The 288,358-nt window shown below is 41.1% G+C and overlaps 2 protein-coding genes across 12 annotated transcripts; both read left to right on the top strand.

Annotated features, from left to right (window-relative positions):
- The first annotated feature begins 65,389 nt into the window (after positions 1-65,389).
- On the top strand, positions 65,390-196,492 carry LRRC8D (leucine rich repeat containing 8 VRAC subunit D). Of its 7 annotated transcripts, none has more exons than XM_070367721.1 (3): positions 65,805-65,954; positions 86,341-86,498; positions 193,551-196,492. In XM_070367721.1, the coding sequence occupies exon 3, from the start codon at positions 193,553-193,555 to the stop codon at positions 196,127-196,129; it is 2,577 nt and encodes an 858-aa protein (XP_070223822.1). In that variant the 5' UTR covers positions 65,805-65,954; positions 86,341-86,498; positions 193,551-193,552; the 3' UTR covers positions 196,130-196,492. The 7 variants fall into 7 exon arrangements, with proteins under 7 accessions (XP_070223827.1, XP_070223828.1, XP_005893741.1 ...); XM_070367722.1 differs by having other exon boundaries at positions 65,823-65,954; positions 86,345-86,498; XM_070367725.1 differs by lacking the exon at positions 65,805-65,954 and adding an exon at positions 85,786-85,890.
- A 54,816-nt stretch (positions 196,493-251,308) lies between these two features.
- Positions 251,309-286,245, top strand: ZNF326 (zinc finger protein 326). 5 transcript variants are annotated; one of them, XM_070367716.1, is made up of 12 exons: positions 251,309-251,664; positions 254,133-254,177; positions 262,065-262,100; positions 262,197-262,308; positions 264,408-264,813; positions 267,175-267,373; positions 273,389-273,500; positions 275,316-275,463; positions 276,611-276,710; positions 280,394-280,524; positions 281,570-281,665; positions 285,557-286,245. In XM_070367716.1, exons 1-12 carry the CDS (start codon positions 251,649-251,651, stop codon positions 285,893-285,895), a joined length of 1,740 nt encoding a protein of 579 aa, XP_070223817.1. In that variant the 5' UTR covers positions 251,309-251,648; the 3' UTR covers positions 285,896-286,245. The 5 variants fall into 5 exon arrangements, with proteins under 5 accessions (XP_070223817.1, XP_070223818.1, XP_070223819.1 ...); XM_070367717.1 differs by lacking the exon at positions 262,065-262,100; XM_070367718.1 differs by lacking the exon at positions 254,133-254,177 and having other exon boundaries at positions 251,310-251,664.
- Positions 286,246-288,358: the final 2,113 nt, after the last annotated feature.

Raw genomic sequence — 288,358 nt, 5'->3', positions numbered from 1 at the left:
AAGGGGCAAACGAAGAACAGGGAATATTATTTCAAGATAATCAACAAATAGGAAGTGTTATGAATAAGTTCTAAGAAGAAGCAACCGCTCCCTAGATTTATCATGGTGTGAATGAAATGTTGACAGAGACCCTCCCTGACACCCTTTCCCTTCCACACACGCTCTAGTATACAAGTATGAGGAGAACGTGCTGTGTATGGAGAGATTTGGAAAACACTCTTGTAGTCCTGCTGCTCTGCTCAAGGGGCCTGGTGCCCTCTGGTTGTGTTTACAAGGAGGTGTTACGGCCCAGGAGAAAATCTGTTCTCTGAGGGTATGGCGGGCCTTTTGGCAACTTGAAAAAGTGAAAGTGTTAGTCGTTCAGATGTGTCCGACTCTTTGCCATCCCATGGACTGTAGCCCACCAGGCTCTTCGGTCCATGGGATTCTCCAGACAAGAATACTGGAGTGCGTATCCATTCTTCAGGGGAATCTTTCAACCCAGGGAATGAACCCAGGTCTTCTACACTGCAGGCAGCTTCTTTACCGTCTGAGCCACTAGGGAAGCCCTTGCAGTTGCAAGGGAGACACTTATTCCTTAGCTGAACCCTTTTCTTTGAAGCCCGTGTGAGTTGGGCCTGTGGGAAACCCACAGACAGGGCCCCAGCTATTGATGATGGATGAAGGCTTACCTGGGGGTGGGAGGGGTCTGACATCACCTTCTACCACCATTTTCCCCACCCATTTCACATAAATACATACGCAGGTCTAGAAATTAAGGAGCAGCTCTTTCTCACAACCCAACAAATAGTCTGTGCTTCTGCCTCCACCATTCTTCCAAACCTCCACAGGGAGCAAAATAAAGAAAGTGAAGTCGCTCAGTCGTGTCCGACTCTTTGCAACCCTGTGGACTGTAGCCCACCAGGCTCCTCTGTCCATGGGATTCTTCTCCAGGCAAGAATACTGGAGTAGGTTGCCATTTCCTTCTCCAGGGGATCTTCCCAACCCAGGGATCCAACCCGGATCTCGTGCATTGCAGGCAGATGCTTTATCCTCTGAGCCACCAGGGAAGCCCCACAGGGAGCAAAAGAAGAGCCTAAAGGCAGAACAACATGACTCAGTGCAGACTCAGGTTGAAGCCAGGGCCCTCTAAGCAACTGGTGAGTAAGAGGGGTGTGACCATATCCCTGGGAAATGTGGACGGGAGCCAGCCTAACAAACAAAAGCAAAAACTACCCAGGGGAGGGTGAAGTGGGTACCTGTCAGCCCATCAAAAAGTGAAGCAGCACTTAGTAAGATCAAAATCAGCCCAAAGAGATGCTGGGCTGGCCCACTCATCTGCACCTAAGGGCAGGAAGGGTCTCCTGCCTGACCGAGGCACCTGGGCTTCTAAGATGGCCTTGTTGCCCAAGGGGACTGTTGAGTGTCCTCCTGGCTCCCTGTGCAACTCAGCTCCCTGGTTTTTCCATCCTTTGCTCATTTGCCACTATTGTCTGTCCTCTTTGTCAAAACTGATAGCGGCTAATTAGTGCTGAAGCCCAGACTGGAGTTCACTTCCGTTCATGTCATTATTTGTTTCTCTTTTGGGCTGAAGCCAAGCAAAAAACATTAACATTCCCCCTGCATGGCAGGCACACACATACACACGCAAGCATGCTCACACGCACCCAATTTCACAATCAGGCATACACATACACTAACACACCTGCACCCACATGTGTACACACAAGAACTCACCCACATACATGCACACATATATGTACACATGTCCTCACTTATATAGGGGCTTCCCTGGTGGCTCAGTGGTAAAGAATCTGCCTGCAATGCAGGAGACCTGGATTCTATCCCTGGGTCGGGAAGATCTGGAGGAGGAAATGGCAACCCACTGCAGTATTCTCGCCTGGAAAATCCCATGGATAGAGGAGCCTGGCAGGCTATAGTCCATGGGGTCGCAAAAGAGTTGGACACAACTTAGTGACTAAACAACCCTCACTTATATATACACCCTTATACATAATGCATCCACACGTGTATACATTCACACACACTTCAAACCTGCGACAGAGAGAGGAATACAACTGCTGGCTCAGCTGAGTGACCATGGAAAGCAGATTCAGAATCTCTGGAGCCTCAGGCCCCTGAGGCCAGGACCAGCTAAGGGCTGCCTCTAGGCAGCTGTTTCCTCCTCCCCACCTCCCGGTCCTCCACCTGCACTCCCGCCTGCATTCATCGCTACATGTTAGACTCAGTTTCCAGTCATTGTAATCAAGTGGGAGGCCTTCTAAGTTTCCGTGTCAGTGAAGATTAACTGCTCTAAACCCCGGCTTCCCTGAAGCGTTCCAGGGCCAGCCTGACTTGGATTTTAAACAGCAGAGAAGCCCTCCCTGGGCGCGAGCAGGCGAGGCGGGGAAGCCCTCTAGTGGCCGTGGCTGATGTGACAATAGCCTCTGAGGGCTCAGGGACTCTGCACCCAGGTCAGTCAGCTCTCCTAGAAGACTCAGGAAGGAAAAGCACAGTAATAATATACTTAGAGCCTAACTCCTCCCTCTCCATAGCCCCCAGAGGACCCCGGGCACCAAGTCCTATCAATTTGCTCCCTCAACAACTCTCCTGTTGCCCCAGCCTAGCTCTGGCCTCATCACCCGTGCTGAGTTATGCTGCCATATTCTCTTTCCTGCTTCTCTGCCTCCATCTCTTGTGTCTAATCCTTTCCACACCTTGGTGCCAAATTTGTCTTCCAGACTTTCGTTCTTGCCTTCCTTGTTCTTTGTTTAAGAGCCTTCCTTGCTTCCCCATTGCCTAAAGTGCCGATTCTCAAAAGGGAGATGCCCTTCCTGAGAGGCATCTCAGTGTCTCAGGACAAGTGAGCAGCATGCCCACATAGATGCTGATGGTATGGATGCTTTTCCCTCAAACCATGCTCATATTGAACCCGTCTTGCTGAGGGGAAATTCCTCAAACCTAGAAAAGTAGTGAAAAGATGAAGAATCACAAGTTCTCTGGGTAAAAAAATCAAATATCTCAGCCCTCCAACATTAATGCTGCAGTGTAATGTCTAAGTTAGGGCTAGAATTAGATTATCTGGGTTAGAGTCCCAGGTCTGAAGCTTATCAGTTTTGTAACTGTGTGGAAGTTTCCAAAGTGTTAGTTTCTTTACTGTTAAGAAACTAAGATATTTAATGAGCTGGCCCATGGATCAGATTTAGCCCAGTGCTTGGCACACAGTTCAGTTCAGTTCAGTCACTCAGTCATTTATGACTGTTTGTGACCCCGTGGAGTGCAGTATGCCAGGCTTCCCTGTCCATCACCATCTCCTGGAGCTTGCTCAAACTCATGTCCATAGAGTCGGTGAGGCCATCCAACCATTTCATACTCTGTCATCCCCTTCTCCTCCTGACTTCAACCTTTCCCAGCATCAGGATCTTTTCCAGTGAGTCAGTTCTTCCCATCAGGTGGCAAAAGTATTGGAGTTTTAACTTCAATATCAGTCCTACCACTGAATATTTAGGACTGATTTCCTTTAGGATGGACTGGTTGGATCTCCTTGCAGTCCAAGGGACTCTCAAGTGTCTTCTCCAATACCACAGTTCAAAAGCATCAATTCTTTGGTGCTCAGCTTTCTTTATAGTCAAACTCTCACATCCATACATGACTACTGGAAAAAAATCATAGCTTTGACTAAATGGACCTTTGTTGACAAAGTAATGTCTCTGCTTTTTAATATGCTGTCTAAGTTGGTCATAGCTTTTCTTCCAAGGAGTAAGCATCTTTTAATTTCATGGCTGCACTCACCATCTGCAGTGATTTTGGAGCCCAAGAAAATGAAATCTCTCACTGTTTCCATTGTTTCCCCATCTATTTGCTATGAAGTGATGGAACCGAATGCCATGATCTTAGTTTTCTGAATGTTGAGTTTTAAGCTAGCTTTTTCACTCTCCTCCTTTACTTTCATCATGAGGCTCTTTAATTCTTCTTCCCTTTCTGCCATAAGGGTGGTGTCATCTGCACACGGTAAGTGCTTGATTATCGCTCCCCCATTACAGGTCTGGCACAGGCTTTGCACTTTTTAACTCTGGGCTTTGGCTCCTGACACATTTGCCTGGAATGCCCTCTTCCTCCTCTCTGATACCAAGACTCCACTATTGTCTCAAGCCCAGCTGAAATCTTAGGGATTAATATAATAACATTGGTCCTGTAAATCTCACACATTATGTATTGTGAGAGAAAACTTAAATACTTATTAAATGTACCATATAAATATATATATGGATGTTTGATAGATAAGTATGATATTTTTATTAACTGTACCATCATTTTGAAAAGCTAAATAAATCCTTTAATGCAAACTGATGTATTATGGAAATTAGTTATTTAAAATCTTTTACATGTTCCTTCTCTCCACAGGTAGACTATAAATGTCATGAAGATAAGAGCTCTGTTTTCCAATATAGTCTCCATAGACCATATCTAACATAATACCTTCACTATATTAGTTATTTAGTAAACACTGCCTTCATTTAATTAAGTTACTCCCTCTTTAATTCAGTGACTGCAACTCTAATAATAATATTAATGTATGTTCTTGTATCTTGAGGCAATTTTCCATTCGTTGTCTCATGACCTTTGATTATCTTCTATAACAACCCTGAGAGAAAAGCAAAGCTTAAGCCTATTTCATAAACAATTTCTTATTGGCTAAAAAATCTTGCAAACAAGTTTTGTTATTTATATTTAAGCAACATCACGATAACACAGTGTCCAAATGGCAAGGTTATCTGGGTCAAAATTTACAGGGGGTCAATTTTTAGCGTAAGTATGCTTATGCTATGTTTGGCCTCCAGGTGGCGCTAGTGGTAAAGAACCCGCCTGTCAATGCAGGAAACACAAGAGACTCGGATCAGATCCCTGGGTTGGGAAGATCCCCTGGAGGAGGGGATGGCAACCCACTCCAGTATTCTTGCCTGGAGAATCCTGTGGACAGAGGAATCTGGCAGGCTGTAGTCCATAGGGTCACAAACAGTCAGACACGACTAAAGTGACTTAGCACGCACGTACATACCGTGTTTATTCACAATGTACTTGCAGTATAGCCTATGACTTAAATTCTGGAGCCTAAAACATATTACTATGAATTTCAAAAATAACTGGTATCCCATGATGAGATACCATCGCATGCCTATTAGAATGGCTAAAACAAAAAATGCAATTGGCCTTGTCAAGTGCTGACAAGGATGCAGAGCAACTGTAACTCTCATACAGTGCTGGTGGACTTGCAAAGTGGTACAGCTGCTTAGAAAATAGTTTGGTAGTTTCTTATAGAGCTAAATAAACAATCAGCATATGAACCAACAAACCCATGCTGAGGTTTTCACTCTAGAAAAATGCACACTTATGTGCAACAAAAACCTGTGCACCACAATCTATACACAAAGAACAGATCAGTATTTACCAGGAATTAGGAGTGAGGATAGTATTTGACTAAAATGCAGCATAAGAGAATTTATGGGGAGGTTGACAGAAGTATCCTATTGCGGTAGTGGTTGCACAAATCTATTCATGTGTTAAAACTCATAAAACTGTATATCAAAAATGTGAAATTTACTGCACGGAAATATAAAATAAAACAGTACTTTTTAAAAAGCCTCAGTATCAAACATGTAGTTTAATCTCAGGAAGTACAGAAAAAAGTGAACGGTGTCATTAATTAATTCAATATAAAGATATTGATCACTTTTTATGAATAAGGCACTGAGTGGGCTTGGCAAAAAGGAAACCACAATCCAGTGATAAAGCAGTTTAAAGGACTTTGAAATCTGCTAGAGCTAAGATTGAATCCCTGGATTATCTCTTATGAAATATGTGTCCTTAGGGATGTTGCTTAATGTCTTTGAGCTTTAGTTTATGAGGATAATAAAACAGAGATTATGGACATAGTAAGAGGGCTGAAAATGATTATTATTATGATGATAGCATTGCTAATATTAAAGCCGGTTATACCAAGAATAAGGATGGCTCTCCATTAGAAATACATCCAGAATCTAACTAGTCTTGACATGTCTCTGATACCATCTGGCCCAGGCCATGATCACCTCCTGCAATAGTTTACTACACACACTCTGCAGTCCATTCTCAACCAAGAAATCAGAGCTATCTCTTCCAAATGTAAGTTAGTTATGTCACTCAACTGCTCCAAACCTTCTTGTGGTTCCTCATTTCACTCCGGGTAAGAGCCAAAGTCCTCCCCATGTCCTATAAAACCCCCTGCTCTGGCTCTATCTGCCTCTTGTATGTAATCTCCTACTGCTTTCCCTCTCACTCCTTCGGCTTCTTCCACATTGACCTGTTTCTTTCACTTGAATGCATCAAGCATTTATCTACAGCCTTTGCACTGGCTCTTCCCTCTGCTCAGGACATTTTCCATATGCCTGCATTGATCACTCCCTTACCTCTTCTGTGACTTTTCTCAAATGTAACCTTCTCAAAAAAAAAAAAAAAAAAAAGAAAACTTATCCTAACCACTGTATTTAAAATTTCAACCAGCCCCACTTACCTCCAGTGTTAAAAATTCTTTGTCTTGCCCAACTTTTCCTCTTACCACTTTCTATATAACAAAATCAAACACTAACAAATAGTTGTCTCCTAAATTGTGGGAGTATAACCCAAAGAAAAAAGAATGCAAAAAAGCAAAATGGCTGTCTGAGGAGGCCTTACAAATAGCTGTGAAAAGAAGAGAAGCAAAAAGCAAAGGAGAAAAGGAAAGATATACCCATTTGAATGCAGAGTTCCAAAGAATAGTAAGGAGAGATAAGAAAGCCTTCCTCAGCGATCAATGCAAAGAAATAGAGGAAAACAATAGAATCAGAAAGACTAGAGATCTCTTCAAGAAAATTAGAGATACCAAGGGAACATTTAATGCAAAGATGGACTCAATAAAGGACAGAAATGGTATGGACCTAACAGAAGCAGAAGATATTAAGAAGAGATGGCAAGAATACACAGAAAAACTGTACAAAAAAGATCTTCACGACTCAGATAATCACGATGGTATGATCACTCATCTAGAGCCAGACATCCTGGAATGTGAAGTCAAGTGGGCCTTAGGAAGCATCACTACAAACAAAGCTAGTGGAGGTGATGGAATTCCAGTTGAACTATTCCAAATCCTGAAAGATGATGCTGTGAAAGTGCTGCACTCAATATGCCAGTAAATTTGGAAAACTCAGCAGTGGCCACAGGACTGGAAAAGGTCAGTTTTCATTCCAATCCCAAAGAATGACAATGCCAAAGAATGCTCAAACTACCACACAGTTGCACTCATTTCACACGCTAGTAAAGTAATGCTCAAAATTCTCCAAGCCAGGCTTCAGCAAGTTCATGGTTCATGTATGAATGCATGTTCAAGCTGGTTTTAGAAAAGGCAGAGGAACCAGAGATCAAATTGCCAGCATTCGCTGGATCATGGAAAAAGCAAGAGAGTCCCAGAAAAACATCTATTTCTGCTTTATTGACTATGCCAAAGCCTTTGACTGTGTGGATCACAATAAACTGTGGAAAATTCTGAAAGAGATGGGAATACCAGACCACCTGACCTGCCTTTTGAGAAACCTGTATGCAGGTCAGGAAGCAACAGTTAGAACTGGACATGGAACAACAGACTGGTTCCAAATAGGAAAAGGAGTATGTCAAGGCTGTATATTGTCACCCTGCTTATTTAACTTATATGCAGAGTACATCATGAGAAACGCTGGGCTGGAAGAAGCACAAGCTGAAATCAAGATTGCTAGGAGAAATATCAATAACCTCAGATATGCAGATGACACCACCCTTATGGCAGAAAGTGAATAACTAAAGAGCCTCTTGATGAAAGTGATAGAGGAGAGTCAAAAAGTTGGCTTAAAGCTCAACATTCAGAAAACTAATATCATGGCATCCAGTCCCATCACTTCATGGGAAATAGATGGGGAAACAGTGGAAACGGTGGCTGACTTTATTTTTCTGGGCTCCAAAATCACTGCAGATAGTGACTGCAGCTATGAAATTAAAAGACGCTTACTCCTTGGAAGGAAAGTTATGACCAACCTAGACAATATATTAAAAAGCAGAGACATCGCTTTGTCAACAAATGTCCGTCTAGTCAAGGCTATGGTTTTTCCTGTGGTCATGTATGGATGTGAGAGTTGGACTGTAAAGAAAGCTGAGCACCAAAGAATTGATGCTTTTGAACTGTGGTGTTGGAGAAGACTCTTGAGAGTCCCTTGGACTGCAAGGAGATCTAACCAGTCCATGCTAAAGGAGATCAGTCCTGGGTGTTCATTGGAAGGACTGATGATGAAGCTGAAACTCCAATACCTTGGCCACCTCATGCGAAGAGCTGACTCATTTGAAAAGACTCTGATGCTGGGAAAGATTGAGGGCAGGAGGAGAAGTGGATGACAGAGGATGAGATGGTTGGATGGCATCACCAACTCAATGGACATGGGTTTGGGTGGACTCTGGGAGTTGGTAATGGACAGGAAGGCCTGGCATGCTGTGGTTCATGGGGTCACAAAGAACCGGACACAACTGAACGACTGAACTGAACTGAACCTGGTAAGACCACTTTGGAAATCCTTTAAAGATTTAATGAGGTGAAGCAAAGTAAAGTCGCTCAGTCATGTCTGACTCTTTGCGACCCCATGGACAGTAGCCTACCAGGCTCCGCCATCCATGGGATTTTATGAGTATCTACTAAAGCTAAAAATACCCTAAGCTACTCCTGGATGTAAATCCAACAGAAAGGAGGGCTTCTATCCACCAAAAGACACATATTAAGAACATTAATAGCAACTTTATTCAGAATATCTCCAAACTGGAAACAACCCAAATATATACCTATTTGATTGCGTGCTAAATCACTTCAGTTGTGTCCAACTCTTTGCGACCTTATGGACTGTAGCCAGATAGTCTCCTCTGTCCATGGGGATTCTCCAGGCAAGGATACTAGAGTAGGTTGCCATGCCCTCCTCCAGGGAATTTTCCCAACCCAGGAATCCAGCTCATGTCTCTTACATCTCCTGCACTGGGAGGCAGGTTCTTTACTACTAGTGCCACTTGGGAAGCCCCATCTACCTACAGTACAATGGATGAATAAACAGTCATATTTTCAAATGATGGGATAGTACATGGTGATAAAAAATGAATTACTGATACTCTTTCCAATATGAATGAATAATAGACCTACTTTGAGCAAGAAACAAAGGAGAACATTTCATATGATTTAATTCATTTAAAGTTCAAGAAAGGCAAAGACTTTAATGATATAAGACAAATAGAGCTACTTACTTCCTCAATGGGAAGGTAAACTAATCTCTCTGAAAAATAATAATAGTAATATTCATCTTGCAGGGCTGGGCTAATTGCAGATAGCGTATATCTAACAGCTTGCACAGAATAGCACAGATTCTGTCCCAATGTGGCACAGAATATTGAGTAAATAATTGTTAGTTTGTATTCATATATATTCTCAATTCATGTCAGTTTAATAATTGATAAGTAAAGGATCAGTTCAGTTCAGTTCAGTCGCTCAGTCGTGTCCTACTCTTTGCGACCCCATGAATCGCAGCACGCCAGGCCTCCTTGTCCATCACCAACTCCCAGAGCTCACTCAAACTCATGTCCATCAAGTCAGTGATGCCATCCAGCCATCTCATCCTCTGTCATTCCCTTCTTCTCCTGCCCCCAATCCCTCCCAGCATCAGAGTCTTTTCCAATGAGTCAACTCTTCGCATGAAGTGGCCAAAGGACTGGAGTTTCAGCTTTAGCATCATTCCTTCCAAAGAACACCTAGGACTGATCTCCTTTAGAATAGACTGGTTGGATCTCCTTGCAGTCCAAGGGACTCTCAAGAGTCTTCTCCAACACCACAGTTCAAAAGCATCAATTCTTCAGCACTCAGCTTTCTTCACAGTCCATACATGACCACAGGAAAAACCATAGCCTTGACTAGATGGACCTTTGTTGGCAAAGTAATGTCTCTGCTTTTCAATATGCTATCTAGGTTGGTCATAACTTTCCTTCCAAGGAGTAAGCGTCTTTTAATTTCATGGCTGCAGTCACTATCTGCAGTGATTTTGGAGCCCAAAAAAATAAAGTCGGACGCTGTTTCCACTGTTTCCCCATCTATTTCCCATGAAGTGATGGGACCAGATGCCATGATCTTAGTTTTCTGAATGTTGAGCTTTAAGGATAGTTTTATGATATTCAACCCAAAAGTTCCAACTGCATGTAACATTAGCTTCTTCCAAATAGCTGTTCCCATTTTCTTCCTACCAGTAGGATCCGTGTTTTTATTCAGAAAACTCATATGCTTAGCCCATAAAGATGAAGTATGACTAAGCCAAACCTAGAACTCCCATGACCCTTTGCCAGACACCCACTTTCCCAATTCCCTCTTATCCTAGAGTTGCCCACGTGCCCAGTTTTGGCCAACGAGACCTTCAGAGGAATTCTGATGGAAAACTGTTTAGAAAGACTTTTTCTCCTTGCTAAAATGAGATAGGCACATACTCTCCCACTGCCTCCTGTTTTTGGCCTTTGGATAAATGATTCATAGAGCTGTGACAACTGACTTTTGACCATGAGAATCACAGAGACAGGGACCCAAAGTCCCAAAATAGCAGAAGTATAAGGTTTCCTACCTTCAGATATTTCGTTCTAAGAGTTAATTAAGCATCTTGATTATTTAAGCTGCCATTGGTTGAGTATTCTGTTACTTCCAGCTCAAATTGTTCCTGACTACTCCCTTACAAAATATGTGTACAAAAGAGAGTCCTTAAACTGATCATTAAGGGAACTTCCCATGCTCTCTTTAATTTTCCCAGTGTCTGAGTACAACCCAGTCCTTCCATGAGCCTGCTCCTTGCTAGTTTACCAAATACCTTCATTTCCTAGGTCAAACACCTTTCAATGGTATAGGATCACCATAATGAGGTGAGTAACTTTCCTCAGGGTTGAGGCTAGGAAATAAGATTTAGGAAAATACTCAATTGCTGACTCTTGTCAGAGGTTGGCCAGCTGCTAAACATAACCTAACTGCATTTGTCCACAAACACCCCGGTGTGCCGAACTTGTGAATATAAGTGTGATATGAATAGATAGATCATGCAAACAGGGCTCTCCTTCCTGATTGGCAAGGCAGATTGACCTTGAAGCTAATGACATCTATGTCCCTCATATGCACATGCCCCTTTCCTGGCCCTGTTTAGGGCCCAAGCAATATGTTCACACAATCATATGCTTTTGTAAAACGTGAAGGCTATTTCAGCCACAGTCAACTAGGACCTCAGTCTCTTTTGTCTCCAACTTACCTTCTGTTAACACTTGCCTTTCTGTAGACTGGTGTTAGAAACCACGGGCTGCTTGGGATTCAGCTATGGGGAAGCTGAGTTGAAGACACACAGAGTTTATGTTAAGAAGGTCATATTTATGGGGTTCACTTTGACATCAAGTTAAGCTATTGTTAGCTATTCTGGTGCAGGAATGGCTTCCGGCAGTGTTCCCATTGTCTGCTTTGGCAATGCCAGAGGAAATGAATGTAACCTATTCACAAGGCATTGGAAGTATGTGGGTATTGAAGGAGAAACAAGTTTACAAAAGTGTGAAGCAGAAGCTGGTCTATGAAAGTTCTGCCACTCTTCAGGTATGTACTATTATAAGCAAGGCATTTGATTCTCACAAATGTCTAGTCAAAAGTTCAGTTCTGCCATGAATATATTTCATAAGCAGTTATCAAATATGTTTGCTTCTTTATATGCAATTATAAACCCACAATATATTTTTTCTTTTTTGGTGTAAATTGCATAAAATAGAATTTATCATGTTTCCTGAGTTTGTAAGGTACAAATCAGTGCCAATTCCATTGTGACCAGGCCTACTTTTTTGGTTACATATTTTATACATCCAACAAGTTGTTGTTCAGTCACCAAGTCATGTCCAACTCTGTGAAACCTCATGGACTACAGCACATCAGGCTTCCCTGTCCTTCACCATCTCCTGGACTTTGCTCAAGTTCATGTCCATTGAATCAGTGATACCATCCAACCATCTCATCCATCCAACATAATGGATCACATTACATGCTGAAGAAAACCAGCAGTTTTAGACAAAAAGATGAAAAGTTATCCATCATTGGAGCATAACAGCTTAAAGAGATAACCCAGGGAAACAATCACTATATGTATTTATAAATAAATCAATGTCTATAAAAATAATATGTTATATAATTAGTTAGCTTAATACAATGTAAGAATGTTTTAACACATTTTAATTATTCCTGTACATGCTTTAATTTCAGATAATTTTCTATATTTATTCAGAATTCTTGAATTATATCAAAATTCAAAAGAAATTCTAGAAGTATATATATATATTATAATTTATTCACAAAAACATGTAATTTTTCTGGATTTTTTATGTTTCTGGTATTAGCATTTTAAAATTTGTAATTTGCTATACATTTTTTTCTAAGTAACTATTTGCTTTCCTATCCAGTTTGTGTTCCTAATCTTGCATTTTTTTTCTTAAACAATGTTCCTCAAATTGTGAAATCTTCTACATAACCCGGAGCTGCCTCTGTTGGTTAGGCAGTGGATACAATCAACAGAGACTGCATTTTAAATTTGGACATATGTTAATAAATTACCTTCCAAAATCTTGCATTAATGTCTACTTCCACTAACAGTTTATGAAAATTTCTTCATATCATCACTGTTTTATTCTGCTGCTGCTGCTGCTACTAAGTCACTTCGTTGTGTCCAATTCTATGCGACCCCATAGACGGCTGCCCACCAGGCTTCCCCATCCCTGGGATTCTCCAGGCAAGAATACTGGAGTGTTCTACTTTTTAATATTTATTAACCTGTCAGATGAAAAGTGGAACCCTATTATGTTTCTAACTCAATGAAACTAAGCCATGCCCGTGGGGCAACCCAAGACGGGCGGGTTATGGTGGAGAGATCTGACAGAATGTGGTCCACTGGAGAAGGGAATGGCAAACCACTTCAGTATTCTTGCCTTGAGAACCCCATGAACAGTATGAAAAGGCAAAATGATAGGATACTGAAAGAGAAACTCCCCAGGTCAGTAGGTGCCCAATATGCTACTGGAGATCAGTGGAGAAATAACTTCAGAAAGAATGAAGGGATGGAGCCAAAGCAAAAACAATACCCAGCTGTGGATGTGACTGCTGATAAAAGCAAGGTCCAATGCTGTAAAGAGCAATATTGCATAGAAACCTGGAATGTCAGGTCCATGAATCAAGGCAAATTGGAAGTGGTCAAACAAGAGATGGCAAGAGTGAACGTCGACATTCTAGGAATCAGCGAACTGAAATGGACTGGAATGGGTGAATTTAACTCAGATGACCATTATATCTACTACTGTGGGCAGGAATCCCTCAGAAGAAATGGAGTGGCCATCATGGTGAACAAAAGAGTCCTAAATGCAGTACTTGGATGCAATCTCAAAAACGACAGAATGTTCGTTTCCAAGGCAAACCATTCAATATCACAGTAATCCAAGTCTATGCCCCAACCAGTAATACTGAAGAAGCTGAAGTTGAACGGTTCTATGAAGACCTACAAGACCTTTTAGAACTAACACCCAAAAAAGATGTCCTTTTCATTATAGGGGACTGGAATGTAAAAGTAGGAAGTCAAGAAACACCTGGAGTAACAGGCAAATTTGGCCTTGGAATATGGAATGAAGCAGGGCAAAGACTAATAGAATTTTGCCAAGAAAATGCACTGGTCATAACAAACACCCTCTTCCAACAACACAAGAGAAGACTCTACACGTGGACATCACCAGATGGTCAACACCGAAATCAGATTGATTGTATTCTTTGCAGCCAAAGATGGGAAAGCTCTATACAGTCAGCAAAAACAAGACCAGGAGCTGACTGTGGCTCAGACCATGAACTCCTTATTGCCAAATTCAGACTTAAATTGAAGAAAGTAGGGAAAACCACTAGACCATTCAGGTATGCCCTAAATCAAATCCCTTATGATTATACAGTGGAAGTGAGAAATAGATTTAAGGGCCTAGTCTGATAGATAGAGTGCCTGATGAACCATGGACTGAGGTTCCTGACATTGTACAGGAGACAGGGATCAAGACCAGCCCCATGGAAAAGAAATGCAAAAAAGCAAAATGGCTGTCTGAGGAGGCCTTACAAATAGCTGTGAAAAGAAGAGAAGTGAAAAGCAAAGGAGAAGAGGAAAGAGATAAGCATCTGAATGCAGAGTTCCAAAGAATAGCAAGGAGAGATAAGAAAGCCTTCTTCAGCGATCAATGCAAAGAAATAGAGGAAAACAACAGAATGGAAAGACTAGGGATCTCGTCAAGAAAATCAGAGATACCAAAGGAATATTTCGTGCAAAGATGAGCTCAATAAAGGGCAAAAATGGTATGGACCTAACAGAAGCAGAAGATATTAAGAAGAGATGGCAAGAATACACAGAAGAACTGTACAAAAAAGATCTTCACGACCCAGATAATCACGATGGTGTGATCAATGACCTAGAGCCAGACATCCTGGAATGTGAAGTCAAGTGGGCCTTAGAAAGCATCACTACAAACAAAGCTAGTGGAGGTGATGGAATTCCAATTGAGCTATTCCAAATCCTGAAAGATGATGCTGTGAAAGTGCTACACTCAATATGCCAGCAAATTTGGAAAACTCAGCAGTGGCCACAGGACTGGAAAAGGGCAGTTTTCATTCCAGTCCCAAAGAACGACAATGCCAAAGAATGCTCAAACTACCACACAATTGTACTCATTTCACATGCTAGTAAAGTAATGCTCAAAATTCTCCAAGCCAGGCTTCAGCAATACATGAACCGTGAACTTCCAGATGTTCAAGCTGGTTTTAGAAAAGGCAGAGGAACCAGAGATCAAATTGCCAGCATTCGCTGGATCATGGAAAAAGCAAGAGAGTCCCAGAAAAACATCTATTTCTGCTTTATTGACTATGCCAAAGCCTTTGACTGTGTGGATCACAATAAACTGTGGAAAATTCTGAAAGAGATGGGAATACCAGACCACCTGATCTGCCTCTTGAGAAATTTGTATGCAGGTCAGGAAGCAACAGTTAGAACTGGACATGGAACAACAGACTGGTTCCAAATAGGAAAAGGAGTTCGTCAAGGCTGTATATTGTCACCATGTTTATTTAACTTCTATGCAGAGTACATCATGAGAAATGCTGGACTGGAAGAAACACAAGCTGGAATCAAGATTGCCAGGAGAAATATCAATAACCTCAGATATGCAGATGACACCACCCTTATGGCAGAAAGTGAAGAGGAACTCAAAAGCCTCTTGATGAAGGTGAAAGTGGAGAGTGAAAAAGTGGGCTTAAAGCTCAACATTCAGAAAACTGAGATCATGGCATCCGGTCCCATCACTTCATGGGAAATAGATGGGGAAACAGTGGAAACAGTGTCAGACTTTAGTTTTCTGGGCTCGAAAATCACTGCAGATAGTGACTGCAGCCATGAAATTAAAAGACGCTTACTCCTTGAAAGGAAAGTTATGACCAACCTAGATAGCATATTCAAAAGCAGAGACATTACTTTGCCAACAAAAGTCCATCTAGTCAAGGCTATGGTTTTTCCTGTGGTCATGTATGGATGTGAGAGTTGGACTGTGAAGAAGGCTGAGCTCCGAAGAATTGATGCTTTTGAACTGTGGTGTTGGAGAAGACTCTTGAGAGTCCCTTGGACTGCAAGGAGATCCAACCAGTCCATTCTGAAGGAGATCAGCCCTGGGATTTCTTTGGAAGGAATGATGCTAAAGCTGAAACTCCAGTCCTTTGGCCACCTCATGCGAAGAGTTGACTCATTGGAAAAGACTCTGATGCTGGGAGGGACTGGGGGCAAGAGGAGAAGGGGACGACAGAGGATGAGATGGCTGGATGGCATCACCGACTCAATGGACGTGAGTCTGGGTGAACTCCGGGAGTTGGTGATGGACAGGGAGGCCTGGCGCGCTGTGATTCATGGGGTCGCAAAGAGTTGGACACGACTGAGCGACTGATCTGATCTGATTATGCTTCTAATTTTTATGTTTAATAAGTTAGTCAATTATTAATGAAAAAAGATTTCTAGTATTATTTACCAATCTGTCTGGAAACTTTGGAAATTCTTCTAGCTTCAGGCTTTGAGAGGACAAGAATATTAAGTGGGAAAAATTGAAGCTGCTGTATAGAATGCCCTACTTAGAATTTAAGTGAGTGTAACTTGATATTAAATAGAACATTTTTCACCTCAGTTTCTTCAGAGGGACTGATGTTACAGTTCTCATGTACCAAATATATGACATGGAGGGCCACAAGAGACACTTCAAAACAATCTGGAGGTTTTAAAAATCTGGAGGTTTTAAAGGTTTGGTTTCAAAACTCCAGGATATTTATGCAGGGGCTTCTTTTGAATCCCAAAAGTATAACATGTTTTGACAGAATGGGAAGGATGTCAAACAATTCAAGAGAGAAGAACTTTTTTTGGAGAAATTTGTCCTAAGAACCTCAAAACCTCTCACCCCATGAGGAAATGAAGGAGGTCAAGCCTTAGAGGTGTTTGACACGGCCACTTTGAGAGTCTGGCAGGTGTTGTCCAGAGATTGGGAGTCATAATGAGCTGAGGGCTAACTTCTGCCCCAGAAAATAAACCAGGTAGGAGAGAAGCTGTGTTGGGGGTGATGCAGTCAATGCAAGTAGCCACTTTAAAGCCTGGAAAATTACTTCAAGCCCCTACGGCAGCAGGACACCAAATATTTTTGCAGTACAGAGCCCCCAGTATCAAGGGTCTGCCATTCTGAGGCTGTTTTAGAATCCCCCTGAAAGGACCACCTAGAATGTGCAATGGGATTCCAGCAGTGTGTGGGTGGAAGCTCAGAGAAGAGGGTGGGCTGCCAGCTAACAGAGGAGCATCAACAAAAACACTTCCAGAGAATCCCATAAGGGATTCAAGGGCTCCCAAAAGTGCACTCAGGAAAATTTCAGCTTTAAACACGAGTCTAATGGTGCACTGGTAAAGAATCCACCTCTCAATGCTAGAGACACAAGAGACACATATTTGATCCCTGTGTCAGGAAGATCCCCTGGAGAAGGAAATGGCAACCCACTCCAGTATTCTTGCCTGGGAAATCCCATGGACAGAGAAACCTCGTGCCTATAGTCCATGGAGTCCCAAAGAGTCAGACATGACTGAGCACATATGCACAATGGACTCATTCAACACAAAGCTAAGGAATGGCAAATGAAGCAGGAGTAAGATCATTTCCTGCTCCCATTTTTCCTTTCTCTATGTTCCAACCCTCCCTTTCTCTGTGAGGGAGGAGCAAGAAACAACAGATAGGAGAGATGTGGGGCCAGAGAAAGTGAGATTTGTCACTAAATGGACTTCAGGGTTTTAATTGTTCCCGGGGCTATGTGTTTTAACATGTCTTAGGCTGTGTTTTGCAACTTAAAATGACTACAGGACTGACCGTCCACTGTTGTTCAGTCGCTCAGTCATGTCTGACTCCTTGTGACCCCATGGACTACAGCACGCCAGGCTTCCCTGTCCTTCACCATCTCCTGGAGCTTGCTCAAACTCATGTCCATTGAGTTGGTGATGCCATCCAACCATCTCATCCTCTGTCACCCCTTTCTCCTCCTGCCTTCAATCTTTCCCAGCATTAGGGTCTTTTCCAATGAGTCGGCTCTTTGCATCAGGTGGCCAAAGTACTGGAGCTTCAGCTTCAGCATCAATCCTTCCAGTGACTATTAAGGATTGATTTTCTTTAGGATTGACTGATTTGATCACCTTGCAGTCCAAGGGATTTGGTCCATTACCTGTGAGTGAATCATATTTATCCAGGACAAGCAAAGAGTGCCACACAAATCTCATCAATAAAAACAAAAATAGAGTTGTGTCTTATCACATCCATAAGTTAGATCTGTCTAACTATCTTGTTGTATTAACTTCTGTTCAGTCAGTTCAGTCGCTTAGTCATGTCTGACTCTTTGTGACCCCATCAATTGCAGCACACCAGGCCTCCCTGTCCATCACCAACTCCCGGAGTTCACTCAGACTCACATCCATCAAGTCAGTGATGCCATCCAGCCATCTCATCCTCTGTCGTCCCCTTTTCCTCCTGCCGCCAATCCATCCCAGCATCAGAGTCTTTTCCAATGAGTCAACTCTTTGCATGAGGTGGCCAAAGTACTGGAGTTTCAGCTTTAGCATCATTCCTTCCAAAGAACACACAGAAGAATAAACAATTAGAAAACTGTAAATAACCTAAAGCTATACTTATGATATTGATTGGATATTATTTTCTAATCTTTTCTAGACTCTTTATTGAAATACATATTCAGAAGTAGCCAAATTCATGTCTCTGTCTTGGTCTTGGGCTTCACAGGTGGTGCTAATGGTAAAGAATCCACCTGCCAATGCAGGAGACATTAGAAACTTGGGTTCCATCCCTGGGTAGAGCTTCCCTGGAGGAGGGCTTGGCAATCCACTTCAGTATTCTGGCCTGGACAGTCTTATGGACAGAGGAGCCTGGTGGGTTACAGTCCGCAGAGTCACATATGAATCACTCACATCACTCATTCACTAAAAAAATATTTATTCAGCTTTTTAAATGCTACTTTGGTCCTGCCCCTCCCCTACTCAAGAATCTTCTGTAACTCCGCCTTGCAGTGATTTTCCAAGGGAGGAACACTCCTCTGGGGAGTAATATCACTAAAGTAGGGCCTCATGCCACCCTCACCTCCCTCTCTTTTCAGACATTCAGAGACTTGCCTTTGGGAAGAGGGGAACGCCCTTCCCTCCCTCTTCAGCCCACCCTTCTCACCACCCTAAAAGCCACTGTGTGATATATCCCAGGACTCATTTAATTCGTTCTCTGCAGAGCCATTATCCATTGTCCACTGAAATCACTTGGATAAAAAGCAGATAGAATTATATTTCATTTGGATTCAACTTCCATCTTTTTTTTTCTATTAATAAGCTGGGGATACAGTATTTTCAGTTGGCAGCAGCCCAGTGATAATCATTTTAGCTCAAATCACTTCTCTAATGTGGTGTCCTAGGGAAGGAAAGCTTATGGGGCTTTCATGACAGTTTATCCCTGGAGACTCTCTGGTCTCTTGCCTCTTGCACCTGGTCTGACAGAAGGTTTAGAGGCTTGGGGCTGGGGATGTGGGTGGGGGGTCAATCAGTCTAGTTGGGAGAGGGAGGTATAAATACCTACTGGGACAGGAGGTATAAATATCTGACTTGTACATAGCCGGTCAGGTATTTTTGTTAAGCCTTCATTTTTGTATTAAGCCTTTATACACTTAATATGTACACACTGCTATATTTAAAAGGGATAACCAAAAAGGACCTACTGTGTAGCACAGGGAACTCTGCTCAGTATTGTGTGGCAGCCTGGATGGGAGGGGTATTTAAAATGGATAACCAACAAGGACCTACTGTATAGCACAGGGAACTCTGCTCAATATTGTGTGGCAGCCTGGATGGGAGGGGAGTTTAAGGAAGAATGGATACATGTGTATGTATGGCTGAATCCCTTCGCTGTTCACCTGAAACTATCACAACATGGTTAATCAACTGTAGTCCAATATAAAATAAAAAGTTTAAAAAAACAATATTTAAATGTTAAATGTAAATATTTTGAGACAGTATTCCTCTCTACTCTCCCCTGTGGTCTCCAGTCTATCCTGCTAGAGATGGCATTAAAATGAATTTTTTAAATTAAGCATGATTATCCTGTTGCAGGTTCTTATTTACCACATTAAAAATGGTAAAAAATAACTAATAATGAGAAACACATTCAAAATATAAGTATTAGGAAATAAGATGAATACTTACATAAATATACTTTTTAAAAAATTACTTCTTTATTCTCAGTGTTTAAACTCAAGCCAGCAATTACTTACTATATGCTAAATATTGAGGATTTAATAAATCTAAAGAAAAGACTGCTGGTTGAGGGGGGGTGATCTGTGGTACATGTAGGGGAAGCAGGAATTGGCTTGACTCTGATTTTTAGCAGCCACCCCAAAGCCACCCGGTAACATGATGGTGATGATGGTAAATAAAAAGTGTAAAATCAAATGAAAATTTTTATTCATGTAAATAAAACCTGTAGTCTCAAAACATATGCTTATAATTGGGCTTCCCCAGTGGCTTTTGCTTGGAAAATCCCATGGGCGGAGGAGCTTGGTGGGCTGCAGGCCATGGGGTCGCAGAGTCGGACACGACTGAGCGACTTCATTTTCACTTTTCACTTTCATGCATTGGAGAAGGAAATGGCAACCCACTCCAGTGTTCTTGCCTGGAGAATCCCAGGGACAGGAGAGCCTGGTGGGCTGCCGTCTTTGGGGTTGCAAAGAGTCGGACACGACTGAAGTGACTTAGCAGCAGCAGCAGCAGCAGCAGTAGCAGCAGCAGTGGCTCAGTCAGTAATGAATCCGCCTGCAATGCAGGAGACCTGGGTTCGATCCCTGGGTTGGGAAGATCCCCTGGAGGAAGGTATGGCAACCCACTCCAGTATTCTTGCCTAGAGAATCCCCAAGGACAGAGGAGCCTGGCAGGCCCCAGTCCATGGGGTCGCAAAGAGTTGGACACGACTGAGCAACTAAGTACACGCTTATAATATTATAAGTACATGCTTATAATGAAAAGACAGCTTCAAGACAAGGCTGACCTCTTCTTGCTGTCAGCCCTTTTAAGTTGTCACAAGAGAAGCTTATAGTCTACTGGAGTGAGAGATTGATGTGCACACAATTAAACAAAGTACTAGAGGGTAAATGCTTTAATTGGGTATTGTGTTTTCCTAATGAACCTTTCCCAGGGTGGGCCAAGAGTGACCATTTTCTTCTGGTAAATAGCCATCTGGCCCTGAGAGATAATCCTTACCCAAACATCCAATCAGCCACCATCAGCATCTTGATAATTTCAGGAGATGTCCTCCTGTGGTTTGACCTCCTGGATAAGGCTATGAAGAAAGTTCTCCTTGCATCCCTGAGCCTGTTGCCACTTTTTACTAAGCGCCTTCCCAGAAAATCTGCCATATGTGGGAAGATGTCTAAAGATCACTGGAGACTGCTGGATTTTCTTCTACCTAGAACAAAAGAAAGAACTTTTTGCAGCGTCAGTTGGTTTTTCCATAAACTCTTACTTTTGGAGCAGTTTCTGTATGCACACTGCTGTACACTGGACACAATATGATAAACAAGATGGATGTCCCTTACTAAGCTTCTCACAAGATAAACTGCCCTGGCATTTTAAGTTTTCATCTTCCTCCCTTACCAGGAAGACTAACACAGCTTTCTCCTCTAGAAGCTACCCTAAAAAAGGCTGGTTCAGTGTTATTCTACACTTGCAGACAATTGCCCATTTACACATATTTCAATGCATAGGAAATAACACGCTTTCGCCATAATTCTCTATCACAGAACTTATTAGCTGCCTTCCTAATACCTATAGTCCGAGGATATTTCATTAATCATTTAGTTCCCTTGTTCATGACTGGACCCTCTCCCTAGTACATAAAATCAAGAACCACTCTGTCATTCCCAGCTGAATAATTAATCCTTTGCACACTATGAAAAGTGAAAGTGTTAGTCGCTCAGACATGTACAACTCTTTGTGACCCTGTGGAATGTGGCCCACCAAACTCCCGTGTCCTTGGAATTCTCCAGGCAAGAATACTGAATTGCCATTCCCTTCTCCAGGAAATCTTCCCGACCAAGGGATCAAACCTGGGTCTCCTGCATTACAAGCAGATTCTTTACTGTCTAAACCACCAGGTGCTCAATAATAGCTATTGAATTAATGAATAAGTGGAACGAAGGAGATACATGGAAAAAAAGAAAGAGAAAGTGACATAAAATGTTACTCCAGACCTAAGCAAAGATGTGGCATATAATTTCCTGAGGACTTCACACATCTTTGAATCCATTCCATTTATAATGGGGTCACGAGTCTGGGGTGTCACCTTGGCTGTGTCTGGAGATATATAAGCAACTCTCCCAGACATTCCTTCAGGGTAAACAGTGAAGTACTTTGGGCCTTGCAGACCTTGATCCCCCAGCTGAAAGTGATTATTATTACTATTCCTTTGTGTCAGTGAGTAGAGAAGAGAAAGGGGACTCCTGGGCTCCAAGCAGCCAACCTCATCCGGTGGTTCAGATGTCATCTTGGAGCAGGACAAAGCAAGACCCAGTAATGTTTTCCTTTAACCAAGGCAAAAGTGCAAATAAAATGTTTCTTATTTTTATAAAACAACCTTTAAATATATTTTTTCTAATATCCTTAAATGTGTTTTTCTTGGTAGAGTTCACACAGCCTGGCAACAAGTCTCTTAAACTGAGCAAACAAGGATGTGTGTGGACATGAGGTCATTGCAAAGAAATGGGTGTGATCACAGAGGTATAATCCTTTAAACCCACAACCTAGACTTGGGTTAAGAGTTTTAGGTACCTGAAGTCATTTGCTTATTCCTATTTCATGCGTTTATTAGACACTTACTGAGCACATATTATACTCCCAGTGGATTAATCCATTCAATGACAAACGAGAAGGACAAAACAGAAGCACACTGGTTGGTGAGGTTACCATGGTGGCCATTGCTGGACATGCCTGGATGCTTAGCAGAGTTGTTCTGTGATGCTGTAAACACAACATCACGTTTTTGGAGGTAAAAAACACAATACTTCTGCATTCACCTCTCCATCTACCTGGAGAGAAATGTATCTCAGTTCACATTTTAGTGAGGTGAAAATGCCTTTTGATGTTACTGAAGATACAAAGATGTCACTTTTAAAAAATCTTATATCAAAAGATGTAGTGAGTCTTGCTGTTTTTATGAGCAGCCCATTTACATGAAAATGCTGGTGAGGTTATTTCTTGGCTAAATCAGAGCAACCACAAACACTGGTGCTTGCGTGGGTACTAAGTTGCTTCAGTGGTTTCTGACTCTTAGAGACACAATGGACTGTAGCCCACCAGGCTCTTCTGTCCATGGGATTCTCCAGACACGCTTACTGAAGTGGATTGCCATGCCCTCTTCCAGGGGATCTTCCCTACCCAGGGACTGAACCTATGTCTCATTGGCAGGTGGATTCTTTGCCACTAGCGCCACCTGAGAACACTGATACACAACCCAACTTGTAGCCACATTGCATTGTGTGTGTAAGAGAATCACAGGGCCAGGCTGCCATTATTCCTAGGTCTCTCAAGCTCACTCTTTTATTTTGAGATATAATAGCATTTGGTTAGGTTGGTCTACCTAACCTAGCCTTATGTTGTAATTGAAGTATAGTTGATCCACAATATTGTGTTAATTTCTGTTGTACAGCAAAGTGATTCATTTATACATTTATATAAAATGTATATAAAAATATAAATTATGTAAAACATATATATATATATGTATAAAATGTTTTTAAAGTATTCTTTTCTATAATGATTTATCACAGAATGTTGAATATAGTTCTCTGTGTTATACAGTCAGTCAGTCAGTTCAGTCATTCAGTCATGTCCGACTCTTTGAGACCCCATGAAATGCAGCACGCCAGGCCTCCCTGTCCATCACCAACTCCCTGAGTTCATTCAGACTCACGTCTATCGAGTCAGTGATGCCATCCAGCCATCTCATCCTCTGTTGTCCCCTTCTCCTCCTGCCCCCAATCCCTCCCAGCATCAGAGTCTTTTCCAATGAGTCAACTTTTCGCATGAGGTGGCCAAAGTACTGGAGTTTCAGCTTTAGCATCATTCCTTCTGAAGAAATCCCAGGGCTGATCTCCTTCAGAATGGACTGGTTGGATCTCCTTGCTGTAGGACCTTGTTATTTAGCCATTCTATATATGATGGTTTGAATCTGCAATCCCAAACTCCCACTCCACCCCTTCCCCGACTCTCCCCCTTGGCAACCACAAGTCTCTTCTCTGTGCCTGTTTCATATTCATTTTTGATGCTAGTGCCAGAATTCACATTTCTCTGGATTTCTGGTTTGCCAGTAGGCACTCCGCAGACTAGTCACCTGTGGATTACACTGAGATGTAATGGTCCTGGCAGCCTTGCTTGTCGAGCAGCGACAGCACAGCTGTCCTGTCCCCAGCTGACCGACCTGAATCCTGTCTCTGGGCAGCCACTGTGACTCACTCTCTGGCATTGATTGATCAGCTGCTTTCTGGTGATCTGCCTGGCCATTAGATATGAAATACGGCTCACATGTGCCTTGAAGCCGTGAGAATCCCAAAGTCCCTGACACAGAGGTCATCCTTGTATTATTTTTTGACTGATTTCGATATGGTCTCTAAGAAGAATCCCTTGATTCTCTCTCTCATCTGAAATAATCTTTCTCAAGCTAAATTCGCAACACATCAGCTGCACCGTTCATGACTTATTTTATTGTTGTATCTCTCCTGCTAATCTTTCTCTGATGCTGGGAGGGATTGGGGGCAGGAGGAAAAGGGGACGACAGAGGATGAGATGGCTGGATGGCATTACCAACTCGATGGACGTGAGTCTGAGTGAACTCCAGGAGTTGGTGATGGACAGGGGGCCCTGGCGTGCTGCAATTCATGGGGTCGCAAAGAGTCGGACACGACTGAGCGACTGAACTCAACTGAATCTTTGAAGTCAAGAAGGTATTAATATGTGTGGTAAGCAGAATAATAGCCCCCCAGAGATGACAATCTCCAAGTCCCTGGACTCTGTGATTATATAATAGGCTACATCAGATCAGATCAGTCGCTCAGTCGTGTCCGACTCTTTGCAACCCCATGAATCGCAGCACGCCAGGCCTCCCTGTCCATCACCAACTCCCAGAGTTCACTCAGACTCACATCCATCAAGTCAGTGATGCCATCCAGCCATCTCATCCTCTGTCATCCCCTTCTCCTTCTGCCCCCAATCCCTCCCAGCATCAGAGTCTTTTCCAATGAGTCAACTCTTCTCATGAGGTGGCCAAAGTACTGGAGTTTCAGCTTTAGCATCATTCCTTCCAAAGAAATCCCAGGGCTGATCTCCTTCAGAATGGACTGGTTGGATCTCCTTGCAGTCCAAGGGACTCTCAAGAGTCTTCTCCAACACCACAGTTCAAAAGCATCAATTCTTCAGCGCTCAGCCTTCTTCATAGTCCAACTCTCACATCCATACATGACCACAGGAAAAACCATAACCTTGATAAACCGAACCTTTGTTGGCAAAGTAATGTCTCTGCTTTTGAACATGCTATCTAGGTTGGTCATAACTTTCCTTCCAAGGAGTAAGCGTCTTTTAATTTCATGGCTGCAGTCACCATCTGTAGTGATTTTGGAGCCCAGAAAAATAAAGTCTGACACTGTTTCCACTGTTTCCCCATCTATTTCCCATGAAGTGATGGGACCGGATGCCATGATCTCAGTTTTCTGAATGTTGAGCTTTAAGCCAACTTTTTCACCCTCCACTTTCACTTTCATCAAGAGGCTTTTGAGTTCCTCTTCACTTTCTGCCATAAGGGTGGTGTCATCTGCATATCTGAGGTTATTGATATTTCTTCTGGCAATCTTGATTCCAGCTTGTGCTTCTTCCAGCCCAGCGTTTCTCATGATGTACTCTGCATATAAGTTAAATAAGCAGGGTGACAATATACAGCCTTGACGAACTCCTTTTCCTATTTGGAACCAGTCTGTTGTTCCATGTCCAGTTCTAACTGTTGCTTCCTGACCTGCATACAAATTTCTCAAGAGGCAGATCAGGTGGTCTGGTATTCCCATCTCTTTCAGAATTTTCCACAGTTTATTGTGATGCACACAGTCAAAGGCTTTGGCATAGTCAATAAAGCACAAATATAGAAAGGGAGAATTTAAAGTTGCAGATAGAACTAAGGTTGTTAATCAACTGTAGAGATGGAGAGATTATCTGGATTACCCAGGCGGGCCCAATGTCATCACATGGGTCCATACAAGTGAAAGAGGGAGGCAGAACAATCAGAGACAAAGAAGGCATGATAACAAAAGGGTTGAAGTGTTGTGACTGTTCTTCACTGAAGCTCAAGGGGCGGGCCCTAAGCTAAGGAATGCAGATAGCTTCCAAGGAAATGGCAAGCAAACTGCTTCTCGACTAGAGCCTTCAGCAGGAACACAGCCCTGCTGTACCTTGATTTCTTTCCCATTGAGACTCATTTTGAACTTCTGACCTTCAGGACTGTAAGATAATAAACGAATGTTGTTTAAACCACTAAATTGGTGGCAATGTGTTACAACAGCAGTAGGATGCTAATATGTTATGTCTGATTCATCTTTCTGTAAGTGTCTAAGACTGATACTCTCCAATATTCAATAAGTGTGTGTTGAATGACTGAATACCAAGGAAACACTGTATATACTTAGAGTTGATTAATTTATTGTGGTAAAATATACATAATGTATTATTTATCATAACCATTTATAAGTATACAGTTCAGTAGAGTTAAATTCATTCAGAATGAATATTTAACCACTCACCACTTTTTACACCCAAAAAGTTTTCATCATCTCCCCACCCAAAACCTTTCTATTCATTAAACAGTAACTTCTCCTTTCTGCCTAACCTATTAGAAGTTATTAGTAACCTCTAATAATACTTTTTGTCTCTGTGAATTTGACCATTCTAGGTACCTCGTAAGGGGAATCAAACAACAGATGCCCTTCTGTGTCTGGCTTATTTCATTAATCATAATGTTTTCAAGTTTTATTCATGTTGTGGTATATGTGAAAAGTTAGTTCTTTTTATGGCTGAACAATATGCCATTTTATGCATAATGCCACATTTGTTTAGTCATTTATCTGTTGATGGACACTTCAGTTATTTTCACCTTTTGCCTATTGTCAATAATGCTCTTATTAACATCGTTGTACAAATATCTGTTCAAGTCTCTGCTTTAAGTTCTTTGGGACATTTACCCAGGACTGAAATTACTGGGTCATATGATAGTTCTGAGTTCAACCTTTTAAGAAACTGCCGTGGCATTTGCCACAGCTGCCACACCATTTTACCTTTGTACCAGTAATGTGTGAGGTTTCCAATTTCTTCACATCCTGGCCAACATTTGTTTTCCATTTTTTTCTTTTTTAATAAAAGTATAGTCATCCAAGTAATTGTAAAGTGGTATCTCATTATGGTTTTGATTGGCATTGCTTTAGTGACTAATTATAGGGGCTTTCCAGGTGGCTCAGTGGTAAAGAATCCACCTGCAAAGCAGGAGATAAGGGTTCAATCCCTGGGTGGGGAAGATCCCTGGAGAAGGAAATGACAACTCACTCCAGTATTTTTGCCTGGGCAATCCCATGGACAGAGGAGACTGGCGGGCTACAGTCCATGGGGTCACAAAAGAGTTGGACATGACTGAGTGAATAAACAACAACATAACAACAATTACTGATGATACTGAGCATTTCTTATGGGCTTATTGGTCATTTGTATATCTTCTATGGAGAAATGTCTATTCAAAGATTTTTTGCTCATTTTTTAAAAATTCAGTTATTTATTTGTTGTTGAGTTTTCCATGCTCTTTATATATTCTAGATGATAATCTCATCAGATAAATGATTTGCTGATATTTTCTCCCATTCAGTAGGCTGTATTTTTGCTTTCTTGATAGTTTACTTTGGTGTACAAATCTCCATGAAACTGATAAAGTCTTATTGTACCTTTTTTTTTCTTTTGTTGCTTGTGCTCTTAGAGCTGATTTCAACCGAATGATGCATGGATTCTGAGTGTCTTACAGACACTTACAGAGAGTCTTACAGAAAGCATCCTAGGGTTCTTGATCTGGTTTTCTACTCAATGTCTATCATGATACAAAGAATTGCCCAAATACCAGAATATATGTGAAGCTAAGACTTTTTTTTACAGATGAAAATCTCTGACTAAGCAGCTTTATTCAAAATAGTCCAAAGTTATAAACAATCGAAATGTCCATCATTAGTAGAATGGAAAAATAAACTGTGGAACATTGATAGAGTAAGACACAACAATAGGAAAAAAAGAAGAAAGAAAGAATGTAGTCCTACTGCAAATACAAACATAAGTGATCTCACTGATAGACTAACGAGGAAGAGGCCAGACTTGGAAGTACACACACTATGTGGATCCATTTATTATGAAGTTAGAGAACAGACAAAGCTAATCTATGCTGATGGAAGTCGGATTCCTAGTTAACGGGTAAGGAATTAACTGAGAAGAGGGAGAGCTAAAGAAGGCAAGAAAACCTTCTGGAATGTTGAAAACAATGAATGTCTTGATTTAGGCAGTGATTACATTGTGTGTGTGTGTATATAATTATCAAATTTACACAAGATTTGTACACTTACTGTTTATATGCTATAACAATAAAAAAATTGGAATCTCTGACTAATGGATTCATGTGAGTACAAGATTTTGGTGGTGTTTTCCATCAGGACATGGTCTGAATTAACCCTCAAAAATGCTTGGCCTTCCTTGGGAAGCTTAAAAACAATAGCTGATGGAGTATTAGCAGTGAATAGAAGCTCCTTAAGCTGTCAGAGTCTTAGAAATATGCTTGCAACAGGAAGTGTTACCTTGAAGACAGAAAGTCAATAAATCATTAGCTTCTAGATTCATATTAGATTCCTAAAATAAAAAGAGGTTGACTGGAAAATATCAGCACAGAACCCAGTAGGATGTTTTGAATGCTGTAGTTTTCGGAAACTATGCCCTTGATTGTTGTTTGAAGATGTTGCTAAGATACATTAGATTAGGTACCAAGAAACAAGACTGAAAGGATGATGGAGAATTTTTTTAAAAATACAAGTGTAAGTTCAAGCATGTCACATTAATGCAAACTCAGAGGTGATCTTGAGAATGCAGGAAGTGAGAACACTTGACTGCAATTTGCCCACTGACATTTTCTTTCAACAAGGTATCTGAAGATTCGGACACAGCCCTGTAATACATGATGTTTGAAGAAATTATATTTAAAAAATCATTTTGATGAAGACTAAGGTGGCTAGAAATATCAGTCATCAATCCATGTCAATGGAGCAGGGACAAGGTGATCCATGATTACAAGGGTGAGGTGTGAAGGGCTGGCAGAATGAGTAGGCAGCTCTGGACAGGACTATCACACCTTAGAAGATTAGACTATCATTCAAAATTAGGTTAGTAATGCAGCCCAGTAAAACAAAGATGCAATACATACAGCAAGAATGAAGGTATGAGGTTGCATATTTGGTCCAATTCATCTTGTCCTGGGACAAGATGGAAAAAAAATTACCAAAGAAAATTGCAATGAAAGAACTATGACTTTCTAAGCAAAAATCTTACTTCAGTAATGTGTGTTACTTCAAAAGTTTTTAAGACACAAGGATGGGACTTCCCTCACAGTCCAGTGGTTAAGAATCTGCCTGCCAGTGCAGGGGATGCAGGTTCAATCCCTGGTCCGGGAAGATCCCACCTGCATCAGGGAAACTTAACCCACGAGCTACAACCACTGAGCCCACGCGCTCCCATCACTGAAGCCCACACACCTAGAGCCCGTGCTCCAAAACAAGAGAAGCCACCACAGTGAGAAGCCCGCATACAGCAACCGGAGAACAGCCCCTGTTCACCGCAACTAGAGAAAGTCTGTGCTCAGCAACACAGACTCAGCAAAGCCATAAATAATAAATGATTTTTTGTAAAGACACAGAAATGTGAGATAGAGCTCATACTTCCTATCAGCAGAAATACGACAAGGACGTGTATTATTCAAGACCTAAAACAAGTCCTCCATGTGCATATTGTTGTCTATATTGTGTTTTACTTATTGACTATTTAGAAGAGATATTTAAAGATGGGTTAATTCTTAAAGAAATTAGGGATTCAACTTTTACAAAGCAAACACTGTATGATAGGAGTGGAAGCCCAGAGACCCTCTGACATGATCTGGGCACTACACAAGTTTCAGGAAAGCTCCCCCGTCCGATCTCTTTAAAAGGAACTATCAAAGAATTAGGAATTGACCTTACTTGGGGGAAAAAAGTACCAGAGTTACTTCATATATATGTCAAGTATGCAACTTCCAGGGTTAGCATCTGATTAGGAGCTACCATCATCAACTGGGGTCAAAACTGAGCTTAAGTGCTATAAAGACATTCCAAGACATTCTAATTTGGGAAGGAACCAGCAGCAGATATAATCAAGTCTATCTCAAAAGATCTTTAAAATAGGGCCAATCCCCTCCCGTTCTTAACAGTTTAGGCATTATCTATATTTTGGAGTCAGGGACTCAATGATTTTAAGTACCTCATACACAAGAGCTTGTCTTCAAAAAGCTCCCACAACCAACAGATGGCAGAATTGGCTATGCTGTTCTTTTATGATTTAATACAAATCTATATATGAAGCAGAACAGATATTTTTTAAAGATGCATGCATATTTCCCTAGAAATCATAATATCTTACAAATTTACATGCATATACTCTTGCTCCTTCCCATCTCAAAGTACACTTCTGAGCCTCTTTCACCAAAACTTACCAAAAGAAAGAATCTCACCTTTGGCTAGTACCCCAGGTCAATAGCACATTCAACTCAAGAAAGGATAGTGCTCATAAACAAGGATATGAAATAGACCTCTAGACTTTTCTTCACAGAAATCCCATTAAGACAGAGCAATCCTTCTATTAAATAAAGAGTTTAGACTCAGTATAAACTTTCATCAGGGGCTTCCCTGGCAGCTCAATGGTAAAGAATCCACTTACCAATGCAGGAGACGTGGGTTCAATCCCTGGTCCAAGGAGATCCCACATGTTTGAGTGACTAGGCCGCTGGGCCACAGCTCTTAAGCCTGTGCACTGGACCCCACATGCTGCAACTACTGAAGCCCGAGCACCCATGTTCCACAGCAAGAGAAGCCACCACAACGAGAAGCCTGTGCATTGCAACTGGAGAGTGGCCTGGCTCGCCGCAACTAGAGAAAAGCCTGCACAGCAGCAAAGACCCAGCACAGTCAAAAATAAATAAATAAATGAAACTATAAAAATATGTAAATAAACTGCCATCAACCTTCCTGTCTCAGAATAACTGCTGAACTGTCACCATTTCCCAAAGAGGTCCTGGGATGAATCAGACCTGACCTCAAGTCAGACCAGACTCCTCCTGACTCTGTTCCCTGGGCCCAAATTGCAATTCCCAAAAGAGTTCCAGCCCACATCCTTCTCTTGTGCCCTTGATCACCCCCTCAGTCCCTGTGAGAGACTCAGACTTTTGCTTATAAGTCTATTCTAAGGGGAATTCAGCTCATCCCTGAGGTTAGATCACACACATAAAAGCGAGGAAATGAAGGTCCTGATCTGATGCACATGTGATTCATTTTCCTTTTCTTGCAGTCTCATAGGGCCAAACACCAGTATACGTAGTCTCCGAAATGCCGGGAATCTCATAACCCCTTCTCCTCTACCAAAAAGCGATAGTTCACACTCATTAAGTATGTGCTATGTGTCAAACACTAAATACTGTAACTGCATTTGTTCATTTATTCACTGAACAAATTTTTATTGAGCGACCACTATTTTTCAGGCATAGTTCTGAGCGCTGGGGATATAGCAGTAAATAAGCATCTTCATAGAGGGCATAATCTAGTGGGAGTACAAAAGCAATAAACATAAATAAATAAATTATATAATATAATAGGAAGTTCTTGGGCCCATAGAGAAAATAATGCAGTTAAGAGGGATAGGGAGTAGCAGTGTAGGACGAAGGACAATTGCTATTTTAAATAGAGTGATCAGGGACCCCACTGGAAAGGGGGCATTGAAGAGAGGAAAGAGTCAATGCAGAGGTCCCAGGGCAGGAGTTTGCATGGCAGGTTCAAGAAAAGCAAGAATACTGTGTATAGAGCGGAGTAAACAAGGGGTTGGGTCATGAGAGATGAGGCAGGGGAAGTACTGGCAGGGTGACTGGAAAGATTAGGAAAGGGCCTTTAGGTTACTTTAAGGAATTTGAACTCTGAATGAAAAGGAAAGCTTTGGCTGTTTTGATCTAAATTATTCTTTCACAGAGTCATTGCATCTACTATTGGCATGTTGAGAAGAATCTGCAGAGAGTCCAGGGTATAAGCATGGAGATGATTCAGGGGGCTGTTCCAACAATTCAAGTGAGAGACTGCCTATGTTTGGGTTCCCTGGCAATGAATTCTGAGATGGGAACTTGCATGCAGAAGGCTTTTGGGGCATGTGTTTGGAAATACACCTGTAAAGACATGAAGAAGGCAGATGAGGGCAGAGGGAGAAGCCAGCCTGCAAGATGGTAGCAACTGAGGCCTCAGCCACTCCTAGGGAAGCCCTTGGAGCTGGCATGGCCCTTCAGAGTTGTCCAAAATTGCATGAATATCCTGTGCCTGCTGTAACAAAATACTGCAGACAGCAACTTAAGACAAATGTCTTGTCTCATAGCTTGCCGTCCTCCTGGAGGTTCTAGGGGAAAATCCAATTCTGGGAATCCATCACTTCTAGCTGTATTCCCCTTTTCCCATCTCCTTCACTGCCTTCTACCCCCTCTTTCATATATAGGGACCCTTGTGATTACACTCACTGGGTCCACCTAAATGATTCAGGGTAAGCTCCCCATTTGAATGGCAGTTCACTTGCCACCAGGGCTCCCCCTTGGCATGTGTCCCTAACGTATTCACAGGGCTGCCCCTGTGAAGAGTGTGTACACTTTGAGTGAAGTAAGTTGTGCATTCAACACCCAATACCCAGCGGGTGGAGGATGGGCACACTAGGACATCTGGGAAAAACAGGCACAACATAACCACTGCAGAAATGAAGGTGCTATGACCAGATGACAGCAGTGAATGTCCTACAAAGCAGTGAGATTCTGGAGATATTTTCAAAGTTAAATCCAACAGGATTTGCTGATGTGAGAAGTCAGGGGTACTCCATGATTGGGGGCCAAAACAATGGGAAGTTTGAACAGCCATTAGACAGGGAGGGCTAGGTCAGTCCCGCCTCACAGAATCCTCATAATTAAGCAATGCAGCACGTAGTTTTATTAGATGCATAAGGCAACTGAGGCCAGAGGTATAAAGTAACAAAGCCAGGATTTGAGCTCAGCCAGTCCCCCTCAAAACACTCCATGTTTTATTATTTTAAAAAAGGAATAATGGGACCCCTTTTCTAAAATGCTTGTTTACGGACCCAGACATTGAACTTATATTATCTTGCAGAAACTTGATCTCTCACCTGGGCTTACAACAGTGACTGGCACACAGAAGAATGTCCAAAAATATTTGTGGACTCACTGCAGGAAGATCTAGTAGCATTTACAGAACACTTGTATGCAGGCTTTTTAATATCCTGTCCTTGCCCCAGACTCTTCAGTGTCTCCCACCTCTGTATTCATAAGTCCCAAACTCTTCATTACAAATCCAGGATGTGGCCCAAGGCTCATCTCTCAAGTCTCAGCCCCTTCCACACTGTTTCACACATCAGCCCTTTACCTTGCTCTTCTTCAGGTGCTAAAGAGATGTGTTAACTATGGTCTCCCCAGACATGCTGATTTCCCACCTCCCCCTGAACCAACTCTGTCGGTTCTGCTTCTGGTCATTGGGTCAGATGCACTCCATACCTGGTATGCTTCTCTTTTCCCCACCTAGCTGAATATGCCTGACCTTCAAAGCTTATAAAAAGACTATTGCAGTAAGTTTTCTGTATAAGTTAGGATTTCATTCAGTTACTTGTAACAGGAACTTGACTGCATTACTTTAACTGTATAAAGGTTTATTTTTTCTCACACATCAGGAAGTCCAGAGGTCAGCAGTCCAGGATTGCTACAGCTGCTTGAAGAAATCATCAAGGACAAGGCTGCTTTTAACTTTCTTGTCTGCCATTCTTAGTGTTTGGCTTCAGTCCTCATGGTTGTAGAATAGTTGCTCCACTCCAAGTATTGCGTCTGTGCATGTATGTTCAGTTGCTCAGTCATGTCTGACTCTTTGTGACCCTTATAGACTGTGGCCCACCAGGCTCCTCTGTCCATGGGGTTCTCCAGGCTCCTCTGTCCATGGGGTTCTCCAGGCAAGAATACTGGGGTAGGTTGCCTTGCCTCCTCCAGGGGATCTTCCAAACCTACAGATTAAACTCCCATCTCCTGCACTGCAAGCAGATTCTTTTACTACTGAGCCACTATCATGTCTGGATCCCAAGGAAAAACAAAGGGCAAGGACAAGGGCAAAGGGTCAAAGGTACAGGCCGACTGAATCTGTGCTTTTGTATTAGGAAAAGAATCGCTTTCCAGGAAGCCCCATCCAGCAGACTTTCTCTGTCATCTCCTTGGCCAGAACTTGATTGCATGGCCACCTCTTACTGAGCACATTGCTATCCTGAACAAAACTGGCATTTGGTCGAAAGGAAGAGGAAGAGCCTGAAGATGACACAGACAACCATCAGTGTCTGCTGCACCTTCAGAGCCTGCTTCAACTTTACCTTTCTCTGGGCAACTATTTAGTATTGTAATTTGTGTGCAAATGAAGGGTACCGTCCTTGTCCATAACCCCTAATTGAGTGCAGAGGAAGTATACCTCTACATTGTTATCACAAATGAAGGGGTAATATGGACGATCCCCTGGAGAAGGGAAAGACTACCCACTCCAGTATTCTGGCCTGGAGAATTCCGTGGACTGTACAGTCCATAGGGTCGCAAAGAGTCGGACATGACTGAGCAACTTTCACTTCACTTCACTTCCTGGGTAATACGGCATTGCAGGTGGCCTGGGTTTGAATCCTGGCTCTGCCATTTACTGTTCATTAGTTCTGCAACTTCAGTCAAGTTACTTCTCTGTTCTTCAGTTGTTTCATGGATAAAATGGAGGTGACATGGGAATGCATAGTTTACACAATTGTGATAAGGATTAAGTTAATTTTAACACAGCATTTAGACTAGTAAGCACAATGCAAGTGTCTGTTTAACAAACACGTGGTTGCCACCTATGTTAAAATTCTATCTGAAAATGGGACACACGATTCAACAAGTTAGAGCATTTTCATAAACTAAAGGGACAGAATAGCGGAAGCCAGGACTGTAGAAGACAATTCAAATTCATGGTGATCACTGTGGTTAAGACATCAATTAGGAGGCTGGGTAGCCAGTTGCTCAGAGTTCAGGCTCTAAGGTCAGGTTGCCCAGTCGTTGTTGCATAGTCACTCAGTCGTGTCCGACTCTTTTCGACCCCACGGACTGTAGCCCACCAGGCTCCTCTGTCCGTGGAATTCTCCAGGCAAGCATACTGAAGTGGGTAACCATTCTCTTCTCCAGGAGATCTTCCCAACCCAGGGGTCAAACCTGAGTCTCCTGCATTGACAGGCAAATTCTTTAGCACTGAGCCACCTGGGAAGCCAGGCTGTCCAGATTGGCTACTATCTTTCTCCCACTTATCCATGTGTACCCCTGGGCAAAGAACTGATTCATTTTGTCTATGATGTTGTCATCACATGACTGGAAGAACAAAATAAAATCCTAAGTTGTTTATTTAAAAATTTGGCTACATACCAAGTTGATTCTATGTTAAGAAAGTCTCCCTCAATTAGAATAATAGAGAAATCTAGGTCAAAATCACTAATATCTATCTGTAGAATGAAAGCACATAATGTGGAAAATATTCTTTGTAAAGTGTTTTTAATCCTTTTGGGTAAAATATGTATAATTTACATCAGCATAATGTAATAAATTAAGTGAGATTAACTAAATGACAAAAGGTATAGTTTAAAATAGTTGAGTGTCAGGACCATTCAATTCTTTGAATATAAGAAGTAATTGCTGACTCCCAAAATAGACTGCATAGTGAAAAACACAAGCTTTTTACCCCTTGCTTTGAAAATAAAAGAATGCTCTGAATTTATAAATTAGTCTTGGAAAATACTCAGAAGAAATAACCTCAAAATTTTAAATTCAGTAAATGTATTTGAACTACTATAGAATTTCATGAAGTATTTACCAAGCACCTACTATTTGTATAAGTATATATGATAGCTCATTTACTACTAACTCTCCTATAAGATGTATATACAACACAGACCCTTCCAAGAAGCCAGAGATCAAACATAGCATTGGAGAAGGCAATGGCACCCCACTCCAGTGTCCTTGCCTGGAGAATCCCAGAGACAGGGGAGCCTGGTGGGCTGCCGTCTTTGGGGTCGCACAGAGTCGGACATGACTGAAGTGACTTAGCAGCAGCAGCAGCAGCAGCCAATATAATAGAGTGGGATTTTAATCTGTTTTCTAACTTTGCATTTGTGATTTGTTACATTTCAAAACAATCTCCAGTTTTATAAAATCAAACTTAGAACAGTCTGAATTAATGTTCATTTTCTATGTTCTCTACATAAAATCCTCCTCTTAAATAACTTATGACATAATGTTGCAAACAAAAATAGATGACCTGGATAGAAGATCAGAACCCTTCGATCTCATGCTCCACTTGTCCCTAACCCTCTGAGAAATTCTGGAGGTCGACATGTATATGGAAGACTGTGCTGTGCCAAGGGAAACTTTGAAACTTGGGCTTTGGCCTCCAATGCCACTGTATTCCACTAGCAAGTGATGCTGAGCCAGTTAAAGCGGCCCAGAGCCTAGAAATAAAACTGATCTCACAACCTGTTTAACCCTCCTAGTCTAGGCCCTACTCATCTCGGTACCCTCATCCCAGCACTGGATGGCAGGGCAAAACCAAGTCAACTACAATTAGGAATGGGGGCCAAGAAAAGAAAAGCAGTGAGCCTGTGTGTGTACCAGTCCCCAGGGCAGCCAACCCCAGCCCTCAGATGAACTCAGTCCTGCCTTTCTGACTTATCCAGAGAGATGGAAAAGAGGGCGAGGGAAGAAAGAATCATGAGATTCAAGAAAGAGAATAGTGAATTAGCCAGGATTCTGCTTCTTCCTTCCCCTCGGGAGGAAAATCATCTGCAAAGACGGAAGTCTTATTTAAGCTCCGCCTCCCATACCCCACGCCTTAGAAAGCATGACTCAAGAATATCTCTGCACATTGGATGGGAACGTGACCAATCTGTAGAAACATCCCTCCTCTTGGGGTTGACCTCAGAGGTAGATGAGGGAAGCACCAGGAGTTTCCTTTCCCTGAAAGCCAACATATTTTGTTTCATAGTTTTGATTAAACACTTTAGAACTTAATAACCTTATACAGCATAAAATAATAAATTTGGGGTTTATGAAGAGCCTTGGAAATCCCCACCCTGCTATTAGGGATTTGCCATATTGTCTCCTAATTTTACCCTCAGAAGCAGAGATAATCCTTGTTCCTGAATGAATTTATAATGCAAAACCTTCAAAGAATGGAGTGTAAGTTTCACCTACTTCATTTACACAAAAGGGGAAGATTATTCCAGGAAGGGATTTTGAAGATGTGAATACTAAGGGAGCAATGCCATTATATATATGTGAAACGGAAAAGTCTCCCCATGTTTAGGAACTGATGCAGTGGACCAGAGCTGGTTTTAATTATGTAGAAGTGATTGGTTGCAGTAAAACTCAAACTGGAAAATTGCCTCAGAGTTAAAGTAAAGAATTCATAAGATTTTAGAGTTGGCAGAAACCAAAGTGATCATCTTATTCAATGGTGTCCTACATTTGATTTTATCCAGTCAAACAAATATTTACTGAACACCTATTATGTGCCAAGAACTCAAGTACAAAAGTTCTTTTTAATGTTAAAAAAAAGTCACAGTCTCCTGTATGACAATAATTCTAGACTTTAGGAAAGAAAGGTACCTAGTGAGATAAAGTTATATGTACAAACATAATATGTAATATGTAAATATTACATTTTAATCATTACAATGGGCCTCCAGTCAGTAACCAGCTAGCAACTGAGGTGAGCATGGAAGTAAATCCACCTGTAAATCTGTTAGACCTCCAGGTGACTCGAGCCCTGGAAGACATCACATCTGCCTCATGAGATATGACATGCGCCAGAATCACCTAGATGAGTCACTCCCAGCTCCCGACCTATGGAAACCGAGATAATAAATGCTTGTTGCTTTGAATTACTAAATTTGGGGTTTGCAGTCCAGATAACTGGTACACTCATTGGATATGTTAGCATGTTACCATATACAGGGCTTGGGAGGTGCTGTAGCATGCTAGAATAGTCAGCCTGTCTCCCCTGGTGAATAGGCTAATTCCATGGAAATTTGTTCATGCTCCCTAGTTTACTACAGGATTAGAGGTGATGATGCCTATAAACACATCTCTTCTTAATGAATTTTGAATGTGTGATTTCTGGAGGTGAGGGGAGAAATAGGTACTCTCACCAAGCATTACCCCAGACAAAAGAGGCAAATCGGCATCAAGCTTTACAATTGACTTACACTTAGATTTTTTTTCCTGATGTATTGGTGAAATAAATTTATACATGTAGAAGGCAGTTCTCTCATTAATCATTTAAATGATTGTCCAATGCACTGGAACTAATACCTGGTATGGTTTACAAAATAATTGTAATAGTCATGGACTCCACCCTTTCCCTCACTACACATTCAGTCAGCCACTCCGCCCAGTAGACACCAACTTCTGAATGTCCCCAGGGTTCCTCCTGCTGTATGAGGTCCAAGCTTTCCTGCCACATTGCTTTCCAAGGTGGGTGGGTGGTATCTTCCACACAAGGACTCAAAGAGCATCCAAACTGAGCATGTCCCTCCCTGAAATAGTCACCATAATTTCTAAATTCCAAATCTGGACATATTTTGATTAAGAACTGTTCTAAAAAAAAATTCAGGACTCAGGAAGGACCATCAACACAGAGAAATGGGCTGACCTGGCCACCAGCTTTCCTGGTCACTCATTCCCCAGATGTTCCATGAGCATCCATGTGGGCCAGACAGGGCACTGGCACCATGAAGGGGACGGGTCCACTCCTTGCCCTTGGGGCTCTTAATATCTAACTTTCAAAGCTGCTGCCCACTCTGCCCAAGCTTCCTCAGCTTCTTCCAAGCTCGGAAGTGAGTAGAGTCAGCCAGTCTGTGCTTTCCTCCACCCCCTGGACTGGAGCTCTTCTGTACTGTTGCAGGGGGGCGGGGAGGGGGGTGATATCAGGATGGTAGGCTCACTGGGAAGCTGGGTGATAGGACCTGTCACTCTCTACTACATCAAATAGCTGGAGAAGAACTCGAACAGATTTTTTTTTTTTTCAAACACCTGAGGAGCTTAGGGAGCAAGAGTTGCATTTTATTCTCAGTCAAAAGCAATTTTTGTGATCCCAAACCCCGCTTCCTTGTCTGTTAGCGTATCTAAGACCACAGTGGCAGAGAATCCTGGGATGGCCTTTGAGGACACAGGACAGCAGGTGGCAAGTGCTCCCCTTTCCCAGAGTGGGCTGCCAGCTCTCCTGCACAGGACTTGCAAAGGAGGAGCTAAGAATGGTTTGAGACCTTAGCTTACTATCCAGTCCCAGCTTGAGAGAGCTTGAGGAGTCTGAGAGCTGGACTGGAACGTGCAGAAGGAAGAGCTGGTCAGTGGATGGTGTGTGGTTCACCCCCAGTCCTCACAATGCAGACCTTCTGAAGCAGTTGAAATATGTCCCTGGAGGTGGGACGTGGACCATATCAGCCCCAGGCTTGAGAAACCTGAAGTTCAGGAGTCTGACTGAAGCAGCCTGTGACAACACTGCAGAGGGTGTCAGTTAGGAAGTAAGTTCACGCAACTGACAACAGGGCAAAAGTGCGTGTTTACCGTGAAACAGAAGCGCGGTTTGGGAGGGTGCAATGGTCAGTTGACCTGGAACCTCATTAAAGAGATTTTGCCTCAAAGGGCCATTCCTAAAGGAATTTCAACAAAGAGAGTTCAGCTCCCAAGAACAGAGGCTAAAAGGAGGGTATCAAGCAGCCAGTTTGTGAGTAGATCATGGAATTTGGGATGTGCAGGTGAGAGACCCCAGGGTCTGGGTGTCCAAAGAGTCTCAGAGCAGCCTGTGTGCACAAGAGTCTACTCTGAACACTTGCCCACGGCAGAGAGCCCTGGCCACTGAGATGGAGGAGAAGGAACAACCCCATGCTTTGTTGGGGTTGAAATCACAGGGTGGGTTGGGTCAACCACAGCAAACGGGGTTGTGAGGTAGAGAGGATTCCATCCTTGCTAGTCTCCACAGTCTTACCAGTCCAAGTCTGCTCTGTGACCACCGGCACCAGCACACCCCTGAGGGCTGGGTGCCAGTTCCTGACCCAGACCATCTGGATCTGATTCACATTTTACAAGCTCCCCAGGCAGTTCCATGCACATTTGAGCAACTCTGTTCTTGAATTCAATGGGCTTCCCAGGTAGTACAGTGGTAAAGAATCCACCTACCAGTGCAGAAGACATAGGTTCAATCCCTGGGTCAGAAAGATCCCCTGGAGGAGAGCATGGCAACCCACTCCAGTGTTCTTGCCTGGAGAATTCCATGGATGGAGGAGCCTGGCAGACTACCATCTTTGGGGTCACAAGGGGTCAGACACAACTAAGCAACTGATCATGGCACTCTTCAGTTCAGTTCAGTTCAGTTCAGTCACTCAGTCGTGTCCAACTCTTTGTGACCCCATGAATCGCAGCACGCCAGGCCTCCCTGTCCATCACCAACTCCCAGAGTTCACAGAGACTCACGTCCATCGAGTCAGTGATGCCACCCAGCCATCTCATCCTCTGTTGTCCCCTTCTCCTCTTGCCCCCAATCCCTCCCAGTATCAGAGTCTTTTCCAATGAGTCAGCTCTTCTCATGAGGTGGCCATGGTACTGGAGTTTCAGCTTTAGCATCATTCCTTCCAAAGAAATCCCAGGGCTGATCTCCTTCAGAATGGACTGGTTGGATCTCCTTGCAGTCCAAGGGACTCTCAAGAGTCTTCTCCAACACCACAGTTCAAAAGCATCAATTCTTCGGTGCTCAGCCTTCTTCACAGTCCAACTCTCACATCCATACATGACCACAGGAAAAACCATAGCCTTGACTAGATGGACCTTTGTTGGCAAAGTAATGTCTCTGCTTTTGAATATGCTATCTAGGTTGGTCATAACTTTCCTTCCAAGGAGTAAGCGTCTTCTAATTTCATGGCTGCAGTCACCGTCTGCAGTGATTTTCGAGCCCAGAAAAATAAAGTCTGACACTGTTTCCACTGTTTCCCCATCTATTTCCCATGAAGTGATGGGACCAGATGCCATGATCTTCATTTTCTGAATGTTGAGCTTTAAGCCAACTTTTTCACTCTCCACTTTCACTTTCATCAAGAGGCTTTTGAGTTCCTCTTCACTTTCTGCCATAAGGGTGGTGTCATCTGCATATCTGAGGTTATTGATATTTCTTCTGGCAATCTTGATTCCAGCTTGTGCTTCTTCCAATCCAGCGTTTCTCATGATGTACTCTGCATATAAGTTAAATAAGCAGGGTGACAATATACAGCCTTGATGAACTCCTTTTCCTATTTGGAACCAGTCTGTTGTTCCATGTCCAGTTCTAACTGTTGCTTCCTGACCTGCATATAGGTTTCTCAAGAGGCAGGTTAGGTGGTCTGGTATTCCCATCTCTTTCAGAATTTTCCACAGTTTATTGTGATCCATACAGTCAAAGGCTTTGGCATAGTCAATAAAGCAGAAATAGATGTTTTTTTGGAACTCTCTTGCTTTTTCTATGATCCAGCGGATGTTGGCAATTTGATCTCTTGTTCCTCTGCCTTTTCTAAAACCAGCTTGAACATCAGGAAGTTCACGATTCATGTATTGCTGAAGCCTGGCTTGGAGAATTTTGAGCATTACTATACTAGCATGTGAGATGAGTGCAATTGTGCGGTAGTTTGAGCATTCTTTGGCATTGTCGTTCTTTGGGATTGGAATGAAAACTTCCCTTTTCCAGTCCTGTGGTCACTGCTGAGTTTTCCAAATTTACTGGCATATTGAGTGCAGCACTTTCACAGCATCATCTTTCAGGATTTGAAATAGCTCAACTGGAATTCTATCACCTCACTAGCTTTGTTCGTAGTGATGCTTTCTAAGGCCCACTTGACTTCACATTCCAGGATGTCTGGCTCTAGATGAGTGATAACACCATTGTGATTATCTGGGTTGTGAAGATCTTTTTTGTACAGTTCTTCTGTGTATTCTTGCCACCTCTTCTTAGTATCTTCTGCTTCTGTTAGGTCCATACCATTTCTGTCCTTTATCGAGCCCATCTTTGCATGAAATGTTCCCTTGGTATCTGTAATTTTCTTGAAGAGATCTCTAGTCTTTCCCATTCTGTTGTTTTCCTCTGTTTCTTTGCGTTGATCACTGAGGAAGGCTTTCTTATCTCTTTTTGCTATTCTTTGGAACTCTGCATTCAGATGTTTATATCTTTCCTTTTCTCCTTTGCTTTTCACTTCTCTTCTTTTCACAGCTATTTGTAAGGCCTCCCCAGACAGCCATTTTGCTTTTTTGCATTTCTTTTCCATGGGGCTGGTCTTGATCCCTGTCTCCCGTACAATGTCAGGAACCTCATTCCATAGTTCATCAGGCACTCTATCTATCAGACTAGGCCCTTAAATCTATTTCTCACTTCCACTGTATAATCATAAGGGATTTGATTTAGGGCATACCTGAATGGTCTAGTGGTTTTCCCTACTTTCTTTAAGTCTGAATTTGGCAATAAGGAGTTCATGATCTGAGCCACAGTCAGCTCCTGGTCTTGTTTTTGTTGGCTGTATAGAGCTTCTCCATCTTTGGCTGCAAAGAATCTAATCAATCTGATTTTGGTGTTGACCATCTGGTGATGTCCATGTGTAGAGTCTTCTCTTGTGTTGTTGGAAGAGGGTGTTTGCTATGACCAGTGCATTTTCTTGGCAAAACTCTATTAGTCTTTGCCCTGCCTCATTCTGTATTCCAAGGCCAAATTTGCTTGTTCAATAAACATAATTCAGCTGTGGCCTAGAAGGGACCCAGCAAGGTGATTGTACACTTCTGGATACTCTTTTCTTTTAGGTCTACAGGAGACCGACACACTGGGCTCCTGTTACATGAAGATAGATGTTAGGTGGCATTACAGATAAGCCATTGGGCACACGGTCAGTCACATGTGGGTGGGCCCAGGATGCTGTGATGGTATTGGAGAATCGGGCCCACTGTGTACCCTTTGTGGATGGCGGTTTGGTGGGGATAGTGTGGCTGAAGAGAACTGAAGCCATTTCCAGGTATGGACCGATGAAATAAACAATTGAAAGTGAAAAGAAGGGGAAAGTGAAAGTCGCTCAGTCATGTCCTACTCTTTGTGACCCCATGGACTATACAGTTCCTGGAATTCTCCAGGCCAGAATACTAGAATGGGTAGCCTTTCCGTTCTTCAGGGGATCTTCCCAGCCCAGGGATCAAACCCAGTTCTCCCGCATTGCAGGCAGATTCTTTACCAGCTGAGCCACAAGGGAATCCCGAATGATTGAAGGAAGTAACCAAGACAAAGCCCCGGATACCTTTCCATCAGTTTTGCTTGTTTCATGCCAGACAACCCACACAGCTCTTTCCAGCAGATACTTGCTGGGTATGAACCAGCGGCCAGGCAGGCATGTCTAAATACCCCTTCTCATTGCCAGAGGCTTTGCATAAACCTTATCACGTTTTAATTTTCATTCTTATAACCACTCTGAGCTAGATAGAGAAGATAGGACTTAGAAATGCAGAACGTGGGCCCTTTCAGTGACAGTCTCCTTTCCCCCATTCTCCCCAACCCATCTCCTGGGATATTGCAAACAAAGTGAGGAGCGCTGCAGAAAGCAGACACGCCCACTTCAATTGACTGACTTGGGGTAGTGTGCAAGGAAGCCCTGATATCCTTTGTGGAATGAGGGCGGGGGAAACCTAGCCTCCCACGAATGTCAGCTTTATAGCCGCGTGGTTATAAAACCTCACTGTCACTGATTCTAAGATGAATGCCCATCACACTAATCATGCTGCTGGCAGGAGTCTTTTTACAATGAGACCGGGAGGAATGAGCCGGCTCCCTCAGCACTCCCAGACTCTCCAGCACCTGTCTGCCCACGTGCTCTCTCCCCGCTGCCCTCCTCGGACTCCTCCCTAGTCAAGGAGACTGGGCTCCAAAGGAAGTGGAGGGAGGCGCCTAGCCTCTTTTATCATTATTGTTTTGTAACCTGTCCTCTCCCTTTCAGTCACACAGCCTGAAAACAGAAGTTGTTTTTCAAAAAACAGGGAAATATTGCTGATAGGAAGCTGCCTCGGTGTTGTGGAAGGGGCCTCTCACCCTTCGGCCCTCAGAATACTGTTGACAAATAAGTCCAGCCAGCTCCCCTGCGGCATTTTCCTAGACTGTTAACAAAAACCTTCTCTACCCAAGATGGCTGGAAGCATGATAGGAAAGCCTCAGAATGAAGAAACTTTGTATCTTTAGTTCTATCTTCAACTCCTCAGTATTTGCTGAGAGATTTTGTTTTGAGTAGAAAAATCCTTAATCGTCAGTTAATGTTATAGCTATAAAATTACAAAGTAATTTTTCTTTGGCATCAGTGTACAGCATCCTGCTAAAGATGTATTTTTATGTAGGTTACATTAGCTTTTAAAAAAAAAATCTTATTGAAATATAGTTGATTTACAATGTTGTGTTAATTTCTACTGTACATGTAACTACAACTATACTCCAATAAAATTTTAAAAAACTTTTCTACTGTACAGAAAAGTGATGCAGTTATACATGTATAGATATTCTTTTTCATTCTTTCCTTTTATCACAGAAGATTGAATATAGTTACCAGTGCTATATAGCAGGACTTTGTCGTTTATCCACTCTATATTGTAGTTTGTATCTGCGAATCTTCAACCCCTGATTTAGGTTGCTGTGCTGTGCTTAGTCGCTCAGTTGTGTCTGACTCTTTGCGACCCCATGAACTGTAGCCCGCCAGGCTCCTCTGTCCATGGGGATTCTCTAGGCAAGAATACTGGAGTGGGTTGCCATGCCCTCCTCCAGGGGATCTTCCCAACCCAGGTATCAAACCTAGGTCTCCCACATTGCAGGCAGATTTTTTTTTACCATTTGAGCCACCAGGGTTACATTAGCTTTAAAGGACAATTTCTTGTGAGATTAGAAAACATGATCCTCAAGACTGAATGAGTCATTACAGTGTCTAACACTAGAGGGCGCACCATGAGAAGGCTGGCTCTAGGGACTCCCAGGAAGCGCTGAGCAGCTAGACACAAGCATGCAGCAGAGAGGAGATAGAGTTAACCTGCATGCATGCTCAGTAGCTCGGTTGTGTCTGACTCTTTATAACCCCACGGACTGGGGCCCACCAGGCTCCTCTGTCTTTGGGATTTCCCAGGCAAGAATACTGGACTGGATTTGCCATTTGGATCTTCCCTACTCAGCGGTCAAACCTGTGTCTCCTGTGCCTCCTGCTTGGCACATGGATTCTTTACCACTGTGCCACCTGGGAAGTCCATAAACAATGAACAGGTACAGTCATTATCATGGGAGCAGACATCACAGTGACAACAATGTATTAAGAAAAGTTTGTATTTTAGTTTTTGTTATTGTTTCAGTGTACCCCTGGTCCAGAATAAATTTAACTTTTCACATGTATACCGCTCAATCCTCATAACTCTGAAAAGTAGGTATTATTATCTCCACTTTAAAGGTGAAGAAATCAAGGTTCAGTGAAAGTAAGTGGGATGTCCAAAGTCATAAATGCAAAAGTATTTTACTATTAACCACCTTTGAAGTAACATTTCCACCTCATAGGGTGTTTTCCTGCTGAAGACAGTTTAATAATGTCCTACATTCTAATTAAATATCTTTCATTTGCGGAATTCCTTAGGAATTGTTTGGTTAAATCTTGGTTACTCTACAATCTTGCTCTTTCACTCCAGCCAGTCCAATATTTTTGCTGTCCCATGTACACATCTTTTTGGACTCTCTAGTGACTTTGTTCCAACCTCATCTACTACATCCTCCCTTTTCTTTATTCAGCTCTGAGACCACCATGCTTTCAGAGCATCTCCTCTGGCCCTTAGACCCCTGTTCTCTGATCCTGACTGTTGGGGTTTGTTGAGGCCGAAGAGTTGCCCAGCAAATGCTGGTTCAGAGTCATTCTCAAACCTTAAGAGGCACCATGGTGCTTGTTGAACTTGCAGACATTGTGATTCCTGAGGTCTGAGATAGTGTCCCTGCATCCCAGGTGACTCTGATGCAGGTAGCCTGTGAATTTCACTTTGACAAAATAGCTCTTACTGTATTCTTCTGGATGAATTCACACTCATATATTCATCATCAGATATGATTTGCCATTTGTTGCTATTACTTTAGACATTTTCCCAGGTTGCCTCCTCTCTATACATTTTGTTTCTCAAGAGTAAAAGCTCTATTCCCCCCTTTCATACCCACCAGGTCCCTATTGGGTTTCCCAGCACTTCTCCCTGCCAAAAACTTGTTTCCCTTACCTGTGTCAGCACCCACTCCCCTTCAAGACTTAGTTCCCACTGCTCTTCAGGAATTGATCACAAGTCCAGGTGAGGTGCTCCAAACACATATTTTCATGGCAGCCCACAGCTCTCCCACCAGGGCATGGGTACAGGACACACCTCATTCTGTTTCAGGTACACGTCGTTACGTGTTTCATTTCTAACTTTATTCCAGCCTCATCCACTGAATAACTCCTGGATCCCTGTGTGAAGGCAGGAACTTTGGTTTTCTTGCTCATTATTATATCTCAGCACCAAGCACAAAGCCTCATATATACCAGGCACTTCATGATTATTTGTAGATAAGTGAATGAATAAACTGACAAGAGTGACTAAGAAGAAAGAAACACAGGAGAAGAAACTTCAAAATATATATACCTTACTTCACAATAGACTGGAAAATATGGAGACAATAACCTTTGGGGCCAAACAGGGCACCTAGGGAATGGTCAAGAGGAGTTGTGACTCCCTAGTTACTTCACCAGCTTCATTTTTCCTCTGGATACAAGTCAGTTCACCTCAGTACTTACGTAGTAGGTGCCTTTGATGTGACATGCACTCTGCTAAACCCTAGAGAAGCAAAAATGTGTGAGACACAGCTCCTGAGCTTGCAGGTGTAATATTTAAAGTGAAATCATCTTGTGATCTATATGTCAGTGTGTTTAACTATTAATAGGAAACGAGAAATGACACTGTTCCACTCGCAAGAGAGTTCAAATGACTCTGAGTCTTATAATTGCCACAACATTTAAGAGAAGTCTTAAAAAGCAATGAGGCAGACTGGGAAAAAAGCCAAGCTTTAAAGTCCAGTGAGCCCAGGTTGGAGAGCCTTGGCTGCATGTATAAAATAGATCTGATAATAATAATGACACTCCTGGCAAATAATAACATTACTGAGCACTGTGTCAGGCATTCTGCTAAGCTCTTTGCATACACTGACTTATTTAATCTTCTCAGTTATCTCTGTGTTTTCATTAGTCACATTTTGCTACTTGAAAAACTAGCTCAGAGAGGCTAAGTAGTTTGCCTAAAGTGACACCTAATAACAAATGGCCTAGTTGGGACTTTTGAATTTGGGACTAGCTGATGAATAAGTAAGATAATGTAGGTATAAGCCTGGTGTGGTTCCTGGCAGATGATAAGCCTTCAGTCAAAGGCTTCCAATATATCTATTACATACTCAAGAATCTGGGCCCACAGAATTATTGCCTCCAGGGTGAATTAGTATGTGGAAAATTCAGCATTTAGGGAAGAGGCCTGGGTTGCTGAGTCCATGGCACAAACTGGAGACAAAAAAATGTGCCAGTTGGCCTCTCAGGGCTGCTGCAACTCTGGACTCAGGTGCCATCCCCATTCCTAGGGAACCACTGCATCTTAGGATTACAGAGACCTCACGGGTCACCCAGCCAGGGTCCCCATCTGGCACACGCCTCCCGCTAACTCCTATCACTAAATGGCTGTCTCCATTTCCATCCCTGTCTCAGCCTTACCCCTCTTCTGAATGCCACCTTTTCATTGCTCTCCAGCAAGGATGATAGGGCACAGAGCCCCAGCACCAGAAGTCATCGCAGGACAACACTTTCAGGATCTTCTAAGTCAACCCTGGGTGTCCTGCCTATGCCCTGCCTGGAGTGGGGACCAGTAGGGACAGAACCTTAAAAGAGTCTGGAGCTCCCCCCTCCCTCCAGCGGGATGAGTCACGCTTTGCTGCCTCCCACTTCTGCCCTTGTCCCTCCAGGAGGCGGGGAGCTCGTGTGTGCACGAGTCCAGACTAACGCTGGTCAGCAACAAGGTCCTGCTGTCTAGTACAGGGGACTCCATTCGATATCCTGTGATAAGCCATAATGGAAAAGAATATAAACAAGAATATATACAGATATATAACTGAATCTTTTCATAGTAGAGCAGAAATTAGCACAACATTGTAAATCAGCTAGACTTCAATTAAAAAAATTTTTTTTTTAATGGTACAGGCTAGAGAGTTCTTCCGGAGAAGGCTATGGCACCCCACTCCAGTACTCTTGCCTGGAAAATCCCATGGATGGAGGAGCCTAGTAGGCTGCAGTCCATGGGGTCACCAAGAGTTGGACATGACTGAGCAACTTCACTTTCACTTCTCACTTTCATGCATTGGAGAAGGAAATGGCAACCCACTCCAGTGTTCTTGCCTGGAGAATCCCAGGGACGGGGGAGCCTGGTGGGCTGCCGTCTATGGGGTCGCACAGAGTCGGACACAACTGAAGCGACTTAGCAGCAGTAGCAGCAGAGAGCTCTTCAGTCCTGGGTAAATGGGTAGTGGGCACCAGGCTGAGAGCTGGGAGGCTTTGGCAGAGGAAAGCGGCTCAGACTGCAGTACTCAGAAGGGAAAGACCACACAACTCTGTGGGTACTGGGTTCAGAAGCCAGCATGCACAGGCCCCTTTTAAAGCTGTTGGGCTTCCCTTCTCCAGGAGATCTTCCCAACCCAGTGATCAAACCCAGGTCCCCTGCATTGCAGGCGTTTTCTTTACCAGCTGAGCCACCAGGGAAGCCCAAGAATGCTCACTGACTACTTCAGTTTTCATTGAAAGGCTCTCCTCACCTTTCCTTTCACTGACAAGAAAGCCTGGGGAGGGTGGTGTCAGGACAGAATGTGCTGCCCCTGGAAGCCTCCTCATCAGCTGTCAGCACCAGGGCTCATCAGGGAGGAGCAGTAACTGAAACCCCGCTTCTGACCATACTCACCCACCACTTACCTGTTTGTCTGCTTGCTCTTGGCTCATAGTAGGCAAGGCTAGGCCTCGTCAGCCATTATGAATCAGCACAGCTGTCTTCCTCAAAGGGCTGGGGCAGTCCTTCAGTTTTCCTGGTCCCAACTCTCTCATAAAACTGTACCAGGATCCTGACCTCATAGGCAGACATGAGTCAGGAACTTTGATTATTACCATTTGGTAACCTGTATGTTTACAGGTGCTGGAAAATGTGAAATCGAATTGAATCTGAGGGTAAGCCTGGGCTTCTGTGGTGGCTCAGATGGTAAAGAATCTGCCTGCAATGCAGGAAACCCAGGTATGATCCCAGGGTCAGGAAGATCCACTGGAGACAGGAATGGCAACCCACTCCAGTATTCTTGCCTGGAGAATTCCATGGACAGAGGAGCCTACTGGGCTACAGTCCACAGGGTCGCGGAGTCGGGACACAAGTGACTTAGCGTGCAAGCAAGTGAGCCAGGCCTCTCTCACTCAGCCCTCTAGCCTTTCCCTCCTGTGGGGTGGGGGCGCAGCCCCTGCGGAGATTTGAATTTCAAATGTGAAAACCTTCCCTGGACCCCATCACCAGTTCTTCCTAACAACCAAAGCTTTCATTGTCTCTGAGACTTGTTCTTAGGATATTTTTAACTTGTCCTTTTTTAAAAAAAATTACACCAAGAGGAGCTTAATAAGCCCCATTTAGCTTCTTGCCGGAAAAGAAAATTTGCAGACATTAACCAATGAGTGCTACTGAACACCGTGGCTGGCTGGCCTGCCTCTTCAAACCAGCCTCTCCTCTCCTGAATACAGGAGTTTATTTTTGGACAGCAGCCTCCACATGACACCACAAACATGCCACACAGGGTTCATCATGAACTTAAAAGAAGTGGAGATTTGGGTGAGAGGTTCAGGAAAAGAACTCAGGGCTGCAGAGGATGGGCTGGGGGAAGGAGGGAAGAGTTCCTGAGGGATGGGAAGTCCTGCTGCTTAAAGCTGCTTTCACCACCTCTCGCCAACATGACTCTGTGCTTCTAACAGCCAGCAATACAAAGGATAGGAAGCACAGTGAAATTTCAGATCTTTGTTCCTGAACATGTAAAACCAATACACACACGCGCCCCACTCCACCACCACCACCACCAACTAGGGTTTCCCTAGCGGCTCAGTGGTAAAGAATTTGCCTGCCAATGCAGGAGACATGGGTTCAATCCTTGGTCCAGGAAGATCCCACATGTTGCAGAGCAACTAAGCCCGTGCACCACAACTCCTGAAGCTGTGCTCTGGAGCCTGCAGCTGCTGAAGCCTTGTGCCGTAGAGGCCGTGCTCCACAACAAGAGCAGCCACCACAATGAGAAGCCCTCACACTGTAACCAGAGGAAAAACAACGCAGCAACAAAACCCCGACACAGCCAAAAATAAATAAATACAATTATTTTTAAAAACAACAATTAAAACAACAAAAAAGAGCGCAGGTGTTCTTTCAGAGCCTAAGATACTATGGCAATAAACATCTCAGCTGTCCACCCACCCAAACCCAGGAGTCCATCTGGGTCAAAGCTGATTTTTGGCAAAGGTTCTCAGCTGTTCTGCAGGATGAAATTACAAATAACTCACAAATTACAGTGTTGCCCCCAGCAGGGTCAACAAAGTCAGGACATGGCCATTTGCTCTTTGGACTTTCAAGTTAAAGTATCATGGAGGCCTTTCCAGGCATGTGAAGACAGCTCCCATCTCCTGGATGCTCACACCTAGTCATGCAGTTGATCCAAAGTCCACTGATGACCCTCTCAGTTCCGGCACTTGCATTCTTAATTCGTTCAGCCATGGCTTTATTGAGTGGACTCACAGTAAGTGGCCTAGTGGCCAGAACTTTCTGTACGCTATTATATGCATAATAAGTTGAGTCTGTAATTGCTACTGGTGATTTGAAATCCTGGGGAGAAGAGAGGGAAATACTTGCCTTCAGCAGAGAAAGAACTTTCTCCTTAGATAAAGAGCCCACCCTCCCTGAACTGTGTTAGTGTTACAGTGTACCAGTCTTTAGAATCCAGGTTATTTCAAGCATTCCATGGAATCTCAGAAGATAAAAGTGCCCCCTCAGAGCTGGGTAAAGTTCTGTTGGACCATCTTAGCTAAATGAAAAGATTTTTAGGATGCTGAGAAATAAAGGAGTAATTTGTAGATAATGGGAGTCACTTTAAAATTTATTACTGAATGTTTGTAGTCAAAATGAACATAGACTATTTATTCATGCTGTATACAACATCAATTAATTAATCAAAAGCAGACAAGAGGAAAAGAGTACATCTTTTGAGTTGCCACTCAAGTCTAGTGCTCATAATGAAAAAGGCTAAGAATCTCGTGTTTAGCCTTTAAATTGTGTGTTTAAAATTGATGAGCAATTTTAAAAACTCAACAGCCCCATCAGAAAAGCAATTGGCTGAGGACTTCAGTCGCACGTTTGCTAGTGAGGCCGAAGACTAAAGCCACAGTATTCACTTCATGCATAGTATAAGAATAAACTGTGTTTTTTCTTATTCAAGGACTCGAACTTAGAGCACACCTCTGTCTTTGCTCATACTATTCCCTCTGCCCGTGGAAGTCTCCCTGCCCTGTCTATCAAGAGAACTTTTATCCATCCTTTGGGACCCAGCAAAATGATCACCTCTACTATGAAGCCTCCCTTGATACACTGCTGCTGCTAAGTCGCTTCAGTCGTGTCCGACTCTGTGCGACCCCATAGACAGCAGCCCACCAGGCTCTGCCATCCCTGGGATTCTCTAGGCAAGATCACTGGAGTGGGTTGCCATTTCCTTCTCCAATACATGAAACTGAAAAGTGAAAGAGAAGTCGCTCAGTCGTGTCCGACCCTCAGCGACCCCATGGACTGCAGCCCACCAGGCTCCTCCATCCATGGGGTTTTCCAGGCAAGAGTACTGGAGTGGGGTGCCATCGCCTTCTCCGATTGATACACTAGGCAGAGTAAAACATTTCTGTTTGCATTTCTTTCTCTTCCCCATTAGACTGTAGCTCTTCAGGGATTCAGAATCTGTCCCATGTCCCATTGATATGTGAACACAATGTTTGATTCACAGCTAATAAGTACTCAATAAATATTATTATTTATAATGTATAAAAATAAATTCCTGTTGAAGGAATGTATGTCTGGCAATGGCAAGAAGAACAGACAATAAAAAGGACTGATGATAGGTAATAATTCATAAATTAATAACCATTGGCTCATCACTGTGCAAGATGGGGGAAAGACTGAAGAAACAGAAGACAGGCTAGATCCTGGTTGAGACTCAGAGAAACACACTTGAAACAGCAGGGGAAACGTGACACAATCTGTGATTTCATCTTACAGTCGATAGTTCAGAGGGTAGGAGGGGGGTTTCAGAGCTTGATAATATCAAGGTACTCCCCTACCTAAGAGAATTACCCCAGACCAATGTTTACAAGTCAAATAGCTGTCTGAGTCCCTTTTCTGGGTTGTTCCTGACCCCACTTTACACTCACACCTTGTTCTACTTTGCTTTTCTGAACAGTCCACCCCCTTTCTCATTTCCCCAGCCTCCACCCCACTTCCTGTTTTTGCCCTTGAATAGTCTGCAAATCCAACCCCCCTCACCAACCCCTAGCCTGTGACTTCTCTCCTCCTTCCTGGCTGCTCTTGCTCAGACTGACACCCACCAGAACCCTCACTCTTGAGTCAGGGCAGACCTGGAGGGGTTGGCCCAGGGGCTAGTGTGCAGCCTTTCCTTGGCACTAGAGGTCTTCTATGGGGACCAGAGTGGTTATGGAAGATCTTTGAAAAAGGAGCTGCCCCACCCCACCATGCCCTCTGGGTTCCACACAGGGAAAGGTTCTGCCTCAAACCCAGAATTCGCAGACCTGACATTCAATTGCTAATCATCGCTTCGTCCTTGCTCTCACTTTAATTTTGTCCTTTTCTGGCCAGTTATTATGCTTGATGCCCATAGCTTAATGCCACTGTTGGCTTAAGTGTGTGTTAGTTGCTCATTTGTGTCTGACTCTTTGTGACCATATGGACTGTAGCCCACCAGGCTCCTTTATCCAAGGGGATTTTCCAGACAAAAATGCTGGAGTGAGTGGCCATTCCCTTCTCCAGTGGATCTTCCCAACCCAGGGATTGAACCCAGGTCTCCCACATTGTAGGCAGATTCTTCACTGTCTGAGCCACCAGGGAAGCCCTACTGTTGGCTTTCTGATGCTCAATTCTGTGTCCCTGGCTTCTGACCCTAATTTGTCTCTGGAAATGTCTGAACATCCCCTTGCCTCCTTGATGCAGCCTTGGGATACAGCACTCCTAAGACAATTACCTTAGGGTTTCACCAGACCTCTGGCTCCACATTGCTATAGTATGTCTCCCCAGGACTCTTTCCCAACATCTATTCAGGCAACTGAGAATGCTGTTACCAAACTAAGGGCACTATAGTGTGCAAAAACCAGCCATCAAGGCAGCAGCTACAGTACAAGAAATCACAGAAACCATCTAAGTTTGAGCAAGTCGTTTGTCACTTTATTTATACATCTCTAAGAAAGAAGTTGTGGATTCTGAAGCTTGCAACCTTATGTGCAATCTCAAATAGCCAGACATTTAAGAGCTCTGTTTGATTAGTGTACCATCCATTTGATATTAAGGGTCGGATTGTATGATCATTCTATTTTGCATATTAGCAGAACATCTACCAGGTTCTAATTTCCTCTTGCCCTGCTCTAGAGAACTTGGACTAATTCAGCAATATCTATCTTAAGCACATCTTTGGGGACCAAGTTGATATCAAGGAAGATGATAGTTCCAGTTAAGTGGCTCTAATTCAGTGAGAACTAGAAAAGCTATGAACAACCCCAGTAAGAGCCCTGGGAAAGCAGCTCTTACTGTGTGGGGTCAAGAAAACAGACTGCTCGTAGAGGCTGTATCATTTTCTTTCTCTGGCTACCCTGTGATAAACAGCTTCAAACTCTCAAACAACAGCAGAGGTTGATTTCTTGCTCATGTTAGGTGAATATGTTACATAAACAGGAGTCTTCCGGTAAGTGTGCAATGCACTGCCCCAGGCTCAGCCTTCGTGCTGGTGGTAACTCCGTACCATGTTTTTTTTAGTTGAAGAGCCAGGCTGAAAGAGCAGCTCTAATCTGGCGCATTAATATTCTCCAGAAACAACAAAAAGAGAGATGGTGAGCAGCCACAATGGCTATGAAAGCTCCTGCTCAGAAATGGCCCATGTCACTTTCACTCACATTTCATTGGCAAAGCAAGTCATGTGGCCAAGCCTGGGGTTGCTGCTTGGGAAAGCATAAATTTCCCAGAGGAGAATAGCAGATATTGGAAAGAATGTCACAGCCACCACAACCATGGACCTTGCACATCATCCCAGTGGTTTCTAGCTAATGCAGAGGAAACCACTGTAAGTTTCTGAGGCAGGCAATGGCACCAGAAAGCCATGTTACAAGGCCATCGTCTTTGCTTGTAAATACAGATTGGTGGGGACAGTGGGGGTGGGAGAGACTCAAGGAACAGAGAGTGATATGTGAAGTCCTGAGCTGGAGACCATTACATTCATTTAAGAGTGAGTCAATGGATTTGGATTAGGGATTGTGTAGAAAGAATAGAAAGAAACATTTTGGTAGAATAGTTATTTTAAAAGCAAAATAGGCCATTTACCTGGATAGATATGGGGGCTGGAGGGGTGTAAGTCAAAGATGATTCCACGATTTCTCCTCACTAGCTGGGCAGTGAGGCATTGAAACGTGTTATTGAGTTGATGGTAAAGAGCATCCTAAAGGTTTCTCACAATCAAAGCACATTGATCTTCAATGGTGATGTGCAGCAGCCACGATGCAGCAGCTGTAAAGAGCACTGGGCCTGCCTTACAAATCCGGGCTGGGCTCCTAGTGCTTAGGAGCTGTGTGATTAGGGAAAACCCCTTTACTTTTCTATGTCTTGGTTTTTACATTTATTAAAAGGGGGATAGTGACTCATACCTCACAGAATTGCTTCAGGACCACATTCTTAAGAAAAATTTCTAACAGTTAGAACTGGACATGGAACAACAGACTGGTTCCAAATAGGAAAAGGAGTTCGTCAAGACTGTATATTGTCACCCTGTTTATTTAACTTATATGCAGAGTACATCATGAGAAACGCTGGATTGGAAGAAGCACAAGCTGGAATCAAGATTGCCTGGAGAAATATCAATCACCTCAGATATTCAGATGACACCACCCTTATGGCAGAAAGTGAAGAGGAACTCAAAAGCCTCTTGATGAAAGTGAAAGTGGAGAGTGAAAAAGTTGGCTTAAAGCTCAACATTCAGAAAACGAAGATCATGGCATCCGGTCCCACCACTTCATGGGAAATAGATGGGGAAACAGTGGAAACAGTGTCAGACTTATTTTTTGGGGCTCCAAAATTACTGCAGATGGTGACTGCAGCCATGAAATTAAAAGATGCTTACTCCTTGGAAGGAAAGTTATGACCAACCTAGATAGCATATTCAAAAGCAGAGACATTACTTTGCCAACAAAGGTCCATCTAGTCAAGGCTATGGTTTTTCCAGTGGTCATGTATGGATGTGAGAGTTGGACTGTGAAGAAAGCTGAGTGCCGAAGAATTGATGCTTTTGAACTGTGGTGTTGGAGAAGACTCTTGAGAGTCCCTTGGACTGCAAGGAGATCCAACCAGTCGATTCTGAAGGAGATCAGCCCTGGGATTTCTTTGGAAGGACTGATGCTAAAGCTGAAGCTCCAGTACTTTGGCCACCTCATGCGAAGAGTTGACTCATTGGAAAAGACTCTGATGCTGGGAGGGATTGGGGGCAGGAGGAGAAGGGGACAATAGAGGATGAGATGGCTTGATGGCATCACTGACTTGATGGACCTGAGTCTCAGTTAACTCCAGGAGTTGGTGATGGACAGGGAGGCCTGGCGTGCTGCGATTCATGGGGTTGCAAAGAGTAGGACACGACTGAGCGACTGATCTGATCTGATCTGATCTGATAAGGTATGACTATCAGAGACCTTGAAAGCCTGTCCTCAGCCTAGCCACCCAATGATTACATAATGCCTTGGATTGTTTGGGGCATAAGGTGTGCCATCACCTCATTCTTGAATTCTCTTTAGAGGTTTCCTAGTTGCATACCTGGGCGTATAGCCAGATAATATAAACTATGGATCACAGCCTCAAGAGACTAGAGTAACCAGATAGGTACTTTAAATGTAGGTCTGGTATAAGGTACATGAAGCACTTTTGGAGAAAACATTAAGATGTGGTACAGAGAACTTTGGCCTTTCCAGGTGGCACTAGTGGTAAAGAACCTGCCTGCCAATGCAAGAGAGTCTGGCTCAATCCCTGGGTCAGGAAGATCCCCTAGAGGAGGGTATGACAGTCCTTCCACTCCAGTATTCTTGCCTGGAGAATCCGATGGACAGGGGAGCCTGGTGGGCTACAGTCCATAGGGTCACAAAGAGTTGGACATGACTGAAGCAACTTAGCAGGCACACACACACAGAACTTTCCCTCTGTTATAGATAAAACAACACACACAAAATAATAAAGGGCAACAGCATCCTTCCCCCACTCCCCATCCCCACACCATCACCCAAGACCATCAGGAGTGGCCTGGCTGCTTGTGAACTGCAGAGTGAGAAGCAGCTGGAAGGGGACAGCAGCAGCTCAGCCCAGCACAAGCTTGCTGTGCAGGAATTAAGCAAGGTTTGGTTGTTCTAGTTGTCAAAAGTGTTGGAAATCTGAATATTTATGTGACATTTCCTGATTATTAAATATTGACAATTGAAAAAAAATTTAGAAAACATTCTGCAGTTAAAACATCTGCAGGCTATGGGTCTATATGTTATCACTCAGGCATCACAAAAAGAGAAGCGGGACAAACATGGTTACCCACAGAGCTCTCACTGCATGAGAAAGAGAGATTTTAGGTGGTGGTGGTGGTTCAGTTACTAAGTCATGTCCAACTCCTCACGACCCCATGGACTGTATTCCACCAGGCTCCTCTGTCCATGGGCTTTCCCAGGCAAGAATACTGGAGTGGGTTGTAATTTCCTCCTCCAGGGGATCTTCTCAACCCACAGATGGTACCTGAGTCTCCTGCATTGCAGATGGATTCTTTACTGCTAAACCCCCAGGGAAGCCCAGAGATTTTAGGAGATGAGGCGAAAATCAGGGAGGGAAGTGGCAAGAGGAACTATTAGCACCCTGGAGATAGACTTCCAGGGGAGATGAGGGAATGGGAGGTCCCTAGTCATCTAGTCTCAGGGATTCAGACACAGATTTAGATTTAGGCTCAAGGTCTTAGCTTGCCTTTGGCTCATGCATCCTGCCTGGGCTGGGAGAGTGATCAGGACAGGAGCCAGGATGGTTGCCTCCTCTGCCGCACTGCCAGGGAGCCCCTCACCATAGGATAGAGGGGACTTTTAGTTTTGTGACTACCTCCATCCTCCACTTTAAGTTATTCCTGGGCCATACTGTTTTGAAGAGCTGTAAGATGAAGTTTCAGATGTAATCAGACATAATAATCTTTCAAACCCAGAATGTTAGCATTTCACCCGTGAGTAAGAAAACCCCCAGGCTGGCTTCTCTATTCCTGGGCTCACATTCCTCTCTCTAGCCCAAGCCCTGCTCAGCCTCATCTTGACAGGTCAGGTCTCTTGCTATGTTCATTGTCTCCTCCTGCAGACACAGCTCTAAGCAGACATCCCACATGGGGGCAGGGGTCTGGTGGGGTAGTTCCGTGTGGGTTTTTAAACATTCAACTCACCACTTGGAAATGGCAATCATTCTTCCTTCTTCTTTTCAAATGACCATATAAATCAGTTTGCTCTGGGAACTGGTTCTGTTTTGTTTTCAAGTCTTGCCTGATTCCTTTTTACAGGGCTCTTTCTCAGGATTTTTGTGTTATTTCAACTTTCAACTGCCAAAACTGTCACGAAGGTCCCCACTTGCTATTTTATGTCACATTAATGTACTTTTCTTTCACTTAAACTTTTTCTTGTAGCCAGATTAGACTACACAGCCACTTTCCTACACAACAGGATAGATTTGAAGTAAGTAATACGTTAAGAGGAAGTGAATGTTTAATCTTCTCTAACATTCTTTTCACTACTGTGTTACTTGGCTTAAATGTTTTCCTTAATAAGACTATAATTTAGGACTTTGGAATTATTATTTTGCAATTTTTTGTTGTTGTTGAATCAGATCAGCTTGTTTTCTTCTTCCTGTTTGCTAGAGAACAAAAGGTAATATTTTCTACTAATATTTTGCCACACATACTACAAGGTTCAGTTTTAATAAAAGATTTGGATTTGGAGACTCTGAATATTAATGCCTTTCATTCATATTAACAAATTAACAAACACTTAGAGAACAGCATGATATGAAAAGACTCTCTTCCTAGGAAAATTTTTCCCATAATTATATTGATTAAAAACCTGTAATAAATTCATTCATTTATTAAAACATTACCTACTATGTGTCAGACACTATTCTAAATATCCGGGATATGTCAGTTGAGCACGATAAATAAAATTTTCTGTCTTTACAGGACTTATATTCTGAAAATTCCCTGGTGGTTCAGTGGTTAGGTCTCCATGCTTCCATTGCAAGAGCACAGGTTCAACCCCTGGTGGAAAAACTAAGATCCCACATGCCATGAAACATAGCCAACTGAAAATAAACTAGCAAATGAAGTTGATCATAAAAGGGCTTATAGTCTAGAAGATATATAAACGTATATATAATATATATACATGATGAGTACTCGGAGGAAAATAATAAAGCAAGGTAAGAGGAATGAAGTAGGAAGGGAATTTTAATTTTTAGATGTGGTTGTGTTTAGGGGATGCAGATCAAGTAAGAACCTTGCAAACCACTCTAAGGATTTGGGCTTTACTGTGAGTAACATGGAGAGCTATCACGGGGCCTGGGCAAAGGGATGAGGTGACTAGACTTACATGTTAAAAGGATCACTTTGGCTGCCATGGAGAACAGCCTGTAAGGGAGGGATGGGACAGAAGAGTGAAATGGAAGCACTGAGACTAGTGCAGTGGCTCTTGAGTCAGGCCAGGAGAGAGATGATGGCGGGTGAAACCAAAGTGCAGCATTGAAGGGTGTGTGTTTAGAAGGTAAAGTCAACAGGACTTCCTACAGTTTTGATATTGTTTGTGAGAGATGAGTCAAAGATGACTTGGAGGCTTTTAGCCCAAGGAAGTGGAAAGGCGGACTTGCCATTTACTCAGAGTGGGAAATCTGTGTGGGTTTCACAGGTTTTAGGGGGAAATCAGAGTTTGGTTTTGAACTAAAATTTAAGTTCTATTAGAGGTCTAATGGGAAAGTCAAGTAAGCAGTTAGAAACACAACGTGGTGTGAAGGAGAGAAAACTATGCTGGATGTGTAAATGTGAAGTTCTTGGCATAGAGAGGGAATCCAAAGCTCTAAAACTGGATGAACTCCCTGGAGGGAGTGCAGTTTTGGGAGGAAGGAGGAGGCAGCTTACCAAAGAGGTCGGAGTAGTCAATGGTGTCCAATGATGCTGAGAGGTCAATTAAGGACCAAGGATTGATCACTGTATTTAGCAAAATGACAGTTGTCAGTGTCCTTTGTAAAATCAATTTCAGTGATGCAATAATGGGAGTAAACTCCTGATTAGATTGAGTTGAAGAGAAAATGGAAAGAATTGAATTAGAGATAATAAGTATCAATAATTCTTTTGAGATGTTTAGATGCAAAGGAGAAACAAGAATTGGAGTGGGGAAAGGGTCAAGAGAAATTTTATTCCTAATGATGGGAGAAATGGTGATGGCAGTCATTCAGTAGCGAGGGAAAGTCAATGCTATAGCAGACCGGGGTCAGTTGCTACTCTTATCATTTGAGATTGAATGAGACCTAGTGCAAAATGAAGGGACTGGCTTTCTGAAAGAACATGGGTAAGTTCATCTGTAGTACTAGCAGGCAGAAAGGCAGAGGATATGGGCACAGATTCTCAAGTGGTTGATGGTGGTGTTTCTTTCTGCTTTAAAAAATATTTTCCCCAGTGAAAGGAGCACTCAGTCCTGGGCTGCTAATTAAGAAACTGGCTTACCAGACAGGCACTCCTGATTCAATCTGCCTATGAGTCCATTTTAAAAGGCAGAGGTCCATTTCTTTCTTCTCATTGCAGTTGATTAAGACATGCACCCTGAGTTTTTCTAGTTTCAATTTCACCATGTTATTTCTAACTATAGCAGTCTGGCAATTCCCCTTCCCCTTTGGACCTATGTTACGTCAGGCCCCATGGAGAGTTACCCCACACACGTTAACTGGTTCCATTTTCTCTATACTATTCTACACCCTTTACCTACTGGTTTCTAGTCTGGTCTCCAGCATTTCCGTTTCCTTAGCTGTGAAGAAGGGAGGCAGTTTGCCTCCTAGCTTCAAATAGGCTGAGAGTTTAAATAAGTCCAAGAAGTGAAATGGTTTTAACCCATGTAAAACATAGAAGAGGCTAGCAGGAGGTAGCAAAGGAGAAGAAAGATGAGAAGTCTACTGCTTATAACGTGCTTAGGTTGAGCACAGACTATGTATTTTTTAAATTTTATTTTATTATTATTTATTTGGTTACTTCAGGTCTTAGATGCATCATGCAGGATCTTTGGCAGCGGCCTAGATATTTTCTCGTCGTTGCCCTGTGGGCCTAGTTGCTCCCAGGCATGTGGGATTTGTTACCTGACCAGGGTTGGAACCCAAATCCCCCACGATGCAAAGCACATTCTTAACCACTGGACCATCAGTAATGTCCTCTATGTAATTTCTAAGCCTTATATGTATGTGAGCTCCCAGGTGTCACAGGTCATATACACTGTAGTATTTACAGAATCACCATAGACTCAGAAATCTGATCACACTTACAATATGTGGACACACTTATAGTAGGTAACATCTGCTGAACAATACCTATGGTCTAAGCACTTGGCTACGCCCTTTCCATATGTGAATGAATCCTTGGTCTCACACTATCTGGATGTAGGTGTTATTATCTCCTTCAGAAACTAAGAGAGGCAAGAGAGAGAGAGACTCACATAATTTGAAATTCCACAGCTCTCCAGCATTACTGCCACTTTTCAAGCAAATATATTCCCCATTTATTTGTGTATGGTTAGCAGCAGCAGCAGCAGCAGCATACAGGTACAAGCAGATTTAGCTCCATCCCTTCGGGGCTATTCTTCACTCTAAGGAATTCATCATGATATGATTCAGAAGCTGCTCTGGTGTATTTGGGATCAATTTATAAAGGTTGATTTCCGCACAATGTTTCAAAAACATGTTTACAGATCACTGAAATTCACATCACTTACCACGTGCTGGGCACACCACTAGGTGACACACACGGGAACAATGCAAAACTCACTCCTCCAAGCAGTTCTAATTCTTCTTTAGGAGGAAACTCAATTATTCATTCACTCATTCAATCAGTATTGTTGAATGCCTTAGGGCATTTCAAATGCTACTAAATACAAATCAACTTAGAATTACAATACTTGGTAGAATAAGGCGCACACATAAATACCTTTATCTTACGTGGTCTTCAGTATTGTGTTTGTATCTCTAGAGCCAGGCTGCTGGGCTTCAAAATCTAGCAAGGCCACTTGAAGGCTGTGTGATCTTGCACTGCTTATAAACTCCTCCAGGCCTGTCTAAAAAATGATGCGTGCTTAGTCGCTTCAGTTGTGTCAGACTCTGTGCGACCCTAACTGAACTGACTGAAGGACTGTTCACTGGGTTCTCCAGGCAAGAATACTAAAGTGGATGGAACCCAGGGATCGAACCCACATCTCTTATGTCTACCTGCATTGACAGGCAGGTTCTTTACCACTAATGCCACCTGGGAAGTCCCCCTCCAAAAAAAAAATGATAGTATTTCTCTCATAAGGTTTCTGCAAGGACTAAAAGTAGACTTATGTACAGTACTCGGAGCAGAGCCTGGCCCATCACAAGCACTGTGTTGGCTGTAGTCATGATTTGTGTGATACAGATTTAACAAGTATTGAAACAGTTGCCAATCTGTGACCATAACTCAACAAAGGACAGTAAGTGTTAAGTCTCTGTTTACTAGAACTTCCTTGAAGCCTTATTGTGTTTCTCCCACTTGATCCCTGTTGACAGGCCTTGACCAGCCTCAGATGCCTCTTCTATCATATTTCTTCATTTGCAATCCAAAGTCAAGTCAGTTATCATCCTTTGCTGCCTCCTACTTGTTTGTTTTTCTTGGGGAGTAGGGGAAGCTGACATTTTTGCTTCCTAGATCCTCAGAGTGATCCTCATTATTTGTCATTGGTACAGCTCTTAGCAATTTTATCTTTTTTTATTATTATTTTCTTATTAACAGAGTAATAGGTACTCAACATAAAAACAATTCAAGCATACAGAAACTTGTAACAGAAAGCAACGACCCTAATAATCTCACATCCAGAGATAACCACTGTTAACTGCTTGTTATATATGCTTCCAGATTTGCCCTAAGTGAAATCGCTCAGTCATGTCCAACTCTTTGCGACTCCACGGACTGTAGCCTATCAGGCTCCTCCATCCATGGGATTTTCCAGGCGAGAGTGCTGGAGTGGATTGCCATTTCCTTCTCCAGGGCATCTTCCCAACCCAGGAATTGAAGCCGGGTCTCCAGCATTGCAGGCAGACACTTTACTGTCTGAGCCACCAGGGAAGCCCAGATTTGGCCTAAGCATACGTTTAATAACATGTCTATTTTTGATAAAATATGCTTATAAATGGTATCATACTATTCATATTGTTCTGCAACTTGCTTTTTTCATGTATAGATTTTGGACATTCTTTCATTTTAGTACAAATAGGTCTCTAATTTTTATAAAACAGGTTAAATTTGCTTAACCAGTCCCCTACTGGGATTTTGTTATTAAACCTACGCACCCTTCTATGTTTCCTGTCATAAACAATACTGCAATAAATATACCTGTACATACAGCTTTCTACATGCTTGTAAATGCTTCTGCAATACATGATTTTTGCACACATATGACCAAAGTAGAAATTGCTAGAGGTGAAACTGTCTGGTCAAAAAAATCCTTCACATATTAATTTCATCCAAAATTGCTAAATTGTCCTCCAAATGGATTTACTCAATTAACACTCACATTTATGAGAATACATGCCTGTTTCTCTACATTTGCTTTTTGAGTACTACTTTTTTCCTTTCTCAATTTATCCCATTCTTGAAATCAGAGTTCTCAAGTTTAAAATCATACTTTAAAACTCAGGGAAGATCAAAATGTGGAACAGTGTTTTTACAAACAGCAAAACATTCCAAATTAATCATAGTAGTGAGTAGTGTTTTCCATCAAAATATCACACCACTAGATGTTAACAGTTTTAAAACAGCACCAACCTCCCAGATCAGCGAATCTGGTACTGTAATTAGATCACGGGATACACAGCTCCTGCCTACACACCTCCTTCTTGGCTCAGTGTGTGGACAGGAGAGGCTACTGGCACCAAGAACAGGACAGGGAAAGAGAGAGCAAGAGGTGAGAAGGGCTCAAAATCTAGTGTCATATTGCAAGTAGTCTAGGCCTGTTCCTTGAGTGTGTGCTGGAGCTCTGTTCATACTCAACCTCAGGGCTGCTCTTCTTTACTTCCAGGGTCAGGGGAATAAGTGTTCACTCTCTGAAGGTCAGTTCTACTCCCTTGTCTCTGAAGTCTTTCCTGAAACCCTAAAAACGAATCTCTACTTTCTCACTGTATCTGAACTCCCACCTTCCTGAGTACCTATAACATTTTTGCAGCATGCTTATGAAGAACGTTTAAATGCTTAGGAAATGTTGATTGAACATTCACTGACATGGAGACATCTTGGTAGAAGAGATGAGATTTCCCATTTTTCATGGGGCTCAGCCGGTAAAGAATCTGCCTGCAATGCGGGAGACACAGGTGTGATCCCTGGGTCAGGAAGATCCCCCGGAGAAGGAAATGGCAATCCACTCCAGTATTCTTGCCTGTAGAAGCCCATAGACAGAGGAGCCTGGTGGGCTACACTCCATTGTGTTGCGCAGAATCAAACACAACTGAGCACATAGACTCATTACCCATTGTTCATGGAAACAGGTAGATTCAGATAAAAGGAGATATTGTGATACTGGGCTGGAACCATCTGCCATGTTAAAAACCAACACTTCCAAACATCTCTCGTGACGTTATTTCTTGATTTCTGCTTCTCCCCACCCATGAAAAAGACTTCAAATACACTTTGATCTTACAACAAAAACAAGAGGGAGAACTATCAGGTTGGGAAACACGGTTTAGTGGAGGACAAACTTTCATCTGCCTGCTTCAGACACAAGACATCTTTGGCAAAAAAGAATGGGGTGGGGGGAATCGGGGAGAGCAGACTCAGATAAAAACAGTAAGTGACTCTCTCTTGCATCTTTAATAGCAGAGACAGAACAAATTAGGCAGGGAAGCTATTCGCGCCAAGATAAAGTTGTGTGTGCCCTATATCCCAGGTAAGTACGGTTGGAAGCCGCTGAAATGACTTTTCGGCAAATTTCCCCCTACCATTTCAAGGCATACCCCAGCCCCACTCCCGTCTTACTATCAAAGTTCCCAGTTGACAGGATAGCCCCAGGAAGGGTGAAGGTTCCTGAGATGGACTCTCGCCCGCCTGGCGACACTGGCCGCCGGGCATCGTGCCCGGCCCAGGTGGGCATTTCACTGATGAGCAGCTGTGGGGACGGCGAGCTCCCGCAGCCGCCCCGACCCCGCCGGGTGCACCTGCGCGCGGTGCCGCCGCCTCCCGCCGCCAGTGCCCGACCCCGGGCCTCCGAACTCACCACCCCTCCCCTCCGGTCAGCCCGCACGGCGGCGGAAGCGCCCCGACCCCCGGCAGGCACCGGAGAGCCGCGGGGGAAGAGAGCTCGCCATCACATGGAGGCCCGGGCCCGCCCCCATTGGCTGCGGCCGAGCCAGTGGCGGCGCTCGCCGGCTGCGGTTGGTCCCGAAGCTGCAGCGCCTGCACGGGCCCGGAGTCCATGTTACGCTTTGTCTAATTCCCCCCGTTACAGAGTCATGTGCTGCTGCTCCCGTCGCCGCCGCTGCCGCCGCCCGTGGTGCCCCGGCTCCTCCGCCGCGCTTCGAAGTGGCAGCCGCGGGCGGGGCCGCGGGAGCAGGGTGCAGGGCGCCGCGCGCCTCCGCCGCCCCGGCGCGTCCGGGAGCAGCAGTAGCCGCACGCCGCAGGTGATGCCGCCACCTCTCGCCTCCGCCTAAGCCAGGGCTAGGCGGCCAAAGCTGCCCGGGCTGCCCCCGCAAGGTTGGTGCGCGCCTCTCCCGGGCAGGGGCCGGGGACTGTGCCGGTGGAGCCGCGCCGCAGCCGACACGCGCCACCCCGGCGCCGGCGACCTGCCCCGCGGCGCCGCGGCCCGAGCGGAGGCTGTGGCTGGGACCTCGCGGGCTGGGGGACGCGGGCGGCAAGCGGGCCGGGCCGAGCGCTAGCTTCGTCCCCGAAGATCGTTCCGCTTTCGGCAATTTGAGCGGCGGGCGCCGGGGCCGCGGAGTGGGCCCCGTGAGAGGACCGTGCCGGCCTGCGACCGCCTCTCTCCGGCTCCCCGCCACGCGCGCTCCCTTCTCTCGCCTCCCTCCGCCCCATCGGAAGGGCGGGGAGACCCGGTTACGGCTCCGCTGATTCTTCCCGGAGGTGGGTGTTCGGTGTCTGGCCTCGTTGGCCCGCTGCCCAGAAGGTGAGCCCTTCAACTTCTCCAGAAACGCCTCTCCTCCCGCCTCCTTCCCGCGCGGGGTGGGCTGGGCTGGGAAGTGAGGGCGCGCCCCGCCCCCAGCGCGAGGGGGAGGGAGCCGGGGGCCCGCAGGTGCACCCAGCCCGCCGCGGGCCATCTCCGGGTTGGGTACCGGTATAATCCGCTTCTAGCTTGTTTGGAAGCGTGGGCACTTGGGAGCCGGACTTCTGCGCGAATCCCTTCCAGGGGCTTGGAAAGGAGGAGGATTGGGGGTGGCTGCTCAGAGAATCACACCTCCGCTGACTGGAGGGTTCATAGGGGCCTTCCTGTTTCTCTCCCCCTTTATTTGGGGGTATCCCTCACGGATAAAGAGATGAGTTTTTTTAGTTTCTTAAAAAGCCAGCTGCAGTAAAGAAGAACTGCCCCAGGTCGAGGGGAGGAGAGGTAGGTCCCTGCTGGAGAGGTGGGATGTGCGGCCCCACTTGGATACGCAGTTGGGGTGTCTGTGTCAGAAGGTGGGGAGGTGGGGTTTCAGGAAAGAAAAAGTGCAAAGGTGAGAATGTGGAGTACTCAGGAGGTGGGCAGAAGGAGGGCGAATAGGTACTGGGGAGTCCTAGCCGACCATGGGGCCCAACTTGAGCCCCTTGAACTCATGTATCACTTCTTCTGTTTCGCAGATTTCCTCCTTTCCTTCTCCTTGACTTAGGAAAAAAAATATTTCTTGTTGGGCAAAGAAAGGTTTGAGGACATATTTTGAAAGAGATTCAGGAGTAAAGAGAGAGCTGACTTCTGGCAACTTTTCTTTAGCAGCTTTGCTAATAAAATTCTAGTCCGGCTGTGTTTATTGAGCACCTATTACGTGTTCTGTGCTGGAGGTCGGAAGAGTCTGGGCAGCCAGGGAATTCCCGTCTGCAGTTCTAGGGAGGGCTGTTTACCGCATAAACAACCAAAGGGCGCTTCCAAGTGCCAAGAATGACCGTGATTCAGACCTTCCCCTCCTGGGTTCTGGGGCCTCTTCATGGTACAGACCTGTGGGAAGAACTCTCACCATACCCAATAAATGGCGTCTTCAGGAAGCATTTATTTTTACATCTCGTTAATACTGACCAGACACCTCCCATCAGCTAGCACAGGGTGAGAATCCTCTCTTTTCCTGTCTTCTACACCCACTGACTAAAACCCTGTTAGAATACAAGAAGGAGATAGGAAGGATCCGGAGATAAAAATCAGGTAGAATAAGGTGCTGACAAAGTCTTTGGTCTCTGTCGGTTAGTAAGGGAGCTGCCCATGAAATGATTAGGTAATCCATGGAGCTGGGAAAAAAGCAATCCAAAATCTTGAATTGGCATGGTTTATTTATATATTTGAACATTTTATCTTAGATTTGTCTCATTTCTATTGAGGGCGTCTGAGTGTGTACTTTGTTGATGAAAACCTAACACATTAGAGAGGAAGATGTCCTTACATGACCCAGTCCCCCATTCTCTTAATGATCCTGTGGAGCAGTGTATGATGCAACAGTTAGAGTATTGAGCCATATTCGTATCTTTCTCTTTCAGCCAAGGTTTACAGAATTTTAAAAACTTGGTCAAAACTTGACCTTTTCCCCCTAGTTTTTACATTGTTCAGAACTTTTTTTTGATTTTTAAAAAGTTTGCTGTGTTTAATGTCCCAATAGTACAATTATTTTGATAGCTGTATTTTGGAAGTCAGACTTGATTCAGTCTCAGTACTGTAGGTATTAAATTGGCACTACCTGTGAAAACATGAAAGTTTTGTCAAACCCGTGTGCTCCTGATCACATATGTTCTTGAAATGGCAGTTGGTAAGGGATTTCACCTGTTTTTCATGTATCATTGAAGCTGATATTGACATTTTGAAAAGTCCAGCCAATATTTATTGAGTACCAGCAGGAAGCAGAGAACCTGAGTGGGTGTTGGGGTGCCTTAGTCAAGAAGGAGAGGATTCTTGTACTAATAGAAAGCAAGTAAGACAGTCCATGTGAGACCACCACCAGAAGCAAGGGATTGCATTTGTTTAGGAGGCCGAGGAATACGGGATGGAAAGAGTATTTGGAGCCAGCTGGGAGTGTTTGTGCATTGTGGAAGAGGGAGGGCACATGTGTTAGGGGAAGCTTTGAGGTGTGTCATGGGTCAAAAATAGGTTTGCCTGGCTGGGACAGAGAACATGTCTGATGAAGGGAGGTAGAGAGGATGTAGTTCATGGAAGACTTGAACCACAAGTCAGTGGTGTTAATTATTTGCTTCAAGAAGTGTGGTTCTCAACAGGGGGGTTACTTTGCCTCCCAGCAGACATTTGGGATATCCGGACACGGTTGTAGTTTTGCTTGTCCTAGCTAGGAGGCAGGCATTACTGACACCTAGTGAGCAGAGACCCTGAATCTTGCTAAACATCCTGCAGTGTGCAGGATGTTCCCCACTACAAAGAACAGTCCCGTCCAAAATGTCAGTAGTGCCAAAGTTGAGACACTCTGCCTAGATAGGGAAGGTAGAAGCCACTGTGAAGTTACATCTGAGAACAGGCCTCGGAGGAGGTGGTTTTGAAAAGTGAGGAAGGATCGTGAGTTGGGAAGCCAATCGAGGGGACTTCTGCAACACTCAGGCCTGAAGGGATTAGAATCTGGGCAAATTCTAATCAGAGAAAAAGGCATTTTTGAGAGATCCTGGCAGATGGGGAAGTCACAGAATTAGACTAGGCATTTTAGAGAAGTCTTGGTCTAACTTCTTTAGTAAACTCGTACTTGTAAGGCAGCATCTGTTTAAACACCGCCAGATACAGGGACCTCTCTACTTACAAAGACATGCCATCCTACCTTTGGACTGTGTGTATGATCATTAGCTGATGACTGCCTCCCTGAAACTTTGTTCTGTTGATTCCATTCCTCTGGAACGACCTACCTCCTCAGACAGTCCTGCAAAGGCGCAAACACAGAATAACGTTTCCTTCTTGCCACTCCAGCCGATTAACTTTTCTCAAAGCAAAATAGTCCTAATTCTTTTCACAGTTCTACATGGGACATGGTTTCTGCCTCCTGAGTTTGTCAGCATCTTTTATGGAGAGTTATGGTGACTGAATTGGAGAAGGAAATGGCAACCCACTCCAGTGTTCTTGCCCAGAGAATCCCAGGGACTGCGGAGCCTGGTGGGCTGCCGTCTATGGGGTCGCACAGAGTCGGACACGACTGAAGCGATTTAGCAGCAGCATGGTGACTGAAATTGAATACGGTAGTGGAGACCTGACCTGGTCTGCAAAGAGTACAGTAGGACAGCTGTTTCCTGAGATCAAGGCACAAACATCTACTTTTTGCAGCTTAAGCTTACAAAACGCCCCAGCACAGACTCATGTTTAGGGTCTGGACAGTCAGAACTCCCAGGTATTTGTCATATTAGCTGTTGCATCCTGTGTTCATTGTGCAAGTGTGTGTGTGTGTGTGTGTGTGTGTGTGTGTGTGTGAAGCTGAGTGGGTGTTTTTTGTTTTGTCCTTCTTCAGTACTGTCCTATTTATTTTGGTCCAGTCTTCAAGTCTTTTGAGATTTCAAAATCTTAATTCTGCTTTCTAATCATATGAGAGAGGAGTGGAGGATGACTCTGCCAAAAGCTTTGTAGTCACTTAATATTAATACTTCATGAAATGCAGTACTTTGGCGCTGCTTGTCCTATCTGAAAGCTGGGAGTTCTGGGTGATGGAGGGGAATTCCAGGGGTTGATGAACCCCGAGCTTAGGGCATCTGAGAAATTTGTATTTGTGGCCAAGCTACAGTGAGTTCAGTTGTTGCTAATGTTTGCACCTGAAGTGCCCTTTTGATATTATTTGAGTCTGTTGCAAGCTTCTGAAATCCGTACTCCATCCTCTGGGGTCTTTGTAATTCTATTTAGACATCTGGAAGAGAATTGCCAATGTTCTGTGCAAATCTGAAGCTTGCCAAATCAGAGTTGCTTTTGAAATTTGTGAAGAAGTAAATAGGGTAATAACTGGTATTGGCAGAAACCATGTATGAGGTTTGTTCCCACTCAAGCTTTTTTTTTTTCTTCTTCTTTTTTTTTTTTTTTGCTAGAATGCCTGAAATACTTAATTAGTGACAGATTTACTTTTGGGGAAGGAGAGAGAGGTGGGGTCTTAGAGACAGGCCTTTCTGCTAGAACTGAGCTTTAGTATGTCATTGGTGTAGTGTCACACTTACCAGATTTCACATATCTTCAACGAGAAGACATTAGGAAATCGCCATTCTTGGATGTCTTTTGAAGCAGACAGGACAGAAATCCTAGGTAACTTAATGCCAGGTTATCCAAATGTTCTAGATCTGCCCAGCACACTAGATTTAAATAAATTACTTGATTTAAATAAATTACTTGATTTAAATAAATTACTTGATTCAGGTGGTCACCATCCAGTAGTGTTGAGAGTGCTAGAACAAGATTCCAGATCTCATAGCCAACACATGTAACCTCTTTGGTTAGGAACGTCCATTGCGCCCAGTCCACCTGCAGACTGCCCAGGTGGTGCAGTCTGCTCGCTCTCACTTCTGTGCGTGGCCCACATGGGGAACCTGTCTGTATTCTCTGGAGATGAAACTGTTTCTATAAGAACTAGTGTTTTGTGAATTTAAGAGATTTCTTGAGTGGGGACATATTTGAAAATCCTTAGAAATTGTCCTTTTACACTTTCAAAGGCTGTATCAAAGTTGAAGTCACCTTGGAATTAAGTGTGCAGTGTATCATTTTTGTGTAGAAGGAGAGAATTTTTAATAGATGGGAATGATCAGTGCTTGAATGTGGTAGAAGAGGAAATTGAGGCCTCAGGAGGTGATGTGATTAGTGGCAGGTTACACACACAGTCATGGAGCAGGCATTAGAATCGACCTGCATGAAAGACCACAGATACAGGCTAAGGATAAAGATTACTCTGCTTGGAGGTGAGTAAACAGTGGGGTCCCTTAGGACTTATTTACATAATTGATCCAAAAGAAGGAATACACAGTGGAGTTTCTAGGTTTACAGATGACAGTGCGCTCTTCTGAATTATGAAATAGCTAACCAACGGGGATTTATTCCAGGGAAACTGCACCAGGATATGTTAGTCATCAGAAGATTTGCAGGTGTGTTTCTTTGTGGGCAAATATGAGGTCAGGTATTAAGGGGGGAATTACAGAGTTGTCATAAGATGGTTTTTGGTGGGAAGATCCAGGAAAGGGCTTCAAAAATATTTTTACAGTGTTTTCCCAACTTGTTGCAGATTAAAAAGGATGCGAAATGCTAAGCTTCATCAAAAAGATTTTGGCAACAAAACAGAAAACATAGTCATAATTGAATTTCTACTGTGCTTTGTTCAAAGCATGGGCATCTGATTTTAGGTGAGACACCAGAGCTGGAATGACCAATGTAATATACCTAGAAATAGTAGACAGTCCTGCCAGAATGTAAGCTCCATGAGGACAGAGCCTTGCCCATCTGTTTTTCTGATAAAAATATAGTTTCTAGTATCTGGAAAGAAGACAGAAGACAGCCAGGAGGAGATGATTCTGACGCCCATGAAACCGCTAGGAGAGGGACAGAGGAAACTTGGATTGTTCCCCCTCGTCCCATGTACTATTTCAGTCGGCAGCTTCCTTGTCTCCCTGCTCTGGTGCTGTCAGTGTGGTGAAGGCAGAGATGTATCTGTCTTGTGCGCCACTGATTTCCTGGTGCCCCCCCCCCCACCTCCACAGCAGGCCCTGCGTTGATATTTGATACCTGAAGGAGTACATGAAGAGGTGCATTCCTTAAAGCCTTATAAGACATAAATTCAGGAAAGAATGTAAAAAGCTTTGCTTAGTCCTGGCTGGCATCAGAATCAGTCTGGGAAATGTTTTAAAGTTACATGAGCCCAGACCTTTCCCTACATCTTTTGGGTCAGAGTCTCTGGGAGTGAAGTTTCAATTGCATAACCTGGCATTAAGTTACCTAGGATTTCTGTCCTGTCTGCTTCAAGAGACATCCAAGAATGGTGATTTCCTAATGTCTTCTTGTTGAAGATATGTGAAATCTGGTAAGTGTGACACTATACCAATGACATACTCCAAATCACTCCAAAGTGATTCTGGTGTGTAGCCAAGACTGAGAGCCAGCGTCTTGCATAGTTGTACAGAAAGGGTGGGTATTGACACCTTAGAGAAGCTTTGAAATATTAGTGGCTGACAAGCACACACTTGGTAGTTAAGTTAAACAAGGAGCTTTAAGGATACATTTGTGTCCTTCGAAGATGATGACCAAGACAGCAGATGGTCCACTGTGCGGCCCTTAGTGCTGCATGAGATACTACATCCTGGACTGGATGGTGTGAGGGGACCATCCTGTGGTCCATTCTGAATGCATAGTGACAGTTACACCAGCCTGTGGAAAAATAAGAATAGAGACAATGCAGCAGGCTTTTCAGTTTTAATTTTAGTGCTAAGTTTATTTAGTTGAAAGGATTTTTTAAAAAATCTTGGTTGGGATATCTTGCTTACTTTGATAGGTTATGAAAGACTGGTGATGATTTGTCTTTGGTATTATTTCTTCTAAAATCTGGCAATTTTATGACAGTCTTCTTTTGAAATTTTACTAGTCTGTGATATCAAAAGTCTGGGAATTACTGCCTTCCTGAGATGTTTGAGATGTCCGTTTCCTCCTCTTAACACCTGCTATTGGGAAAAGAGCACACATATTGATGTTCAGTTCTATCGTAAACATTTCTTAAAAAGCTTTTTTACTTTCCTTCTCTGCTTGCTGGTAATAGTTAGGAACTTTGCCAGAAAAGACTTCACTTCCACAGCAACCCATAAATCCCATTGCTAAATCTCAGCATCAACAGATCACCAAGACTGCAGTGAAGTCTACAAATCTGGGAGGAGGAAGGAGAAGTGTAAGACAGCCCTCCCCTCAAGGGTGTCAGCCTCCAGGAAGCTGCCTCTGCCGAGCTCACTCAACGGAGACCAGACACATTCATGCTCTTCACATTGGGTGTGAAGTACCATCAGTCACATTCTCTTTACAGGTTGTTCCCAATCCAGTTCTAAGAAATGTTTAAATACTCAAATTCTTTCGAAAATGACCCCTGTGATTCTTGTAATAATACCCTACTTCATAAGCTTTTAAGATCAGTTTATTATCATCTATAACTAGTTTTTTAAACTTAGGTCAAGAGTTTATGGAATACTCCTAGGTAATAACAACCATCATTTATTAGGCATTTACTGATAATTCCAAACCCATGCCCTGGAATTTACATGCATTCTCATTTAATCTGCAAAACAGTCCTGAGTGGAAGATGGACTTGTTTCCACTTTAGGGATGAGGTAACTGAAGCGTGAGAGGTTATGTGATTTTCCCAAAAAAAAAAAAAAAATCACAAGAAGTGGGGCAAGTGGAATTTGAAACTAGTCTTTATTTCAAAGCTCATTCTCTTACGTACAGCGTTCCTCTCATTTCTCTTAGGTTTGTTTTTCTTCATTTTATAATAATGTTTCTGTTAAAAAAGAGAATCTGATTTTGAGTCGTAAAGAGACCTTCCTGCTCCTTGTTTATGGACCGTATCTGAAGCACGGGCACACAGCTGAGAAGAGGGGAGCTGTGAGCTACCCTGCTCTGCAGGCCAGAGCTCTCATCAACACAGTGGTTTTAGAAATACCAGCCTGTCAGTAAAATGACTTGAATGAAAGTTGATCCTGGAATTGAGAGGGTAATTTAAAATCACTTGTTTTGGTGCTTTCTCTAGCCCTGTTCTCTTTTATCATCAATATTGGTAATAGAATGCCACTTGTAATAGCACACCAGTGCCCTCCCCCTAATTAGATCTGACTCTACAGGACTATTGTACATAAACGTAGAAGGATGTAGCTACTGTTTGGAAGGTGTGTTGTGCAAAGGTTTGCTGAATAAATGCTATCACAAGTATATGCAATTAAAGACAATCATACCCATATCCTCTGAGTTAATAATGAATCAATAAATACCCATATATTTATGTGATATATATATAGTCTGTTTCATTCATAGATTTATTATGTTCAAGTATAGTCATTTCAGTGGAGTGAATTCACTCTGAGTTTCTACTTTAATGGTTTTATTTTTCATATTAATGTTTAGCTAATAATAAAGTACGAATTGTAAAATGGTCTGCAGTGTTACACAGCTTACACAACAAATCCTCTTCCTACATGCACACACCACACATACAGCCTTTCTCTTTAACTTAGTGCTTATCAAGTATTTCTTTACTATGGGACATTTTCCTTTTTACTTAGTTGTAAGTTCTTTTCCTTATGAATTATACCTGGAAAATTCTGTACCAAGGAGAAACTTTATAATTCCCCCTGTAAGTTCTGCGCTAACCAGAGAGAGAGTTGGAGTTGGATATTAGCTATGGTCTTAGGCATATACCAAACACTGCCTGAAGTGGGCCTCACGTGAGGTGACTTAGGCACTTGGTATTCACCTCAGGGTAGAGTGATGGGGATGGGGGAGTGGGGGCAGGCCTGGACTGAACCAGAAAATGCAGGTCCTGTAAAGGGGGTCCTGTTCAGCCAGTCTATTCAGCAGCCAACTGTTGCCATATGGGAATGTGGGCCAGTCTTGACAGATCTTCACTGGAAGCCATAAATCTGGATTACTTAAAAATCTCCTGATTTTGAAAGATTGGCTAAGCTCAACATTTGAAAAAGAACTTCCTGCAGACCCAATAAAATAGCTTTGTGGGTTGGATAGAGCCTGTGATCTTAGGCCTTTAGAGATAGATAGCTCTGTAGTGGCCAGGTAAATGGAAGCAGAGGATTCAACAAAAAGCATAATACACTTTTAAAAAGTTGAAACAAATGAAAACTTGATGTCATTGTTTTGTGTAACCCCCTGCCCCTGCCTTCCCCCGCCCCCACATACACACAGAAAGCAGAACAAAGCAAACCAAAATCCCCATACTTGTCAATGTAATAATTTCTGCTCTTTAAATTTGATTTATTATATCCAGAGTAGATGTATTTGATGGGGTTTTCCTTCTAAGGAGTAATGATTGAGGGAGAAATATGTAGAGTACGGGAGCAAAGCAGGTAGAAGATACAGCTGTGGGAGGCAAGTGGCCCTAGAAATACCGAACACAGAGTAAGAGCCGCTGGAGGTGAAGAAAGATCATCTATCCCAGAAGAGAAGAGGAAGATTTCTTTGTATCTTAGAATTGATTTGGGGGGTAATAGGAGAGAAATGAGAAAGAGGAGTCCTTACCTGAGAAGGGAAAATTGTGATCTGATACACATTTAGAAGCAGTGCAGAACCTCTGTGGGTAGACGGGGGCTATTGTCTTGCCATCCCTCGTGTGCACGTCAACTCGTGGCTTCTGCAGAAGGAGAATTGGAGTGTAAATGAAAGGAGAATATCGAGTGAGGAAAGGAAGGGGGATAGAACAGCTGGCATCATAAAGTAAACCAGGAAAATTGAAAATGTTTCCGTTGTACAAACCAAGACTCTTCCCTGCCCCTCTCCAGAGCACAGCATTGTTTTGAGGGGTTATGCATGATGGCCTCCAGCTCCGAGATGGCTCTGGACACCAGCTTGCTTTGCTCATGGGGAGTTGGTGTGCTTGGCACCACTTGACACTGCCCTCACAACCCTTCCGTGTGAAGTTGGTGGCAGCGGGGGCCACATCTGCTCCACCAGGCACGCTGCTTGGAGACCATTGTGGGCTGTGTTTTAGCCTTTCTTTCCCTGAGCAAGACACAACCCCAGACCAGTGCTGTGACCCTTCCTTCTAGTGCTGCTGTCTTTAAGTTTTATCTGCTCTTTTGGGGAAAAATCCTTCCATTGTTTAATCTGTTGTATATACGCCCTCTCTGAAAGAGAAGAGAGGTGATTTTTAGCAGAGCTCTGTGTCTAGCTGAGTCTAGACTTTTAGCCTGAAAGGGGATTTTTAAAATCATTTTTTCCCTCAGTCATCCCAGGGATAGCCCATTGTTCCTGGAATTCCAACATTTTATGGGGAAGATAATCTTTTGATTCATCAGGTTTTATCCCAGTCCTTAGGATTGTCATCCCAACGTGATCTGGACCATGTCTTTCTCAACTAGTATAACTTTAAATTTTTAACACTTAGGTTGCTTTCAGATATAAAGTGAATTTAAAAATTTTCCCCTTCGTTAGTTAGCTTAATGCTATAAGTGTCTTGTTTTTTTCCTCAGTGTGGAAGCCTGTTTGTAGTGTTGAGAAAAATGGGTGCAGATTTACTTGCACCGTTGCTGGGAAGAAGGAAAATTCTTTAGATTCCACTGTTTGTTCTTCCAGGGACTCTAGTCCACAGATGGAAATCCTGGAGGATCCTGTCAGGAAGTGAAACTTGTGAATAAATCTTTGTGCTGTTTTAGGGCATTATGGATTAACAACTTGTCTAAGAAATCTTCTTTAACCTTCTAAAACACACTTAAAAAAAGAACTCAATCATGGAGACTAATCTATTCTGGAAATAATAATAGGAAGCACTTGCTTGTACTTACACGTGCCTGGCACTGTTGGAGCACTTTATGTGTTTTTAGCTCACGTACTGCTCACAACAGCCCATTTTGTAGCAGAGGATGGCAAGGCCCAGTTCCCCGTCTGGCTGCACTTTCCCATCTCTGGGAGCAGCCAAGGGACTCAAGACCTCAGAGCTGGAGGTGGCAGAGCTGTGATTGGAACCCAGGCATTCATGGTCTGAGGACTGTATTACAGCCTCTTGTACTCTTCTCGTGGGCTTCCCTGGTAGCTCAGCTGGTAAAGAATCTGCCTGCAATGCAGGAGACCCTGGTTTGATCCCTGGCTCGGGAAGATCTGCTGGAGAAGGGATAGGCTACCCACTCCAGTATTCTTGGGCTTCCCTGGTGGCTCAGATGGTAAAGAATCCGCCTGCAATGTGGGAGACCTGGGTTCAATCCCTGAGTGGGGAAGATCCTCTGGAGAAGGGAAAGGCTACCCACTCCAGTACTCTTCTCTCGTCAAGGATCTCAAATAAGTCTTAGAATCTTCTTTTGCTTTCCCCCTCACTTCACCTTTATCAAGATCAGGGTTTGATTAAAACAAAAGGAAAAAAAATTATACTCCTTCCCTAACACTTCATCCCCAAACCAAATGAGCAAACAGCATGGTCAGTAGATATTTTCCATCTCGGCATAGAAACTAAAGGGTCTTCCTGGAGTCCTGTCCTGAGACACCGGATTGATCCCTCTAAAGGCTGCAGGTGGGGCCTCCTTGCTGTGACAGTCCTCATTCTTTGCACCAGAATTGTTTTTAAGAGGACAAAAACGACCTTACCTTTACAACTTAGGGATTGGGTGAGCTTCTGAGAATGTTTTAAAAATTGTTTTCACACTTCATAAAGGACAGTGGGAAGGGCCAAGGGTTTGGAGCTTAGAGGACTTGAGTATTGGTCCTGTCACTTCCCTACTGACTGGACTTCTTGGGACTTGGGTTTCATCCCCTGTAATTGGTGGAGAGGTTGATAACAGCAACAGGATTGATTGTGTGGGATAAGCTGCATACTACACGTGATGATGTTTTACCGACAACAGTGGCCATGTGTATTGGGCATTTGGGAACCAGCGTGTTCTTTGTGAGTCTTGGAGTCTCTCTCATGGGTGGGTGGTGATGAGCTGGATGCCTGGGAGTTATTGGGAAGGTTGGCGTTGATCTGAGCTTCTCTCCTTTCCTGTTCCCTCCTTACCTGTGTTCCAGAGTGACGATAATGTGGGTGTCAACTCAGTTTCTGGCCCAAACTCCTTTTCCTTGGTTTTCCCCCCTCCTACTTTGGGCTCGCCTCCAGTTTGCCTACAAAGTGCTGTTTGTTGTGAGGGTGAAGCAGGCATTTCTCTGGGCAGCGACACTGTGGCTGCAGGCAGTTACTGTAGTTCAAAGCAGAAAGCCAAGCTGGAGTAGGAGGGACAGACAGGGCTTGTTCGTTAGAATTTTGTACATTGATTTTTGAAGGAAAGAAAGGGGATTAAGAGATGACTTCTCAATAGAAATGTTATGAAATGCCCTTCATAACAAAATTGGGCAAGGAGAAAGGGCTTTAAGAAATTTTAAGAAATCACTGTTTATCACTTTGAAAGCAAATGCTTTTTATTTATTTATTTTTGAGTGGAAGCACATGCTTTTGGAGCTCTTCTGTGATGTGTCTGTGATGTATTCTAGTAGGGAGGGAAACAAAAGTTGATAGAGAATACTAACAGCTATCATCTTGGCACATTTTATGTGGTCTGCATTGGGCTGAACACATTTCTTGTTTTATGCTCAAATTAGTCGTGAAGGTAGGGCTCCTTCTTTGTGGCTCCCATTTCAAAGATCATAAGATTGAGACTTATAGTGTTTAAATAACCTACCAGCGGTTACAGTGCTTGTGAGTAACTGAGAAAGTAAGCTTTGAAGCTGTCTGACTCTCATCCATGGTATGAGAAGTGAGTGAGCTCCGTGGCCTGCTCTCGGGGGGAGACCAGTCCACAAGCACTTCAGTGTCATTCAGTGCAGCATGCGGTATAGGCTGTCATTTGTGCACGAGCTCACTTTTTGGACATTTGCTCAGAGGAAGGGGAGACTGATTTTGGCTGGAAAGATCAGAAAAGTTTTCACAGAGAAAAATAGCTTGAGCAGCCCGGACTTGAATGATGAGAAAGATGGTGACTGGTAGGGAAAGAGTGGGTAAGCTGAGGGAACATTAGGGCAGTGAGTGCCAAAGATGTAAAAGAAGCATGTGATGTGTTTGGGGAATGGTGCAGTGACAGAGTGAGGGATGTGGGAGCCAAGGAGGGCAGAAAAGTAGTTTGGGACACATCACAGAGGGCCTCAAGTGTCCTGCTAAGGAATTTGGACTTCATTCCGTTGCCTTTGAAGGTTATTCCATTAAAGCTTCTTGAGAAAGGAAATCATTTAGTCTCTATCGTGGCTGGTTCTGGTGGCAGAGTCTAGAAGGGAGTAGAATGTCTGCAGCAAAAGTTCCCCAACCAGACTACAACATAGGGTCGCCTGGGAGTTTCTTAAATGTATAGATAATGGGAACATCCCATGCTACTGGCAATCCCTCCTGCCCTAGACATAGTATTTAAAAGCCTGCAGATGATTCTGAGTGCAGTCAGATAAGGGACCTCTAGCCTTTAGCTCGGAGAAGGCAATGGTACCCCACTCCAGTACTCTTGCCTGGAAAATCCCATGGACAGAGGAGCCTGGTAGGCTGCAGTCCGTGGGGTCACTAAGAGTCGGACACGACTGAGCGACTTCACTTTCATTTTTCACTTTCATGCACTGGAGAAGGAAATGGCAACCCACTCCAGTGTTCTTGCCTGGAGAATCCCAGAGATGGGGGAGCTTGATGGGCTGCCGTCTATGGGGTCGCACAGAGTCAGACACGACTGAAGCGACTTAGCAGCAGCAGCAGCCTTTAGCTATTCTGAGGCCAATTGTGAGTTTGTCATCATATCATCACGTGTCATCAATCTCATTTTTAAACCTTAGGAGGGGGCCAGTAATCAAACCTTGGAGAATATCTGTTTAGGTTTTATCACTTGCTTGTTATTCTGTATATATATTAAATAATCTCAGAATGTCATCATTTTCACATAAATTTCCCACCCATATTGAGAATGCACTATGTATGGCTTTAATCTTCATGCCTTTGTGTTAAGTCCCCTACCCCACCCCTTTCTTTAATTTCAAATGAAATGGATCATGTAGCATTTCCTTGGTGACTGTCCCTTCATCGACAGTCTCTCATGAGTTATGGGGTCCACTGTGTGGGGCATGGTTTCTACAGAGCTAATAGTTTAGTTCTTCAGTCTCTTAGGAGTTGAATGAAATGATGCTCACTTGTGCATTTCCTGGGACCTAGCGTGAATTAGGCCTTTTTTTTTCCCCCCAAATGTCTTGGACCTCTCCTACTTCCGTTTCTTGATTTCTAAATCTACCAGGAAGGCAAACAGTTCTACCAAGGGAAAAGCAATTTCTCAACATTAAAAAAATTAGAAATAATAATTTATGCTTAAAAAAATAATGTTAGTCCAAGTTTTTTGCTCTCTTCCCTCTTCCTTCTCCGCTGTTCTTTATCCTGCCGTGTGTTTGCAAACCATTCTCATGACCTTCTGCCGGAGCGGCATATTTGTAGCAGGGCCAGATTATACATACACTACTGACTTTTTCATCTGACCTCTAAATTCAGCCTCTGAGCCCCTTCATTTCTTTGAGTTTTGCTAACAAAGTCTTCTCGTTGAAAGGAATATCATTTCCCATGGAACCTTACTGATGGTCCATGCAATAATAGGATCATGCTTTTTGAAATTCAGATGGAAGGTCCTAAAATCTTAAACATATCCAGTTTACTGTTGCTTACTTTACTTAGTTCAGTCTTGGCATTTCAGGTCCAGAGGCAGTTACTACCCAATGGGCACTCTCAGCCCCTCCCTGAAAATTAAAGGGAGCACAAAAATAAAACCAAACTTCTTGTTTTTCTTCACCTCTCTGTTAATTTAACTGAGTCAGTTGGCTTGCCCTCATTTGCCCTTTTCACAGCTCCCAAATTAATGGTATGTGCAAATTTGATTATAACAGGGTGGACAATTCCTAAGTTACTTTTGACTACAAACTGAATACTGTTCCTTGTGGTTCTTTTCTTCATCACACTGGTATATATAACCGGTGTTTTTCTTTCCAGCCTGCTTAACTCCTGTGTGGATCTGGTAGCCACTTAAGTTTCAGTTGATTTGGAGATCCTGATTGTATGGGACACTGTATCAAATGCTTCATCAAGATCAAAGCAGGGGGAGTGCACTGCATTCCCTCCCCGTGCTCATTCAGTTGTGTTGGAGGCAGGCAATCCTGGAGCCTTAAAATCCAGGATTCTGGTCAGGGTAAGGAAGCAGCCCTTCTTCCCAACTTTACTGTTCTGCAAATATCTTTTCCTTTCTTTCCATGATTCATTTATTCAGCAACATGTAGCAGGTGCTATATCCCTGACCCTGCCTAACCAGTGGTTACATTCTTGCTGCAGGAAAGGAAACCTCTGAGCCTTTCACTTCTCTTCTTCTGCCTTATCATGGGAGTATTCCCCATGAACTTTAAGGCTGGAGAAGGCAAGTCCAAGCCAATTGTGTCTCCTTGGTTGTAAAATGTGTTGGTTAAAGGTAGATTCTCTGGCTGGCTAGGCTGCCCATGGTCTGGTATTTGCTAGGTAGTATTACTTTAGGCAAATTATTTAATAGCTCTCTGTCTGTTTCCTGGTTTGTAATATGGAGGTAATGGTAGTTCTTGCCTCAAAGTGTTGTCAGGAATAATTGAGTCAGTACGTGTAAAGTGGTTGGAATTTGTTTAGCTAGGTTTAGTTTAAAACTTGATGAATAATCTTTCAAAAGTTTATAATAACATTCTGGATTTTCCAGGCACTTTGTTTCTCTTTCCTGCTGTTGGCCTTAGTCACGCCACTACAGGCAAAGGAAGGGAAATGAAGATGAAACTGTCCAACTTTGCCACCTTGTAAGGCTCCATTTTAATAGATAGTTGAGAATTGATATATCAGTAGACAGTGATGTGTGTGACTTCTTCCCTATCAGCTCACCTAGTGCTAGTTCCCAATGTGTAATTGTGCAGATATTTAGGTATTTTTAAAATCCTTTTAAGAACGTTATTGTCTTAGTAATAAGTACTATATTCATTTGACCTGTTAAGACAAATTATTTTAAGTTGTTGGATTCTTTAATACATTATTTTTAAAGGATGCCCAAAGAGAATTTTTTAAATATTTTTTTAATAAGGAGGCAGAGATACCCACTACAAAAGATGAATAGACAAAACATGCCTTCCAAAGAAAAATATCTTACAGGACACTGTTTAGTCTACACAATACACATCATGATCAACAGTCAGTAAATAACTCAAGGCTGTTCATGCTCACAGTCTGTGCCAGGAGCAGTTTAAATACTTTAACTTATGTACAAGTATTTGCATCTAAGCTAAGCCTTCATGGTTCCTTGCTAATCTTTCATATTTATACTCACTAAATCACAGTACATCAGTCATTGTGACCCACTTTACATATATATTTGCATTCTAAGTTGGAAAAAATGTATGAAGATTTTGTCCATTACAATTTGACCAGTGGATCTTTTTTATTATTTTATTAAACACTTGTCAGCTGCAACCTAAGATCAGATTAAACCTGATTTATATTGACATATTGCTAAAAATCAGTTGCCCGTTGCAGAATACATTTATAGTTTACACTTTCAAAAAACTTGGCAAGGGGATGAAGTCACAGGATGTAGTTGAGAGAGAACATTCCACGTTGTGTTTTAAAAGTGAGAGTCTTCTGAGGAAAGGATGTGTAGCACAGAATAATAAATCCACAGCCAAAATGCACCTACTCATGTCTCCTCAAGAGGAAGAACAGACCCAGGGTGAATTTTGGCTCCATTACCTACTGCTTTGAGAAAATGACTTAACATCTATGAGCTCTGCTGCTTCTAACGCGGTGGTAATGAGTCCTCCCTGCAAAGGCAGTTCTGAGAATCCAGTGAGGCAGTGCACCTGTGGGTCCTATGTAAATAGTACTAATTCTGCTCAAAATGTGTGTGTGTTGAAGTACACATACCAGCTCAGGCCTGTAGCCATCCTGGCCTGTGTTTCTGACTTGCAGCTGGGTCTCCCAAGTCAGGCTGCAGGTGTTCTAGGTAATGCTTTCCTTCTCAGCTTCCTTAAAGCCAGGGAACTCTGTGCCCAAAAGGGAGCCTAAACCATCTTGCAGGCAGACTTTTTTTTTTTTTTTTTGCTGCATGTTTGCCATGGGAAATGATACTCTGGCTCCTTGAAAATGGCTAATAACCCTCTGTGGGTAAATGCCAATCAAGCCAGCCAGTTGGCTCTGAAGACGTCTTTCTTGAAAACCAAGGTCCTGGTCTTGCAGAGGCTGGGAAGTGAGTGTGAGTGCCAAAAAACTCCTTCCCAGAAGAGCCTGTTGCATGTGCTACCCTGGAAGTGGAGACAGAGACAGGGATGCTACTGTGAAGGCTGCTGGTACAGGCGGGCAATCTCTTAGGTAACCAGATGGCTTGTCATGTTTCTTTTTTTGTTTGCAGAAAATCCTGTAATAATGGCCAGGAATCCTCACACAGAGAAATCGCATAGCAGACATTTTTAATTGTCAAAGTAAGGACTTCCTCTTTGAAGATGAAGAAAGATAAGGAACATCATTTTTGGATATGAGTTTATCATCTCCGCCTCCACACCCGTTAGTCCTGAGGAAAGCGGTCTCTTGTCACTTAATTTGGAGCTTCAAAAATGGCTTTCACACCCTTGCTGTATTCATCCATGGATTGTGGTACTTAGGGAGTGGAGACTTGAAAAATTAACCTCCAGTATTCTTCCAGAATCAGTTTTATTTTTTGTGGTGTCATTTGTGCCTACCCAGGAGCATTTTTTCCCTCTTTTTATGAGGTTGTTGTTTTAATATTTTTTTCCCTACTTAACAGTGGCAAGCAAGAAACAATTTCCATGAAATACAGAAGGAGCAGGAGAATAGCTGAGCCATGGGAATGTGCGATATGATGCTTAGGCCTTGTGATGGTTAGGATACATATATGTGGGGAACAGATGCAATCTTAGGAGTCTTGCATTATCCAGACTATGAACTTTGGGATCCATACAGCTTGACTTGAGCATGTTTCCTTTGCTTTGTCTCAAGAATTTAATTTTTCTTTAGAGGTTTTTCCTTCAAGGCTCTTAGATTAATAAATAATAGCAATGAAGGCAGGGATACCAAAAAGTATTTCAAAATAGAATTGTATCCAAAACATAGTAATTATCATTTTTTATTTTTTTAATGAGAGAGAATTGAGAGAAATTTGAGTTAACTGCTCTCTGTCCCCCTTCTCTCCCAGCGGGTACTTTGTGGGAAAGAAATATCAGGGCTTTTGGACAAAACATTAAGTTTGTGAAAAGAAATGAAAAGTGGACAGGTCAGGAAAAACAAGGGACTTCAAGAAGGAAAATGACAGCAGCAGAGGCAGAGCTGGACCCTAAAAGGATGCTAAGAGCCCTCAGGAGGTTTTTTAGTATTAGCCCTCATGACACTGTGCGGACCTGAAGGATGGGAAGGCATCTGCTTCTGCTCAACCCCTCCTGGCACACTTGAACTGCCCTTGGCCTTGACTTACCCACTCTGGAGTTCCCAGAGGCTGTGCTGCTGAGTAAGGTGGCAGGGAAGGGCAAATGAGACACAGTTCACAGAAGACAAGACAAGAGCACTCACTTTCTCCCTCACTCTCCCCCTCAAATGTCTGGGGTCTCACTGTTGCCACGATTCTTAATCTCCTTTTAATACATACTCTTTCTTGGCTTGTCAAGAGGCTAATAGCAGCATGCTATTGACAGGTGAGTGTGAACTAAGTGCTAAAACAGAAGGAAATGAAAAGAGAGAATTTCAAATTTCATCAAGAGTGGAGTTCATGCGTGTTTTGTTCATTTTGTGTGGGTGTGGTTTTTGTTTGTGTGTTTGTTTGCCTTCGTCTTAAAAGAGCCCAGTTAGAGTAAAAGAATTCAGGGAACAAATATTAGTCAGCAGATTAGGTTCTGAACTGAGCAGACTTTGTACCTTGGCATATAAGTGGCTGTCCCATAACCTTCTGAACTTTTGCCAGTGAATGGTTCTGAAAAGGCTGACAGAGCCAGTGGTAGATAATGGTAAAGAGCACAGTGTCCTTTGCTTGAGTCATCAAGGTACATATAATTCAGGTGGGTAAGGAGCCCAGCTAGTGTGATGGAGTGATAGTACGGACTTGCAGGCTCAGTGGGAGACAAAGGGATGGATCATGGATAGTCACTGGGCTTGATTTTTCCCTGAGAATTCATGATTGTTTTGAGAATTAGAGTGTAGAGGAAGTGGCGCAGACTTTATACTTAGAAAAGACCTCTCCACTTGACTACTTTTTAGCTAAGACATCGGGATAGATACTTAACTTTTCTGACCCAGTTTCCTCAATTGGGAATGTGAGAATAGGACTTTTGCAGATCTATTGGGAAATATTAAGATTTAAGGGAGTTTAAAATGAGATGCTAACACTGAGCAGGAGCTTAATGTCCATCAGTTTCTTTCTACTTCAGTCAAAATTGAACTTTTCATGTAGAATAATCATTCATTATATACTATTCTCCATGTTGAGTTTTGAAGCGAGAATAACTTTTATTTAAGCCATCACCTTGATGATAAAAGAAGCTGTTGATCAGAGACAGTGCTTTAAGTGCCTGGCAACCTGATGGATTCTTGGGCAAGGGCAAGCACGGTAGGGATGAAATTGTTCTCACTTGCAAGCCCAGAAGCTGGGCACTGAACGCTCCTAGAGCGGGCACACTCTGCTTATGGCAGATTCTTAAACAATTTGTTAGCAGGACCCTGAGGTCTGAGTGAACTCCGGGAGTTTGTGATGGACAGGGAGGCCTGGCCTGCTAGATTTGTGGGGTTGCAAAGAGTCGCACACGACTGAGCCACTGAACTGAACTGAACTGAACTGAGGTTCACCTAAGTTGGAGGGTAACAAAATGGACATAAACCCAGAATTTGGGAACTGCTTAGTGATTTGTACACCCAGAGAAATACTTGTTTTTTGGAAGAATGCACTATATGCATTCTTCACTATATGCTGATCTTTCATGTGGAATTGGTATACATAAATATTAGGGCACTGTGCAGCTAAGGGTCTCAGTAGAGAGGGAGCCTAGGAAGACAGAATACTTTTTTTTTTTTTTTTCCTTCTTTTTCTGGCAGTTCGTGTCTGCTGCGGGCACGTTCTCCCGTTTGAGTCAGCCAGGCGCAAGACAAGTCTTTTCCCATCCTGAAGCTCTTTAGGCTGCTGAGCTGGAATAGATATACGGGGATGTGACTCTTAAACTTTAAAATCCAGCTTCCTCTCCCCTGGTAAGGATTGTCGGTCTTTATACCGTCCCCTCGTCAGATTTCCACCCCCCACTCCCACCCCCGCCCCGGGGGCGGGAAGGAGAGGAGTGGAAAGGAGGAACCCCTAGGCAGGCAGGCAGGCAGGCAGGCGGACGGCGTGGAGTTGACTTAGGTAGCGCGGGGAGGAGAACCCAGGCGGGGACTGGAAACGGAAGGGCTGCCAGCGCGCCGCGGGCGAGGCGGCCGGCAGGGGGAGGCCGGGCCGCGGGGCGGCCACCTCGCGGGCCGCCGGGGTGGCGGGTCGCCCGCCGAGGAGAGTGCTGGGGGCCGCCGACCGTGCGAGGCGGGCGGCGGCGGTTATGCAACCCGCAGCCCCCTCGGCCGCCCTCCCTGCCGGCCTGCCTCCCTCCCTGCCTCCGCTCGGCCAGCGCTCGGATCTCTCCCGTTCTTTCTCTCCCCTGTGTGTTTCAGACAGGAAGTGCACGGCCGTCTGTAACGTGCTGCCGGGTCCCAGGATGGAGGAGTGAAGCCCCCGCCGCATCGCGCCGGTCCCAGCTCGCGGAGCCCGCCAGCAGCCAGTCCCCGGAGAGGAGAGCGCCCTGAGGGTGCAGGGTGGCCGCCTGGTCCAGGTGCGAGGCCGGGTCGTGAGCCCGCGGGCTGGGCGCTGGGCTGTCACTCAGCCGATCTGCAGCTCCGTGCTGCAGCCTCACTCGCGTGCATTTTCTACATTGTGCGCCCCTGGCTGCTTGCTTTTTCGGAGGGTCTCTCCAAACTCTGTGGCTGTGCTGCCTGCGGGGTGCAATGGACACAGGCGCAAACGCGCGCGGCAGCACGCGGAGCCCGGGGACCTACCCTGCTTCCTCACCCACTCACTCTAGGCGGGAGCTTTCCAGGCAGGACTGACTGTGCTTGGGAGGCTTCCTGAGTCCTCAGCTGCCCTCTCCACCCTTGCCTGTCTTCCTCCTGCCGCCTGAAGCAGCGGCTCTTTGTTCTTCACTTTGTTCCCTGGGCCGGGAGTTATTAACAGTATTGTGAGTGGGTGGGGTGGGGACCTAGGGGAGAAAGAGGATGAGTTGAGGGTGATGTGTGAGGTGGAGAGGGAAGCAAGAGTCCTGGTGTCCAGACTCAGAAATCCTACTTCTTCAGCCAGTGGAACAGAGGAGTCCAGGCTCTTTGCTTTCCATTCTGGGAGAGCCAGACTGTCAGGACCTAAGGGAATTGGTGATGCACACACACACACCGGAAAGGTAGTGACCAGGAATGAGGGGCAGCTAGTTGTGAGATGTTTAGTCTGGTGTCTGGTTTGTTAACTCCAGTCGTGGTTTCTTAGCCAGGCTCCCTTACTGACACAGAGGTACTTTTAAAGGTAGGAGCCTGACATCTTTATTCATTAAATGCCATTTTTCATCAGAGTAAAACTGAGAATGAGTTTTCTCAAATTCACTAGGTAATTACAATTCACATGCTTGTCTTGCTCCGTCTCAGAAGTGCAGAGGTGAAGAACAAAATGCTAGAGCAAAAGTTGGTTTTCTGCACAGACTTTCTGCTTCTTCATTTCTCTGGCAGCTCCTCTCTCCAGGGACTAAATCAGATGGACTTCTCCCCACCTCCCCTCCCCCGGTGAAAGCCCAGCCTTGTTTTCCTGCCTTTATTTATCTGTCTGGTTGAATTCCAGCCTTGCAGAGGGACACCAGGGGAGGTGTGATGGTTGAGGAGAGTCAGTTTGGTAGGAAGATTGTAGCCTCAAGTTAAATGTTTGAATGATGTTAAGCCAGTGACATCGTCTTTTACTTTCTTTTGGAAGAAGGGATCCAAGCAAATGACTGGAGGGAGAAAAAGGAAATTCCGCAAAGAGGGGTCTCTTTTTGTAGCAGGGAGGGAAAATGCACAATCGCAGTACTGTGTACACTTAGCCCCTTCATCATATTGGGCACTTGAGCTTCCTCGGAAAGCAAAGCCTAAATTCATGATGTTCTATGTTCATCATACCCGCCCCCCCTCCATGCTGAATTTTTTATAGTAAAACATATTTATTACATAATTGATTTTGCTTTGAAAGGAAAATCTTTGGTAGTTTCTCAGCCTGGTAAATTTGTACTTTCCCCTCCCTTCCCCTTTGTTTTTCTTTTTAGCAGCATTGAGGTAATTTGAATTATAAGATCCCATTATTCCAATAATCCTTCAGAACTTTAATCTCTTAAAATGCAGCTGCTTTGAGCATTGTGATATTATCAGTAATTGGTATAACTATGTGAGCATTAAGTAACCAAGATACACTATGAGCACTGAGCAATTAATTTTATCTTTTTTTAGATAGATGTAGACTTCTTAAATTTGATTTTCATATGTCTGTGTTTGTGCCTCTTCTTGCCAAATGCGTCATGAGATTAAAAGTGAAAACAAGTCATTAAGAGACTCTTGAAAGGAAAGACCTGTTCAACCATTTGTCTCTATTTTTTATACCCAGGTATACTCTTGGCCCTCTGGTTCATTAATTTACTTGAGGACTTTCCTCAGCATCTGTCATTCTGTTTCAGGTAAAATAGAACAGCCTTTGTGACCTCTCAAACTTATCCCCTACTTAGGAACAGGATTTATTCCCACTCTAGTGGAATTTAATAATAACTAAATAATAACCCAGGAATAATAATATGTGGCCTTTAGATCCTCATTTTCTGTTTGTTGTTGTTTAGTCAATAAGTCGTGTCCGATTCTTATGACCCTATGGACTCCTCTGTCCATGGGATTTCCCAGGCAAGAATACTGGAGTGGGTTGTCATTTCCTTCTCCAGAGGATCTTCCTGACCCAGGAATCAAACCCAGGTGTCTTGCATTAGCAGGTGGATTCTTTACTGCTGAGTCACCAGGGAATCCCCCTATTTTCTGTTTGCTGCTGCTGCTAAGTCACTTCAGTCGTGTCCGACTCTGTGTGACCCTGTAGACGGCAGCCCACCAGGCTCCCCCGTCCCTGGGATTCTCCAGGCAAGAACACTGGAGTGGGTTGCCATTTCCTTCTCCAATGCATGAAAGTGAAAAGTGAAAGTGAAGTCACTCAGTCATGTCCGACTCTTAGCGACCCCATGGACTGTGGCCTACCAGGCTCCTCTGTCCATGGGATTTTCCAGGCAAGAGTACTGGAGTGGGGTGCCTTTGCCTTCTCCGTATTTTCTGTTTACAGAGAGCATTTTTCTCCATTTCATTTGTAATGTATTTTTTCTTCTGACAGTCTGAAACAGGATTCATTTATTCCATTTGATGGAGAGAAGAAACTGAGGCTGATAAAATGTGACTTGTCAATGGTCATAGTAGTAAATGGACATGCTGGGACTTGAACAGGGGTCTTAACGATTTATAACGCTCGGCTCCCTTGAAATCTGGAAAGTTGCTGCCTAAGGCAGAGATGGCAGTGATGATTCAGATGATCTTTCACCTTTCTAAAGGAGAGCTGATAAACACTGACTTGAGATTAACTTTACCTAAATCTTTAGGTCTTTTCCCATTGCTCTCTACCCAGAGTTTAAGGGGTTTTATTGTTTTGTTTTTTTCCATCTTTTACATTTACACTTCCTCTGTGTTGGTGACTAGATTTAGCTGTGTTTGTATCATTGTGACTTGCTTTCTGCTGCCAAAATTCTAATGGCAGGTTTTAATTTACAGATATCTTGTCAGGTCCTAGTTTGAAAGGTCAGATTAGCATATATTAACTTCTTAGAATAAAAAAACACTTCTGGTTTACCCTTAGGACACAGTTTACATCCCAGAAAAGAAATGATAAATTAATAAACGATGTATATAACTCTCTCCACACCCCATTACCCTACATACATTATGACTACCTTACATAGCCCCCTAACCTCTCTATCCCCAGTTCAGGATAAGTTACTGAAAAGCTTATATTATAGAAAGACGTGGCCAAATCCATATATACTTTATGTATTAAATATTTTTGTAATACTCCCTAGACAGAAATGTTTATTTTTCTTATTTTTGCAGTGTTTAACATTGAGGCTGTCTTTAGCTAGGATTTTTATGTTACACTGAGAAGAATATAAATTAAAATTTGGAGTACGTTTTCACTGGGAAATGCTGGATAAAATATGTATTTTTTTTCTCTTGAACATTTTGAGTATCTGTAGTGATCTATATCTTCCCTTTGTAGAATTGTGTCAGAGTATCAGGAGAAGGAAGAGAAGGTGGAAGAGGGCGGGAGAAGAAATAAACTGAGTGATCTTTTCTGTTTTAAGGGAGAAATGGAATGATACATGTATATTTTCTTAATACACAATGCACTGCCATTTCTATCTTTGAACGGTTGCGATGGCTTGTGAACTAAGAATGAAAGGGTAACTACCTTTGATGTTAAATGCCAAGGGAAAGTTTATGGTCAGGAGAGGACGGGGAATGGAGATAAATGTACATTAGGACTTTCAGTTTTTTGAAACCCTCTCTCTTTTTCCTTCATGTCTATTATAAATACAAACTGTCTTCAGTTAGAAATCGTGAACTTTAAAGCAGTGGTTCTCAACCCTTATAAAAATTGGGACACTTTTATTAATACTAAAAGGTTTTAAAGATTTTTGCTTCTTTAGAGTTTTCTTCTCGTTTCTGATGATTGCTAATTTTTAGTGACAAAGTTACTATTTAGTATTACTTAACTGGATATGTATTATAAAGAACGACCACAGCATCTTCCATATTTGTAAAATAGTGGTCCATGTATGAGTGAGACAAGGGTCCAGTATACAGACCTCTGCCAGGATCCTAGAGCCCATAGGTTGGAAACTGAGGACCAAAGTGAAACAACTGCTCCAGGCTGAAAATACCAAAATGGTAACGTATACACCATGTTAGCCATCAGGTTATAAAGATTCCCAAGCAGAATTTTTCCTCTTTGTTGAATGTTCAGTAGCTGATGTGTAAAATCCTGCTTTCGATCTGATCTTGTTTCCAAGTTAATTGTTTTCATGGTCAAGCTTTGAGGTCCTGCAGTTACTCAGTCATGGATAGCTAGAGTTCTAAGCGTTCTCCCGACATTGTCCGACATGTGTGTGCGTGTGTGCGTACCAAGTTGCTTCCTCATTTTTGACTCTGCAACTCCATGGACTGTAGCCCGCCAGGCTCCTTTGTCCATGGGATGCTCCAAGCAGGAATATTGGAGTGGACTTCCTTGTGTTTGTGGAGTCAGGACTCTGACACTAGTCCCAGGGTCATCACTGTCATAGCTGCCATCAGAAGCAGCCTTATATTCATTTCCCAGGAGCTAAAAGAGACTTCCTAACCTTAACCTTTGGACTTCAAGGAGATCCAACCAGTCCATCCTAAAGGAGATCAGTCCTGGGTGTTCACTGGAAGGACTGATGTTGATGCTGAAACTCTAATACTTTGGCCACTTCATGTGAAGAGTTGACTCATTGGAAAAGATCCTGATGCTGGGAAGGATTGGGGGCAGGAGGAGAAGGGGACGACAGAGGATGAGATGATGGCTGGATGGCATCACCAACTCAATGAACATGAGTTTGGGTAAACTCCAGGAGTTGGTGATGGACAGGGAGGCCTGGCGTGCTGCGGTTCATGGGGTCGCAAAGAGTCAGATACGACTGAGCAACTAAACTGAACCTTAACATTTACAGTTTTCAATAAGTATATGGAAGAAGAGAGATAATTTACCCTGTTCTGTACTGGGAAAAGCTGACATCTAAGTTTATATTGAATCTGTCTCTCTGGTTTTCATGTCTGTTGCTGAGGTTTTGGTGTTCTAAGATGGATTAGGCAGGACACCACAATCTATTAGGGTTAGTGCATGATGCACTTTTTTCTGATTTAAAAAAAAATCACTTTCTATTTATTGAATGCTTTACATGGATTATCTCTAATCATCCTAGTGTGGTGCAGGTTGGGTATTATTGATGTTTTTTATGTAAAGAAACTGAGGCAAGTGGAGACTGTAACTTACCCAGGTCTCATGGACAAGCTTAGGCCTGGCCTTGGATCCAGGTTTGTCCATGGGGTCGCAAAGAGTCGGACATGACTGAGCAAGTCACACACATACACATACACACGCTAAAACATCTGTGTCATTAGATCTGCTTCTTTCTCTGTCCTTAACCTCATCTGTAAAGAGAAATGAGAACATTTTATTTAGTCTTACCTACCGTTTTAGCTATAAAGAAAGCTGAGCGCTGAAGAATTGATGCTTTTGAACTGTGGTGTTGGAGAAGACTCTTGAGAGTCCCTTGGACTGCAAGGAAATCCAACCAGTCCATCCTAAAGGAAATCAGTCCTGAATGTTCATTGGAAGGATGTTGAAGTTGAAACTCCAATACTTTGGCCACCTGATGTGAAGAGCTGACTCATTTGAAAAGACCCTGATGCTGGGAAAGATTGAAGGCGAGAGGAGAAGGGGATGACAGAGGATTAGATTGTTGGACGGCATCACTGATTCAATGGACATGAGTTTGAGTAAACTCCAGGAGTTGGTGATGGACAGGGAGGCCTGGTGTGCTGCAGTCCATGGGGTCGCAAAGAGTCGGATATGACTGAGTGACTGAACTGACTGACCTTTTTAGCAAAGATTCCATTAAAATCCTACCACATATGCAGACTGTAGAAATAGGGACATGAAATAGGGACATTTTATAAACGTTTTTGACTTCCATGCAGTATGTATGTGCTATTTTCCCCCCAAGGAACATCAGATCAGATCAGATCAGATCAGTCGCTCAGTCATGTCCAACTCTTTGCGACCCCATGAATCGCAGCACGCCAGGCCTCCCTGTCCATCACCAACTCCCGGAGTTCACTCAGACTCACGTCCATCGAGTCAGTGATGCCATCCAGCCATCTCATCCTCTGTCGTCCCCTTCTCCTCTTGCCCCCAGTCCTTCCCAGCATCAGAGTCTTTTCCAATGAGTCAACTCTTCGAATACGGTGGCCAGAGTACTGGAGTTTCAGCTTTAGCATCATTCCTTCCAAAGAAATCCCAGGGCTGATCTCCTTCAGAATGGACTGGTTGGATCTCCTTGCAGTCCAAGGGACTCTCAAGAGTCTTCTCCAACACCACAGTTCAAAAGCATCAATTCTTCGGCACTCAGCTTTCTTCACAGTCCAACTCTCACATCCATACATGACCACAGGAAAAACCATAGCCTTGACTAGACAGACCTTTGTTGGCAAAGTAATGTCTCTGCTTTTCAATATGCTATCTAGGTTGGTCATAACTTTCCTTCCAAGGAGTAAGCGTCTTTTAATTTCATGGCTGCAGTCACCATTTGTAGTGATTCTTGAGCCCAGAAAAATAGTCAGCCACTGTTTCCCCATCTATTTCCCATGAAATGATGGGACCAGATGCCATGATCTTCGTTTTCTGAATGTTGAGCTTTAAACTAACTTTTTCACTCTCCACTTTCACTTTCATCAAGAGGCCTTTTAGTTCCTCTTCACTTTCTGCCATAAGGGTGGTGTCATATGCATATCTGAGGTTATTGATATTTCTCCCGGCAATCTTGATTCCAGCTTGTGTTTCTTCCAGTCCAGCATTTCTCATGATGTACTCTGAATATAAGTTAAATAAGCAGGGTGACAATATACAGCCTTGACGTACTCCTTTTCCTATTTGGAACCAGTCTGTTGTTCCATGTCCAGTTCTAACTGTGGGTTCCTGACCTGCATACAGATTTCTCAAGAGGCAGGTCAGGTGGTCTGGTATTCCCATCTCTTTCAGAATTTTCCACAGTTTATTGTGATCCACACAGTCAAAGGCTTTGGCATAGTCAATAAAGCAGAAATAGATGCTTTTCTGGAACTCTCTTGCTTTTTCCATGATCCAGCGGATGTTGGCAACATAAGTATATTGAATCTATTGGTGAGTGTTTCTTGAGGCAGTATTGTCCACAAGGAGTATTAGGACATAAATATACTAATTTTACAACGAACTGCACAGAATATTGTCGGTTTTATATCTCCATCAATACAACATGTGATTCCTTTTTTTATTAACTGATTTCCTGAATTTGCTATCCATTAGCTGTTCGTTGTGGCTCATGGTTCATTTCTGCCTTGTTTTGATTATAAGTGAGGTTGAGTGTCTCTTCATTTACTTAATTTAATTTCCCTTTTCTGTGAATTGGGTCTCTTGCCCTTTTCTTGTAAGAAGTTCCTTGAAAGAATTCTTATGGAGTTCCTTGTAGATTCTAGAAATGAATCCCTTGTTAGCTGTGGATATTGTGAATACTTCTATTCCGGTAAGTCACTTGTCTGATAACTTTGTCTGTGGTGCCCTTTATTAACATCAACTACAGAATCTTTAATTATAATGTAGTTGAACTCACAATTTTTAGTATTAGTTGTGATTATACATTCTGAGTCATTTAAGAAACCCTTCTGTATTCTGGGCTCACATGGCATCTCTTCACTTTTTTAGCTTTATAGGTTTACTCTTGGGGTTTTTTAATGATTTGGAGCTTAAGATACGAGGTGTATATTCATTTTTTTAAAAATGTTCATATTGTGGGCTAGCCAGTTTCCTCAACACTACTTACCAAATAATCCACTCTTTCTTCACATTTTTTGTGCCACCTCTAGCATGAACATGTACATTTATACAGATCACTTTCTGAGATCTATATCTTGTTCAGGTGGCTTATTTGTGTATTCCTGGGTCATTGATTTTTAAATTACGAGGGCTTTGAAATATGCCTTATCTTGTTACATGTACATTTATGACTTGGCCTTATTAGCATAATTGATATAACTTTAAAAGTTCAAAAGTAATTGAGATTATTTTAGGTATCTTTCTTGCCTGTATTTGCATGTGTGTTACCCAGTGGCTCAGAAGGTAAAGAATCTGCCTGTAGTGCAGGAGACCTGGGTTTGATCCCTGGATCCAAAGGATCCCCTGGAGAAGGGAATGGCTTCCCACTCCAGTATTCTTGCCTGGAGAATCCCATGGACAGAGGAGCCTGGCGGGCTGCAGACCACGTGGTTGCAAAGACTTGGTACAAGACTGAGCGACTAGCAATTTCACTGTAACCCTTTACATCTACAAACATTTTCTAGAAATATGTTTACTCTTTGGGAACATTATTTATTTAGTAACAATTTAATTTAATCCTAACGTTCCCAACATTCCAATTTCTTTTCAGTTTTATTATTGTTGTTGTTTAGCACTGATGGCAGCCTTTCACGCTTGGTCATCTTTGTAGGGCAGTGGGTGTCTCACTTCCAAGTCCCCTGTTTGTTCTTCAGTGCCTGCACATGCTCATGGAGCTGGGGTGTGCATTCCCGATATGGCTTTTGAATGAATGTTTTATGAGGTGTGATGCCGTAATACATGGCTGAACACTCTTGAAAGCCCATTAATTATAGATGTTCCTTTATTATTGGGAAGACACTGCCAGTTGCAGCTCAGGTTTTCTCAAAGTTTACTTTGCTTCACTCTGTTCCCAGTTCATGGGGTCTCATTCCTCCTTCAGTTTCCTATATACGTCACGCCAAATGCTAGGTTGCTTTGTTTGATAAGCAGGCATTTACATGCCTTTGAAGAGTAAGTGTACTTTTTCCTTAGTATACATGGGATGAAACCATGTTGTGGATAACATGGCTTATTGGAAATTATTGTAGGGGACAAGCTGTGGTCTCAAAATAGATAGTATATGACATGGTTCATCTAGGCCTTCTGGTCCACGAATGGGTGATAGGTGTATTTTATTTTTCTTTTGTCTGATCTTAAGGTGCTTTGTGTATATAGGAGAGGGATACAGTTTAACAACTGACATGTACTAGGCTTGCACAAAGTCTGATAAAATGATAATATAGAGTGTTCTAGAGTCCAAAAGCTGCTTATAAGATCAGTGTCCTTGGATTGTTGGACTTGTTCTTCTATTGTGCTTTAAACAGGCTCTATTCACCGGAATTTGATGATAACAGCCCTAGCCACTGACGTGACTGACCTTACATCCTCAGGAGAGGACTTCATCTAAGGGGACCTTTTTTGTTTCTCATTCAGGCTCCTCTGTGCTCACCTCAGCAGCTGTCAGACCCACCTATCTTCCTAGCCTCCTCTCTATTCAGTTATTCTGATATACTTGACGGCCATGCTGCTTCATTTGTTTAACAGACATTTGCTGAGCTCCAAACTATTACATCTTAGTTCCTTTATCTCTTTTCCTCCTTCCTGCTGTATACCAGTCATCATGATAAATTCTTTTTTTTTTTAACTTTTCAGTGTTTTAATTGGAGCATGATTGCTTTACAGCGTTGTGTTGCATTCTGCTGTGCGACAGTGTGAATCAGCCGTAAGTGTACATATCTTCTCCCTCTTGAGTCTCCTCCCCACCCCCATCCCAGCCCTCTGGGTCATCACAGAGCCCTGAGCTGAGCTCCCTGCGCTGCACAGCAGCTTCTCGCTAGCGATATATGTGTCAGTGCTACTCTCAGTTCGTCCCACCCTCTCCTTACCCTCCCTGTGTCCACAGGTTTGTTCTGTGTATCTGTGTCTCTATTTCTGCTCTGCAAATAGGTTACAATGTGAGTATGACACAGTTCTTGACCTCAGAAAGATACACAAATCATTAATCAGAACTTAGAATATGAAACACTTTACAGCAGTCCATTGTGATAAATAATAGTGGAGAGTGGGGAACCAAGGAGGGAGTAATTTGTTCTTTCTTCTTTCTCTCTCTTTTTTTGTTCTTTCTTGTTTGGGAGGAAAGAATTCATGCAGAAGGTGATTTTGGTGCTAAATATTGGAGGGACAGGATTATTTACCAGGCTCAACAGGAGGAAAAAAAAAAAGAGAGAAAGCCCAGGTTCAGAACCCAGAAGAGCTCAGTTTGTGAGGAACACGAAGTCTGTGGGACTGAAACAGAGAGGTCATGGTGCAGAGGGGAGGAGAGCAGAAACTGCATCGTGGTTCGGATTCTTGGTCCAGCCCATCTAGGATCATACATACTAGCATTGTGGAATTATCAAAAGTGAAGTAAATGCTTAAATCAATGTCCTAAGGTATGTGAAAAGAAAGCAGAGAGAAGTCCTATGGCTGGTATGTGCAAAGAAAGCAGAGAGAAGTCCCATGGCTGTTGAAATAGTCCAGGTAGAAATAATGAGGACCAGAACTAAGGTGATGATGGTGGGAAAGGAAAGGAGAGGATGGATTTGAGAATCATTTAGGAGAAAGAATTGGTTGCCAAGTTGATGAAAAATGGGAGAAGAGTAAGAGAAAAGAAGAAGAAAATAACTCAGTGTTTCTGGTTGGGAAAATTCACTGGCTCAAGATGTCATTCATCTGGATGGAAAACAGAAAGGAAGCAAGTTTGGAGAGAGAATAGTGAGTTCAGTTTGACGTAAAGTTGGGGTGTCTCTGGGGCATTCACCTGATCTTGACAAGCTTAGACCCCCAGAGAGAAGTCAGGGCTGGAGATGTGTATTGGGGAATGACTGGAACTGATGGTTCTAGCCACGCATACAGTTGAGATCCCCATGCAAGGACCAAAGACTGAACAGACAAAAGAAGGGGAGAGAGGAAAATCCACAAATACAGATGATAATAATATTAAGCACCAGGGTTTTTTGGTGTTGTTTCCATATGTTATGTCAGAGAATCCTTATAGTAACCCCCTGAAATAATTGTTGTTATTATCCTTTACAGATAAACTATCTTGAAAGCTCGGGTGAGCAGCTTGCCAAATCACCCGTGTATTAAATAGGGAAAACGGTCAGGTGTGACCAAGGCCACAGGAAGGTCAGGTAAAGATTGAAAATGGGAGATTGGGTTTGGCGATCAGGTATTTCGTAGGTAGAGGTTCTACAGTCTAAATCTAGATTGTCATGGATGAAGAAAGAGTAGGAGTTGAGAAGTGGGGGCACTGAATGGAGTGCATGTGTGTCTGTGTGTACACATTTGTCCATGAGGAATATTTTTTGTGTGGCATGGTAGCTAGAGGTTGTATTTTTGTTGAGAAGAGTGGAGAAGTGACTGAGCTAGAAGCGAGAGGTAGAAGTGACTGAGGCAGAATGGAGTAAAGTTCCAGAAAAGATAGGGTGGCCAGGGTCTGGAGCGCAAGCTTGTCTCAGGAGGGAATAAGGACATTCACACCTTGGAGACAGAAGAGGAGGTGGGAAAGATACGTGCCACTGTGGTTGAGTGGGCACGTGGAGGCAGGGAGGAAGTTGAGAAAGTTCCTTCCTGATGACTTAGGTTTTCACAGAGAGGTAGAAGCACATGAAATCTGCTGAGAGTGAGGAGGCCTTGAGAAAACAGTTGAAAGTTAGTAACAGTTAACTTGGAAAAAGGAGCTCATTGATTTAGGACAAGTATAATAATAGTCCTGTATCACTGAGGGCCCTGTTGGGATTTTGTTAGTGGGGATTAAATGCCGGTAGTGAATTTTGTTTTATTTTTTCTTTTCTGGTTGATACCCTAAAATGAATATGATGAGTGACCTTCAAAAATAAAACACACAGGCCTTGCCTGAAATGTTAAGTCTAGGTGGTGATTTAAAGAAGCTTAAGGATGTTGTAGGGGGAAGGAAAAATAAGAGAGGGAACAAAAATTGAGTTTAGGGAACTTGTGTTCTAGTCTTAGTTCTTCCATTAACAGAGGATGGGCTTAGGGAAGTCCGCTAATCCCTCTGAGCCTCAGTTTCCTCATCTTTCATTGGAGGAAGTTACTCTTCATGTCCCTCAAGTCTCTTGTAACTCTCAGAACTTCTGTGAGACTTGTACATCATTGGACAAAATCAGAGTAGTTATCATTCATGAGTCCTTCTGATAACGGCCCTGATGCCTGTGCCTTTGGAGTATTGACAGCAGGAGACCAGGACAGCTGCCAGGTGACCGTGCCCAGGCCTCTGACTCTGGGCTGCACTTGACAGTGGGAGAGAGGTAGCAAGTCAGGAAAGGGGGAACAGAGCTGGGGGGAGCTGGGCAAGGGCTGGACAGGAAATGGGTTTGCTGTGTGCCACAGCTCCCCGAAACATGACAGGTCATGTCATTCATAGTCTTTGCATTCGTCTATGTTGTTTCTTTGCCTATATGATTGCATTTTATTTTCACTGCGTTTGTTTCTCCTTCTTCCTTGAAAATGCTCTACATAGGAGAGAATTCAACCATTTCAGAAGGTTTAGCATTATTTGCAGTATCTTAGCTTATACAGCCTGTCTCCTTTCCATCTCCTTCACTATACCTTGCTTGTCTTTGCCCGTAGAGAAGTCAGAAACAGTTGGAAGCATTTCACCATTCTTCTCGGTTAGCTGTGTTAATCCCCTGAAAGATTTATTCTTCAAAGCCATTAACTGTTTCTGTACCCTATTAAGAGCAGTGATGGCCTCTGAAAGCCCAGGAGGGTATGGCTAGCATGAAAAGGTGAGTCCAGATGAGTTGAGTGACTCAGAGATTATTGTAGTGATTTCACAAGCCTAAGCAGGTGATAGGGCACTTTAAAATTAAGCCTCTAATTTCTCTATGCTATTACAAATTTGAGAGAAACTTGGGCATTTCCTTTTTTCTTCGTTAAGCTATTGCACAATTTAAGGCTTGGAAAATTCTTCACAGGAAGAAACAGGGTGTAACAGTTTGTGTGAGACATTTTTTGAAAAGTCACTCTTTTAGCTTGTTTCTGAGAATACTCTTCTCTCCACCGCCCACCCTCCCCCCACCCTGCTTTAGCTTCTTTTTGGAAGTGTTATTATTTCCACATAATTAAATATTCTTCAAAGTGAGACATAGTTAAAAAACTAAAACCATTGAAACATAAAATTAAAACATAGTCTATAAATGTGTTCTTCCATTTCCTGAGAAACAGCAGGAAGGATTTGCTCTCTCAAAATAAACTAAGTAGCCTGACTGTGAACTCAGAGTAGTAGAGATCAGAGATTCCAGCATCATCATACAATGGGAAATTTTCAGTCATTTTCTCTAACCTCAGAAAATCAAGTCTAATACTTTTTGTTGAAACACAAGGAACCAAGATGTGTATGTACCATTTAGGAATATACCTTTGGCATACATGAAGTTGTGGTAATCCAAAGTGACTATCTAATATGTCTAGGAGAGTCTATTTCCAAGATGTATTTGATCAGTATGGGCATGTTAGACCTGCAACAACAGAAAGGGTCCTTCAGCATTAAGCTTAGAATAGACAACAACCAGCTGAGTTTCTATATATCCATATAGCATTTAAACTTGAACTTAAAACTTGCTCGGTCAGTGAATTATTTCATAGCTTTGCTAGTAAGAAAAGTTTAGCAGCTCATGTTGAACATGCAACTACACTGAAGAAGGAATCTGCTAGTAATCTGAATTCTCAGGCAGGAATAGGGGCATTTATTAGTATTTCTCTACTTCCAGAAACAAGTGGTGGGAGCACATTATAAAGAGAGGAAATGAGTTGTGTTATGTTGCCAAATTTTTCTTTCTGAGCTATAAGCAAGATTAGGGAGAAATACATGTGTTAAGTATTCATCTACCATTCATTTCTGAGCTGAAAGAATTTTATATTTCTCAAATAGGATAAAATAGGTTAACATTTTGAAATATTGAACAGTTTTTATATATATTGGAGAAATTATGTTTACTTGAGAACTTTATAGAATTTCTTAATAGACCAGTTTTTTTTTCCTTTGTCTTTCAAGAAAAAGTAGAAATCTACTCAGTACTCTGTAGCCTCTATGAGAAAATAACCTAATAGAGTGGACATATGTATTTTTGTAACTGCTTGACTTGTTGACTTGTTGACTGTTGTACACTTGAAACTAACACAGCATTGTAAGTCAACTATACTCCAAAAAAAAATGCTAAAAAGGTAAATCTCAAAGTAGTAGACAGCCCATGATCTCAGTTTCTGTTTCTTTATTTTTAACCTAAGTCTTTACATTTACAGTGGATCTCTTGTAGGTAACAAATATGGGGTCTTTTTAAAAAATCTCTGACAATCTGTCTTTTAGTTGGTATGTTTATATGATTTACATGTGATTATTGATAAAGTTGGACTAATGTCTGAAGAAGGAATCTGCTACTAGTGTCCAGCTGTTTTCTGTTCATTGCATTTCTTCTTTGTATTTTACCCTTCTTTTGCTTTCTATGGTTTTAAGTAAACATTTTATATAGTTCTGTTTTATCTCCTCTTTAAGCATATATTTCCTTTACAACATTTTTTTAGTCCTGACCCTGGAGCTTACAATTGATCTCACTTTCTTAAAAACAAAACCAAAACACAATAGCAACAACAAAACCCCCATTTTTGTGTGTATAGATAGGAAACAATTTGGAAATATCTATACTCAGACATTAAGAGTAGTTATCTCTGAGTGGTAGGCTTCCCTGGTGGTTCAGTGATAAAAAAAATCCACCTGCAGGAGACACAGGTTTGATCCCTGGGTTGGGAAGATCCCCTGGAGGAAGAAATGGCTAACCACTCCAGTATTCTTGCCTGGCAAATCCCATGGACATAGGAGCCTGGTGGGTTACAGTCCACAGGGTAGCAAAAAGTCAGACACAACTTAGCGGCTAAACAACAACAATCTCTAAGTGGTAGGATTAAAGATGATTTCCTTCTTTTTTTTTTTATAGTTTTATGTATTGTCTGATTTTCTTTTAAGTAACAAGCAGGTATTGTTATAATCAGAAACAACAGGGCTCTTTTCATTTTGAAGAAAAGGAAAAGGCAAATCACAGCAAAACAAGCTGAAAAATCTCCCATGGTTCTGAAATTTATACCCTTTCTCTGCTTCTGACTTGAGGCAAGCACACTGTCCCACTCCACCAGCACTCCTTGGGTAGGAAATGGGAAAGACCTTGCCCTGGGAAGGTCGTCGATTCCTGGTCTGTACCTTCTGTGCTTATATGGTGAGATCGAAGCCTCAGAATTTCTTAGCATCAGTTCCCCCTGTAGTGTGGCATAGGACAGGTTTCCATTTAATACACAGTGAACCAAAAACCTCTATTTCTACATAATTAAGTTTTCTTCTACTTGGAATGTCTTTATGCCTCTTAACTGTCTTTCAAAAAATAATGAGAGTAAGAGCACTCAAAAACTAGTTTAAAGTATAGCTTTCCATGTAAAACTTGTAATAGTTCTTTGGTTCTGGTATCTGTAGTAATAGGTGAAGATAGTGTAACTAATGTGAGGCTGTTGTTCTGTCTGGATTTGGAGGGGGCTCAGTCCCACTTGTGACGTTTTAGAGAAAATTATCATTACTGTTTTAGAAATGTTAATTATATCCTCTGAATTTACCTGTGCATGTGAACCAAACCCAATTAAGGTTGCATGGCTCAGTGCAAACAGATGAAATGTAGGTTTTTTTTTTTTTAATGGTTTTTAGTACCAAGCTGGATGGCATCACCGACTCGATGGACATGAGTTTGGGTAAACTCCGGGAGTTGATGATGGACAGGGAGGCATGGCGTGCTGCGGTTCATGGGGTCACAAAGAGTCGGACACGACTGAGCGACTGAACTGAACTGAACTGAACCTGCCGGGTGTTTTCAAGAAAGTCATAAATTTTGTAAATATTGCAGTTTGTTAGTCTGTGTAATTGGGACTATTATCTTTTGCTGCTTAACTGCTGCATTCAAGTAAACAAAAGACAAGTGAAGCTTTTTATGTCTTCTGAAAGAGGAGGGCCTAAAAAAACAAACACTTTTTTGTTCTTTTTCCAAAAAAAGCGTAATTCTCCATTTTTATGTATTTTATTACTAGAGTCAGGAAATTTTAAGGTTAGAAATGAAGTAGTAGTCATATTCTGTTTAAAGCTAATAGAATTATACATTTAGATATATACAGAAAATTAGAAATGTTATGAAATAAGTGTAAAAAAGAATTCATTCACAGTACACTTATTGTAACTGTTAAAATATATACACATTTTAAAGGAAATGTAAAGATTAAATATTGCTATTTAAGGAATTATGAGTAAAATTTAACAAACTTTCTTTGTAATATTCTTATGTTAGATATTTTACAGGAAGTAGAGAAGTCAGAAGTTTCTGGGGTGCTTACTAAGATTAGTTGGAAAAGTTACTGAGTTTTTAAGTTTGTAGTATAAAGTATATTAGCAGACTATTTAATAGATGTGTGAAGTAGAGAAGTAATTTGCCTCTTTTTAAAACTCATTTCTGAATGAAAGACTTGATACATGGAAATATTAATGGAGAAACAACAATGACAAATCCAGGGCTTGTTACTAGGTTAGCCCATTTATCTAAGCATTATCTGTGTGGGCTTGGTGCCTCTGATCTGCTGCTGCCGGTCCCTTCACTCTGGTTTTGATTTGTCAAAGTCTGTGCTGTAACAGTTTCTCTGCCTTTTTGTTCCTCTTGTACAGCTGTGAAAATTACTTAAGTGAGAAATGGTTTGGGGTAAGAACTGTGAATGGAGAAAAGAAATAATCCGCTCATTGTTTAAATACAAGGAAAGAGGATTATCTGCAATCCTGAGCTTTTACCCCAGAAGAACTGATAGTATAAATAGGTCGTCTTAGCTTTTATAAATGTAAACCGTAATGCTTTAATAACTACTCTTAGGAAAAAGTCAAGAGGCACTAATTTTGAGGTACCTTTTCATCCTTTTACTTTATGATGATTCCTCTATATGATTCCTAAATTATTTGCTCTTTGAAAGAAGTATGAGCTTGTAATCAGCCCTGCCACAGATGCCCAGTATGGGATCTAGATACTAGAGCAGTGCATTGACAAAGAGGCCGACTCCCATTTTGTGCTTTCAGGAGGTGGTTGTAAACAGCGAAGTGAAAATGTAAAAATTGCAAAAATGACTGTGGCTGTAACCTGCAAAAATACTGAGCATTAAAATAATCCTTATATAATTGCCAGATTGATACACATTTTATAAATACATATAATGAATAAAATATATGAAAATATTTTACATATTTGCTAAAATGAAGTTCCCGGCCTTTTTTAGTGTTTAATTCTAGATGTGTGATTCTTACATTTTAGGACACAGTAACAAAGCAACATTTTTACAACAGTCTTAAAATACGATTTACCAAGTAGTATTCTCACTTTCCGGATGGAACCTAAAAACCAAGCAGTAAGTTGAAGTTGAAGGCCACACAGTAGATGAGCTGTTCATTCCTAAGTAAGCTTTCATCAGTGCTGGGAAAGAGAGCTTATCAATCTCCAACTTAAGGAGTAAGTAGATTTATCTGAACCATTACAAAATTAAGGGAATGTACATTTTCAGCTTTTCTGGAAGAAATGAACACCTCTGTACTCTGATCTCTTTCAAATTCATCATATTTTGAGCTAAATATTATGCTAAAACTTAAGGCAACTGATTTCTTTCTTAACAAAAATAAATTTACATCTTCCTCTGTGAATGTGAAGATAACTAACCAAAGATAAGCCCACCTTCAACTGTCATAAGCTTACTTCTCTGTAATAAGTTTACTGATCCCAGAGCTTGTTGCCCTTACCTTAAAAGTGCTATTTTTAGGAAAAAAAAAAAATTACAGAATTTTTTGAGATTAAAAAAATTATATAATTTTTTGGGATTTTCCTTGAAAGTTTTCTAACGTTTTCCCTCCCTCCATTTAGTTATGGATGGGGGCTTTGACAAGAAGCCTCATGTTTGTTGCAGATATGATCATCTCCTGGGAAAAAGACAGGTGGAAATTGGTGGGAGACAGATTTCAGCTTAATATAGAGGACAGATCTCCTTCAAAGCCATGCAGAGCCAGACTCAACTGCATGGCAGTGTTGAGGGCCCAGCCCTGAGGGCACCTTGTAGGGGCTGTCCATCCTTGGCCGAGGCTGTAGAGAGAGACCTGAAACCTCCCATGGGAGGAGGGGGATCAGAGATGTCCTCCGAGGTCACACAGTGCATCTTCAGTCATAAGCTTTGTGCTGGAAGAACTTCGTTCAGGTACCAGCTCTGCTGTGTACTAGCTGTGCAACTCTAGGAAAGTAATCTAGATTACTTTCTCTAAGCCTCAGTTTGCCCTTAAAATGAGAACAAAATGATGTGAGGCTTACATGAATGTAATGAATGTAAAGCACTTGGTGTAGTCATTCCTTCTGATTCTGTAGCTTTTCACTCTCTGCCCCTTTTCTCTTCTTTTTCTGTCCTCACATTCATTCTTTAGCAGTCTCTGTTTTCTCTCCAGTTCTCTACCTGTGTCCTCGGGCCTGCCCATGGTGCCAGGGATGCCCTGAGCTCCTTCAGCAACCTTACCATCAGTGTCCGATTCCTAGGCAACTCAGTGAACAACTGGTGATCCTCCGTGTCCTTTAGATTTGGCATGAGGGATGGCACTGAAGATCTTAATAAAGCCAAGACACATTGCTGCATTAGCTTTCACTGTGGCACTTGCAGCTTCACAGTTGATGGCCATGAAAGCACTGAATGGAGTTGGATATGGACAGAGAAAAATTTTTTTATACAAAGCGTTATGAAAGTAAAAATGTGCTGCCAGCATTTAATTTTTCCTTTATTTAAGTCTCTTTTAGGGAGTCAGGCTCCTAACTGTGAGAATTATATTTTAGAGAGAAGAAGAATATCAGGACCACAGAGCCAGAAGCATTCTTTTTAACAGGAACATTTAACATAACCTTAGGGAATTGCTGTGGGTAGTAAAGGGGCGGTATAAAAATTTTGTTCATTACATGCTATTTGAAGACCACTTGCTTGACAGAGTGATAGCCCTTAGAAATGTGGTGGAAACTCTTTAGTACATCTTGACTAAAAGAGATGTGGCTATACCCTTAAAAAATACAGGTTATTAGGGCTGGAAAGCAACTTTGTGGACACTCAGTTCAGTGATTTTCTCTTATAAATAATGAAATGGAGAATCAGAGACATGAAGTAACCTGTTCCTTGAAATGTAACTCTTCGTATTAAACAAAGGCACACTGGAAAACATAGCCCCTGCCACTGCAGTCATTTTCTTATATTCCACTGCAGTACCATAACTCTGGCCTTTGGATCTGGAAATCATATCTCTGTGGCTCAAAGATGGTCTCTACTCTGTTAGCCCTGGTTGCTAAGTAATGAGATGATAAGAAACTTCCCATGTTCTTACTCAGATTCCTTCTTTTGTTCCATGTTTGATGACTTTATGAAATCTTTGATTTATTTGGGGATTCCCTGGTAGCTCAGCTGGTAAAGAATCCACTTGCAATGCAGGAGAACCTGCTTCAATCCCTGGGTCGGGAAGATCCCCTGAGAAGGGAAAGGCTACCTACTCCAGTATTCTGGCCTCGAGAATTCCATGGACTGTATAGTCCATGGTGTTGCAAAGAGTCAGACACAACTGAGCGACTTTCACTTTATTTGGTTTATTTGATTGCTCTGGCCCAGGAATCATTTACATAGGCAAATATCTGGACAGCTTAGTTTTCCTGTATTTGACAATTTTTTGATCTCTTACTCCATGCCAGGCACATTTATATTTTTAAGTAGTTTACATGAGCTAACTCTGGCAGACAGGTATAGTTATCTATAATCAGTTATCAGAAAACTGAAGTTTACAGGGCTTAAGCATTTATTCCAGATTCTATAGTTTGCAAACTGGAACTAGATCTCAGATCAGTTTTCCAGACCATGTGTTCATAATTGCTGCCTTGTCTACATTTTCTGCAGCCCTTACTGCCTGTGTAATGGAAAACAGGGCATAGAATTGAAATCTTGTGGCAGATGATCCAAAGAGGATCATCTAACCTCTTAGCTTCTGACAGATGAGGTGTGATTTCATACATGAGATATTCAAAGCCTTGTTTATATTTATTTTTTTGGTTTGATACTTCAAACTAAAAATTATATTTTAGTTTTTTATTAGTATAAAAGTAGTAAATCCTCATTACAGGAAAATGTGAAAATATAAGAAATAAAGAAGAAAATTGCAATAAACTTTATAGCTTTTTGTAGCTCAGATGATTAAAAGTGGGTTCAGATTTCAGCTTTATCACTTACTAGTGCTGTTTGACTTCGAGCAAATTTTATAGCTGACATTTCCATGCCTCAGTTTCCTGTGTGTAAAGCAAGAAAACTCAGGGTGCCTAACTTGTGCAGTAGTTATGATTAAGTGGGTTCTTATTTGTGAGACATTTAGAATAGTGCCTGACACATAATAAGTGTGATACAAGTGTTGATGAAATAAATGATCATCCATGTCAATAGTCTTCCCATCTTTGGCCCCTGGAGAAAGAACTAGAGGCAGACACAGAATGTAGATCGTGCATTGCAGTGAACGGATAATGGACTGAGACGGAGGCAGGGGACCCTCTGCCTCTGTTTGCCTCCTTAATAATCCTAGAAATCCTTGGAAGTTTCACCTTCAAGACTGAAATGATTCTCCTCTTTCTGCTCCTTGCTCCCAGGGAGCCCACAGAAACCAAGCCTGTTTATCGCGTTTCTTCTTTTGTAGGCTAGGCCAGACGTGAATTTCCTTTCATGTGATATTTTCTGTGGTCTGTGTTAGTTTAGTTTTTCCTTTGTTTTCTTGTGCTTTGGTGTGAAGAAGATGCCCTGTTTATAGAGCCTTGGTGTCTTTCATGTATAATGCATTCTTCAGCTAATTCTAGTTGCTCTGGCCCTTTGAGAGTTTTAAATTGCTTTGTTCCAGTTTCTAAGCATTTTTGAAATATTAAAAATGTTCATAAGGGAGTGGGTCATGGGAAAACTTTTCCCAGAGTTGTTTGTCCTTAACAAATTGTGAATTTGCATGGAGCGGTTTAATGCTGGGTTAAATTCTGCCAGGTGCAGTGGTCACTTGAACTTGAATTCCGAGTTCTTTTGATACTTAAATCCATGTTTCTCAGGCATGAAGTGGAGAGTGGGAGCCTCTTAAACCTAAGTGCCTATGTGGAGCTGTTGCTCTTTGTCCCATCAAAGGAAGGTCTTAAGTAGTTCGGGTTTGCATTGAAGCACCGTGTCAATAGTAAGGATCAAAAGATTTGTCTGTTTTCAGATTTTGTCTTTGAACCAAGACTTTCCCAAAAGAACACAGGCTTGTTTTGAATATTGCCGCCTCTGGGTGTGAGTGATTATGCAAGTCAGTAGTATTTTTAAAAAATATTCTTAATGGATGCAGAGGTATGAAATTGCAAGAAAAACAGAAGTATTTTTTCCAACAACTTGTACAAAGCAGCCTTTGAATGCAGGTGGTCCTCAACTTACAAGGATTTGTGATTCTTCCTCCATCTGGTGAAAGACACCATCCACCAGTTACCACTTGGCCATTTTCCATAATATTGGGTTGGCCAGAAAGTTCATTCAGGTTTTTCTTTAACAGCTTGCTGAAAAACTGGAATGAACTTTTTGGTCAACCCAATATATCCTTCTCATTTAACTCCCACCTGCAATGAGTTGTCAAGCTGTCCCAATTCTGTCTTAAACTTAAGTTCCTAGATTTTATCCAATATGTCTTAAAACTCTCCCATATGCTGCTCTAGTGCAGGATTCCCAGGTGGCCACCTTCCTGTCTTGCCCAGCCTGCTGAAGCTGCCTCTAGCCGTCCTTTCTGACCTTGACCTCCAGTGCTCTGTACACCTGAAGTCTGAGGGGTTTTTACAAAATAAAACTCAATGTGTGTGACCTGTGTAAAACTCTCCAGTGATTTCTCATCACCCTCAGAAGTCCTCCCTAAGGAATTAAAAGTCAGACCCTTTAAGAAGTCTTCAGGACCTTGCGAGAGGAAGTCCCTGCCTCTATCTAGAATCAACAGCTCTTACCCTACCCCCACCATGGCCAGCCCCCCACCCCCACCAGCATACATCAGAGTTACACTCCACTTACAGCCTTGCAGGACTTCTTTCTGTTCCTCTAGTCTTCTGTGCTTTCCTGACAAGTCTGCAGGGTGTGTCTGATGCTGAGATTACTCTCCCCCTCTGTTGCTTCACTTTTCTCTGAAGTTGTGTTAGTCACTCATTCGTGTCTGACCCCATGGACTGTAGCCCACCAGGTTCCTCTGTCCATAGGATTCTCCAGACAAGAATACTGGAGTGGGTTGCCATCCCCTTTTCCAGGGAGGCTTCCCAACCCAGGGATTGAACCTGGGTCTTCTGTATTGCAGGCAGATTCTTTACTGTCTCAGCTACTTCTAGCTCCCATTTCTTCTTTTTTTCTTAGCTTAAATGTAATTTTCTCTCAGGGAGTCCTCTTCACCCCATAAACTAAATTAAAAAATGCTATTTTTTTCTGTAATACTTCCTATCTCTTTGGCATTTCACTTGTTACATTCGCATGCCTTTTTCAGTAAATTCTAAGCCCCATGAAGGCATAGATGTGTCTGTCTTGTTCTACACTGTATCGTAATTACCAGGCCCACAGTAGGATCTTGAATGTTTTTTGAATGAATGAACATGTTCAAATCAACCCCATATTAGTGTTTGCCAGCCACACATGCGTTTCAGCCATCCCCTTTTGTTGACTTAAATTAGCTTTGCTTAATTGTACTAACTATATATAAACATGAAATAAAATATATACTCCTTATGCTTATAGCTTTTATATAGCTGTTAAACCATTTTTAAAAATCACCAATAAATGCAAAAACTATTAAACAATTAAAATTTAAATTAATGAATGCTTTTTTTGCTGAGTCTTAATCACTTATGTTTATTTATTTTAAATAATATAAAGTTGTTGCCTTGGGTCCTAATAAATACTTAATGCATAACAGCCTTTTGATTTTGATAATAGTAATTCAGAAAATACCTGTTGGCAATAAATATATTATTCAAAATCACATTATGGACTTGAAGGCCTTGCTTGCTATCTCAGGACCATCAGACTGCAGCTGTGTCAGTGAGCAGTCCTTGAATTACAGTTTTAATGATTTTAATGATTTCCAATTTCTTTGCTAGTGTAGTTAGTGTCTTATACATTCAAAGACTAGTATTCACAGGTACTGAATTGATATCAAACATACATTCAGTTCAATGATTACTAGAGTCAAGAAAAGGAGCACAATGTTTGTGAAATTTAGTTCTTACAGATTTTTAGTTTCAGCATACAGCCAAGTGTCAGACTGTTGAAGGAAGTCAATAGATAGTGGAAATGACTCATTTACACTGTTTTGAAAACAACTTGAACATAATAATTCCTTTTCTTATTATTGCCTTCTCTTTGTAAATTTTTGAACCACCAGAACAAAACCTTTGTTCTACAATACCTTCATGCCATTATGAAGATGTTGTTATGAATGCTTTAATGTCATTTGACCTTCATTTGGTGTGACTTGATTATGTATCCAGTCTGCCTCTGTCCTTTCCTTATTAGGCTGTAGCAGTGAGTGTAGCACAGAACTCCAGTGCCTGTCATTCTGGTGTCATGAAATCAAAGTCTTGGTGATCAATAAGTGTCTTAAAATTGGCCTTTGTCACTGTCGTATGTGTGCCTGCCTGCACACTGTTTCTGTGATGAGGATCACTCAGCACCAATGTAATAATAAATGTACACCTGGGCACTGTGTTGGTAAAGGGGTGGTTAAAATGAGCTGGTCTGGATTTATACCACTTTCTTTCGGATGAACACTAGGATGAAAATACAGAATTGAAAGATTATTTTGGAGAAGTCACAGATTCTTGAGTGTATCTGTGGGTCTCTAGAGATCCTGAGACCCCAGTTGAGGATATTTGCTGAGAGCATTTGCAGCAGACCATGTACAAACCATAGCCAGATCACTGTGTTTATGAAAATGTTCTGGTTCATGGGGGTCATTCCCTTGGTTCTCTACATCTCTCTAGCCTGTTAGCCTGTCCCTGCATCTTAACCAAGCCCCTTCTTGATGAATGATGGAGAAGCCTTATTTTCTGGTCTCTCTAAGGCCTCAGAGGCTCTCTGTTGGAGTCTCTCTCTGGCTTTTTGTGGTTCCCTAGGTAACTCTGCAGGCCTATCACTCAGAAGCATGGGGCACTTGTTGAGGAGAGAGCATAGAAGAACATAGCAGAGCAGGTAGGGAAGGCAATGAGGATTTCAAGTAAATCAGATTCTTACTCTTAATATGAAAAGGAAAAATTGATGCAGATACAGACCCCAAAGTCGAAGGCACTTTATTACATTTTGGCTTTAGCCTAAGGACCTAGAAGTAACTTTTTTGCATATATAATTTTAATAGCATTATTGAGATAACATTCATATACATACAGTTGGCCCAATAAAAGTGTACTATTCACTGGTGTTAAGTACATTCACGGATTTGTGCAAACCATCATCACAGACAATTTTAGAATATTTCATCACCCCAAGAGAAACTGTGTATCCATTATAAGTCATTCCCATTCTTCCCAACTTCCCTAGCCCCTAGCAACCGCCAGTCTACTTTCTGTCTCTGTAGATTTGCCTATTCTGGACATTTAATATAAATAGTATCATATATTATGAGGTCCTTTGTTTCTGGCTTCTTTCGTGGAGTATAATGTTTTCAAGGTCAGCCATGTTACAGCATGTGTCAATATTTCATTTCTTTTTATCACCAAATATTTCATTATATAGATTGCCAGCAAAATTTCAAGTGTATTGCTTGGTAGTGTTATATTCACATTGTTGTGAACAGATACCCAGAACTTTTTCATCTTGCAAAACTGAAACTAGGTATACTTCATCATTTTATTTATCCATTCTCATTTGTTGATGGACATTTGTATTATTTTCCACTTTGCCTATTTATGTACAAGTTTTTGTGTGGACCTATGTTTCATTTTTCTTGGTGTATCCCTAGGAGCAGAATTGATGTCATATTGTAATTCTGTATTTAACATTTTGAGGAAATACCCAGCTGTTCTCCAAAGTGGCTACACCATCTTACATTTCCGTCAGCAACATATGAAGATTCAAGTCCTCCACATTCTGGCCAACACTTGTTATTTTGTGTCTTTTGATTAGAACCATTTTAGAAGGTGTGAAATAGTATCCCATTGTGATCTTTATTTGTATTTCTCCTGTGATTAATGATGTAGAACATCTTTTCATGTGAAGTTTAAAAAATTTAGTTAAAGCTTTTCTTCTTAAAGTTTCCCTCTACTCCTAGGGTTACAATTTAAGAAGCAAGTACACCTTTGGGGATTGGAAGATTGAGAGAAAATAACTGCTCTTAGTGTTAAGGACTGACTATTCAGAACTTAGAAGCAATTGAACCGTCACATTGTCAGGGACCTCCATATGGAATCCTTGTCCACAACAAGCAAAGGAGAAGTTGTAAAATGGGCCCAAGTGTGGGAGAGTCCCTTTCAAGCTCCTAAGTTACCAACACAACCGAGCCAAAGAATGGCCTTCAAATTGTGGGAAAATACAAAAGTCGTCTTTATATTCTCTAGTATCTTGTTTGGTGTTTGGCACAAAAATATTTATTCTTGGCATTGGAGAAGATTTATCCTTAAGTATAGCAGACACACCAAGAGTTTAGAATTATAAAATATGAGAAATGGAGGTTTTATACTGCGTAAAGTGGAGTTGTGACGTGAAGTAACCATAGAGTAAAGTCTACCAGGTCTCCTCAGATTATACAGATTCCTTCAAAAATACCTGCCTAATATCTTCCATGACTATTACCACACACACTTGAAAGTATTTGTGGAGTCCATGATACCAATGAGATTTATGTATATCTCTATGTCTCTCTTTATTCCCCACCCCCCTTACATAAGGCAGATCAATTCTTGCAGAAATAAAGAGCTAATAATAACCATGGTGTGTTCTCTTGGCAAAATATTAGCCTTTGCCCTGCTTCATTCTGTACTCAAAGGCCAAATTTGCCGGTTACTCCAGGTGTTTCTTGACTTCCTACTTTTGCATTCCAGTCCCCTATAATGAAAAGGACATCTTTTTTGGGGTGTTAATTCTAGAAGGTCTTGTAGGGCTTCATAGAACCATTCAGCTTCAGCTTCTTCAGCATTACTGGTTGGGGCATGGACTTGGATTACCGTGATATTGAATGGTTTGCCTTGGAAACGAACAGAGGTCATTCTGTTGTTTTTGAGATTGCATCCAAGAACTTCATTTTGGACTCTTTTGTTGACTATGATGCCTACTCCATTTCTTCTAAGGGATTCTTGCCCACAGTAGTAGATATAATGATCATCTGAGTTAAATTCACCCATTTCAGTCCTAATATTTTAGTTCACTGATTCCTAGAATGTTGACGTTCACTCTTGCCATCTCCTGTTTGACCACTTCCAATTTGCCTTGATTCATGGACCTAACATTCCAGGTTCCTATGCAATATTTCTCTTTATAGCATCGGACCTTGTTTTCATCACCAGTCACATCCACAACTGGGTGTTGTTTTTGCTTTGGCTACATCTCTTCATTCTTTCTGGAGTTATTTCTCCACTGATCTCCAGTAGCATATTGGGTACCAACTGACCTGGGGAGTTTCTCTTTAAGTACCCTATCATTTTGCCTTTTCATACTGTTCATGGGGTTCTCAAGGCAAGAATACTGAAGTGGTTTGCCATTCCCTTGTCCAGTGAACCACATTCTGTCAGAACTCTCCACCATGACCCGTTCATCTTGGATGGCCCCACACAGCATGGCTCATAGTTTCATTGACTTAGACAAGTCTGTGGTCCATGTGATTAGATTTGTTAGTTTTCTGTGATTGTGTTTTTCATTCTGTTGCCCTCTGATGGAGAAGGATAAGAGGCTCATGGAAGCTTCCTGATGGAAGAGACTGACTAAAGGGAAAACTGGGTCTTGTTCTGATGGGCAGGGCCGGGCTCAGTAAATCTTTAATCCAATTTTCTGTTGATGGTTGGACCTGTGTTTCCTCCCTGCTATTTACCCGGGGTCAAACTATGGTGGAGGTAATGAAGATAATGGCAACCTCTTTCAAAAGATCCCATGCATGTACTGCTACACTCAGTGCCCCCAACCCTGCAGCAGGCCACCACCGACCCACACCTCTACTGGAGACTCATGGACCCTCACAGGCAAGTCTGGTATGTTCACAAGTCACAGAATGTTGAACTCCATACAAAAGTCTTCCTTACCCTGCTGAGTCCTTGCAGCAGGAATTGGAAAGATGTTGAATGAGAATTTTATGTACATACCTACGCCATGTTATTTGGAAGGAGATTTGTCATTGCTTCGCTGGCCTGCTCCCTGCAGGTGCAGTTGAGTGTGGCAGGAACCTTGCAGAGTGTGCTGCCATGGCTGCACCTGAAGCAGATATTGCAGCTTCGTGCACACTTAAGAAGTTTGGATTTGATTCTTGAGCCAGCAGGGAATTTTTAACTTGGGAGAGTAACGATTGGTTTCTCTTTTCTTTTCTAAGGAAATGTAACTGGTGGCATTGTGGAGGATAGGCTGAAGAAGGTGGAGATGAGTGGTGGGGACTTTGGGTTAAAGCTTAAATGTAGGCCATGAGGAAGAGAGGACCAATGTCAAAGTCTTCTAAGGTGAAACCATTAGTACCTGGTAACCCTGTGGATGTGAGGGTTGAGAGATATAGGACTTGAAGATGCTTCAAGAATTCTAGCTTAGAAAACCTGGGCAAGGTACCATATTGACGCAGAATTGTAGGATTAGGTGATCGATGAGGTCAGGAATATCAAAGCCAGTGGTAGACTTAGTTCAAGGCTCCACTCTTGATGGTCTGAGAACCTTTGTGGTTCTCTTGATCTTGGGTACTTTAGTCAACTTAATTAGAAGATAGAAGTTCAATTGTGTTTGTCTGCCTTTTAGTTTATCTACAAAATTGATCAACATTAGCATTTCTCCTGGTATCAAGTAGTTCTTAAGGCAAGAAAAGCATTTAGTTAAACTATTAGTGCTCCTACTAAAGTTTTTCCCAGGTTTTTGCAAAATTTTCTTTTAAGTAGACATATTTAGAAGGAAACTCAAGAAACAACATTTTGTTACTAAGCTGGTAAAAGACATTTTAAACTCTGCTCCGCCCCAAAGGAATTCTAATTGATAATGCCAGTGTTTTCCCAGTTGTAGGTCTTACATCCATCCCATCTTTAGCTACAAGATTCCTCAGATAAATCTTGAGTTTAAGGGAAATAGACCCTGTATGGAGTAGGGACAAGGTGGAACTAGGTACCCTTTCCAAATCAGCCTTATGAATATTTGATCATTTTTAAGTGAACCAGTAGTAATAGCAGTGTTTTATTCTTAGTACAATTAAATTCAGACTTGTGCCTTCAGTTAAAGCATAGGAATTGAACCTCAATGCTGCTGCTGCTGCTGCTAAGTCGCTTCAGTAGTGTCCGACTCTGTGCGACCCCATAGGTGGCAACCCACCAGGCTCCCCCGTCCCTGGGATTCTCCAGGCAAGAACACTGGAGTGGGTTGCCATTTCCTTCTCCAATGCATGAAAGTGAAAAAATAAAGTGAAGTCGCTCAGTCATGTCTGACTCCTAGCGACCTCATGGACTGCAGCTCACCAGGCCCCTCCGTCCATAGGATTTTCCAGGCAAGAGTACTGGAGTGGGTTGCCATTGAACCTCAATAGTTTACTTCAAAATCTATTTCTGATATGAGATACTTGGTATTATTGCATTGTAGTGATAGATGATGAAGTTGCTTCTGGTGTTTAGGGCCTCAAGGTTGCAAAGTTATATAAGTTGTTTATAGATAAAATGCTAGTAAAGAAAAGTTCATTTGCTCCTGCCAGAAGTACAAACCCCAAACATTTAGTATGGTGAATGTCTGGTCTTCTCTTGCAGTTGTCCTGTGTTTACAGAGTTAAATTATGTGTCTAGGGTTAAGTGTCACAGTTTCATGGGTTATACAGTAAAACAAAGTTTCTGTTTTGTATTTTGTTTAAGAAAGTGAGTAGATGATTGCCTGAGGTTGAACTGGTATTTAGAGCCTCATTAATGATTAATTAAAAATACACAGAAAGTGTTAGTCACTCAGTCGTGTCTGACCCTTGTGACCCCATGGACTGTATAGCCCACCAGGCTCCTCTGTTCATGGGATTCTCCAGATAAGAATATTGGAGTGGGTTGCAGTTTCCTTCTCCAGGGGATCTTCTCGACCCAGGAATCAAACCCAAGTCTCCTGCACTACAGCCAGGTTCCTTACTGTCTGAGCCATCAGGGAAGCCATAAAAACACACAGAAGCACTTTTTTTCTGAGTGCCTATACATAATGGTCTTTAGGAGCTGAGATATTCAGAAGAGATCCTCTTACCACTCCTAAAAAATATATTGGCTTTTAGACTTAAAGTATATTTGAACAGAGTTTAAAACTTAGAGTTAGGCTCTTTGCATTAATTTACATGGGGCATAATTACCTTTAGTAATTTAAGTTTCTGATAGCACTGGAATTCTAGTTTTCATTAACACTCTTGCTTCTTTCTACTACTTATAGGAATACTAACAAGATACCTTAACTATCATCTTGAGAGTTAATGGTTTATGTCAGTTGGCTTCACTTTAAAGTTTTCTGGTGACTTGCAGTTGGAACATGTCAGTGATTCATAATATCTGGTTACCTGTGGCTTGGTACAGTTGGTGGGCAGATTTATTTCAGTACCCTCAGTGGCTCTTTTCTGTAGTAAAAATCCATTGAAAACTATTATGAGGTTGTTGTTTTTTTAATAGTTTCATTTATTTATTTACTTTTGCTTATTTGCTTTGGATGCTATCTCATATTTCTCCAGTTTTGCTCTTGGGCATCTATCAGATCAGATCAGATCAGTCACTCAGTCGTGTCGCTCTTTACGACCCCATGAATCGCAGCACGCCAGGCCTCCCTGTCCATCACCAACTCCCGGAGTTCACCCAGACTCACGTCCATTGAGTCAGTGATGCCATCCAGCCATCTCATCCTCTGTCCCCTTCTCCTCCTGCCCCCAATCCCTCTCAGCATCAGGGTCTTTTCCAATGAGTCAACTCTTCACATGAGTTGGCTAAAGTACTGGAGTTTCAGCTTTAGCATCATTCCTTCCAAAGAAATCCCAGGGCTGATCTCCTTCAGAATGGACTGGTTGGATCTCCTTGCATAGCTTTTACATTCATGTGGCTTTGGGAACATTATACCTCTGTTTACCTAGTATAGCTCAGTTCCTTGAGTGATCTCTTCCTCAGTATGTGACAATCTCTTGTAGAGTTTCAAATTTATATTTTATAAATTAGAAGGTGGCTTAGGTAATCATAAACATAAGGTATATACAATCATTTTTCTAGAGTATATTGTCTCCAGTTTAAATGATAGTTGTTTAGTGACAAGGACTCTAATTGAAATTTAGATTACCACTGACAGCAACCAGTATGTTGCTGACCGTGTGATACTTTCCTGGCAATATCTGGTTGAATGGAGTTGCCCTGGGTGCACAATGGATGGCTTATTACCTGGAAGCAGAACATAGAGTATTCTGCTAGCTGCTTTCAGAGATGTTGCATATCCTTACCCGGCCAAATGACTCATCACTAAGACATGAGGTCTGAAACTGCCCAGAGGCAGTCAGTCTCCTTTCTCTATTCTTTATGGGGGTCCTTCTACGATAGTGATCAGAACTTTGTTCAGTTGTTTGTTATAGAAGAGGCAAGACATGAGTCAACCCAAACATATTCTGTACCAAACACGTTCACAGTCTGTTCTCCTTTCCCCAACTGTAATTTCTTCATTCCACATTTTCAAGATAATTTCTGTAAGGATGGCCGTATTGTTAGAAATTGATGTTGAAAGACCTCTCTGCTCGCCTTTGGAGAAACTGGACAGTGTCTGTATTTAACTGTTTAACTTTTCTCTGGGTTCTGTCTGCCTATTTAATACAACTGGGTTTCCCTGCAGTGAATATTGGTATGTTTTGTCATCTTCCCCAACTTTGTGCCTCCCCTCTCAGGTGAATGTAAATAACTAAGGGCCCCCATCACTCTACCTTCTGCACTATGCCGGGTATACAATAAGTGCTTATGATGCCTACTCAAAGCTTGCATGAATGAAAACTTCAAGTGGCTTAACTCTTAACAATATTTTGCTTGTTAATTTCTACAGGTTGGGAGAGGATCAGTGTAGAGTTAAAATTGGGGTCAAATCTTGGAAATTTTAGGTGGAAACAGTTTGTGACCTTAGATAAATAAAGATGTTTTTAAGCCATATTAAAACGAGGCTCCTAGTGCAGAAGATTTGCGTATTCTTTCCAGACTGTGAACAGTTTCTTGATCTCACCAAATGCAATTTTGTTGAAATGTTCTTAGAAACTGTGTACAGGCTTCTGTAATTGCACAGGGGAGAGATCATAGAGATGTAGGGAACATCAAGATACTGATTCAACCTGTCCTCTTTGGGGGATGTTTGACCCCTTCCCTCTAACTCAGCACCCCTGAAAGCTGTCAACACAAAGTTGCCAAATAAGGAAATAGAATCAGCTTGTGTATTACAGCCTTCTGGAAGATGATGGTGGGGGGGCAAAAGTATAATTACACGTATATCCTTTTTAGGTTCCTCTTGTATTTTTAATGACCTAATACCTGGAATATTTTTGATAAGTTTGGTTCTTGCAGAACTACCCTCTCGTAATAGACAGCTGAAGCCAGTGAAGGATTCAGCTGAACCTCATGGTTCCTTTCCATGGCTTCTCCTTTGAACATCACCCCATATTTACATCCAGAATGGACTGACCACATTGTTATGTTCTAAATATGCCAGATATAGCAGAAGAAGGATGTCACCATTATGTAAAATAGAACCCTCTATAAAGCTGAAACTGATGGTGGAACCACTAAAATATGAAATACGTCTTTGTCATTGTATAGGATTGAAAACTATTGAATTTATGGTGAGATTCTTGTAGTCCTAAATTTTATAATCCCGTCTGCTAAGTTTGCTAATAAAGGCCAAATGTTTACCCTTACATTCTTAAAACTAATTTATGAGGGCAGAGTATCAGCTATATCATAGCAGATTTAGGACACCTTTCAATGTCAGATGACCTAATCAGTTATTAATCTTTTCTATGGGGAACGTTTTTCCTTCATCAGCTGTCTGAAATATTTGGGAAATTCTTATCATGCGGGAGTTGCCATTCATCAGGAAATGCTTGTTCATAGATGCAAGACAGACCACATGGAGCAGTAAATATTACTTATCACTATAGAAACCAAAAATCACAAATGGGTATAGCCTTTAAATCACAAACATTCTGCATCTTATGAGGATAAGTCATATCCAGATTGGGTTCAGTTCACTCAAATATTTATAAGGGATTTAATGATCAGAAAGTCTGGGGGACTTTGTTTCATGACTAATTTTCCTCTGCACAAAATCTAAAAGATCATTCAAGGGGGAAATAAGAGGAAAAAGTCCAGTTTGTATGGATTACCTAGCTTGTAAATGTAAAACTCTGGATTGGGAGTTAGGAGGCTAGGGTTTTAGCTATGGCTCTTTCAAAAAGTAGCTATGTGGGTTCAGACAACTCTTTTAACTTATTTGGATCTCCGTTTTCTTATCTGTAACAAGATGAAATTGGGCCATATGCCCCTCAATGATAAATCTGTTTTCTTTTGTTGTTCCTCTAGAAGTACAAAACTTTTTTTTATTTGAGAAGAGGTGTTCTGCTTGGATATGCCTCACTATATCAAGAGTACTGAGGGTTATTGTTCTACAGCAGTGACTTTATTACCTGAAAAACACTTTGTTCAGTCAGCATTGGGGCCACATGTCTACATGTTACCATTTGTTTATGGATCCTGCCTCCCTCTCCTTTCAGTATGTACTGACATGGAATGTCAGTATCGTCTAGTAGTGTGATGAAGTATGCAGCAATCTGAATGTGGAAGTTTAATTTGTCTTACAGCCAAAAGGTGGCAAAAGAGTATCTATGATGTCCACAGATACTGTGGACATACACATACATGTGGATAAGGATACTGCCTTAAGAAATAGGCTGAAGATGTTAACAGGTTGGTAGAAGAGGAGGCTGGCTGAATTAGTTAATGAGAGTGTTTATTCACATATCCATTTAATTCCTGGTTCTGCTAAGACTTTGCCATGACTGTCATTTCAGTAGTTCCCGTGAAACTACTGGGTTATTTCATAAGTGGAATTTGAATCATTTGCTCCTAATGACTCAGCAGAGTCTGTAAGGAGGAAAAGTTATCTTTATTTCCGGCTCTGTTGCTGATCTGGGTGTGTATGACAAGGCAACTTCTCTTGGCTATTTTCCCATTATTAAGTGGTGGAAATATCTATCCCATCTTTATCCCTTCAGAACATTATAAAGATAAACGAAATACCTAAATAAAGCTATAAACCAGTGTTCGTTTGTGTGTTAATAATCAGTTAGAATCTTTGGGACTTGATTCAAAATTCAAATGTCCTTTTGTGTTGTGGTGGTGGTGGTGGTGGTGGTTTAGTCGCTAAGTCATGTCCGACTCTTGGGACGCCATGGACTGTGGCCTGCCAGGCTCCTCTGTTCATGGGATTCTCCAGGCAAGAATACTGAAGTGGGTTGCCATTTCCTTCTCCATTTGAGTGTTAGATATTGCTATTTGATTTCTTTAATATGAGGAGTTTGCTAGATTATAGTTTTTAAAATATGCTAGTGATTAAAAGTGAGAGACTCCAAAACATTTGAGTACCTGGCTTTTACAAAAAATACCATAATGTAAGGGTCCGTTAAGTGTTTCTTATATTCTTATTATTTCATGTCATAAATAGCTCTTGATCATCTGCTGAACACCACACACTGTTTTGCTGAGCTGAAGAAAATGTAGTGAGTATAACAAAGTCCTGATCCAGAGACCATAGAGTGTGGAAACCTGTTAGGTCTCCTCTAGTAAGTGCTAACAAGAAAAATTAGGTGTGATAAGGAGACAGAGAAGGGGGAGAAGTGGGTGCTGGTGGTCATGGAGGGCCCTTCTGTTTAGATGACACTTGAGCAGACACCTGGAGGAAGTGAAGGTACAAGCCGGGTGGGATATCGGGAACATTCTGGTTAGAGGAAGCACAGGTGTAGAAGCCGTGCAGCGGCTGTGTAGTTGGAGAAGGGCACCCTGGTGGAGCCAAGTCAACTAGGGGGCGGAGAGAGGATGCAGTTCAGAGGAGGGTGCAGGCCGGCGTGTAGATGGCCTGAGGCCTTCTGGGCCACTGACTACACTCTTGACATTTAGGTGGTGGTGGTTTGTTTCTTAGAATAGTGATGAGATTTTTATTTTTCCATAAGATGACAAATTCTCACTTCTAGGGAGATACTACCACATATCACAAAATAGTCATATAAATCTATAGTGAAAGTCATTACTAAAAAGTGTTTCTGTGAAATCATTTTATCCTGGAAACAAAATGGGAAGGCCAAACGTTCAATTTCCTTTTAAGAAAAAAAAAAAGGCACCGATTTTCTGATTGATAGTATTTTTATATTGAGATATAATTGACATATTAGTTTCACGGGTAAAACATAATGATTCGATATTTGTATATGTTCAAAATTGTCACCTCAATCAGCTTAGTTAACATTCCTCACCACACATAGTTATATTTGTTTTCCTTGTGATGAGAACTTTCAAATATACAATAGTATATTATTAACTATATATAAAGAAGGCTAAGTATCAAAGAACTGATGCTTTCAAATTGTGCTGGAGATGACTGTTAAGAATCCCTTGGATTGCAAGGAGATCAAACCAGTCAATCTGAAAGGAAATCAACCCTGAATATTCATTGGAAGGACTGATGCTGAAGTTCTAATACTTTGGCCACCTAACGTGAAGAGCCAACTCATTGGAAAAGACCGTGATGCTGGGAAGGTTTGAAGGTCAAGAGGAGAAGGGGACAGCAGAGGATGAGATGATTAGATAGCATCACCAACTCAATGGACATGAATTTAAACAAACTCCAGGCGATAGTGCAGGACAGGGAAGCCTGACTTGTTGCAATCCTTGGGACCGCAGAGTCAGACACAACTTAATGACTAAACAAAAGCAAGTAGTTTTTTACATATATATATATATATACACACTCTATCTCCGGAGAAGGCAATGGCACCCCACTCCAGTACTCTTGCCTGGAAAATCCCATGGACAGAGGGGCCTGGTGGGCTGCAGTCCATGGGGTCGCTAGGAGTCAGACACGACTGAGCGACTTCACTTTATTTTTTCACTTTCATGCATTGGAGAGGAAATGGCAACCCACTCCAGTGTTCTTGCCTGGAGAATCCCAGGGATGGGGGAGCCTGGTGGGCTGCCGTCTCTGGGGTCGCACAGAGTCGGACACGACTGAAGCGACTTAGCAGCAGCAGCATATACAGTATCTCAGATCACTAGCCCAACTCCTAGTCACATCTCTGGGCTCCTCCTCAGTGCATGAAATTCAGTCTTCCGCTTAGAAACTGGGTCTTCTACTCCACCCCCAGTGCATCCTCCTGCTTCTGTGCAGCCCTAAACTACCCCAGTCGGCTTCCTTTCCCTGTCTCCTCACATTCTCTCCTTAATTTTCATTTGTGATGTTTTTACTACTGTGGTAAAAAACACATGATGTGAATTTTCCATTTTAATCCAGTGTACATTGTAGTGCGTGAGTGCTCAGTCCTGTGTCCCAATTCTCTGTGACACCGTGGACTGTAGCCTGCCAGGCTCCTCTGTTCATGTGATTTTCCAGGCAAGAATATTGGAGTGGGTTGCCATTGCCTCCTCCAGGGGATCTTTCTGACCCAGGGATCAAACCCACATCTTCTGCAGGTCCTGCGCTGGCAGGCAGATTCTTTACCACTACACCACCTGGGAAACCCCTGAACTATATGTACAGAGTGCAGCAGAGCTCTACAACTGTATCTTTTGAGTCCCCACAGCACTGTGTGCTTTATGAACACCATGTCAGACAATGTTTCCACTTCCATCTCCTCCGAGGTGCTCTTTATTTTTCTATCTCTACATCTAACCCTATACCTGACACACAGGACGTGATAATTAAATGTTAAATGGCATTTGTATTTCTTTAATGAACACTTATAAAGCCACTTAACTCTGTGCCAAGCTGTGTTCTGAGTGCTTTGCAAGTGTTGGTTCGTTTGATTTTCACAAGAACCCTTTGTATGCTTTGTTTCATTTTATAAGAAAACTGAGGCACCAAGATGTTGAGAAACTTGCACATGGTTACAGCTAATAGTGAATGAATCCATTTATAAAGGAAGAAAAGATAAAGATCGGTTCTTGAAGATTACTTGTGCTGCCTCAGGGCTCTAGGAACAGCAGACAGGGTGGGTCCTCAGTGGCTGGGAGCGTGGTGGCATGGAGCGTTTTGGTGCCTGAGGTCCTTTTGAAAAGCTTCTTTGTCCCCTGCCTTCCAAGCCAGGCAGACACCTGTCTTCCGAAGGCCTCCTCCTACCCAGAGCTCTTTCCTGCCAGAGATACTTGAGGCCTCCTTTGCCCTCTAATCTGCTCAAGTGACTTTAGGACACTCCTGGAACTGCTGGGGTTAAGTGATAGATTTCTCTCTGTGATTGGCAGTTACACCTCCTGGAGGGGAATTTAACAGCTAACTCCGCATCCCTTCTCCCACCAAGTGTTTGAAAAACCAGCAGAGTTTTTCATATTGTGGTCCGTAGACCACCAAGGTTAAAACCATCATGGGATCTCATTTAACATGCCACTCTCTGGGCTCCACCTTCAGTTCATTTCAGTTTAATTGCTCAGTTGTGTCTGACTCTTTGCAACCCCATGGACTGCAAGTACTCCAGGCCTCCCTGTCCATCGCCAACTCCTGGAGTCCACCCATACTCATGTCCCTTGAGTCGGTAATGCCATCCAACCATCTCATCCTCTGTTGTCCCCTTCTCGGCCTGCCCTCAATCTTTCCCAGCATCAGTGTCTTTTCAAATGAGTCAGTTCTTCGCATCAGGTGGCCGAAGTATTGGAGTTTCAGCTTCAACATCAGTCCTTCCAATGAACACTCAGGACTGAGCTCCTTTAGGATGGACTGGTTGGATCTCCTTGCTGTCCAAGGGACTCTCAAGAGTCTTCTCCAGCACCACAGTTCAAAAGCACCAATTCTTCGGTGCTCAGCTTTCTTTATAGTCCAACTCTCACATCCATACATGACTACTGGAAAAACCATAGCCTTGACTAGGCAGACCTTTGTTGGCAAAGTAATGTCTGCTTTTTAATATGCTGTCTAGGTTGGTCATAACTTTCCTTCCAAGGAGTAAGCATCTTTTCATTTCATGGCTGCAATCATCATCTGCAGTGATTTTGGAGCCCGAAAAAAATGAAGTCAGCCACTGTTTCCACTGTTTCCCCGTATATTTGCCATGAAGTGATGGGACCAGATGCCATAATCTTAGTTTTCTGAATGTTGAGCTTTAAGCTAACTTTTTCACTCTCTTTCATCAAGAGGCTCTTTAGTTCTTCTTCACTTTCTGCCATAAGGGTGGTATCATCTGCATATCTGAGGTTATTGATATTTCTCCCAGCAGTCTTGATTCCAGCTTGTGCTTTATCTAACCCAGCCTTTCTCATAATGTCCTCTGCATGTAAGTTAAATAAGCATAGTGACAATATACGACCTTGACATATTCCTATTTGGAACCAATCTGTTGTTCCATGTCCAGTTCTAACTGTTGTTTCCTGACCTACATACAGATTTCTCAAGACTCAGGTCAGGTGGTCTGGTATTCCCATCTCTTTTAGAATTTTCCACAGCTTATTGTGATCCACACAGTCAAAGGCTTTAGCATAGCCAGTAAAGCAGAAGTAGATGTTTTTCTGGAACTCTCTTGCTTTTTCGATGATCCAGTGGATGTTGGCAATTTGATCTCTGGTTCCTATGCCTTTTCTAAAACCAGCCTGAACATCTGAAAGTTCACGGTTCACGTATTGGAGAATTTTGAGCATTACTTTGCTAGCATGTGAGATGAGTGCAATTGTGCAGTAGTTTGAGCATTCTTTGGCATTGCCTTTCTTTGGGATTGGAATGAAAACTGACCTTTCCCAGTCCTGTGGCCACTGCTGAGTTTTCCAAATTTGTTGGCATATTGAGTGCAGCACTTTCACAGCATCATCTTTCAGGATTTGAAATAGCTCAACTGGAATTCCATCACCTCCACTAGCTTTGTTCATAGTGATGCTTCCTAAGGCCCACTTGACTTCACATTCCAGGATGTCTGGCTCTAGTGAGTGATCACACCATCATGATTATCTGGGTCATGAAAATCTTTTTTGTACAGTTCTTCTGTGTATTGTTGCCGTCTCTTCTTAATATCTTCTGCTTCTGTTAGGTCCATCCCATTTCTGTCTTTTATTGAGCCCATCTTTGCCTGAAATGTTCCCTTGGTATCTCTAATTTTCTTGAAGAGATCTCTAGTCTTTCCTATTCTATTATTTCCCACTGATTACTAAGGAAAGCTTTCTTATCTCTCCTTGCTAAATGGGTAGATCTTTCCTTTTCTCCTTTGCTTTTCACTTCTCTTCTTTTCAGAGCTATTTGTAAGGTCTCCTCAGACAGCCATTTTCACCTTAAATCTGCTAAATCAACCTTCACAGATGGGGTCCCCAAATCTGATTTTCAGCTTCTTAAAAATAATTGGGCTGGAGAATATGCAGTTGTACCTTGTGAGGGGAAAGAGATGAGATTGACAAAGAGACAATGTGATGCATGCTTCTCTCCACAGAGAGAGAAGGCAAATCTATGATCCTACTACCATTCTTTTTTCCCTTGGTTAGGGAAGAGAAGTTGCAGATCATAAAGAAGGGTGGGGTGGGAGAGAGATCCAAGAGGGAGGGGACAAATGTATAAGTATAGCTTATTCTGTTCATTGTTCAGCAGAAACCAACACAGCATTGTAATACAATTACAGTCCAATTAAATTAAAAAAAAAAAAAAAACTAAGAGGAAATATATATGTATACTCCAGTTATCTGGAGGAAGGGTTGGTGAATTGTGACGCACGGGGCAGCTGTCTACTTTTGGGAAACAGCCACATTTATTTGTTTATGTTTTGTCTATGACTGTGCTATACTGGTGGAATTGAGTAATGGCTGCAAAGACTATACAGCCTGCAAAGCCTAAAATATTTACTATTTGGCCCTTTATGGAAAAAGTTTGTCAGGCAACTGAATACCCAATAAAACTTCCTGGAAAGATAGAAGCATTTTATCTGCTCTCCAGTAGGATCGCCACTAGAACTTAAAGAGTAGCTCATGTGATCAAGTAATGGAGATTTTCATTTTATTTAGTTTTAACTAATAGCTACTGTAACAGATCTTGCAGGATGAATGTGAAGGTTTCAGACTGGAGTTGGCTGTGAGGTGTCTTAGATACTGTTTACTTCAAGGCCCTGGGAAGAGGGAGTCTGGAGAAAGGAACATGCCAAAAGAGTGCATTTTAGAACTTTTCATTTTTTTTTTTTTTTATCGTGAGTTTTAAGTGTTACCTGTTGGGAGGATTCCCCTCTGCTGCTTATCAGCTTTTTGACCTTGGTCAAGTTTCTTAGCTTCTCTCTGCCTCAGTTTCTGCATTTGTAAATGGAGAGTGACAGTACCTACCTTGCAAGATTGTTGTGCAGTTTAAAGGCTTTAACAGTGCCTTGTATATAGTAAAAACATTGTAAATGTTTTCTGCTTTTACCACTATTTCATACATTTTTACAGCTTAGTCCAGGAAAGTAATTTTTACTATTCCACGCGCCCCCCACCCTGCCCCGCTGTCTTTTTTTTGTTTAAGGAAAGTAGATTTTGAATTCCAGGATAACATGACACTAGCCTGGCTAGGGTAGTCTGTTCTAACTTGGAGACCAGCTCTGCTTCATATCCTTCCAGGCAGCAGTAGTTTGACTACAGTTAACCTGATTGGGTCCAGCATGTGGCATATGTGACATGCTATTGCCAGAGTTTTACTGATGGTCACTTCAAAAGTTGAAAGATGGCCACATTATTTTGTAGAAACTTTTCACAAGTAAATGAGGAATACTTAATTAGAAGCAGGATGTTTCATAGTGTTAGCGCTTGTTCCTAGGCTAAAGAAATCCTAGTACTATTTGAAAGGAAATATGTTTCCATTTTATCTTAAGACATGTGGGAGTCTTCTCACATGAGTAAGCTTGACATCACCCCTTTTATAGAAGTGTGAGCAGGGCTGGCAGGAACACACTGGGAGGTGGGAGTATCTTTTGTGTAAATGACAACAGCAGCAGGAATCCATAAGTGAAGAAAGTATTTAGAATGATAGCGCTGTACGTTTTTAAATTGCGTGTTCATTTGTTAACTTTCTCATCTTCAGTGTCATCTACTGATAATCCAGCGCTATGTACTTGCCATGACTAAACAGTGTCACTTTGTAAAACTTCTCAGAGACCAATGAATGTGGCCTCTTGAAAATCAACTTTTAGGTTTTCTGAGACAGCAATGATGCAACAGTCCTTAGATCTGTTCTCCAAGGATGGAACAACAGAGTGTTCAGCAGATTTTATGTGCTCAGCACTTGCTCCCCAAGGCTGCCTTTTTGATCTGTAAGATCATGTTGCAATACCCCTCGATAAGCAAATAATATGAGAAGAAAGCTAGATCCAGACGGCAGGGGCTGTTTCATTATGCACAGAGTATTATAAGCACATAATATTCTGCTTGTTTTCTATTTTCAAATTCTAGGTTGTGTTAGAATGTGTCTGAGATGCATTGAACCTGCTGGGAGTTTTCCTGGGCTCACTGGACAGAGCAGAAACAATGAGAAAATGCTTCTCTCTTAATATCCTCTAGCTTGTACAGCTTCAAACTGTGGTCACTGTAGGATCGGAGGATCGGAAGCATTGAAGGCTTATGGGATGTGGCCCGTAATGGGTTAGGTTGTCCAGTAAGCAATGAAAAGTTTTCTTCTGCTGCCCTAAGTTCAGTAGTTTTTCTTCTCCTTTTGTTTGAACTGTAGAGAAAGGGTACAGCTTGCAATTTAAAAGGCTGTGGTTCCAATTATAGATTTCCTCGGGGTAGAAACCTTATTAATATAAATTGCAGAGCTAGAATTAATGAGTAGAAGTTATGAGAAGACTGACTTAAGCTCAGTATAAGGGAACGTTTGTTAAGCACTGGAGCTGACCAGCAGTCTGCTAGGATTCTGTTAGGATGTGCACATGAATAAGAAACTGGATGAGATGGTATTGTATGCTTTAATGTCATATATTTCAAAGATATTTTAATGAAAACAAATTGCATTAAACCCTTGATGTTATTAATACTTTGTTTATAATGTTATGTTCAAAGAATTATTTCTTTTTTCCAAAGTTGTAGGTGAATGAGACTAGCTTACTGAATGTGGCACTAATAGATATATTTGTTCTAATTATGTGTGTTGTATAATCGTCTTCTGTGCAGATTTATGTTAAAATTAATTAGCCATCCACTAATGAGAGTATACATGAATAAATTCAGCAGTTACTTATTTGGGACCGACTCTACCCATCACACTGTGCTAGCCTCATTGAGGATAAAAATATAAATGAGACACTGCCTTTGCATTCTAATTGGGGAAATAGGCATGTGTACTTGAGTCAAGACATAAATTTCAAAACTGAGACTGTGAAGAATATTTAAATCACCAAAGTTGAAGAGAAAGCCATTAACTCTTCTGGAGTAATCCAGGGAGTTGAGGTGGACTCAACTTTAAAAGACAAATAAGATTGGAAAGGGTGGGTACAATTAATTAACATTTGTTTGGTATCTGCTGTGAGACATTATTCTATATGCTTTTCTTGTCTCTATATTGTTTTCTGCTATTAATCCTCATTCTACAGATGGAGAAATTGCTTAGGGGCAAGGAGAGAGTTATTTAGGGTCTGTGAAGGAGGAGGTGTTGAGTAGCTAAAAGTAGTGTGTGTGGGGACAGAGAACTGGGTAAGAGAGAAAGTGAAAGTGAATGTCACTCAGTTGTGTCCAGCTCTTTGTGACCCCATGGAATATACAGTCCATGGAATTCTCCAGGCCAGAATACTGGAGTGGGTAGCCTTTCCCTTCTCCAGGGGATCTTCTCAGCCTAGGAATTGAACTCAGGTCTCCCGCATTGCAGGTGGATTCTTTACCAGCTGAACCCAAGAATACTGGAGTGGGTAGCCTATCCCTTCCCTTGTGGATCTTCCTGACCCAGGAATCAAACTAGGGCCTCTGCATTGCAGGCAAATTCTTTACCAACTGAGCTATCAGGCAAGCCCAGATAAGACAGGGGAAAGGTATATTGGGTCAAATTAACTAATCCTAATGAAAAGCTGACTAACTCTCCAGAGTCATGTCTAGGACCATAAGAGGCAAAGTGTTCCAGGCTGACATATTGGCTTTGGAGTGAAGAGTGTTAGATTCCAATTCCAGATTGTATAATGCACAGAAATCTCATTAGGTTGAACATTCATCATAAACGAAGAACACTGTAGTTAAGAGATCTGGGTTTGATTTTTTTTTTTCCCTCCCACCACTTATTTGCTGAGTATCTTGTAGAGACTTAGTCTCTTCATCCATAATATGGAGGGCAAAAGTACCGTTCCTTGAGTATATGACAGTTCTAGTCTGGGTGTCATATGTGTATGTGTGCGTGCTAAGTCACTTCAGTCATGTCCGACTCTGTATGACCCCATGGACTGTAGCCTGCCAGGCTCCTGTGTCCATGGGATTCTCCAGGCGAGAGTACTAATGGAGTGGGTTGCCATTCCCTTCTCTAGGGGATCTTCCTGATCCAGAATCAGACCTATGTCTCTTATGTTTGCTGCATTGGCAGGCGGGTTCTTTACCACTAGGGCCACCTGGGAAGCCTGTCATTTGTGTACAGGAGGAACTTAGTATTAGTTGAATCTAAATATGAAATGGTATTTAAAGCAACAGCTCTTGCCCGGTTAGCCACATACCCTGCACCTATTTCCTTTCTATCCTCCTCAACCTCCTGAGCTTAGCACCTGATTTTTTCTTGCATGGACTGTTGCAGTAGCCAGCAATAGCCTCTGAACCAAGTTCCATACTTTTATCCTAAATGTAAAAGGTCAGATTCACTTTTTCAAGTATTGTATATATTATGTGACTTTCCTGTTTAAAGGTCCTCAATCACACTCCGCATCACATAGCATGAAAAGCAGGTTCTTACCTACTGGCTCCAACTGTTCCAACATTAATCTCACCTTCTCACCGGCCTATCTTAGGCCTCTTCTCATTTCTGCCTCCAGTTCTATCCCTAGTTCTGCTGGTTCCGTGGATTTCTTCTTCCTTTATTGCTCTTTATAATTTTTGTTATATTTTCATTCAATTGTCAATTCAGCCAGCATTTATTGAGCACCTGATAATCTGACACACTTTGGGTTTTCATCACCTGGTGGATAAAGAAGATGGAGTTACATCCCAATTTAATCACCTAGTGATGGTATCAAGTGTGCATATCACTTTCCAGACCACAAGCACCCTGAGAACTTGAACTACATATTTTTACATTTCTATATAGCACTGCTGCTACTGCCACTAAGTCACTTCAGTCGTGTCCGACTCTGTGCGACCCCAGAGACGGCAGCCCACCAGGCTCCCCCGTCCCTGGGATTCTCCAGCAAGAACACTGGAGTGGGTTGCCATTTCCTTCTCCAATGCATGAAAGTAAAAAGTGAAAGTGAAGTCGCTCAGTCCTGTCTGACTCTTAGCAACCCCATAGACTGCAGCCTACCAGGCTCCTCTGTCCATAGGATTTTCCAGGCAAGAGTACTGGAGTGGGGTGCCATTGCCTTCTCTGCTATAGAGCACTAGGCACCTAATATTAGAGACATCCAAATATTGGTTAAATAAATTATTAAATATTAGTGTGACAAAATTATTCCAGCTTCTTGTATAAAATTCTCAAGGCACTGTGGAATTTTTAATGGGACAATAACTGCTTACTTTGTTTCTTCATCTTAGCATTTGTAAAATGAGTATATCATTCCTTCATAATTAAAAATATGGGTAGTAAAGGAAATAGTTATTTCAAAAAAAGGGATATTGATAGGTACTTGTATATTATATAACAGTCTGTTAAAAGAGAGAACAGTTTAAGGTATCTGTTACTTTCTGTATACATTTTTCTGTTCTATATTTTTTAAGTTGCAACTTTTATAGAGGTCTAAACTACTTAGAAATTAAAACAGCACTATCAAGTAGAGAAAATTGTCTGAAACTATTTAACAAGGAAGTTAGGAATGAGTGGGGGCTTGAAACAGGATGTGAACTCAAGTCTCAAGACCCAGTAGTCAGAAAATAACATGTGCAGTTGAGCTTTTTCGGGTTAATACATGTGTGTCAAAAATGCCTATATTTTCTTAACTTTAAAATTTAGTTACACTTTTAAATTTAAAAAGTAATATGATAGACTGGGGGAAATAAGAGAAAAGAAAAAAGGAACCTTCACACAATCATTCTTAGTATCTCCCTGTCTTTCCTGTCAGTGTTTCTAAAAACAAAGTCATGGTATACAGAGCATTTGAGATACCATTTTTCATATTAATATAGAGTCATTGCTATTCTATGACTGTATGTCATTATGGTCCAAAATCAGGGTGTTTGCAGTGTTTTACTGTAATGCCAAATGCTACATAATCTGTATTGCTGATTATTGTGTGCCTGTAGTTTTTCCTAGATTTTGGCATATTTCCTTAGGTGAGATTTCCAAAATGGCTCTTCTTGTCTTTCTAATATTAACAGTAACAGCAGAACCATTTGATGGAATAGTTTTTCAAAGTACAGTGTGTCCTTGTTATACTTGTCCTGTCCCTGGACATGAAGAAATCATGGCATCTTTTTAACCAAACGTTAGTTTGAACATATTACACTGACCCCAGCTTTGAGTGATTTGGACAAAAGAAATTTTACACCTATAAAAATTTTATGCTGAGTGACTTTAGCCTCTGAAGGATTATGGAATAATCTCGAAAACACTGTTGACAAGCATATGATTGAATAGAGTTTTACACTCAGTACATACTTGTATGTGATTTAGTAAGTGGCAAGTTTATGCGTAACCCATCCCATAAGGATGTCTAAAGACGGTGAGTTATAGCTGTTTACCGTTGGATGATGCACCTAAGTGTTTCCTAGCAGTCTTCCCAGGCACCCATCCGAGAGGTGCAGACATGTTTCCCTGAGGAAGGGACATTGCTAAAGAGGGTACATTGTGTGCTTTGAATTATCAGACTCCAGATAACCCAAGGAGTATTCTGTGATCTCAGAATATCCACAGGTCATATAGAATAAAAGCCTGCAAACGTTGTCATATTGAAAACTTAATAGCAAGAAAGCCAGTGAGAGGGGAGAGGGATGGGTAACAGCTGAACAAATTTAGAATATGTCATGTGGCAGTAAGGGCTGTGGAGAAAAACAAAACCCAGGAAGGGGGTGGGAGGGTGGCTAAACAGTGTCAAGATGTGTGTGTTGAGAGGGCAGCAGTCAAGAAAGCGTGGAGGAAGTGAACGCAGGAGCCGTGTGGCTACATCTGGAGCAGGAGTGAGCCAAGCAGAAGGCCAACCTGGGCTGAGCCTCTAGTGCAGAAGAATGTTTGGGGACTGGGGAGCTGGCCTGATGTTTCTGATGAAGTGGAAGAGATGAAAGCCTGATGAGATGGCTTTTACAGAGAGTAGGAATGAGTGGACAAACCTAGACAGCATATTAAAAAGCAGAGATACTACTTGGCGACAAAGGTCCATATAGTCAAAGCTATGGTTTTCTCAGTAGTCATGCACAGATATGAGAGTTGGACTGTAAAGAAGGCTGAGCGCTGAAGAACTGATGCCTTCAAACTGTGGTGCTGGAGAAGACTCTGAGAGTAACTTGGACTGAAAGAAGATCAAAGCAGTCAGTCCTAAAGGAAATCAACCCTGAATATTCATTGGAAGGAACTGATGCTGAAGCTGAAGCTCCAATACTTTGGCTACCTAATGCAAAGAGCTGACTCACTAGAAAAAACCCTGATGCTGGGAAAGATTAAGGGCAGGAGGAGAAAGGGACGACAGAGGATAAGATGGTTGGATGGCATCATGGGCTCAATGAATATGAGTTTAAGCAAACTCCAGGGGATAGTGAAGGACAAGGAAGCCTGGCGTGCTGCAGTTCATGGGGTCGCAGAGAGTCAGACAAGACTGAGCAACTGAACAACAACAAAGGAATGAGTGCGGACATCTTTTTTGGGAGTTTTCCTGCAAAGGGGATCAGAGGAGAAAAATAGAACCCAGAGGAGGATGTGGGGTGAAGGAAGGTTTTTTTTTTTTTAATATGAGCAAACTCTAGTGTGCCATTTACTGACAGGTAGTACCCAGTGTTGAGGGGAAGCTGGGTGATGAAGGAAAGGAAGAGACAGCTGCTAGAGGGATGGTGGTGCAGAGGTTAGACAAAGTGAGGTCTAGGAGACAGATGTAGGAGTTGCTGTAAATAGGGGCAGATAGTTCCTCCACAGAAACAGAAAGACTGAGAGTTGGGGCATCAGTGCAGGGAGGTTGGGGAAAGTGGAAGTGTGTGGAAATTCTCCTGTCACTTCTGTTTCTCAGTGAAACACAAAGCACATGGTTTTTCAGCCATGGTGGGAGGAGGCTACTAAAGACAGGGCAGCATATGTGTGGAATAGTCACCTAGGATGGGGAAGCGGGATGGACTGATATATCTAGTCAGATTGCCAAGGCTAACCCAAGGATCCACCTGGGATAAATGGGCATGAGTATAAAATAGATCGTGTTGGTCTCCGTGAGTATCTTTTTCTTCAGCCACATTTAGCAGCCTGGGTACAGGTGCAAAATGAGTGGAGATTAAGATTTGTAACGAGAGCTGTGGTTTTTCAGATGGGCAGGATGAAGAAAGAGGGGTGAGGGGAGCAGAGGTGGAAATGAGGAAGGAAGGCAGTGTTTATAAATAGCAGGTGTGTGGAAAAAGAGGCTATGAGTGGCTGAGTGACCGTGAGAAAGTGTAGGATCCATGGAATTTAGTCCCAGTGGGATTAACAGATTATTAGAGTGAAATCAAAGGGAATGATTTGGAAAATTCAGAGTTTCAGAAGTGTTTAAAAAGCTGAGTAGAACCTTGTGATTGATACAATGTGGGGAGTGAGGGAAAGAGTGAAGTCAGAGATGATGCTCAGGGCTTAGCTTGGGTTGACTTGATAAATGTGGTTTCCAAGCTCAGGTGTTCACAATGCCAGGCAGGTAAGAATATCAAAAAATAAGGAGTGGGTGGAGACTGTGGGCACCCGGCAGGCACGTGGTCCTTCTGAAGAGAGGCAGCTCAGCTGTAGTTATTACCCTGGGTGTGTGGATCTCAGACTACTAGACCTTTCAGTTTCGAAAAGGTAGAGTTAGGATTTTGCTCTGCCATTTCCCAATTTATAAATGCTGACTACTGTTTGTTGTTGTTAATTAAACAACAGTGGCAAATTGTAGTTAGACCTTCAGACCGCCACTTTTTCCCTTGAGGATATTCTTGTCAGGGAAATAAAGTTTTTACACTTGGAATTGCATCTGTACTTCACCTTATTCAAGAAAGAATTTGAAGCCACAATGGGTGGAGGCAAATGAAACAGTGAGTTGTGCCCTGCAGGGCCTGGCCACTAGTGCAGTTCCAAGAAGGGGCCTGGAGAGGTTGCAGGGGGCCGACCAGCCTCTAGCTGATTGTGTGCTATCGCCCCAGGCCACAGGCCTTGCCCTCAGGCATGAAGTCTTTGTGGTTTCCATCCCATTAACCTTGAACAGTTCCTCTAAACATTATATTTAGCTTCTGCTTTTCATTTCCAAACTGATAACTGAGCGAAGTGGTCATTGGCCTTAATGAGCCTTAGCCAAGAGAGGCAAGGCCCCAGCTGTGAACTGTCTCTGGTCACTTCAAGCCTCTCTATGAGCTGTTGCCCTGCTTAGGTGGTAGAGTGATGTCTTGGGAGGGTTGGGTGCTAAGGTCTGCCCAACAGAGCAGCTGCCAGGGAAGGCAAAGTGAGGCTAAGTTCTCGCTCCCATTGGAGTTGGGACCAGGACTTTTCTTTCTTGTCCTAAGCCTGTCCATAGTGTTTTCTCTGACGGTGCAGTGGGAGAGAATAGAAACCCAACAGTTGGTTGAGAGACAGGTTCCTCAAGGATAGTGGCTGTGGTCATTTGCTCAGTGTGTGTTATATTCCATGATGTGCCAAGCTTGGTCCTGAGCCCCAGGAACACAAAGGTGAACAGGGCAGACATCCGTGCTGTCATGGTGGTTTGTCTCTTGCTTCTTTCTTTCCCTTCATTCATTCATCCTCAGAATTACTGAATGACTGCTGCATGCCAGGCACTGAGTTGGCTATTGGGAATGTAAAAATATTAATGTCAGTCCGCTCAAGGGTAAGCAGACAAATGACAGTACATTTACATTTACTCTGTGATTGGATGCTTGAGAGTTCTGTGCATCCACACTTGGTGTACAGTCATGAGGAAGGTGCTGAAGGGAAGGGCACACCCCCTGCCCTCAGGCAGTATACAGTCAACTCTGGAGAAGAGAAGCCACTGTATTTTACTTCCAGAAGCACATACCGCTATTTAAGTTTTTCAGTGTTTGATCTTTTGTGTCTCAGACTCCAGGTATCTTTGTATTCCCAGCAGAATACCTGGTGCTCAAGTGCTGAATAAATGTTGGTTGAATTAACAAACAACAAAGTGTGTTGCAAGACAGAAATTAACGTCACTTCAGCAGAGAGCAAATTCATCTGAACCAGACCTGGGACTGTAGGTGGCAGTTCCACAGAAGAAGAAAGGAGATGGTCAAAGGCATTCCAAGCACCAGAAATGGCCCGAGCCACTCACTAAACCCGAGAAACCACGGGGAATTCTGTTTGGTGATGAGCACCAGGCTTGTGGGGAAATGTAGGGTTGTGAGAAAAGGTGGAGGGGCTGTGTCAGGTAAATTTAGACTTCAGTTAGTAAGCAACAGAGTTCTTAAAGAGAACTCTCTTTAAGATGTTCCACTAGGTACTTTCACAAATTACCTTTGATGGCAGTGGGATGGGTGGATTTGGGGGTGGAGGGGGCGGTTACAGGACTTCCCTGGTGGCTCAGAAAGTAAAGCGTCTGCATACAATGCGAGAGACCCGGGTTCAATCCCTGGGTCGGGAAGATCTCCTGGAGAAGGAAATGGCACCCCACTCCAGTATTCTTGCCTGGAAAATCCCATGGACAGAGGAGCCTGGTAGGCTACAGTCTATGGGGTCGCAAAGAGTCGGAGACGACTGAACGACTTCACTTTCACAGGATCAAAATAGGGATTTTTTTTTTTCCAGGCGTCACTGAGATATGAGTTTTTTGTTGTTGTTGTTTTAATAATGGAGAGACCTAAACATAACTGGAGGTTAGGGAAAAGGGACCGATAGGAGAAGGGGAAGGTTTTCTGAGGTGCACGGTCACTCTGAGATGGTGAGATGAGTAGCATGCCTTTTGGAAACATGGTCATTGTAGGGATGGGACACCCTCAGCAAAGCCCCTGCTGGAGAGAGATGCTCCTGGAGGAGCTGGCCAAGGCTGCAGATTCTGGGCCTTCAGGGCCACTGTTAAAATGGTTCACCTTGGGATTTTAGCTGGGCGCGGGGACAAGAGAGGAAAACCAGAAGAGCTCATGCTACCTTAACCTCCGTCCCCACCACCCCCCGCCCTTGTATATTTCACAGTGTCTTAACTTGTTGCACCAATAGTGTAACTGGAATACTGACAACTGAGCAGAAAATGTGGGACACTGAGCATTCGTCTTTTAGGGCTTTAATTACCTCCTTTGTCAAATTAACCCATCAGATCCTGGTCAGCACTAGCAGTCTGAATCCATCATTGGAGACATCGGGGACTCTAGAAGACCTGGGTGCTTTTTGAAAGCCGGGCCAGCCACCCTCCGCCAGCATCCAGCTCAGAGAGGACATCTGGGCCTGGCAGAGTGTGGCTACTTTGATCTATTGCTTGCTTACTTCTTGTTACTAATACCTTGTAGGTAAAGTTTATAAGGAAACACATCAGCTAGTGTAGAGTATGTTTCATGCTAACCCTTTTCCCCCTATCAGTGTTGAAGAAAGTAGGGCATGCTGTCTGAAACAGCAGCTGGTTGTGCCGCAGCCTGTACCTAAAATTGCAGGTGGACCTTTCTGCAAGACTCCCAAACCCGTGAATGCATATTCTTGTGTGTTCTATATATCTTGCTATAAAGGAAAATGATCTCACAGTAAGCCTTAATAAGTTAGTCTTCAGGGTGGGCTATAGATGAGGTAGACTCTGTGTACTGGAGCCCTTTCTATTTCCTGCCATTAGTCACTGAAGGAAAACACCCACATAATAATAAAAATAATACCTAACATCTGTTCAGCACTTGAGAGCTCCCTGACGCTGTGTATATTCACATCCAAATATCAGAAATCATATACGTGATGTTCTACTGTAAACTGAAGAAAGAAAAGAGAGGAACTGGATATATAGGGGACTGTGTTAATTGAGGTAAGAATTTTGGTGGAGGGCAGGCTGCTTCTATTTCCTTTTCTTTTTTTTCAAACCTTGACAGGGGAAGCAGTAGTGTGGATAAGAACCATGGAATTGGACAAACAAGGGTTCAAATCCCAAGCTACTGAGTGTCTCTAAATCCCGACTTCCTCTTGGTAAACTAGAATAAGAATTCCTCTCAGAATTGGTATCACAGTGGAAAGGAATTGGGTTTATAAAGCTTGCAAACACAGCCTGACCCAGAGAGGTGCAGAGACAGATAATAAATACTAAGAACCTCTTACTTAGATTGTATACTGTTAGAGCTGGGCGTCACTGAACATCCCTCACCTTTGTCCTCTCTATTCAAACGGTCACAGTTCCCACCTACGTCCCTCGTCTCTCTCACCTGTGTGCCCTTTCTGCCTGGGTCCCCTTGGTACTATATTTGACCTCATCTCCAGCCGAGTGATGGCAGCAACCTCCCAGCCTATCTCTAGTGCCTCTCGTTCTCCCCATCCCCCACCACCACGATGTGCTCACCACGTATCTCATGTACCATGGTGTCACTGCTTCCTAAAGCTCTGTTTCATCTTACTGTGAATTTGTGTTCTCTCTCCACTGCCTGCTAAGTGAAACCAAATTCCCTTTGGAATTCAGCGTCCTTGGGAATCTAGCTCAACCATAATGTTTGACTTTATTTTGCATGACTATCGAGTGCGAACTTTTTGCTACAGTCACATCAGGCAGCCTAAGCTTAGACATTCAGTGAACTCAGACCTACCATGGTGCCTTTGCTCAGGCCATTTCTCCTGCCTGAAAAGCTGCATACAGCATTGTCTGCATTTTAAAACACGTGTGTATATATGCATGTATCATTAGTCATGAAAGAAACCTGAGGGCTTAGAAACTCATCTGTCATCTAAAACCTCATGAGGAACTTTGTATCTTGACACACTTCCCTCAGCTTTCCTTCGCCTTGATAATTTTCTGACAGCATTGGGATACATTAGCTTCATAATGGTATCACTACATCCTTGTAAGGTTAGTACGAGAGTATTAAACTGCAGAGGAAGATGTCTTTGAGTTAGGGCATTGGAAAGAGCAAAAAGACAGTAAGTTTCTGGTTTATGTGCACTAAAAAACATTTTTTCTAAACTCCTCAGAGAATCCTTATTTTGCCATTGTTAGTATTTACTGTCTCCCTTTTTTTGTTGTTGTTTTTGTTTAGTCCCTAAGTTGTGTGTGATTCTTTTGCGACCCCGTGGACGGTAGCCCACCAGGATCCTCTGTCCATGGGATTCTCCAGGCAAGAATACTGGAGTGGGTTGCCATTTCCTTCTCCAGGGAATCTTCCCTGGAGACAAGTGCTATTTTGCTTGGTTTTTACGATTGAAATTATTCTTGTTTGTTGAGACACTTTACCTCACTTTATAAGAAGAAGCTGAGAGGGGCATTAATGGGAGAATCTCTCCCATGTCACACCTCATCCATGATGAATTCCATTAATCTTTGAAATTCTCTCTCCCATCTTCTAGAGTCTAGTGCTTCATCCATGGCCAGTGATAGGAAATTAAATATCCCAAGATTGTCTCCTTTTGCCAATTCATTTCATCTGTGAAGAGTGGAAGAGACACCTTAAGATGGAAAACACTGTTCTTGAGAGGCACAAGCCAAGTAATAATTTGTAACTGCCTAAGAAATAGCAGTCACGGTTAGAATTTTCTTTTTTTTTGGTCCAAATTTCTTCTTAAAGGTATAAGAAATGGGGGTAGGATCTAGTAGCTCTCGTAGTGTAGCCCACTCAGTAAAATTGCCCCTTGTCCAGTTAGATAAGTGCCCTTAAGTCATAGTAACAATTGAGAGACTGTATTCATTTCTAGGACATCTTTTTAGAAACCGTAAAGTTATCACTTGGTAATAAGTGATTTAAAATGGGGCGTAGGAGGAAACATTTTCTCTAGTTTTTATCTCAGAACATATGGTATATTCACAGCCCATAAATTCACAGTAACACAGCTCATTTAGTAAAAGGGAAAATGCTTATCAGATTAACCAGGTCAAGTATAAATATGCATATACAGTATAGCTTCAGTGTAAAATGAAAACCATACATGTATTTATAACAAGCAGAGGGGAACACCACAGATGTATACAGTGGTCAGAAAATTATTTGATTTGTTTCATTTCTTTTACTTCTTTTTCTGTGTCTGTATTCTCCAGCTTCTCTTTGGTGAGTGTTATTAACTTTATAAAGTCACTTTTTAAAGGTTATGCCAAATAATGATAGCTATGTACCAATTTGGTATTTAATTAAATTTTTTTAAAAGAAGAAAAATGAAGGGAAACGTGGCATAAAATGTGGGAGAATAAGGGGTTAAATACAACTTGTTGGATTTAGTGATTGTTCACGGGGGCAGATTTAGAAGCCTCAGTTACCTGGACAAGTTACCAAGAAGCAAAGTCAGTCATCTGGGTAAATTAATTAATATATAAAAAGTGCCTAGAGCAATTCTTGGAATATGGTTATTTTCACTGTCATTATTTTCATCATAATCACCCCTGAACATTAGCACATCTTATAACAACTCAAATAAGTTGTTGTCATTGTTTAGTTGCTAAGTCGTATCTGACTCTTTTGCGACTCCATGGACTGTAGGCTACCAGGCTCTTCTGTCCATGGGATTTCCCAAACAAGAATATTGGTGTGGCTTGCCATTTCCATCTCCAGGGGATCTTCCTGACCCAGGGATCAAACCCGAATCTTCTGCATTGCAGGTGGATTCTTTACCACTGAGCTACCAGGGAAGCCCTCGAATAAGTCACTGTTCCTATGCTTAGTTGCTCAGTCATGTCTGACTCTTTGCAACGCCATGGACTGTAGCCCACCAGGCTCCTCTGTCCATGGGATTCTCCAGGCAAGAATACTGGAATGGGTTGCCATTCCCTTCTCTAGGGAATCTTGCCGACCCAGGGGTTGAACCCAGGTCTCCTGCATTGCAGATGGATTCTTTACTGTCTGAGCCACCAGTACTCACTAAATGATTGTTGGGTTAATTTTCCAAGACCTTTCACAACCCTGGTTCATCTAATAGTTTTGCCAGTTTGGCAGAACATGGCGTGGCAGATGTGATCTGACAAGTGCAAAGATTAGAGGGACCATCTCCTCCTGTGTCCTGATCATTGTCCTTCTGGTAATATTTGGGGCCATGTCTCATCTTTGATCATATTGAGCCCATTTATGAAAACATCTCAGTGTTTCTTATGGATGCAGTAGCTATTAAGCCAGTTCTCTAACCCTAATCCATACTCTTGAATTATTTGAATTAAATATTTAATTTGATCGCTGCTAAATCTAACCTATTTTGTTTTGACCCAAGGTTCAGACTGTTGATATGTTTTTGTTACTAATTCTTATTCTGTTCCATTCTCTTGTCCTCTTTAGCTTTGTGCAATAAAACTTTCTCTGCAACTATATTACTGATTTAAAATGTGGGACACAACAGGAACAGGACATAGAGCCCTGGGCACCAGCGCTCAAGACTTCCCTGTAGAAAAAGTGTAGGTTGGGCATAGATGAACATCTAAGCCTCTGATTCTCTGTTGGCTTTTTCTTGTATTATTTTTGATGCTAACAAATTTCATCTATTTAGTTTTTTGGCTAATGACAGATAAGGAGCCACAAGTTGAAGAGGGAGAGAGAGTTCTTAGAGATGAGTGGACTGACCATAGCCTGAAATAATGGTCTGATGCCTCCAGAGGAGACAGAAAGATGAGGCCTGAGGGATACATGACATATAGAGGGTTGGAGGATCTCAGGATGAAATTTAAACTATGACAAAAGGATCCAACTATGTTACACATCATGCAGTGAAGTCACTGAAGGGAGTGGACGAAAAGAGTACTGATTACACTGATTTGGATCTGAGTGGAGACTGCAAGACTAAAGGCAAAGAAATGCATGAAAGCACTTTATCAACTCAACTTGAAGAACATTTTCCATGAGGGTGAGGGTACAGGTTAATGAATCTGAAACCACTATATATATATATATATATGTATATGGGGAGGGAAGTGTTAGGTGCTCAATCATGTCCAATGCTTTGTGACCCCATGGACTGTAACCCACCAGACTCCTCTGTCCGTGGGATTTTCCAAGCAAGAATGCTGGAGTGGGTAGATGTTCTCCAACCTCAAGGAGGTGGATCATCCTTGCCACTCCCCCAGTGTGGGATTTGCAGGGTAACTTCCACCAAAGAGTACAGTGTGGGAAAGAGGGAGAGAACTGACAAAACCATCTCAGCCAGCTGGTCACAGTTGATAACAACACAGTGACAAGTCACTGTAGTATTTCTACTTGATATGACATGACAAAAATGGCACTTTACCTCTGGGGTGTTCCTCCCCCAAACCCACAATTCCAGTGTAACCCCGTAATCCTGAGAAAAAGGAGATAAATCCCAACTGAGGGATATTCTACAAATCTGTGACCAGCACGCCTCAAAACTATCAAAGTCACCAAAAATCAGGGAAGTCTGAGCAACAGTTACAACCAAGAGGAGCCTAAGGAGACAATGCTACTATCCTGGGTCAGAGAAAGAACATTATGTAAAAAACAGGAAATCTGCAAAAAGCATAACCTTTAATGAATAATAATGTATTAATGTTGGTTCATTAGTTCTGACAAATATAATACTAGTGTAAGATATTAATAATAGGGGAAACTAAGTGTGAGTTGTATTCTCACTCTTGGTAGCAGCCTCACAACATTTCTGTAAATCTGAAACTATTTTAAAATAAAGGGTTTATTTAAAGAAAGAAAAAGGTGGCAGGACTGCAGAAGCATTGCTAGAGTTCTTGCCCGCCACACCCCATGAGCCTTGGGGCCTTCCTGTTAGAAAATCCATGTGTTGATTGATGTTCTTTATGTTAGAGCTGAGTCACCAAGTACAGGTTCAACTGTTCTCCACATACCACTGTAACTCAGAGTGGTTCTCACTACATTTTCTTGGTCAGAGCCAACTTTTTGATATTTCTAGCCCTGGGCTCTGTATTCAGTCTGTCATCCATTCAATCTTCCTGTGATGTAGTTTGGCCTAGTAGTCCCAGTAGTCAAAATTCAGGTCTGAGGGAGCCTTTCCTCACTTCTTTTATCTCCTGGAAGAATCTCTGGCTTATCCACTTTTTCTTAACATTTTATTGTGAGATATTTTCAGAGTTAAGAAACTCACAGGGACTTCCCTGGTGGTCCAATGGTTAGGACTCTGAGCGTCCATTGCAGGGGGTGTGGGCTCCATCCCTGATTAGGGACCTAGGATCCCACATGCTGCACGGTATGGCCAAGAAAATTTAAAAAAAAGAAAAGGTCACAAAAATAATACAGAAATTTCCCAAATACCCTGCACCCAGCTTCCCCTAATGTCAGTCTTATGGAATGCAGAACAAATGAAGAAGCCAGGAAATTAGCACTCATGCAATACGATTAATCTATAGACCTTATTTGAATGTTGCCAGTTTTTCTGTTGATGTTCTTTCTCTATTTCAGGATCTGACCCTGTATCCCACATGGCACTCCTTACCCTCCTTCTGTGATAGCTTCTCAGTTTTCCTTTGTCTTTCATGACCTTGACACTTTTGAAGCGTATTGGCTATGTTATTTTGTATGTTATCCTTCAGTTGGGTTTTTAGCTCTTATGTGGATTGGGGCATGCATTATTGGCCAGAAAATCACAGGAGTGTGTTCTTCCCAGCCTGTCATACCCAGGGGCTATGTGATGTTGATACATCTCATCACTGCAAATGTTAACTTTGATCTCTTGGTCAGAGTGGTGTCTACCAGGATTCTCCACTGTAAAATTACTACTTTTCTCTTTGTAATAAGCATCTTATAGATACTTTGACACCATGCAGATATTCTGTTTCTCATCATGCTTTTGCATATTTGCCATCCAGTCCATGATCCTTGCCTGTAACTGTTAATTAGGTAGGGTTTAGTCATAGTGCTGTCTTGTTGTTATGAATTGCTATATGCCTGGTGCTGTGCTAAGCTCTTAAGTTCACCTTTTCACAATACCCTCTGAATTAGATAGTTTGCCCCCAAGTGTTGTCTTTTCTGCAGAATCTTATCCAGCCTCTCTGTGTAGACTGAATAACTCTCCTTTTCCTGTAACTTAACAGTTTGCCCATCTGCCACCATCCTTCCCCACCCTCTGTGCTAATTCTGGGCTTTCTCTCTCCTGCAGTAGACCTTTGGTCTCTTATCCTGTGTGTAATACCAGTCACATCGTAAATGCTCAGAAACTTGAATGAAATAATGTGGTTTTAGAGCCTTTATAACCCTGGTTCATCCTCCCTGGCATGTTACATTGTTCTGTTTCACATGCTTGTAGTGACTGTTCGGCAGCTAAGCCATATAAAGTTCACAGTACATTCAAAATTGGACCTTTTCTTACAGGCACTGCTGCTGTTAAGCCAGGTATACTGAACTCCATCGCTCTACTCTTAAATTTTTAAATTAAGTTCAAGGCTTTGGGCTGATCCCTATAAATACCATCTTGTTTGTTTAGCCTGTCTTTTCAACACTGGAGATCTTTCTAATACCCAATTCTCTTCTCTAGCCCATTTGCTATCTTTTCAGCTTTGTGCAATCTAAGCATTTTTCTCCTTCCGAATGATTGATAGCAGTGTGAGATAAGATAGGACCAAGTATACAGAGACACTGACATAGCACTCTTCAGGTACAGGGGAAGACTTCTATGAAAATAAAGTAGACTGGTTTTCCTTACCACAGAAAGGTAAAATTTGATGAGACCAAGTTGATTTTAAGTACATGTCTTTTATGATCTTTCCATGATGTCTGTTTAATTTTTTTCTTTCATTCATTCATTAATGAAACATATACTTATTGAACATCTACTATATGACAGACACTGCTGTAACATAAAACTCTGATGTGAACAAAATATATGAGTTCCTGTTTATGGATAAAAAGCAAACAAAAATGTAAGCAAGAACACATTTCAAATAGTTACCAAAGATATGAAGATAATAAAGTAGACTGGGACCTAGTCAGGAAAGGCCTCAGTGAAGAGCTGATAGTTGAGCCAGGATCTAAATGGTGAGAAAGGAGCTGTGAGAAGATCTGGGGGAAGAATAGTTCTGTAGAGGGAAGAGCAAGTGCAGAAGTCCTGAGGCATGGATGATTTTGTCATACTCAAAGCACAGAAGGTCAGTCAGTAAGCTAGAACAATGTTGTAACTTCCAGTTACTTGGAAGATATACTTAACTCCTTTTTTCCCCTAGAAATAGTCTAATTTTGTGCTTAAGATTTGATCTTGTTTACTCAGCTAGACTGGAAAAAAGTTCAAACAGAATCACAAGAAGAGAATTAGTGCCTTTCCCTAGGAACAGAGTATCATCTGAAAATAAAAACACAACAAAATGTTGGAAATTATAGATGTTTGAGAGTTGGGAAGAACACTACTATCTTTCCAAGTGTACATTTCTCCCTAGGGTAAATACAATGACATTTCCTAAATAGAAAACCACTGGACTATAATGGGTTATTGTTTTGGATGTATTAATATCTGTTGTAAAATACTGCCTAGAAATATGCACTTGGCTTTTAGACTGTGGATGTTTTGATGATTGCAGACTTGATATAAATCAAGTAATATAAGTTGTTTTCTTAGTCTTTTCAGTAGAGCATAATGGGAAAAAAATAATTTTGTTGGATATATATCTGGGGTAATTTCTTGGTTTGGATTGTTGTGTTTTGATATTTGCAAATAATCAGTTTTTTGAGTTCTTGATAAATTCTTTCCAAATGAACTTCAGATTAATATGTGCTTAATGTTCCTTCATAACTCAGCAGAGCAGTATATGCGGGGAGCAGAGAGTTCCGTATCTCCATGTCATCTCACCACTTATCTGCTCTTTGTCCCAGAGTAAGCCAAGTATATAGCATTCTCAGCACTGACGGCACAAGAGCATGAGAGGAAACACTGAGACGATGAATGGAGTGTGGGGTCCAAAATGTCTGGGTCTTGTTTATCTCTGAGTGTTGGCTTTCAGAACATAGGAAATTCAGATGGTCCCTTATCTTGAACATTCTTTTAGATAGAAATTTAAAGAGCTGTAAGTTAAATGCTTTTAGTCAATTGGACAGAGTCAGATTCTTTGGGGTTCAGAGGTAGTTAGTATAATTAATGATGCTTCCCTGGTGGCTCAGATGATAAAGAATCCACTTGCACTGTGGGAGACCTGGGTTCGATCCCTGGGTTGGGAAGATCACTGGAGAAGAAAATAGCAATTCACTCCAGTATTCTTGCCTGGAGAATCCCTGTGGACAGAGGAGCCTGGCGGGCTGTAGTCCATGGGGGTCACAAAGAGTAGGACACAACTGAGCAACTAAGCACATGGATTAGATTGGCTGAAAGTGAATTGAGGTAAGGTAAGCCAAGTCGAAAAAGTTCATGTACATCCTCGGTACAATATTAAGTAAGCTGAATGAGAGAAACATGGTTTACATTTAATCATTATTTGGATGCGAGTGAGTGTATTTTCACAAAGGCAGTCACAAGTCACTGCTTAAATAGTTGTCTCTTACCTTTCTCCAGGACACAAGGTGTTCTGTGTATTGTATTATATTGTAGCTGAGGAAGCTCTTTGGTTACATGTTGCGGAAGGTTCTGTCGAGCTCAGAAAGAACCCTGCAAGGACTTCTCTGGTGGTTCAGTGGTTTAAGACAGCATGCTTCCAGTGCAGGGAACGTGGGTTTGATCCCTGGTCCATGAACTAAGATCCCACATGCTGTGTGGCACAACCAAAAAAAAAGAACCCTGCAGTTGGCAAAAACAGCAGCGATATTCCCTGCTACAAGCTCATGTTCTTTTTCTGTGAGCCCCAGGACCCGAATATGTCCTCCTCACTGCCCACCCATCCTCAGTGAGCACACAGGTGGGTGTTTCAGTGAACAGCGTCAACTGACTCCTGCACCTGCTTTGTCTGAGGACAGATAAGCATGCTGGATAATTAATAGCTACATGTGTGATAGTATAGTGAAAATGTTTAAGAAACCAAATTATTACATATACCTAAAATGATAGCCAGATAACTTTGGGAGCATATGTAGACTTTTTACATTCCTACTCCTCAAAGATAAGCCTGCTGCTGCTGCTGCTGCTGCTGCTGCTGCTAAGTCGCTTCAGTTGTGTCCGACTCTGTGAGACCCCATAGACCGCAGCCCACCAGGCTCCCCCGTCCCTGGGATTCTCCAGGCAAGAACACTGGAGTGGGTTGCCATTTCCTTCTCAATGCAGGAAAGTGAAAAGTGAAAGGGAAGTCACTCAGTCGTGTCCGACTCTTCGCGACCCCATGGACTGCAGCCCACCAGGCTTCTCCGTCCATGGGATTTTCCAGGCAAGAGTGCTGGAGTGGGGTGCCATTGCCTTCTCCGGAAAGATAAGCCTACTATATCCATAAATTATGAAGTCTGTTAGATGATAATTACATTTTTTTGTTTTCTTATTTGACAAGAGTTTTAAATCACTGTATATTTACCCACTTGACAGACTTGGTGTATTTTCTTCAAGTGATTATTATAGGCAGACAGCTTAGAAAAAATTCATGGCCACATGGTTTTATCCCAGATATCTTTTAAACTTCCAAGGCAGGTTAGGTTAGCCATGAGCAAGCTCAGAAGACTATATGTAAATGTATGTATTATATAGAAAGTTTTTTTATGTAGTACATGTATCTTCTAAGAAGCATATCTGCTGACTTGAAATTTTTATATAAAGCTGTATCTCTTCATTGTTTCTTTGACTTATCTTGAGTTTCTATCTTTTTTATTTTACTTTGATTTGAACAGGTTTGAACTGCATAATCTTAGATCAGGTTGTCTAATGCCATCATTAGAAGGGAAAGCCGAGATCCAAAAGATCTGTATGACTAGCCTGAGTCACATGGCTAGTGGCCGAGCAGGACCTAAAGTCCAGTATATGTAGACTTTTTACATTACCCCCTTGCTTCATGCAGGCTGATAGGAAAGTCATACCCTGCGGCTTGGAGACAGGGAGCTATGAAGGAGGACACGGGATTGGGGAAGCTCCTGTATGAGGATCAGGTTTTACCTCTCCAGGAGGCCAGAGATGGCAGGAACTAAGCAGAGTGGTCAGGACCCTCACCAGGTATTAATAGAATAGCATATAGGACTGAGCCCAGTCTAAGAATGGAAAATTGCCATACCATGGTAGTGATGATAATAATTACTCTTTCACTTTTTGGATATCTGTTATGCGCTAGGGGTTGGGCTATGCATTTTATTGTAACATATTATTTAATTCATAGTAACTTCTGTAGAAGGGCACTATGTTCCCATTTTCACAGAGGAAGGTGCTGATACTCAGAGGTAAATGACATGCGCAAGGTCAAATAATTCGTCTGAGAGAGAATGCCATGATTTGAACCTGTCTACCTTAGCCAGATCACTTGGATTTCTGCAGTTTAATTCTACTAAGCCAGAATCACAAATAAAAAAGGGCTGGATGGGGCTTCCCTGACGGCTCAGTGGTAAAGAATCCTCCTGCCCATGCAGAAGACATGGGTTCGATCCCTGGTCTGGGAAGATCCCACATGCAGCGAAGCAGCTGAGCTCATGTGCCACAGCTATTGAGCCTGGGAGCCACAACTGTTGAGCCCGTGTGTTGCTACTGAAGCCCATGTGCCCTAGAGCCGGTGCTTTGCAACAAGAGAAGCCACTGCAATGAGAAGCCTGCGTACTGCAACTAAAAAGAGTAGCCCCCACTGGCCACAACTAGAGAAAAACCTGGCAGCAGTGAAGACCCAGCAGAGCCAAAAATAAATAAATGAATGATTTTTTTAAAAAGGGTTTGGCAAATGTGACAGGTTAGACATAGGGTAAGTACAGCATGGTGTGTGCCCAGTCCTGATGGCTTACAGCAAAGGAACAGCTTTTCTGGGCTGTAATAAAAATGAAGGTCACCTCTCCTTTCACAGTGGCTAACAGAAGGAATTCCTACCTAATTCTCACATTTACCCCTGAGGAGCTAAGTAAAAATGACTCATTGCCTCTGAAATGTGACTGAACCTCTGTATATGGTTTAGTGCCCATAGGCAGCTGTTAATTGGGAGGGAAAATCTTGGGCTCCTAAAACTCATAAAACATTTCACGTGAGCCAGTAAGCAGTTTATGGTATACCACATTCACTGTACCAGAATCCGCTGGTGCTATGGAAGCAAGGTGACCACAAACATTACCAAATTTTAAATTGTTCAGAGGAGAGCTAAGATGGTGAAGAATGGAAAAACCATACCCTGATGAGGACTCACTAAATATTTGTGGGTTGCTAAACCTCATGGATGTTTAGCCTGAAAAAGGAGAACTTTGGGGGAAGACCTGTAGTCTCCTTTTAAGGGGAAGGGAAGGAAAGAATTCACTGAGCATCTTACAGTGATCCAGATATTAGGTGCTTACTGATCCTCACCAGTCCCACAAAGGTAACACTCCCATTTCCTGTAAATAAGGAAATTGAAGCTTGGAGGGAGATCATTTGCTGTGGGTTACCTAGCTAGTTGCTGTTGTTTAGTCACTAAGTCATATCTGATTCTTTTGGGACGCTAGGACTGTAGCCCACCAGGCTCTTCTGTCCATGAGATTTCCCAGGCGTGAATACTGGAGTGAGTTGCCATTTCTTTCTCCAGGGGATCTTCCCAACCCAGGGATCGAACCTGCGTCTCCTGCATTGCAGGCAGTTCTTTACCACTGAGCCACCTAGGAAGCCCCACTCAGCTAGTAATGAATTCAAAGCCTATTGTCCTTGAATCCAAAGTCAAGTGGAAGAGGTGTGTGTACATGCTAAGTCACTTCAGTCATGCCCAGCTCTTTGTGCCCCTATGGACCATAGCCCTCCAGACTCCTCTGTCCCTGGGATTCTCCAGGCAAGAAGAATACTGGAGTGGGTTGTCATTTCCTCCTCCAAATGAAAGAGGAGTTAGACTAAACCTGAGTGGCCTCAGTAACAAAGCTAGAACTAGTAGGTATATACCATAATGTGTCAATTTTGTGGGCTTCCCAGGTGGTGCTAATGGCAAAGAACCCACTTGCCCATGCAGGAGATGCAAGAGATGTGGGTTTGATTCAAGAGTTGGGAAGATCCCTTGAAGGAGGGCATGGCAACCCACTCCAGTATTCTTGCCTGGAGAATCCAATGGACAGAGGAGCCTGGAGGGCTACAGCCTATGGGGTCACAAAAAGTCAGACATGACTGAAGCGACTTGGCATGCACGCATGAAGTTAATTTCACAGGTTAATCCAAAACACTTTCTCATAACAAGCACTGTTCCTTCCCAAAATAAAACAAAGTGCCTTAAACACACACACAAAGAACTTTACTGAGATATAATTTATAAACTATAACATTCATATATTCTAAGTAACAATTCCAAAGTGCCTTTTAAGGTTGCCAGTTTCCTGTTGTTGAAATTGCATGAGTAGAAGAGGCTGGAAAATCTCTTAGTCAGGGATATAGTAAGAGGAACGTCCTGCTTTCATCTCTAGAAAAGTTGGTTTTAAATAACTTAAAAGTGGTGCCACTATCCCCAGAGTACTGAGCAGCTGTTCACTTAGGTGTTTTAAACTTTGATGAATACGTGGCAGTGGAAGGGCCCGGAAGATATTCCAGTTGTGCCTGTCACTGTAACTTTGGCTGCATGCTAGAATTACAGGGAGATTTTAAACACTCCAGGTGCAGCTTGGAGGGCCACACCCCAGGGCCAGCTAAGTGAGCACCTCCGGGGTGTGGCTGGGCGTCATACCTGCTAGAGGCAGCTGTGCTGAAAGCTGCTTTCCTCAGCGGAGAGGCTCAAGCGCTCCCAGAGGGTCATGAAGGGTCAAAGACCCAAACCAACCCCGTCCTGCCAGCTGCCCCCGGTTTCTGCATGTTGTTCCTTCTCTGCGCCCTGATGGTGAATCAGCCACATCCGAGTCACTTCTTGTTGGGCAACAGCTGCTGCTGTCCCACGTCCAGCTCTTTCAAGACATCCAAGGTAGTCTTGGCAGTTTAACCGGAGACAGTTTGTTTCATGACCTGTCACCAGCCCAGCGGAACCTTTGTTTGTATCTAAAGTCATGTCCACAGACATTTCTGCAGAGCTTTAAGATGGAAAGGTCCTTGAGAAAATTAGTGTCAGCTGCATCCCAAAATCTGATCAGGGGCTTTCCTTTCAGAACAGTGGTTTTTACCTATATTTGAGAGTTTTTGTGTGTTTTTTCTTCTGTTGTTTATGACCCCATATATGTGGGTCACTACATATATGCCTCTATCAGAACATCAGTGCTTTCTGTTTTATCTTCTATATGGAGCTTGTATAGTTAACTGATTATAATGTGGTCCAGTGAAAATCTAGTCAGGGAGCCAGACGGTATGGAAATCGGTGGCCTTGGAGCGCCTTGACACCCCTCTGATCCTCATTGTAAAATGAGACTGATAGTTCCTGCCTAAGTGTCCCTTTTAAGAATCTGCTTGAGAAATGGGTGTGATTATGCCTTACAACTTAGAAGTGTTGCACTCCTGCTGTGTGCCAAGTGTTGCACAGACCCTGGGGAAACTTGACATGAATAAGTTTTGATTCCTGTCCTGGAGAACAGCTTAGTAAAAGACAGCTTAGTAAAAGAATAGGCTCAAAACTGGTTTAAAAAGAGTGTGGAGGGGCAGAAATGCCCAGGATACCTACTCTAGGGGCATTAAGGAAGGACTAGAGGGACTGGGTTATTGAGATGGGGATTTCAGCAGGGGCTTCCTACAGCTGCTAGTGGAGGACAAAGTGGAGGTTAACAGGGCGAATTGGAGAACGAGGGAACACAGTGGACAAAGGCTTGTGGGTAAGAACACCGAAGAGGGATGTTGTGACGCTCATGCTAAGAGGTGTTTTATTCAATGCTCACTTGCTTTCCCTTGAGAGAAATGACTTGTCATTGAGTAGGGTGCATTGACAAGTATTCAGAGAAGGAAAGGCAAGGGTTATAGGTTAAAACAGTCATCTGTTTTCTCTTCATTTGCCTGATTTTGTGTAGGCGTTAGGGATATGGAACAGGAAGGAGGATGAGTGATTTATATACATCTCCAAAATCCCATGATTAAAAAGAACACTTCACTCAGGTCAGGCGTAGTATATGTTGAACACTGGAGGTAAGCTTAGTGGACTAGAAGACTTTCTTTTATAAAGAAAGCCCAGGAGATCTGAATTGTAATTAAACCCAGAGATGGTCCCCAAACCATGCAGAGCACTGAGCAGGGCTTCTGTTGAGTAATATCATGTTTGCCCTGATTTTACAGCTGGCAAAATCGCAGTGTCATCCCCTCAAGAGTGGACTTACAGTAGCCACCTCAGTTACGTGTCTTATCCCCACCCTTGTGCTCTCTTCAGAATCAAGAAATCACAGAAAGCAAGAAAGTCAGCTCCCCGGGGGTGATTTCTTTTCTCCTGCAACCGTCAGTGGGGGGAAGAGGGGGGCAGGGAGGGTAAGAGGTACGTAATTCTTGTACGCTTTCATGCCACAAACTGTCAAGCCTGATTCAGCCAGACTTCCTCCTGGCTGGGAGACAGACAAGACTGTCCCCGTGCATTTCTAGTCCAGTGACTCCTCCGAGAAGGCCAAATGGCTTCATCAAAGGCAGTGTGATGACGAGGGGCCTAATCTCTCCCGTCACATCTGTTGACTCTGCCAGCATGTGTTGTTGAGGTTGGGGAAGCTGCAAGGGCTTTTTCATGGCTACTTGAGTTCTGAGCTATCTGCCTGAACCCTGATCTCCCCAGGCCCTGAGAGTGTAAAACAGGGATTTGCTGAGTAGAAAGAGCTCTAAGCGAGCAGTCACGAGACCCAGATTTCAGTTCTGGCCTCAGAGCAGCAGTTTTGGCCTTGAGTGAGTCATCATCCGTGAGTTATAATTTCTCCCCTGTGAAAGGAGAAGATTGGGTTTAGATCATCTCTGAAGTTCTCTCTGGACTTCAGCTGGCAGGAATCAAAGGCACTAACCTTACTCTAACTGCGTCACTGCCTGGCCTCCAACTCTCCTCATCTTGGCCCCTCCCCTTGGTTCCTACCACCTCCTTCAGTCTTCCCTCTCCACCTGCTACCCCTCCTGACTCCATTCTTTTATGCTTGCCTGTTTCTACCTAGAGGGAATCCTTCGGTGCCCAAGTAGGGCTAGATTACCAGATAGACAGACCAAATGTGTGCTTAGGGCACCTGCAAAGCAAAGACACCCTGAGAAAATGGTTTCAAGAGAATTTAATCTTCACTGCTTTAGAAAATATATAAGCAATCATCATGGGGGAAAAAAATTGCAGACTTTTACTGGACTTCCTTATTATTTTATGGTTTGTTAATTTAATTTCTGTTCGGAGGAATGTATCAACTAGTCAGTACTTAGGGCTGCCCAAGGCTTCATCTTCTGCCTGCAAACTTCTTGGACTCGGCTTTTCATTACAGCCTCTCAGAGACAGGGACAAGCACGTTGATTTGTTTTGTCCCCTCTTGTCTGTACAAGCCATGTGTGCTTATTTTAGTACAGCAGCATGTATTAATATTTCTGTAGCCCTGGCTTACTCAGAGCTTTCCATTTTATTGTGTACTTTCTGGTTGAACATTTCCATGGGGGGAGTTCAGCTCTGGGACAGAGAGGGGCCAGGAAGAGAGACATCTGACTATAAGACACGCCCTCCAAAATTTTCAATTAAATTGAGACGTAAGTTATTCTCTGCAACAATTAAATGCCACACGTGCTTGTAAATATTTGAAGGAGTGCTACAGAAATTCAAAGGCAGAGCAGTTTTTGAAAGATGTTCCCTGCTAGAGGGACCTTGAAGGAAAAGTGGTGGAGAGTTTTACCATAATACCAACATGTGCGTATCTGAATGGCCTGTTACTTTATTTCTAAATTCTGAATCCCATTGTTGTGGACTGTTGGCTGCTACCCATTCTCAGAACTGCTCCAAACTGGTTTCTCCCAGACTTGGACTGTCTGTCTCTGTCCCTTCATCATATCTCTTCTGGCCTGTCTTTGGTCCTTTGAGCCTGTCCCTTCAGATAAGCTGCTGTAGCCACTGAGAATAGCCAAGCTGAGTCCCCTGGGCCCATGGGGTGAGAGAGCGTTTTTCTAGTAGACTCTGTGTCATTGCTTAGAACATTTGGCTTTTTCATAGACCCTAAGTGATCTCCTGGCTTCCCTTGTGGCTCAGCTGGTAAAGAATCTGCCTGCAACGTATGACACCTGGGTTCGATCCCTGGGTTGGGAAGATCCCCTGGAGAAGGGAAAGGCTACCCACTCCAGTATTCTGGCCTAGACAATTCCATGGACTGTATAGTCCACGGGGTTGCAAAGAGTCAGACATGACTGAAAGACTTTCAGTTTACTAAGTGATCCCCAGTCCCTTATTTTTACCACAGTCTGGTTAAGCCCATGTCATGGTCATTGTCATTATTATTAAGTTAAATGTTTTGTGGGATTGTGTGCCAGGCAGCATGCTCAAGGCAGTCCATGTGTGGATTCATTAAATCCTCATCACAGCCTCTTAAATGAGTGCTGCTTTTTCTGTCTTACTGATTTGGAAAGAAAGGGATGCTATTGATACACCTGCAGGTCATATAGCTGATGGCAGAGCCAGGATTCTTATTCTAGCACTATGATTCTGAGCCCCTGCTTCCAACCATTACATTGTACTATGTGTTCAGGGGACAAGGAATTGGGCGGTAGGGTGGGCTGGGGAATGTGTGGATGAAGGAGGAAAAACTCATTCTGAGTTTCTTTCCATCAAATTGAAAGTCATTTGAATTGTTCCAAAAGAGGAAATTCTAGAAAGTTCCTCCTCTAAATATGTTAGATATCTTTAGTATCTGTAATGCCATCTTTTTGATTCTCTTTTTTTTTTTACTAGTATTTGATCAAAATAAAAGTTATCTGATATGGATGCCTTTTCGTTGAGGTCCACAGGATCACATTGCTATGCTATGCTATGCTAAGTCACTTCAGTCGTGTCCGACTCTGTGTGACCCCATAGACGGCAGCCACCAGGCTCCCCCGTCCCTGGGATTCTCCAGGGAAGAACACTGGAGGGGGTTGCCATTTCCTTCTCCAATGCATGAAAGTGAAAAGTGAAATCGAAGTCGCTCAGTCGTGTCCAACTCTTAGCGACCCCATGGACTGCAGCCTACCAGACTCCTCCATCCATGGGATTTTCCAGGCAAGAGTACTGGAGTGGGGTGCCATTGCCTGCTCCGCAGGATCACATTGCCAAGCGTAATTTCCATTCAGGTGACACTTTTCTTACTACTGAGAGAAACAGCATCTTTAGCCAGAAAGAGTGGTGTAGATGTCTTATCTCTCCCTGAACAAGCAAGGACAGTTTCGTACATGGAGATGTGTCTTTTCAGGATCCTGGTGATGTTGATTGGTTTGTTTTAAGAAGGAGGGGGTCCTTCAGAAAGTTAAACATTATTTCCTCTGCTCCTTTATTTTCATGATACATTTTGATTTATTTATTTCCTAACATATAATTTGCAGCATTGTAAGATATTTAAAGTGTACAATGTGATGACTTCGTATATGTTACATTGTGAAGGTAGTCTTCCCATCCAATTAATGAACACATCCATTACCTCATATATTTAGTTTTTCTTTTTAGTGAGAATATTTAACTTCTTCTCTCAGCAAATTTCAGTTATACTATACAGTGTTATGAACCATCCTCACCATGTTATACAGTAGAGAACTCAGAACATATTCATCTTTTGTACCTTTTTACCAGTATCTCCCTATTTCTTCCATCCCTCAGACCCTGGTGACCATTTTTCTATGAGTTCAACTTTTACTTAGATCCCACATATTGTGGTACCATGTGTTTCTCTCTCTGTGTTTGGCTAATTGTAGAATAATGCCTCTGCTTCTTTACCACATTGATTTTGGGGAGTGTTTACTGATGTTCCTAAATGCAGTAATAACCATGGTTCATTAAAAAGTGTGTCTCTCATTTTATGAACATTTCAGTCAGCTACTACTTCCTTTGAGTAGAGTTCTTAAGACTAATTTGATGCCTTGAGTTGAGCCCAGAAACCTTATATTTAGCTTTGAATTGATTTCTTCCAAAGCATAAGTACACTTTTAAGATTCTTCTCATAGTTCTGATATCTACCACCCACTTGTCACTTTTTTTTTTAATGGTTTTAGTGGCTCGAGGGAGTCCAGTTATTTATTGTTTTCACCCCAAAGAACAATAATCATTATGGAATTTCCAGTTTATTCTGAGACTACCCAAATTCCCCCTACTCATACCTCAAGACTGTTGCTGTACTCAAAGGACAAACCAGAGAAAGTAGAGTTTAAAGAATTAAAATGAGGAGGTGGGATGAAAACTTAACAATAAAGACATCGTTCTGAGCACTCTGGAAAGATCTTTACTACCCACCCACCTCCTGCTTCCATCAAAGCCAAAGACCTTTCACCCTTACGTTGGGTCCCTTAGGAGTCCCCAGCCTCAGCTGTGCATTGAAGCTGTAAATGACCATCTGACCACTGGGGATTCAGGGAAGTTGGACCTTCAGGTTCTCTTTGGAATTAATGGAGCATCTATAGTTTAACAGATGTGAAACTGTTTTTAGAGATGTCAGCTGCCACTGGGCTGGTTCCTAGGCTGTGTCTGTGGGTCAGGCCCCTGGGAAGGAAGGAAGGAAGGAAATAAAATGAAACAAGTTCACTCCCTTTTCTTCCTTAAAAGGATTCTGCAGGGATGCAAAAGGGGAATCTGAACTCAGTGAGCTAGCTTGCCCTTCTCTCTATTTTGTTTTTGCTGGCATGCTCTACTGGAGCTTTGTTTACCATCCTGCAGTGCCCATCCCAGTTCGAATCAAGATTGCATGGAAGGCACTTATATTCTTTTATCACAAGACCTGGGTTTGAGTCCCAGTGCTACCACTGTTAAGTGGCCGAGTAAACCTGGGCAAGGAGTTGAACCTCTTGAATTTTCTCCCCTATAGTTTTCTATTTCTCCCAAATAGTTTTCTCCCCTATTTGAGGTTGATAATAGGACTTATTTCCCAGGGTAGCTCAGGATAAATTAAAATGATGAAACATATTAAAGTCACTTTGTTAGCTGCCTGGTATCCTTGCTGTTAAATTCACCCATTCCAGTCCATTTTAGTTCGCTGATTACTAAAATGTCAATGTTCACTCTTGCCATCTCCTGTTTGACCACTTCCAATTTGCCTTGATTCATAGACCTAACATTCCAGGTTCCTATGCAATATTGCCCTTTACAGCATCGGACTTTACTTCCATCACCAGTCACATCCACAACTGGGTGTTGTTTTTGCTTTGGCTCTGTCTCTTCATTCTTTCTGGAGTTATTTCTCCACTGATCTGCAGTAGCATATTGGGCACCTATCATGTCATCACTTACATAGAGCCAGACATCCTGGAATGAGAAGTCAAGTGGGCCTTAGGAAGCATCACTATGAACAAAGCTAGTGGAGGTGATGGAATTCCAGTTGAGCTATTTCAAATCCTAAAAGATGATGCTGTGAAAGTGCTGCACTCAGTATGCCAGAAAATTTGGAAAACGCAGCAGTGGCCACAGCCCTGGAAAAGGTCAGTTTTCATTCCAATCCCAAAGAAAGACAATGCCAAAGAATGCTCAAACTACCACACAATTGTACTCATCTCACACACTAGCAAAGTGATGCTCAAAATTACCCAAGCCAAGCTTTAACAGTACGTGAACCGTGAACTTCCAGATGTTCAAGCTGGTTTTAGAAAAGGCGGAGGAACCAGAGATCAAATTGCCAACATCCGTTGCATCATCAAAAAAGCAAGAGAATTAAAAAAACACATCTATTTCTGCTTTATTGACTATGCCAAAGCCTTTGACTGTGTGGATCACCACAAACTATGGAAAATTCTTCAAGAGATGGGAATACCAGAACACCTAACCTGCGTCCTGAGAAATCTGTACGCAGGTCAAGAAGCAACAGTTAGAACTGGACATGGAACAACAGACTGGTTCCAAATTGGGAAAGGAGTACGTCAAGGTTGTATATTGTCACCCTGATTATTTAACTTATCTGCAAAGTACATCATGAGAAATGCTGGACTGGATGAAGCACAAGCTGGAATCAAGATTGCTGGGAGAAATATCAATAATCTCAGATACACAGATGACACCACCCTTATGGCAGAAACAGAGAAGGCAATGGCACCCCACTCCAGTACTCTTGCCTGGAAAATCCCATGGAGGGAGGAGCCTGGAAGGCTGCAGTCCATGAGGTCGCTGAGGGTCAGACATGACTGAGCGACTTCCCTTTCACTTTTCACTTTCATGCATTGGAGAAAGAAATGGCAACCCACTCCAGTGTTCTTGCCTGGAGAATCCCAGGGACGGGGGAGCCTGGTGGGCTGCCGTCTATGGGGTCGCACAGAGTTGGACACGACTGAAGTGACTTAGCAATACCAGTATGGCAGAAAGTGAAGAAGAACTAAAGAGCTTCTTGATGAAAGTGAAAGTGGAGAGTGAAAAAGTTGGCTTAAAACTCAACATTCAGAAAGCTTAAGATCATGCCATCTGGCCCCATCACTTCATGGTAAATAGATGGGGAAACAGTGACAGACTTTTTTCACTGCAGATGGTGACTGCAGCCATGAAATTAAAAGACACTTGCTCGTTAGAAGAAAAGTTATGACCAACCTAGACAGCATATTAAAAAGCAGAGACATTACTTTGCCAATGAAGGTCTGTCTAGCCAAAGCTATGATTTTTCCAGTAGTCATGTATGAATATGAGAGTTGGACTATAAAGAAGCTGATCACCGAAGAATTGATGCTTTTAAACTGTGGTGTTGGAGAAGACTCTTGAGAGTCCCTTGGACAGCAAGGAGATTAAACCAGTCATCCTAAAGGAAATCAGTCCTGAATATTCTTTGCAAGGACTGATGCTGAAGCTGAAACTCCAATACTTTGGCCACCTGATGTGAGGAGCCAACTCATTGGAAAAGACCCCGATGCTGGGAAGGATTAAAGGCAGGAGGAGAAGGGGACGACAGAGGATGAGGTGGTTAGATAGCATCACCGACTCAATGGACATTAATTTGAGTAAACTCTGGGAGTTGGTGATGGACAGGGAGGCCTGGCAAGCTGCAGTCCATGGGGTCACAAAGAGTTGGACACAACTGAGCAACCGAACTGTTGATCCTCGCTGTTATGTTTCCTACCCATAGCTGGCTTTTCTAGTTGCAGACAATGGCTCACTACATGAATTTTTACATGGGAACATTTATTCTGAAGGTTTTAAATAACACTTTTATAAAGGATGGATAGTGTAAAATACCTGCCTGAAAAAATGAGGAAGAACTGTGAAGACATTTCATGGTGCTGTTCAGATTTATTTCATCACGTGCAAAGAAATCATCCCAAGGGTTAAGTGTTCACCTATGTCATTTGGCTTACAAAACATTTGAAAGAAACTTCCCAGGTGGTTAACAGTTTTCATAGATCAGAAAAGTATTTCCATGTGCTAAGCCATCAATAAGCTTCCCTGGTGGCTCAGATGGTAGAGAGTCTGCCTGCAATATTTTGGATAGGATTGTTTCTCTTTTGAGTGTATTTTAGATGAATTATTTCCCTCTCAGAATTCACACAGAAATTGGCTACCATGTTTTAGACTATCTTGCCCAGCTTTTGGTGGTTTGGGGTATAGTCCTGTACCCACCCAGGAACAAGTAAGATTAATCAGATTATTTAGTTTCCTTCTCACCACATTTATGCATTTAGTAAAATAGTTATTAAAAACTATCATAGACATCCAAGGCAAGGAGACCCACCCTATCTTGAGATTTGAGGAGGCCATAAATATGCCCTCCTCCATGCCTGAATTTAAAAGCATTTGAGGGAGCTAAAAGAGCCAGACAAATGGACAGCAAAATGCCATCTTTATTACTGAAAATGCTTTTTGGAGAATGTGACTTTGGATCTGCAGCCAAGTGAGCCTTCTGAAATTTCATACTCGAATTAGATAGATTTACCCACTCTTTCTCTGGCACTTCAGAGCAACGGAAGTTGGCACCCAGCAGGAGAAAAGTCTAGAATGCATCATTTCTGCAGGCAGGCAGAGGGAGGGAGGAGGAGGTGGAGAGAGAGGCCAGGTCTGTTGTTGTAGGGGATTCTTGCCAGGGGATGGTTGGAAGAAAGGGAATAAAAGTCTTCTCCTAACATCGGCAGCGGGGTCTTCAAAGGTGGATTAGTCCTGGTCTTTCTCTCCTTTCTCTCATCTTTCTTTGGGATTGGAAGGGGGAGACAGGGCATCTGTTCAGCTGTGACTGAACCCGAGATGGCTCTTCTTTGCCATTCTGCACAGCTCTGGCTGAAGTTTTACATGTGGAGTAAGAGCTTGTTTTGTGTGGCTGCCGCCTTTCTCCCTGGCATGTTAACTGGCCCCCTTTTGACATCTGAGGCTTCTTTCAGTCACCACTTTAGGATTTTAAAAAATTAAATCCATTACTTGACTAAAAAATGATGAGACGAACAGATCCTCTTTATAAGGTACTGCCTTTCAAACATCTGATGGTGTATATAACTTAGCCGAAAGGTGAATTTTACCCTAAATGTAAGCAGGATAGAGAGTCTTTGCCTGATGACACTGGGCTCAAAACAGAAGCAAGTGTGTTAAATCTGCTGAAGAACAGAAAAAAGAAGTCACTATTATTGCTGAAGGGAATTCATCATCATCATCATTATTACCATGATTCTTTTCCTAGCTTGGGAGTTGAATTTGTAGTACTGAACTGAACAGAACCCCACAATCACACCCAGCTTTTCTTTTCTCCTTTTCCCAACTTCGGTGTTCTTTCTAAAGAACAGAGTTTTACAGAATTTAAGGTAGACCAGGATTTTTTTGTTGGTGTTATCAGCCAAACCCAGTTGTCAGCCAGGACTTCGGACTGACTTTCTGTGAAAAAAACCTGCCTGTGGATTGTGCACAGCTATGGTAGTCACTCCATGATGTTCTCAGATGGGCTCTGGAGTAAGACCGATCCGTGCGTGTGCATTTATAGTAACCACTGAATAAGAACCAGAATAATGACTGCAGAAGACAAGGGTCATGGCTGTAGCCTGCTGAGTCATCTCGGCTCAGCCTGGCTGGCAAGGGCTCCCCAGCTGCATTGGTTTGCTTTACTGCTCACTGCATTCTGACCTGCCAAGCATTTTTTGCTGATCAGTGGGGGCTCCTTAGAAAGATTAGGTCCAGGTAGATCTTTGTTGTTGTTTCGTTGCTAGGTCATGTCTGACTCTTGTGACCCCGTGGACTGTAGCCTGCCAGGCTTTTTCTTTCTGAGAGTTTTCCCAGGCAGGAATACTGGAGTGGACTGCCATTTCCTTCTCCAGGGGATCTTCTCAATCCAGGCATCGAACCTGTGTCTCCTGCATTGGGAGGCAGGTTCTTTACTGCTGAGCCACCAGGGAAGCCCCAGGTGGAGTGTAAGAAATCTAAATTTATAATAGTTCATCTTGATTCAGGTGTTACTTTAGAAGAAACACAAAGGAGTGGATAACTCCAGTTCCTCCATTCAAACCTGTCAGCATTTACTCATGCAGATAGGCTACCATGATTGGTCATTCAGAACACAAAGGGTCCCCAAAGGGCTTCTTGGCCACCATTCATGTGTTGGACTTCCTGTCTTCCACTGAGCCTTTATGCACAGGTGCCAACAGCCTTCACTCCCTTTGTTACTGATCGCCAGGGATGTGCATGAACAAGAAAAATAAATACCAAAGAACAGACAAGTACTGCATGAAATTTTCTCTTGGAACTTGAAAGCTAAACACTCTGAGGCCAAAAAATATATGTCTTTCTTCTTTTTTTTCCCCTTGCCCTGGCCTGATGTAACCTCACCCTTAACTTAAACCACCCCATGAAAAATTTTTGTTACCTGTTTTTCCTCTTGCTGATCTTTTAAGTGTTTTAGCCTTTTCTATCTCTGAATCAGCCTTTCTCCTTTTGAGATCACTTTCTTCTCCATAAATTGAGTCATTAAAAATAAGCATGGAACAGATTCATGCTGCTAACATGGGGGAGGAAAAATTGTAAAGCCCTGCAAGCCAGTCACAAAATGGTAAAGCCTCAAAGATCTTAGAGATCTTAAATGCCAGGAGAATGTTTTTTTCCTGTAGAGCTCAAATATGAATTAAAATGCACAAAATTTGTATTATTATTCATCATCACATGTGATTGACCTGTTTCTAAATTGCAAATACTTTAAAAGGGAGGGAACTTTGGTATATCTGCAGAATGTGCTTTAGGTGAAAGCAAAGTACCCGATGACTGTTTGATAGGATAATTCAAAAAATTTATTCTAAAAACATTTATTGCATTTCTTTTGTATAGTAGGCAATTAGGATCTATCTGTTATATGACAAATATAAAAAGATCGTTAAGACAGTCTCTCCTCTGAAATAACTTACAGTCTATTCAGATCAGTTCAGTTCAGATGCTCGGTCATCTCCAACTCTTTGTGATGGTCTAGGTTGGTCATAGCTTTGTGATGGTCTAGGTTGGTCATAGCTTTTCTTCCAAGGAGCAAGCGTCTTTTAATTTCATGGCTGCAATCACCATCTGCACTGATTTTGGAGCCTAAAAAAATAAAGTCTGTCACTGTTTCCATTGTTTCTCCATCTATTTGCCATGGAGTGATGGGACCAGATGCCATGATCTTAGTATTTTGAATGTTGAGTTTTAAGCCAGCTTTTTCACTCTCCTCTTTCACTTTCACTTTCACCAAGAGGCTCTTTAGTTCCTTTTCACTTTCTGTCATCTGCATATCTGAGGTTATTGATATTTCTCCTGGCAGTGTTGATTCCAGCTTGTGCTTCATCCAGCCTGGCATTTTGCATGATGTACTCTGCATATAAGTTAAATAAGCAGGGTGACAATATACAGCCTTGACCTATGCAGGATTTGATTACAGAACTTACACAGGACTGGGGAAAGAAATTCTTGGAGGGCACAAAAAAAAAAACCTTGTATGCACCAAGACCCAGAAGAAAGGAGTAGTGACACCAGGAGAGCTGACCTAGACTTGCCTGTGAGTGTCCAGGAGTCTCTGGCGGAGGCATGAATCGGCAGTGGCCTACTTCAGGGTCAGGGGTACTGAGTGCAGCAGTGCGTGCATGGGACCTTTTGAAAAAGGTTACCATTATCTTCATTACCTCCACCATAGTTTGGTCTCAGGTCAAACAACAGGGAGGGAACACAGCCCTGGCCATCAACAGAAAATTAGATTAAATATTTACTGAGCGTGGCCCTGCCCATCAGAACAAGACCCAGTCCCCGCCACTGCCCCCCCCCACTTCCCCAACCCTGCCAGTCAGTCTCTCCCATCAGGAAGCTTCCATAAGCCTCTTATCCTTATCTGTCAGAGGGCGACAGAATGAAAACCACAATCACAGAAAACCAATCAAACTGATCACATGGACCCACAGCCTGATCTAACTCAATGAAACTATGAGCCCTGCCGTGTAGGGCCCACCCAAGACAGATGGGTCATGGTGGAGAGTTCTGACAAAACGTGGTCCACTGGAGAAGGGAATGGCAGACCACTTCAGTATTCTTGCCTTGAGAACCCCATGAACAGTATGAACAGTACAGTCTGTTGGGTAGACAAATAATTATATCCTAATGATTACTGTAATAACTGCAAATAAAGTTGCATGGGGACTCAGCTACTCTGAGTAGCTTACTCAGCCTTGGAGTACAGATGGGAGACAAATGACTATCACTGAAGGATGTAATGGAGTTTGGATTTTAAGTGTGAACTGAATCTTAGAATTTTACATCAGGATGGAAGAGACAATCTAATACCGTCTTCTCATTTTACAGATAAGGAACTGGAGACCTAGAGATTTAAATTGCCACGGCTATGATACAATAGCGGAGAAGGCAATGGCACCCCACCCTAGTACTCTTGCCTGGAAAATCCCATGGGCGGAGGAGCCTGGTGGGCTGAAGTCCATGGAGTCGCTAAGAGTCAGACACGACTGAGCGACTTCACTTACACTTCTCACTTTCATGCATTGGAGAAGGAAATGGCAACCCACTCCAGTGTTCTTGCCTGGAGAATCCCAGGGACGGGGGAGCCTGGTGGGCTGCCGCCTATGAGGTCGCACAGAGTCAGACACAACTGAAGTGACTTAGCAGCGGCAGTGGCATGGTACAATAGCTAGTCAGTGTCAAACTAGAGTTTCACCAGAACTTTACTATTTCTTCTATAAATAGAACTCAAGGTATCCAAGGAAATAATTGTTTTGGGAAAATGGGATTGATTTTGAGTATAGTTTCTCCTGGAACAACCTATTGTTTTTAAAGTCACATTTATCATAAAGCTGTCTTAGAAGGATTGATTAAGTAACTGTTTGTATGAATCTAAAATAACAGTTTTCCTGGTACCTGGACTAGGTGATTATTTTAATATTTTATTACAAAAACAGTAAAAAGCAAGGAAGTCTGGAAATTTCCTAATAGGAATAGTCTGTGGCCCCCAGGTAATCTAGGAGCTATAAATCATTGTACCAAATGTACCAGAAATTTAATAAATTAAACAAGTTAATTGGCTATTGAATCCTATCTTAAATCATTTCTATAAAATTATTAAAATATCACTATTTTTCTTTTTGTTTTTAATTGATTATGATTATAAGGATTGATTAGATGAGAGAGTGGCTTTTTGACCTTCAGGGCTGCCTAAAATTTCTGTTCCTGTAAAGTTGATTTCTACATTTTAGACCATATAGCCACAAAGCACTTAGTTTATTTTTCATACCATTTGCAATTCCTGACTAGTAGAATTAAACAGACTAGTATAATACCCTCATCAAGAATCATTTGAACACCTTCCTTCCTTGTATTTCTCTGAAATGATTACCTGGGCAACCTGTGTAAGAGTGTGTATATGTTTAGTTTTGCCTCCTGGTTTTTAAATCTGTGACTTCATGAACTTTATGAGGATTGTTAACTAATATTTCTAAACTTTTTTTTTTAACCTGTAAAATTAGGGAAATAATTTGCCTCAAGGAGTTGTATTAATGAAATTAAATGGTCTTTGTAAAACCCCTCCCCTAGTGTGCCTGGCACATACTTGAATCTCCGTAAACTATGGCTCAATTATTTTGCTTCATTTCTTACGACTATAACAGAGCAAACTTGTTTTGTATTAAGAAAAATTATCCTACTCTTTTCAGAACATTAATAAGAATATGATAAATGTCCTGCCTTTCTCTATTCTTTTGGGTTTCTGGGGAACATTTTTTTGCAACAGCAGATTTTAATGATTAATTTTAAGGCCTGAACCCCTAAACATTAATGACTGCAATAAAAACCATAGGTCACAAGAGTCAGTACGTATTGATGTTGGTTGAGAGCCAATGGATGAATGATGTTTAATATATTAAATATTAAAGGCAGAATCTTTGGGTTTGGTGAGTGTTGCTAATGCCACCAATTAAAACATACAGTTTGATTTACAGAAGTTTAATTTTATCTGGATACAATCCATTTCACTTGACGGTTACTATAGGATGATTCTAAAATACTGTTAACAAACCAAATCATTTCCTAAAATTCTATGGGAATTCAATGAGATAAGTAAAAATAATTTTGTTGTTTAAATGCTTATGATTTTCAGTGGGTGACTAAGTTTGCATCTTTAATATTACTTCAATTGCTGATAATTTTAAAGTACCATAAATTATATTTTAAATATAAATCTAAAACAATAGGAAAAATTTTGTGAAAATGTGGGCTTTCCTCCTTCTTTATTTCTGCTTTTCTGTACTTTCCAAAATATCATTCAAAATCATGGTGTTCATCCCCCCAAATTCTGCTTAAGTCTGTTTCTGAAGCAGACAGTCTACATTTCATCACTGGTTCATTGAATCTTCCATACAGTTCTAAAAAATGAAAATTGTGGATTGAGATCAAATTGGACATTTTCGGGCTTAAGAGAATGTTTTTAAAGAAGCGGTTCAAAAATGGCTGGTTATTACGCTTTTGCAAATCACAATAGTGGCTAACTCAAGTAGCCCTTATTTTGTTCCAAGAACCATGCTGAGTACTTATGTGTATTAGCTCATTTAATCCTCACAACAGTGAGGAAGGCAGTGGCATCATCACTGTCATCACCGTCATCGTCATCATTATTAGTCTCCCCTCTCCTCTCAGCACACTGCTTCTGCCAGCACCACCATTTCTTAACTGAGAAAACTGAAGCACAAAGAAATCCAATAACTTGCCCAGTAGCACAGCTGTTGGTGTCAGTTCAGTCACTCAGTCGTGTCTGACTCTTTGCGACCCCATGTAGCACAACTAGTACCTAATAAAGTCAAGAGTTTAACCCACATAGTCTGACTGTAGGATCTAATCTAATTACTACATATAGGGCCTACTATAGACCCAGCTTTCACAAGTGTCCACAGACTTACAAGTGTGGTTTGTGTTTAAGTAATATTCTGAAAAATCTTGTTTTTCAGCATTTTCTAGAATACAGTAGTCTAGCGCTTAAGCTGTCCAACTTATTTCACTGATGTGTTGGCTGAGTGGACGTGTAAGAGGAGTTGTGCTGTGTATATATGGCAGTCTCCCAATTTGTCCTACCCTCCCCTTCCACACTGTGTCCACTTGGTTGTACAGCAGAAGCTAATGCAACTTTGTAAAGCAGTTACATTCCAATACAAAAACAAACAGGACTTGTGCTTTGTATTAATTTTAGAGAAAATCTCTCTAGGCCTAGTTTTTTCAGAGTTTCAGCCACAAAAGGGACGTTGATAAATATGTCATCTGATTTCCTTCTTTTCCCAGTTTATAAATGAGAGGAATTCTTCCATGAGCCCTCCAGACAAAGTTAGTCATTTCCTGCTTTGTGATCCTGAGGCACTTTGTTCATGCTCTATATTTTAAGTAAATCCTATTTTGTAATTAATCTGTTTATATGTCACTTCTTTCCACCCCCTCCCCCCCCCCAACCCTTGTATCCAAGTGAGTGCTTCAAGTGCTGGAACCAGGTCTAATTAATTTTCGTCTCCCATCAGCCTGGTGACAAATGGATGAATCATGTTGCCTGGAGAGGCTAAGGGACTTGCCCAGTCGACCTGAAACGTGAAGGCCTTTCGTGACTCCTCATCTAGGACTTACCACTCACATGCTGCCAGAAATGTTTTCAGATGATTCGCATGCTCACGTGCAGAGTGAGGGAGGACACGGTTTTCCCATGGTGCTTCTCTAGACTAGCTCATGTATAAAACCATAGTGGCAGTGTCAATGAGGATGCCTCCACTGCTGCTGTATCTTCGGGTATCATTTTGAAGATGAAACAAACCCATAATGTCTGTGAAAGCTTTAGAACCCCTAAAACCCCTCCCACAACCGCTCCTACAAGGACTCGGAGGAGTGAGGACTCTATTATTATACATATGTAATTTACAAAGTACCTTCACACGCATAGTCTCCTTTATTGTTCACCACACCCCTGTGAAATATAGCAAGTGGTGTCTCGTTTCTCACATGAGAGAATGAAGGTGAGGAAAGTGAAGTCCTGGGGCTACAATCACAAGGGGCTGGAGGATGCCTGAACCCAACCCTCTTGCTCTTTCCAACACAGCCACCTGCAGAAGGCTCAGAGTCCCTCAGAGGGTGGTGTGCCCCACCTGAACCCTGCAAAAGCCTCTGTGAGTGAGCCCTAGAGAGATGAGAGCCAGACTCTTCTAGGATTAGGACAGTTATCTATGTGTGCTTAAATTCCAGTCAGATTTCTTGTTTTCTCAAAATGCAGGGCTGGGGCAGAGAAAGCTTTATGAGATGCAGTGAGCAGGGTGATTCTGAAATGATCAGCCAGCACTGGAACCAGTGGCACAGGCGGGTGGGTTGGGCAGGAGGAGACTAAACCCTGCCGTCGCTTCCGTCTCGAGGGGGAGTTCCTTACTACCACTTTCAGGAAATGAAGGATGATAAATCCAGCTGCTGCTTCCTGTTTCTATAATTCTGAGATTTATTTATTTATTTATTTATGGGTAGAAGGCTTTATTTTTAAACCAGTGGAAAATACCCTCAACCTGTTCCTTGTTAGTATTTCCTTAAAAACTAGATGTACTCACTTGAGCTTTAAAGGGTATACTTGTGTGTGTGTTTGTGTGTGTGTGTGTCTCTCTGAAATTCCCATGATACTGCCTGAGCTGGCTCACTCTGTTTCTCAACAACAACAACAGAAAGAAAACCAATTAAGGCAGATTTTACTGGGCAGGAAGCTCAATGTGAGAATGATGACAGTCTGATTTAGAGGAGGCCTGTAATTTGTATCAGTGGTATTACTATCTCTCAGCCATGCTTGTGCAATTTAAGTCTTGTTTTTCTTCTGCTTGTGGTTGTATTATTAGAGAATGAAGACTTGAGTCATTTAAGAAATATACTGCCTCTTCATATGCCATAGTTTATGGAAAGTTGACATTAGATTGGTATAGATTACCAGGCTACAACTTGGTGGATTTGATTGTGTAACTAGTGATGCCATAACTAAAAATAATAGGTAGAAATATTTTCCCAAATGTCTCTTTTTTTAATTTAAGAGAAAGAGAACGTGTATAGGAGCAACTGTGGTACATCTTTTGAGAAGGAAATTTATTTGGCAAAGTAGAATTATAAGAATAAATAAATATAACCAGTCCCCTTATTGAGTAAGGATATTACCACTTATTTAAGCCCTTAGCCCCCTCCATTAATAGTCCTAAAATCATAGCTATGGCTGTACTCTGTTCATGATGGGTAATTATTACATATTGCATTTTAGGAAGCAGCTAGCTAAGTCACTTCTTTATACCTTTAGAATCACAGTTTATATTAAATGAATTTAGAATAAAAAAATCTTCGTGAGTTAAATTTAAAGGTAAGTTTATACAGGATGTTTGGTCTGGCTTTGTTAACATCTCCTTCTGAAGATAAATTGTGAGAAAAAACTGTTAAGCTGTTAGTTGCTCGGTCATATCTGACTCTGTGACCTCATGGACTGAAGCCCTCCAAGCTTCTCTGTCCATGGAATTCTCCAGGCAAGAATACTGAAGTGGGTTGCCATTCTCTTCTCCAGGGGATCTTCCCAACTCAGGGATCGAACCTGGGTCTCCTGTATTGCAGGCAGACTCTTTACCATCTGAGCCATCAGGGAAGCCCGTAACACTTGCTAGAGGCCCATTCGAGTACACTTGATGCTATGGACCCTCCAGTTCTAACCTCAGCTATGCTGTTTCCTTGTTGCAACAGTTTCTTGGCCCAAAAAATGAAATTGACAGTATTTCTTCATCTCTTAGTAGTTTGTAAAGATCAGATTAGTTAGAATCTATGCAAATGCTTTTAAAAACTGAGTTGATGATAAGGACTTGAAGTAATAGTCTTAATAAATGTCACCTGGGTTGTAAATTGTAATTTCACATTTCAGACTTTGCTCCTTGTATCCTGAGACAGCCTTTGAACACCAGGGTTTTGTCTCCTTTGCTTAAGAGTTCCTTCTAATAACTTGTGAATGGCGGAGGGGAGGGGAGTGGGAAGTTACTTTAATTTGAGCTAATATCGAATTTCTTCCCTGGTGGCTCAGTGGTATAGAGTCCGCCTGCAATGCAGGACTTGAGTTTGATCCCTGGGTTGGGAAGATTCCCTGGAGGAGGAAATGGCAACCCACTCCAGTGTGCTTGCCTGGGAAATTCCATGGACAGAGGAGCCTGACAGGCTATAGTTTATGGGGTCAAAAGAGTCAGACACAACTTAGCAACTATAGAAAACAACAATCTTGAATTTAAAACAAGCTGAAGTGGGCAGGTGTGGGCTTGGTAGAGGCAGTCAGGTCCAGGTTTGAATCCTGACTGCCAATATTTTAACTGCACGTTCTTGGTCAAGCTCGGCTTTTCTAAACCTCAGTTTTCTCTCAATAAAACTAGAAGAGTAATGCTACTGCTCAGAAAGGATGTGACAGTTTCATGAGGTCTGGTGTGCGAGTGCTTGGTCGTTCAGTCAGGATGGTGTTCTCATCTCCCCTCAGATGTTTGCACAAGTCTCAGTGTTGCATGATGAGATGTGGCCTAAGGGTCCCACCTCCAAATGGCCCCCTCACCTCATATTTTCCCCTCCATACTGTGGCCAGGGAAAGGAGAAGAAAATAAAGGCACTTTAGGTCACTGACACTCTCCTTAGGAATAATAAATATTTATTTTCCCACCTTCTTCCTTTCAGTGTAATCTGACTTGGGTTCTTTCAATGCCTGACCTTCAAAGACAGTTTCAGTGGGTGAGAAAGCTTCCCACTGTTTGGCTTCCTTGAACATATACAGAGCTACTCAGTCCTATGTCCACAGGCTGTGTTTTCTTTTCAGAGTTATATGAGTTGTGGAATTATTTTTGTGAGACACCTTTTTTTTTTTTTCCTTTAGACTTTCCCCAAAAAGGACCTTTTAAAGTTTTACGACCGGATAAGTAATATGGTGGTTAGCAAGGTTAATGTTTACCAGCTTGCTGAAGGGAAAAGCAAACAATATATATCCAAACTCTGTTTAAGAATGTCCATAGAATTATGAATTCTTTTATCTTGACACCCTTATGTAGTCATAACAGCATGCTACCTACTTGGGTGAGAGCTCCCAAGTGGAAATGTGTTTACTGTATATGATTTAACTTTATGCTTGAAATAAGAAACAGACATGTGAAAACATCTCTGTACTTTCTTGCTCTGTTATTTTTAACTTCTATCTCCCTGTTCCTCTTCATTCTAAAAAATACATGCTTCTATCAAGCCAGCCTCCCCTTCTTGCTGTTTTCCCAGCCTGTTGTTTTTCTCCCCAATTTTTAGAAGTGAACGTTCCTTTCCCACTTACTGCTTGCCTGCGGTGGGCCAGACTTCTTCGTGGAGAGTGCTTGGGCCGGGGTCTCAGGGGACTCTGAGCTGCCAGATCCAGTAGTCGCTCTTTATCTACTCCTGAACTTCCCTTGACTAGCTTGTGATAAGTGATACTGCTTCTCATTCTCTGAGTGTTTGCCTCCTTCAGCTTCTAGGACAGAGTTCTCTTCTTCCTTCTCTGAGCCTTTCTTCTCACTCTCCTTTGCTAAATTCTTTTCTTCTACCTGTTGTCTCAATATTACTCATCTCCAATGTTCTTTGACCTTTTGCTCTAAATGGACTCTGCTATGGCACCCGACTCCAGTACTCCTGCCTGGAAAATCCCATGGACGGAGGAGCCTGGTAGGCTCCAGTTCATGGGGTCGCTGGGAGTTGGACACGACTGAGCGACTTGACTTTCACTTTTCACTTTCACGCATTGGAGAAGGAAATGGCAACCCACTCCAGTATTCTTGCCTGGAGAATCCCAGGGACAGAGGAGCCTGGTGAGCTGCTGTCTATGGGGTCGCACAGAGTCGGACACTACTGAAGCAACTTAGCAGCAGCAGCAAGGTAGTCTCATCTACCATATATGGATTAATCATAAAATATAATTTCATCCCAGGTCCTTCTCTTGAGATGCAGGCCTACTGACCACTACTTAAATATATTATACCAATTCTAACTCTTAAATGAAATTCTTCATGAAATTAAAAGATGCTTGCTTCTTGGAAGAAAAGCTATGACAAACCTAGAAAACGTTGTATTAAAAAGCTGAGACATCACTTTGTTGACAAAGGTCTGTATAGTCAAAGCTGTGGTTTTTCCAGCAGTCATGTATGGATGTGAGTGTTGGATCATAAATAAGGCTGAGCACCAAAGAATTGATGCTTTTGAACTATGGTGATGGAGAAGACTCTTGAGTGTCCGTTGGACAGCACAGAGATCAAATCAGTCAATCCTAAAGGAAGTCAACCCTGAATATTCATTGGAAAGACTGATGCTGAAGCTGAAGCTCCAGTACTTTGGCCACCTTATGTGAGCTGCCCATTCATTGGAAAAGACCCTGATGCCGGGAAAGATTGAGGGCAGGAGAAGGGGACAACAGAGGATGAGATGGTTGAATGGCATCATTGACTCAGTGGACATGAGTTTGAGTGAACTCTGGGAGATAGTGAAGGACAGGGAAGCCTGGTGAGCTGTCGTCCATGGGGTCACAAAGAATCAGACATGACTGAGCAACTGAACAGCGACAAGCTCTTCAAGCTGGAAAATTGAATTTATCTGGAAATCATCTTGACTAGTAAACTTTCTAATACATTTCCTTCCTGAGTCTTTCCTCCCTCTGGTCCCCCTTCCTTACTCTGGATAGAATTCTTTCTAAACTTGGGTGCTGATCTCATTGCTCGCCTTGTTCAAACCCTTCAGGGGTTCCTTATTGTCCCTTTCTAATTTGGATCTGATGACACTTTCCCTGAGCCCTTGTCCTGCAGAATCCCCTACACTTTTGTGATCTGGGCAACAACAAAGGGGAGTGCTCACAAGTGAGTCTATCCAAATCTTTCTAGATGCTTTTATTTAAGAGGTATTTTTAAATAATTTGAAATTTATTAATTGTGTTACCTGCTAAATTGCTGTAACAGAGACCCCAAATAGAATGGCTTAAGTAAGATAACATATTTCCTTCTCATATAACAGCCCAGGTACCAGCTGCCAAAGGCTGGCAGGACAGCTCTGCCATGAAATAATGTGGGTTCTAAGATTGTGCCCAGTTCCCCATTTCCTAGCCTGCAGGAATGGGGAAAAGGAAGGCCAAGTCCAGTAGCCTTGTCTTTGTGGAGGTGACCAGGAAGTGCACAGTCACTTCTCAAAGCCTGTTTGCCCAGCTTAGTCACATGGCCATCGCTGGTTGCAGATGAGATTAGGAAATGTTCTAGCTGGGCAGCAGTGCACCCAGCTAAGCTGCCTGTGTACTGCCAAAAAGTGGAAAGGGAAAATGGTTTTTCTGGAAGATACTTAGTTGCCTCTATCACAGAAACAAACAAACAAAAAAAACTATGTTGATTAAAAAGTCAAATGGGCAGAAAATGAATGGTTTTTTAAAAAGCTCAGCTGGATCTACTCTGGAAGGTTTCAGCAGCTGCAATATACAAGTTACAGGATTCACTCAACACTTTTTACTTTTTTTTTTCCTTCCCCTTCCAAAAAAAGTATATCATTCTAGGTTAAGAATATATGAACAAAAAGAGTAGATGTCAGCTGCTCATATCTTCAACTAATACTTCAACTAATGCATTTGTGGTAAAAATTTGTGGCACTTGATAACATGAGCATACATACAAATTAATGTTCATGGCTTGGAATTTCTGTCTACACTCACCATTTATATTTCTGCCTTCAGTACAGCTTTTGGTAGCATTTTATCATTATCTTCAAAACATTTTCTGAAAGGTAATGTTGACAAGTTCTCTTTCTCAGTGGAGTTATCGTTTGTCCTTCCATCTTGTATTCTTCACTCTCAGATCTGTCAATAAACATCCCCTATCAGTGTGTTGCAACATTGGATCAGTTTCTCAGCTGGTGTGACATAGCACACAGGTAACAGTCTAAGTACCTGTTTGTCAAAATACAAATCCTCTTAGCCCACAGTTTGGGGCACTCCATCGAGGAGCAACTTTAGTACTTTTCCACTTTGTACAGTACAAATATTATCATTTTCTATGTATATCCTGTTGGGGCAAAGTGTAAGAAATTCTGTGTAGATAGTTTCAGACTATTTCTGCTCTTTAAAAAATTTTTTTTTGTTTCTAGATTTCTTACTAGAAAATACTGCGTTGGCCAGAAAATTCATTTGGGTCTTTAGAAAAATTCAAACTAACTTTTTGGCCAACTCAGTAATTGTAATATGTAACATGCTCCCGTGATACAAAGGTGTCTCCATTCATAAAGTAGTAAAGACTACTGTGAGACATCAACTACTTTGAATTGGCTGTAGTGTGAAATACCTAAGATAGAATGTGTCTACAGATTATTTGACTAAAAGATCTAGACTTGTTTATACATCAGCCTTACAAAGTGACATCATGTATTTCTAGCCATGTGGCCCATACTTAGGATGACAACAACTTCTGGTTTTCCTGGAAAAATCCCAGTTATACCTTATCCTGGCATCTCACCTTGTTTAGCATTTGTCACTATCAAGAGTTGTCCAGTTCAGAGAGTGTATTATATGTTTACTTTTGTTGCCTATAGTTGGTCTGAGTTATTGGCAGTTTCTTTGATGGTCATGTACTTAACTTTGATGTCATTTTTAGGACTGTTTACCCTAAATAATTGTGGACAGAATGGTGTAGTGGTTCATGGTTCATCTTTTGCAGAATACTTAAGGTAGGCATTGACAGATCTTTAAGCTCTAGGAACACAGGACTGTATCCATCTTATTCCATTATGTATATATTCTCAGCAACTGTCACATCACCTAAGCCAAATATTTATTGAAAATATTAATGGTACAGACTTAATGACTTCATGACAACAGAGGTTTCCTAAGGTCTCTGATGGGTAAGATAAGTTATCTTCAACTACAAATCCCTATTACCTAACACAACGTCTGGTGTTTGAGAATGAATCGCTGAATGATTGACAGCTACTGTCGGTCTTAACGTTGGCACACTCTACGTCATGATATTGGCCCATCAAGACAGAAGGCATTTTGGTTATAGTTCTAATGTGTTGCATGTAAATTACACAAATGATCCAATTGTTTCTTGGTTATAATGATTTGTTTTTACTGTTCTGGCCTCTCATGAGAAAGAAAGGGAAATGATACTTAATCACTCCAAAAATGACCATACCTCAGAAGGATAAATTCTGTCACTTAGAAGATTTAGACCTTAGTTTACATCCAGTATCTGATACTTTAGTCTGGAATTCCCAGTGGGTATTCTAGGAATGGGCACCAGATGGGTTAAATGTAAGTTCATTCAGGCAGAGCCGAAAGCCTTGGGCCTGAATGTGTTCATCCTCTTTTCCCAAAGGCATGTAAAAACGTCATCTTCTCTTGGCCCATGACATTAACTAGGCTGGGAAACACCATTAGTGATCTCTACAATGGAATTGCAGATACTTATCATTGATACTCAAGTATGTAACATGGTTTTTCAAAAATGTTATCTTGAGCCGTTTTTTCCAGAGTTAAGTTGATGTCATGCTTTAGCAGAAAGTAAATATCCCCACATCTCCAAAGTCAAAGATCTTCATGTAATCTTCAAAGAAGCATCTCATCTGAGGATACTTACAGCATACCGAATTAGAAATTATTTTTTTATAATTAAAGTGATTATGTATAAGTAAAGTAACTATGTACCTTCCCAATTCAAAAAATTTAGGGATTTTTACAAATGGTGGGCTACTCAATTGTGATTTCATTTTATAGCTCCACTAATTTTTTATGACTGGGAGAAATAAATATTATAACATCATAGGGCTTCCCTAATGGCTCAGATGGTAAAGATTCTGCTTGCAATGTGGGAGACCCAGGCAATGGCACCCCACTCCAGTGCTCTTGCCTGGAAAATCCCATGGACGGAGGAGCCTGGTAGGCTGCAATCCATGGGGTCCCTAAGAGTCGGACACGACTAAGCGACTTCACTTTCACTTTTCACTTTGATGCATTGGAGAAGGAAATGGCAACCTACTCCAGTGTTCTTGCCTGGAGAATCCCAGGGACGGGGGAGCCTGGTGGGCTGCCATCAATGGGGTCGCATAGAGTCGGACACAACTGAAGCGACTTAGCAGCAGCAGCAGCAAGTTCAGTCCCTGAGTCGGGAAGGTCCTCTGGAGAAGGGAATGGCAACCCACTCCAGTCTTCCTGCCTGGAGAATTCCATGGAGATAGGAGCCTGACAGGCTACAGTCCACAGAGTTACAAAGAGTTGGACACGACTGAGCAGCTAACACTTTCACTTTCATAACCTCATGACTGTGGCTCTCTGTTAAAGCTCCATTGCTGCTGCTGGTCCTGCTGCTAAGTCGCTTCTTTTGTGTCCGACTCTGTGCGACCCTATAGACGGCAGCCCACCAGGCTCCCCCGTCCCTGGGATTCTCCAGGCAAGAACACTGGAGTGGGTTGCCATTTCCTTCTCCAATGCACGAAAGTGAAAAGTGAAAGTGAAGTCTCTCAGTCGTGTCCAACTCTTTGCGACCCCACGGACTGCAGCCTACCAGGCTCCTCTGTCCATGGGATTTTCCAGGCAAGGGTACTGGAGTGGGGTGCCATCGCCTTCTCCGAAAGCTCCACTAGTTTGTATAATTGGGGGCAAAGGAGAGGAGCATGAACTCCATGCACATTCTGGCTAGTGAAAGGACTTTCCAGTTAAATGTTCTATCCTACCTGCTTTTCTAAATATTGTTTATAATTTTCACAAGAGCCACACAAATAGATGGTAAGTCCTTAGAAACAGGACTAAATCTTAGAAACAAGATTTAGCAAACTGAAGATGACTAAAGCATTTCTTTGAAAGAGGAAAAAAGTGGTATTCTGCCAAACTTACCAGTTTATCACGACTAATTCTAAAATAAGGGTTTGTTTGCATTTCTCTAAAAGGCTAACCCTTTGGGGTAATTTTTAGTCAACTCTAAGATGGTTTCTAGTGTTGATAATGAATTCCACTATAACACAGATTATGTTATCAAAGGAAGTAGGTCTGAATTTTCTCACTAAGGTTTCTCCAGGAATGTGCATCATGTTAACACTTGAGTTTACAGTTTGTTTTTAATGGATGGAGGTATGAGTAAATGAATAATTAAGTAAAAGCTCAGGCTAAGAGTTAATGTGTATAATGCATACATAAAATTCAGCGAATTGCTTGGAAACCAAAGCCAAGTGGAGAACATATGGATTCCACAGCTCTCTTTCTTTTGGGGGGCGCTGCGCTGGGTCTTAATTGCAGCACATGGAATCTTCAATCTTCACTGTGGCATGTGGAATCTAATTCCCTGATCAGGGATCGAACCCAGAGCCCCTGCATTGGGAATGCAGAGTCTTAGTCACTGGATCATCATGGAAGTGCCTCCATAGCTCTTTATGAGAGACAATCTTTTCACACCTAGTAGCAAAGATATACTTTTATAGGGTTCTCTCTATAAAGCAGCTTATTCAACACGGTGAATAATAACAAAGGCTAATTTTATTAAGCACTTATTACTCTGTTCTGGGCACTTGCTCAGTGCTTTGACACAGGTTTTTGATTTAAATGTTTATTGACCCTAGTAAACTGCACACACAGTCAGAACTTCTGCGTCCATTGCCTGTGGGGAAGGACAGCGAACCCCCATAAGGACAAGGAGAAGGAAGGCCTGAGGCTCTGGCAGATTCATTATCTCAGGGAGTCTGCCTCTCTTGTGCTTCTTCCTTCCTGACCTTTTACATCACCTGGCCAAGTGTTTAACTGGTGCTCCTTTGCCTCTGCCCAGAGTTCACACTGACTTGTCACACTCCATCAGGAATCAGATTCTGTCCTGCTCAGGGTGTGCCCAGACTTACCTTTGTCTTTTTGTTTTCCTGTAAAATGTTTAATTATGAACCAAACTGCCTGCAGATGGTCTATCAGAGTGAATTACCTTCAGAATAACTCGTTCCAAATAATTGTGTCATGCCATCCATCTAGACATTGAAGAATGCCTGTCAGAGCTGATCACTTTGACTTTGGCATCCTTAATAGTGACCTTGTATGTCTCTGTAATTAATAGTGACAACATTGGCTCCCAGGTTCAGGGCCTTCTGAGCCCTCTCTCAGAATGCTGTTACGGGCTGTATGATTCATTCAGTTACAGACCTTTATCAGGTGGCTGTCCTCTGCCATGCCCCTGGGGGGACGCAGATGAAAGAAACTCTCCTCCCTTTAGGTTAGGGATTCAAACTCAGATGGAGGAAGAAAGGAAGCTGGACAGACAGATGGAGCTCACAGTTTAAAAGGTTTGAGTGTATATTGAAATGTCTCCATGAGCAACCATTGTCTTAATTCTGTGTATATTTTTAGTACTGATGGTTAAGATCGCCTAATAAACTGCGGAGTAACTTTTTTCAACTAAATAAGCTACCTATCCAAGGTACACTGTATCAATATCTGAGTATATTTTCCTGACTTTGAGAAGTGTTTAAGGTAAGTAGAGTGAGGTACTCAGATGCTTTCTAGCAGTCTTTATTACCAAACCAGGAATTAAAAACCGCTAGGCTCCTAGGTGTCCGCATCCAGAGCAGATATCCATGGGTTTGTTATCAGCAGGGCTTTCTGTCTCAATCACAGCAAGAAGAGAATGTGGCAGATTTCCCAGGACCATGGAAAGCTGCTAGGGCTTTAAGGAGCTCCTAGTTCACTTTACTTAGCCCAGTTTCAGGCATGTGCCAGCCATACTCTAGAGAAACAAGACTGAAAGTGAATGACCTTAAAAGGAAAAAGATCGTTTTGGGTCTAAGTTTCCATCTTACAGATGGAAAGAAGCAGCGGAAGTGCAAATAAAGCTCCCTTTAGGAGTCCCACTGGCTGCCTAGTAAACTGGATGGGGTTTATGATTATCAAGTTTTGACCAAACGCTTAGTTCTGAACTTGGGATAGCTTTCTCTGGATCCCTTATGCACATTATTATCTGGGAGGTTTTTGCCCAAGCTGACGCCTGTGCCAGGCAATTTGTTATGTAAGTGTATATTGAAATGTCTGGTCAATAATGATCAGGTAACAAGATGCATTAATGTATCTCTGGTCAATAAGTTATTAATGTCCTGCTGGCTCTTTTTTTAGGGGCTAATCAGACCATTTTTCCATTATTTCTTTTTCTGTTTGTGTTTCTCCAGGCTGCTTTCTCAGGCAGGACAGCTGCTTTATTATTTCCCTTTTTATCTCTAGGACTTATATCCAGCATGCAGAGTGTATTCCATAAATATTTGTTGAATGAAATGAAGCTTCTTAGTAGAAGGTACATTAAGGGAGTCCTGTAGGTCCTGAAGCATTTCTGAAATCCTTTGGCCTGAGTTTGTGGTTTAGGGAACACGAATGATAACTTATAGAAGAGACTCTGATGCTGTGTGGAATAAAATGTGAAAGCCATTGATTTAGAGGCTTTTTTTTTTTTTTGTATTGTTCCATGAATAAGATTTCATGAATAAGATCACAAACATGGACCTTGACTTTTAGAATTAAAAGCTGAAAGAGAAAGCAAAACAATTCACAACAGTGTATTAACACTTTTTTTAAAATTTTGCTTTAGATCTGCTAAAATGTGTTCAGAGTTACATTTCTCAGTTTAAGAGCTTTGAAGTAAATTTTTCTCTGTGAATAGCAGTACTCTAGAGAAAAAACCCCAGTAGATACTAAAATACACTTTGTGTAAAGTTTTTTTTATAGTTCACAAGTTCTGAATTTTCTCTAGTCCTCTTCTTTCAGGTGTTCAGTGGATGGGTTTTGCCAATGTGCAATCTGATTTTGATAGGGTTTATATGAAGTCTTCTGAAAAATCTGGAATTTTTTTCTTTTGAATATTCTTTTCAGTTATTTTTGAGGTATCTAATCCAAGGTAGTATTAGAATAAAAATATTCTTAAAAGCATAATTTCTTTTCATAATCTTTGAGGGAGTAACACTAGTGATTTGTTTTAATTGTGTATAGGATTATATCAGCTATAGAGTATCTTGTATCATTATAATCTATATCTCTTAACACATGTAATCTTGAAAGATGGTACTGAAGAATTTATTTGCAGGGCGGCAATGGAGAAACAGACATAGAAAACAGACTTATGGACATGGGGAGAGGGGAGGAGAGGGTGAGATGTATGGAGATAGTAACATGGAAACTTATATTACCATATGTAAAATAGATAGCCAATGGGAATTTCCTGTATGTCTCAGGGAACTCAAGCAGGGGCTCTGTATCAACCTAGAGGGGTGGGATGGGGCGGGGAGATGGTTTGACAGAAAACATTCTAGAATTCTTTGTAAAGAAAAACAACAAATTTCTGTAAAGCAATTATCCTTCAATTAAAAAATAAAAAAAATAAAATTTCAAACAACATTTATGTCATACCAGTCATACAAAGCTCTGTTGGAAAAAAACTGAATCATTCCTTCTCATTCTGTATCTGAAGCGTGTATTTTCTTTAACCGTATGAATTTTAGGGATCTGAATTGGGTGTGGTGTGTGTGTCCATGCACAAGTATATGTTGGGTGTTGAAAAAGGTAATTGGTAATGATAGTTATTGTTTATTACCTCTTATGAACTTTAATTTGTTCCCCTTTGACTTGTTTCAGTGAAGGGTTTGAGAATGTTATCCTCACCAGTCTCTTGGGTATTCTCCCATTTTCCCAGTTTGACTAAGAAGGCTGATTGGTTTTCTTTTTATTCATGTCCCACTTTTTATTTTATTTTTTTTGTAATTTCATTTTTTTCTAATCAATTTATTTTTTAATTGAAGGATAATTGATTTACAGAATTTTGTTTTTTTCTGTCAAACCTCACCATGAATCCCAGCTGAGCTACAAGGTGAGACTCACAGAACATTGTAGAAAGAAAATGAAAGTTGGTATTTGATTGGGTAGTGCACTCATGCCTAAGTGAAAAGTATATGTATTAGGTTGAGTAATTAAGCTATTTGCTTCTTCATACATTAAACTCTTTCATTAAACGAAAACTCTTTCATTTCAAGGCTATTGACTTTTTTCTTTTTTTGATAAGCTCTTTATTTTTTTTAATTTATTTTGTATTGAAGGATAAATGCTTTACAGGATTTTGCTGTTTTCTGTCAAACCTCAACATGAATTAGCCATAGGTATATATATACCCCCTCCCTTTTGAAACTCGTTCCCATCTCCCTCCCCATCCCACCCCTCTAGGTTGATACAGAGCCCCTGTTTGAGTTTCCTGAACCATACAGCAAATTCCTCTTGGCTATCTATTTTACATATGCTAATGTAAGTTTCCATGTTACTCTTTCCATACATCTCACCCTCTCCTCCCCTCTCCCCATGTCCATAAGTCTATTCTGTATGTCTGTTTCTCCACTGTTGCCCTGTAAGTAAATTCTTCAGTACCATTTTTCTAGATTCCGTATATATGTGTTAGAATACGGTATTTATCTTTCTCTTTCTGACTCACTTCACTTGGTATAATAGGTTCTAGGTTCATCCACCTCATTAGAACTGACTCAAATGTATTCTTTTTATGGCTGAGTAATATTCCATTGTGTATATACACCACAACTTCTTTATCCATTCGTCTGTCGATGGCCATCTAGGTTGCTTCCATGTTCTAACTATTGTAAATAGTGCTGCAATAAACAATGGGATACATGTATCTCTTTCAATTTTGGTTTCCTCAGGGTATATGCCTAGGAGTGGGATTGCTGGGTCATATGGTGGCTTTATTCCTAGTTTTTTAAGGAATTTCCATACCTTCTTCCATAGTGGCTGTGTCAATTTACATTCCCACCAACAGTGCAAGAGTGTTCCCTTTTCTCCACACCCTTTCCAGCATTTATTGGTTGTAGACTTCTTGATGAGGGCGATTCTGACCAGTGTGAGGTGATATCTCATTGTAGTTTTAATTTGCATTTCTAAGGAGATCAGCCCTGAGATTTCTTTGGAAGGAATGATGCTAAAGCTGAAACTCCAGTACTTTGGCCACCTCATGCGAAGAGTTGACTCATTGGAAAAGACTGTGATGCTGGGAGGGATTGGGGGCAGAAGAAGGGGATGACAGAGGATGAGATGGCTGGATGGCATCACCGACTCGATGGACGTGAGTCTGAGTGAACTCCTGGAGTTGGTGATGGACAGGGAGGCCTGGCGTGCTGCAATTCATGGGGTCGCAAAGAGTCAGACACAACTGAGCAACTGAACTGAACTGAATAATGAGCTATGTGAAACATTTTTTCATGTGTTTGTTAGCCATCTGTATTTCTTCTTTGGAGAAATGTCTGTTTAGGTCTTTTTCCCACTTTTTGATTGGGTTGCTTGTTTTTCTGGTATTGAGTTGTATGAGCTACTTATATATTTTGGAAATTAATCCTTTGTCAGTTGTTTCATTTGCTATTATTTTCTCCCATTCTGAGGTTTGTCTTCTCACCTTGCTTATAGTTTGCTTTGCTGTGCAAAAGCTTTTAAGTTTAATCTGGTCCCACTTGTTTACTTTTGTTTTTATTTCCATTACTCTAGGAGGTGAGTCATAGAGGATCTTGCTTTGGTTTATGTCATTGGGTGTTCTGCCTGTTTTCCTCTAAGAGTTTTATAGTTTCTGGTCTTACATTTAGGTCTTTAATCCATTTTGAGTTTATCTTTGTGTATGGTGTTAGGAAGTATTCTAATTTCATTGTTTTACATGTAGCTGTCCAGTTTTCCCAGCACCATTTATTTGAAGAGGCTGTCTTTGCCCCATTGTATATTCTTGCCTCCTTTGTCAAAAATAAGGTACCCATAGGTGCATGGGTTTATTTCTGGGCTTTCTGTCTTGTTCCATTGGTCTGTATGTCTGTTTTTGTGCCAGTACAATGCTGCCTTGGTAACTGTAGCTCTGTAATATAATCTGAAGTCTGGAAGCTTGATTCCTCCAGCTCCATTCTTCTTTCTCAAGACTGCTTTGGCTATTCAGGGTCTTTTGTGTTTCCATATGAATTGTGAAATTTTTTGTTCTAGTTCTGTGAAAAATGCCATTGGTGATTTGATAGGGATTGCATTAAATCTGTAGACTGCATTTGGTAGTATAGTCATTTTCACAGTATTGATTCTTCCTACCCAGGAACAAGGAATATCTCTCCATCTGTTTATGTCATCTTTGATTTTTTTCATTAGTGTCGTATAATTTTCTGTGTATAGTTCTTTTGTCTCCTTAGGTAAGTTTACTCCTAGATATTTTGTTCTTTCTGTTGCAATGATGAATGGAATTAATTCCTTCATTTCTATTTCTGATTTTTCATTGTTATTATATAGAAATGCAAGTGATTTCTGTGTATTGATTTTGTATCCTGCAACTTTGCTAAATTCACTGATTAGCTCTAGTAGTTTTCTGATACTATCTTTAGAGTTTTCTATGTACAGTATCATGTCATCGGCACACAATGAGAACTTTACTTCTTCTTATCCGATCTGGATTCCTTTATTACTTTTTCTTCTCTGATTGCTGTAGCTAGGACTTCCAGAACTATGTTGAATAATAGTGGCAAAAGTGGACGCCTTTCTCTTGTTCCTGATCTTAGGGGAAATGCTTTCAGTTTTTCACCATTAAGAATTATGTTTGCTGTAGGCTTATCATATATGGCTTTTACTATGTTGAAGTAGGTTCCTTCTGTGCCCATTTTTTGGAGAGTTTTAATCACAAATGAGTGCTGAATTTTGTCAAAGGTTTTTTTTGGCATCTATTGAGATGATCATATGGTTTTTATCTTTCAAATTGTTAATATGGTGTATCACATTGATTGATTTGGGCATACTGAAGAATTCTTGCATCCCTGGAATAAACCCAACTTGATCATGGTGTATGAGCTTTTTGATGTGTTGCTGAATTCTGTCTGCTGAAATTTTGTTGAGGATTTTTGCATCTATGTTCATTAGTGATATTGGCCTATAGTTTTCTTTTTTTGTATTGTCTTTGGTTTTGGTATCAGGATGATCATGGCCTCGTAGAATGAGTTTGGAAGTGATCCTTCCTCTGCGATTTTTTTGAAAGAGTTTTATAAAGATAGGCATTAGCTCTTCTCTAAATGTTTGATAGAATTCTCCTGTGAAGCCATCTGGTTCTGGGCTTTTGTTTTTGGGGGAGATTTTTGATCACAGCTTCAATTTCAATGCTTGTTATTGGGTTGTTCATAATTTCTATTTCTTCCTGGTTCAGTCTTGGTAGATTGAACTTTTCTAAGAATCTGCCATTTCCTCCAGGTTATCTATTTTATTGCCATATAGTTGTTCATAATAGTCTCTTATAATCCTTTGTATTTCTGCATTGTTTATTGTAACCTCTCCTTTTTCATTTCTAATTTTGTTGACTTGATTCTTCTCTCTTTTTTTCTTGATGAGTCTGGCTAAGGGTTTGTCAATTTTGCTTATCTTCTCAAAGAACCAGCTTTTAGTTTGATCAATCTTTACTATTGTTTCTTTCATTTCTTTTTCATTTATTTCTGCTTGGATCTTTATGATTTCTTTCCTTCACTAATTTTGGGGGTTTTTTCTTCTTCTTTTTCCAGTTGTTTTAGGTGTAAAGTTAGGTTGTCTATTTGATGTTTTTCTTGTTTCTTGAGGTAGGATTGTATTGTTATAAACTTCCCTCTTAGAACTGCTTTTGCTGCATCCCATAGGTTTTGAGTTGTTTTGTTTTCATTGTCATTTGTTTCTAGAATTTGTTTTATTTCCCTTTTGATTTCTTCAGTAACCTGTTGGTTATTTAGAAACATGTTGTTTTATCTCCATGTGTTTGTGTTTCTTACAGTTTTTTTCTTGTAATTGATATCTAGTCTCATAGCATTGTAGTCGGAGAAGATGCTTGATACAGTTTCAGTTTTCTTAAATTTACTGAGGTTTGATTTGTGACCCAAGATGTGGTCTATCCTGGAGAATGTTCCATGTGCACTTGAGAAGATTGTGTATTCTGTATTTGGATTGAATGTCCTCAAGATATCAATGAGATCTGTCTCATCTAATGTATCATTTATGACTTGTGTTTCCTTATTAATTTTCTCTTTTGATGTTCTGTCCGTTGGTGTGAGTGGTGTATTAAAGTCTCCTACTATTATTGTGTTACTGTCAATTACTCCTTTTATGTCTGTTAGTTTTGTCTCATGTATTGAGTTGCTCCTATGTTGGGTGCATAGACATTTACAATTGTTATGTCTTCCTCTTGGATTGATCCCTTGATCATTATGTAGTGTCCTTCCTTATCTCTAATCTTCTTTATTTTAAGGTCTATGTTTTCTGATATGAGGATTGCTACTCCAGCTTCTTTTTGCTTCCCATTTGCATGGAATATATTTCTCCATCCTCTCACTTTCAGTCTTTATGTGTTTTGAGATCTGAAGTGAGTTTCTTGTAGACAGCATATATTTGAGTCTTATTTTTGTATCCATTCAGCCAGTCTGTGTCTTTTGGTTGGAGCATTTAATCCATTTACATTTAAAGTAATTATTGATATATGTGTTCCTATTGCCATTTTCTAATTGTTTGGGGTTGATTTTTAGATCTTTTTTCTTCTGTTGTATTTCTTGACTATATAAGTCCATTTAACATTTGTTGTGAAGCTAGTTTGGTGGTACTGAATTCTCTTAACTTTTGCTTGTCTGAAAAGCTTTTTATTTCTCCATCAATTTTGAATGAGATCCTTGCTGGGTACAGTAATCTTGGTTGTAGATTTTTCCCTTTCAGTACTTTAAATATATCCTGCCATGCCCTTCTGGCCTGCAGAGCTTCTGCTGAAAGATCAGCTGTTAATCCTTAGGGGTTTCCCTTGTATGTTACTTCTTGCTTCTCCCTTGCTGCTTTTAATATTCTTTCTTTGTGTTTAGTCTTTGTTAGTTTGATTAGTATGAGTCTTGGCGTGTTTCTCCTTGGGTTTATTCTGTATGGGACTCTGTGCCTCTTGGACTTGATTGGCTATTTCCTTTTTCATGTTGGGGAAATTTTCAACTATAATTTCTTCAAAATTTTTCTCATACCCTTTCTTTCTCTCTTCTTCTTCTGGGATCCCTATAATTTGAATGTTGGTGTGTTTGATACGGTCCCAGAAGTCTCTGAGACTGTCCTCAGCTCTTTTCATTCTTTTTACTTTATTCTGCTCTTCAGAAGTTATTTCCACCATTTTATTTTCCTGCTTATTGATTTGCTCTTCTGCTTGAGATATTCTGCTATTGATTCCTTCTAGAGTATTTTTAATTTTAGTAATTGTGTTGTTTTATGTTGTAATTGTGTTGTCTCTGTGTGCTTATTCTTTAATTCTTTTAGGTCTTTGCTAATTGGTTCTTGCATTTTCTCTATTTTGTTTTCAAGGTTTTTGATCATCTTTACTATCATTATTCTGAATTCTTTTTCAGGTAACCATCCTATTTCCTCTTCATTTATTTGGACTTCTGTGTTTCTAGTTTGTTCCTTCATTTGTGCAGTATTTCTCTGCCTTTTCTTTTTTTTTTAAGTTATTGTATTTGAGGTCTCCTTTTCCCAGCCTTCAAGGAAAGTTGAATTCTTTCCTTGAAGAAGGTTGGTTTCTTTCTTCCTTTTGGTTTCTGCCCTCCTAAGATTGGTCCAGTGGTTTGTGTGAGCTTCGTATAGGGTGAGATTTGTGCTGAGTTTTTGTGTGTTTTTCCTCTGACAGGAAGGCTGAGTGAGGTGGTACTCCTGTCTGCTGATGATTGGGTTTGTATTTTTGTTTTGTTTGTTGTTTAGATGAGGCGTCCTGCACAGGGTGCTACTGGTGGTTGGGTGATGCCGGGTCTTGTATCCAAGTGGTGTCCTTTGTGTGAGTTCTCACTATTTGATACTCCCTAGAGTTAGTTCTCTGGTAGTCTAGGGTCTTGGAGTCAGTGTTCCCACTCCAAAGGCTCAGAGTTTGATCTCTGGTCAGGAATCAAGATTCCACAAGTGGTTTGTTATGGCATTAAGGGAGACTAAAACCAATATCCAAAAATGAGAAACTAAAGATGAACCGCAGACAAATGGCAGTTACAAAATCAGGTAAATAATAATTAAAATAATGGAATATACACATATACATATATACCCATGAGCAAAGTGAAAACAGTCCAACAAAAATAAAGTACAGTAGATTGATCTGGTAAACAAAGAAAATCAAAAATTATATTTACCAGTTAAGAGCAAAACTAACTTAAGCACAAACTGGAAAACAAAACTAAAGCCAGGTGCCAAGTGGGGAATAAAGCAATGAAAACAAAACTAACAAATACGTTGAGTGGAAAGGAAAGAAAGAAAAGAAAGAAAGAATAGATATGCAAAGTTAAATAGAGGTAGATGAAGAAGATTTATATACATTAAAGATTAACTGCAAGGGAAAAGAACAGTAGGAAAGGCAAATGAAGGAATAAATGTAGAAAAAATATAATAGGTTTAAAAAATTAAAAATTAAAATTTTAAAAAAAGAGAAAAGAAAAAAAATGAAAGAAGAAAGAAAAGGGGGGAGAAAAAAGGAAAACTCCACAGAACTGCAAAAGCCCAGTGTAGAGGCAGAGGTTTATAACAACAAGAGAAAGTGTGACTGAATATACACATATACATATATACCCATAAGCAAAATCAAAACAGTCCAACAAAAATTAAGTACAATAGATTGACCCAGCAAACAAAGGAAAACAAAAATTATATCTACCAGAACAAAACTAATTAAAGCACAAACTGGAAAACAAAGCAAGGTGCGAACTGGGGAATAAAGCAATGGAAATAAGACTAACAAATACATTCAGAGGAAAGGAGAGAAAGAAAAGAAAGAAAAAATAGATATGCAAAGTTAAATAAAGGTAGATAAAGAAGATGTATATCAGTTAAAGATTAACTGCAGGGGGAAAAGAACAGTAGGAAAAGCAAACAAAGAAATAAATGTAGAAAAAATAACAATAGGTTTAAAAAATTAAAAAAGAGAAAAGAAAAAGAGGAAATGCCACAGAACTGCAAAAGCCCAACATAGAGGTTTATAACAACAATTAAAAATGTGACTGAGGAAAAAGAAAAAAAAGCTCAAAAGTTTAGTTGGATTTCTTAGTGCCAATAAAATCGACAACTACAACAGAGAGGAGAAAAAAGAAAAAATCCAAAAGAATCTGCAGAACAAATCAAAAAATTAGAATAATAAATGTTTTTCTTGAGTCTCTGCTGTCAGAGTCCTTTCCTGTGCTGGGACTCACAGTCCACCTCACCTCCCTAGGATGCCCTCCAACACTGTAGTGATTTCTGGACCTGCTGTGGGGGCAGCTCAGATTCTAATCTGGTCCTACTCCTGTGTGTTCTTGCCTCCAATGTCCACAGCTATCAGAGCTAGTGTGTTTTCTTTTGTGGGAGCTCTCAGTGACCTTTTATATATTCCATAGACACAGAATCTACTTGATCATGCGGATTTAATCTACAGCTTGTACAGTTTGTAGGAAGATTCTGGGTCTTCTTCCTTAGCCACACTGCCCCTGGGTTTCAATTGTGGTTTTATTTCCACATTCACATGTTGGTTGTCTGCTGGGGTTTAGCTCCTGAGGCTGCCCTGGAGCACTTAGGTTTGCCCCTGTGAGGGCCAGCTGTGGAAGTGGTGCAGCTGCTTGGGTTGCAGGGGTTCTGGCAGCACCAGGTGCTCAGGGGGGTTGGCGGCTAGGGCAGCAGGAAATATAGTGCTCTAGAAGGGTATGGCAACCAGTATTGGCCAGTATGTTCCAGTATTCTTGCCTGGAGAACCCCCTCTCTAAGAAGCCTGGCAGGCCACAGTCTACTGGGTCACAGAGAGTCGGACAAGACTGAAGCGACCTTGCATGCATAAACACAAGACTTTTTTTTTTTTGCCTGTGGCAGCTCTGCCCCAGTGAGAGTTGAGTGTGAAGATGGTGCAGCTGCTTGGCTTGCAGGGACCCGGCGGCGCCAAGTGTTCAGGGACACAAACTTCCTCCGAGGCAGGAGTCTTTTTTTCCCAGCCTCTTGTACCTGGCGATCAGAAGGCCTCTTTGGCCAGTCTTTCTCCATAGCTCTGCCAGTTCAGGCACTTAGAGGGATCCTTTGCATGGGGTCCTTCTCTGCTGTTCGGCACATCAGGCATATAGAGGGCCCCACCCTGTAGATCCTGAAGATTTCCCTGGTGGCTCAGATGGTAAAGCATGTGCCTACAATGTGGGAGACCCGGGTTCAATCCCTGGGTTGGGAAGAATCTCCTGGAGAAGGAAATGGCAACCCACTCCAGTATTCTTGCGTGGAAAATCCCATGGACAGAGGAGCCTGCTAGGCTACAGTCTGAGGTTGCAAAGTTCTTTCTTTCTTTTTACCCTGTAGATCAGTGCATCAGGCACTTAAAGGGGCCCCCGGGTGTGTTCCTACTCTGTAGTTCAGTGCATCAGTCACTTAAAGGAGCCCCCTGGGTGGGGTCCTACTCTGTAATTCAGTGTATCAGGTGTTTGATGGGCCAGCCTCTCTATTGTTCAGCTGTTGATGCTGGCATGTGGAGAGAAAGAGGCTATGGTAATGGTTTCACCCACTACGTGTGACAGCAGTATCGCCTTGCTTCCATGGCTGCCTGGCTTTCCTCCACGGGCATTTCCCACCATGGTCTCCTCCCTCACATCCCCTCAATCTGTCTCTCCACAGTCAACAGCAGCCCTCACACTGGGATTGTTCCACAATCCCTAAACTCCAGCTCCCAGCCGCTGCCCCTTCCAGGACACCCACGTTTCTGCCTGGCATATGTATGGTTGCAGCTGCTGCTGCTGCTAAGTCACTTCAGTCATGTCCGACTCTGTGCAACCCCATAGACAGCAGCCCACCAGGCTCCCCCGTCCCTGGGATTCTCCAGGCAAGAACACTGGAGTGGGTTGCCATTTCCTTCTCCAATGCATGAAAGTGGAAAGTGAAAGTGAAGTCGCTCAGTTGTATCCAACTCTTCACGACCCCATGGACTGCAGCCTACCAGGCTCCTCCATCCATAGGATTTTCCAGGCAAGAGTACTGAAGTGGGGTGCCATTGCCTTCTCCAGAGAGTTGGTTTAGGCAATAAAATAACAAAGACTAAGGTCTAGCTTCTAAATTTTAATAGTTTTACTGGGATATAGTTCATATACTATAAAATATACCCATTTAAGATGTACAGTGATAGTCACTCAGCCATGTCCAACTCTGTGACCCCAGGGACTGTAGCCCACCAGGCTCCTCAGTCCATGGAATTTCCCAGGCAAGAATACTAGAGTGGGTTGCCATTTCTTTCTCCCGGGGATCTTCCCAGGGATCGAACTCAGGTCTCTTACATTGCAGGCAAATTATTTACTGTCTAAGGCAACAGGGAAGCCCTTTAAGGTGTACAATTCAGTGCTTAATTTAGTTATAGTCACAGGGTTGTCAAACCATCATCATTTCTAATTTCTGAATCTGACTGTTAGTTGTTGGTTTATTCTACTGTCATTGGTCGTAAGATAAATAGAATCATATATCATAAAATAATGTAGACCCATTCTTTATAATTTTCTGATTCATCTTTGTCCAACCAAAGTCCAGTAATTTCCCCCTTTCCACTTTAGTCCAAAAAGCTTCCTCACCATCCATGAGAAATATTTGCTTATAGGATATTAAGCTGATTTTCATATGTGCCATAGAGAAGTCTTTGAATGTGAAATCTACTTCCTTATAATGTAATTCTTAAAGATATATAAAGGGGACCCCAAAACATGTATGCAATTAGTATTTATTAATGTGCCTTCTTCAAGTTAAAAGGAAAAAATCCCCTAATAACCATTGATAGCCATTTCTGACTAATGGCTAAGGAGATCAAGCCTCAAGATATCTAGATACAGTCTCCTCCCTCATTAACTTGACTTTTAGATTATAAAAAATTCACCTGAGGATCATAAGAGACTTAATAAACTATGTTATATGAATATGTAGTTAGTGTACTTTGTACACACATATGTATATTATATATGAAGAGCAATTTTTATTTTCAAAGTGCCACTGCATCTTTAATTCAGGTAGTGGTTGAAACACTTCGTTTTCCACCCAGTTTTTGATAGGTGAAATTGGAGAATGGACACATTAATTGAAGTCCTGTGTTCAAGATAAGACCTAGTCAGTGGTCGACATTGCAAAAAAGTACTGGTTTCCTGCCTATGGCTCAGGCACTTCCTTATAACTTCATTGAAACCATCCTTGGTTTCCATCTCTTGACTTACCCATTATATGTGATATCTATACAGAGACATACAAGACTAATAATAGAATAACATTAGAATGTACAGATGTGAGAACTGGACCATAAAGAAGGCTTAGCACCAAAGAATTGATGCTTTTGAACTGTGGTGGTAAAGAAGATTCTTGAGAGCCCCTTGGATAACAAGATCAAACCAGTCAATCCTAAAGGAAATCAACCCTGAATATTCACTGGAAGAACTGATGCTGAAGTTCCAATTATTTGGCCAACTGATGTGAAGAGCTGACTCTGGGAAAGGCCCTGATGCTGGGAAAGATTGAGGGCAAGAGAAGAGGGCAACAAAGAATGAGATGGTAGGATGGCATCACTGACTCAGTGGACATGAGTTTGAGCAAACTCAGGGAGATAGTGAAGGACAGAGAAGCCTGGTGTGCTGCTGTTCATAGGGTCACAAAGCGTCGGACACGACTTAGCTACTGAACAACAAGAATTCCTTATAGTTTCTGTAACATAATTTCTCCCATGTGTCTATGCTATTGACTTGCTATTTGTTCTGCCAAAATTATATTCCTCTACTCCCCACAACCACATGGAAGTTCTCATCCTTCCGGTCTCATCTGAAAAACCAGATCTCTGCAGTCCTCCCATTTGCCCAGTGTGGCTGTAAGTTTGCCCTGTTCTGTGCCTCCCCTGTACTTTGCATTAACCAGGTAAGAGCGATTTTCTTACCATGTCATAATAATACACTTATTGCTTGTCATCTACCATTTGAGCAGGAGCTCTTTGAGGGACCATTTCTATCTGCTTCTCCATGGTGCCTGACGCATGTTTTTTTTAAAATTCTGAGTGAATGTCATGAAAGGTTGTTCTAGGGAAGGTGTTGATTACATAATTTCATTCCTCTGTCTCCTGAAAGCCAAGGACAACAGTGAGAAGGTCCTTCCTTCAACAGCCAAGCCTTAACCAAGAGCACAGTCACTGGATAACAGTGTGATAGAGACAGAGATTTGAAGATGAAAGATTCTGTTAGCTCTGTCACTTAATTGGCTCAGGAAGGTCACTTAAGATTTTTGTGCCTCAGGTTTCCTCATATCCTTGGGCAATAGTAATGCCTAGTTCACTGGGTTATTGTGAGAATCAGTTGAGACATTTTATGGAAAAGTAGCTTGCAAACTGGAAAGCGCTGCAAACATGAGAAGAGACCTTAGAATCTGGTAGAAAGAACAGGTGGTTTGGCCTTAAATAAGATTTTAAGTCCAGACTCCACCACTAATTATTTGACTTGCACAATTTAACTCCTGAGAGCCTATGTCTTTGCTTGTCAAAGGAAAGCGATAACACTTAGGCAGCTTAAAGTAATGTTGTGAAGGTTAGATGGAATCCAGGCAATGTTCCATTTATAGTCCATCGGTGTATGTTCAACGGTTAGCAACCAGCGCTTTTGCACATTGTATATTCATACCTCTGCACCCTCTTTTCTATGGCAGATTTTACCCCAGGGAGAGCAGGCCCTTCCTCTCAGGCCAAGGAGAGGACAGTAAGGGCAGGCTGCTGGAGGAAGTTACTGAATCTCCCGGCCTGTGACCCCAGCTGGCCTGGGTGTGCCTTGGGACAGGGGTGAGGCAAAGCCTCAGTGTGGTGTCCCAGCACATTCCTAGGGCAGCTGTTTCTACTGCAGCTTCTTTTACCATTTCTTTTTGAAGCTCCTTATTGAAGTTAAAGCATGCATACCAAAAAGGTACATAGCCTAAGTGTATAGATCACGTTTTATAAATTGAATACACCCATGTAACCAGATCATTCATTCTCATTACTGCCTGATGTTCCACTTTGTAAATGCACCACATCTGATTTTTCTGTTCTAGTGCTGATGGACGTTTGGAAAATCTACAGTTTAGGGGTGTTGCAGAGTGCTGCTGTGATTGCTAATTCATGTCTTTTGATGGGTATATGTATTTCTCATGGGTGTATACTTAGCAGTGGGAGTGCTGGGCCATAGAGTGTGCATATATTCAGTTTGGGTAAATATTAAAAAAAATTTTCCCAGCATATTTGTATAAATTCATACTCCCACCAGAAGTGTTTGACTTCTAATTGCTCCACATCCTCACCTCTTCAGTATTATCTGTATTTTTAATTTTAGGAGTTATAAGACTGTGTAGCATTTTGGAGGTGGAATCATTCCCTCAGCCCCCAAAGCTTCAAATTTAATATGTTCATTTTCAGGAAAGTGCTGTGTACAGAAGCAGGGGATTGTGAAGATACAAAGCTCCTGCTATGGTGCTTGGTATACGGAAGGAAGATGACAAATGATAGCTGCTATCATTATCATCCTCCTTGACATCATCATCATCACTAATCACTGCCTTCTCTGCTCTTAAGGGCAGAGAGCAGGACACGGTAGACCCAAGGGTGAATAAGACATAGTCTCTACCCAGTAGCAGCTCAAGAGCTAGTTGAAGAGGCCAACACTGGAAATAGATTCTTTTTAGAGTGTACAATAGGAACTTGAGAAAGAGGTAGTGCTTGAGCTGGGACTTGAAGAATAAGTCAGAGTTCAACAGGAAAAGAAAGGAAATGGCAGGGGCACAAAACCTTTGGGGAGCGGCTGCTGTGGGCAGCATGTTAGAAGAGAAGAGCCATCTGAGGCTGGAATCATTGTGTGCTGGTGTTGGTTTTTCAGGTGTTGTCACCCTTGCTAGGATGCATGGGGCAGAGCTGGTGACCATTCGGTGTCAGTGTGACATTACAGTACTCTGCTGCTGTGTTCTCCACCCTGTATCTTTTATTTTCTTCCTTCTCTAGGAAAATAGTCAGCCATCTCTTCTCTCTCTTGGAATCAAAACCTGTCCCGAGTACAAGGTGCTTGAAAACCACCTCTGAAGGTTTGATAGCTGCAAAATGTCAGTGATTACAAGGATCCCACAGCTTCTTTGCTGTGTGTTCCTTTAACTATGTTTATGTTGAGAACTGGCTAATAGTTTTTATTCTCGTGTGGGTCCAGGTTGCTTGTGGTTGCAGTTAAGTTTAATAAAATGCTCTTCTGCCCAGTGCCATATGTAGACCATGAATAAATGTTCTTGAGGAATTTTGATGATTATAATGATGGCGATAAAGGTGATGATCAAGAACTAATACAATGTCTCATTAATTGAGCATCAACTGTGTGTCAAGCATTGGCTGTATAACAGTAAGGAAGATGGACATGATCCCTATGCCCATGGAACTTAGAATCTTAGGGAGGATTAGACAAGTAAACAGTTGGTTCTACTAATATAATAAGGGCTGTGATGGATAGAGGTACATAGTTCTCTCATAGTACATAGAATCAAAGAGGCACCTCACCCATACTAGGAATCAGGGAGGGCTTCCTGGGAACGGCAACATAAACTGATAGGCTCGTGGAGAGAAGTGGGGAGGAAGTATTCCAGGCAGAGAAAACAGTGTGTAGGAGGAGTAGAGTGTAGGGGAGGTTGGCTGATTGGAGAAGCTGGAAGAAGAGGCTAGAAATAGAAAGCATTTTGCCACTTAATGTTTTCATTTGCATCTGTGTCATAATATCTTTTGTTTGCCTGTTTTCTAGGAATGTTTACCCTTGCGGAAGTTGCTTCACTTAATGACATTCAGCCAACTTACCGAATCCTGAAACCATGGTGGGACGTGTTTATGGATTACCTGGCTGTTGTTATGCTGATGGTAGCCATCTTTGCAGGAACCATGCAACTTACCAAAGATCAAGTGGTCTGCTTGCCAGTATTGCCAGCTCCTATAAATTCAAAGGCACATGCTACACCAGGAAATGCCGACATTACCACCAACATCCCGAAGATGGAATCAGCCACAGACCAAGACCAAGATGGGCGGATGACAAATGAGATTTCCTTTGGCGCATCCGCTGTGACACCTGACATACCTCTCAGAGCCACATATCCTCATGCAGATTCCACGGCTCCAAATCAGGAGGCCAAGAAAGAGAAGAAAGACCCAACAGGCCGAAAAACAAACTTGGATTTCCAGCAATATGTATTTATTAATCAGATGTGTTACCATCTGGCCCTTCCGTGGTATTCCAAGTACTTTCCATACCTTGCTCTTATACATACTATTATTCTCATGGTCAGTAGCAACTTTTGGTTCAAATATCCTAAAACATGCTCAAAAGTAGAGCATTTCGTTTCAATCTTAGGAAAGTGCTTTGAATCTCCTTGGACTACTAAAGCATTGTCTGAGACAGCGTGTGAAGACTCGGAGGAAAACAAGCAGAGAATAACAGGTGCCCAGACTCTACCAAAGCATGTGTCTACCAGCAGTGATGAAGGGAGCCCCAGCGCCAGCACCCCAATGATCAACAAGACTGGATTCAAATTTTCAGCCGAGAAGCCTGTGATCGAAGTCCCCAGCATGACCATCCTGGATAAAAAGGACGGGGAACAGGCCAAAGCCCTGTTCGAGAAAGTGCGGAAGTTCCGTGCTCACGTGGAAGACAGTGACTTGATCTATAAACTCTATGTGGTCCAAACAGTTATCAAAACAGCCAAATTCATTTTTATTCTCTGCTACACAGCAAACTTTGTCAACGCAATCAGCTTTGAACACGTCTGCAAGCCCAAAGTGGAGCACCTGACTGGTTACGAGGTGTTTGAGTGCACCCACAACATGGCGTACATGCTGAAAAAGCTGCTCATCAGTTACATATCCATTATTTGTGTGTATGGTTTTATCTGCCTCTACACTCTCTTCTGGTTATTCAGGATTCCTTTGAAGGAATATTCTTTTGAAAAAGTCAGAGAAGAGAGCAGTTTCAGTGACATTCCAGATGTCAAAAATGATTTTGCGTTCCTTCTCCACATGGTAGACCAGTATGACCAGCTCTATTCCAAGCGTTTTGGGGTGTTCTTGTCAGAAGTCAGTGAAAATAAACTTCGGGAAATTAGTTTGAACCACGAGTGGACATTTGAAAAACTGAGGCAGCACGTGTCACGCAACGCCCAGGACAAGCAGGAGCTCCATTTGTTTATGCTCTCCGGCGTGCCTGATGCTGTCTTTGACCTCACAGACCTGGATGTGCTAAAACTCGAGCTGATTCCAGAAGCTAAACTTCCTGCTAAGATTTCTCAGATGACTAATCTCCAAGAGCTTCACCTGTGCCACTGCCCTGCAAAAGTGGAGCAGACTGCTTTCAGCTTTCTCCGTGATCACTTGAGATGCCTTCACGTGAAGTTCACTGATGTGGCAGAAATCCCTGCCTGGGTGTATCTGCTCAAAAACCTTCGCGAACTGTACTTGATAGGCAATTTGAACTCTGAAAACAATAAGATGATAGGCCTCGAATCTCTCCGAGAGTTGCGGCACCTTAAGATCCTCCACGTGAAGAGCAATTTGACCAAAGTCCCCTCCAACATTACTGATGTGGCCCCACATCTCACCAAGTTAGTCATTCATAATGACGGCACTAAACTCCTGGTACTGAACAGCCTTAAGAAAATGATGAATGTTGCCGAGCTTGAACTCCAAAACTGTGAGCTAGAGAGAATTCCACATGCTATTTTCAGCCTCTCTAACTTACAGGAACTGGATTTAAAGTCAAATAACATCCGCACAATTGAAGAAATCATCAGTTTCCAGCATTTAAAACGACTTACTTGTTTAAAATTATGGCATAATAAAATTGTCACCATTCCACCCTCCATCACCCACGTCAAAAACTTGGAGTCACTTTATTTCTCTAACAACAAGCTGGAATCCCTACCGGTGGCAGTGTTTAGTTTACAGAAACTCAGATGCTTAGATGTGAGTTACAACAACATTTCCATGATCCCAGTAGAAATAGGATTGCTTCAGAACCTGCAGCATTTGCATATCACGGGGAACAAAGTGGACGTTCTGCCGAAACAGCTGTTTAAATGTGTTAAGTTGAGGACTTTGAATCTAGGGCAGAACTGCATCACATCCCTCCCAGAGAAGATCGGTCAGCTGTCACAGCTCACCCAGCTGGAGCTAAAGGGGAACTGCTTGGACCGCCTGCCAGCCCAGCTGGGCCAGTGTCGCCTGCTCAAGAAAAGTGGGCTTGTGGTGGAAGATCACCTTTTTGACACCCTTCCCCTAGAAGTCAAAGAAGCGTTGAATCAAGATATAAATATTCCCTTTGCAAATGGGATTTAAACTGAGATCCTGCATGCACATACGTGTGCAGGAACCACTTCCTAGATTGCAGATGTTCATGTACCAGTTATTGCAAGATGATGCATTTTAGGAGTAGATACACCTCTAAAAATACAACACAGGGAGAGGACGCATAGAAGGCTGATAGAAGACATAACTGAATGTTCAGCGTTTGTAGTGTTTTAAGTCATTTACTTCCAAATCTTTTCTTTTTCTTTTTTCTGGGGAAAGGGAAGGAAAAATTATAATCACTAATCTTGGTTTCTTTTTAAATTGTTTGTAACTTGGATGCTGCCGCTACTGAATGTTTACAAATTGCTTGCCTGCTAAAGTAAATGATTAAATTGACATTTTCTTACTATACCACCTTTTTTTGAGGTGTCTTGATTTACTTTGCTTAATTGGTATAATAATGCTTTAATTCAGACCACTGAAGGCACATCAGGCAAATTTAGATTTGCTGAAATACTGATTTCTTTTTTGTTTGAATTTCAAGCACCTAAAATAAGTACTTCTTATAATATTTAACTGGTGTTACCACTTCTGAGAATCCCATTTTATAGATTTTACACTCTTGAAGACCTGAAATGCAGCAAAAGAGTGTAGATCATTGAGAGAGTTTGGTTTGTTTGTTTTTTAAGAATAAATATCAAAGAAAAAAGAACTCTCTCCCTACTAATAGTTGTTTTTCATAGTCTGGAGTTCTGATCATATGATATGCTTTTCTATCACTACTACAGAGCTGCCAATAAATAGAAAATGTTAGTTTAAAATAAATTTAATTACAACCAAAATAAAATTTTAATGTTTTAATGACTAACATCTTTCCAATTTATCACCATTTGGAAGATAACACAAATTCAAAGCAAATATCATTAAATTACTTACCCTTTGCACTGTTGTGGGGAAAAAAGTAGGATTTGTAGTTCATTGAATTGGAAAACTATTTCTATTCATTTTAGTGACAGGCTGTACTTCTTGTGTTTGTCTGCAGCTAGGAAGGGTCATGTTCAGGGAAATGCTAGCAGAATGTACTTTTTGGGTGATGATTTTTCCTTCTTTATCTAACTTAGAAAGTAGCTAAATCGATCTCAGAAAATCAAAAAAATTCCCTGGTACCTGTCTGTATAGGTTGGCAGGTATTTCATAGGCTTTTGTACACTTGGATAGTCTCTCATCACACCTTAGCATGGCTTGAAAGATTCTGCAGAGAATGTGCAAAGATGGACTTGCATGCATGCTTTTCCTCCCCTAAATTGATCTCTGGGGCTGCTGGCCTGTTGCAAGTGGTGGTGGTCTTTGCCTACTATATAGCTTCTGCATATTTACCTTCAGAGGCGTTATCACTGATAGAAGCTGCAGCCACCGTGGCTGAATGAGCAACCGACCCCAGCGTCAGCATCCTGGCCACTCCCTCTCTTCCTAGAAGACTTGAGGTAGAAGAGTAACTTGAAAGGCCAGGTTTAGAAAATCAGAGGACCGTGACTGAGTTTTGGTGTAAGCAAGTTCTCTCCGGATCAGGCATCTTCCATTTCTCTCAGCATTCACTGATATATTCACTGGTATTGATCATGTACCTACTTTGTGCTTTGGAAATTCAAGGAACTGAGGATTCACTGTTGGAATAAGTCACAGCCGTGTGTTTATAACAGACTGTGTGAGATCATATCAATTAGGCAACTAATACAAATAATTGGTTATAGTTGTCATGTAGAAGGCGTACAGAATCTGTGCATGAATAACAGCTGGGAGGGGGCACATTTGGTTCAAGTGGAGGTTCGGGGAAGTTTGCACTTGGAAACTCTGCCTGTCAACACTCCTGGACATTTCCTCCCCACCAGCCCCACAGGGCGCTGTTCTCCCTAAAGAGTAAGGCCACCACCCAAAATTGGTACAACATCTTTAGAAGGATGCCTCACTTGTGAGATAAACAGGCCAGATCTTAGGATCCTTGCTTTATGGACTAGGAAGCTTGTTTTCCTCTCTAAAAAGTGCATGTTGTTCTTGTAGGCACAGGTGACAGCCTTCCCACAGCTCAACTTGCTTGTCAGAGAGGCCTGGAGGAACCCGGAGTCTGACCCTCCCACAGCTTGACACTGGCAGCTGCCCTTAGGCACCTGTTTCTTTATCAATACTTGGGGTTCAGTCACTTAGAACTGATTGGTATTACATGCCTTCAAACAATATCAAGGGGTATCTTTGCTCTTACCCAAACTTCTATTGACTTTATCAGCCCTTAATGATTTCCTTGAACTCTGAAGAGTTCACGGTCAATTGATTTAAATGCCGCATTCCTTGCCACTGTTTGCAAATAGCCGTATTTTAAAAGAGGATTCCTAAGAAATGCTGATTCATCCAACAGATTTTAAATGCGCTGGGTCTTGGAGTCTCAATAAAACAGCAGATGAGATTATGGGCCCAAATATACCATCAACCCATATGTCTTCACAAATTTATGTTGGCACTGCACACTCTAGACATGGGGAAAACACAAGTTAAAATGTACAAGTTTGGCTTACTAGCATTTTTGTATCTTCTAAAGTTCTTTGAGCACCACTTGAAGAAAATTATTTTGAAGTTATCTTTAAATGTTCCATGTATATGCGAATCCCTGAGAACTTGGCTTATTTTCAGCTGTTTGACTTTTTCCCATCAACATTCAGTTTTGGCCTAGCGGAGAGGATTGGCTTTTTCAGGGGTTCAGAAAGACGAGCTGAGATTGTTACTGGGGCCCCATTCGTAGTAGTAATTTGTTGTTGTTTAGTCTGTAAGTCAGAGAAGGCAGTGGCACCCCACTCCAGTACTCTTGCCTGGGAAATCCCATGGACAGAGGGGCCTGGTAGGCCACAGTCCATGGGGTCGCTAAGAGTCGGACACGACTGAGCGACTTCACTTTCACTTTTCACTTTCATGCATTGGAGAAGGAAATGGCAACCCACTCCAGGGTTCTTGCCTGGAGAATCCCAGGGACGGGGGAGCCTGGTGGGCTGCCATCTATGGGGTCGCAGAGTCGGACACGACTGAAGTGACTTAGCAGCAGCAGCAGTCTGTAAGTCTCGTCTGACTCTGCAACCCCATGGACTGTACCCCACCAGGCTCCTTTGTCCATGGATTCTGCAGGGGAGAATACTGGAATGGGTTGCCATTTCCTCCTCCAGGGGATTTTCCTGACCCAGGAATTGAACCCACATCTCCTGTGTCTCCTGCACTGCAGGTGATTCTTAGCAATTTGATAATAGGTAGAAAGAGTTCATTCTCTGTAAGCCCTGGGCAACATTCCTGATCATTTGACATTTTTCATGTGCAAAGGAAAAAGTCTTATGTTTTATTAGTATTATTGCTAGTATTTTTTCTGACTGCCTCTCCTGGACTCAGCTTCAGCCAGCAGCTAAACTCAAAGTTGCTGATGGAGCAAGCTCCCAAGTGCCCTTGAGACCAGCGCCCACTGGCTGTTTCCATTCACCTGCTGAAGTGAAGCCAGAGGGCTGTCCTCTCCCTCAGACCTCTGGCAGCACTTGCGTCAGTAATTCATTCCAATAAAATGGTCCCTTTATCATCCTTAAACAAAGACTGTACTAACAAAAAGCCCCTTTCATGAAAAGAAGAAGGAAAGGAAAAAAAAAAAAAAAACCTGGAAAACAGTTTTCAAACGTCCTCTAACTTGTGACTGTGACACAAAGAAGTGGCCCCATCTGGCCTAGCCAGCTGTGGCCCTTCTGGGACAGCACATTAGATATTTAGAGCAGTGTCTGCTGGTGGGGAGGAGGCAGAAGGCCAGAGCCCTCGCCCCTCAAGTCTGGCCTAGGCTGGGGAGGTGGTCATACCACCAACATCAGGGGAAAAAGCCCCTTAACTGGCCAGTCTTAAAACTCGAAAGAGGAATAGTGGTCCCGTCTTCATCCTTACTACTTCTGGAAATACAGTTGCTAAATTGCCCCAGGTAAGCTACAACTTGCTGGTGGAAATGAGCAAGCTGTTTTGCTTGGTCAGTCCTGCAGGGCTTCATCTCTGACTCATGACTCGCCACCCTCCCACAGTGCAGGACGTCTCTGATAAAAACTGCCCCCTAATTAGTTCTTTTTTACTCCCAAGATGTCAGGCTCTGGAGTGAGAGTGTCTGGATTTGAATCCTGCCTCGGCCTCAGCTGTATGACCATAGCAAGTAACTTAACCTCTCTAAGCCTCAGTTGCTTTATCTGTAAATAGGAATAATAATGTGTGTCCATGTGTGCTCAATCGCTTCAGTCGTGACTCAAAGTCAAGTATTGCGACCCCTTGGATTGTAGCCCACCAGGCTCCTCCGTCCATCGGATTCTCCAGGCAAGAATACTGGAGTGAGTTACCATGTCCTCCAGGGGATCTTCCCGACCCAGGGGTGGAACCTGAGTATCTTGCATCTCCTGCATTGACAGGGGGTTCTAGAGCCACCTGGGAAGCCTGGAAATAATAATGCCTTCCAATGGCATTTTTTTTGGTGAAGACGGAATGATTTAAGGGACTCTGTCTGGCAGAGAGTAAGTACTCAATAACATTCAGCTAGCATTATTTTTATCCCCAACTGTGACAGAGACAATTAGCCTTCCTTAATATACATTCTCAACTTCCTTAGTCATGGGATTTTCAGTGAACACCTGAAAACATAAAATATGTGTAACATAAAATATGTGTAAAATAAATTATTTCCCAAACTTACTTGAGACTAGATGTGGCCAAATGACTTAATTCTAGCCCAGAAGGTGGGAATGAAAGTGGAACATGCAATTTCCGAATCAGGCCCTTAAGGAGAAAGGCAACCGTACCTTTCATTCACCATGGCAACCAGAGAGAGGAAGCGTGATAGTTGACTGCTTATAATTAATTATATATCATTCTCCCAAGAACCTGAGGTTTTGAAGGTCCTACAACCACTCTAGTGACATACACACTCGTGCTCAACACACGGACACCCTTCACAGACTCAGGTAGCTAAATCCATTTCATTGTTTAACCTTCAGACTGGGTCTGGGTTAGCTGCTTGAAGCTCACCCAGCCGTGGGATAACCTGCTCAGAGCCTTTTCTGAATGTCCCTGGGAAACTGCCAAGTAGCCTGTCATGAAAATTGGCTGGAGTAGTTTCAAGGGTAGACCTGCCCAAAGGAATCACCCAGGTGTTAAGCCAAACTGTGTAGATACTGTAAACAAATACATTTCTCACTTTGCCACTGGAAAACTGTAAATAGTAGCCTCAGGATTCAGTACTTTGAAATGAAGTACTGCCTGAGTGGAACTCTCTTTAAGATGTATCTTGAAGGGTTTAACTCAGATCTTTGCAGCAATTTAGGCCTGCTGGCTCTTTATCTGGCATTGGTTGTGGTGAAAACAGCTGGTCACCAGCCAGATGATAACCCTCCATCTTCTTGAAGACGGTGATTAAATCACTCATCCTCTCTTCCCCAGGATGTTGTGAAGATTGTGTCAGCACAATGACTAGAGCTCCCTAGAGATAAACAGTGCCTGAATAGTTCGCTATTAATTTATCATCACGGTCAGCAGGAAATTCAGTTGAAGACAGTGCTTTCATCTCTGCCTAACAAGTAGCTGATGCATAATCAGGCTTCTACCTTCCACTTCTCAATTCTAAGCAACTGCTGTTATTTTAGGAGATTCTTTGGGAGATTATTTGTTTCAGGTTTCCATTTCTGAAAGTGGAAGAAGATAGAAAGTAGATTGGACAATGTAAGTAGGAATAATCATAGCTCGGATTCTATGCTAGAGGAACACAACTCACTTTGATTTATTGACTACTTGTCATGCAGACCTGGGAGGTGTGGATTATCCCTGTGATAGAGATGAAGAAGACCCTGGTGCTGGGAAAAGATTGAGGGCAGGAGGAGAAGGAGGCAACAGAGGATAAGATGGTTGGATGGCATCACTGACTCAATGGACATGAGTTCGAGCAAATCGAAGAGGTAGTGAAGGTCAGGGAAGCCTGGCATGCTGCAGTCCATGGGGTCGCAAAGAGACATGACAGTGTCTGAACAATAACAGGAGATGAAGAAACTGTGAAGACAGGCGATCTGCCCAAGGTCACCTAGCCAGCAGGTGACAGGAGCACTGCTAAGGCAGACAATGACTTATCTGATCCCATTTAATCCTCACTACAACAAAGGCATTATCCCCATTTAGGAGATGAAGAAACTGTATCAGAGAGGCTGATTTGTCTCTGGTCCCACCTTATAAGTGGCAGATACTGGTCACAAACCAGAGCTCGGCTCTTCCACCCAACTACACGGCGGATGTCTGGGGCTCTGTCAGCAATTCCAAAAGAGGTTTTGAAATCTGTGTTGACATCCGGTTACATAAATCTGCCCCAGGCTAGGATTTTCCTTCATTCTTTAGTACTAGAGAAAAGTTTTTGATGTGTCTCAGCATCTGCCCTTAGCCTTACGACTTGCTTCCTCTGTTCGGCTGCCTGACAGTTGTGAAAGGGCACTCCACCCAAGGTAATGGAATTAGTACCTTCACTAAATGTTCAAGGCATGACTGTCTTTACTCATGGTCATTTATTCTGAAATGAGAAAGCTCTGTTTGGGCTATGTGATGCAGAGTAAACGTGGCAGAGAGTGACATTCAACAGGTCCAGAAAGGTGGGTGCACAAAAACAGTAACATGTGCCAGGCCCTCTGGGCAGATGTGACTTTCCTGTCCAGCCTGGCATTTCAGACCCAGATTCTCAAGCTGTTACTAACCCAGCCTGCATCATCCTGACATTTAGTTTTACTGGATTTCTTCTGTTAGTCACTATACTCCACTATCTGGGCTGGAAGAGAAATGGGATATCTGTGGTCCATGTAGAGAAAGAACCCAGTTTCACATGGAAGAATCTAAGAAGAAGAAAGCAGGTACCACCTTCCCCCGCGGCTCCACTGCTGGTATCCCTGTATCTACAATTGCCACCTCCAGATTTGTATTTTGATTTTTTTTTTTTTTTGCCTTCCTTCCTTATCCATTTAAATTTGTTCTACTATCTTACCTAAAGTCAGCTCAGTTTGATGGAACAAATTTTCACCAAAACATGACCTGCTATTTGAGAAACAGTAATGTATGTTTTATAACTTGGACCCCTTGTAAAAAGTGAGTAGAGCTTTTACGAGCTAACATAACTCATGGACGACCAATACAAGCAGGAGAATCTTGTCATTTCTAGGACTAAATTTCAAGTCTGTACCGATCAAGAAACTCTGTATCTGGAGCAATAAGTCTATGGGCCTGGGAAAAGGTGGAGCTGTTCTAAAATATTGTAAACAGTTATTCTATTATTTACAGAATAAAATTAGCCCAATGACACAGTCTAACTATGGCCTCAGTTCTTCCACCAGCCAGAGCTAAAGATATAGTAAATAACATGTGTGCTCAATTGCAGTGAATCAGACCTGTTGCAGATGCTTTGGGGAAGCTTACAGAGTGAGTTAACCCTACTGATACTGACTTCTTAGTTGCTAAAATCTCATTGTGTGAGTTTAATTTCCTTGGCCTCAGACAGAGCCTCATGCCAACAGTTCAATGATCTGCTCTTTGTCACTGAAATGGGAAAACCGCAGCCTAGTGGCCAGGGTTCTAGTGACTGGAACTGTCTCACAGGCAAGTTACTTGACATGGGTGTGCTTTTGCTTCCTCATCTGTGAAATGGGGTTAATGATATATTTATCTCATAGCATAGTTGTGTGGAATCAATGAGTTAACACACATTAAGCACTTAAGACAATGTCTAGCACTTTGAATGCTTAATATATTTTAGTGGTTTTTATTAATAATGTTTCTAAACTACTTGGAGGATCTGTCCATAAGCAAAAAAAAAAAAAAATCTGGAAAATAAAGCTATTTGAATTATACTAGAGCTCAGGAAGTGGACACTTCACAAGTAGGAACTAATCATGCCTTTCTCTCCTTTCAAAAGCCAACAAAGACAAGTCACTGGGGACTTTATGTCTCACAAGAAGCTTTTCATACATTTATTAATCTGTTTATTTTACTTAGCAAGTCAGAGGAACCAGACTTTGTATTAATAAGAACCCTCTTCGGTTGGTTATGAATGTTTCTAAGTAGTTCTCTAAACTTGGGTCAGACTCAATGACCCATCTGGCCAAAGGCCTGAAGACTGATTTCCAAAGAACAGCTGCAAGGAACTCTGTCTTGGGCTTATTTATTGGGTCCTTGTAAGGCATGTTGACTATTTTACTTGTGCAGGGTATGTGGAATTGGTTGCTGGTATAAGGGAGGGAGGGATTAGGGGCAGGAGGAGAAGGGGACGACAGAGGATGCGATGGCTGGATGGCATCACTGACTCGATAGACATGAGTCTGAGTGAACTCCAGGAGTTGCTGATGGACAGGGAGGCCTGGCGTGCTGCGATTCATGGGGTCGCAAAGAGTCGGACACGACTGAGCGACTGAACTGAACTGAATAAGGGAAGAACGGAGAAGGCAATGGCACCCACTCCAGTGCTCTTGCCTGGAAAATCCCAGGGACGGAGGAGCCTGGTGGGCTGCAGTCCCTGGAGTCACTGTGAGTTGGACACAACTGAGTGGCTTCACTTTCACTTTTCACTTTCATGCATTGGAGAAGGAAATAGCAACCCACTCCAGTGTTCTTGCCTAGAGAATCCCAGGGACGGGGGAGCCTGGCAGGCTGCATCAATGGGGTCACACAGAGTCGGACACGACTGAAGCGACTTAGCAGCAGCAGCAGCATAAGGGAGGAAAAAACGTTTTTTCCCTCTACTTATCTTAGGTTCATTGGCAGGGCCCTGTAAATCAGACTGAGAAAAGATATCAACAAGAGAAAATCGAACAGAAGTTTATTACTAAGTGCATCATGGATACACCTAAAGAAGAGTGATTCAAAGGCGTGGTTAGAGCTTGGGCTTATATAGCATTTTAACAAACGAACAATAAAGTTTTAGAGAGGTGACAAGACAATGGAAAAAGACTTTGAGCTCCTAAGGTGGCAAATTGTGGGAAGGCAAATATATGGGGAACCTAATGGTGAATAAGGGCCAGTGTGCTACTGCATGCGTGCTTAGTCATGTCCAATTCTTTGGAACCCCATAGACTCTAGCCCGCCAGGCTCCTCTGTCCATGGGATTATCCCAGCAAGAATACTGGAGTGGGTTGCCATTTCCTCCTCCAGGAGATCTTCTCCACCCAGGGATCAAACCCAAATCTCCCTGCATTGGCAGCAGATTCTTTACCACTGAACCACCTGGGAAACCCATGAAATAAGGGCTAGTTTAGGCCAGACTTGTATAGATCATCTGGTGCTATCTCTGAGCTGGTAGAGGTCTAGAGTTGTCCCCAGGGATTAACTTCTGTCATTATTAGTAGAGAGGAGGGACAGGAAACCTTTGCAAGTGTAGTCTCGTTTTTAGGCAAATAGGGGTGGGCAGAGAGCTTTTCTTGTATTTGCTTCTTCTCAGTTTCCTTTAGCTCAAAATAATCCTCATGCCAAAGTAGCATATTTGGGGATGGCATATTCTGTCACCCTTCACTAAGCTGATCAGTATTTTGTATTTCTTTTCATTAACTTAAAACTTGTACCTAAGACTGGTCACTGGGGCTGAAACTATTCAACCTTTTCTAATTTATTCAAGAGGGTGAAAAAATCATCTCTGTGATTACAAATAGCTGGTCATTGCTTCCTTTAAAGAATTCATGTCAATATATGTATATGTGCATCTTATTTTTAATATTTGATAACTGCACTTTTAACACCACCAGTCTCAATCCACACTTAGAAATAAACGATGTAGTGTAAAGAGTTATCTGAGAAACTCTGAGATCCTGAAAGTTCAGCCCAATTTACTACGTTTTTAAAACTAGAAACAGTCATGAGGCATACAGGACTTAAATACTGTTTTATTATGTTAAAGATCAACCCTCCACTACATCCATTCTTTGTTTTAAAGATCCCTTTTAGAATTCAGTTTTACCCACAAAGAAGGGGGGAGAATGGGGAAAGCGGGGTACAGAATAATTTAGGGAGTCTTCTCAGGTCAGTTCATTCATTTCTTCAAGAAATAACCTAGCTCCTCTCCCATAGGCTGGGCAATATGCTCAATGCTGGGATAATCAGATGTACTTGATTCCTCTCAAGAAAAATTCAACCCAGGCTTTGTTTTCTCTTCTTGCCCCATCTTCTGCCCCCATCTCATGCCAGGCGCCAGTTGCACAGGCGTGCAATTGCCAGTGGGAGGACAGAGAACACACAGGTCCTCAGAGAATCCAAGGGCAGTGACACAGCAAGACAAGCATTTTAATCAGCTGCGATCTCTGCCTCCTACCATTTTCTTCCTCTTTCTCCCTCCCCTCTTTCCTCTGTACCCATAAGTTGGCATTAAAGGACATAGCTCGTACTTGTTTGTTTATTCATATGTAGCCTTCTAAGTGTTCTAATGTCTTTGTTTTTTTTTCTGATGACAAAAGTAGCACGTGTTCATCATTACATAAAAGTCAAATATTTCAGAAATGCATGTCCTTTGAAAACATATCACACCCCCCCAAAAAACTGCACAGACTTTCCTTTTAACCGAGGGTAAAAGGCCAAGCTTTGCAATGGTCTGCTGATTTGCACGCCTTGCTCTCTGATCTCGTGTCCTCTGGTTCTGCCCCTGCTTCCTGCGCTCAGCATCAACACTTGAGCGGGCCGTCACATCAGGGCCTTTGCACCAGCCATTCCTTCTGTGGCCCTGCTCTCCCCCAGATACCTGCCTGGCTTCTGTCTTAGTCTGCTCGGGTCACCATGACAGAATACCCCAGACAGGACAGTTTAAACAACAGACATTTATTTTCTCACAGGCCTGGAAGACAGAAGCACACATCAAGGTTTGAGCCAATTTGATTTCTGGTGAGAACTCTCTGCCTGACTTGCAGACAACCATCTTCTTGCTGTGTCCACGCATGGCCTTTCCTCCATGCAACCTCATGACCTGGTTTAACCTCAGATACGTCCTGAAAGGTCCCATCTTTGAGTACAGCCACACAAGGGTTAGGGCCTCAACATAGGGATTTGGGGAGGACACATACATTCAGGCCGTAACAGCTTCTTCCTTCTTCTCTTCCTATTTACATTTCACCTTCTCAGAGATGCTTTCTCTGAGAAGCATCTCCTTTCTCTGGCCTCCTCGTAAAAACACTGATTTACTATTTCTGTCAATTCTGTAGATCAGCTGGGTTCATCAGGATAATCCTGAGGTACAATCATCTGGCAGCTCAACTGGGACCAGAACATACAAATTGCCTCATCTGTGCAGCTGGGCCTCAGTGCTGCTGAAGGCAGGGCTTCACTCTTCATGGAGGATCTTATTCTTTTATGGTCTAGTCCAGGCTTCCTCACACAACAGCATGAAGGTTTCAAAAAGGCAAGAGTGGAAGCTTCCAGACTCCTTAGGGCACGGGCTTCTGATGAGCAAGTCAGGAACAGCAGAGTCCATTGCAAGGGGATGTGGATCCAGGACAGCCTGATTTGTCAGTGGTCAGAATTATTGCAAACTGCCATATGATCGGATTTAAACTTGCAATTCCACTCTTCCTCTTTTGCACAGTTATCTTTGGATAACAAACTACAAATTCTCCACATAAAGTGTTTGTTCACTGCTGTATCTCCATCACTTAGAATGGAACCTAGCATGGTGGGAACTTAATAAGCATTGGTTGAGTTCATTGAAGACATTAATTTGAAGCTGTTTTCTGGAACCCTTCATCCTTAATGCTTTTATAACTTTGGTTGTGCTTTTGCTGTTAAAAAGAACTTTATGATAAAATTATCCCATTTTACTTTTCACAACAACTTCAATAAACAGGCAGGATCCCACTTTGCAAATGAGGAATCTGAGGCATAGACAGAAAGAGAGCCTTGCCCAAAGTCTCACATCTGAGAAGAACAGAGCTTCTGACATCATGTCCCAGGCTTTCCACCAGCTGTCCTGCAAACTTTCAGGTGAAAGGTACTTTCTGCCTCTTCTATTTCCCTCCTCAGGGCTTCATGCTTGGAGAGCATGAAGAGTAAATAATTTCAGTTACCCAACTGGCTACAAGCCACAGGGCCAAGAGAAGCAGCACTCTCTCTCTGAAATCCCTCCTGTAGAAACCAAAACTTAAAGGCCTCCATGACCCAGAGCCATCAAGGCACTAAAAGGGAAGGCTGTCGGGACCTATCTGTATGGACCTTGCCCTGGGCTGCATGCACTGTTTGTGTAAAGTTAAACTTTAAAGCCACGTGTCCAACCCATGGTTGCCAGGCTGTTCTGGTCTGGATAAGCCTTGGCTTGAGCCTGTAGGGAGCAGAAAACAATCTCCTCTCAAGCAATGAGTGGCTGTTCCACTGAGAGGATTGATTACTAAGCAAATCTTAATATCACAGGGAAATGATGGAGCAAGTATACAACTCTGTATGTTAAAAATGTGTTGAAAGGCTTGTCACCTTGCAGAAAAGCCCCTTGAGAGATCACTTGCTGACTGGGGCTAGAAGCAAGTTAGGGATGAAAGAGGTCATTTTTAAAATAGGAAGTTTTATGCTTTCTGCTTCATTCTTTCAACTTAATGGTATTTTTAATTTGCTATTTAATATCATTCTAAGTAAATAAAAAAGTTTTAGATAATTATCGTAAGTTTTACCATTCATCTTTTTATTGTGCAGTGTCCATTTTAAATACAAATTTGAGAGCATTAAATGTGTATGGAGAACAGTGAAATTACACAATTTGTATTTTGTAGCTCAAAGATACATAAAGATTTTGTGCTTACTAAATAAAACAGTAGAAATACTGGATAAAACTAACTCAACTGCTTTTATTTCATGTGTTGATACACACACATTCTCCCAATTCTCTACCTTTAGTTTACTGGTGAATAAGCAAACACTTGAAAACTGTGGGTCACCATTTTGCCCTTTCCTTCTATGTCATAGCTTTCCATGATAGTGGTTAGCTAATTCAGGGAAGTAACATGAATAAGAAAGGATCCATAGGATTCTTTACTCAATGTTTAAATTACATTTACATCTAGAGCACCATGAAAAAAGGCTGAGTACTGAAGAATTGATGATTTGGAATTGGTGCTGGAGAAGACTCTTGAGAATCCCTTGGACTGCAAGGAGATCAAACCAGTCAATCCTAAAGGAAATCAAGTCTGAATATTCATTGGAAGGAGTGATGCTAAAGCTGAAGCTCCAATACTCTGGTCACCTGATGGGAAGAGTCAACTCATTGGAAAACACCCTGATGGTGGGAAAGATTGAAGGCAGGAGGAGAAGGGAACAACAGAGGATGAGATGGTTGGATTCTATCACTGATTAATGGACATGAGTTTGAGCAAGCTCCAGGAGATGGTGAAGGACAGGGAAGCCTGGTGTGCTGCAGTCCATGGGATATCAAATAGTTGGACATGACTGAGTGACTGAACAACAACAATGTATGTATGTATATGTATATATATATATATATATATATTCACAGACTCTATTCTTTCCCTTTGCAATATGTATGTCCAACTGTCCATCCATTGATTGAGCCAGCCATCACCAAGCAAACATTTTTCTTCACAGATATCTATATGCAGATATAGATAAAGATAGGGAGCACCATTGCTCTATATCTAGATATCTAGAGCACCATTTCTTTCTTTCTGCATTCAAATCAAGTTCTGCTTCACACAGCAGGGCCTCTCAAGACTGTGAGTGCCCTGCCTCTCCCTCCCCCTCCAGTAGGTGGAACTCACTTAACTTGTTCTTGCCTTGAGTCTTGTTGGGCTCCCAGGCATCACGGAATCAGTGGGAGCTCTGTGCCTATGGGACATCCAGAATGTTATATGCAAACAGAATAGCAAGAGAGAGTAGAAACTCATATTATATCTCTCTCCTCTGCTCATACAAGTTCCCTTGTCCCATCAGTGTAACTTGCAAAATCCAAGTCCAAAGATAAAATGATTAAAAATTTCAGAATGGGGACTTCCCTGGCAGTCTAGTGGGAGCTTTTAAGATTCCATTTCCAATGCAGAGGACATGAATTAGATCCCTGATCAGGGAAAGAAAATCCCACATGCTGCACAGCTCAGGCAAAAAGAATAATAATAAGTAGAAGTTTAAAAATTTCAGAATGGCAACAACAAATCATTAAATCAAGTGTGGTGTGACCGTACAGGTCTTATGACTTTAAAGCAGGACTTGCTCCTTGCTCCATCTCTGGGGGAAAGGAGAGTTTCTTCAGGAGCTGTAATGCCCATCCTTCCATTTGGGCTCTCCATGGTTCTCATTATTTTCTCTTTATTTTCTTGGGCTTCAAAATCACTGCAGACAGTGACTGCTGTGATGAAATTAAAAGACACCCTTTGGAAGAAAAGTTATGACAAACCTAGACAGCATATTAAAAAAGCAGAGACTTTCCTGACAAAGATGCATATAGTCAAAGCTATGGTTTTTCCAGTAGTCATGTACGGATGTGAGAGCTGAACCGTTAAAAAGGGCTAAGCGCCAAAGAATTTATACTTTCAAACTGTGGTATTGGAGAAGACTCTTGAGGGTCCCTTGAACTGCAAGGAGATCAAACCAGTCAGTCCTAAAAGAAATCAATCCTGAATATTCATTGGAAGGCCTGATGCTGAAGCTGAAGCTCTAATACTTTGGCTACCTGATGTGTAGAGCTGACTTATTAGAAAAGACCCTTGTTCTGGGAAAGATTGAAGGCAGAAGGAGAAGGGACGACAGAGGATAAGATGGTTGGATGACATCACTGACTCAAAGGACATGAGTTTGAGCAAGCTCTAAGAGATGGTGAAGGACAGGGAAGCCTGGTGTGCTGCAGTCCCTCAGGTTGCAAAGAGTCGGACATGACTGAGCTACTGAGCAACAGTTCTCTTTACCCGGTCTCTCTCTGTCTTAGGCCAGGAGGGTGTTAATGCTTGTTTATGGAGTTACCTATCTAGAAAGAGAGCAGGACAGGGACCTATTCTTCTCTTAATTCATTCATAGATATTAATTGCCTACTGTGTACAAAGCACAAATTCCTGATGTTCAGTTGTTCAATTTGACTCTCAGTAGAAGTCAAGTAGAATGAAGGATTAAGGTTCAGGCCTTATAAAAGTAGAGGCAACCTATCCCTAGTATGGTTATTGAACATTCAGATTTTCTTGCAAACACTTGTCCTTTGAATATGTACTGTCTCTTGTAGTGCTTCACCTGAGCCTAATTAGCAGATTTCAATTAACATTTTTGCCCTTAGCATTTGTCATGTATTGGCAATGTTTCTTGCTGGTTAACTACCTTTGTATATTAATTTGTTTTATATACACTTCATTAATTTTTTATTATGAAAAACTTTAAGAATATACCAAAATAGGAAGAATATTATAATAAATCGTAAAAGCACTTCATCCAACTTAACTAAATCAACTAATGACCAATATTTTTTCATCTAAATTTCTACATATTTTCCCTGATTATATTTAAAATTTTTCCCCAGCTTTTCATCTGAAAAAAATTTAAATCAATAGAAAAGTTGCAAGAATAGCATAGTAGTGTAAGAATCCACCCATGTATTCTTCCCCTAGGTTGCCCGGTTTTTGTCGTTTGCCTTGTTTGTTTCTTCCCTCTCTTTCTCTCTTTGTCTCTGTCTTTCTAACTATATGTGTGCAAATATATGTATGTGTGTGTGTGTAAATGTGTGTGTGCTGATAAAAGTTGAACAACTGGCTCTCGGGCAAGGTCGGGAGGAGGAGTCCTAGTTGTAGAGTTTGTTGGTCTTCTGTGGTGAGTAAATGAATGTGGGATCTTCCCAGGTCAGGGATCAAACCTGTGCCTCCTACATTTTCCAGCAAATTCTTTACCACTGAGCCACCAGGGAAGCCCCAATAGGGTGTTTTCAGTTGTTTTTATTTATGATTACTTTTGCTCAACCATTTGAGAGAGAATTGCTCGCTCACATTTTGATATTTCAGCTTAAATACCTTAGCACATTTCTCTTAAGAACAAGGACATCACAGTGATAATATTCAGGAAATTTAAATACATATAATGTTCATCTAATATAAAATCTGTACCAGCCAGCCTCCAAGATGGCACCCAATCTTCATCTCTCAGTATTCACACGTTTATGCAGTTCTCTCCTACTTTGAATCAGGGCTGGTTCTTGTAACAAACAGACTACAACGGGATGGAGGTGATGGTTTGTGATTCTAAATCTAGGGGTATTACAATATCCACCTTGGTCTCTTGGCTTGCTCATTCTAGGGGAAGCCACTTGCCACATAATGAGGATGCCCAAGCAGCCACATGAAGAGGAGCCAATTTGCCAGCACTAACTTACACCGTTTGAATGAATCACCTTGGAAGTGGATCCTGCAACCTAAGTTAAACCTCTTAATACAACCTCAAAATAGAGCCTGAGCCAGATCTGTCCAATCAAGCCACTCCCAAATGCCTAAGCAAAGAAATTGTGAGAAATTAAATGATCATTGGTCTTTTAAGCCACCACATTTTGAAATGACTGGTTACACAGCAATAATTAATGCACAGTTTGTACTCAAACTTTCCCCAAATGTCCCCCAAATGTTCTTTCTTTTGACCCAGGATCTAATCAAGTGTCATGCATTGCTTTAAGTTGTCTTTCTTCATGGGGTATTGTGTGGTAATAGAAAAGATATTGGTCTCTGCCTCTGGTCCCTGATACAGGTCTCCTAAATCCCTTATCAGCTCTTAAGTGATAAGACAAATAGGAGCATCTTTTAATCTAATGACTCTGGGTGGGCTCTGAGTAGGCTCCTGGATGTGGGCCAATCACCAGAAAGACCAAGCCATGGTAAGAAGTTTGGAATTTTCAGCCCAACCCTCCATTCTCCAGAGAAGAGAGAAGGGCTGGAAATGGAGTTAATCCATGGTGGCTCAGACAGTAAAGAATCTGCCTGTGATGCTGGAGACCTAGGCTCAACCCCTGGTTTGGGAAGATCCCCTGGAGAAGGGAATGGTAACCCACTCCAGTATTCTTGCCTGGAAAATTCCATGGGCAGAGGAGTCTGGCAGGCTACAGTCCATGGGGCCTCAAAGAGCTGGACACAACTGAGCCACTGAGCATGCACACGCACTTGAAAAACTCTCCATAAAATCCCAGTAGCATCAGGTTTGGGGAGCTTCCAGGTTGATCAACACATACACCTACAGGGAAGATAATACACCCCAACTCTATGGGGACAGAAGCTCCCTATGCTCAGAATCTTCCCAGAACTTGCCCTATGTATCTCTTCATCTGGCTGTTGATCAGTATTCTTTATCATATCTTTTCATAAACTGGTAAACGTATTAAGTATTTCCCTGAAGTCTATGAGCTATTCCAGCTAATAATTGAATCCAAGGGGGCAGAGATCATGCTGCTGCTGCTAAGTCGCTTCAGTCATGTCTGACTCTGTGCGACCCCATAGACGGCAGCCCGGGGCTCCCCATCCCTGGGATTCTCCAGGCAAGAATACTGGAATGGGTTGCCAATTCCTCCTCCAATGCATGAAAGTGAAAAGTGAAAGTGAAGTTGCTCAGTCATGTCCAACTCTTCGAGACGACATGGACTGCAGCCTACCAGGCTCCTCTGTCCATGGGATTTTCCAGGCAAGAGTACTGGAGTGCGTTGCCATTGCCTTCTCCCAGAGATCATGAGAACCTCCAATTTGCAGCCAAGTCTAACAGAAATTGTGAGTTACCTGGTGACCTATAACTTGAAATTGGTATTTGAAGTAGGGTCTCATGGGACTGAGCCCTTAACCTGTGGACTCTGATACTATCTCCAGATGATACGGTTAAAATTGGATAAAACTGTAGGATACCCAGCTGATGTCATAGAATTCATGGGATGAGAAAAGCCACCAGACAAATCTCACAAATCTGGTATCAGAGGTGTTGTGAGCACGGCAGTAGTTTGGAGTAAAGAAGAAACCAGAATTGAGGTTTGTCGCTACACAGATATTGTTAAAATACCTTTTCCTTCCTAATGGCCACTAATTGGTAATGTATTCTAGGCAGAATGATAAGAAATACTGAGCTCCATAATATTCTGTAATAACCTAAATGGGAAAAGAATAGACACTTGTGTATGTATAACTGAATTGCTTTGCTGTACACATGAGACTAATACAACATTGTAAATCAACTATACTCCAATATAAAATAAAAAATTAAAAGAATTCAGGGACTTCCCTGGTGGCTCAGTGGTAGAGAATCTGCCTGCCAATGCAGGAGACATGGGTTCGATCCCTGGTCCAGGAAGATTCCACATGCCACAGAGCAACAAAGTCCACCCACCACAACTATTGAGCCTGTGCTCTAGAGCCCTGGAGTCACAACTACTGAGCCCATGTGCCACAACTACTGAAGCCTGTGAGCCTAGAATCTGTGCTTCGCAACAAGAGAAGACACTGCAGGGAGAAGCCTGCACACCACTAGAGAGTACCCCTGCCCACTGCACCTAGAGAAAAGCCCGTACAGTAATGAAGACCCAGCACAGCCAAATAAATACATAAATAAAATTATAAACAAATTAAAAAAAGGGATATAGAACTTCAAGCCTCAGTCTTTTATAAGCTCTAGAAAGTGAGAAGCTAGCATAATTTACACCACAGTGATGGTTTAGTTGCTAAGTCATGTCTGACTCTTGTGACCCCATGGACAGTAGCCTGCTAGACTCCTCTGTCCATGGGATTCTCCAGGCAAGAATACTGGAGTGGGTTGCCATTCCGTTCTCCAGGGGATCTTCCCGACCCAGGAATTGAACCCAGGTCTCCTGCACTGCAGGCAGTTTCTTTACCAACTGAGCTACACCATGTAAGGAGCCAAATGTGATCTTCTTTCCCTTGTCTATGCAAGCCTGTCCTGGGCATTCCTGTGCAGTGCCATTTCACTCATTACCATGTCATCTTTCAAGGCCAGCCTTCTCTCTTTCTTTCCTGCCTTCCTTCAGTTAGGGTATGGCAAGTGATCTGTGCTGAAATAACTGATTTGACTCATAGTTTTTCTGGCTAGTAGTTAGGTCAGCAAATCCAGATAAACAGAAATCAAAACCTTGTTCTATTCCACCATCTCATTGATCACTAAGATGAAGTATGTATTTTAATATTCATTCATCTATCAAATACCTACAGGGCTTCCTGGGACAAGGAGTAACATGATCAAATTTAAGATCTTGAAGATCAAACTGACAACTGAGAAGAATGAATGTTAGAGGAACAAGAGTGGAAGGAGAAGAAGTTTTCAGAGACCAGTAGTACTCCTTGTGCAAGATGTCAGTGGCTTGGACCAATAGAGATAAGAGAAGAAGACTTTGGTTATGATTTAACAGCAGAGCCAACAGAACAAATGGATGGATTGGATATAGCAGAGGTGGGAAAGTGATATCAAGGATGTCAACTAGATTTATGTTTTGATCAATAAGTAGCAGGTAACACCATTTCCTAAGATACGAAACTAAAAACAACAATGACAAAAACCCAGACTTGTATTTTTGATAAATGGGAAAAAGAAAATTATCAAGAATAACTCTTACTTCTAAAGTGTCTGTTCGTATGTGTACTGATACAATTTCATTTAGAAGCTGACATTAGAGTAAAGGTAGAAGGGAAAATGTATCTGAGAATGTAGAATAATTTGATAATTATCATTAAAAAAGAAACTATCCTGATAAGTGTTTTAAATGATAGAAGTTCTCTGGCAAACAATATTTTTTATTATGATGCAAGTTTAATAGACTCTTTTGCCTAAGCCTGGAATTTCCAGCGAAAAGAGATGATTTCTTAGAACAGGGATGGATGGAAAGTTAGGGTATTTCTGAAGACCCACTAGTAAAAACAGTAGTTTCAAGATTGCTTCCTTTTGGATTTCTACAAATGATTTCTGTCATTTGAAAGAGTTTAAGAAAAAGTTACATTTTTTTTCTCTAGTTGAGCCTCTAACACATTTTTCTGGTACCACTAATATTATATTTCCAATAGAAAGGATGGTTCAGTAATAATTCGATATTCAGTCATAATTCAATATTGCTCTAGTCCTTTTTTTATTTTAACGTTGTTTTTCCTTTAATTAGTTTCTTTGTCACTGGAAAGTTTAAGTGAAGTCAGTACTAAAGAAAAGGACAGAAGGAATGCCTTTCCATAAACTCTGAACCTCAGTGACCTAGTCCACAAGAATTCCCAGTAGGGCTCAGGGTTTTTAGGCTAAATCATCTTGGACAAATGGTTTCTTCCTTTGCCGTTAGGTAGACACAGCAAATGGCAACCCACTCCATTGTTCTTGCCTGGAGAATCCCAGGGACGGCGGAGCCTGGTGGGCTGCCGTCTCTGGGGTTGCACAGAGTCGGACACGACGGAAGTGACTTAGCGGCAGCAGACACAGCAAAAGAAATAATACTCTTTGTGTCAGCCTTTGTTCTAGCTTGATTTCTCAAGGCAAAATTGTAGAAACCATGGGAATGCCTCCCTGGATGATACAAAATTGCATTTTTACCACACCGTACTGCACATAGCAGATGCAGACATTCAGAAGATGTTAATTGAATTACATCTGGGTTCCAAGAATCTTCTAGAAATCTTAGATTGGTCCCTTTCATCTTGCAGATAGGGAACTGGAAGTGGAGGGGGAGGAATGGAGAGTCTAGCTCCTAGGCAAAAAGACACATGTTGGTTAGGAGCGTCACTGTTTCCTTTGAAATCGAAACCTTCAGTTTCTTAAGGACACTTTATAGATCAAGGCTCCGAATCCATAAACATTCCATTTGCAATGATCTTGCCAATTGTCCACATGAACTTTAAAGTTTCTATTTACTGCTGTGGCAGGGTAAGCAGAGATCCTTCCCACCTCCCACTCCATCTGGGGAGAGCTTGGGGATCAAAATATTCTATCCTCGGAAGTAAACATACTTCACTAATGAAGGACCTTTCTAATGAAATAGATTCAGGAAGGAAACAAAAACTACTTTATCACAACAATGCCAAAATTTTAATAAAAGGGTCAGGCCCAAAACACATTAACACACTGAAAAATACTTTGCTCCTCTGTTCCTGACTGGCATTGTCTTTGGAAGAAAAGTAATTCTGACCATGGGCAGATATTTGTCTTTAGGTAATTCATGAAGAAACTTGCCCCCCACCAGCAGCCTCCACTGCCTGAGAGGGAAGGTACACCTGTGTTCTGCTACAAAACCAGGTTCCTCCTGCTTCAGAGAGAGCTGCAGGCTGGGCAGAGCAAACTTCCATCAACATCCAGCTGAAGCCCACGGCATTAATTTTTGCCCTTAGAAAGAAGGGACAGCAGTGATGTAGGGCCACTTCCTCTAGTGGAGAATAGGGCAGAATGGGGCCATTTTCTGTGGCAGAAGGATGGAGATGTTATCTGGGAAACTTGAGGGGAGCACATAAGGAGGAGGACAGAAGAGGTCTGAGGAGAGAGAACTAGAGAGTCACGTAGCATCCATTTGGGATAGTTCCTGAAGACCTCAATTGTGAGCCCTTCTCCCGTCTGCTCATCTCTACCTTTTCCCAGATGCTAGTAGGGAGCAGGTTACTAAGGTGGGATTGTAACTACTAGTCCTCCTACTAGGAATGATTTTGCAATACTTACCTGTGCTGTGCTTAGTCACTCAGTCGTGTCCAACTCTTTGTGACCCAATGGACCCTCCAGGCAACCTTTGTCCATGGGGATTCTCCAGACAAGAATACTGGAGTGGGTTACCATGCCGTCCCCCAGGGGATCTTCCCAACCCAGGGGTTGAACCTGGTCTCCCACATTGCAGGTGGATTCTTTACTCTCTGAGCCACCAGGGAAGCCCAAGAATACTGGAGTGGGTAGCCTATCCTTTCTCTAGGGGAATCTTCCCAACCCAGCAATTGGACCATGGTCTCCTGCATTGCAGATGGATTCTTTACCAACGGAGCTACCAGGAAAGCCCGCAATACTTACTTAACTTACTGTTTTTTGGTTATGTTACAGACCTGGGTTCTTGGCCTCCTTAATCAATAGAAATTGACAGGAGGCCAGAAAAGAAATTCAGGCAAGGATTTATTAGAGCTCTTGCTGCAGCAGGAGGGAGTGAAAACAAGTCAGCTTCCCTTACTCGCTCCCCAGGTAGGGCGAGCTGGATCCTTCTACGGGGTGAGGGCAGGGGAGAGTCCAGGGCTCAGGAAGGAGTGGCGGCTGAGGTGGTTTGCCCCTCCCTTTGGCGGTGTTGTGTTTATGTGCAGTGCCCTGTTTTTGCTCCCAGATCCTCAGAAGTGGCAGTTTTTGGTCTTTTTGTATCTTATTTTTCATAATTTGTCCCAACTGCCCATGCTTGCGGTTATTTTTGGTGCTGTATACCTAGACAGCATATTAAAAAGCAGAGATATCACTTTGCCAACAAAGGTCCGTATAGTCAAAGCTGTGGTTTTTCCAATCATCACGTGTGGATGTGAGAGTTGAATTATAAAGAAGGCTGAGAGCTGAAGAATTGTTGCTTTCGAATTGTGGTGCTGGAGAAGACTCTTACAAGTCCCTTGGACAGCAAGGAGATCAAACCAGTAAATTCTAAAGGATATCAATCCTGAATATTCATTGGAAGGACTGATGCTAAAGCTGAAGCTCCAACACTTTGGCCACCTGATGTGAAGAGCTGACTCATTGCAAATGACCCTAATGTGGGGAAAGATTGAGGGCAAGAGGAGAAGGGGACTATAGGGGATGAGATGGTTGGATGGCATCACTGACTCAATGGATATGAGTCTGAGCAAACTCCAGGAGACAGGGGAGGACAGGGAAGCCTGGAGTGCTGCAGTCCATGGGCTCACAGAATCAGAAATGACTGAACAGCAACAACAATAGTTCCTTTGTATTTTGCAATAAAGGGTCTCAGTTTCCACCCTGTCTCAGTTAATCCATCACTGTTCAGGGGACTCAGGGAAACAGGTGTGGATGGGTTTGAGAAAGACAGCAAACTCCCTGATCACTTGGTGTGCCCTGATGGAGATGGGTCTAAGAGGGACATGGGTCAGACTCTCTTTTATGATTAAAATAAAGAGAAATTTATAGGCCAGCAGGTGACTCCCTAAAATGGAAGACAACATGCTTACTTTGTCTTGATCCCCCTACAAGTGCTAGCAGTTCAGGTACATAGCTGGACAGAAAGGGTTCATGGGATATCTGGGTCACATAACATTTAATTGTTATTATTACAAAGGATTTTTTTCCCCTCCTAAAGGATTTGTAGATACTAGGCATAGTATGACACTGAATATTCCTTCACAAATGCAAATTTAATCCCTTTAGATGGCAGACTCTAAGCTATGTTCTGGGCTAATCAATTCTCTTTGGTCTCTGACCTTAGTGATCTCATAATCTACTGGGGAAGACAACCATGAAGGGATGATTCATTTCAATTCAATTAGGTTGAAGAAAACACTGCAAAGAGAGTCCAATTAGTTCACCTAAGAGATGACAAGGATCTGAACAGATGCAGTGGCAAGAAGGATGAAATAGGAGAGGGAGGCTGAGTCTGAGAGATGTTTCTGAAGTTGTTTCAAGTAGATTTGATAGACAAATTGGAGACAGTAGGAAAGGGGGGTTGTCAAACCTTAGACTATCACAACCAAAGAGAAGACTCCGCATAGTTAGGCTGGGGCAAGGGTCAGGGAGTCACTGCAGTTATGGCATCAAGACATTAAGTATTCTGTGTCATGAAAGGTTGTTTTGCCTTTTTGGATGAGTGTGTGTGTGTGTGTTGGAGAGTTTGCAGATTCTGGCAGTGCTTGAAGGGGTGGGGCAGGGGACTAACCTCTGAGAAGGGAAGGGAACAAAGAACACGGGCAGAGTAAACTTGTCCAACACCAACAGCAGATACACCACTTTCCCCTTGGAAAAATAAAACAACCATCGAAACGAGGAAGATACATTCAGGAGGACAGTGACATGGTTGAGAGTATGGGCTCCTCAGTCAGACAGGCTGGGTTGAGGAGGCTCTGGGCTCATTACCCAAGGTGTCTGAACTCTTAGCAAAAGTCTGGCACATAGCAAGTGCTTCGCAAATATTAGCTTCTACTCTTCTAAGTAATTCAGGACAGGAAACGAAACATGAACAGGAAGCTAGGAAAAATTAGCTTTCAAAATGGCACTAGAATATAAGTCCAGAGCATAAGCAACAAAAGAAGAAAATAGATAAGTTGGAAAGCATCAAAATTTAAAACTTGTGCTTCAAAGGATAGCATCCAGAAAGTGAGAAGACATCTCACAGAATGGGAGAAAAATTTTGCAAACCATGTATATCCAGTAAGAGGCATACATCTAAAAAATTATAAAGAATATTTATAATTCAATAATAAAATGACATATAACCTAATTCTTTTAATGGGCAAAGGATATACCAATGACTAACAAACACATGAAAAGAAACTCAACATCTTTCAATTCAGTTCAGTTCAGTTCAGTTGCTCAGTCGTGTCCGACTCTTTGTGACCCCATGAATTGCAGCACACCAGGCCTCCCTGTCCATCACCAACTCCCGGAGTTCACTCAAACTCACGTCCATTGAGTCGGTGATGCATTCCAGCCATCTCATCCTCAGTCGTCCCCTTCTCCTCCTGCCCCCAATCCCTCCAGGCATTAGAGTCTTTTCCAATGAGTCAACTCTTCGCATGAGGCGGCCAAAGTATTGGAGTTTCAGCTTCAGCACCAGTCCTTCCAAAGAACACCCAAGACTGATCTCCTTTAGGATGGACTGGTTGGGTCTCCTTGCAGTCCAAGGGACTCTCAAGAGTCTTCTCCAACACCACAGTTCAAAAGCATCAATTCTTCAGCACACAGCCTTCTTCACAGTCCAACTCTCACATCCATACATGACCACAGGAAAAACCATAGCCTTGACTAGACGGACCTTTGCTGGCAAAGTAATGTCTCTGCTTTTGAATATGCTATCTAGGTTGGTCAAAACTTTCCTTCCAAGGAGTAAGCGTCTTTTAATTTCAAGGCTGCAGTCACCATCTGCAGTGATTTTGGAGCCCCAGAAATAAAGTCTGACACGGTTTCCACTGTTTCCCCATCTATTTCCCATGAAGTGATGGGACCAGATGCCATGATCTTCGTTTTCTGAATGTTGAGCTTTAAGCCAACTTTTTCACTCTCCTCTTTCACTTTCATCAAGAGGCTTTTTAGTCCTTCTTCACTTTCTGCCATAAGGGTGGCGTCATCTGCATATCTGAGGTTATTGATATTTCTTCTGGCAATCTTGATTCCAGCTTGTGCTTCTTCCAGCCCAGCATTTCTCATGATGTACTCTGCATATAAGTTAAATTAGCAGGGTGACAATATACAGCCGTGACATATTCCTTTTCCTATTTGGAACCAGTCTGTTGTTCCATGTCTAGTTCTAACTGTTGCTTCCTGACCTGAATACAGGTTTCTCAAGAGGCAGGTCAGGTGATCTGGTATTCCCATCTCTTTCAGAATTTTCCACAGTATGTATTGGGGTAATTTATTATGCAGCAGTAAGTAATGAAAACACTTCCCGAGTTTTAGGAAGGCTCCCTACAGAGAAAAGATCTTATACATACCTGTATATTATAAATTGGAAAGGAAGGAACATTTTCCTGCACTTTGAGTCACAAGAAAACAGAACAAACTCATAGTGGGAAAGGCACCTACAAGTATTGACTGTTTCAAACTCATGGTTTCTGATAGAGTGTTCCATGTTTTCGGCGCCACAAGAAATCTGGGGTTTCAAAACACGATTCAATTCAGTTCAGTTCAGTCGCTCAGTCGTGTCAGACTCTTTGCAACCTCATGAATCGCAGCACACCAGGCCTCCCTGTCCATCACCAACTCCCGGAGTTCACCCAGACTCAGGTCCATCGAGTCAGTGATGCTATCCAGCCATCTCATGCTCTGTTGTCCCCTTCTCCTCCTGCCCCCAATCCCTCCCAGCATCAGAGTCTTTTCCAGTGAGTCAACTCTTCACATACGGTGGCCAAAGTACTGGAGTTTCAGCTTCAGCATCATTCCCTCCAAAGAAATCCCAGGGCTGATCTCCTTCAGAATGGACTGGTTGGATCTCCTTGCAGTCCAAGGGACTCTCAAGAGTCTTCTCCAACACCACAGTTCAAAAGCATCAATTCTTCAGCACTCAGCCTTCTTCACAGTCCAACTCTCACACCCATACACGACCACAGGAAAGACCATAGCCTTGACTAGATGGACCTTTGTTGGCAAAGTAATGTCTCTGCTTTTCAATATGCTATCTAGGTTGGTCATAACTTTCCTTTCAAGGAGTAAGCGTCTTTTAATTTCATGGCTGCAGTCACCATCTGCAGTGATTTTGGGGCCCAAAAAAATAAAGCCTGACACTGTTTCCCATGAAGTGATGGGACCGGATGCCATGATCTTCGTTTTCTGAATCTTGAGCTTTAAGCCAACTTTTCACTCTCCACTTTCACTTTCATCAAGAGGCTTTTTAGTTCCTCTTCACTTTCTGCCATAAGGGTGGTGTCATCTGCATAGGAAGAGTTAACGTAGATATACTTTTATTAATGGGAGAGAAGAGAGATGCATGGGATAAGAAAAGACAGTCTTCTCCACTAAGTAAAAAAGACTATAGCTATTAATTTAGGGCAGTTAATTTCAGTGATAGGCATAGCAACAGAAAATTTTGTAAAAAGTGCAACAACTCAGCAAGACTATTTGCTGATAATTTATTTTCATCAAGAAAAGAGAAACATACCTTTGGAAACATGCCAATTCTCAACAAGCTAATTTGTGGCAAGTCTTTCTTTGGGAAAAGAGATAATTAAATCTTTCTGAAGTTTTTGCTCTCTAACTATGGTAGTCATTAGGGTTGTTCACAAATATTCTGTTCTCTTTCCTTCCCAACATATGGTGGGTTGTACTTTCCCGCCCACTTGAAGGTACCACTACATGACTTGCTTTGACGATGACGTTGAGTGGAATCTTTGAAAGTCAGGATGCTTTGCCATTTTATCTTTTTTCCTGTCACGACAACCAGCATATTCCTGCTGGTGGTTGCTCTGTTAGCCTGGGACCTGGAGTGAAGATGCAGTGCTGTGGGACAGATGCATCTGGCTATGATAAAGAGTAAGGTGAATGAAGAAATAAATCTTAAAATTTAAGTCACTGAAAATACAGAACTACTTGTGACACAGCCTAATGTAACCTGTGCTGACTGAAATGCTAAGTAACTGAAGTTCCTGTTCATCGGTCCTGCTCATCAGTTGCTGACTCAGCTGCTCTCAACTGGTTGAGAAGAGCTACTATGTTTAAGAGTCTTACTGGGACTCTTGCAGCTCAGTACATTCTCACAATAAACCTAAAAGGCAGGTATTATTAACTACATTTTCCCTATAAGAACTGAGAAGGGAAATGACTTGCCCCAGCTCCCCAGCAAGCAGCAGAGCTGGGAGAGGAAGTCTGGTTTTCTGAATATAAAACCCAAGCAGCCTCACTAAGCTGTACTGGGGCCTCCTCTTACTGATCATGAACCAAGGTAATTTTCGCTTACTTGATAGCTCAGCTGTGACCTCTTCCTGTATTAGTCACTTTTGCATCCTCCCCCTTATCTTTGCTTTTCTATCATCCTTTGGAAGCTGAGCTGTGGGAAGCTCTCCTTCATCATGTTCCCTCACTTAGAGGTAATTGTCACCCTCCCACTAAATGGTGAGGAAATAAAGCCTTGGTGTGCAGCCCCTGAAATGTATGCCAAGCGTTTTATATACCTTGCAATTTTTAAGTCCTTATCTGAACCCTCTCACAGTAGTATTGACTCTGTGTTAAAAATGGACAAGTGAGTACAGGCATGTTATGAAAATGGTCTAAGGTTTTAGTTAATAATCATTGGTGGAAAGATTTCAAATCTTTGTCCCCCTGACTCCAAACTTCTTGCTCATTCCCATGCCTTTTCCCACAGTAATATTCCCTGTATCTAAATCCGTAAGGGAAAAAAATAAAAACAGAATTGGAGAGGATTATTCATCCTACTTCCTGTTTGGTTGGGCTTTTCTCTACAAGAAGTAGCTTTTTGGTAGCCCAGAGTCTGCAAAGATCCAGAGATCCTACCATCATGAAAGAACAGGGCCCTCTAAGTACCTCAGGGTAAATCCAGGAGTAAGAGCAGCTGGAAATAGTTAATTTCCATTCTGTGATTTGCATATAGAAACTGCCCTTTTATGTATTTGTTCATAAATTTCAGTTCTCCAGGGGCTTGTCAAAGTTAATGGTAGACAAATAAGGCTTGTTTAGCTCTTGCAGCCTCAGGGTTTTAATTGGTCCTCTAAATGGGCATTTCCAGCCTCTGCCTTTTCCCGGCAGCCTTTTAACACTTTTTTTTTTTTTTTTTGCACTACCATGAACTAGGTACTAACTTCGTAGTCCTTGGTCCAGTTCTGCCCCTGTTTCACCTCCCTGTACATTAATTATTCAGATTCCTGTAAGGAATGAAAGATGTTCCTGGGTATCTGAGGCTAAATATGTGAGCAGTTGTTTACCATACTCCTTATGCTCAGCTGCTTATAGGTTGATTTGATGTGGTCAGGTCTTAACTTGTCCACGCTATGAAGGACTCTCCTTCCTTGCCTTACCTGTATCAAGGGGAGATTCCAGAGGCTAAACCAAAGATCTTGATGGCCACCTTTTACTTCTAAGGTCTTTTCAACTAGATCAGTTTCAACCTGAAGCCATGTCTGTGTTGGCTTAACAATTACACTGGTCACTCATTCAGTCAGTATTTACTGAGGGCTTTGCTTTGAGCCTCACCCTCCTCTAGATGTTGGTGACAAAGCAGTGAGTGAGACAGACAAGTCCCTGGTGTAATCAAATTTATACTCTAGTGGGAAGAAAGAGATGAGAAACAAGTGAACATGGTAATTTCACTGTGATCATCACTGTGAATGAAATAAACAAGGTAAACAAGGTCATGTGACAGGGTACAAGAAGGGATGGGATCTGTTACTATAGACTGGTGTGGATGAAAGTCTTCTCTAGTAAGAGACATTCTGAGGTAAGACTTCAATGATAAGGAACCAGACTGAGAAAGATCATTCCAGGCAGAGGGAATAGAAAGCCTCATTGGTTCTCAGAATGCGGTAGGTTTGGGGATATACAAGCACCATAATAAAGTTGCAATATTACCATTCATTGATTTGATTACTATGGGCCTTGTTAGATATTTTCATATATTATTTCATATTAATTAATTATAATACCCTACAAGATAGTTGTTATCACCACTCCTTGGAAGAAAAGCTATGACAAACCTAGACAGCATCTTAAAAAGCAGAGACATCACTTTTCTGACAAAGGTCTGTCTAGTCAAAGCTATGGTTTTTCTGGTAGTCATGTATGAATGTGAGAGTTGGACCATAAAGAAGGCTGAGCACCAAAGAACTGATGCTTTTGAACTGTGGTGCTGGAGAAGACTTGAGAGAATCCCTTGGACAGCAAAGAGATCAAACAGTCAATTCTAAAGGAAATCAACCCTGAATATTCACTGGAAGGACTGGTGCTGAAGCTCTAATTATTTGGCCACCTGATGTGAAGTGCCATCTCCTTGGAAAAGACCCTGATGCTGGGAAAGATTTAGGGCAGGGGGAGAAGGAGGCCACAGAGGATGAGATAGTTGAATGGCATCACCAACTCAATGGACATGGGTTTGAACAAACTCTAGGAGATAGTGAAGGACAGAGAAGCCTGGCATGCTGCAGTTCCTGGGGTCACAAAGAGTTGGATATGACTTACGACTGAATAACAACATGTAGGTCATCAGTTTTATTAGCACGTGGAGATCCCTCATCTCTGTGATGATGCCCTAGGGAAGTGGTCTCAACTAGAGCTTTTTGGAAATTTGTGATTGGGCTCTACTGGTATTCAGTGGAGGGGGACCAAGGAAGAGAGGCAAGCTTCGATAGGTGAGACGCCTCACACTACAAAGAACCATCCCTCATCATGGGTAATTCTCAAATGTCCTACCAAATCAAGGTTCACGTGGTGAAAAGCTGTTTATAACCTCCAAACCTAATACTTAATTCTATTTATAAATGCATATGAAGCTGTGAAATAATAGCAAATATATAATTGGTTTTAGCTCCTGGCACAGAGCTCCTAAAACCCTTGTAATTTCCTAAACGATAAAAGCACTAGGAGCATTCTTGGTTCTAATAGTAGGTCACTGACCCTGATGATTCCTGACACAGAGCTCTCAAGTCCCTTAAGATTTCCTAGGTCCTAGGAATGTCTTTTGTTCTAATGAGGTGACTCTTGGTGGGCTTCTGGATAGCTTCAGGATGGTGACTGGTCACCAGAAAGATCAAGCCATGATTAAAGACTTAGAACTTTTGGCCACATCCTCCATCCTTCGAGAAGGGAAGAGAAAATGGAGATTGAATTAATGAGTGATGAGACACATGTGATTAAACCTCCCTTAAAATCCCCAACGTACAGGGTTTGGAGAACATCTAGGTTGATGAACACATGAAGGGGCCATGTAGAGTGGTGTACCCCAAGAGTGCATGGAATACTCCACACCGCTTCTCACACACCTTGCCTTGTATCTCTTCATCTAGATATTCAACAATATCCTTTATATATTCTTCATTATAAAGTAAACCAGTAAACATAAGTATTTTCCTAAATTCTGTGAACAGTTCTAGCAGATGATCTAATCCAAGGAAAGGATCTTGAGACCCTCTGATTTGTAACCAAGTCACACAGAAGTATGGGTAAACTTGGGACCTTCTATTGCAACCTTGGGACCCAATACTTTCAACTGGCGTCTCAAGTTGAGGTCAGGACAGTGTTGTCAGACTGAGCCCTTAACCTGTGGTGTCTGTGCTAACTTCAGTTAGTGCCAGAATTGAGCTGAATTGCAAGGTACCCAGGTGGTGTCAGAGAATTTATTGGTATGGGGGAAGCAACTAGAAATGCAATCACCAACGAAATGGAGGGAATATCATATTCTGTTTTATTTGGAACTTTATCAAGAAATGTTCACCATTTCATAAAAATTACAACAGCTACCCTAACGCTTGCTGCTCATGGTATTTGAGTCACTGGAATGACACAGCTGTATCAATATGCCTTTGTAGCTGTCATGGGCAAATATGTAAGAGGAGATCAGACATTCCTATCAGCAGACTTAAAATCCAGCATTTCTAACCTAGCAGAGACATATGAAATGCATTCCCTTGCTTCTCAGTTCATTCATTGTAAGTAAGTGAAAGCAAATGACTACTTCAGTATGTCTTCTAATGTAACGTGGTCCAGGCAAAGGTTTCTGATGCACGTTAATTAATTTTTAATTCCTCACCTTTTATTTTTCCTCTATATCATAAACAAGGCTTAGTGCTAAAAATCTAGTGTTCCAGAAAACCTCAATCACAGATAAACCAGGATTGCTGGTCACCCTAGGGAGTGTTATTTATTTATTTTTTCTGAAATTATGTGTAGGTGGGTTTTATCATGTAAGAATTTAATTCCATGTTCACAAAAGACATGTTACAAAATATTTATTGTAAGAAAGAAGTGTGGGGTCTGACTGGGTGCAGAAACACTGCCCTAGAGAAAGTCCTGACTCATGGAGTAGTTTAAGTGCAGGATTTGTTTCCACAAGCTGTCCAAAATGGGAAACACCTTGAGTCCAGCCCTTCCTGTATAGATAAGAGTTGCACCTGTGAAGCTGGGCTAGTGTCTTGGGGCAGGGAGGTAAATCACAGGGCATTTGACATCTCTATTCCCAGCCCAAGCAGCCTCCAGTACAAAGGCCTAACTGATGCATTCAATTATAATTTTTATTTTTGGAAAATCATAAGGTGGGAGAACTTTGTTTTTGCTGTACTTACTCTTACCTTGTCTTGGCACTCCTATTCTCATGTTCCCTATATTCTCCTGCTGAAAATTTTCCCCAGTCTAAGGATAGAAGTGTAGGTTTTGACCTCAGTCAGACTTGGATTCAGATCCTTGTTCTGACCTCATCATTCTGTGTCTAAGCTTCCTCCACTGTAAAGTGATGATGATAATAATCTATCTGCTTCACAGAGTTAATGTCAGGAATAAATAGAAGAAATGGGCGAACATCACTAATTCTTAGCATGACACACGGTATATGTCTAGTAAGTTTTATTTCTCACTATTCCTAGGACTCCCCAGCTCTGCCCTTCCCACCCAGCTCTCTGCCCTTCCTAGTGGAGATGCACGAACCAAAATTACTGGCACCTCCTCTCTCACGTGTGTCACTGATTTCATATTGCTAGTAGGAAACCACTCCACTTAATGAAGGAATTCATATTAAGGTGTAAATGATCAGTAGACCACTCTTTTAGCAGGCTGCCTGCATTTTAAAGCTTATTATCCTTCACCAGAGCACTTCCCTAGTGGCTCAGAGGTAAAGAATCCGCCTGCTAATGCAGGAGAACTGGGTTCAGTCCCTGGGTCAAGAAAATCCTCTGGAGAAGGAAATGGCAACACACTACATATTCTTACCTAGGAAATCCCATGGACAGAGGAGCCTGGCAGGCTAGAGTCCACAGGGTCCCAAGTTGGGTACAACTTAGGGACTAAACCACCACCACCACCCTCCACCAGAGGGTTTTGCATAAGATATTTTCTGAACTGGAAAGAAGAGTGGTAGCAAATTTTCCAATGTCCCCTGTTATGGACTAATTGTGTCCTCCCAAAATACATATGTTAAAGCCCAAAGCCTTAGTACCTCAGAATGTGAATGTGCTTGCATATAGGGTCTTAGAATTGATAATTAAAGTTAAATGAGGTCACTGAGGTGAGCCCTAGTCCAATGCAATTGGTGTCCTGTGAGAAGAGGAGGTTAGGTCACAGACATGCACACAGAGAGAAAAGTATGTGGAGACAGAGAAAGAAGACGAGGAGAGAAGCTTCAGAAGAAACAAATGCTGCTGACACCTTGATCTTGGAATTCTAACCTCTAGAACTGTGAGAAAATAAATTTCTGTATTTAAGTTACCCAATCTGTGGTAGGCAGTCCTAGCAAACCAATACACCTCCTTATTTCTGTCACTGAGCTTTTGCAGATTAAAGTCACTGGGCCCAAATCCTAGTTAAGTTCCTTGGATTCCCTGTTCTACTGTTTCATCCTTCTGGAAAACCCCAGAGATTCAGTCTATGGATTCAAAATGGGTAGGAAAGGAATGATTACTTGTGAGTTCTACAGATCCCAGGCATTTAATCATCATGGTAATTTACAGGGGTTATCATTAGAGAGAGATTAAGAAACCGAGGGCCAGAGAGGTTACCTTTCTTAACAAAAGTAATTGTTCATTCAACAATTTATTAAACATCCAAACCCACACCTATATAACAGGCAGTATAAAAGATGCTGGCAACATATCAGTGAACCAAACTGACTCACTCCCTGCTCCCATGGGGCTAATAGTTTAGTGGGGAAAACAAATTTTGAACAGATAACCACACAAATAACTATATAATCATAAATGTGATAACTTATATAATATTTGTAGGAGAGCCAGATCAGTTTAATTTCATTTAATACAATTTTATTGAGCACTTGTTGCATGCCAGACATTGTGCTCAGTGCTTAGGAAATATTGGCAAACAAGAGAGACATGGACTTTACCCTCTTAAAACTTCCATGTCGAGTGGGAAAAGGTGTCAAACAAGCCTTGCAAATGAGAGAGAAAGATGCTATGAGAGATAACTTCAAGGTTACCTGGGAGCGTTCAGCAAAACCTAAATGATATGATTTAGTATAAGAAATTAGGGTAGGCCTCTGGAGAAATTGCTATACTTACCGAGACTTGAAGAATCAGGTAGCAGTCATCTGAGCAGAGGTATGCAAAGCTCTCTTCATTCAGGCCATCTCCAGATAATGCCTTCTTCCTTGTAGATTCTTTCTCTGACGGCATATTTTCTCTGTCTGGTCATAAACAAATTGTTTGCTAGAACTCTGAGCACTAACTGGAGAGTCGTTTCCACAGTCTCATCTAGAATGGACTTGTACGTTTGAGAGGATAAGCCTGAAAATTTCCTATCTCAGTGGGTGATTTAGGGCACTTTCTCTTCCCTGCTACTCTGTGGCAGACACTGCAGGTTGGCTTATCCAAAGCCTCTTTCCTTATCGCCTTCTACTAGTAAAGCCATAAAAATCACAATATGTTTTTACCCAGACTCTTTTGCGGGAATGGTTGGTCACATGGTCCAGTTCTGGCCAATAAACAGACATCACTGGGTGGGCTTTCCTGAAGAACATTTTAAAAGGGACAGATTGGTTTTTTCCCCCTTTCCCCATGTCTTCTTCTTCTTTCTTGCCTTGAATCAAAATGAATGAACTGGAAGCACAGCAGCAATCTTGTGAGTATAGGGAGGAAAGTCATCTGTTTCATGTGTGCCTGCTAAGTCTCTTCAATTGTGTCTGACTCTTTCCCAGACTATAGCCAGCCAGGTTCTTTGGTCCATGGGATTCTCCAGGCAGGAATATTGGAGTGAGTTGCCATGCCCTTCTCCAGGGAGTCTTCCCAACCCAGGGACTCAGCCTTCCTCTCCTGTGTCTCCTGCATTGGCAGGTGGGTTTTTTCCCACTAGTGCTACCCGGGAATTCCCAGTCACTTCCTTGTACTTGTGTTAGTCACTTAGTTGTGTCCAGCTCTTTGCAACTCCATGGACTGTAGCCTGCCAGGCTCCTCTGTTCTTGGAATTCTCCAGGCAAGAACACTGGAGTGGGTTGCCATTCCTTTCTGAAAGGAAACTTCCCAATCCAGGGGTTGAACACAGGTCTCCTGCATTGCAGGCGAATTCTTTACCATCTGAACCACCTGGGAAATCCCAGTCACTTGCTAGGGATGCAGAATTGTAAAGTAAGGGACTGTTTCCTCTCATGGCTCATGTCAAGCTGCTATATTGGCCCTGCCGGTGCCCTGACTTAACTGTTCTGAGAGGCTAGGACTCTCTCAGACTAAGGTGTTTCAGGTATTTCTCCTCTTTATTGTGCTACTAACCACATCCCTGCAATGTGTTTAAGCTGTGTTTCAAGCTGAATTATATTTGTTTAGACTATGGTACTTGGGATTGCAGAGCCAGCTGCCTTTAAAATGTCTTAATTTAAGCACCTGGGGCTCTGGTATTCCAGAGCTTCAGGTTAAAACAGGTAAAAAGTATTCAGGGAGTGGTTCCACCCCGAAGTCTGAACACAATAAAGATGTTGCAGATTAACTTTAAAAAATAATAGCTGAAGGAAAAGTAGAAAAAAAAGAAGTGAGGAGGATAAATAGGTGAGAGTATAAAAACAAGTTTTAGGTATTGCGTTAGATTATACTTCCTTTTGTAAGATCTCCAGAAGTGGGAATCATATCCTTTTGAGGGAAGTCTTTCTTTAAGATAGAAAACTCCTCCAGATATCTCCCTTTGTCCAAATATTACGTCTTTTAATTACAGGGAGCTATTTACAAAGCAGATTTTCTAAGGCACTCGCATTCCTCTGCAGTATAATTTCAAAAGGATTTTCTTACTGGAAAAAATCTGCCCTTTTATTTGCCTGCTGGAATACAATCCCAGAGTTTGTACATCAAAGCTACATATCGGCCTTATCATAGATTACTTTCTCTGATTCAGAAATGTCGATCTCTGTGAAGGTGATCTTCAAAGAACCAGACTAGCCTGGATTCAGTAGTGTGTTCTGTGTGTTGCCTGCCTCATCAGCTGGACTGGAGAGACTGCAGTGAACTGAGTTTATTTGTTTGGCCAGATCCTGGACTTGTGAACAGCAGACAGTCTGGAAAGAAGGACAGCCACCTTCTATAGGGGGATTTGAAGGACCCGCTTGCCCCTCTTCTCCTCCTTTTGGGTACCTGACAGAGGCCACTGCTTTGGGACAAGACAGCAAAGATCAGTGCAGGGTGCAAAGTGGAAAGGTTCCCTTGGTTTCAAGGAGCAGAGAAACCTGGAGGCCAACTTGGAAAGAGAGGATTTATCACTTATGTGAAACTGGAACCAGAACGCTGATCAAGGGTTGAGTCAGCTACAGGAACTGGCTGTTCTTTTAGTCTTTCTCATGATCTGTCCCATCCATCTCTCGTGATTTCTCTGCCTTTCTTCCAAGATATGTCTGCTCTATTTTTCTCTCTTTATTAACAGGCCAACTCCTCAATCTAAATGCCAGAAAGAGCAGTCCAAATGACTTTGCTCATTGACATCGCCCCTTTGGGTAGAGTTCTTTGCCAAAGGCATCGTCACAAGCCATTGAGCAGCTAATGGACAGGCTGCCTTAGGCCAGGTGCCCACCTCAGTCCATTCAGTGGCTACTGATGCACAGACACCAGCCTAATACAATCTGCCTGTTCCAGGGGGGCTATGGACAGGGCAGTTTATACCAGAATCATGTGTTAACTAACATAGACTCTGGAACTTGCATTTAGACTGAGTCCAGTGTCATCATATGATACTTAGCCGGACCAGCAGCACTCAGGTTTCCTTATTTGTAAATAGAAGGATAATACTGAAACCTATTTCACAGGGTTGTTGGGAGGCTTAACCAGGATAATGTGTAGGTGAAAGGGGTTTGTAAACATGAGGCTCTGAGTGCCTCATGGGTGTGTTTGTGTGTGTGTGCGCGCACGTGTGTGCATGTGTGTAAAATGAGTAACTGAGAGCACAGGAACCCTCTTCTTCTACATGTTCAGAATCTCTCCTCCCCTCTACTAATGGCCCCCTTTTTGCCACTAACCTCTTTACCTTTCTTTAAATACAAAGAGAAAAGTAGACAGGAACCTTTTTTTAGAAAAAAAGTTGATCTGCTCAATGTTCTGCATCAGCCTGGATGGGAGGGGAGTTTGGGGAAGAACGGATACATGTTTACTTATGGCTGAGTCTCTTTGCTGTTCACCGAAACTATCCTAACATTGTTAATCGGCTATATCCCAATACAATATAAAAAGTTAAAAAAAGACAAAACATGCATGTGTGAGTGCTCAGTCACTTCCGTCCTGTCTGACTCTTTGTGACCCCATGGACTATAGCCCTCCAGGCTCCTCTGTCCATGGGATTTTCCAGTCAAGAATACTGGAGTGGGTTGCCATGCCCTCCTTCAGGGGATCTTCCTGACCCATGGATTGAACCAGCGTCTCCTACATTACAAGTGGATTCTTTACCACAGAACCACCGGGGAAGCCCAAAACATAATACAATGATAAGTAAAAGTAAATAAAATGAAAAAAGAGTTGAAAAGAGAAAGGTGGCAGTGAGTAAGCAGAAGTAATGAGATATTGGGTGTGAGTTGCCTAGAAGGGCTGGACAGTTCAGGCAACAAAACTGAGCTGCTGGGAATTTCGGCTCCTAACTAAACATCCTGTGGCTGTGGGCAAATATCAGGCTCTTTGTGTGAAACATGGCCCTGACCTTGGCAGAGCCTCATGAGGGCACTCCTGGAACTCCCTGACTCACTGCGGAGGTAGCTGAATGAGGGTGGGGTGCTGGGCCAAGGACAGCAGTCTGCTGCTGAGCTCACCAGGTGCCCTGCTGGAGCACAGGAGGAGAGGGGAAGAGTGGCTGCACAGATGCCTCTTTTCTTGGGCCTTCTGTCCTAGATTGGACACTGGGGGCCCTATTTGAGTAGGCTCAGGTTGCTCACATTTAGGTTGTCAAGAAAGAAATGTCCTGAAGCATACTGAAAAAAACATATAAGATAGTCACAAAGACAGTTTTCCAAAACATACCTCAAAGTGGAATGTTTTGGTCCAGTGGAATTCTGTAGTATGTGCAAAGCCACGGGGAGTAAGAAGATTATACACGGGGGCAGCAAAAGCAGAAGCAAAGTTTTGACATGCTCTTTCGAGAAGAATACAGGAAGGATAATCAGGGGGAGATATGGAAGAGAAGAAATAGACGAATCATTCTGTTCTCTACTTGACTAATTCCCTCACTGGCATTGGGGATATGACTGCTGAATCGAAGTCCTGGGGTCCCGGCTTTCTTCTTCCAGGGTTTTTCGTTCTCCGTTAATTAGGACATTGGAGAAATTGTCATGATAATTATAGTGTCTAGACTTGGGGAACTATGGGGAGCAGCAAGAATATATTTAATTGCAGAGCTGAGAAGACACATGAAGATGGTAGGGTTTTGAAATCCTATTCTGAGAACGCTGCTATACTGAGCTGTGTTTTTCGGGATTGCCGTGACATTGTCTGTTATGTAAGGGGAATCTTGGATGTTTTGTCTGAGCATTTAGAGTTGTTGAAATGTTCGTTTTCTCAAGAGGAGTCCAAGGATCGGCAGAGAAAGTTGTGCCTCAGTGTTCAGCTCTTTTTCAGTTTTGCTGTCAGAGCGAGTCATCATGAAGGGTGGCAGAGGCAGATGCTCTCACAGTTGATTGATTCTTTTGGAGAATTAGGAAAGTGATTAGGATGGAAACCTTTTACTTCACCAAGTTTGGTCATCATATTTCCCTTCCACAAATTCAATGACATGTTTTATTTGGCTTATTGGTGGAAGAACAGAGCAGAATATTTTGCTTCCTAACATATAGTAAAATCCATGCTTATTGGTATCCGGTTAGCTAGAAATCCCCCTTTAGCCAGCATTTCCTTACTTGGAGGAGACAATATGATTGGTGTTCATAATGATGCCCTGAAAGTTCCAGGCCATCCCCAAATGCCTTTTGCTTTTCCCAATGGAAGTATCACTATTGTTTCTGCTGACTACACATGTAAAACTAGCTTACTATAAAGATTCAACATTGAAAAATGGGAAAGTGGAAAATCCCTTTGTAAATGTCTCATCCCATAGTTAACCTCCTAGTAAAACACTCAGTAGTGTAACTCCCTAGGAAATTTTCGTACATACAAATACACGTGTGAATATAGAATATATTTATGTAAATTAGATCATACTCTGCATACTGTTGAGTAACCTACCTTTTCACGTTTAGTCATAAATGTCCATATCAAAAATATAGCACTATCTCAATATTTTAATGCTTGCACAGTTCCTATACTATAGTTTCATTTGATTTTACTAAATATCTGTTGATTAATGTTTAGTTTCTTCCTTTTCTTTGTGATTTTAAATTCTGCAATAACATCTTATCAGTTCTCTGATTATTTTTTAGAGATAAACTATATTACCATTTCTTTCTGAAATTAACTTTATTGAAATACAATTTGTATACAATAAACTCATTAAAAGTGGACAATTCCATGAATTTTTACAAAAGAATCCACCTACATAACAAAAACTACAATCAAACTATAGAGCACTTCTATCACCTCAAAAAACTTCCTCACGTTCCACCTGTACCCCCTGCTGCTGCTGCTCCTGCTGCTGCTAAGTCGCTTCAGTCACCTGTACCCCCTGGCTCTGAGCAATTGTTGCTCTGCCTTCTGTTGCTATAGATTAGCTTCTATTTTCTAGAGTTTTATATAGATGGGCTTATGTACTATGTATTTTTTTTGAATCTGGTTTCTTTCACTTAGCATAATATTTTTGAATTTCATTCGTGCAGTTGCCTGCATCATGAGTTCTTTTCTTTATATTGCTGAGTATTATGTCATTATATGAATATACCACAATCTGCTTATCCATTCATTTGCTGATGCACAAATGGCTTCCAATGTTTGGATATTATAAACAAAGTTATATGAACTATGTAAAAGTCCTAGTGTAGACATTTGTTTTCATTTTTTAGGGTACGAACCTTAATAAAAAAAAATCCTGCAAACTGTTTTTCAAAGTGGTTGTACCATTTTACATTCTTACCAGCAGTGTGGTAGAGTTTCAGCTACCTATATTTTTGCCTATATTTGACTTGTTATTTTTTCTAATTTTAGCCATTCTATGGGAAGTGTCATAGTATATCATTATGGTCTTGATTTGCATTTCTCGCTTCGATCTTTTCACAAGCATTAATCATTTATAGATCTTATTTTATGTTACAACTCTTGAAATATGTTGCCCATTTAAAATAATTAGGTTATCTTCTTACTTCACTGTAAGAGTTACTTATGTATTCTAAATACATGTCCTTTGTTAGATGTGTGCTTCAGGAATTTTTTTACTCCCAGCCTGTGGCTTGCCCTTTTTTATTTTCTTAATGGTGTTTTCCAAAGAGCAAAAGTTTTTAACTTTACATAAGGTTCACAAATTACAAACTATTTTTTAACATCAGAGAGAGAGAGTGAGAGAAATTAAATGGTGGTTAGTGTTGTTTTTGGTATTAAGTGCATACAGTATTTCAATTCCTTGGAAATAGTTAACTATGTTAATTAGAGTATTGTGTTAATCAAAACACCCCTTTTTCTTATTGCTTTGGGTAACAGAATTTGCTGTATTTATGTGTCCTCATGTAGTGACTCTGAAATTTAAATGCCATCTTAAATTCTTTTTTTTAAAAAGGGACTTAATTGAGAAATGCAAGGAAAAAGGAATATATCAGATATCTGATGAACATTTATATCAGAATTATTTTTTCCCTCAATGAGTAATGTACAAAAGTATGTCAAGAGCAATAATGAAAACATATAATGAGTACTTACTATGTCAGTCACTGTGCTAAATGGCTTATTTCATTTTAATACTCACAACCACGACCCTATGAATTGGTCATAATTTTTATCCCCTCTTTATAGATGAAGAAACAATTCAAGTTCAACTTACTACAGATCCAAACCCCAGATGACATGTGCCTGTATACCTTGACTGCCGCCCACACTTCACTCATTCTCTGTGTTTCCTTCTGCATTAAGAGATGTATCGTACACCATCAATAACATTAATTTTACCGTGTATCTAAATTGTTGCACCATAATATTATTCACTACCCAATCTATGCTCTGATTTCCAAATATGTCATCCAATATTTTTATGCCAATATTTAACACATAGAACATTAATGTTCCATGCTATTTATGGGTTTATAATAACCAGCTATTGCATCTCAAACACACAGTCTTTATTTTTAAATAGCTTTTATATAATGTCATATAAAAGCTTTTATATATGACAATGACCTGTGTCATCATCCTTATTTTGGTATTCATTAGTTTTGAGGGTAAATTTTTGAGACTCTCAAATGTTTCATTTCAACCTCAAAAATAACTTTTTCAATGTAGAAACTTAATTTTTGAAGTCACATTTGCCAATATTCTTCAGTAAAAAATTAGAAGATTCTAGTATTGACCGTTCTATGTCTCTGGCAAGGTACAGCTCAAAAGACAAGAATCTGGAAGGAAAGAGAAGTTGCTATGGGAGACAAGGGCCGTACCTCATAAATAAGAGAGATTGCTGAGTCACAGCTGTTGTTCTTCATTTTCAGATAAGTTAATGAGAATCAGTGGAGGCATGTGGAGGTGAGGTCTCAGTGCCTCATAGAGCTGGCTCCGACTGAGGAGCAATGCATTTTCACTGTGGAATTCAGAGGGATGGTGATAGTACCTCAGTGTCGTGGTTTTTGATGGCCCAATATGGCTTTGCTATTAGGCTCTCCAGTTGCATCCTCCTGAGCCTCTCTAAGAGTTGCCCTGGGGGGAAATGTCTGAGTAGAGTTACAGCAGACAGCTGTAGGACCTCTTTTTCAGCACTTTGTGCTTTAAAAACTAAGTAAACAGTCAAATGTACTACGAACATTTTTTCCTCCTCTCCAGTTTCCTGAATCAAAAAACATCAAAGGAATGAAAGGGTATGAAAAAATTCCTTTTACCTCATATTAATTACCAAACTAAATGTCATAACATTATGACCTTTCTTCCCTTAGTCATTCATGTGGGCAGGAACATAGACAATAAGAAAACTTTGGGGAGAATGGGGCACTATGTAAATAGAACATCCATTACCTCTGTGAGAGTGATCATTCATTCTCAGGCCTAGAGCACATATTTTGTTAAAACGGTTAGAGCCAGATCATGCCATCTGTACTTTCTCTCTCCCAGGCAGTTCTGGGGTAAGGAAAGGAGTGGAGGGGGAAGAAAATATACCCAGAGTTTTGTTCACTGATCCCAACCAGGGCAAGTAGATTTCTGGGAAAAAAGTAGGAACAGATCCCCTTCCCAGCTGTAATCCTCTTCTCCTCCCACTCCATCCTGCCCTTCTCTCTGTACCTCTTTTTAGAGTTCCTGAAAGGATGTGGTTGGAGGGGGGAGATTGTAGAGAAACAATCGGAAAACAGCTATTCAAGACTCAGGGTAAGGGATGTGTCAGAAAGCTCCTTGGATTAGACTTACTAATTTTCTAGTCTTGTTGCTTCTATTTATTAGCTGAGTGACCTTGGATAAGTACCTGAACTTCATTAGGCCTCCTTGTCCTCATCTGAAAAATCAGGGGTTTGGATTGGAGCTAGATGATCTCCTATGCCTTTCAAGATTTGACCACTGTGAGTCCCTTCTGTAATTCTTTTAGTAACGCTTGCCCCATTTAAGACAATGCAAAGCAGCATGTGCTTTTTCTAGGGGTCTGCTAAAAAAAAGACCTTGGCACCCTTCTTTTAAAAGAACTCATTTTCCTACAGTCACATGTTTCTTTAAAAACAAATATAAGAGGACTGGATTGATCATAGCAATATTCTTCTAGAAATATCTTGTGAAGGGAAGGTTACTTATTTCTCCTAAAGGACTGCATATTGGCCAGAGTACCATTCCATATGCTTTTCATGTCTTTGAGCCAGAGCTTAGCTAGTATGCTCTTAGTAAGGATTGATGAAACTGTATGAAATGTAAATTTCTTATTAAAAGACAGGAGAGAAAGCCTATATGTACCTACTTCCCACCATTACTCTGCTGAAATAAAAGTAAACAAGTACTACCCCAAAGTAGGTGTTTGGAATCAGTAGAAACTCATGGACTGGAGATTTCAACAAATTTCTAAAAGATAAAAAGAGAAAGAGGGGAAGATTAATGGTTGGATTGGCTGAAAATCCTACAGTCTAGAATATATAAGATAAAATGACAATTAGAAACTTGAGAGAGAAGGAAATTCAGAACAACAAAGTCAAGACCACATATGAAGTAAACTGCAACTAGGCATGAATCTAAGCAGTTAATAGACTGTAAGAAAAAGCAATCTGTTTGCCCTTAATGCTGGAAATAAGTTTCATTTGAGAGACCCAAGGGTTATAACTTTGGGTCCATGGAAAATATCATCCTAGCATATTAACATTGAACAATGTTTATGTTGATTACAATAAAATACATACAGTAAATTGGCTTGCTTCCATTGTTTATTATATTTCAATAAAATTTACTTTTTAGAACAGTTTTAGATTTACAGAAAAATTGTAAAGACACTTCAGAGTTCCCCTGTTATCAACATCTTATATACCATCAATTTGTTAACAATTAATAAATGAATATTGATACATTATCATTAACTAAAATCCATATCTTGTGCAGATTTCTTTAGTTTTGATCTAAGGTCTTCTTCTGTTCCAAGATCCAATCCAGGATACCACGTTACATTTAGTCATCAAGTCTCCTTAGGCTCCTTGTGGTTGTAATGGTTTCTCAGACTTTCCTTATTCTTGATGACCTTGACAAGTTGGAAAAATACTGGACAGGTATTTTGTACAATGTCCCTCATTTGGGATTTGTGTGGTGTTTTTCTCATGATTAGACTGGGGTTATGGGCTTTGTAGTGAAGATCACAAAGGTCAAGTGCCATTTTTGTCACATCAAATCAATGGTATACCTTGTCAACATGGCATCACTATTACTGACTTGATAACCTGTTTGAGGTCATGTTAGCCAGGTTTCTCCAGTGTAAAATTTCCCCTTGCCCCCACTGTTTCATGCCGTCCCCTTGGAAAGGAAGAATATAGACTATTAACTTCTAAAGTCAACCTAGAGATAAAGTAGGAAAGAATTTTTTGTGGTTGAAGTAAAGACTACAAATATTAACAGTTTTGTTAGTGGTAAAGTGTTGCTGACAAAAATAAAAGGGAGAAGAAAAATGGAGGAATGGGATGGAGGATCAATACCTGCATTAAGAAACGATTTGCTTACGGCTGCACTGGGTCTTTGTTGCTGTGCACAGGCTTTCTCTAGATGCAGCAAGCAGGGGCTATTCTTCCTTGTGCTGCACAAGCTTCTCATTGTGGTGGCTTCTCTTGCTGCGGAGCACAGGCTTCAGTAGTGCATTGCATGGGCTTAGTTGCCCCATGGCACATAGAATCCTCCTGGATCAGGGATTGAACCCATGTCCCCTGCATGGGCAAGTGGATTCTTAACCACTGGACCACCAGAGAAGTCTAGTACCTGCGTTTTTATAGAGGAAATCCATTTTGTTATTGTTGTTCAGTTGCTCAGTCATGTTCAACTGTTTGTAACATCAAGGACTGCAGCATGCCAGGCTTCTCTGTCCTTCACTGTCTCCCAGAGTTTGCTCAAACTCATGTCCATTGAGTCAGTGATGTCATCCAACCATCTCATCCTCTGTTGCCTGCTTCTCCTCTTGCCCTCAATCTTTCCCAGATTCAGTCTTTTCCAATAATTTGGCTCTTCAATCAGGTATCCAGAGTACTGGAGCTTCAGCTTCAGGATCAGTACTTCTAATGAATATTCAGGGTTGATTTCCTTTAGGATTGACTGGCTTGATTTTCTTGCAGTCCAAGAGACTCTCAAGAATCACACCACAGTTTAAAAGCATCAGTTCTTTGGTGCTCAGGCTTCCTTATGGTCCAATTCTCACATCTATACATGACTACTGGAAAAGCTATAGCTTTGACCGTACGAAACTTTGTCAGCAAAGTGATGGTTCTGCTTTTTTTTTTTTTAATATACATTTATTTATTTTAATTGGAGGTTAATTACTTTACAATATTGTATTGGTTATGCCACATATCAACGTGAATCCGCCACGGGTGCACACGTGTTCCCCATCCTGAACCCCCCTCTCTCCTCCCTCCCCATACCATCCCTCTGGGTTGTCCCAGTGCACCAGCCCCAAGCATCCAGTATCGTGCATCGAACCTGGACTGGCGATTCGTTTCATATATGATATTATACAAGTTTCAATGCCATTCTCCCAAATCATCCCATCCTCTCCCTCTCCCACAGAGTCCAAAAGACTGTTCTATACATCTATGTCTCTTTTGCTGTCTTGCATACAGGGTTATCATTACCATCTTTCTAAATTCCATATATATGCGTTAGTCTTGAGAAATTTGTATGCAGGTCAGGAAGCAACAGTTAGAACTGGACATGGAACAACAGACTGGTTCCAAATAGGAAAAGGAGTATGTCAAGGCTGTATATTGTCACCCTGCTTATTTAACTTATATGCAGAGTACATCATGAGAAACACTGGGCTGGAAGAAGCACAAGCTGGAATCAAGATTGCTGGGAGAAATATCAATAACCTCAGATATGCAGATGACACCACCCTTATGGCAGAAAGTGAAGAGGAACTAAAAAGCCTCTTGATGAAAGTGAAAGAGGAGAGTGAAAAAGTTGGCTTAAAGCTCAACATTCAGAAAACGAAGATCATGGCATCTGGTCCCATCACTTCATGGGAAATAGATGGGGAAACAGTGGAAACAGTGTCAGACTTTATTTTGGGGGCTCCAAAATCACTGCAGATGGTGATTGCAGCCATGAAATTAAAAGACGCTTACTCCTTGGAAGGAAAGTTTTGACCAACCTAGATAGCATATTCAAAAGCAGAGACATTACTTTGCCAGCAAAGGTCTGTCTAGTCAAGGCTATGGTTTTTCCAGTGGTCATGTATGGATGTGAGAGTTGGACTGTGAAGAGTCTGAGTGAACTCCTGGAGTTGGTGATGGACAGGGAGGCCTGGCCTGCTGCGATTCATGGGGTCGCAAAGAGTCAGACACGACTGAGCGACTGAACTGAACTGAACTGATACTGTATTTTAATATGCTGTCTAGGTTTGTCATAGCTTTTCTTCCAAGGAGCAAGCATCTTTTAATTTCACGGCCACACTCACCATCTGCAGTGATTTTGGAGCCCAAGAAAATAAAGTCTGTCACTGTCTCCATTGTTTCCCCATCTATTTGCCATGAAGTGATGGTACCAGAGGAAATCCATACATTATAAAAAATCGAAATTTGAGTCTTTGTTTAAAAATGTAAACATTTAGTTCCAGTAGAGGATATAAAACACTATCACTGTTGTTAAACATTGTGAAGAGAAGAGTAGTATGAGATACATGCTGATTTTCATACTGTGAAATTGATTGATATTGACTAAATTTGGTGGCCTTCCCCATTGGTTCAGAAGTAAAGAATCCGCCTGCCAATGCAGGATACACAGGAGACATGGATTCGAACCCTGGGTTAGGAAGATCTCCAGAAGAAGGGCATGGCAACCCACTCCAGTATTCTGGCCTGAAGAATCCCAAGGACAGAGGAGCCTGGCAGGCTACAGTCCACAGGGTTGCAAAGAGTTGGACACGACTGAAGTGACTAAGCACACCCACACACAAAGTTGGTAATCCAAGAAGAGAGAGAAAGAATGCAGCAAAAGTAAAGACTGAGTGATCTAACTCCAGGTAAAATCTTTTTCCTCTGTAGAGAGAATTGAAGCTAACTAAGCAAGAGAAGACAATGTTATAGTTTTTCACTGGAATTTTTTTTATACTACTTGATTACCATGTGCACAAATTATGTGCTTTAAAGCCAAAGACAGTGTGTAGGGTGGTGTCAGGACTAATATTAGATCGCTCAGTATGATTCCCTTTGCCTTCAATGATCCAAGCAAACCTAGCAACTGCCTAAACATCATTCACATAAACCATACTACTGTATCATGTTTTGTTGAGGCAGGAACCTTACTTTTGAGAGAGCAAAGGGGTAAATTTTCTTAGGGCTTTGATTTGTAGGAAGGGCACTTTTGAAAAAAGAACTCCTTTTGTTTAGAAACAGATTAGGAAGATTTTAGTTGCAAGAGAAACTTTCTGAAAGATACATCAACTGTTTCTGGTTGAAAAGTATTGGCAGAAGGTGGAATCCTTTGTGTGCTTCCTGTGTTTAGCATAATACAACATGTTTCAGTTTAAAAGCTCTGTACAGTCATTAGCTAATTACCTCCCAAGGGCTGCAGGGTAGTTAAGAGGGAATACTGGAACCAAGCCAGATTTTAGAGCTGAAAGATGTGTATGTGTCTGTGCCAGCCCTGATTCAGGGTGTAGTTGTTATACAGTTTCACACACAGGGATCGATCAGTAAATGTGTGGCTATTCAATCTATAAAGTTTTTTTCTAGACTCAGCATCTCCTTGAGAAATACAAGTTACTGAAACAGAAAACTGATTCTGATATCATCTTTTATAAGTGTCTTGAAAATCAACATTGATAATGGTTTTAGATTCATCATTAAATCAGAATCTTCAAAGTGAGGCCTGGATTATGGAATTTATTAAAAGTGCCCAGATTATTCTAGAGTAAAGCCAGGCTTGAGGACTACTGACTTCAGTGAAAAATAGCTGCTTCTTTTCCTACCCCCAACAGTAACTAAATCTACAATGAGAATAAAATACAGTATTCGGCTAGGGAGAAAATTTATTTAAAACACTAATTATTAATACATATTTGATCTTGAATAAAATTTATATTTTACATGATAGAAGTGCTAAAGAAATTTGGATAGAAGAGTAAATATCTATTTCTATGTGCATATGAAAAATCATCACAAAAAGAATCACTGTTAATGTTTTGGGATTTTTCTTTCCATTTTATTTTCATGTTTTGTCTTTTTAAAAAATATTGACGTTTCTCTTGTAATTCCACATACAGTTTTGTATCTTGGTTTTGAAATATACCAATATAAGCTTTTTCTTGATTCATCCTTCAAATATCATCTCTAAAAATGAAATCTAGTGAAATGAGGCAAACAGGGAAATTTATATCCACAATTAAACCAAAATAGAAATTCAGGTACCTGTAGAGCACAGGCCCAGAGGAACTGTCTCTATGTCTATTTAGAACACTCAGACCAGCACTGTAGAACATGTGCTTCTGCAGCTGAATTTTGACTATATTTGGTGTGTGGCGCCCTCTACTGGCTCTCCCAGGGTTGTATCTTTTTTTTTCTATTCTTAAACTTTGTGTTTGGGTCCTAGGTGCCTCAGATGGTAAAGAATCTGCCTGCAATGCAGGAGGCCCGGGTATGATCCTTGGGTTTGAAAGATCCTCTGGAGGAGGGACTGGCTACCCACTCCAGTATTCTTGCCTAGAGAATTCCATGGACAGGGGATCCTGGCAGGCTGTAGTCCATGGGGCCACAGAGTCAGACACCGCTGAGCAACTACCACTTTCACTACTTTTTCAACGACTCTACAGAAGGGTGTTCAATTGCATGTGTGCACGTTTGATTTTTGCATGTCTGTATTTTTATTAATATGTGTTGCCTTAGTGTAGAATTGAAGCTACCTAAATTCTGAATTTGATTGTGGGTCTGTTTCATTTTTATTTATTCCACAAACATTTTCGAGTCTACCAGGGGTATTGTACTAGCGGTCTGGAGAAGAGCTGAAATCTTCACCTTCAAGTGGCTCATTATCTATCCTAGGCAGGATCACCATCTAACATGCTTTGGCTATTCCAGCAGAAGAAGCTGACTCCTTAAGGACCCTTGTCCCTGCTCTGTCTAGGAAAATCAGCCTTTTAAATGGCATGCACAGTTTTGAGAGAGACAGGTGTGGCACATCCAGGAAGAAAGAGGAAACCTTTCCAGCAAGGCAGATCTACCAAGTCGATTCTGGCAACTGATTGCCAGATAAACAGATGTCACAGACAGCTTGTTCTTGATTTACTTAGGGAATTAAAATTTATGATGGCCCATCACACATTAATAGATAAAGTGAGTAGTAATAATTCAGAGGCTTATTTGAGCCCCTGTAAGGGAATAGACCTCATTTTCTAGAAATGTAAACTTCATGTAATATGTACCCAAGGAAGGGAGGTAATTATTACATTTTGAAAGCACTTTTGCATTTAAAATTTTACCTCCATTTGGGGGGAAGGAAATGCCTATGAAAAGAATGGACTTTTTCTAATCTGAGAAAAGCCAAAAGCATAGAACAAAGTGAGGAATTTCTAAAACACTCATGATCACCTCTTTTGATTTGTAGTTTCTTTGACCACACTATGTACAATGATGCAGATGATACATTAGCAAACTCCTCTCCTCTCTTTTTAACCTGAGAACCTGGATGATGACATTGGGCCTACAAAGTTGACTCCATACACCAATGGACACAAGCACAACTATAAAATATTTATGATGAATATTAAACAAGTTTATATAATATATATATACATATATTATGTAATATATATGTATACATATATGTATATATAATATAAAGAGCCAGACATCCTGGAGTGCATAGTCAAGTAGGCCTTAGGAAGCATCACCACGAACAAAGCTAGTGGAGGTAATGGAATTGCAGTTCAGCTGTTTCAAATCCTAAAAGATGATGCTGTTAAAGTGCTGCACTCAATATGCCAGCAAATTTGGAAAACTCAACAGTGGCAACAGCACTGGAAAAGGTCAGTTTTCATTCTAATCCCAAAGAAAGGCAGTACCAAAAAATGCTCAAACTACCGCACAACTGCACTCATCTCACAGGCTAGCAAGGTAATTAATGCTTAAAATTCTCCAAGCCAGGCTTCAACAAGAAGTGAACCATGAACTTCCAGATATTCAAGCTGGATTTAGACAAGGCAGAGGAACCAGAGATCAAATTGCCAATATCTGTTGGATCATCAAAAAAGCAAGAGGGTTCCAGAAAAACATCTACTTCTGCTTAATTGAGTACGTCAAAGACTTTGACTCTGTGGATCACAACAAACTGTGGAAAATTCTTTGAGAGATGGGATTACCAGACCACCTTAGCTGCCTCCTGGGAAATCTGTATGCAGGTCAAGAAACAACAGTTAGAACTGGACGTGGAACAACAGATTGGTTCCAAACCAGGAAAGGAGTTCATCAAGGCTGTATATTGTCACCTTGCTTATTTAACTTATATGCAGGGTACATCATGTGAGATGCCACACTGGACGAAGCACAAGCTGGAATCAAGATTGCTGGGAGAAATATCAATAACCTCAGATATGCAGATGACACCACCCTTACGGCAGAAAGTAAAGAGGAACTAAATAGCCTTTTGATGAAAATGAAAGAGGAGAGTGAAAGAGTAAGCTTAAAACTCAACATTCAAAAAACTAAGATCATGGCATCCGGTCCCATCACTTCATGTCAAACAGATGGAGAAACAATGGAAACAGTGAAAGACTTTATTTTGGGGGGCTCCAAAATCACTGCAGATGGTGATTGCAGCCATGAAATTAAAAGACGCTTGCTCCTTGGAAGAAAAGTTACAACCAACCTAGATAGTATATTAAAAAGCAGAGATGTTACTTTGCCAATGAAGGTCTGTCTAGTCAAAGCTATGGTTTTTCCAGTAGTCATGTATGGATGTGAGAGCTGGACTAAAAAGAAAGCCGAGTGCCAAAGAATCGATGCTTTTGAACTGTGGTGTTGGAGAAGACTCTTGAGAGTCCCTTGGACTGCAAAGAGATCAAACCAGTCAATCCTAAAGGAAATCAGTCCTGAATATTCATTGGAAGGACTGATGCTGAAGCTGAAACTCCAATACTTTGGCCACCTGATGGGAAGAACTGACTCACTGGAAAAGACCCTGATTCTGGGAAATATTGAAGGTGGGAGGAGAAGGGGATGACAGAGGATGAGATGGTTTGATTGCATCACCGACTCTATGGACATGAGATTGAGCAAACTCTGGGAGTTGGTGATGGACAGGGAAGCCTGGCATGCTGCAGTCCATGGGGTCACAGAGTCAGACATGGCTGAGTGACTGAACTGAACTGATACCTAAGAGTATGAAAAAGTAGCTAGACAAAGAAGTAACTAATGAATTCCAACTAAAATTCAATGTTACTAACTGCTATTAAGGTAACATAGAGGGAAGGGGATTCTTACTAAGAAGGAGGGATTTAAAAAGAGATAACATGGATACTGAACCTTTAGAATGGCGGAGGAGAGGAAACATAATAGATGCAGAGAGAACAAGATAAGCAAAGGCATAGAAATGTGAAAATACATGACTCTCATGAGGGACAGCAGATGATCCTATGTTGTTGGAGCAGAAGGTATGTAGGTGGAGGGTTAGGAGATGAAGAACAAAGGTCCCTGGGTTCTCAGAAAGTCCACTCACCTGGCTCTTCTCAGGTTCTGGAGAGTGTGGGATGGTGGGGCTTCTCTGACAGCTCCCTCAGGATCCAGTCTTAGATGTGGCCCCTCATTTCCTCCTTCTCCCTGAAGTCTTTCCTTAGTCTCAGCCCACACATCCTTTAACCTCTGCATTTAAAAACCCCTATTCTCTTTTTTTCCCCCAAAGGACTCTGCTGGTCTGATCTTTACTAACCGTGTATCTCTTGCGAAATAGATGGAAGATGAAACAATGTTAAGACTTTGCCTAAAACATTGGCCCCTCAGGGTAAAAATCTGAGCCTAGCAAAGCCAGAAAAGACCAGATAGCCTAGCTAGACTCTGGGGAGCAGGAAAGAGATAACAAATAGAGAAAACTATGTTTGGCACATAGCTGGTGCTTAACCAAGAGTTGTACAATAAATAATTGCTGTTGTTGTCATTTAGTGCTAAGTTGTGTCCAGCTCTTTTCGCTACCGTGGACTGTAACATGCCAGACCCCTCTGTCCATGGGATTTCCCAGGCATGAGTATTGGAGTGGGTTGCTATTTCCTTCTCTAGGGCTCCTCCCAATCCAGGGATCGAACTTGCATCTCCTGCATTGGCAGACGATTCTTTACCACCTAATTGCTAGGGAAGCCCAAATAAATGAATTAGGGAATGACTTGATAGTCTCCTGAGTATTATGGAGTACCTCAGGTATTGCCACCTGCCTCTGCAAGAACACTTTGTATTAGGGAAGGAAGAAGGAAGGAGGGAAAAGATCCATGTATTCTGGTATTTCCTGGAGTTATGAGTTTCTGATCTGGCAGTTTTCTCTTTCAGGGAAATAAGGGGTGTGTGTGTGTGTGTGTGTGTGTGTGTGTGTGTGTGTGTGCATGCGCACATATATGCACATGATTCACGAAGTGACCCAATATTTATTTTCTTCCACTCATGCCAAGACCTGAAGACCTTGGATTATAAAATCACTTCTTTACTCTGATAACAAGAAAAAAAGGTAAAAGTCTCAGAGAGAGCTCAGTTTTAATTGTAAAACTTATGTGCTTGGCACTTAGGGTACCAACAAGACTTGGATCTAATCTCAAAAGGCTTTTAACGTGGAGAGACATAGTATTTGATGCAAAGGAGATAGTGCTAGAGCAGAGGCTGTCCCAGGAAACTTAGAGGAGTGGCTTTTAATAGAGCCCAGGGCCTTGCTTCTTATTTCAAGTATAGTTTGACTGCCAGCAGCAGCATCTCCTGGAAAATTGTGAGAAATGCAGACCCTCCAGCTTCAACCCAGACTGACTGAACGTGAATCATATGCACATTAATATTTGAGAAGCACTGGTCTAGGGGCAGGAGAAGGCAATGGCACCCCACTCCAGTACTCTTGCCTGGAAAATCCCATGGACGGAAGAGCCTGGTAGGCTGCAGTCCGTGGGGTCCCGAAGAGTCAGACACGACTGTGCGACTTCACTTTCACTTTCATCACTTTCATGCATTGGAGAAGGAAGTGGCAACCCACTCCAGCCTTCTTGCCTGGAGAATCCCAGAGACAGCGGAATCTGGTGGGCTGCCATCTATAGAATCGCACAGAGTCGGACACGACTGAAGCAACTTAGCGGTGGCAGCAGTCTAGGAGCAGGGGTGGGATGTGAAAGTGTTCTTAGAGGAAATAAGTTTTGAACTGTTTTGAGCATGAGTAGGGTTAACCACGGAGAAGGCAACGGCACCCTACTCCAGTACTCTTGCCTGGAAAATCCCATGGACGGAAGAGCCTGGTAGGCTGCAGTCCACGGAGTCGTGAAGAGTCAGACATGACTGAGCAACTTCACTTTCACTTTTCACTTTCATGCATTGCAGAAGGAAATGGCAACCCACTCCGGTGTTCTTGCCTGGAGAATCCCAGGGATGGGGGAGCCTGGTGGGCTGCCATCTATGGGGTCACACAGAGTCAGACACGACTGAAGCGACTTAGCAGCAGCAACAGCAGCAGCAGCAGGGTTAACCAGGGGGCTTCCCAGGTGGCTCAGTGGTAAAGAATCTGCCAGTCAAAGCAGGAGATTCGGGTTTGATCCCTGGTCAGGAAGATGCCCTGGAGGAGATGGCCAGCAACCCACTCCAGTATTCTTGCCTGGGAAAGCCAATGGCCAGAGGAGGTGGCAGGCTATAGTCCATGGGATCACAAAGAGTCAGACATGACTGAGCAGCAGAGAGAAAACCGTAAACAAAAGTTCAGAGTCATGAAAAACTATTGGGGTGTTTTGGGAACTGTACGTAGCTTAAAATTGCCAATCAATAGGGAAAGAATAGGGGAGAGAGGAGGATGGAGAAATGCAGGAAGGTGGCAGGGTAGGCAGAGGCCAGACCCTGCTGGTTGTGCTTTATGTTAGAAGCTTTGCCTTCACCTAATCTGTGATAGAGATGCATGATGCGTTCAGATTTGCCTTCATATCACTGAGGCCCTGAGGAGCCTGAGAAGGTCAAGGTGGAAAGGCAGAGAAATTACTCAGGAAGCCATCTCAACACTTTAGGAGAAAGATAATGAGAGTCTAACTCAGGTAGTGCAGTGAATTGGAGATCACGGGAAAACTTATTAATAAGACATTTTAGGAGGTAATAAGCAGATGAAAGACTTCAGTATGGATTGAGGATGAGAGAATGGGAGAGGGCTGAGTCTTGACTGAATTAGTAGTGGGTGGTTGCTCATGATGCCACTCACACAGCGTTATTCACAGATGAAAGAATAAAAGAAGATAAACAGGTTTGAGGAAATTATGAGTTCAGTTTTCAACATGTTCTGCTCTGGTGAATAGAAAACATGCATAGGAGGGGAAAAAAAAAGAAGAAAACACTGTAAGGGTGGAGAACTGGGTGAATCAATGAGGGTGGAGAAGGAAAGAGATGAGGAAGGAACAGTGGCCTACCCAGATCTGGGGCTGTGCTCAGTCGTGTCCATGAACTATAGCCCCATGAACTGTAGCCCGCCAGGCTCCTCCGTCCATGGAACTTTCCAGACAAGAATACTGGAGTGTGTTGCCATTTCTTACTCCAGGGAATCTTCCCAACCCAGGGATCAAACCCGCATTGCTTGTGATTCCTGCATTGGCAAGTGGATTATTTACCTCTGCACCACGGGGGCTATAGTCATACACCTTAGTATACCTGTGAGTTTTTCCTTAGTCATGTTTCCAGAGACTGTTTCCTTGGAACTTGGTTCTGGAAACTCATTGGACCTCAAAGAAGGGCCAACGGCTTGATTCATGATTTCCTATCCTGTGATCAACTCGTCATTGACACGATTTGCTCTATGAAAAAATATTATCTAACCTGGAGTTCAAGCGGCTCCACGATTAGAATGACCAAACAGTTATCTTTTCCCACATTGTCTTATGGGCGAGTGACTTTTCCCACTGTCCTCAACACTATTTCCAAAGTGACAATAATACAATGCTGAGTGATACTTGCTCAGTTGTGTCCAAGTCTTTGTGACCCCATGGACTGTAGCCTGCCAGGCTCCTCTGTCCACGTAATTCTCCAGGCAAGAATACTGGAGTGGGTTGCCATTTCCTTCTCCAAATACAGTGTTAATATGTATCAATATGTGTTGATATGTGTTTGCCTGTGGTTGTTCTTCAAGTTCTGGATGACTCCTTCCAAAAATCTTCCCTTTGTTAACTTTTACAACACTTTCATTTTGCACCTTGAAATTCAGAACTCGACTGTGTTCTGTCTTGGATCACACTCGTAACTTTCCTATTTAGCAATTTGTTCTCTGCTCACAGCGGTCTAAAAATATCCTGGCCTTCTGAATCTCCACGGCAGAAACTCCATAAGGTTTTTTTTTTTTTTTTTTTACATTTTCCGATCAGTCATTATCAGCCAATAAAAAGGGAAAGGTCGGCACGTGGTATATTAGTTTGGGCAGGGGGAAGGTATTCCAAGCAGATCCTTTCGCTCTTGCCAGAATCAAACATGGCGGGCTTCAGCCCGACCTTCCAGAAAACCCGGCTTTCTTTCCCTTGAGCCCGGCCAGTCTTTGGGGCTCCTTTTTAACCTTCCTTACCCCTCGGCGGCTCCGAGAGGGTCAGCACCTGGGAGCGTGACAGCGGACCTGCTTCCCGCCCCCATTCGAGGGCCCGCCCACCAGCCCGCGCCAGCCAGTCGCGGGCGGCGCTGCGGCGGCTGGCAGCGCCGGCCGGGCCCGCCCCCGAGCCTCGCTGTGGCCTGCGGCTCCCGGGCCGGTAGCGCCGCTCTTGGTCGCGCTGACTCGTAGTGTGGAACCGCGGGTCACGGGTGCTCTTCTCCGGCCACAGATTAGCCAAGCGCCGCCGAGGCCGTCGGCCCCGAGCCTCCGCCATGGACTTCGAGGACGGTAAGCGCGGCCTCTGGCTGGTCACCGCGGCGGGCGGCAGGCGGGGTGGCCTGCCCCCGGGGTCTGTTTACCGTCTCAAGATGGCCGTGTGGGCTTTGTTCTGCGGGCCTAGAGGCCGTCCGCCCGCCTGCCCGCCTCGGGCCCGGTGCCTGGAGTCGGCCTCGGTGGGGACCCGCACGGCGGGTCGCCCGGATCGCCCCGCCCGGCGCCCGCTGCGGCCCGCGACCCTGAATTCCGCTCCGGCCTCGGCGCGGGGAAGGAAGCTCCCAGAGCGCCGCGGCCTCCGGAGTCCCCAGATCGGCCCCCGCCCCGCTGCGAGCAAATTGCCAGGAAGCCTCCAACTTCCCGTTCTGGGCGAGAGGGCGAGCGGGCCTCCCCCGCCGCGGCTCGCGCTCGCCAGATGGGCAGCGAGGGACCCAGATCATCCTTTTAGTAAATCCCCAACTCCAGGTTACTACTCGCCCGATAGGATTTTCTGAGGCTTGTTCATGATCGTGTTCCTTGGTGTCTTAGTTTTTAAGATGAGTTTAAAGGGCGTCTGTAAGTGATTAAGTATAGTAGATCTCTATCCAGAATGGAACATTAAGGTATTTCTGGTTAGCAAAGTGGGATGTTTATCCGCCAACAAACAGTGCCCGGGCGTTAATCCCTAAATTTAAAATGCTTCTGTGAACCAAAGCGTTTTCTCTGGACAGTGTGTTAAGTTAGTCAAAATTCTGGCACAGCATCACGTGCCCTTCAAATTCAGACCTACACACAGCCGCCTGGGATGGACTGCTGTTTAATTAAATGAGCAGTACCTTTCGGTCGTCTCTTACTCCAGTTCTTTATACCGTTTCATACGCTCACGAAATAAAATTAATTTGGTTTTCATATTGTCTTCAAATCTTGCCCAACTTTTATAGTGATTGGTGTCAGGGTAAGATGAGTACGTAATGACAGCATTAGGGAGACATGAAAAGGGATGTGAATAAACTGAATTTAGTCCTGAGTTACCGGGCGTTTCTGAATAAAATGGCTTCACTAATTAGTCGTAAGCCTCTAACCCAACCAAGAACATTAACTTTGAATATGCTGAGCCTGATTAAATGATCTTTTGACCTTTGATTTGATTTCATGCCTCAAAGAATTAAAGCTGCTAAGTCTATCAAAGTGAAGTCGCTCAGTCGTGTCCGACTCTTTGCGATGCCATGGACTGTAGCCTACCAGGAAAGTCCATGGAATTTTCCAGGCAAGACTACTGGAGTGGGTTGCCATTTCCTTCTCCAGGGGATCTTACCGACCCAGGGATCGAACCTGGGTCTCCCGCATTGTAGGTAGACGCTTTACCGTCTGAGCTACCAGGGAAGCTAAGTGTTTGAAAGGGGACTGGAATAACCTTTTGTGGATACTTTTAAATTACTTTGAAATAGGAAGTTCAGATATTAACAGTAGCACACTCTAGTGTTTGTTTTAGTTGAACTTTGACTCATTTTGATATCGTTACCTTTAAACTGAATATTTGAAATGCCAGAGTTGGGAATGAATTTTAAAAATATGTTGCTGTGTTTTCACACTAAACTTTGGTGACAGTACCAACACCCAAGGTGCAGCAGAAACTACCAGTGTGGGAGGAGGGAGTGACGGGAATGGTCCCCTCCCCCCATGAAGGAACCCATTGTCTTAGTATGTTTACTTTTTATTAGCACCATCTGCTCACAGTTCTAAACAGTGTGAAGCATAAAATTGTAAACAATGTCAGTGATAAAATGTTCCCTCTCTCATGCTCCCTCCTTACCCCTACTGCTTTATCTGGGGGATGGAATTTGCCTGACAATATGTTGAACTCTAATCCTGTATAGTGTAGTTGGAGTCTATTGTATCCAAAGGACTGCTCTGTTAAATTCCTATTTGTTAGTAGAATTAACTAAAGGATTTAACAATTGCCAAATTAGTTTTGACAAAGAAATTATGATCTTTGGTGATGATGCCACATCCTGGATAGAAATAGCACACACAGGTGTACACATATATGCATGTGCATTTCTCAAATAAGATCTTGAACTCTTCAGAAAGCAAATTAAGTGCTAAGAGAAATAGTAAGTTGGGAAAAAAATATATAGAATAAATTCTCACATGTCCCTGTTTTTTGCATTGTTTGATATATAATTTATCTGCCTTCCCTTTTGTTATGCTGTGTAAATCAGTACTGGATCTCCTTTTTTGGCTGTAATTATATATCAGGTTTTATTAACTAATTTTTACATTACTATGATTTGGATGATAAACCTGCCATTTGGGGAGATAGTGAAATGAAAGGGATATATATTTTCCTCTATGAATTATATATAATTATTAACGCCCTGTTTTTGCAGATAGCTGAGTTAATGGCAGTTTAAAAATTGTGTTTGTTTTTAGTAAAGGGGTATATAATTCAAGATTTTTGCTAATATTGCACTAATTCCTTTCTGTTAAATGTGTCTTCATAGATTATACACACTCTGCTTGCAGAAATACTTATCAGAGCTTTAATGGTGAGTATCCTCTTTCATTTGATCTAAAATACATTAAGGGAATGCATCTCAGTTTTTTGTCACCCATCTTAAGTACCAATGTAAAAAGGAAATTCTGCCTTGTTTCAGTCATTGTTTAGTCTTTGGATGTGTTAGTGTTAATGTTGTCATACTATGTATAGTATTTAAGTTAGGAAATTTGGAATCAGAAAACCTTAGGGCTATTCAGATTTGTTTGACTCTTTATTTGAATTCTGAGTTCTTTATTCCAAAAGACCCTGACTGTATTGAGTGATGAGTTATAAGAAACTAGCTGAGTTATTTTTGTTGAATTAGAGGCTTTGGTATTGAGTAATGTAGATTAAGTGGATTATTGGCTTGGTTTTATATTGCTGCTTTCATAATTCATTTTGACCTTGTTTTTGAGGTCATTTGCTTTAATGTGTCCAAATGTGTTAGTATATTAAGAGCTGTCTAGAGCATATAAGGGAGAAGGCAATGGCACCTCACTCCAGTACTGTTGCCCGGAAAATCCCATGGATGGAGGAGCCTGGTAGGCTGCAGTCCATGGGGTCGCACAGAGTCGGACATGACTGAAGCGACTTGGCAGCAGCAGAGTATGTAAAGAAGCGTTATCAATATAAGTATAACATCATAGTGACTAAAGAGCTAGATAAAATCATGACATATACAGAATACAATTGGGGTGGAGTTTTGATAAGTTAGATTAGAGTTAAGGATTTGCCAGACAGGATAAGAACATAAAGAAGAGCATGGAACAGTTTCAAGAGGTTATAAAAGCATTATATGAAGGACCCCAGAGAGTGGAATTAAATTCCGTGATTGCCAGAAAAATGCAACTTTCAACTGTTGTACAGAATGTAATATATTCACAAAATAAAACTGAAGCAAATGTACTACTAAACAAAGAAGACTGTGTCATTTCATGAGAATAATTACCATGCAGTTAATTGTTACTTATCATCTGTAGGAATTTAGAGAAACTTCAAATTTGATGTCAGCTAAAAAGGTTAAACATATAGGTATAGTCAATATATATTGAGTGCTGGAAAACATATTTTTGAGCAGGAGAGTGATATAATAAAGTTACCAAAAGAAGTTTAATTTTCATCCACATGTAGGTTATATTGAAAACTGGAAAATTATCAAGTTTCATAAATTCAGGTGTAAGAATTTTACGCCTTGGGAGGTGATGACAGTAATTTTAAAAATATTAAGCCGTTTCTTGAGAAAGTTGGCAGAACTTTCAGGCTGCCTAGTAGTGAGTAGAAAATTGAGAGGGATGCATAAAAATGAATCCAGGATTGGAAACTGGAGTGAGCAGGACTAGTACTTTTACCAAAAAGATTTGGAATGATAGAAGGCCATGATTTCCATTAGTATGTACCAGAGAGTTGAGTTTATGCCTAAATATAGGGCTTTGAAATACAGAATCATAGAGGGTCAGAAGTTTATTTTCTTAACATACAGGATTGCGGAAAAAAAAAAAAAAGCTTAAAATATTTCTGTCACTGACGTTATGACCTTCTTTTGAAAACACGTGCATTGAGGTGTAGTGGACATCTAACATGCTAGTTTCAGCGTAACGATCCCATGTTTGTATATGCTGTGAAATGATCACAACAGTAAGTCTGGTAACCCTTGATCACCACATATAGTTTTCCTGCAATGAGAACTTTTAAGATTTATTTTTCTTAGCAACTTTCAAATATGCAATACACTATTATTAACTATAGTCACTATGCTGTATATTACATCCCCATGACTTATTTATAACTGGAAGTTGTTTCCTTTCGACTCCCTTCACCTGTTTCAACCACTAACCCCTTCTCTGGCGATCACCAGTCTGTTCATTATGTCTACAAGCTTGGATTGTTTTGCTTTGTTTTGTTTTGATTTTTTTTAAATTCTACATATAAATGAAATCATACAGTTTTTATCATTCTTACTTCACTATTTCACTTAGCATATGCCCTCAAGGCCCATCCATGTTGTTGCACATGGCACGATTCCATTCTTTTTCATGGCAAAGTAGTAATCCATGTATATACATACATATATCCATGTATATACATACATATATATCACACTGCATCATCTTTATCCATTCATCTATTGATGGACACTTAGATTATTCCATATCTTGGCTATTGTAAATAATGCTGTTGTGAAAATTGGGGTGCATATATCTTTTCAAGTTAGATTTTTTTCTAACAGTTAAATGTTAGACTTTTTTTTTCTCTTAATTTTAGTTCCAATAGTGGTTTTCATTTAAGGGTGATTGTTAGACTCCCCTGTGGAGCTTTTTCAAAATGTATCTATTTAGGTCATTCTAGTCCTCTTGAATCTTAATTTTTAGGGTAAATGGTCCCAATTGTGTCAGCTTTAAGAACTATTGATACTTTGAATCATTTTAGAATGCACCTCTGGTTAAAGAACACTGCTTGACAACACTGAGGGCTGAGTTATCTACATTTTATAAATGAATAATTTATAAAAAATTATTTCAGGGATGTAATTTGACTTCATTCAACAGATATTTACTGAGTGAGTGTTTTGTATTAGATAGTGTTATTGGAGCTGGCAATACAGTAGTGAATGAAATGGACAAATATTCCTGCCTTTGAAGTGTACAGTCTAGTTGGGTGAAATAGTAAACAAGAAGTAATATTTATTGTATTGCAGCAATTGCTTAGGAGAATAATAACACAGGACAGCTTTGTGTGTGTGTGTGTTACAATTTTAAAGAGATTAGCAAGGGAAAGAATCGCTAACAGGGTAACTTGAGCATAGAGTTGAGGGAGATGAAGGTGCAAGCCATGCCATTGTCTCCATTTCCTTCTTCTTATATAAATAGACAAAAAAAAGGAAAGCATTTCTGATAGAGGGAAAGCAGGAACACAGGTAGGGCTGAGTGCATTGTGCTTCAGAGTGACTTAAGAAAATGGGCTTGACTACAGCAGATGATTTTTGCTGAGTGATCTTAAAACAGGGTTAGAATAGGGAGGTGTATGTAGCCGGAAGTCAGTGAAAGCAAAGACAATTTGCTTAACACACAAGAAGTAATAGAAAGTGAAGACCTTAAAGAATTGAGGGTGTGAGCAACACAGATACAGAGGAAGAACATTCCAGGCAGAGGGAATAGTAGGGGCAAAAATGGGTGTATACCTGTTGTACTCTAGGAACAGCAAGGGACCTAGTATAGCTAGAGTGAAGTGAATAAGGGGAGATCACAGATGATGAAATTAAGTGGAAATAGATCAAGTTAAGAGGTGATGGGAAAGATTTATCAACTTTGTCTCTGTTGACATTTTGGACTAGATAATTCTTTGTTGTGGGGGAATGTCCTATGCACTGTAGAATGTTTTAGGAGCATTCTTGGTCTCTTGTCATTTGATACAGGCAGCACCCATTACTCATTTTGGTGACAACCAACAATGTTTTCATTGTTTGACCCCCTCTGGGGGTCAAAATTGCCCATGGTTAAGAACCACTGATATAGGGTCTTATAGATTATCTAAAGGCTTGTTTACTTGGAGTAAGTTCGGAAGCCATTGGAAGGTACTAGGCATTGAACATAATTTAACTTGCACTTTAACAAAATTCTTCTAGCCATTTTCTTGAGAATGAACAGAAAGGTTGCAGAAATGAAAACAGGAAAATCAGCTGAGGGGCTGTTGCAGTAATGTAGGTGAGATATGCTGGTGGCCTGTACCGTGATAGTAGTGTGGAGGTGATAAAAAGTGGTCTCATTTGCTACTTAGTGTTACCCAACTTGTTAGTTATTTTGATCATGTCAGTTGTTTTTTTCATACTACTCCACACCTCGTGTGATTTAATTATAAGTGAACTTAACATTTGTTGAGCTTATCATTTATGAAAAGTGAAAGTGAAAGTTGCTTAGTCATGTCTGACTCTTTGCAATCCCGTGGACTGTAGTGCGTGGAATTCTCCAGGCCAGAATACTGGAGTGGGTAGCCTTTGCCTTCTCCAGGGAATCTTCCCAACCCAGGGATTGATTCCAGGTCTATCACATTGTGATTCTTTACCAGCTCAGCCAGAAGGGTGTAATCAAATCAGTAGAGTAGATTTGATTTAAAATATGTCAGATTAATTTTGAGTGAATAGCTTTCTTATTTAATATATATTTTATTCAGGGATAATTGATGGAATGCTAAATATGTCAGATGTATAACAGTGTTTCACAATTTTTGAAGGTTATACTGCAGTATTCCTTGTGTTGTACAGTATATCCTTGTTCTCATTTACTATTAACAGTAAAGATATGTTATAGTCTTAATAACTTTATTTTTAAAGTGATTTTTAAATTCATTCAGTAACCTGGAAGAATATAGTTTATATGTAAATGGTCATGGTCCTCTTATAGACTCTATCCCTATAATCAACACTGATTATATGCAGTACTTACAAAGACTTTTACTCTTTTCCTTTTTAACTAACTGATTAGTGACAGTACTATGAACAATAAACCAAAAGACATTCTGTGTAAAGATAGCTCTATTAATCTTTGTGTACTCTCTAGTGCCTGGGAAAAGGTGAGTGTTCCATAAATGTTAGTAATTTATGACTTTGTAGTGAAGTAAAAATATACAGAATCAAAAAACTGAAGGATTTAGTATCCAAAGGCAGCCTCTGCTGACTGAAAATAGAAATTAGCAGAAATAGCAATTTAAGTTTTTTTGTTTTGTGTACCTAACTGAACCTAACTCTAAAATTACTTTTTAATACTTTTTAGAGGAAAGCTTTTTATTTTGAAGTCTTCATCTTAATGTCGAAATTGTTCTCTGTTTGAGAGTTATGAGCAACTTATATTGTATACTTATCAACTCTAAAGACAAATGACTTTTATTAGTCTGAAACTGTTATCTGATGTGGTAGACACTAGTAGACACTAGCCATGTATGACTATTGAGTACTTTCAGTGTGGATAGTCTGAATTGAGGTGTGCTGTCTTAATATGAACTTGATTTGAAGTCTTAGTATAGACAAAAAACATTTAGAATATCTCATTAGTACTTTTTGTATATTGGTAAACTTTTTGTCATTAAAATCCATTGGTATGCCTTGTACTTTGAATGGATCTTTTTATGATGTGTAATCCTGTAATATCAGGTATTAGTTATTGGAAAAATACTGGTTTATAGAGTTATTCAGATTTTTCAAATATTGGCAGATTTTATTGTAGAAATTAAAAAGTTATATTCAGTAATACCAGTGTCAGTTTCATCAGAAAAGCCTTTTAAGTATTGGGAAACTGTCAAGCTCAAGTTTTAAATTTTAATTTTCACATGAGTGCTTGAATTTTATCTTTGGCAACAAGTACTATCACTTGTTTTCTTTGAAGTGACAGTTCCACTTCATTTTTGAGAAAGTGTCTGCCAGAAGCTCAAGTCTGAAAGCCATAGTTTTTGAATGTCAGTCTTTCCTTTTAGTAAAAACAGTATTCCTTGTAAAAAATGGCTAATTCAGTGGCTTTTCCTAAAGAGAACTATGGCACTTAATGAAACTTTATGCAGTGATATGCAGCAAAATTGCTTTATGTATACTTTCCATTTTACTATCCAGAATATCATAAAGTATACACAAAGGTCATGATTTAATAAAATTGCCAATTTTTACTTCTTCATCAAGGACATTCTTTAAGTGAAGATTATTTTATTGTTTTTATTATCTTTTGTATTTTATTTTTTTACTGCAAGTGTGTAATACAACTATCAATACTAGTGTGATCTAGTGTCACTGCCTTGATGTGTACTATAGCAAAAACTGTTTTACCAACCAGTGGTTTTGTATCATCAATGCAAAAAAATTTTCATCACTGTGAAAAAGGCAAATAATGTTTTAGTATCAATAATGTTTATAAAAATAGTTTGACTTTGTGGATCCCCTGAAAGGGTCCTGGCAACTAGTGGTCAACAGGCTATTGAAACCTGCAGGCCTGGGGTACATAAAAAACTAGTAAAAAAGAGACCCTGACCACAGACTAGTGTACATTTAAAGTGAGGTCACAGGACTTTCCTGGAGGTCTGGTGGTTTAAGACTACACACATCTACTGCAGGGTGCATGGATTTGATCCCTGGTTGTGGAACTAAGACCCCGCATGCCGCGTGGTGCAGTCAAAAAAAAAAAAAAAGATTAAATAAATGAGGCCACAGATAGCAGAATACTGTATAAGGCAGAGTATCATAAACACCATGTAAAAACTACAGACTTTTGCAGATATTCAAAAGAAAGAGATAATCACTTGAGACAACATCAGTAAGGGTTCGTATTTGAAATGGACTTTAAAAAATTAAAGAATTTCAATAAGCTACTATTTGGGCAGTAGAGAGAGCATTTCATGTAGAAGCAACAGTGCGAAGCTAAAGTGGTGGATATTTATAAGACTTTGGGAAAATCATTTCATCTTTTTGGTTCCATAATCTATCAAATGAAAAGGTTAAATTTGATCATTTAGGTTGCTTTCAGGTTTAAAGTTGCAAGATTTTGTTGTTAGGACCAGAATATTTATGTAATTATGATTTAAATTTAGTGTTTTTTAAAAAATAAAAATAAATGTACTTGCTTTGTGTATACTCTTAGTACATAAAACTTGGAGAGGGTGATAAATGAAGACTTTTAAAGGACTGTATAGGAAACACACTCTAAACGGTTTTTAAATTTTTTCAGTTTTATAATCATAGTAAATTCATTTTATTACCTTTTTTGTTGTATTTTTCTTTCATGTGAGAGGTGGGGATGTAGATGGAATTGTAATAAATTGTAATAAATTGTAATAAAGGAATTGTAATAAAATACACTTAGTGCTTTGATTATATTTTAATTTTTTTAGTGTTTACATTGCTGGAATTCACATTCCTTCTCTTTATTCAAAGTATTTGAGGATTTAAATATTTGAGTCATTATTTATATGCAGCGTACCACATAATGGCCCCATTCTGATTTTACTTTTTAAAAATATCTATTTCAATTAGTGTATGAACTGATGTCAATTGGGCAGATTTAAAATGAGGCTGCCTCGGATTTTTAGATGTTTTGAGAGGAGTTAGATGCAGAAAGGAGAAGGCGATGGCAACTCACTCCAGTACTCTTGCCTGGAAAATTCCATGGAGCCTGGTAGGCGGCAGTCCATGTTGGTCGTGAAGAGTCAGACACGACTGAGCAACTTCTTTTTCACTTTTCACTTTCATGCATTGGAGAAGGAAATGGCAACCCACTCCAGTGTTCTTGCCTGGAGAATCCCAGGGACGGGGAGCCTGGTGGGCTGCCGTCTACGGGGTCGCACAGAGTCGGACACGACTTAAGCAATTTAGCAGCAGCAGCAGCAGATGCAGAAAATGATACTATAAAATTTTCTTTCCTTTTAATATTTTAAATACCTTATTTTCTTAAGAATAGGAATTATTAACTATTTACCATTGTAGCACCTGACATAGGACCCTATGGTAGTATCCTAGTCATGTAAATATTGGCTAAATTGAAGATAATTTTAATATAGAACTTTTTAGTTGATGTTTTTTTTTTAATCAGGTCTTATTGGCAAATCTGATTTTTCAGTAGATTATATGACATAGGACCCTATGGTAGTACCCTTGTTGTGTAAATATTGGCTAAATTGAAGATAATTTTAATGTAGAACTTCTTAGTTGATACCTTTTTTAAAAAAAATTAGGTTTCATTAGCAGATCTGGTTTTTCAGTAGATTATAATCTGTATGGTTTTTCCCTCAGTGTCTAGTGTGAATTTAGCTAATGTTAACAATGAATTATCATTTCAGGTGACTGATATGAATATCTTGTGTTTTATACAAAGATTCCTGAAGAGAATGGTATTTTATTGACTTTTTGTTATTGACTGTCTTTTAGGAATGGATCGTGATTATGGCCCTGGATCTTACGGAGGTCTGGCATTCAAGGATATTTATCTAAAAATTCTTCTTTTGAGTGCCACTAAAGGTGAGCATCATTTAATTTTTTTTCTTTTTAAACTCTTTATAGGGATGGATCGTGACTATGGCCATGGATCCTATGGGGGTCAAAGATCCATGGACTCCTACCTAAACCAGTCATATGGCATGGACAATCACAGTGGTGGTGGTGGGGGTAGCAGGTAAATTGCTTCATCACTTGGCCAAATAAGTAGATGACTATAAGATTCTAGATAATTTAAGTATTCTTTAGGCATGTTGTGATATTTAAACTATATTTAGAACTGAATAATCACCTTAAATGTTTAAAGGTGTTAGTGGTTATAAAAACTGTCTTGGCATCATTGGCAGACATTACTTTAGGAAAACCTCAGGAAAACCATTATTTCATTATACTAGAGTAAGATTTTCTGTCTTTAGCAGTGACTTTTTTTAACTCCTTGTCAGTCAAAATGCCCTAAACAAATGATATAAAAATATTATTGGAAATATTATTTGTGAAACTTTTTCTTATGATTTTTCAAAAATGTATTCACTAATGTAGAGTGCTTTATAGAGTAGCAAAGCAGTCTTTGACTAGAATGAAGTTAACCAAATCTGTCTAGCAACACTCAATTTGTAAGAAACATTTAAGATAGTTATTCTTTTAATTTTAGTTTTAATGTGAGTTACAGGAGCATATTGTAATAATAAAAATATTCTTTAAATCATGTTTAGGTTGTTTATTGGCAGGTTCTACTTATGCCAGAAACACTTGTGGTCTAGACTAGGAGCTTTATATTAAAGCCATGAATGAGTACAGTATTTTTGTTTATTTTAATGCAGTATAGTTTTGATTGTACTTATGTTTCATTGTTGATGCTGTGTAAAGCTTAAACCTAGCTGAACTGCTGTAGGCTTTAGGGTTGACCACATTTTAGGCCAAGGAGGCGCAGAGATTTTTGAGGTGCAGAGATTCCTACGAAATATTGATATAAGTAAAACTAGTTAGGAAACTTTTTGAAAGTATTGTCCTTCTTCATAAATGGAAGGATCTGGTTTCCTTAAGGATGGATTGAATGATGCTTACTTTCCTTTTTTCTGCTTAAGTGTGCCATTATGGTTTATAGTAGAGAAAAATCAGGAAAATAGATCAACAATTTTGCTTATGTGATAGATGTTTTGAAAAATGTAGTTGAAAGGAGGAATGATTTTTATATGGTTACTAGGATTCAGAAGTAAAGTGCCTTCTATTTAGTGATAAATAATTGAAGTAATGTAACATTTAAATATTTTACTTTATCAGTTGCTGCCCTGTTACATTGTAAATGTAATGTGTGTGAACTATGTAGATGTTATAATTTATCTCATGTAATTGTGGGCCTTTATAAAACTATGTTGTAAGATAAGCAACTTTTGTAATCCATGCTTTGGTGAGAAGTATGATTTGTTTCTTCTGTTGACTCTATTAAAACCTTGTGGAGACTGTGTGCTCCCTTTTTTAGAATAGCTTTATGTGATAATTTCATGTGATAATAGGGAATAATTTTTCAAATAATTGAAGACATTATAAAATGTATTCTTTCTAATCTGCCTTGAAAATTCATATGCAAAGGGTATATATTGGTGGTCTTTTATGTTCTGTTTTATGTGCTTATTTTTCTAGATTTGTAGATTTATTAGTATACAAGTGAAAAGTGACTAAGAATTGATTATTAACGTTAACCAAAGTTTAGCAGGTTGTTAAATTTTATAACCAGATAATTCTCCCAATTTTGACTGCTGTAGACATAATGAAGCAGTTTTGTCATATAGATTATTGGGGGTGCAAAAGGATCTCTTCTGTGTCACAAGTAGCCTACATCCTTGTAGTCTTCAATTTGTGTCCCTATTGAAAGCCAAAATGTTGTAAATATTTTGTATTTTACAGTATTAGAGATGGGTTCAAAAGAAAGTTTGAGTAGTCTGTGAACTTTAACAAATGACTTTTTCCAAGACTAGGGCTGGGCTTAAATAATGACAGACAAATCTTTTCTAATAAAATAGAAAGCTGCCAAAAAGCAGATATTTAAGCTAAGGTTACTTAACTCAATTCATATTTAAACACTGACTCAGATAGCTTTCTATCTGGTCTCATGTTGAACTGCCCAGCCCTAATCAAGTGTGAATAAAAGTAGAACTGCAAACCAGTATGGTATAAATGAATTTTAGTTGATAAATGTCATCTGATAATTTGTCTTTTGAATTGTCTAACATTAGTAAGCTTACTTTTGTTTTTTCCCTCACTGTGCAACTCTTCCAGGTTTGGACCTTATGAGTCTTACGACTCCAGGTCTTCTCTGGGTGGGCGAGATCTGTACAGATCTGGCTATGGTTTTAATGAACCCGAACAAAGCCGCTTCGGAGGTAGTTATGGTGGTCGATTTGAGAGCTCCTACCGGAATAGCCTTGACTCTTTCGGAGGTAGAAACCAGGGCGGGTCTAGCTGGGAAGCACCTTACTCCCGTTCAAAATTGAGGCCTGGGTTTATGGAGGACAGAGGAAGAGAGAATTACTCTTCCTACAGCAGTTTTTCTTCACCCCATATGAAGCCTGCACCTGTAGGCTCTCGGGGGAGAGGAACGCCTGCTTATCCTGAAAGTACGTTTGGAAGCAGAAACTATGATGCTTTTGGAGGACCATCAACAGGCAGAGGCCGAGGCCGAGGAGTAAGTACAACAGAATCTTTTCAGATTCTTTTCACTAGTCACTCTTTTAAACCCTTTCAAGACCATGGTTTTCAATTAGAATAAACACTGTTCATCCCAGTGTATTTTGAAGCAAAAGCTGAGTCATAAGCATAATTTTTAGGTTGCCTGTAAAAGTTTTCCCAGTACCTCAGAAAATACGTGGCAGTGTGAGATGACTGTTCATATAGTTTTGCTAAATCTCCCTTTATTAAAAAGGTGAGGATATTAGGTTTGGTCTAAAAGGGGTTAAAAGGAGTTGCATTTTTCCTTGTAAACACTAGCAGTTTTGCTAGTGGGACAGTTCATGGATTATTTTAAAGGTAATGAACCCTTTTGGAGTTTCTGAGTAGGTTAAAGGTGCAATGTATGATAAAACGTATATACTTCGCTGCTAAACTCCAGCACATAGAATTTCTTCAAAGCTTCATATTTCACATTAAACACAAGAGAGACTAACAGTTGGTGATAGCTGAGGGTACTTTAGCCAGGTTTACATGGTGAAGAAGTTGATATGTATAGTAGATTGTAGATGATTTGTGGTCAGTATAATTTTGCTAACTCACTCTCTTACAGTATGTTCTGTTGCTGGGTGTTCTGTCTTACCTCTGTCACTAGTTTTACTATTGAGAAATAATTTCTTCCCTATAGAAACATGTCTATGGCTTCTTCCCAGGAAGTAATATTTTGTAAATTACTGCTTAAATGAATAAATATGCTAGTCTTCAAATATTTGATTTCAGGATATGTAGTATAAAGGTTATGCCTTTACATTCTTAGGTAACTTGACCGACAAGAAATTTTACCTAGGAAGTGTACATAGATTGTGGAGTTATTATGTAGTTTGATTTTATAAAGAATATTGTATTTTTGCCATCATGTAAGAATTGTTGGTTTGGTTTTTTTTTGAAGTCAGTTGCTCTTAATATTCTCTTTGCAGAGGAAAGTGCTTCTATTAAAAAAATGTAGTAGGGCACATATTTTTGACTGCTCACTAATCTTTGGTACATTAGCATAGTTTGTCATACTTGTGTAGAAATTTTGCATTTATAACAGTTACTCTTTACTTATGTAAAATGCATTGCACCTTTAATGGATAATTAATAAAGATTTTTCTGATATGACTATTTGAATCACCTGGAAACACTTAATTTATTCAAGGTTAGATAGGTATTCCTAAGCATAATATACAAATGTAAGCAACTAATATGTTGCTGTTCTACCATGCTTTATGGTTGTAGATTAATTGAAAATAGTTGGGATAATAGGCTTTGGATTTTGAAATTAAAAATCTACTCCAGTTTGAAAATTTGGAAAACTCTTAATGTTTTCCATGCTGTGTATTACTTTAGGCAAACGATTTTTTCCTCAAAGAGACTTCAAATACCAATTTTGTTTTCATGATAGAAAAACAGGTATTGTTTCCACCATTCTAGTCGAAGTGGACTTTTCTTTCTTTCTTCCTGTTAATGAAATAGATGAACCAATAGGTCTTTCCTTTTTAATCTTCACTTGTACAATTCCCATTGGATCCTTCTCTTCAGATTACTCCTGAATCTTTATCTTCTAAAGTAAGGTTAGTAGAATAAATTTGTATGAACATGTGGCTTCTTGGTGTAGTGGGTTTTGTTAACGACGAGAAGAAAGGACACAAAGAGTCGTTTGGTTGCATGACTCTTCGTCTGTAAACTTTTGCTTCTTGGGCTTCTGGGTGAGAATATGTTTCTCTAGGTAAGAATGTGAATGGAACGTCAGATGCAATTCTTGATCTGAAGTGTGTCTTGGAAGTTGATGCATGGTTATGCTTTAACTCTCCTATTTCATACTAATGTTCCATCTCGCCTTCTCATCCCTTTTTCAACAGGGAGAAATCCTAAATCATTTCTGGATCTTTTTTAACTTCAAACTTCAGATATGGTCTTCTTTGTGTATTTTAGTTTTAAGCCAGGTTTTAGTAAAGTAAAGATTTCTTTTAAGGTCTTTTCATGGGAAAACATCGATTAGGAACTCTGAAGAGGAGTTGTCAGAGAGTTGTACAAGTGGTAATATTCTGACAGGCACATAACGTTGTTTATGATCTCAAGTAATTTTGAATCATAATCAAACAATAGGAAATATCCATATTTGTTCTTCTGGAAATAAAAATACTGATTCACTGGATTTGAGTTCCTGTAATAATTTACAGAGTTTTTCAGTGTATTTAGAGTGGACTTGTAAAATTTAGTTACATTCTGAGGAATTTTCATTTGAAAAATTCTAGATAGATAAAATGTAATCTATATATGAATTCATACTTTTTCTTTGGATATTGTGCTAATATTTATTGATTTCACAAATTTGCAGCATATGAGTGATTTTGGAAGCATTCATAGACCTGGAATTGTTGTTGACTATCAAAATAAACCCACCAATGTGACAGTTGCTGCTGCAAGAGGAATAAAGAGAAAAATGATTCAACCATTTAATAAGCCTGGTGGAACCTTTATCAAGAAACCCAAGCTAGCAAAACCTGTGGAGAAGATGAGCCTCAGCAAATCACCCAGTAAGTTGGAAAACATAATTGCTGTGCTTTAAGGCAGTTTTCATTATTTTTTTTAACTCAGTGCATTTAAGTAATTTTTTCATGTTTCTGTAGACAAATTGTACAATAATTACAGTTGTAGAAATTAGATCTGTAGTCATGGATATCAAAATTACCAAGATACTTATAAATTCACAGGCCCTGATTCACCCCTTTTCCCTAAATCTTGACTTAGGGTGGGACCAGAACATCTATATTTTTAAAAAGATCTTACACATGATTTTGATTCATGGGTGTTATATTTATTGTTGGGTAATTATTGAGGAAGTGGTATGCTACATTACATAGAATTGCCTTCATGAGGTCAAAGGCAAGAAATTTTTTATTGCCCTTGGTGCCAGGAAAAGATATGTATTCTAGAAAATTAATTTGCCTTTTGTCTTCTGGACATTATTCTTAGAGATAATCATACTTCCATTTTTACATTGTTAAAAATTTAGAGCCAGTCTGAAAGTGAAATTAAGAAAACAATTCATGGTAACATCAAGAATTAAATACTCAGGAATAAATTTAACAAAAGAAGTACAAAACTTACACTTTGAAAACTATAAAACCTTGTTAAAAGAAAGAAGATCTAAATAAATGGGATACTAAATAAATGTTCACAGAACAGAATACTTAATGTTAAGATGGTAATACTCCCCAGACTGATCTACTGATTCAGCCCAATCCCTGTCAGAATGTCACCTGACTTCTTTGCAAAAATTGGCAAGTTGATTAAAAAATTCATAGGGAATTTCAAGGAACCTACAATAGCCGAACAATCCTAAAAAAAGAAGAAAACAGAGAGACTACTGCTTCATGATTTCAAAACTTAACTACAAAGCCACAGTAATCAAGACAGAGTGGTACTGGCACAAGGACAGACATATAGATCAATGGAATAGAATTGAGAGTCCAGAGATAAACTCATAAATCTATGGTAAAATGTTTGTTTTTTTTTTAGCCAAGATGTCAGAATTATTTAGTGAGGAGAGAATAGTCTTTTTCACAAACGCTGCTGGAACAACTGGATAGCCACATGCACAAACTAACATACAGCACCTAAATGCAAGGGCTAGAACTATAAAACTCTCAGAAGGAAACAAGAGTAAGTCTTCATGACTTTGGATTTGGCAAGAAATTCATCTGACACTGAAAGAGCAACCAAATGAAAAACAAGTAAATTGGACTTTGGGCTTCACTGGTGGCTCAGCAGTAAAGAATCCACCTGCCAGTGCAGGAGACGCAGGTTTGATCCCTAGGTCAGAAATATCCCCTGGAGAAGAAAAATGGCAACCCACTCCAGTATTCTTGCCTGGGAAATTCCATGAACAAAGGAGCCTGGTGGGCAACAGTCCACAGAGTCGCAAAAGAGTTGGACACAAACTGACCAAACAACAATGAAACTGGATTTTATCAAAATTAAAAACTTACTGACCAAACAACAATGAAACTGGATTTTATCAAAATTAAAAACTTCTGTGCTTCAGAGGACACATTAAGAAAGTGAAAAGACAGCTCATAGAGAAGGAGAAAACATTTGCAAATTATACCTCTAAGAGACTTGTATCTAGAATATATAGAATTTTTAAATTCAATAAAAAGACAAATAGCCCATTTGAAAAAAGCATCTGAACAGACATTTTTTCCCCCAGAAGATATACAGATAGCCAATAAGCCCATAAAAAAGTGCTCAACAGTTAGTTAGCAGGGAAATAAAATCAAGACCATGTGAGATTGACCACTTTTACTTACCTGAATGACTAGAATCAAAAAGATAATAACAGGCCTTAGCAAGGATGTGGAGAAATCTTCATATACCATTGGTGGGAATGTAAAATGGTCCAGGCACTTTGGAAAACAATTCCTCAAATGATTAAACAAATTACCATAAGATCTAGTAGTTCCACTGTTAAGTATGTATTAAGAAATATGAAAACATATGTCTACACAAAAATTTATGTATGGATACACATAGCATCATTATTCAGAGTAGCCAGAGGTATAAACAACCCAAATGCTCATCAGTGGATGAATGGTTTAACAAAATGTGGTTCATCCATACAGTAGAATATTTTCCAGCCTTAAGATGGACTACTTATATATGCTAGAACTTAAATGAACCTTGAAAAGGTTAATAAAATGAAACTAGTCCCAAAAGTCCACATATGTGATTCTTTTCATTTGAAAGTCTAGAATACAGAAATCTATAGGGTTAGAAAGTAGATTAGTGGTTGCTTTGGGCTGTGGGGGTATATAGGGAGAAATAAATAACAGGATACCAGATTTCTTTGTGAGGTGATGAAAGTGTTCTAGAGTTGATTGAGGTGATGTTTGCGCATATCTGTGAATGTTCTGAAAAACATTGGTTACATACTTCAAAAGGGTGAATCATATGGTATGAAATATGTCTTAATAAATCTTAAACATTTGAGCTGGATTATTGTTACTTTCTCTGTTACTGTATTTTATTTAACTTTGTAATATATCTCTAAATGAAATCAAGTGTATTTGATCAAAATAGATTGTCAAGAATATACATAAATAAAAGGTAAGGAAATTTCTTTTTCAGCATTCTTTGTGAAAACAACTTTACCTATTTTTGACTGTACACTGAATTATGTTTTGTTTTTTATATTTATTTTATTTTTGCCTTGATGATTGGAAGGTATTTTATCTTTCCAAATTGACATTACAAGGGATTAAAAATTTCTCTCCTCTTTAGAATTAATATTGGATTACCTATAATTATTGGGCCTGGGCAAGGTGAAGATCATTGCAATGAATGAATTTTTCAAATTTTTGTGATCTAGTTTTTAAAACATCTTTGCATCCAGTTTAAAAAATAAGATACATTAATTGTTAAGATGAATTTATTACTTCCTTTGATGTTGGAGGTGCTAAACAAGTCATGCTCCTAAGTTGCTTCAGTCGTGTCCTACTCTGCGACCCCATGGACTGCAGCCCACCAGGCTCCCCCGTCCCTGGGATTCTCCAGGCAAGAACGGTAGAGTGGGTTGCCATTTCCTTCTCCAATGCGTCAAAGTGGAAAGTGAAAGTGAAGTCGCTCAGTCGTGTCCGACTCTTAGCGACCCCATGGACTGCAGCCCACCAGGCTCCTCCATCCATGGGATTTTCCAGGCAACAGTACTGGAGTAGGGTGCCATTGCCTTCTCCAAACAAGTCATGATAGGCTTCAAATAATTGTTTAAAAAAGAAGGTGGAAGGGAAGAAGCAAGGAGGCCTGGATAAGTCCTCTTTAAAATATGTTTTTTGTATATTTTTGGATACTGACAGTATATTTGTTTTGTTCTTTGAATTTCATTTCTATTTAAATGGCTTCAGGATTAATAAATGTATCCAAGTTGACAAAAGGATTGTATCGATTGTTAGTAAACTAGCACTTAACTGAATGCTTACTGCACACTAGGCAGCAGTGTGTTAAAGGGCATAACAGGCATTGCTTGTGTAATTCTCACATCAGCCTGCTCAGATGTAGGCAGTGTACCAAACCCCCTACAGCTGAAAAACACAGGAACAGAACAGATAAATTTGCTGCCTGGGTCAAACAACTGGCAAAGCCAGGGTTTATTCGGGGCAAGTCTTACTCTAGAGACCCTTCAGGTAAAGCTCCATGTGATTATAATGGAAAATTACTTTGTATTACTTTGTATTATATTATCCTTATTTAAAACAACTTTTTTTTATAATTACAACATTACAGACATTTTAATGTATCACATCAAAAATATGGTATTTGAAATGGCAAATATTGGATTTTTCCTCAAAATTATGAATTATAATCCAAAACTCAGTAACACTTTAAATATTATTTTTAAATCTACTTTCCTGCCATGCTTTGCATTGGACATCTATATTATTTAGTAAAAAAAATAACAATATTCTGGAATTCTGGAAACCTGATTAGAGTGTGTGTTAGTAGGAATAAGTTTTATACTGTTACTTGATGGATTGTTATTTACTGAATTGTGTACTCTAACTATTACTAGAATAGGCAATTCAGTTGATCTTCTTGGGATAGATTTCAAAGGTGTATTTTGCAGGTATAGTTAAATAAATATTACAAAATTTGATATAGATACTTATTTGTCACTAAAGCAGATATATGTGACTTAACTTTTTTTTTTCTTTTTAACAAAACTTGAGAGTAGTGTAGTATATAACTTAAGAATGAAACCAAAATTCTATAGTCAAATCAGGCTTTCACTGTCAGGCATGAGGTAGACATTCTGAATGGTAACTGCTGAGTATTCAGGAATAATAAGTCTTGCTACGCTATAATATATAGACTGTATGATTTGTTGAAATGCAGTAGGAAAGGAATCATATTCAATCATTTGGATAGAGGTACAGTGTATATCAGCTTTAGCATGTGAAAGGAAAATGAAATTACTTCTAGTTTAAGGTCATAAACAACCAATTTTTTCCATAGAGTGAGGGTTTGAGGGAAACCAAAAGAGGATATTGAAAATGGTTAATAAAATAGGAACATATGTTTAACCTCTTATAAAATGATGAAAAATAATCTAGATATTGAATTTTAAGGTATTGATTTTATATGGTTTTGAGACATCCTGCTGTATGCATAGCACGTACTTAATATTTGTTTATTGTTAAGTTCATGAATCCCCAGGTGTTCATGATTTTGTATTAGATATTTTTCCAAAGGTAATCCAAAAGGATAAACAGTGAATAAAAGGAAAAGTTTGAGGGCAGATGAGTTGTTTTTAAGTCTAAAATTAGCTATATTATAAGAAAGAACCTTTTTTTTCTTTACTACAATGAGATATTACTTCCTATCACATATGAAGTTGATGGTCTTAACAAAAAAGAGAAAATAACAAGTGATGACAATGTGGGCAAATTAGAACCCTTATACATTACTATGAAAATGTAAAATGATGTGGCTGTTGTGGGGAACAGTTTGGTGGTTCCTCTAATGATTATACGTAGACTGACCATTTGAACCAACAATTCCATTTCTACATATGTACTTCAAAGAACTGAAAAGAAGTATTCAAACAAAAACTGTACAAATGTTCATAGCAGCATTATTCACAGTTGTCAAAAGGTTGAAAGAATCTAGATGTTCATCAGCGGATGAATGAATGAAAAGGCAATGTGATGTATTTGCACAATGAAATATTATTGAGCTTTAAAAAGGAAGGAGGTACTGATACATGATACAACACATGGAAGAGCCTTGAAGACATTATGCTAAATAAAAGAAACTGGACAAAAAAGGCCACATATTGTATCCTTCCTTTTATATGCAATATCTAGGATAGGAAAATCTGTAGAGACAGAAAGCAGATTAATAGTTTTACCAGGTGCTTTAGTGACTTCTCTTTGGACTGATTAAAAAGTTCTGGAACTAAATAGTAGTGATGGTTGCATGACCTTGTGATAAACTTAATGTCACTAACTTGTACACTTTGAAATGGCTAAAATAGTACATATTTTTGTATATTCACATTAAGACATGTTTTGAGAAAAAGAGGAAGAACCTGCTTTTAGAGTTTATTCATTTTAAGAAATTTTAAGAAAGCTGCTATAATACCGAGTTTTTGCATCCAAGGCGCTCTCTCTAGTGCTCACTGTTTTTCCACTTTCATGCAAGGTCAGGTTATTTGTCAAATGTTTGCCAATGGTGGGATAATTCAAAATTATTTTAGGTAATGTGGATATTATTACTTAAAATGAAGAAAAGAAAAAATGAGTGGGTCTAGAGAAAAATAATGCAGCAAATAATAAACATAGGTGAGAAGTAAATAGACAAAATTTATGAGGAAGGTATTCATGTGAATGAAGTTTCAGAAATACTGAGTAATCTCAAACTCTGATTTTTCTGGTGAGTTCAGTTTAGATAATGACCACCAAATAAATCATCTGTCTGTAGTTTATGAATTGGGGACTGGAAAAGGAGAATGGAGAAGTGATTTTTAGTTTTAACTTTTTTGTCTGATCCCCTAGCAAAAACTGATCCTAAAAATGAAGAAGAAGAAAAGCGGCGAATTGAAGCTCGGCGAGAGAAACAAAGACGCAGAAGAGAAAAAAACAGTGAGAAATATGGAGATGGATACAGGTTTGTGCTTAGTAGAGTCAGAAAATTGGACTCATTAAAAAACTGTTTCCAGGATTTGAGGGTGGGAAAATTGAGTGAAGATGGCCAAAAGGTACATACTTCCGTTATATGGTAAATAAGTTCTGGGGATATATTGTACAGATAATGACTGTTGTTGACAGTACTGTATTATATATTTGAAATTGCTAAGAGAGTAGATCTTCAAGGTTCTCATCACAAGAAAAAATTTACAACTAGTGAGGTGCTGGACAGTAACTAAAATCATAGTGCTCATCATTTCATAATATGTACATATATCAAATAATTATGTTGTACATCTTAAACTTATACAATGTTATATTTTTTAAAAGATTTTAAAAATCAAATTTTAAAAAGATTATATTTTTAAAAAAATTATTATTGTTGGTGTTTTAACCTGGTATTACAGTTACTCTACAGTCATGTAGAGTTAGCCTATGTTTGATATCTGTCTCAAGGATATCGACAGATATGTTCAGTTTGCTACTCTCCACCTCCTCCATAACTATTTGCTCCTCAAGGTCTAAAAGAATGCTTTATTACTGTCCTTGAGACTTTCAAGCCGCTGACCATCACTCTATATAGATTTTACAACTAGAATTCCTGGTTTTTCTTTGTGCACAAGCAATAATCTATCTGGCCAAAAGAGATTGTGATGTTTCATTAATTTTATGATACAGACTGATTTCAGAAATGCGATCAGAAAAAATATGTCTTAGAATCAATAAAATACTATGTTTAAGCATCAAATAAAAAAAACACCTAAACATGTTTCTTAGAAAAGGCAGATAAATTAATTGGGATGTGAAAAAATTCCTGAGAGTCAAATGAAGAGGATTGATCAAAGATATATAGGAATGATTTTGATTTTTTGATATTTACAGTCATCCCTTGATATGCATAGTGAATTGGTTCTAGGATCACCACCTCTTCTATGCAGCCTCCACATCCCCAACCCCTTGGAAGACCAAAATGTGAGGATGCTCTTTGAGGGTTCTCACCTCGTTAAGATTAGAAAACTAAGACCCAGGGAATTTAAGTTGCCTAAAGTCACATAAGGGTGCTAAGAAATAAACCCAGCAGTAGATTTCAGATTCTATACTCTTACTCAGGAAAATAAATATAATAGTACTCTAAGGAATTAGGTGGAAAATGGAGACTCAAGATAAAGAAACCCATTAAGAGACTATTGTCATAATTTGAAAAAAAGGAAATAACAGGGATATATGAGATAAGAATAATTAAATGGGAGAAAAGGGACAATTCATTCTGGAGTGACTCTTGAGCTTTTCAATGAGTGCATATGTCCAGTCCAGGCCTGTTATTCACCCTGAAGTGATTTTTGATCATCTGAGAGCTCTAATAGAGTGAATTATGGTTTTCTGGTGTCCTACCTACCTTTATTTCTACTTCAGTGATTTGGAAGCTTGAAGATAGAAGAGTGTAACGTTAGTGGAACTTTGGAACTTGATACTGCTTGAAGTTTGCTTTGGCTTTCTGATCTAGACTTGAAGTGGATAGTTAGGGTTAGATGAAATAGGTCCACTGATTCTGTTTTTCATACCCAGTAACTCCAGTGTGGTCCAGAAATGCCAATTAGTATGATGACAGTGTTGTCCAGACAGGTACTTAAATGCTATTTTTTTTCTGACTTGAGCTAAATTTAAATCAGCCATTACTTGGAGAAGAGGAAATCATTTATGCTGGTAAAATTGATTTCATTGGTATAGCCTTATGAATGTTTTCTAAGTAAATAAGGTAATATTTAAAGAAAAACTTTTTTTTTTCCCTTTACAGAATGGCATTCACATGTTCATTTTGTAAATTTCGAACATTTGAAGAAAAAGATATTGAACTCCATCTGGAAAGTCCTTCACATCAGGAAACATTAGATCATATTCAAAAACAAACCAAATTTGATAAAGTGGTTATGGAGTTTTTGCATGTAAGTAGTTATTTTTGAAGTGAGAGGCACTTGATCTGACATTTGAATTTCTTAGATTTTCATCGTTACCCATAGTTCCCCTGTTCTATGTTTCTAAGAATTCAATTTACTGTTCACTTAAAAAAAGTTGTGTTAAACTTAGCTTAGAAGTAGATGTGAATTCCTCTTTCATAGATTATAGATTTGTGATTTGAGAGTACATTTCACATTTTTTACAGAAGTTTCTGACATGTGTCAGGAAAATTCCTTTAACAGCTGTTTATTGATACCAAATCAGCTATCGTCTATTAACAGGCTTCTATGTACCTGATGTTGTGCTGGGTATTTTTCTTCATATTTCACTTCAACCTTATACCAATTCGTCTTTATCCTAAAAGATTATGCTCAGAGCAGTTTAGTGACTTTCAATAAATGGAAGTCTGAATTGAATTCAGAGCCAGAGAGCCTGATTGTTTAGCGTCCTTTATCAGGATGTGGTCATCAGTTCAACAGTTTTTCTCTAATACTTAAGAGCAGGTGCTATGCAGGCACAGCACCTGAAGACACTGAAGACACAGACATTGCCTTTAGTGAACTAACAGTGATTGGAAATCAAACACACACACACACACACACACACACACACACAGATGACACTATTAAGTAGAAGAGGCCTGAGTGATAGTGTAAGTAGAAGTGACTTGGAGAAGGGTAGGATAGTTTGGGCCAGGGCTGGAGCTGGACTGCTAACTGTACTTGCAATTAATTTGGGCAAAAGAGATGGAATTGTTAGAAGGTTAGAAGTACAGTGATCCTGTATCCTTGGAGAATTGTGTACCTTAATTAAATTTCTTCTGTAATTTTGTTTAACTGGTTCCTGTCATTTAGGACATAAGTATTCACTTGCTCTGAGATTTCTTGTCTATTCCAGCTGTCTTTGATCTCCCTCTATATATATATGCCTAAAATATTAATACATCTTGAAAAGTAAATACTTTTTGTAGTTTCCTGGTACTTCATTATAGTCCTTTCAATTAGATTGTAAGCGCCTTGAAAACATCAGTTTTATATAACAGGTACTATTATTTTTCATAGGCCAAGCATGGTGCTGGGCCTATACTGCATATTCACTAAAAACTTTTTGGATTCTTTCTATTTTGTTTTCTAGGAATGTATGGTAAATAAATTCAAGAAAACATCTATTCGTAAGCAACAGACAAATAATCAAACAGAGGCAGTCAAAATAATAGAAAAGGATGTTATGGAAGGTAAGTTAACAAATTGATTTAGAAATTTGCATATATATTTTATATACCATAACCTATTTCATTGTAAATGATGCCCATTAGAGTGATACAGTACATAGTCATATATGGTAGGTCTGAGTGGGTTATCAGAAATGAACTCCTTTGATTCCTGTTCTCATGCTTACAAGTTTATCACTACCTTCTCTTACGTCTTTCACTTCATTTCCTTCATAGAGAAAGTATCCGCTTTGCCTCTAATGGAAGATACAGTCATCCCTAGGTGTCTGAGAGAGAGAGGTTTCAGGACCTGCTTGAGGTATCAGAATATGCAGATACTCAAGGCCCAGAGTTGGTTTTCCAGTATTTGTAGATGCAGAAGCCATGGATACAGAGGGCTGCCTGTACTTGTATATGTCATCTATCTCTCTTATTCCTTCTCATCTCCTTAAAGACCTCTGCTCAAACCGTGAATTCTTCTCTTCTGTTTGTCAGTCTTTCCTTGTCTTTTGATTTTGTCTCTGAAGCCTGTACACTTACTTAAACAAATTAAAAAAGACCTAAAGAAAAAGAAAAACACAGACACTAATTCCTCTACAACCTGCCTCTCTCTTTAAACAACCACACCTCTTTAAGCATAGTCCTCACTGTCTCTTTCTTCATTCTCACTGCTTTACCCGCGGTGGACAAGTTTCTGCTATCATTGGTGTACTGAAACTGCTGTGATGGAGGACACCAACACCAACTTCAGTTTTATTCGGCAGCGTTTTCCACTGATAACTCTGTTGTTTATGAATCTATTTCCTCCCTTGGTTTCTGTGGTACTCACTGCCTCTCTTTACTCCGTTGTCATTTTTACTCTTTGTGCTTTTCTTTTTCTACTAAGCTTTTAGAAGTTGATATTTTTCAGTATTCTGTCAGTCCTGTTAACATTTCTCTATATATTTCTTCCTGATGAATTAATTTATATACAGAATTTAAATCAACATCTATATGTTGATTACGTATAGATTTATATCTCCAGCACAGATATCTCTTCTGAACTCCAGTCTCCTACATCTAGCTGCCTACTGACATCTCTCTTTAGCAGTCTCACAAATTGAACATACTAAAACAATGTATCCTTCCCTTGAGTATCCCCCACCCCATGAAGAAAACAAGACAAAATTTAACAGGTATCTCCTTCATTTGTCTTGGAAAGTGGCCCCATCAATGCCAGAACTGTGCAGTTAATCTTAGTACTTAGATTTGCTTTACTATGTCTGTAGTATTTTTGTTCAGTCGATTCTCGATTCTATCTTTTGAATACGTAACAAGTCTGTTTTCTTTACGTCTTTTTTAAATACTGAATTTGTTTAAATCTTATGTGTTCTATTTTTCTAATTAGTTTCCTTCCTTTCAGTCTTATCTCTTATTCTACTACATGATTTTATTACTTGAAGAATTTAAGTAATAAAGTGGCTTCCGTATCCTCCACAGAATGAAGTTCAAATTCCTAGGCATGGCATACAAAGCTCTTCATGATCTTGGCCCTGCTCTTTTTCCCTTTTGTTCCTTCTTTAGTCTGTGCCCCAGCAATACTGAATTACTTGCAGTTCCCAGAAAGTGCCATTTTCTCTTAGATCTTTCTTTTGCATAGACAGCTGTTTCTCTGGGTCTGGCGGAGGTTGGTTCTAGGACCTTCCTGCAGATACCAAAATCTGTCATGCTCAAATCCCTTATGTAAATTGGGTGTAGTATTTGCATATAAACCATGCATGTCTTCTTATATACTTTATTTTTTAGACATTTTCTTCAATCTTATTTTAAATGTATTTATTTTTGATTGGAGAATAATTACAATATTGTATTGTTTCTGCCATATTTCTTATATCATCTCTAGATTACTTACGATACTTAATATAAATAATTATCAGTGTGGAGTTTTGATTTTTTGGAACTTTTTAGAAGGTTTTTTTTTTTTTTTTTTTTTAATATTTTCTGTCCATGGTTGGTTGAATCTGCAGAGCTGGAACCAGCAGATATAGATGGTCACCGTATACTACCTTACAGTATTACTTCAAGAATGACATGTGAAAGATCATGAAGATCTTTTTATTTAGTTGAAGCTGCATGTTATCTGTTGTTTTCTTAATCAAATGTCATGATAAATTCAGTTGCCCAAGAAAGAGCCAAATCAGTTTTTCTCAACATAAAAAAATACATGATTCTTTAAAAATGATATAATTCTAAGGAAACTGGTGTGTTCCTAACAGTTTTTCATATGCAGCATTTAAAGAAAATTCCTACGAACGTACATACAACTTACTGCTGCTGCTGCTAAGTTGCTTCAGTCGTATCCGACTCTGTGTGACCCCATAGACAGCAGCCTACCAGGCTCCTCCATCCCTGGAATTCTCTAGGCAAGAACACTGGAGTGGGTTGCCATTTCCTTCTCCAATGCAGGAAAGTGAAAAGTGAAAGTGAAGTCGCTCAGTCATATCTGACTCTTCGTGACTCCATGGACTGCAGCCTACGAGGCTCCTCCGTCAATGGGATTTTCCAGACAAGGGTACTGGAGTGGGTTGCCATTGCCTTCGCCATATAACTTACTAATTTAACATATTTACTAAAGTCCTATTATGTGGCTGGCACTGTTCCAAGGAACCAGAGATACAGTGATAAGCCTGGGAGCCAAAGCTGTTATTTTCTTTCTGTTGAGATGTGTAGAAATCAACAAATAAAATAGGTTTTAAAAACATATAAAGTAGCCTTCACTTGTAATAACCCTCAATCACTGTTTTTAAGATCTAACATATATTTTTGTCTTTTATGAATCCAAGTTTGACTTCTTTTTTCCGTCTCTACTCACCCACATTCATAAGCATGAAAATTCTTATTTTACTACAGAGTCAACATTTTTATATTATATTTTTTGGGGTTGAACTTACAGGCCTCAGAAAATCATTGTATAAGATGAGTAGGAAATATAATGTAATTATACTTTATAATTTTAATCTTTTATCCATATAGTTTTTTAACGTCCCGTAGACTGTAAACCAGGAGACACTGAAACAAAGCCAAGGACATAAAACAAGGTGTAAAAATGTCATGTATTGAAATCCTAGTCTGTTCTCCTGTCACTGTGTAGTTATGTTAGAAATCAATATCAAAAGATACTTGAAAATAACCCACATATTTTAAAGTGCAATGTGACATTTACCAAGAGAGATCTTTGACTTAGCTATTGAAAGCCTCAATGAAGTTCACAAGCTGAAAAAACACAGGTGATGATTGTAGAGAAGAAAACATTTAAATGAGAAATTAATATCAAAATGAGAGATGAATATCAAAGATACTTTAAAAACCTCATGTATTTAGAAATTAAATGTCCACTTTTAATTGATGTGTGTATCTAAGCAGCCATAACAAGGAAACTATAACAAAAATGAAGAGAGAATTTATCAGGTTTTGTTACATGCATTCTGAAGCTGCTCAGTGCAACTAAATACCATGTGGAATCTTGAATAAAGTATGAAAGCAAATAATTATCCTTTCATTTTTAATCTATGCAGATTTATGAGATACGGTAGAAAAACTCTATACTCTGGTCCTTTTTTTTGGAAGAAGGAGTATAAATCATAATGGAAATGAAATAGTGAAAACTTGATTTGTCAGAAGTATATGAATCATTGCTTTTCTTATTAATAGTTGCATTTCTTTTGTAGGTGTTACTGCAGACGATCACATGATGAAAGTAGAGACTGTTCACTGCAGTGCTTGCAGTGTGTATATCCCTGCTTTACATAGCTCAGTTCAGCAGCACTTAAAATCTCCTGATCATATCAAAGGAAAGCAGGTCAGTTTTAATCTACCTTAATGAAGTCAATGAATTATTTATTTAATCCCTTATTGCCCTTTAAAGGCTATTGTTTCACACCTGCCTACTTGTGTACAATCCAATTAATCTCATGAGTGACTTAGTGTAAAGATACTTAGAGAGGCAGTGTAGTATAGTGGTTAAGTGTAGTATTGTGGGCTCCAGAGCAAGACTTCTGTGAATCCTGGTTCAGTACATACATACGTTAAGCAAGTAATAAACTTTTCTTTGTCTAAGTTTCCTTATCTATAAAATGAGGATGGATAAATCTTATGTGATTAAGGATTAGTTTAATTAAAATGTAAAAGGCATCTAAAGTAGTACCTGGCACATAGTATGTATTCACGAAATCATAGCTGTTATTGAACTGCTTTTTTTATTGTTAACATTTTTTTAAGGTAGTGCAAAATTGTTTTATGAATGTGTTTGTGTATTTAGAACAAAAAAGAAAGACTTGTTTTTTGATGATTGGGAAAAATAAAAAGCCAGTTACTTTCTATTGTTACATTTTTAGTAGAATTTACTCAGAAATTCTAGGAAAGTTTTACTATTTTCTTCTTGATTAGTATTATTTTGCTCCTATGTTGGTTAGTTTTATTTAGTCAAATTTATTTCAAATAAAAATATTTATTTTGTGAGAAATTTGTTTGAAAAGCAAATTAAAAATTCAAGTATTAAAGGCTTTAGTTTGATAGCATGAAAATTAATAGTTGGAGTAGCTGGGGCTGGGAAAGGTAGCTCCAGAATAGATAGGAGAGAAAGCAAGTGTTTAGTAGACCTGGACTTAAAGAGCATTTAGTGACTAGGTGTTTTTTGTTGAAGTTCACTGGCTTTTTGAATCTTCATTGTTTTAATTCATAGATCATTTGGATTGTAGTCACAATAGCTTTTGTTGTTCTATCGCTTTATTTGCCAGAAATTAAGTCATTTAATTCTAAGAATTTGAGCATGCAGTCATTTTAATTAAGGAAATATTTTTCATGGCATCGTTTTCAAGTGTCTCAGTGTGTTCTGTTTTTCATAGGCTTATAAGGAACAAATAAAAAGAGAGAGTGTCTTGACTGCTACAAGCATTTTAAATAATCCAATAGTGAAGGCACGATACGAACGTTTTATTAAGGTAAGACTTGAGAGCAAAAACTGGGTTATATTGTAATGTTGTAACAGTTAAATATAGCATGGTAACTCTTTGTGATATTTAATATAGCACAAAATTAGGAGAATTTTACTTGATATCATACATACAGGTAAAATGTCTTTTTTCGTAATTGTTGGGATTTGTTGGGGGCAGGAGCAAGACGCCATTCCTTTCTCATTCCCTTTCTAGCTCTGGGTCATTTGAGAGATACACAAGAATCTTGATAGAAGACCCAAATGTCAGCTTTATCCTTGATTTTTTTTTTTTTAAAGGTGACTTGGATGATATGTCTTAGATAGTTATTGTGGACTTTCTAATATTTCACTCCTAGATAGACTTACCTCCCCCCAACTTCTGTGACTGCTTCAGCTGGACAGCAGTAGGGTTCGCTTAGTCGACCACATGACAGAGCAGACTAGAATGCACCCTTTCCGTTGCTTAGAAGACATGAAAGAGGGTCTTGATGCCCAAGTGAATCCCTTCTGTCCCCTCTTTTGGTGTTCCTAGTGAAGGGAAATTCCTAAGAGGAATGACCTATCCAATTGGAATTTCTTCTTCTAAGCATACCAGTTAGATAAGTCATTCCTGGATAACACTTGGATGGGAAGCAGGAAGTTCAGAAACTTTGCTTCAGAAACAAAGCTCCTGCTCATAGCATCACAAGACCAGAAGGAAGGAGGTTTGCTTCAGTTAGGAAACTCAGAGGTGAACAATTAGGTAGGTATACTTGGCCTACTGCTTCTCAGGATTTTTGCCATATATTATTCCAGTGATCCTTCTTTACATATTATTCCTCAACCAGATGACTTCCAAGCTGAATATATTTCAGTTCTTTCTGCTTGTTCCAGAAGGCCCTATTTTCTGATTATTTTATTTGGCACTGTTTACTGCACACTGTTTTTAAAAGGTGAATACAGCCCTAATTTGAAATCATATTTTGTTGGAGATATGGTGTCAAAAAGATTAAAGCATCATAGCTAAATTAGGAAAGATTAGATTTTTTTATTCTTGCTATATCGCAAACTTGAGAGGTTAATTGTTTCCAATGATGTATGAAGGTAATTTGTAATGAGAAAAGAATACAAAGTAGAATTTCTGTGTAAGGTGTTCAAGCTACACTTTAGAGTGTAGCTTCATGGAATGGGAGATGTTGGGATATCTTGCCTCAAGTACATACTGTGGAGAAAGTAACTTAACTGAGAATCTTCTAGAACCTTGTTACTCCACGCAATCCAAGGATCAGCAGCATTGACATCACCCTGGAGGCTCTTTAGACATGCAGAGTATCAATTCATATCCAGGCCTATTGAATAAGAATCTTCATTTTAAAAAAAGATCATAGTTGATTTATACGCATGTTAAAATTCAAGAAGCACTGGTGTCTCATTACTCGGAGATGCTCTTTGTCTGGCATTTTTTGTCCAGCTCCATTTCTTGCTGTTCTAGAGTCCACAGAAAACTTCAGCTCATAATCAGCTCTGGTCATGGCTTTAAAACACTTTGATCTTTAAGTGCTTAGAATGACAAAATACCGTTTTAAATCTTTGTCCTGTGAAGTAATCAGTTCATCAATTTCTCCCAGTTCTCCACTTATATATGTTCTGCCTTCACTCTGGCCTGGACATTCATGGTCAGCCCTTACAACAGTGCAGTGCTGCCATTCTGAAACTCTTTTCTTAATTTTTCTACTGCTTACTAGTTCTCAGCTCTGCCATTTATGGTTAGCTTTACTAACTGTCTTTCCTGCTAAAAATATCATGGAATTGTGCCAGTATTATGTTTGCCAGATTTCACTGCAGTTCACAATAATTTTACCTGCTATCAATCAATGTAATGCGCTTCCTGTAGTGACTGTTTCAAACTTTTCACTCTTCACATATCCAGATTTTATTCTTACTCCTTTCACTTACCATATTCTTATCTCTTCTCTAGCTCTAGGGAGATTGAAGACCACTGGATGTGAACTCTAACTTTTCTCCTTTCTCCTTTAGAATTATGTATTTTTTTTCTCATTGTTATATGCGAAGGAAAATATTCTTCTTTGTGCTTTATCTGTGTTCTTGTTTCATCAGTTATTGCCTTATTTTTATCGGATTTTTTTCCTCCATTTATTATCTTACTACTTTTTCCCAAAGAGACATGTTTATGAGTTTCTTAAACTAAAAATGACTGAACTTTTCCTAGACTTTAGCCCTTCTTATCTCTTCTCTTACCATCATACTTGAAAAGGTGGTTTACCCTGCATTGTGCTCTTTACTTCCTATATATTATTCACTCTTTAATCTAGTATTTCCCAATAGGAGGTGTATGATTAGAATCCCCTGTGAAGTTAAAATCAATTAAAAGCTACCCAGGCCCCTTATAAGACCTTTTGAATTAGGGCTTCTCAAACTTTTCTGATAAAGATATCTCTAAATGCGTCTTAAATATGCAGATTACCAAACTTCTTTCCTGGACACTTGATTCAAGAGGTTTAGGTCTGAAATTATTTCATTTTGTGCTTTTAGCAAGAGCTTCAGGACTTGATTAAATTAATACAGAGTTATGGACTCTGGGCCAGTGCTTTGAGAGCTTAAGAGGGAATTGTGAAGTTCATTCATGGGTAATCATTGCTATCCAACTTCCATTTACATTATACTTTAGAAACTGTTCTAAGATTACCAGTGACTTAATTTAATTTTCAAATAAAAATTTGTAACATTTTATTGTTTGTTATTTTAAACATACAGAAGTTAAGGGGATAGTACAATAAATCCCTCAGGTACCTTTCCTCAGCTCTAATTATTACCAGCTTTGGTGAACTTTTTCGGTTGTTTTCTACTGTTACCTATTTGCGTCATATAACAGTGTTGATCTATTAATTCATTCTTGAAACTTTGTTTTGCTAGATGATATTTTATAATCCTAAGTTTCTGCATTAAGTATTCATTTTCTAACTTCTGTCCCTGTGTACAAGCTTTTTCAGTAGGCTTTATTCTCAGCCATTTTTTTTTTTTTTTTCATTTCCTCAGCTCTGCCCTGGGCTATCCTTTTTAAGACCTGGCTTCACTATTCACTGTGCAAGCAATTCACAAATCTAAATATCTGACTTTGAAGTCTTTCCTCTTCTGAGTTGCAAATTTATAGTTGCCCTTTAAACATTTAGACCTCTTAAATTCAAATTATATATAGTACATACCTGCTGCTTTTCCCCATCTTAATTTACCCATTCTGTCAATGGTGTCACTTTTACCCTTTCGTTTCCTGGGCTATTAGAGTAGCCCAGTGCTAATATTTTTTCTCTTGCTACAGCCACTCAACCTGCATCTTCCTACCTAGTGTGTCTTAAAGTGTAGCACCAGTCTTATACTTCCCTGTTTTAATAACCTTCATTGTCTCTTCATTTCTTATATTATTAATATAGCCTTCTGATATGCTCTAATTTATGAGACATAATCCAGATACATAATTATTTAAGTAAATTAAAATACTAAAGTTGTGAATGTTTAGTGAATTACCGATTTATCTTTTTTAAAGTAAAAGTAAAGTATAATACTTAGTTTGTTTCTGATTTTCATTTGAATTTTCAAACGTACTGATTTTCATTTGAATTTTTTAAAGAGAACTTGTAACAGTAGTGCATTGAATACTGATACAATTAATTAGAACATGAATCTTCATCTTCTTTGTTTTATGGAGTATAAAGTACTGACTTCAGGAATATATATACCCACATTGGTATGAAATAGGTACTCAAAAAATATTAAATAGATTTAATATAAGTTGAAATTAAGTTTCAAATAGTATTTATTTTTAATGATATAGCAAATAAAAATTTCACTGATTAAAAAATAAATGCGCTCTTTTAAAAGCTTTTTTTTTTCATGTTTTTAGGGTGAGAATCCCTTTGAAATTCAAGATCATTCTCAAGATCAACAAATAGAAGGAGATGAGGAGGAAGAGGAAAAGATTGACGAACCTGTGGAAGAAGAGGAGGAAGAGGAGGAAGAAGAGGAGGAAGTGGGGGAAGTAGAGGAAGCAGAGGAAGTAGGGGAAGGTGGAGGAGTGGAAGGAGTAGGGGACACAGAGGAAGGAGGGGATGTAGAAGGAGAGGGGGAAGTGGGGGCAGTGGGGGAAGGGGAGGGAGAAGGGGAGGGGGTAGGGGAAGGAGAGGAAGAAGAAGCAAAGGAAGAGCCTGTCGGCTTTTCTGTTGACCAAGCAGAAGAAAATTAAATATAAGGTATTAGTCAGTTTTAAAAGAAGCTTTAAATTTTGTCCCAATGTGGAAAAGGGTAAGAATTTCAGTAGTTTAAAATATGAGAGTTAACACCCATGTTGCATGCATTCCACACATTACAATTTGTTTTATATAATTTCTAAATGTTCGGCATTTGTTTAATAAAATGAAGGTAAGACTATTTTAGTTTAGTTTTTATAGCTACCTAACTTAGTTTCAAGAAATTGTTTGTATAATTTTTAAGCTTAATTTTTATTACTTTATTGGTGTTGAGGATAACAGATGTGTATTGTTAGTATGTCTGTTCTAATCATTTGAACTTAAATGCTGCTCTTGGGAGTATATATTCAAGTGTGCATTAATGTTTTGAATACTTACCCTAGAAGAGATAAGTTGGGCAAGTATTTTGTGCTCTGTGTATTTTTTTACTGCATTGGACATTGAATATAGTAATTTGCGTTAAGATACGCTTAAAGGCTTTTTGTGACCATGTTTCCCTTTGTAGCAATAAAATGTTTTTTACAAAATTTCTCTCCCTGGACTAGCAATTTAAAATGAAACACAATTAATCAAATGACTATATAAAATTGGAATTTGCCTTAATATATGAGTTCATCTTGGTATATGAGTGTTTTAAAATAATTAAATTGACTTGAATTAAAGAAAAAAATTTATTTCACTTTTTTTAAAGTATGATTAAAATATTTTTAAACATAATTTAACTAGAGATCAGCCTGTAACTGACCTGTTTATACTTGTTTTAATTCACTCATTTTCTCTGTGCCTGTGTCAGATCTTGAAATCTTCTTGGAAATACATTTGAATACAAATAATTTTCATAGTGATGTTAATTCTTTTGTCATGCCTGCTTTTGGCTGAAGAACCAAGAAGCAAACGATCACTTTTTAAAAAAAGAATTATTTCTCTTGACTATTTCTCTCCTTTTTATAGCTCATATGCTTCATACTCAGAAGATGAGATTGATAGATTGTGTACTCAGTCACTTCAGTCATGTCTGACTTTTTGTGACCCCATGGACTGTAGCCCACCAAGCTCCTTAGTCCATGGGATTCTCCAGGCAATACTACTGGAGTGTTTGCCATGCCCTCCTCCAGGGAATCTTCCAGACCCGGGGATCAAACCCGGGTCTGCTGCATTGCAGGCGTATTCTTTACCACTGAGCCATTGGGGAAGATAGATTGATAGATTGTCTGTCTTCAAATGACTGACTGTGTCACTGGAAAAACTATTGCTCTTATTTGAATCTTAACTCTGGTAAGGAGTCTTTTGAGAGGGGGATTCTTCCAGTGAAATTAGCTTCTGAAAAATTTGAGGCATTGGATAGATGAACATATGGGTATGTAATTTTAAGGCATTAAGTGGGTGAATGTATGGGCATTTGTAGAATTTCACAGATAATCTCTCTTTTTGTGTACAACAGACTTCTAAAAATAGATTTTTTTTAGGTCAATTTGGGTTTATTGTAGTGGACTAGGTTCAGTACAGTTCAGTCGCTCAGTCATGTCCAACTCTTTGCGACCCTGTGCATCGCAGCATGCCAGGCCTCCCTGTCCATCATCAACTCCCGGAGTTCACCAAAACTCATGTCCATCGAGTCGGTGATGCCATCCAGCCATCTCATCCTCTGTCGTCCCCTTCTCCTCCTGCCCCCAATCCCTCCCAGCGTCAGGGTCTTTTCCAATGAGTCAGCTCTTTGCATGAGGTGGCCAAAGTATTGGAGTTTCAGCTTCAGCATCAGTCCTTCCAATGAACACCCAGGACTGATCTCCTTTAAGCTGGGATTGGGTGTCAAATAAGAGAAGGTTAGTTGAAGATTAGAGAAATTTAGATCCTATCTAGGAGTCTGTATTTACTTAAAGAGACACCAGAGAGCCTTTGTGCTCTGAAGTTATAGGATTTGATAGATCTTCCTATTTCTCATTTATTTTAAAATTTTGGGGAAGGATTAACATAAAAGGAGACTAGATCTCTTTAGATTAGAATTGCAGCCAGTCCTCTGTATCCACAGGTTCTGTATCTCTAGATTCAACCCACTGCAGCCCAAAAATATTCGGGAAAAAGAAATTCAGAAACTTCCAAAAAGCAAAACTTGAATTTGCCAAGCACTGGCAACAATTATGTGGCATTTACATTTTACATAACACATTGTATTAGGTATTATAGGTAACCTAAAGATGATTTAGTTAAAGTACAGGAAAAAATGTACATAAGTTATATGCAAATACTGTGTCCACCTGCCAATGCAGGAGATGTGGGTTCCATCCTTGGGTCAGGAAGATCCCCTGGAGAAGGAAATGGCCACCCACTCTAATATTCTTGCCTGGATAATCCCATAGACAAAGGAACCTGATGGGCTGCAGTCCATGGGGTCTCAAAAGAGTAGGACTTAGCAACTAAACAACAACAAAATGTCCATTCTGTATAAGGGACTTGAGCAT

The sequence above is a fragment of the Bos mutus genome, chromosome 3 (assembly GCF_027580195.1).
Source record: "Bos mutus isolate GX-2022 chromosome 3, NWIPB_WYAK_1.1, whole genome shotgun sequence".
NCBI classification, from domain to species: domain Eukaryota; kingdom Metazoa; phylum Chordata; class Mammalia; order Artiodactyla; family Bovidae; genus Bos; species Bos mutus.
This window is presented reverse-complemented; position numbering and strand designations above follow the sequence as displayed.

Bases quoted from the DNA above. Each gene is read 5' to 3' on its own strand.
- LRRC8D (XM_070367726.1), top strand. From the start codon at position 193,553: ATGTTTACCCTTGCGGAAGTTGCTTCACTTAATGACATTCAGCCAACT.
- ZNF326 (XM_070367716.1), top strand. The intron at 262,101-262,196 runs GTCTGGCATTCA...AACTCTTTATAG, and splicing joins TGGCCCTGGATCTTACGGAG to GGATGGATCGTGACTATGGC. The intron at 280,525-281,569 runs GTCAGTTTTAAT...TGTTTTTCATAG, and splicing joins ATCATATCAAAGGAAAGCAG to GCTTATAAGGAACAAATAAA.